This window comes from Medicago truncatula, chromosome 4 (genome assembly GCF_003473485.1).
Source record: "Medicago truncatula cultivar Jemalong A17 chromosome 4, MtrunA17r5.0-ANR, whole genome shotgun sequence".
NCBI classification, from domain to species: Eukaryota; Viridiplantae; Streptophyta; class Magnoliopsida; order Fabales; family Fabaceae; genus Medicago; species Medicago truncatula.
This window is the reverse complement of record NC_053045.1, coordinates 51,326,051-51,603,705: the sequence shown is the minus strand read 5'-3', so window position 1 is coordinate 51,603,705 and position 277,655 is coordinate 51,326,051. Positions and strand designations below refer to the sequence as shown.

Below are 277,655 nucleotides of genomic sequence, written 5' to 3'. Positions count from 1 at the left end.
AATTCTATGTCTGATCTCATAGGAATATTATTCACCAAAATCACCCTTTTTTTTTGTCCTTTTTCCATTCCCACCATTTAAAACGGCGGGAATGAGCCGCCGCTCTGACACATGTCAAATTCTGACTGGTCGACTTTTTTTTTTATAATTTTTTTAATGGCAGGACTGATTTTTTTTTAGTGTTTTTTATTTTTTTGGGCAACATATATACATTAAAAACATAAATAAATAATAAATAAAAACATAGTAATGATAATGATGTGTATATTTAATTTAAAAACACTAATTATTTTATTCATAAGAAATAAAAACAAAAACTACTTCTTGTTCAAAAAAAAAAAACTACTTTCTCCGCGGAAACCATTTACGCCAATGTAAACTATGACCTCCCGTAGCACATAATTTATCTTTTTTATTTCGTACGGATCGTTGGTTTTGCTCTTTCTCGTGCTCTTCTTGCTCCACATCCTCGTCAGGAATTTCAACATCATCATTAGTTTTCATAGTGACTTCATTTTGCACTTGTGAAGCTGAGTTGGTTCAGATTTCATTAACGAAGTCATCGTCATTAAACCCTGCTGCCATACTTTCTATGGTATTAGTTTGTGAATTTGGTCATTGAGGTGCGTAGCTTGTTTGGGGATAGTTTACAATGTGTGGAGAGGTTGGTAGGTTGAACGAGGAGTATTGTGATTGGTCTAGGTAACTGGTTTGTGTGGTATACTGAGTTGGATTGAAGTCATCAAATGAATAGTTTGATGTTCAGGAGCTTTCTCCATGATGACTTTGTTGAGAATAGCTTGGATATGGGATTGGGGTGTTATGTAAGATTTGTTTTGGGGTTGTGGCGGTGATTGGTAAGGTTGGTTGTAGTTGTAGTTGGTGGATGGGTTAAAGCTTTGGTCAAAGTTAGTGGGTGGAGGTGTCATGAATTGGTTATAGGGTGGAGGTGTATTTGACCACATATTTTCATCTGGCACCGTATAAATTTCTGGCACTGCAGGATAGTCGCGCGACAATCCTGGTAAAATTCTTGCACATGCTTGCCTTGGGTTTGACAATAATACTTCTCTAGAAAGCCACAAATGATCTCTGAAAAATTTCCAATACCATGCAAAATATTGACGATTTGAATAAACCTCTTGGCTGGCAACCTACCTGTTACACCTATAGTTCAATCAACCTACTATAGGCTGGCATGTCTCTTTGCTGATAGGGCTCAAAAAGTGTTTGCAAGGGTAGGTTTCAGAGGTTTGTTCAGTGAATATTGTCAAAATGCGATTAAGGATGACATTGTTAAGTCCAACATCCATCATGTCGAACAGTTTGACCGAGAAAGATATACCTTCTCAGTCTGTGAGACCGTCAACTACAGGGAGGGAAGGTCAATTGGAACTTTCAAGGTGGACCTACGAGCGGGGTGGTGTGATTGTGGGAAATTTCAAGTTTTAGATTTGCCTTGTTCCCATGTCATAGCCGTGTGTTCTTCATTTCGCCATGACTACACAACCCTTATTCCAGTTGTGTTCAAAAACGAGAGTGTTTACTCCATCTACAACACAGCCTTCAAAGTAGTCCAGGACAAGAGTTATTGGCTCCCATATGACGGTCTCGTGCTTTGCCATAATCCAAACATGCGAAGACTAAAGAAAGGTCGACCCAATAGTACCCGCATAAGGACTGAAATGGACGAGGAGGTGGTAGAGAGGACTTCGATACCGAGACAGTGTGGGTTGTGTCGGCATACCGGTCATATTAGGAGAAATTGTCCGAGTATAAATAACCGGTAGTTAATAACATTATGTATTATGTATTCAAATAAATTAATATGTTTTTATTTATCATTATCATTTGCCCAAAAAAAAACAAAAAACGAAAAGAAAAAAACAGTCGGCCAGTCATGATTTGACATGTGTGAGAGCGGCGGCTCATTCCCGCCGTTTCAAAGGGCGGGAATGGGGAAAATGACAAAAAAAAAGTGGGTCATTTTGGTGAATAATATTCATAGGGGGTCAGACATGTATTTTTTTATAACAAGAGGGTCAGAAAAAAAAAATTCCATTTGTAGGGGTGTTCAAAATCGAACCAACCCAATAAAAAAATCACAAACCGAACTAATCCAAACGGAAACCACACTTAGTTCGGATGACTTTTGCACTGAACCATGCAATTTGGTTTGGTTTGCGGACTTGCGGTTGACATCTCAGCAACCGAACCAAACCAAACCAAACCGCAAGAATAATGAATATTACTTAAAAATGTAATAGCCCAACTACATAGCTCAAGAATTTTTTCATTGTTGCACCATTAAGTTCGATTCTAATTCCTTTCCATCTCTTTCAATTCATTTGCAGTGATGAATTTGTTTCCTTTACTTCCCAATAATTTGTTTCATGCTTATGTTTCTTCTTAATTTTACCTAATATTTTATCATATAAACAACAAAATAAAATGTCCTATGTTTATTTCGTAACAAATATGCAATATTAGAGTTAATGTAATTTTTTTTTATCTCACGATAAACTGCACAAACCGAACCAATCCAAGCCGCATTGGTTTGATTTGGATGACTTTTTAAAAATCAACCAAACCAAACCAAACCGCATATTTTTTTATCTCACGGTTTGGATGACTTTTATACTCAAAATCGAACCAAACCGCACCGCGAACACTCCTAATCATTTGTATGTGCTTACTTAGAAGATTTTTAGTGGTATGTCAACTCAAAATACTAATATAAACCAACATAATTTCACATGCATATAAAATAAATTACATGGTTTAGTTGACTTAGATCGGCTCTATATTAAATAATTGGCTTAAATGCGTTTTTGGTCCTTTTAGTATTTATTTGGTATCGCTTTGGTCCTTTAACTAAAAAAAAGATTGTTTGAGTATTTTATCTTTATCTCCGTTACCTGTTTTGGCCCCTTATGTTAAATAAATTCAAAAAAAATGTTGGGGTTTATATTATTCATCTTCTTCATTCTCCTTCCATCCTCTTCTTCATGATCTTCATCATCAACAACACACCAACCCAGAAGAAGAAAAAAAAATTCATCATTATCTGCATCAAATAAATTCAGAAAAATTCATCAACTTCAATATCAAACCTAGTAAAAACAAAAAAAAAATCAAGAAACCAATAAATTATTATGGACATTCATTCTACAAATCCTATTTTTGAATAATCCTTTGTTAAAAGAACTCAAGAAATCACAATAATCCAATAATCGAAACAACTTAGAAAACCATTATCAAATCAGCAAATCCTTCAATCTTTCCTCTTATGTGTTGAATCTCAAACTCTAAGCCTCCTTCTTTGTTTGTTGAATTGGTAGTTTGAGAAACAGAGTTGCAAAAAGAGACATATACATAACCTACCCCCAATCCCTTCCAATCTGGTTTCTTTCTTCGCTAACTACAATTCAATCAAGACATTTTCTATGCATTCATCTTTACACAAATCCCTTCTTCACTATCGCTCTTCAATTTTTTAATCCCTTTTCTTTTTCAAAGTTCATTATGCCATGGATCTTTTCAAATCATTTTCTATGGGACAAAGTAGATAATATGAAGGATATGGAAGAAAGAAAAAAGGCAGATACCCATGGTGACATAGGTATGGAATTAGGGTTTAATAAATTTGGGGGAAATTGAAATTGAAATTGGGGAAAAGGGTTAGAAATTTGGAGGGTTTGATTTTGAAATTAGGATTGATTTTATGATGAATTTCAATTTCAAGGTTTGATTTTAGCTTTTCTGTTTTTTTCTTTCCTTCTTCTGGATTTGGTTGATGAATGATGAAGGTTTTTGATGAAAATGAAGTGCAGAGCCAATGTTATAACGACACGTGTACAACAGTTAATGTTTTTTATTAAATCTAACAGGAACCTAATAGAAGAGACCAAAACAGGTAACATAGATAAAAATAAAGTACTCAAACAATTTTTTTTTTAGTTAAGGAACCAAAACGATACCAAATAAATACTTAAGAGACCAAAAGAGCATTTAAACCTAAACAATTAATCAAACTTTTTTTCTTAAAGTTTAATCCCCACGCCGTCCACATGAGTGGAAGAAGTGACATTTTTTCATGCTGGAATCCAAAGTGAAGATTATATACAAAAGGGGAGGCAAGGGTTTCTCTATTTATTATTAACTACACCTAAGAGAAAATTTTAATTTGATTTAAGACTTAAAAGAGGGTGAGCTATGTCTCCTTTAAATAGAATTTTGTTTCTAATCTCTCGGAGACTCCAAATGGTTGTAGCGCAAACAAGAGACCCAATGATCAAAACGTACAAACTCGCATGTGTGTTTGCTTCCGCAATGATCAAAAATCATTTTGTAAAATTGATTAGTATTTGTTTGATTATGTGGTGGCAATAATTGATATTCATTAAAAGTGATTTGAACATAAATTGGTTTATGTTTGGATCATTAACATGAAAGTGATTCTTACTAATTTAAGATGTTTTTGTAGTTTGAATCAAAATTGATTTTAAATGTTAAATTACCAAAAATGGTTTATATATATAAATAGATTTCATTTCTATTTATATAATTATTTTAAATTTATTCTGTACTACTAAATTTATTTCTTTATAGAATTGTTTTTCTAATTATTTATAGATTATTAAATTATCTATACCTCTATTTAAAAATCTCCAAGTTAACCAGCAATTAACTACTTTTCTTGAATTTTTTTTTTTTGACAAAATTACTCTTAACAATTCAATTCATTTTTAAAATTTAAATATAAATTGATGCGTAATTATAGAAAATTTGAAAGGTAACTATCGTTTAGTTTTTTTTTTTTTTTTAAGTAAGGTAACTTTTAGTTGAATATTCTATTTTCTATAATTTCTTCCAATATTGTCGATTAATTAGAGGACCAAAATGAAACTCTTAATTTAATTAAGGGACCAAATATGCAGCTTAGCCTTATAAGCTAATTGAATATCAAGTGATTTATATTTGGATGCATTCATATAAATACGAGTTGAACAATAAATTTAAATGTTAAAATCATGTTTGGAGTCAAAATCTACAAATCTTAGCTTCAACTTAGAATCAACTATGGAAGCAAAATCATTTTTACTCGAAAATTTAAAGCGAATGGTGTGTCTCTTTATACACTCTAATAAGACTTTATCTTTAATATATATGGGACCTTAGTGTAATCAATCACCCATAAAACTATTGGACTTTATGAAAGGATATAAATGATGAGTGATATAAAAATCACATGCTCTAATATCATATTATGTATTTATACGAGCGGTGACGCTTTTTATATACTTTAGTTGGACCTTAACTTTAATACATGTGGTACTTGATTTTTTCAATATATGTCAAAATCAATTATACTTGTCCAAAAATGTAATCAAACATACATATTATGTTTGAATCAAGGATAAATCCAACAAGTTGCCATTGAAGGTGTTTGCTCCCTCTAAACTTTAGAGTGTCATTCTACATGAATGAGTGGTACATATTCAATTTCAAGGAAAAAAAAACTTTCTTTTTTAAATCTAAAGAGTTTAGCAGTAAAATTCACACACATTAAATACTGAAAAGTGAAGAATTGAGAGTTCCAACACGCCTATCGTATTATATGTCATTGCAACCTTTTATCATATGAGTTATACATACAAGATAATAAACGGTTTTATTCGGTATAACAAACCAATAGAAGGGCTTGTAATGTGTCGTTTTATAAGTTATGTTGTCCAAGAAAATGGACCACTAGTTGGGACTTTTTTATTTTGAAAGACCACTAGTTGGGACTTGGGAGGGAAGACAATGACCAGTCTTGATTGCAGCACAATTGAATTGAAACAAAGTAAGGGTTTAATAGTTCTCGTGAGTTTAGTTCAGTTGATATAGACATTGCATAATTTATGCAGGGGTCGGGGTTCAAACCCTGGACACTCCACTTCTCCATATTTAATTGTGTGAGCTCTAGCTACTAGACTACTAGACAAAAAAAAAGAGTAAGGGTTTAATACAAAAGTCTGCCCAGTAGATTACCATGATCCAGGCTTTTAACACTAATGCGTGGCCAGTACCAAATTGGTCCCGGCTCCATCCAAAGGGCTGATTTCGTGGACCCTAAATCTGCCATAGGTCCAGGCTCTTTGTTCTCTAGGAATGCAGTTGTCTTATCTCTTTCATCATAATTCTTGAGAGTGAAAGAATGAATGGAAGGAGTGGATTAAAGTCACAACAAATGCACGAAATCTTTCATTTGATACTCAAAACTGGACCTCACTTGGCCAACACCACAACTTGCCTCCAAATTCCCAATGTTTTTGGTGAATAATTAATTGTTCAAACTTTATACAACATTATTCCTTTAATGACAATTGGATAGACTCAAACTTTATGCCAACTTCCATCTCTTAACAGTAAAAGGAACGAACGGTTCTAGTGAAATTAACCAAGCCATCTCAAGCATCACCCATACAATTGAGCTGGATAAAAAAGTCCAACTAAAGGGATCCGAATGACCCAAGCCCTTCTATTTTCTTTTCTATAGAATAAATACATGTTGCAATGTTGATGTGAGTATAGCTAAACCAATAATTAAAAATAGTAAATTGAGGGGAGTTTGAAAGATTGTTAATTGTAATGAAATTGAAAAGGACGCGAGATAGAGTTTTTACGATGATTGGGGTTCTTCAAATTCCCTTTATGTCTTTGTTGGATTAGTGCATGTTCCTAGACAAATATTATTTAAGATTTATACTTACGACGTCTAATAAAGTAAGGCCTACTTTTTCTCCGATTATAGGCCCCTTCATGAAATATTGTTTGATTAGCGCTAGTAGGGACTTATGCTCTCACGAGCGCTTGAGAGCATTAAACCTAATCATACAAAAGGCATATTTCCAATCTCTCGATAAACGACTTGAGTAAATTGAACGTACTCAAGAGCAAAGGAACTGACAGCCATTAAGAACAATACATATAAAATAAGCATAATTTAAAATGTATTGATAAAGGAAATTGCCTTTCACTTGTAAAATAATCCAACAAATAATATATGTTCAACTTTGAACCCTAATCTAAGGTGTTTAGTTACTCATCGTAGCTGAATACATAATCAATGGGAAAAGAAATACACTAGATCAAGTGAAAAGGGGTTGCAAAAAACCCATCTATGATGCTCCATCCGCACTCATTTGCCTTTGATCCACTAGGCTTTTGAATGAATATTCCTGGGTCAAAACGGGCTTTAAATAGACAAAAATATTCACTCGTTGTGTCTAGGGCACATGGCTACAAAACAACAAAAAGTTGTTTTATTTGTGTTCACGATGCGCAAGATGCATGAGCTAAAGAGAAAATGTGCTCTACAGGTTTCCCTATGCACGAGGTGCATAAGTCTATGTGCGGAGTGCATGGATCAAGGGTATTTTTCCTTGTTTTCTCATTCTTCATGCACTTTTCACCCTTGAAATGAGCTTGGGAGAATTCCCCCAAGTTGTTTTGTCTTTAAACCTTCGTCATGCTTGTTTTTCTTGCTTCAATAACTTCCATGAGGTGTCTTGCTTTGCCAAATTACTTGATTTGTACCATAAAAGACCCGAAACACTTACATAGTTGTTTGGTTAGGGAATAAATTGAATTACAACGACTCAAATCAAAACATTTCACAAACCATGAACAACATACTCTAAAACATCTTGAATGTCTTCAAATGCATATAAAAAGACTCCAAAACATATCTAAAAACATCATATGATGAGGCGTCATCAATTTCCTCCTGGAGATCTTCATCTAATAATGAAAGGTAATTGAATAAAACCATAGCAATTGGGACAAGTGTAAGGGGACCTTGGTTTTAATTCGCCAAGATCTTCATCTAATTATGTTTCAATGCGGGTCGAACATATCTCGGTGGTAATCTATATGGATATATGGTAGAATCTGTCCTCTAGACTGAACGACTTTCCATAAAACCAGTCTCAACCCAACTAATAACGGGATCTGAAGGTGATCCCCTTTAAGGAACTAAATCAACAATCGGGGGTAAACTTTAACTCTTGTTCATACTCATTTGAGTTGTTTTTGTCATTACCATTTCTTATTTTGAAACGTGCTATTTGTTTTTTTTTTTGTTACACGTTTCTGAAAGAAACTTGACAAACTATCTCAAAGTAATGTTAGGGTGTACCATTTTGTTGGTTCCAAAAAGTTTTCTCTATAGCAAATGAACTCTGCGACTAATCTAAGATACAAGTTAATCCTTAAAAGGAATTCTTAGTTGATGGGTTTACGTGTAACAAGTCTAAATTTGTGAATCGAAGAAACATGCGGATTTTTTATTATATAAAAAGGGGAAAAAGGGTAAAGAAAAGGATAAATGACACAAGTGTGCAAAATGAAAATTCTATTAATCTAGGGGTGGATATCCGCAGATAAAATCCGCCACGGACACGGAGCGGGTACCTTAATGGATAAAACAAACGGATTTTTTAACTACCCGCTAATTAATGGATACGGATGCGGATATGGTATCCACACTCGCGGATATCCATACCCGCTATTAAACCGAGTAAATTACATAAATAACCTTAATATCATTCAACTTCCTAACAAAAAACCCTAGGTATTGTGTTTTTATTGAATATGGTAAGCTTTACATATGCTTTTGTTAAATCAAAGAACTTTATTTTTATTAAATGTAAGGGGCTTTATTAATGGTTTTTTTTTTAGTCAATGATCTTTGTTGTTATTGTAATATATGGAAATTATGTTTTGCTAAAAAGAAAAGAAAATGCATGTGAAGAATCTTTTTGTTTCTAAATTTTAGCTATTTTTTTTTTTTTTTTTTTTTTTTATAAATGTTATTCATGGATATCCATTTACATCCCTAGTTATAGGTCATTAGTCATCATCTATCAGCTATAAGCTACTAGTTATCAATTATCAACTAACTTATCAACTATCCGCTATTTTTATCAAAAATAGCCAATATGATATGTTTCTTTTGTTGAATAAGAACCACCACAATCTTTATCCCAAGACCACATATCCTCAATATTTTCCCACAAAGAAACGTTAGCATCAGAAACCTAAATTCCTCTACTAAGTCCTCTTTCCATTGAAACAATTGTGTCCAGCTTTCAACTCCCACCACCCTCCCAAGCCACATAATTATCAACAACTAGGGGTGAGAATAGGTCGGGTAGAGTCGACCTTTGCTTAATAGATCAAGCATAGTTGAAAAAACTAAAATCTGTCTTTTTTAAAAGTCTGGTCTGACCTATTAGCTTATCTAAAAATCTAATTTGTACTACAAATTTTAAATAGAACATTTGACCTATTTATAAAAAAAAAACTAGGGGAATTGTTAAAGAGTGACCCTTGAACACTCGTTAACAAGACCCAAAAGCTACTAAGCATATATTTCTTAAAAGACTAATAGATCAATAAAATTTGTAAAGCTTATACATCAATTTGTTCCCCCACTTTATAAACATATATTGCATGTAAATAAAAATAAAAATAAAAATTGTAAGACTTATACATCAATTTTATAGAGGCTAATAAGCGTGTATTGCATAGATTTGACCTACCAACTTTTATTTTTGTTGATAATAGGGCTCCTTACTTTGTAATTTGGAATAAGATTAGAATGACAATATTAAGAGGTTAATACCTAAATTCACTTGGGTTAGTCTAGTGATATTGACTTGAGATCAGGGAGTGTGCTCCTCCTTGAAGTCTCAGGTTCGATTCTCTATAGTAGCAATTTAGGTGGGCTAGTTTAGCATGTTAAAAAAAAAAGAGGAGGTTAATACCTAAAAGTATATGTACTCGTTGGAATTGAAATAGGAGATAATACCAAGAGTTTTGTATCTCATTTGAAAATTTGAAGGAATCAAAAATTTATTAATATAATGGAGTATATGTACTTACACATATATGAACCAACATAGTAAGCTTTTCAATTGAGTCTAACATATTTAATAAACGAGTTAGACCGAATCAGACTTTAAGTAGACCGGACCATAGACCCCTGATGAACGGCTTGTCCTATTGTCATATCTATCAACAACGTATACCAAAAATGCTAGATTTTTGAAATCTAACATAAAAATCCTCTCTTTTGATAAGAGAACATTTTCGTGAATTGAGTCTTAGAGGCTCGATAGGGCTGGAAAATGTATCAAAGACACTTACAAATTACTATCTACAAAAACGCCACACTCACAACTATAATCAAACCACGCTTTTGCAGTGTATGGACAACTTCTTACCCATAAGACCAACTATCGTTGCCTCTAAAAGCAAAATTTTATTTATACAAAGAATGTTAAAAATCATTGTGACAAAGAATCAGAATTAGTTGCCTTGCAAACACCTCATGGAATAACTACATGACCAATAAGAATAAGTGAAATATATATTTGTTTTTGCACTTTACCATTAATATACTCACATGGTAGAGTTTTTGTGTAAGAAAAGATATAACTAAAGTATGCTACAACACCTTGGAATGCTAGCATTTTATATCTCAACAATCTTAATTAATGACCAAACATCATTAATTTCCTGTCAAAGAACAAACATTATCAATTTTTTTTCCCCTTTCTTACTATGTACTAGCTAGTTTAGGGAGGAATACTATTTTTAATCCTATGTTATATAATGATAATCATCTATGTACATGTGATTTTTTTTTTCTTTCAATTTTTAAAAGTCATAAACATAACCAACGACATATAAATGTATCACTCCTTTAAAAATAAAAGAGTTAAATATGTTTTTGGTCTCTATAAATATGTCAGCTTTTCGTTTTAGTCCCTCTAAAATTTTCCTTCAACTTTTAGTCCCTATAAAATTTTCAATCATTACTTTTGATCCCTATTTTTAATTTAATTTTTTAATAAAATTGTGCAAAAATGTGTAAAATATTCTAAAAAAATTTCCTAAAAAAAATATGAATTTTTTAACAAAGTACAAATTAAATATGAATTTTTAACCGTAAAAATATAAAAATTCATATTAAATTCATGTTTTTGTTAAAAAATTCTAAATTTTTTTTGAAGTGTTTCTTATAATATTTTGAATTTTTCTGGAAAATTTTATTAAAAAATATGAATTCTATATATGAGTTTACTTTAAAAGAGGGACCAAAGGTGAAAATTGAAAATTTTATAGGGACTAAAAGTTGAAGAAATTTTTTAGAGGGACTAAAACGAAAAGTTGACATATTTATAGGGACTAAAAACATATTTAACCCAAAATAAAAATATAAATTGTCTCCCCCTAAAACTTCTCCTTTTTAAACTGTCCAAAATCTTCAATCCAAACATACATTTAGGAACTCCATTGATAATTTTTTTAAAGACAAAAAAAAAGGACTTCATTGAGAAATCCCCAAAGTTTAATAAAGATTCTAAGACGAATTGAATTTTCCTTAAAAAAAAAAAAAAAAAAGAAGCGCAATTTGACACTCCTTTTACATTTTATAAAAGAATCAAGTTAAAGATGGATAGATAGTAATTGAGTTTTTCTAATTACACCCTTTTTAATCCTGATTGCATCCTAAAATGACAAAATTATCCTTTTATAAAATTTAATTTTCAAAAAACATCTTCCTTTTTTCTTGGTTACACCCTAAAATCTCTCTTCAGTTTAAGTAGGTCATGTAAACTGAGTTTAAGTGTACATACTTAAACTCAGTTTAAGTAGATCATGTAAACTTGGTTTAAGTAGCTCATGTAAACTCAGTTTAAGTAGGTCATGTAAACTTAGTTTAAGTAGGTCATGTAAACTGAGTTTAAGTGTACATCTAAAAGTTCAACCTTGTTCAATGATTATACGTAATATCAGTTTAAGTATGTACATGTAAACTTAGTTTAAGTAGGTCATGTAAACTGAGTTGAAGTGTACATACTTAAACTCAGTTTAAGTAGGTTATGTAAACTAAGTTTAAGTAGATTATGTAAACTAAGTTTACATGAACCTACTTAAACTGAATTTAAGTTAACCTCAGCAATGTAAAACTGAAACTGTCGTACAATGCAGTTGAACAAGAAGAAGAAAATTGAAACTAGCGTTATTGAAAAAGAAGAAAAAAAATTCACTTATTTATATGCAATCGAATATGATGAAAGATGTTTTGATTCACTCTTTAATCTTCCATAGAGATTAATTGAACATCAGGATTGTTTGATCGTTGGTGGGTGAAAGAGAGTGGAATTTTAGAGTGATAATGAATGAAATCAAGATTTTAAGAAAATTTATATAAAAAGACAATTTTGATATTATCAAAAACATTTTAAAAATACTGGGTGTAACCAGAAATATATAGGGTGTGAATAGAAAAACCCATAGTAATTTCATAAAATTTTCAAAACGAAGTAAATAAACTTTGTTGAAAATAATTAAAATTATTTATTAATTTTTTTTTCATCTAATTCAAAACTTATTATAATTTATTTTTTATTTACCATCAAATAATTAATAGCAAGATTATATTATTTTTTTATCATATTTTCTCATTAAGTGTGACTGCTACATAGACCAATTTTTTTTTTAATAATATTCATTTATTTTAGTTTGGCATAGGTTCAATATATTTAGTGCTAACGATGATCCAAATGGATTACCTCTTATGAAGAAAACCTATAGAAAACAAGAAACAAACTCGAATATCTCATACTTAAATAAATATACATCGGGAGTTTTTTTACGGAACATATATATACATTGAATTGTAAAAAGTTGAGTTTAAGTTGTATTACATTTCATAATTTATAATATTTTTATTATCTAAAATATTCACTCAAATATTGAGATAATAAAATTTTGGATACATAATTCGTTATTTAGATTCATAATATGTAAATTCAATAGTTTAAATGAATAATATAATTAGAAGAAAACATACTACACTAAAACTAAACATTTTTCCCTTAAAAAAACTAAATATTTTTTGGGCTTAACTAAATAAAGTTCATTAATCTAAGTTAATTTTTTATCACTCTAACTTTAATAAAACATTAAAAAAAGTTCTTTCATTAAAATAAATATTTCTTTGTCCACTGCTACTTATGTCCATGGAAACCGAGATTGAGTCTTTTAGACTCAAATTCAGAGTTTCACCCTTTTACTTATTCTGAAAACAAGTGGTTTTCTGAAACATGACAACCTTGCTGATTGAATTTACAATCTTCCAAGACGCTACCTCTTAGAATAGGTATTAGAATATTCTTTTATTGACAAAAAATAACCATTTTAGTTTCATAATTTCAGCAAGAGAGAACTTTGGTCTGTAACTTTTAAACACTCGTCACAAAAAGTGATTTTGATTACAAGGTAAGCATTAAATTTGTTGCCACTGGTTTTGAAAGTAAAACTTTCAAACTTTGACCAAACTTTACCCTCTTCCACAGTTTCACTACATATATATACACTATATACTATGATGTTTTTCTAACAACGTTGTGTTGTGTTCTGTTTTGGTTTGGTTTGGATATTGTGTTGTTTTGTAGATGATGGCGAATTTTCCAGCTATGCTTTCTTTGAGGCACTTGCTAGTTTTATCTCTAGCTTTGAATGTTAGCTTGATTCTTAGAATGGTGTATGAAGGTGATGATCAACAAGGAAGCAATAACCAAAACATGGGAAGGATTATTCAAAAATCACGTTTGGTTATACCCTCTACAATTTCTGCTAATTCTACTCGTAAAGATCATGCTGGAGTTATGGATAAAATAATTAACCTAGACCAGTAAGTCCAAGTTACTATGATTTATTCTTTTAATTATTGTTTTCTTCATCATATCAATGTATGCATTAAGGTTTCTTTTTATTAGTGAGGTGCTCTTTTTTTCTTAAGATTATTGACACAACCCTTTTGAGAATTATTTAATTATGATCTACACTTCCAAGTAAAGTTAACATCTAATCTTTCTTAACTTAATGGCCCTTATTGTGTATTTTAGGAGGTAATGGGGAAATAATTAGTTTTTTTTTAGGACTTAAATCATATATTTTCCTACTAAATTAATGTAAACATTAAATTTTATGATCAAATTTTTCATCTTGTATGTTTACAATTTTTTGGGAGGGAGAGAAAGAGAGAATTTCCATTTCTGTTTCATAGGGGGGCCTGTGCTTACGTTGCTGGTTTCTGTGCTTTGCTTCCAGCTCTAGTTCCTGGGAGAGATAGGGACAACTCATAGTCTCTCACCTGAATTTTTTATCTTTTAACATTTCAGACACAATAAAAGAAGCTAGAGTTTTATTTTTTTTAAAAGAGTCATATTCATTGCATGGACAATTTGTTTTTTATATTTCTATGAGTTTAGCAACCAAATTTATCCACACTAGCTGCATAAAAGTGTAGAGAAGTTGAGAATTATGAGTTCAAATGTATGATATAATGTTATCTCAAAAAAAAAAAAAATGTACGATACAATGTATATTCACGGAACTTTTTATCATATGAATCGTATTTATAAGATAAACACAATTTTTTTACTCATTCGTTTAGGATTCTCCACGTCTTTTTGATTTTCCATCCATATTTGGATATGGATTTTAAACTTCACATTTATGGTTCTTGCAAACTCTCATTTTGAAACTTACTAGAATCAACATGCAAGCATGGTTAGAAAACCAAAATAACATGCAAAAATGATAAAAAAAAAAAAACCAAAATACAATATATAGAAGCAGTGAATAATAAATAATAATCTAATTGAAGTATCTTTATTAACTATTGATGTGTTTTTCTTGATCATAGAAAAGTGGAATATAATATTTTGACTTTTGATAGTAATTTACGTGATACGATTACTAGTATGCAATTGAGAGAAAAAATAATTAATATTTTTTGTATTAACTCTCGATTCATAGAAAAATAGATCTTAATATTCAAAGTTCAATCTATATAAAGTATAAATAAATATTAGATTCATTTTAATTAAATTGTTGGCCTCTTCGAAAAAAACATTCATTTTAAATTATTTTTTTGGTAGAAAAAAATTGTTTTTACTAGAGTTTTACTTGAGTGATAATTAATTAACTGAGAATGCTAAAGAATATTCAAAACAATTGGTTAAACAATAGAAAACAAGTAATTATTATTTTTTTTTTTTATAAAAGTTGTATTATTACTTGATAAAAAATAACATAATATATTTTTTAACACAAAATTTATATTTTTGAATTCTTTAACCAATACCTCTAGAATATTAGTAAAAAAGTTCCATTTATTAGTTGTATAAAAGGAGTGACCAATTTGGATGTTGGGACTGAGTTCATATATGCTCCATTTATACAAGACTCTATTTAGGCAATTTACCATCATGGATGCAACACACGTGGCAAAAGAAAAATTAAAGGTTGAGATTTAAAACAATTAAAAAGAAACAAATCAGGCATTCTCTTCCCTCACATTCTCTCTCTCTTTTTTTTTTTTTTTTGACAAAACTCACGTTCTCTTCTTCTTCACTGCTATTGTCTCTATGTCATAAATTCTTTTCTTCTTCCTTCTCGTTCTCCTCTTCTTCACTTATTCTTCTGTCAATTTCCATGAAAACTCACTTTTTCATTTTTTTTCTTCTGAATAATAATAATAATAACAGCTAAACCTTTTAAATTTCACATCAGGTCATATTCATGTTATTATTAAGTGTAGATTAGGATCAGAAGAGATTAGGGTTGATGTTTTGTATAGACAGATGCCTCTCACCGTTTCAATTTTGGCGCCGGTATGGTTTGGGACGGCGGCGAGATGGTGTTGGGATTATAGGGGTAACGACATGAGCGTTGATGATGGAAAGAGGGGAGAGAAGCGATTTTGTGCTGGAGGCACTGCAACGGCAGTCAGAGGAAGAAAGTAACGCTTGACTGATTAATTTTTCTATTTTATTAAATACAGTAATGCTTATATTATAAATAAAAACTCAGTCCTTAGATTAATTTTTGCCATATATCTTATGTCCGTACCTTAAATGGAAAAAATGGAGCCTTGTGTAAATGGAGCATACCTTAACACGTTGGGACTTGTCCATTAGGGGGAATGGAGTAACTGCCAACCGAAGCATGCCAACCATAGTCTTTAATGATGCTATTTTGTCATCTCTCTGTTCCCGAGTTGGAGGGTCGGAAATTTTGTTGGGGGATGTGATGAGAGTTTAGAGATGAGAACATGTCTTACTTTCAACCTCAATTTAAAATTATTCAAGGCATACACATAAAAAATTACTCCTTATTTTGTATGTTCAAATAATTTTTATTTGAAGTTATATTTATAAGAGTATTTTAGTGAATTTTTTTTTTACTTTCTCTTTTATTTTTACACTTTCTTTTATTATCTTTTAAATTGTCACTTATTGTAAAACTAAGGAAAGTATCCTAAATAGCAGAATTCATGATGTTGTTTTATGAAGCACTAGACACTACTACTATAAACTAATGCTAGCTTAGCTTGTTTGGTCTATAGAGGTAAAGTGTAGCAGTAGCACCATCACCAAGGGCGGTTATTATTGAATAAAATGAAATGCATTGAATCCTTATTTTCAAAAAAGAAAGAAGGACTATTAACATATTTTTCAACAGGGAGGGTCTTTGTTAACATATGCCCGAAGTACATCTTAGCATTTATCATTTTTAATATTATAGAAAACGCTATAATATTACTTGTAATTTGTTGATTTGAGGAGGATTAGAAACACTACATTTTTCAAATTCACTATTTTATTAAATGAAATCAACGTTGATGTTATATTTTAAAAATAGTCTTTTGTAAAGTGACGATACACCCGCATTGATTTCATCACTTAAGATAGTAAATATTGACAAGAGAGTGTTTTTAACGATGTGATAGCACATAAAATTTAAATTGTTTACTCCATCCAATCACTATTATAAGCAAAAATCAATTTTTTAAATTCATTTATTAAATGATGTATTTAGTATATATGTTAATGGAGTATTAGTGTAATTGTTATGTTCCCCGAGATAGAAATAAAAAGGTAACTGTTAACTTAAAACACTTAAAATTAAAGAAAATATTTGATAGACGCTGATACAGCTTTTTCACACGTGATAGAAATAGAGAGAATGATGTAATTAAATGAAAGAGATAAGAGAGAACGAGATGTTGAAAAACTAAAGATAAACATCATTATTCAAAAATCAATGTGTTTTAGGAGCACAATGCATAGTATAAAGAAACAATAGTACTAGTAGCATTCTTGGAAGAATACCTAATACAGTGAGAGCCATGTGACTGATGCACATACAGAATCAAAAGCTTAGCCTTGCCATGACCAAAAGACTATTATGAGTGAAAGTGCTCCTTGGGTTTTGAGAGATAGTATTCTTTACAATATTTGGCCGCCCCCAATGAGTCTCAAATGTAGCCGAATGGTTTATATTTTGGGTTTCGTTAATCAATGCCTTTAAGAAATTCATTAGTAAAAATTTTGTTTTATAAATATAATTTTTCACTTTTATGTTAGTAAATTTACTTATTTTAACACTTTAATTAATATCTTAATGATACTCGTTAGCATTCTCCGAATACCTTTTCATGTACTTGTAACATGTGTTTTTTCTGTTAAATAAAAAAAAAAAACTTCTGTAGTGAAAAATATCTGTTGGAGTATATACTTGGTGGGGCCTTTACAAATTGAAGTCCATGTCTAACGTATTTGTCTCAACCCTATAGCATAGCATGGTATAGGTCATCCCATTGAATTAATGATGATGTAAAATTCAACAATCATATCTAATAATTTTTGGCTGATATACATGTACTCTCTAGGCTTTCTATTCCCTTTCAATTTTCAATACCTTGCCCACAACGCTCCATGCAGTCCTTCATTACTCCTCCTTCATTTTCTTACCTGCCCCACTGTGATTTCACTGTTCTTGCAATCTACCCTACTCAAGATTGCTCAGGATTGCACCATGTTGTTTCAGAATTTTGATCTCAGTTAGATCATGCATGCCCTACATCTACTTATGGGTCGATTATATTATTCTTCACACAGTCACACTTTACAGTGCGATGTTCAACAGATACACCATGTTACATGCTAGCTCTGGTCCAAACTTTATTAAAAAGTAAAAATAAATATATAAATTATAATTAAAAGTTGCTCTAGTACTACTGCTTCTTTTATTTATGATAGTTCTTTTATTTTTAACCCTCCAACTTTTAGAAAAAATTAGTTCAAGTGATTTGAGTTCAACTCAAAGATGAGTAAAAACTAGCTAAAGATTGTTTCAAAATAAGTTCGGTGAAACTCACATGAATTTTATTCGGTTAAGAGTGAGTGTTAAAAATATAGAGTGAATGTTGGTAGCACATGATTCAAGTATACTTTTCTTTTCCAATCATGAAATTAAAATTTTTAAATAAGAGTTTTGTTGGAAATAATTAATGAGTTCACTACAATTCTGACATTGAGTTGAATAAGAAACTGTATATGAAATGAAATTGACTTTGAAAACTAATAATAATAAATTAATAACTTTTCAGTGGCGACCCAACAATGTACGAACGTTATTGGCGACAAATGGGAGACAAGACCACAATAATAATACCAGGATGGCAATCTATGAGTTATTTTTCTGATCCAACAAGCATTTGTTGGTTTCTTGAGCCAGAATTTTCAAAGGAAGTAGTGAGGTTACATAATGTGGTTGGAAATGCAGTAACACAAGGTCGACACGTTGTTGTTGGAACAGGTTCATCTCAGTTAATTCTTGCTGCTCTTTATGCTCTCTCTTCCCCTCATGCTACTGAACCTATCAGCGTTGTATCTGCCGTACCTTATTACTCGGTGAGTGAGTCATTCATGTGCCATTATTCCATAATGTCTTTCTACATTTATTACTTTACCAAAATACTATGCAACTATGCTATTATTATGTCAATATTATACTTTGAACTTGCTTGGTTTTGGAATCCTATCATGTGTCATTAACCAAAAGTAGTAAAGTTTAATGAGTGAAAGACAAAAGCATGCAGTTAGGAAGTTTATTAGATTGATTGTTTGAGAGAATTTTGAAATTGTTTGGTTTTAAAGGAATTTAATGAAAATATGTTTATAAATGTTGAGCGGTTGTTGCTCGATTTCGTAGGATTGAGTCGGATACAACCTAAATTTTAATATGATATTAAAGTTTGCCTAAAATCCATTGCACCATCCACCGAGTCACTCGAGTCACACTTTAAATGTCGAGTCTTGTGTAAAGAGTTTTACATTTGATGAGATAAAAACCGAAAGCGTGTTCATTTATGGTGGATGGTCCACGTTGGATGACCTAAAAATGAGTTTATGAATAGTGGGTGGTCCCCACCTTACAATTTTGTAGCGTTGAATTAGGGGCTATGCATGCACAAACAAAATGGTCTTACACCATGTATAAGTATCTTTTTTATCATCAGATCAATAAGTCATATCACGTCTCATTTAATTAAATGGTTGAATTTATTGATCAACAGTGAAAACTAGTTTGTGTTTGATGCAAGACTTGTCTCACTTGTGCACTATAGAATTGGCAATTAGATTCAAACCAAATTCTAAAAGAATTTTTGCATGTGTTGGTTACCGAATTTGCCTCCTCTTTGGCCTTTCTAGTTGTCTGTCTTCATCAGTGTCTTCCTCTATTTCACATACCCTCGCATGCCTGCAACCGATCACATGAAACAGTCACATGTTCTCAGTTGAAAAATATCCTAAAGTTTAGCTTTCATACTGTCCATGATTTAAAAAATGAAAGAAAAAAAAGGTCACCATGCTTCATTTTTCAGAAAGGAATCAGCAATACATCAGTGGCAAATTTAAGTGTATTTAACATATGGACAGCATAAAAGGTGTTTAATATCTTTTATTAATATAATTGGGGAGATTATTATGATGATTGATCATTACTGCAATTTAAAACTAATCCTTCTGGTAGCCCATGCCCCTGATTTTGTAATGATATTGGGGAAGATAATTTAGTTTTTCCTAATCAACTTTTCTGAAATTTTTTAAATGAATATAATATTTTAATGCTTCTAAAATAGTAGTATTGGGATAATCATTAGGAAGATGTAGCATAACTCTAGGATCTGTGTTTTCAACTTAAAATATAATTTTACGGATGTAGCATCAACACTTCAAATGAAAGTGCGTCTAATGTCTAACATGTGTCAGTGTCATATCGTGTATGTGTCTGTACTTACATATAATTTTATTACTGATTTCTTGTTTGATCAGTTGATGGTTTTAACATTGAATTGGTGAATTTACTTGCAGTCCTATCCATCAATGGCAGATTTCCAGAAATCAGGACTATACAAATGGGCTGGAGATGCAGAGAGTTTTAACAAAGATGGTCCTTACATTGAGCTGGTTACTTCTCCTAATAATCCTGATGGATATACAAGGAAATCAGTAGTGAACCGAAACCAAGGACTATTAATCCATGACCTTGCCTATTATTGGCCACAATACACTCCAATACTATTTGCTTCAGATTATGATCTTACTCTTTTCACTGTCTCAAAAAGCACCGGTCACGCTGGAACGCGCATAGGGTAAGCCTGTAATACTACTTGGTCACACTCAATTATGTATGTGGAGTGGTTTTTGGTCAATTAAAATCACAGTTAATTGGTTAATAACATAAAAATAAGACATGTATAACCACTTTTGGAATTGATTAAGATGTGGGATGGAAATCAGGGTCACATTTTGAGTCGCTGGGTACATGTTAAGAGTCTCGCATTGAACGAGATAACACTGAAAATAACTTTGTAAGCCGAGCTGGTCTTCTCCTTACTAACCGATTTTGTAATTATTGCATTAGACCCAATCAAAATTCTAAGAATAACCCTGTCTTAGGAAAATGAAAATCAGTCATAAATTGTACCAGTCCAATACAGCTAGCTATAACAATTTTTGTCATGAGTCATTTATTCGTTAAATTATTTACCATTCAAATACTAAGTTCAACAAATGACACATGATTGGAAATATTGCTAAACATTTTATCAAAAACTCAAACTTAACAAATCAGATATATGAATTTCTTATGGTTTTCACATGCAGGTGGGCTCTTGTCAAAGATCCTGAGGTAGCAAAGAAAATGACTAAATTCATAGAGCTGAATACAATTGGTGTCTCCAAGGATTCTCAACTCAGAGCTGCCAAGGTTTTGAAAGCAGTGTCTGACAGCTGCGAAGAAGAATATTCTCAAGGTGGAGAAGAATCATTTTTCAAGTACAGCTACAAGGCCCTGGAGCAAAGGTGGAAGCTACTGAGAGTAGCAGTTGATAGTGGTGGTTTATTCAGTTTGCCCAAATTTTCTTCTGCATTCTGCACCTTTCTCAATCAAGAGTCGGAGATTCAACCAGGTAAACAAATTATTAACATATTTGATAGCAACATCGTGATTTAAGTGCAACACATATTTTAAAATGGTATCAAAGTCTATCCAAGAATTGTTTGATCATCTGCTATCAGGTCACAGTTAATGGTCGAGATTTTTAATTGTATTATAGCACCTATCTAATCTAAGTTGTCCTATCTCACATCATTAATAACTGGGAAATTAATAACTTTAATCCAAGTTTGCAAGTAGATTTCCATGTCTAGATATGAATTTTCATAATAATTTAATGCATGTTTGCAAGTAGATTTTGATGTATAGATATGAATTCTTACAATCTTTTTGAATTCATTGCAGCTTTTGCTTGGTTAAAGTGTGAAGGGGATATAGAGGACTGCGGCAGTTTCCTTCGAGGACACAAGATTTTGACTAGAAGTGGTGAACAATTTGGGGCGAGCCCAAAATATGTAAGAATTAGCATGTTGGATACAGATGAACATTTTATGCAGTTGATATATAGGTTAACTACTATACAGAAGTGAAAATGGAAATTTGTTATTGACAATGTATTTATAATAAATAAATAATGATAATTCCGATATAAGTATAATACTCGTGTGTGCAGTAAAAGGTAGTAACTAGTAACGTAACGCTATTATGCTAATCTATCCGTATATGCATAAACAGAAGCCTCTCCATTTTATCACAATTTCAGTCCTATGTAAATGGCCTTCAAACCAACACAAATTTATGGGTAGATAGTAGATAACCGTGGAAAATGGAATTAGGCAGCCTCGAGTAAGATTTAGCTTAAATAGATTCGGTATGTTGAAAGAAAAATCACTCCATCTATCTCTAAATAGGAATGGTTAACAAGTCAATGAATAAAAAAACTCTCTAAATATAGTAGCCATTTTCGGCTAACTTTATAGTACTTCTTAAGTTTTGTTGCAATCCAGGTTTGAGGGATTGACTTGCTGAGGAAGGTTTTAAGGATGTAGGTTTCTGTTCTCGTATTCGCTTTAACCATGTAACAACCGAGATCTCCAGCTTCAAACTCACTAGAAATAACCTTCTTGTTGTACCTTGCTACTACTATCCTACTTAACTAGGACTTCTTCTTTTAACCTTGCTACTGTTCGAGAAGGTCGAGTTTTTCTTTAGGTGTTGGATGGGAAGTTCTCGAGCTCATGATCTGAAGTAGATCAATATCGATGATCAGAGTTGATGCGGTGCACGGCGTAGGACGACAGTTAAGCTGAGCTCATCGGTGTGAGTAGGACAACGATTGGAGAGAGTGGAATGTGCAATCACTTAGACACTCAAATTAGCTTATGAATGAGATGAGAGAGAGGATTTTATTAGAGTGTGTACATGTTTCTCCTGATGCATATGATTACTTGCCGATGAGGTTACATGTGTATTTCAACATCTAATTTGTGGTGAAGCCTAATGAGGATTTGGGCTTAGGCGAGAAATTTGAAGTTAAAGTTGATTTGGATATCCAACCATATTGTTCGAAAACAAGGGTAATCTATATATAAAAATTGCTTTTCTCACATGTTTTGTTTTCTTAAAAACACATGGAAAATAAATTATGCCCTCATCTACCATTGTAGATAGTGCAGTCTGCGTTACAAAATCAAACCATTTTCGTTCTGTAATCACTTGTAATTAAGAATGTCAATTCTAGAGGAACTAAAACCAATACATCAACTATACCAAGTCATAAACAACAACACTCCATAATTTGTCATGATTCATTTACATTACACGAATACGACATTATGTTAACATTAAACGAATGTTTGAAATTCAATAAAAGTGATGCATTAAACAACACATTATACAACAATACACGAATAAAGTTAAAAGTCCACTAAATGACATCAAATCTCTATTGACAATCTGGACACCTACAGTTCGAACGAACACTGAGATATAACACATTATTTTCAACAATCGACCCAAACATAAATTCTACGTTGCTATCGTCGTGAATAACCCGAGGAAAATAAACCGTTTTCCACATGTCTTCATCTTTATACGTCCCAAGATCTACACATGGTACATGTACAAATACATGAGATCTAGTATGATTTTCACCAAGATACACAAAGTATTTGTTATGTTGTGTCTTCAACTCATCCACTGCGTTCGGAGTTAAAAAAACTTTAATTGTCTTTTTGAAAGCGGAGTATCGGACATGAGCTTCAATTTGTGCATCTTGAGACATGTTCAACTTCACGGAAGTTTATGAAATACTACATCCGTTCTAAATTGTATGACGTTTTGGGTATTTCACACGTATTAAGAAATGTAATTAATATTGTGTGGGAAAGAGATATTTTGAGTTGTTTTACAAAATTGTCCTTAATAAATAATATGGGAAAAATAAATGAAAGAATTGAAGAAAGAGTAACATATAGTTAAAGATATAATAGGAAAAGTAACATTAATGTTTCATTGGTATTGTAAAATGACATACAGTTTGAGACAATTTTTTTTCTTCTCTAAAGTGATATACAATTTGGGACGGAGGGAGTAACAAATATCAAAATAAAATAAAATAAAAGGTAAAGTACTTTATTGCCGAAACATAGACATATATTTATATTAAATGCGAAATATTATTAACCAAGTAAAATGTGGGTGCTTTGTCCACCACATAAAAGGCAAACATATATATTACTTATACAAGGTTAGTTATATATTAGCCACAAAAAATAACGTTATATTATATACCACAAAAAATACGTCGGTGTAATATCGACACAAAAAAAGGATGAACAACAAAAAAATATCATATTCCATTTAATGAAATTGAATCATCTTCATCTTCCACAATAACTTCAAATTCTTCATTTGTTTTTTTAGGAGTGTCACACGATTAAAATTGGATTGACTCAGTTTTGACTCTTTTAATTTTTTGTTGTGGTGAAGGTTTGTCCCCCTTTTTTAATTTTAATGAGGTCTCAAAACCATGTTGATCCAAAAATTCTAATTCCCATGACGATGTCGTTTTGCTCGTGTAGCTTCCACTTCGTAGATGATGGAGATAATGGACAATTATTTTAAAAAAAAAATATCAAAATGATTTTGGATTAAGCTAAGACACATGATGTAAACTTCTGCTGCCAGTTGCTGTTGTAAAATTGAAAAATTCAAGGCCACAATGGTAGTTAACTACAACTGAATTCTGATGGCAGCGGTAGTTAATTATAGTTGGGATGCATGTCAGAAAAATATAAAAAAATTGCCAGAAAAATGAACAAATGTAAACAGATTAAAAGATACATTACTTGATTTTTGACGTCAAACGTGTGTAAAAATCTTCTACCAATCCTTCTTCAATGATTTGATGCAAAGATTTGGGTAACAAACTTGTGGTAGATTTTTTATGGAACGTGATGAATGAATAGGAGGTAGGAGTAAGGCTGTACTGATTTTACTATATAACATACACTCCATGCCCCCAACAAATCTGAAAAAGGTTACACAGGTTCACAAGTTATAAAGCGAACAATGAATCAAAAATGGAGCATGGTGAACTTGAAGTCGGAACTTTGGCTCAAGAAGGAGGGTCATAAGCTACATGACCTTCAACCCCTTAACTTCGAGTGATGGGCAACTGTTCTGGCCGGTCGAAACACTCAGATTGCTAGGGAATCAAAAACAAGAGTAATTTCAAGAGAAATGATATTTATACAAGTATTTTCTCACAATTTTTTGATAACTTTATCTCTCATACTACATTATACTTTTATTCTCTCTTTCTCTTTCCATTATTTTTAACCAATAAAAAGAGAGAGAAAAATAAATTGTCACATAAATTATCTCATGTAATAACAGTGCTCTAATTTTAAACAATGCTCACCCTCCTCAGCGCAACAAAATCTCTTACAAAGATTGAAACTATGAGGACTCGTACAAGTCTCAAAGTAGACAATACCTAGTAAATGAGGCATTGTGGACTTGAGATTGGAACACAATGTGTTTGAATAAGATGACTCTTGAAAATTTATTCATGTATTTCTTTTGCGACAAGAGGAATTTATTCATTTTTCATTTTTTGTGACAAGAGGAATTTATTCATATATAGATGCCAAAACATAAACCATTCTTACAAAGTACCAGTACATATTTAAACACTAACAATAACAAAACATACAACTAATTTTTTCTCTCTAAAAACACACACTACTCTACGAGATAAACATGGATCAGGAAACAGAGAAAATAGTGACTCCTCATACGTCATAGTAAACTCTTGTTCACTTAACGAACCAAACTCATGAAGATTTTTTTACGTTTTGTTTCTTCGTTTTTCCTACGTCACGTTGATCATTTTGGGCCTCCTGAACTTTATCTTGGGCCTCCTGAACCTTATCTTGGGCCATGCTTTCAACACGATCACGATCTTCCAAATTAATCTGAGATTCATGCCCCAAAGTCTCATCCGCATCAAAACGTGGCGGCTTTGCAATTGCATGATGATGATGTTTAACGTTAACCTTCTCCAGAAACCGTGAACGACGGAGATATGATGCTACCCAAGCAAAGGAAGAAAGCGAGGTAATACCGAAAGCACCGGATGTCAAAAATCCGGCGATGGCCAAACCAATGACGACAGCCGCAGCTAACAAAATGGGGCTGAAGAAAATGAACAGAGGGGTGGTGACAGCGAGGCCGACAACGGTGGCAGTGAGTGTGAGACCAGCAAGAATGAGAAGAGTTGCTCCAAAAGGTACAAGAGTAGCAAGTACTATGAGTTGTGAAGTAGAAGGATGAAATCCCTTCCTTGTTCTTGTTTGGGTGAATGTTATGGGTTGGTTCTGCTGCTGCTGCTGCTGGTGGTAACCGTAGTAGTCATCCCTGAGAGTTTCAGCCATTGAATTAGGAATATGTCTTAGACTCTTAGTTTAGTTCAGTTCAGTTCACTAGGGTTTTTTTGGTGACATAATGATGAGAAAAATGTTAGAATTTAATTTAAGTAAGGAGGTAGGAGGTGATGACACGTGGATATGGGAGTGAACACTTGGTTAAAGAAGAGGGTGAGTGTTGCATGTGAAGAGGTAGATGTCGTTTGATTGTATGGAAATGTGTTTGAATTTTACTGTCAGCTTCAGTGAATGAGGTTGTGCTGGTTGTTTCAACGGTGCATATTCAGGACAGTGTGCTGTGTTGTCTGTCTTATTTAGCTCCGTGTTTTGAACCCTGTTTCTCATGCATGTCAAATTAGGAGATACATTTACTTCGCCACAAGTCCAAACAAAGCCAACCAAAAATTTAAAAAGAATAAAATTATATGATTCATTTGATGTACCTGTAACTAATCACTTTTTGTTTAATTTTATTAATTTCATCTGAATGTATCTAAATAATATTTATTTGAGATTGTATTTATGAAAAACTTTTTCGTCAAATTAGATCAACCTAAGTAAATTTTCATCAGAAAACCATTAAAAACACCTCAACTTAATTATTGAATGAATTGACTTAATGCATATTGGAATTAAAAAATAAATTATGGAGTCGTTGTAATTTTGTTGAAATTTTAAAATATAGAAGTGATTTTCAAACATATGCAGAATTCTTACGAGTAGTCCCGTGAACATAGCTCAGTTGATAGGACAATGCATTATTATATGCAGGGATCGGGGTTTAAATCCCAGACACCCCATTTATCCATCTTATAAGATGAATTCTAACCACTAAATTATATAGAAAAAGAAAAAGAATTCTAATTTTAGTTTCACACTACATTCAGATAGCTGTTTTCAGTGGAGGTAGTGATAAACTCTAATGAGTAGAGGTAGTGATCAGCTTACTGTATTTGAATTTAATTTTTTATTTTAATTAATTGAATGCATAAAATTTAAGATTTTTTTTTTTAGTTATGGATTGCTTAAAATGTGCTCTAAGGGTACAAGATAGCATCTTCTTTTTTCTATTATAAAAGTTGTGAAGTTATTATAATTTAGCGTGTAATTCATATTATTTAATGTGAATTATTTGTTTGCATAAATTATATAAATTGAAGAGTTCTTTTTTTTTTTTTTTAAGAATAAATTGAAGAGTTCTGTTAGTACTATTTAGATGGTAAATTTAAATATCTCTTCCTCCTTAATGTTATTAGGTTTGCAAACAATTAACCCTAAAAATTTGGCTTCAAATCTGCTGCATTAATTGCTCTAAGTGTAGCCCTAAAAATTTCCCTCTAAATATCAAGATTTGAATTTCAAATAGAATTCCAATAATTGAATTCATTTTCCCTAAAAATTTCCTTCTAAATATCAAGATTTGAATTTCAAATAGAATTCCAATAATTGAATTCAGCAAAATGATGTTAAGAATCAGAGAATTTTTCTCCTATTTTTCCTCCAATTCTCAACGTGCTATGTTGATACATTGGACTGCATTAATTTCCATAGAATACATCCCACGTATTTCTGTTTCCAACACATGGCTTCTACACCAATCTTCTTTAGTTATATCAATTGCCCCTTTTTCTGTTTCAATTCAATTGGAGCAAATTTCCTTCAACTATGGTATACGCTGCAACCATGTATCCTCCTCTTCTCAATTATTTCATTTTTTTCTTTAATTTTTTTTGTATTTAATCCTGTTACTTTCTTGAATGAATTATTTTATTTTCTTTGTGAATTCAACTTGCAGTAGAACTGTCATGTGAAAGATTTTGAATACTTTCTTTGCAGCTTTCTGCCGTAGACGCAGTTTTGATACCGCTATTCGAGAAATCTCATCTTCAAATCCAGATTTCTTTCTTTGGGTTTTTCCATTCAAGCCTGTTAACGTGTTTTTTCTATCATTTACAATTTTCTTGATCCATTTATGCCATATAAGAAATTGATTTTACTCTTCTACATCTTCATCAAGTTATATTATGGAAAACTATATCCCCTACAAATGAACTATTTCAAATACTGCAAGCAACAAAAGAAATTGGAGCACCCACAAATTTGTTTGAGGTCTCCTGGTATGTAAATACAATCTTTACATGGTTGAGTGAAAGAGGAGCAAAAGAAAGAATAAATTGAATTTAGTCAAAGTCGGTATGAAACGATTTTTTATTTGTAGTATTTGTCAATAATTATAGACAACATGTGAAACATGTGAATAGTTGATAGTTAATTTTAGGTTGATGTAGTTTTGCTAGCATAATATACTGAAAATGATATTAGTTTGGTATTTGACCCATGTGAATAGTTGATCCCCTAAAAACACGTCTTCTTTTCATGGATTATAATTTCATCGCTTATTTGCTTGGTTGAGTATAATATTTGGCCTTTGCTATCAATTTTTTAAGGGGCTAAATTCACTTGCTCAATAGTCATTTCAAATTCACTTTTCAGAATTGTGATGCTTTATTTTTGTTATGCATGGGTCAACCAAACTCACTCTGCAATCTTCTTCCAAACTAAGCTTCAAAATCCCAATTCTTTGTTGATGCACCGGTGTCCACGACACACCCTTTGTCGCTTGCAAGGTGTCTGTACCGGCAATATAAGCTCCATACTTCACTGGATTTCAGTGTGTCTCTTTCCACGCGCTAGCAGTGGTGAGGGTAGAGGATTGCATGAGACAAAGGCACAAGTGAGGGATCATATCTATTTATGCATTGTTCTTAAAGAATCTAATTGCATTTATGCAAAATCAAATCTCTGTGTCTTTTGACCATTTTATGACATATCTATTGATCTAAAATTGATACTTTGATTATCTATTTTTGCAGATTTCAGTGGTTTTTTAGTAGCCAAATTCAATGTTGTGAAGATTGAAAGAAAAATGATCATGTAGCTTGAAATAAAAAATTTACAATTGAAAGTTCTATGAAGAATTATAGTATTAGATTTTTTAGGAGTTATGTTATATTTGGGATATTGATATTGACTATTGAGTTCTGCAAAGTTTCGTGTAAAGTTCCTTAATTTGTATTCCTTAATCATGTAAACTTCATTTGGATGCCAAGTTGGTTGAATTTTTTCCAATATACTACTTTATTTGATGTACATATCCTAATTAATACACTACTACACACTTGACATTTAGCAACACAAGCGTGCAACAAAGAAAATAATTGTTACTGTTTAACCATTTTTAGGAACATTTTTAAAGAAATGTTACTAACGTAACACTATTTTCTATACTGTGAGGGAAAAACACACAATGAACCCACTTAACACTATTTTTAATTAATATATTAATACATTATTTCAATTTTTGATTACATGTCACTTATATATCTCTCAAAAAAATGTCACACTTATATTTCATTTTATGCTTAAAAAAAATGTCACACTTTTCATCGTTCTCTCTTCACCATCTTGCTTCATCGCCGAACCCACCATCGCGCTCCACCGTCGTGGATTCTCTCTCCACCGCCAAACTCAATTGAGCTTCACCGTCAAATCCACCTCTCTTCACTGTTAAACTCATCACTTCATCGTCGAACTCTCACCGTCGAATCTCACCGTCGAATCGTCGAATCTCACCATCGAGCTACACAATTCATCCATCGAGCTTCACTCTTTCTTTCTAAGGTAACATTTCTCATATTTTCTTCTGTTATTCGCCTTCGTTTCTGCTTCCGCGCTTTCGATTTCGTTTAGATCTCATCAAAATTATCGTCGATCCATGCTGTGTTTCTGTTATGAATTGCAATTTAACTCAATTTTTTGAGTTATGAATTGAAATTAACTTGTATGTTTTCTGTTTGATAAAATGCTTCAACGAAATTTTTAGTGTTTCAGAATATCCAATGGAATTTTGAGTTCTTGTATGTTTTCTGTTTGATAAAATGCTTCAATGAATTGCCATTTTAAGATTTGTTTGATGAGGCAGAGAATGACATAGTTTTAGATATAGTGATGAATTGTTCTAGATTTAGTTTATGGTGTTAAGCTTTGTTACTAACAAACGATCTTTATATATGACTACAATGCAGAGGCAGAGAGCATCTATAAGGATGGATAAGAGCTGGTTACATGAGAAGAGATCTTCAATAAGGTACTTGTATGGCTTGCATAATTTTCTCGATTTTGCATTTCGTACTGTAGCTGAAGGGAATGAAATATTGTGTCCATGTAAGAACTGTAAGAATTGTAGTTGGGGTAATCGAGAGGATGTGTTTGAGCATTTGTTTTGTGACGGATTTGATGCAAGTTATAAGAAATGGATTTTTCATGGAGAGGGACTATCTTCAAGAAAACCCTATGATAAAAACCATGAAAAATATAACTTGCACGATGACTTGGATGGGCTCTTAGAGGATACTTTTATTGAAAAGAAATTTAGTAACGGTGAGTTTGATGATATCTATGATGACGATAGTGAAGATCTTGATGAGGACGCAACTAGGTTTTACAAATTAGTACATGATGCGCAACAAGAAGTATATCCTGGTTGTAAAAATTTCACTAAGTTATCGATCATTGTTCGTTTGTTGCACATTAAGAATCTTTATGGTTGGAGCAACTTGTCATTTAATATGTTGCTACAACTATTAATTGAATTGCTTCCTGAAAACTCTTGTTTACCATCAACTTTCCAAGATTGCAAGTATATCATTAAGGACTTAGGTTTTAGTTATGAGAAAATTCATGCTTGTCCTAATGATTGTATCCTATATCGGAAGGAATACGAGAATGAAGATACATGTCCTAAGTGTGGTCTTTCTAGATACAAAAAACGTGAGGTTCCAAAATCTAACAGAAAAGTACCTTGCAAGGTAACTTCACCTCCCATTCCAGCTAAAGTTTTGAGATATTTTCCTTTAAAACCAAGAATCAAGAAGTTGTTTATGTCTTCAAAAACTGCTCATTTAATGAAATGGCATCATGAAGGTCGGACTAAAGATGGAAAACTAAGGCATCCAGCAGATTCTATTGCCTGGAAAACATTCGACTCTCTACATACGAATTTTGCATCTGATCCTCGAAATGTAAGGCTTGGGTTAGCGAGTGATGGATTTAATCCTTACAAAACTATGGGCAGCAAATATAATATTTGGCCGGTAGTTTTAATGAATTATAACTTGGCTCCATGGGAGTGTATGAAACAACCTTACTTGATGCTATCTTTACTTATTCCCGGTCCTTCTTCCCCGAAGAGAAATATTGATGTCTATTTGGAACCTCTAATTGATGAGTTAAAAGAGTTATGGGAGAGAGGGTTTGAAGTTTATGATGCTTCTAGCAAACAATTATTTGAAGCACACGCGGCATTACTTTGGACTATAAGTGACTTGCCTGCGTATACTATGTTGTCAGGTTGGAGTACAAGTGGAAAGTTGGCATGCCCTGTATGTAGTTATGACACATGCTCAATGTACTTAAAACATAGTAGAAAGACATGTTATATGAGTCATCGGAGATTTTTAGACCCCAAACATAGGTGGAGAAAAGATAAAAAAGGTTTTGATGGTAAAAAAGAAATTAGAGTTGCACCATTTCCATTATCAGGGTCTGCCATATTACGAAATTCTGGTGTTAATAAAATGGCTATTAAAGCATGGAACTCCATGAGTAATGAAGTAAGTCCTCTAGTATATAACAACACATGCAATGCAATATGATCAACTTAAGTAAGATTTGTCTTTTAAAATTGATTATATTATTTAATCAGGATAAACAACATTATTTGGATAAAGCAGCTAAGCGCAAGGCAAAACATGAGAAACTTAAGAAAAAAGGTACTATGTTTATCCCAAATTTAATTGATTTTGTGTTATTGAACTCAATTTCTAATAATATTCTTATTTTATGAATTATCTTTGCTTATTCTTTTGGTGTGTTTGATTGAATAGGCTGACTAGAATTGAATTGTTATTCATGTGACACCTTAAGATTAGTGGCCACTATGAAGACATCCTCCACTGAATCTATGATAGCCACCAAATTCTGCAATCTTGCAGGCAGAACATTATGAAGATGATTGCGGATAAGCAACGGCACAAGACAAAGGAGATTAAAGAGGCTTGCATTTCTCATGTGCAGCTTGATGACCTTAAAGAGAATGGGAAATTGTGTTGGATGAAAACTTAATTGTAATCATTTTTGTATGTAATTCAAATTGTGTTGTATAGTTTAAATTGTGTTGCATAGTTTATTTTCGTCATGCAAGAATAAGAACAGAGAAGAGGGGAACTTTTATAGAGTATGTAATTCAAACTAGTTATTAAAACTTGTATCTAATATTGGTTAATTCAAATATGAATGAAGTCTAAGCAAAGACAAATTTAGTAAATTAAAAAAAATTAGTTTAGACAATTTTGCGACACTTTTTACAACTCCTCAAAAATTATAAATGTAACACTTTTTTATTGTTACAAGTGATACAAAAAGTGTTACAATAAGGTACCATTTGCGACACTTTTTGATTGTTACAGATAGTACTATAAAATGTAACTAAAACACTTTAGTAACACGGGCTTTACCTAACAATTGTTCAAGTATTGCTAAATTTAATTAGTAACATTTTTCTTGATTTAGTTACAATTTTCAAGTGTTACCAATTGCCATTATTGTAGTAGTGATATTTGGTCAATTACATATGGTTAGTGCAGGGACGGGAAGTTTTTTTAATAGTAATTAGGATGCTAAGCTATGTGATACCTATACAAGACTATGTTGTTGCTTCCGTTAGTTATCTATTTGTGGCATCTTATCACTATAAAAATGATTTCTCTTGCTTAATAGATTGGTATTGGTACTATAGAGGTAGTGCTCAGGCATATACAAATTTAATTAGTTTTATGAGGAATAGCAACTATGCAATTTAAATGTTTTGTAACGACTTAGTTTATGCAAGGAAGTTCGTTTCCTCCAAATTTATGCAGGCAACAATGTGTTAGTTCATCAGATATGATGGTAAATAAATCGTAAAATGGGTGGAAATTGTGCAGGCCTATATCTTGCTGAGACATAAACTTTTTTTTTTTTTTTTTTTTTTTTTTTTTTTTTTGTAGAGATAATAACCATTTGGTAGATTATGATTTATGAAAAATGATTTGTGTTTTTTTTGAAAGGTTTTTTTATAGGTCAGATGCGACTAAGAGATTATGGTTGATGTTAAAGTTACTTATTAGATAAATAAAAACCATTTGGTAGATGTTAAAATCTTTGAAAGATGAATTAAATAGTAGTGATTTGAACATTAGTTAACAAAAACCTTAGACAAGAGCTATATTTCTATTATAAATCGTTTTAATTCATTCTTTAAAACAGTGGTTTCTTTTAAACATTGTTGTAGTTATACTATTGTAACTCATTTCTATTTTGTGCAGTTGTTTTTCTAAATAGTCTCTACATAATAAGTATATAATATGTTTAGTCTGCAAATAAGTTAACATAATTAAGCTTTTAATAATACTTTGCTTTTGTTGCTATAGATCTTGATGCTACCATCAGATCAACTTTTACAATTTCATTAATTATATGGTTATAAAAATGAATTGTTCTTTAAATCATTAAGTCGGAGTTCTACTTATTTTAGTCATAGCTCTACTAAACAAATGATGAATGATGTTAATATCAATGGGGCTAAAGCAATTAGTTATGTCACTACTAAAAAAATCAATTTTAGAGAGGGTAGAAATCCGTCACTAAACTACCATAATTCCCTCACAAACTAATTTAGTGACGGATTTAGTGACGATCGGTAATCCCTTAAGAATATTGGCTTTGCTAAATATTAGTGAGGGATTTTGGTTTCCGTCCCTAATTGACACGGATACAATCACTCACTAATTATATAAATCCGTCACTAATTGAAACTCTAAAGTGTAACTAGCAACGCCATTCATGAAATCAATTTTAAAGAAATCAAATTTGTTTCTAGATCTATTGTGAGAGAAAAGAAGGTTCAACTCTAAAGTGTGCTCTTTTGTAAAAACATTTCTTAGACAAATAGTGTGACTAGTTCAGTACTTAAGTGTGTCTCAAATTATCTTGTATTCATGTGACTTATCAATACAATTACTCGTCGCACTTATTTCTTAATATGTAAAATTTGAATGATAAATAACAGGTCTGAAACTGCTGCTATTCAAACACCTCAATGGCCTAAAAACAGCACAAAAACACACACAACACACACAGAGTCCACTAGGCATAAAAAACAGTCATGGAAAACAGGCCCCAAATGCTGTCAGCACCCCCCTGCACAGAGAAAACACTCAGACCAGCAGCAGAAAAAACACAGCAGCCTTGTTTCATCGAAAGATGATTAAGAGGGGTCAATTCATTTTCTCAATAAGGTAAAAAGCATTTATTCAAGTGTAATACATGCAATTTTCCTACTTCATAACAGACCTATGAAATTTACCACTTCAAAACATTACCTTAATTGCAAAGTCATGCTAATATGTGACGTGAGGATAGATTTCAAGCGCATTATCTTCAAATGACTTAGGCATTAAAAGCAAAGTACATAACTCCAAATATTGGCCATGCAAAACAATAAAAACAAACATCACAAGTAAAACAATCATACAACATCATCCAAGAAAGGTCATAACAAAATCATATTGACCTCAAATGTTCTGAATTTACATAACACAATCTAAAACTTACAAACCCTATAACTCTAAATGTTTTCAACACCATATCACATAACAGAAAAAATTCAAACCCAAAATCCAAATGTAAGATTCCATTCCCTTTGTTTCAACAAGCTTCACTTCCATATGGCCATGACAAAAATAACAGTTAATGTGTAAGTTAAAACAACATCAGAAAAATAAGTATCACAAACAATAACTTCACTGAAGAGAAAAAATATTAAAAAAAAATTAAAAAAATAACAAATAAATTCTGAGATTGATAGTGGTTACCGTGATGATTTTGGGAGTCAGATTTAGTGAAGATATACAAATTCAGCTTCAAATTCAGAAGAATCTACAAATTGAACACATATACTAGAAAAATTAGCTTCAAATTCAGAAGAAATTGATGAGAATGGTAAGAAATTTCAAATTGAAACCCTAACAAAGAGAAGAAATCACTGAACCTTGCTAAGGTGAGAGGTTGGGATTCAGATCTAAGAAGGAGAGAGCTTGCGATGCAGTTGAGAGGTAGAGAGTGGAAAGAGGCTGCGATTTAAAATTGTTATGGAAAAAGGTTGTGATTTAGCACTGTTCTAAGAGAGTGATTCAGTTTTGAGAGTGAATTGGAAAAATTTGTTCATCTGAGAGAGTGATTGAAGTTTTGGGGAAAATTAATGGTTAATTTTATTTTAGGGTTTGTGAGTTCATCTTGGGTTTGAGTATGGAGTTTGTGGGAAAATTATTTTGGGGGTTTGTGAAACCAAAAAAAAAAGGGGGAATGTTTTAGTTTGAGAGGAGGGAAACCAAAACGTGAAAATAAATGAGGGGGAAATAATTCAGTTTTGGCTAATGAATTTAGTGAGGTTTTTACTTTTTAGTGAGGGATACATTAGATAGAGATATTAGTGAGGGTTTTAGTGAGGGATACATTAGATAGGGATAAAGTTCATATCAAATTTCGTCGCAAACATTCAACTAATAACTTTAGTGAGGGATTTAGTCACGGATATTTAGTGACAGATATTTAGATAATTCCGTTACTAATGTTTGGTAACTTAACTTTTGTGAGAAATTCGAAAATCCGTCCCTAAATCCGTCACAATTAGTGAGGGATTACTTTCCCTTCCTAAAATCCGTCTCTAAATCGCGTTTTTTTAGTAGTGTGTATTAAGCATTTAGAGGAATTAGGATGGTACAAATTTTTTTTTTTTTTTGGTCAAGTAGCCTAGTGGCTAGAGCTCACACAATTTAATTGTGGAGAAGTGGAGTGTCCGGGGTTCGAACCCCGGCTCCTGCATATAATATGCAATATCCCTACCAACTGAGCTAAGCTCACGGGGATACGAAATTTTATATATACTATCTTTTTAACATCAACTTTTTTCTATGATATACTACATCCCAAATTTTACGGGGAATATGACCCGTGCGTCGCACGGGTTGACGATCTAGTTTGGTATATTTAATTTGAGGTGCATGTTTGAACCCGCACCATTTTAGCGGAAAACTTTTCAAAGGATTAAATTGTACATTTATGTGTTCATTCTGAAAAAGGATAGTCAACAATCCTTGTTGAACTTCAAACCTATTTCTTTAGTTGTTTGTATACACAAGGTGTTGTTAACATGGTTGGCCATTGGCCAATAGGTTAAAAGTTAACATTAATCAAGTTATAGATGAGACAATGACCGCCTTCACATATTTTTGTTATCTATATGGTTTTTGGTATCATCAATTAAGAGATGATTATTTTATGGTTTTGATGTTTGATCTAACCATATATGATCATATTTATTTGAGTTTGGAGCTTTTCTCATTGAGAGATAATAACCGGAAAGAACTTAAGGGTACTAATTTCCCTTATATCAATATTGTCTTCTCTAATGATAGTATTGTGTAGTAGGCTCGCTCTTTGATGGGGCTCTTTACTGGTTGGCTTTACATGAAGATTCAATGAAAGGATGTTATTCTAGAGTTGGATTTAATTGAAAGCAAACTCTTAGAGATGCTTTTTCCCGATGGTTTTGACTATGATCCTAAAAATTGTGATATGTGGGTATTTGGGGAATTTCTTAGTCTATTTGGTTGCAGTAATGAATAAGGTTTATTGGTCAACTATTTGTATTATGTATGTGGGAAATATTGACAGCTTTAAGAGATTTACTGATATTTATGCGTTTGTAACATTATTGAGTTTTAATGTATGTTGTGGTCAATGCTCGAAATTGTTTTATTTTGTAATTTATTTTACGAGTTTATGCATGTATACCAAGATCACCAAATCTACTAAAGATGTTTGTTTATTAATGTTCATTGTGCTAGTTGTTTTAATTTCCCCAATAAATTAACAAATCTGGAGCTTGTTATAATTTCATAAAGGTGATATTACACACTTTTTACCCACAAAGTTTTCATCTTCGTATGTTTGATTCTTAAATTAAAGGCAACAAAAAATAAGATTTTTTTTTCTTATTTTGTTAGCATGTGAAAATATTGATGTCCTGAATCACGTCTCTTTTCACCTACATCCTCATCAAAATTTCAGCAAATGTAACATTGACGCGTCATTCTTGGAGCATCAAAGAAAGGTTGAAATTGGTATAGGCTTAAGAGATGAACTTGGTATATTTATATCCAATCTAGGTTAATAATATAGAACCATCACTAGATTGGATATTATATGTCTACTAAAAACTTTACAAGATCAAGTATGTGAGTCACATATGTTATATATCTAATATTTAGCTAATTCTTGATTGATGCGGAACTAAACTAACACTTGAATACAACAAATTAATTACTAATTCTATGCATAATCTGACTTTTTTTACAAGATACAAGGGGACTATAGTTATCAAAATGGGTTTGGTCCAATATGACTATAGTTTAGGGTCACCTGAACCACTGATTTCACTTTGTTTAAGCCTCCACTCAGTTTCACATTAACAACAAATATGAGAGAGCGTTTCCATTTGTGAATCACTCTCCTACGACTGTGTTTCTGCAAACAGCGAGAGTTGTAATTGCGTTTGTTTTTGTTAAATCTAACATCTCATATTGAAACTCTCGTAAGGTTAAGCTATCAAAAGTATGTTGAATATATATTTTTTTTGAAAATGTTAACAAGTACTCTAAGAACATTGTTTAAGCATCTAAAAGTAGCAACTTTTGTATTGAAAATTGTACGGTTATAACTTCAAGAAGGGTTTAACTTACATTTTCAAGACATAATTTCTTTTTATGGGTTTTTAAACAATGCTCTTAGGGCATTTGTTAACAAAACCCTTTTTTTATTATTAATGTCTATATATGTTATGAAAGCTAAATAAAATCTATTCACATTTATTAATATAGCATACTAATTGGTGAGGACTAGATTATCCTCTCTTGTTTAGGGGGTATTTACCTTTTTAAGATATCAATCAATCAAAATATAATATACAAATGTAACATTAAATGTCAAATAAATGAGTCAATTTTTCTATAAAAAAAAATCAATTTTAATAAGGTAACTTTTAATTTTTGGTTATATATGTTTTTGTTCCTATAAATATATCAACTTTTCGTTTTAGTCCCTCTAAAATTTTCCTTCAACTTTTAGTCCCTATAAAATTTTCAATCACTACTTTTGGTCCCTCTTTTAAAGTAAACTCATATGTAGAATTCATATTTTTGAATAAATTTTTTTAGAAACATTCATAATATTATAAAAATCACTTCCTAAAAATATTAGAAATTTTTAAAAAAACATCAATTTGATATGAATTTTTACATTTTTTACGGTTAAAAATTCATATTAAATTTGTGTTTTGTTAAAAAATTCTAACCTTTTTTGTGATTTTTTTTTTTTACAATATTCTACACGTTTCTACACAATTTCATTAAAAAATACAAAATAAACATAAAAATAGGGACTAAAAATAGTGACTGAAAATTTTATAGGGATTAAAAGTTGAAGGAAAATTTTAACGGGACTACAATGAAAAGTTGGTATATTTATAGGGACCAAAAACATATTTAACCCTTTAATTTTTATTTAATTATATTTAGGTGTACAATCTTAATTAATTTACACTATAGGGCTTGTAACAATTAAAATTTCACATCAAATTCAACCCATATACGTTCATAAATTTTGTTCATAATTTTTTTTTCCATCTTGATTGTTCAATTCTCTCGTTCCAGAATTACCGTCGTTTCCAATTATCGTGCGAATCGTTGCCGTCCGTTTGATTCCAAACATCGTGAGATCGCCATTGTTTCCAAAAGCTATATCTACAAATTAACGGCCACCTTATGAAATTCATGTTTGTATTAGCATTATTTATTACTAGCGTCCAGACGGGCACTCCCGTGCCCGTCTGTCCGCTCTTTCTACTGCGCTAACACATGTAACTCATAAACAATATGTTTTTTTTCAACATCAATGATGGTTTAGTTTTTTTGATATATCTTGGAGAAAATTATTAGTTAAAAGAATGATGAAGCTTGATCAAAAAGAGAAGGATCAAAGTTGATAAAAAAAATGTAAGATATGTAATTCATGCACTTCTTTAACATGGAGTTACTTAATATATGCGCTAACACATGTAACTCATAAACAATGTGTTTTTTTTCAACATCAATGATGGTTTAGTTTTTCTTGATATATCTTGGAGAAAATTATTAGTTAAAAGAATGATAAAGCTTGATCAAAAAGATAAGGATCAAAGTGGATAAAAAAAATGTAAGATATGTAATTCATACACTTCTTTAACATGGAGTTACTTAATATATGCGCTAACACATGTAACTCATAAACAATATGTTTTTTTTTCAACATCAATGATGGTTTAGTTTTTCTTGATATATCTTGGAGAAAATTATTAGTTAAAAGAATGATAAAGCTTGATCAAAAGGAGAAGGATCAAAGTTGATAAAAAAAAATGTAAGATATGTAATTCATGCACTTCTTTAACATGGAGTTACTTAATATATACTTAGTTTTGTGATGCATAGTCATCGATCTATGGAGGATGAATATGCATGAAACATGAGTGACAATTATAGGGTGGGTTTGATGAAGACATAAATCATTCCCATCACTAACACAATTTACCTAAAGTACACATATGCCCTATATTATTTCTCGAGCCATTTGACTCTATCACGAAATATAAAATTAGGAAAATCTAAGACAAACCAATAGAAGAAATAAGAACAGAACTTTGATAACACATCCAAATCTTGCAAAGGACGAAGACATTTCAAAAAGAGTGAAATAATATTTATACATTAGTCATATCAGTTATTCATACTTTGCGAGTTTTTTTTTTGTTTGAAAAAGTCAATGTAACATAGCAAGTGGAATGTTAATTAAACTGGAGCATATAAGTGATGTTCTTATTTGAGAAATCTTGGAGAAATAAAATGGAAGAGCCCTGTATACAACAACCGCATCTCTCTCTCTCTCTCTCTCTCTCTCTCTCTCTCTCTCTCTCTCTCTCTCTCTCTCTCTCTCTCTCTCTCTCTCTCTCTCTCTCTCTCTCTCTCTCTCTCTCTCTCTCTCTCTCTCTCTCTCTCTCTCTCTCTCTCTCTCTCTCTCTCTCTCTCTCTCTCTCTCTCTCTCTCTCTCTCTCTCTCTCTCTCTCTCTCTCTCTCTCTCTCCTCTCTCTCTCTCTCTCTCTCTCTCTCTCTCTCTCTCTCTCTCTCTCTCTCTCTCTCTCTCTCTCTCTCTCTCTCTCTCTCTCTCTCTCTCTCTCTCTCTCTCTCTCTCTCTCTCTCTCTCTCTCTCTCTCTCTCTCTCTCTCATGGCCACACATGACATAAGCGTACAACTGTCCTATTCACCTATCTCTCATAATTTTGGGATTTTTATGTCCTATGTGAAATAAAAAGTTGTTATCCCTTATAAGAAACACTTTATAAACAAAATGTATAATGATTCAAAAGAGACACTTGATTTTATTAACAACGAAATAATCACTCCCATACCCGTCTATCCACTTTTTCTACTGCGCTAACGTATACTTTTTTTGAAGAATGCGCTAACGTATGTTTATATTTCATTATATTTTTTCATAGGGTTAACTTTCTAATTAATGGTAAATTTGTTGCTGATATAAATTTAAGTTAAATTTCGATTGTAGAAAATGAAAGCAATAAATGTATAAAAATCAATTCAGTTAATATAATTATTGCTCACATCAAATTACATCCTGTAAAATCTTCATGTGAAGCCTTCTAGTGCCTGTTTGTAGAGTTTTTTTTCTTTTCTTTTCCGCAAACCTGCAAATTGAGTGATTTTGAGTGGTGTGATGGTAGCTATATTTTATGATTTTGTAAAGTACCGTATGCTTTCAGTTATTTGGTTTATATGAAACCACTTGAATTCAAATTAGAAGAAAAAGACAACTGCTCAATTTACAACCGTGTCCTTTCAAGTTAAGGGGCATTTTGGGATTTAAAAAAAGGCTACACCAAAAGAAAAGTATTACCTTTATTAATAGATATAGATAAAATGGAAGAGCCCTGTATACAACAACCGCTTCCCTTTTTTTCATATCTTCTTCTTCTATCTTTCGTTGGTGGAATCTATGGCTATACAAAGCATAACATGACTTAATGCAAGCCTTCTCCTGCTCAAACAACACATTCCAAATAAAATAAAATAAATCCTAAATTAGATTAACTAAGCGTCGAAAGAAAGTAATCAAACCATGATATTTACCTTGTGTTTATCAAAATAAAGACATAGTCTTGAGTCATCATCCCCTACCATTTTTGCATGCATGCAATGTGGAAATAATAAAATTAGTGGTTATAATCATTTCTATGACTAAAATTTCTATGCCAGCAAATGATCCTATCCTTCACCATTGCTAGGAGAAAGTTAAAAATTCCAACTCCAAGTGATACAAAAGTGAAAAAAGGATATACATTTACAACATTGTAAACCGACAATATACTGCAATTCCGTGAAGGTTAAAAAACCAATTTTTGTAACCATTATTAGCGGTTGATTATAATATGAAATCTAAGAAATACAGTTGACTAATTTTTTCCTTGATGTCCATCACTGTCATAGTTTTTGTGCTTGAAAGTGATGATAAAGGCATGTCGTGAAAATTTTGCAGAGGCTTCTTGAAAGCATACATAATTTGCACCACCATGCACCATGTATTTATTTCTCTTTATTGAAAAAAAAATATTATGAAACCACTCCATTGAAATTGGATAAAATTTCAAACTGCTCAATTCTCAACAAAATAGGATAAAACTCTGAATTTAACATTGTTATATACAAACTGAGAAGTTACGTAACCGCTGTTCGTTTTAATTGGCATATTGGAAAATTCTCATAAAAAAGAAGGGTAATTTGGGAAAGAAAATAGGCTACACCAAACAAAAGTTTTCCCTTTATTAATAGGTATAGATTTATTTATTTCACATTAATTGTCTTCTCTTCCATAGCTTTAACCGACCTCACACCGTGTTCACAATCTCAACAAATGTTCATTTCGGAAATACAAAATACACCAGGAACAAAAACAACATAACAACACAATATAATGATTTGAATAAAACAAATTCCAAAAGTAAATTTAATAATCAATATTGTACCAAAAATAAAATTAATAATCAACGCATTGAAGATAAATTTATCTTAATCAAACGCAAAATATGTGTATTAAAATACAATTTTATATAAGCTTAAACAATTCAATCAAACTCAAAACGTAAATACAAATGGAAGCATCATTGGAATTCATGTCAAAGTTGAAAGTCACCATTGTCCCATTATAAGTGTGAAACGGTTGCAATCAAGTCACAATAGTAATGAGAAAGAATCGAAAAAGAAAAATCAAATCAAGAAGAAAAATCAAGTCGCGATACCTGATGTGATTATGGAAACAACACCGATTCTCACAATGTCTGGAATCAAAAGAACGACAATGATTATCACGATAATTGGAAACGACGGCAATTCTGAAACGAGAGAATTGAACAATCAAGATGGAAAGAAGAATGAGAAAGAAATTGCAGGACTATTCGTGTTATAAGGTAGTGAAAAAAGCTTTTTACCAAACACATCTTATTATATCAAAACAAACTTATAAGCTAGTCCAACAAGCTATAAGCTAGCTTATTCGTGTTACCAAACACAGCCATGATGGGTTGAATTTGATGTTAAATTTTAATTGTTACAAGTCCTATAGTGTAAATTAATTAAGATTGTATACCTAAATATAATTAAATAAAAATTAAAAGTTACCTTATATTCTTTCAAAAAAAAAAATTACCTTATTAAAATTGATTTTTTTTTTATAGAAAAAATTGACACATTTATTTGACATTTATTGTTACATTTGTATATTACATTTTGATTATTTGATATATTGAAAGGATAAATACCCGCTAAATAAGAGAAGATAATGTATAACCATACTAATTTCCTCTTCTTGCCAATGGAAGATGGTTAGTTGGATAGACTAGTTTTTGTTTTTAAAGTTACGAGAAAAATTGGTTTATGGTTACTCTAGCATTGGTATATAATAATATTTCATCCGTTCTTATATATAAGTCGTTTTCACATCTTTTAAAAGAAGTTGTTAGTTAGGGTAATTAATTTATCTATTTGTGTGAATAATATGAAATTGTTTTATTTTTACATGTTAATAATTTTAATTAAGAGTATGTTAAAAAAAATAATAAATACTTCTAGTAATTTGGTTAAGAGCTTATACTAAGGGACAAATTTTTTTTTTTTAAGAGTGCTTATAATTAGGGACAAAAAAAATAGTATTATAAGTCTATTATTCGCTTTACTCTTTTAGTCCATTGGCACATATAGCCCTTAATGTTTGAGCTCTGCTAAATGTTTGAAGTCTCGTGTAACAAGCAGGCCAGATCAATCTTACCTATTTGACCAATCGAATAAGAAAAAAGTGACTTTAAATTTTAATAACTTTAGTGCATTTAACTGATACATAAATGATTAAACTGAATTACTTTGATGAGAGAGAATGATTGCTTGGAAAAAATAAAGACAAAGTCACTAAACTCAAAATTCATTGAATTATGGTAGAGCGAGCTGCGCCAATCCATTTGACAGTGAGACAAACAAAAGTGAAAGAAGTCACCGCAAAATTCAAAGAAATCCTGTGGTGATATCAAGACTTACGGTTATATCTTGAATGCATGAGAAATTAATTTGATTAGCAGAAAATAAGAGAAGAGTCAAGCTTTTTCAGAGTCTAGAATATTTTGGGTACACACAATTGAAATTGACACATCACATGTGCACGTATACTTGTCTGTAAATAGTAAAAACCATCAAAACAACAGACTTGTTGTCTCTCTTGACTATATATAATACTTAATGTGATTAATGACACAAGCTATAAGTACATTATAGCACCACACCAGTATGTAACGCAAAAGATATAAGTCCCTGCAGGACCCATTGTTGGCTTTTCATAGGTCCACGAGGACATAAAGAATTTGATGAAGGGCATAAATAAATAGAGATATAGCATATAGGACCCCTCCCCTCACAATCACATGGCTTGTCCTTTTCTTAATAACCTCCCTGCCAATATTTTTACTTGCTCTTTGCTTCTTCTCTACGTCTTACTGCAGCAGAGTGTACACAAGATTGATGTGTTTGATGGATTCTCAAAATTGCATTCATTCATTCTCACACAAACAACATGGCCAGAATGCCATACTCACCTTTTCCCTGACCCATATCATATCAGTTCACTATCTCACCATTTATTTATTGAATTATAGTAATATTTTCTAGTAGATAATCGAAATGATAAAGTCATTTTAAATTCACACACACAAGTGAAGATATCGGGGTTCGAACCCGATCATGACATCCGGCCTAACAATTTCCGCATTTTTTCCAATTGAGCTAGAACTTATGAATAAAATTACAGTAATATCAACAAATAAACCAATTTATCATAGATCCCTCAAAAAAAAAAAAAAGGGTCAAGCCAATTTTTTTTTTCTTCTTGAATATAGAAAATTTAGACTTTTCGAAAAGCTTATTTAGTTAAAATAACTAGGTTACTAGCTATAAAAAAAACCATCTCTTAATCTTATCAGACCGACCTACTTAAGTAAACATGATTAATATTATTTATTATTATTATTATTATTATTATATTTTGTACTTTGAATTAAATTATAATTTTTTCATATTTAAATGTATTTTTATAAACTTGATTAAATAATATATAGTCAAATTCTCTAAAATTTCATGTTAAATATTAAATGAAAGTTTATTCACATTGATATATTAGTTTGTTGGTCTATTTAGACTTCAATCAGATTACTTATTTAAAGATGTTGATATGAAATAGACTTTTAAACAAACTAACATGTGATATCAAACTTTTAGAAGGTCAGATTCATACCTAAAACATAAACCTACAGGAGGCGCAAGTCAGACTTAGGCTTTAAAATTTTTCACGGGTCAAATTTAAGCTTTCAATGCCTAGCTAGGTCTAGCCTATTTCCACCCTTAGTTAAAAGGTCAATGTATGAGGTTAACAATTTTTAAACTATGCTTTAGTCAATATACGTTCTCATATATATATATATATATATATGAGAAATGTTATAAACACTCTTTTTAACATTGACTCTCTCATTAAGTATTTCTATAGATTTCATCTAATAAAAGAGTAGAAGTTAAAGTAAATGTTCAAAAGAATGTCCATAACACTCCTCGTATATACTCCTTCCGTTCCAAATTATATGACGTTTTGGGCATTTCACACATATTAAGAAATGTAGTTAATATTGTTTGGGAAAGAGATATTATGAGTTGTTTTACAAAATTATCCTTAATAAATGATATGAGAAAGATAAATAAAAGAATTGAAAAAAGAAAGAGTAATAAATAGTTAAGGATATAATAGGAAAAATAACATTAATGTTTCATTTGTATTCTAAAGTGACATACAATTTGGGACAAATATTTTTTCTAAAGTGACATACAATTTGGGATGGAAGGAGTATAATTGTTAGGGAAAGTTATAAGAATAGGTTTTGTTTAAAAAAAAATTCCAAAAAAGAAAAAGTGGATGAAGGATTTTGGTGATTTCGAGGGTCAGGGTGGTGATGAATTGGAGGTGTTAATTAATATATGGACGTGACTGCATCAACAGGGGTAGCTTCTGCCAGGCCCTCGTGTTATGTATCCTCATACCCATATTCTTTTGTGTGTATTGTTAGAAGAGCTGGGTTCTGACTTTTTATTATTTTGAACTGTGATTGTAACATGTACAGTAGTTTTTGCTGTGTGCTGACAAACATAATAGCCTTCAAAATTTGAATTCGTATACTTGCTTGCTTGCTCATATTAATCCCAAACACACAAAAATGATTGAAAAATGAGAATTGACAATGTGTACTTCAAACACATTGTCCGACTCAAATTATTGATAAATTACCGTCTTTTTTTCAGGGATACAACAGTAGATACATTATATATCTTTCACATAGGGAATATGTTGTTTGAGAAAATAAGGGTACTCTTCTTCTGCTCAAATTTATCTACATCACACCTTATATCAAATTGTTTGTCTCTCTCATTTTATAATTAATGGGTCAGTGTACTCCTTGTACCTCTATTTATATATTTATTTATTTGCTTATAAAAGAAAGGGAATTATTAGTTGATATGGAATATCGATGTTGGCAGGATAGTGGAAGAGTTTAGTCCTCTCCAAGGTTTAAGATAGACTTTTGATTTAAACCTTGATATATAAGTAACCATTGTAGGAGAGTAAACAGAAAAAGGATTTGGCTACACGATTCTCTGCACACACGATAGTTTGTCCGCGTGTTGACTTAATGGGCATATCCAAGAACAACTCAAGAGTGTCCTTCACCAAATGAGGAAAAACACCAATAGATCTCAAAAATGTTGTCAAGGATCAAGTTTCTTGTTGGAACATGACAACTTCGTCCACCCCCAAAAATATTATTACACCCCTCCAAATGTTATTGTTTTTCGGTGATGTCCTTATACCTATACACTTTTTTAATGAATTTGCACTGTATTCCTTTTTTATTTTCTCAACATTCTTAGATCTTATATAAAAGTATTTTTTTAAGCTATAAAAAAGTGTTGCTTCACGTTTTAATTAAGCTACAGAATTTAAACATAAAAAAAAATAAGTGACTTCCTCTACAAAAAAGGTAACTTGCTTCACGATTTTTTTCCCAAAAATAAATAAATTAAGAAGCTAGCACAATTTTGTTTTACATAGTTCAGCAACATAAGACATAACAAAACATTAATGAAACAAGTTTCTAATATTTTATTAAAAATTAAAATAAATTTATTTATAAACAAATTTATTTATAATTTTTTTTTTGAAGGAAAATTTATTTATAAATTTATCCTTTGCTTAAAATATGTTTTATGTTTTAAGTAGAAAGAATTGGTTATTTGGTCAAAACCAAATTTTTAGATGGAAATATACTTGCTAACTTACTTCTTCATGTATTTAGATGAGAGTAAGTCAGAATAATGAAAAATATAAAATAATGTACAAAACTAAAGAACATAAAAAATGGCCAAAAACAACCCCCACCAAAAGAGCAAAAGAAAGAACACCCATCGGTATGAGTGGTTTGTTGAGGTTATAAACTGTTTATTAAGGATGTAGCTAGTGTGGGGCTTAATTGTTTAAGATATCTCATTGAGCTTGAGTACCCATATACTATAATTAATTGCATACTATTTTGGTGCTTAAAAAAAATACATTTTATGATTATAGCTATATTAATATGATTAAAAAAAAATATATATATATATATATATATATATAACCTCTATCCTTTTTTCCTTCTTTCTTTTTAACAAAAAATTTATACAATAAGGTAATGTTAAATCTTTAACTTGATCATTTTATAATAAAGTAAGGGACATGTCTTTTCTTTTGAAAGATAAAAGGCTTCATTTCACTGTTACTTTCTCCAGGGAACTGGTCATGAAAAAAACCCTAATCCCATTCCTACTATAATTGTACTCTGATTAAGAAATATTTTTGTAACACTGCAACTTGTGTGAAACTCTGACCTCATCAGGGTTTGTTTAGAATTTCACCTGTTTACAAATACCAAAATATAAAAAGTCAACAACAATATGCTAAGAAGGTTTTCAAGTTCTATTTGCCTAGATAATGAAACCACACCACTTTGTTTCTCATATGATTACCCGGATAAAATAATTGATATTTCACAATGATTAATTCTGGTGTAATGCATGCAAGTTGTTGTCAATTCAGTGCTACAGTCTTGGAAGAGGATGAGAGGGGTATACTATTTGCACTGTATTGTCTGAAGAATGAGTGTTGGTGGTTGAAGATAGTAATCTAGCTAGGGTACATATTTGAAGAGAGAAGGAAAACCCTAAGGATGAACAACTGTCTACTACTATTTTTTCTGTGTTGATTGAGTTGAGGAATCAAACAAAGGATACAAACTGTGGCTCACTATTTGAGAGATATTTTTTTATATGATTAAAGAAAATGTGGGGATGAAGATCAGCCCCAGTATTCTCACAAGAGGATAATGTTGAAGACAAAATTCAACTCCCTACCTTTTTATTTCTTTGGACATGATGAAAACTACAATTCAAAACTATGGATTGCTTTGCAGCATAAACATGAGTTCAGAAATACACACCTCGTTTTTCATGTTTTTTGAATAGTTTATCCAATTAATAGGGATATTGTATATTAAATTTAGAGGCAGATGTTCGAATTCCAGACATTCAATTTCTGCACATTTAAAATATGTGAGTTCTAACCATTAAACTACTTGACAAATTAAATAATAAAAAATCTAACAACACAATATATATATTTTGTTGGATTATGATAAGAAACACAGACCTTTTTTTTGACATGAAAAAGTTCATACAATTCTACACATGATAAAATACAGTAGTTTAGGTTTATAATTATCTAATTAGGGTATTTACTAATTAAGTTCAAAATAGAAAATGAATGTAAAAGGGTGGCCCACAGAAAAGAAGAGGTAAGAATATACAGCTTAGGTCTAAACCATAGGGTCAGGCTTTTCAATCAATTAAAGTAATATTATATATTGGTCTCATATTCTTAGTGCATGATTGGTTATGTGATAGCAAAAATTGATTTCTACTAAATTTATTTAGTAAAATTGATTTTATTAATAATGAATTGATTATAAAATGATTTAGGTTTGAATATATTTGCGAAAAAGTGATTTAATATTTTGATAAAAAATCATGTTAGACTAAAAAGTTACAAATGAATTTTCCTCAATATAATCAAATCTATCAAAATCAATTTTATAGATACATACAAAAGTAATCCTGAATGCTCCAAACACATACTTCATCATAAACAATGACAAACAAGTTTGTCAATTCAATCTTGACTGCTCCAAACACAGGCTTCATCATAAACAATGACAAACAAATTTGTCAACTCAATCCACTTCACATTGCACATGCATAGTGTTTGCATTATGAACACACAATAAGAGGTCTGCTTGTAGCCATACATTATTAGTTTGCATGTCTACTACCTTATTTAGTCTCTAAAGCCACTTTGATTATACAAAAAGATTATAGTTCGACCTTGCTGCCTTCTAACAAATTTTTTTCCACTAACAAATTAATCAGTGACATTTGGTAAAAAAAAGAAAGAAAGATATATATCTCCTATTGTAGAAAAGAGAAGCAAACAAATAAATTTTATTAATGACACACAATAGACCTTCAATCACATAGATAAAAGAGTCCAATAATTAAGGCTACATATTTATAGCCAAAGTTCAGAATAGATGCATATATAAGATAATCAAGCCTTAAGAATATTGCAGATCATGCCTCTCAAAAAGTATAAACCCTTGGATGGGTTATTATACCTTAATACAAAACTTAATTCACATATGATTTCCTCCTCCTCCTCCACCTTCACTCATATCCACCGAGGAAGTATCAGTCCAAGGAAGAGAATAAGGAAAAGAAGAATAAGTAGTAGTAGGAGATTGTCTATAAAACCCTTCATTTCTTCCACTGAACTGTCTTTGTGGAATTGGTTGAACTGATATCATTCCTTGAGGTACAGAAAGAGATGCTGGAGGAGGTGGAGAGATATCAGCGAGGGAATAGCGAAGAAGATCGGTGTTAGCAGCGTCGAGTTCCTTTTGAAGCCTTTGAACTTGTCTTTGTAGAAAAGAGATGGCTCCTACACATCCATAAACTGGATCCCTAACTCGTGCTTCGGCTTCATAAGCAAGGGAGTTCACAGCATCCTCCCTTTGGTGAGGGAGAAGTTCATTGAGAAGCTTTGTGACATTGCTAGCACCAAATATTTTGTGCACGTTTGCAAATTTTTGAGGCTCTTCTGGAGGGAAGTAAGGTGCAAAGATGCATCCTGGCATGCATTTTCTCCTCAAGAATTTGCAGGCAGCACAAGGTGAATTGTATGAGCTGGATGATGATGCCATTTTTATTTATATTAATTCTCTGCACATAATTAAGATATTGAGAGACTTCATCATAGATGCATTTTGAACTCTTTAACAATCTAAGAACATGCCAAGTTCTTCACTAAGCAGTTTTCGAAATATATATTGGTATTTGGTATAATAAGACTACCAATCATGAAAAACTTTCCCTTGTTAAAAAAAAAATCATAAAAAACTTTCCTAATGAATTAGAATATTTACATATCCCTCCTTAATCTTTAACATACATCTTATACATGCAAAGAGATTATGCTGAATAATATGAGTTTAAGGAACATATTTTTTTTGTGGTGGTCAGGGTTCGAACCTCATTTCTATTCTTATTTATTTGTATCTTAATTGTCCGGAAGGTTTGAGATTGACAGTTAAAGTTTGACCTATTAAGTTCAATAAACGAAGTTCAAATCCTCTCACCAGCGGAGACAAAATGGTCATTAATATCACTTTAATTATTAATATTTCTTTTCCTTTCCTAGTTTCTTTTTAAAATTTTCTTTCTTTCCTCTTTCTCTTTACCATTTTAGATCATTAGCTAGGGAAAGTCAGCAAAGAATTCTTAAATAGTTTCAACATTCAAACATGAAAGTTTTTGCAAATTGTTGATCTGAATTTGTCTTTAAGTTTAAGAGGTTGTTTTCATCTCATTAATTCTATATTAGGAAACATACACTACCGTACAGATATAACAACACTTTGCCTTTCCTCTTCTGCTAGGATTTTGCTGCATGATCAGAAGTACCAGGTTATAATTACCTTCTGAAATTTAATCAGTTTGAGTCAGGGATCTGGCTTATTATAGTTCAATTGCTACAATACAAAACTTAAAAATGGAAAAGTCCCACAAAAGTATATCGTTTTTGTTATGTGTATCAACTATTACTTTATTTGAATGAAACAAAATCAGAGAAAAAGAACTATACATGCATAAGAAAAAGAGAGAAATAAAAAAGACACATGAACATGATTTTACCTGTTTGTGATGTAGGTTTCTTAGATTCAAATTAAATAAAAGGGAAGTACCTTTTATCCTTGAGAAGCTCCTCTTTTTCCCCTCCCTTGAGAAAGTAGTCTAAGCTAAGGAGAAGCACCTCTATGAGGAAACCCTAATTGGAAGAGAGGAAATTTAGAGGAGTGATAGTGAGTGAGAGAGATAGAGAGGCGGAGAGAGATGTGAAAGGTGATATAAATTAGTGGAAAAAGGTGATAGCTAGTAGAAGGGCAAACAGAAACAACATTGAGTGGATGGAGAAGGAATGGATGCAAAAGACAAAGCTAATAAATGGAGGTATATAGACTAGAGAGAATAACCTATGACCTTGTTGTATAGTATCTCTAATAATAATATCAAGAATGTGAGGATGTCTTGCATTCTCAGTCTTTCTCTAACTATGTACTCAAACAGATCCTACAAACATTTTTGGGGAACACATCAAATCTGACTTTTTAATTAAACGTTTCTGTTTAGCATGAAACTAATGGTCCATTTCGTACATATTAATCATTCTCCTTAGCTAAGTAGTTAAGGATTAACCGCAAATTTTTTTAGTTGATCTTAGCTTCCTTGTTATATCACTACTTAAAAGATGGTTTTTTAAGTTACAAAATGATCCACCTTATACATCAATAATGAGACGATCATGTTTTTTTTATTTGAGTAAAGAGACTACCATGTTGTTGTAACTAATGTCTAACGTGACTAAATCCCGACGACTACAACATCAATGCACTTGAAGACATAAATTAATAAAAATGAGTGGCATGAAAAGTTTATGCAATGTGATCTTTAGATCATGTTTATTTATAACCGGTTCAACTCAAGTTTTTGGTGAGATTAAACTGAAGTTTCTTAAATGCGAATTTAATATTTGCGGAAACAAATCGGTTATAAGGAAAATAACATCATAAACTTTATTATCTACAAATAATCATAACATAAAGTATGTGACGATATCAAAACAAAGTATATAGGAAAAGTGGCTCTCACGAATCTAAAACATTGAAAACAATCATATGTGCAGCGTGCTTAAGAAAGACGGTAGATCTCGAATATATGAGAATAAACATTTATCTCTAACAATATTTATTCTTGGCTTTGACCAACAATTCAATTTGAATCACTCAAGTATGTGACAAATAATTTTGGGATAAAATATATATGTTTAGGGTCTTGTAAAATTTGGGTTTTTCATTTATAGTCCGTATAAAAAAATGAAATGTTTGTGTACTTCTAAAACTTTTCGTATGTCTTCGCATTTGAACCCTTTAATGTAAGTTCATAGGACCTAAATCTAGTTTAGATTGAGTTAGGTTTTGATTAGGGTCCAAAAATAGTACTTTAAAATATATGTAAATAACTGTCCATTAAGAATCACATCACTACTCTCCTATAGAAATCTTATATGCATGTTTTTGAAAGCTATGTTAACATGAATCATTTCACTTTTATACATATGAATTGATTCACTGTATGAAAATTGACTTATTATATTTTTATTGATGTGAATTCATTCACAGCTCAAGATTTATGAATGAGTGAATCGACTCTTTGTTTATCAATAAATATTGTTTTAAACATCGAATTGATCCGTAAAATATTTATGTGTGAATATGTGAATCGATTCACACTTTCTAATGAGTTTATTCCTTCTATTCTCAAAAGCTATATAGTTCATTACTAACAATTTTTCTTAACACGGAATTTTCTCATTTTTCTTTTCTCAAGCACTCAAATATTTGAAAACTCCTATATAATGATTGTAATTGTGATGCTTGAGAGTTAATTTGATTAGAAAAATCATTGTATGCTATATTGAGATTTTCTTGGGTTTTACAATTTATGGCAACTCAAACCTAAAGGGATGATTGTGTGATCTTTCACCTCCAATTGTGAATTCAGTGTTTTGTTCACTTGATGTTCATGCAAGCATTGTTGAAGTAGCATAGGTCAATTGATGTTCATGCAAGCATTTTGAAAGTGCTCAAGAACATCATTTTGGCGAAGTCACATGTAATCTTGAGTGATCAAGATTTGGTTTGTTGAAGGTTAGATCAAGACATTGAAGACTTTAGGGCTCAAGGGGATTGAATCGTTGTATTTGAGGGAATTAGTAATTTGTTTTAACCATCAAACAAATTACATTAAATATTGAAGACATTGTAATGTCTTTGACGGTAGAACTAGACTTTCCCGTTAACAAGGATGGTGTGGATGAACTACTGCAAATCTTTGTATTATTCTTCTAAACCCTTAACTCCTTTAATATTCGTTGCATATAAGGTTTGGAAATCCAATAAGCTTTGGTTCTTGTTAAATATTGAAACTTTCTCAATAGGGTTCAATAATTATAAGTCACAAACCTTCAATTGAATCAATTTGTTATTAGTTGATTAATTTCCATAATATTCTAATAAGTTTGGTAATTAGGGTTTATCAAGTATCTAGTCAAATTAATTTGTATTAATCACTATGTCTTGCAATCAATTAATTTGTTTATTATCTCAATCAAATAATTTAATTGCGTCATTGTGACTATCATTACCTCAAGTTTGTGTGTTTTGCAATCATTCTCATGTAGGTTCAAACTTTCATAAATGAATCAAATACGATAAACTCACATAAAAGCCTTTTTGCTAATCTTATTTCAAATTTTGATTTTTATCCAACAATTAGTATAAGAGCATCGGGTCTTTTGACTTTACTAGTCTTTAATTAATATAAGTAAAAAAAATGTACATGTATATATTTCATTTCAATTAATTATATATTAACATGAACATGATCTGATGCTTGTTTAAAAAAACATGAACATGAGCTGACTTACTACTGAATGTTTTGGAAACCCCCATTCTATGTACATGTCTACCAACAGTTTTAATTTGAGCATGTTGAATGTGCTGCAATGTTATAATGAGTTCAAATGAAGTCTGAGATTGCATGATACGACATGTCATTGCTGCTCTTTCCTTTTCATACATTCCCGGGACACATTAGATGAAATTTTTTAACATAAATAGGGTTTATGTAGGAACACGTTATCTTTATATGATCAAAATAATAATAATAAAAACATTACTCGTTCCTTTCCAAAAAAAAAAAAAAACACTATCGACTAGATATCTTCACTATACAAACACATGATGAGAGTGATTTTAAACAGTATATCATTTTAACAATTCTACCAAAACATCATTTATCATCATAACAAAAGTAAATTCAATTCCAGTCACCCATCAGTACCTTTATGAGTGATCCAATGCAAGCTTATAGAATGTGCATGAAAAGATTTATGAGTGAAGTGATTAATTGAAGAAGGTTTTAAGGAATAAGAGTAAGTACTAGTTTTTAGACTAGCTAAGCAATAAAAAACGTGTAAGGTTTATGATAGCTAGGCAGATAAGTTTTAACTCAACAAGATTCTGATTCCTGTTTTCAGAGAATTAGAATCCATGTGTCGCATTCTTTAGCTGAACCAACAATTTCCAGACACCTTGGTTCAATCATAATCAACAATTCAAATTTAGCAACAGCTGTATAGCATAAAATTACTAGAAACAGTAGAGAACTCTTGTCACATGTGAATTATCCAAGTAGAACGTTTTCAATTTTTAAACTTCTCATAATAATCAATCAAGTTAAAGCCTCACATTAAATAAAAAGTGGTTATAGAATGATATATAATTGAGATGGCTATAGTAATTAATGTCTAAATTTTAAGGCGGTTCAATAAAATAAAAAAACCAAACTAAAATCTTCTAGTTATCTATCTATACCTTTCTTTATGTGAGAAAATCTACAGATTTTTTCGTTTTTGTTAAAAGATAATCTCAAACTCCATGGAAATACAAATCAAGCTTGCAATGTACAAGGTGAAGAAGAAAAAGAAAATCTGAAACTGTGTATTATTTCATATCAAAACTGTGTTTACAACTGAGTTACTCATATGTATATATAGAGTATTCTAATACACTAACTCAACTATGGTTACTTAAACTCACTAGTAACTAACTAATAACTAACTGCTACAGCTGTAATTTGTTAAGCTACTAATTAGTTACAGAGTGAAACTTGCTGCTCAAGCAATAGTAACCAACTTAATCTTCACTATCTTTATCATCCCCCCTCAAGCTGGAATAGATATCAATCATGCCAAGCTTGCTCTGAAGATTATTGAAAGGACCTGGATGCAATGATTTTGTTAGTATATCAGCAACTTGTTCCTTTGATGATACTGGTAGTAAATGAATGATGCCTTCTTGTACTTTGTCTCTAACTACATGACAGTCCATCTCTATGTGTTTTGTTCTTTCATGAAACACAAGGTTTGCTGCTATGTGTAAAGCTGATTTGTTATCACAATAGAGAATGATGGGTGATGGATGAGATATGTGAAAATCCTTCAACAAGTAAAGAAGCCATTGTCCTTCACAAGTAGCTTGAGCAAGAGCTCTATACTCAGCTTCTGATGAAGATCTTGAAACTACATATTGCTTTTTACTTTTCCAGCTTATAAGTGATTTGCCAAGAAAAAAACAGAAACCAGTTGTAGATCTTCTGGTGTCTTGACATGCTCCCCAGTCAGAGTCAGAAAAACCCTTCAGTGTTAGAGGTGAAGAGGAGCTGAAGAATAATCCTTGGCCAGGGTTATTTTTAAGGAACTTGAGAACATGTAACCCTGCAAGCATATGCTCAGTGGTGGGAGCATCTAAAAACTGGCTCAATTTACTTACAGTATAAGCTATTTCTGGTCTGGAGTGTGTCAAATATAGTAGTCTGCCAATCAGTCTTCTATATGTGGTTGATTCAGATAAAGGTTCTCCAGATGTTTTGTGTAGTTGAAGTTGTGGTTGCATAGGAGTGGGACAAGGCTTTGAGCTTAAGAGACCAGCGTCTTGTATTAAATCTAGAGTATACTTTCTTTGGCACAAAGTGATTCCAGTTTGTGATCTTGCAACTTCAAATCCTAGAAAGTATTTCAGAGTTCCTAAATCTTTAATGCTGAATTTCTTGTCCAATAGGGTCTTAATTTGTTGAATTTATGTAGGATCAGTCCCTCCTAAGACCAAATCATCTACATACACCAGAATAACAGTGAAACCATGAATAGATTTCTTAGTGAAAAGAGAGTAATCAGCTTTAGATTGTGTATATCCTGAAGAAACCAGGGTTTCAGTGAGTTTGGTGTTCCATTGTCTGCTTGCCTGTTTTAATCCATAAAGGGATCTTTGTAGTTTACAAACTTGATTAGGAGCAGAGAGAGTAAGACCAGGAGGAGGTTGCATGTATACTTCTTCATTGAGATCACCATGAAGAAATGCAGTATTGACATCAAGCTGGTAAAGAGGCCAATTTTGAGAAGCAGCAATAGACAGAAGAACTCTAATAGTTGTCATCTTTACCACAGGACTGAATGTGTCCATGTAGTCAATACCTTCTGTTTGTGTGAAACCTTTGGCAACAAGTCTGGCCTTATATCTCTCAATGGTGCCATTAGCATGAAGTTTAAGTTTGAAAATCCATTTACAACCAATGGCTTTCTTATGAGCAGGCAGTGAAGTTAATGTCCATGTATTGTTTTTGTTTAATGCCTCTAACTCCACTTTGACAGCATTTTTCCAATTTTCATCACACATTGCATCATCATAGTTTGTAGGTTCAGGGTTAGAGGATAGAGATAAAGCAAAGTGTTTGTGTGCAGAAGAGAGTTGTTGATAAGACAAGTATGAGGATATAGGATACTTACAAGATTCAACAGATGATGATGGAGCAGGAAGAGATGTAGGATGAATTGTATTGGTGAGTAAATTACAATGATATGCTTCTAGATATGCAGGTGGTTTGTGAAGTCTAGAAGACTTTCTGATGATGGGGGTATTATGTATTGATGAATCATTATGTGATGAATGCATTGTGGAATTAGAAGAAGAATGAGGATGAGATGCAGTTGACTCAGATGAGTGCATATGATCAAATGAAGAAGATGAATGATTGGTGGGAATGCTTAAGAGTGGTGATGAGGATGTAGAAGGAATGTAGGGTGAATCATTTGACGTATGAGATGTGAATGAATGATATTGATTATGGTTATGATTATGATCAGGAATACTATCATCAAATAAAGACTGTGCAGAAATGGAATGTGCAGGTTTTGAGATAGGTTCAGATGATACAGTTGATTGATAGGGGAAAATATGTTCAAAAAATATAACATCTCTAGAGATGAAAATTTCTTTATTAAGTAAGTCAAACAAAATATGACCTTTAACACCTTGCTTATACCCCAAGTAAACACATTTTCTTGATCTGGAATCCAATTTATGTCTATTAGCTTGAAGAGTAGAAGCAAAGCATAAGGAACCAAACACCTTGAGGGAACTAATGTCAGGAAGACAATCATAGACAATTTGAAAAGGGCATTTTTGAGATAAAAAAGGTGTAGGTAACCTATTGATAATGTGAACAGCATGACCAATGGCATGAGCCCAAAAAGATTTTGGCAAGTTTGCTTGGAATAAAAGAGATCTAGCAACACCAAGTATGTGTTGATGTTTCCTCTCCACTGTGCCATTTTGTTGTGGAGTGCTGACACAAGAGGTTTGGTGTAATATGCCTGTGGCATTGTAAAAATCTTTTAAGAGGAATTCCTGACCATTATCTTTTCTAATAGCTTTTATTTTTGAATTAAACTGATTTTGAACGAGATTGACAAAAGTTTTGATGATAGAAGCAGTTTCAGACTTAAGTTTCATCAGGTAAACCCAAGTAAATCTGCTTTTGTCATCAACAATGGTGAGAAAGTATTTAAAACCAAACATAGAAGTGATAGCTAGAGGGCCCCAAATATCCATATGAATTAAATCAAAAATTTTGCTAGATTTATGGGAACTTAAAGAGAAAGGAAGCCTTTTTTGTTTAGCATAAAAACAAATATCACAAGGATTATAAGAACTATCAATTGAAACACAAGGAAAAATTTTCTTTATTTCAATCAACTTGTCATGTGAAGCATGACCAAAACGCATATGCCACAGATTACATTCTTTATTCAAAGTCACAGTGTTGACATTATTTATACAATGCAGTTTAGGGGTATGAACTATACTAACTAAGGGTGTCTTAAGCAGATACAATCCATCTTCCAACTCAGCTGCACCAATCATCTTCTGGGAAGGCTTGGCCTGTATCAAACATCTTGTATTATCAAAAAAGAATGTGCAGTGTATATTTTTGATTAGTTTAGGGATAGACATGAGATTGAAAGAAAATTGTGGGAAATATAGAACATCAGTGAGGTAAAAATCAGAAGTAAAAACTATGGTGCCTACTAAATTTGTAGAAACAATTGAACCATTAGGCAATTTGATATTGATGGGTGCAACTCTCTTCATGCATTGAAAAAATTTTAAAGAGTGACAAACATGGTCTGTGGCTTCTGAATCAAGAATGAAAGCATCAGGTTTTGGTAGAAGAGGGATGGTGCATATAATACCTGTGCGTGATGCAGGAGTAGTGGTGATGTGATTCAATCTATGAGATGGCAAAGTGCCTGAATTTTGTAAAAGTGCTAACAAAGCTTTGTGTTGCTCAGAAGTAAGGGAGAATTTCTCAGCAATAGACTCATTCTGATCATCTTCAAAATTTGCAGAATTCTGCTCTTCCTCATTTCCACTAATATTTGTGCAGTTGTTGATGGAGCTTTCTTGCTGATAGTGAGGAGGGAATCCATATTTCTTGAAACAAGTTTCAACTGTGTGATTGGATTTTCCACAGAAAGAACAAGCCCTGATTCCTTTACCTCTACCATATGAAGATTTGCCTCCTCTATCACCTCTACCACGAGAAGCATGCATATTACCTCTACCATATGAGGGATTCCCAGAAAAAGAGTTGTTGGAGACAGCTAAGAGCTTTGATTCATCTAATGGGACAACTACTTGTCTTTCTTGCTGAACAAGTAAAGAATAGACTTTACCAATACTAGGAAGAGGATCCATCAACATAATTTGGGACCTAACAGCTGAAAATTGTTCATTCAAACCCTTGAGAAAACGTATAACCTGATCAGAATCTTTATATTCACGCATCTTGGCAATAGCCTTGCAATCATCCACACAATTACTAGTGGGAATGGGTCTGAAATTATCTAGTTCTTGCCAAAGCTTCTTCATTTTAGTGTAATAAGAAGAGATAGAACTTTCACCTTGTTTCAAGGTGTAAATTTCCTCTTGAAGATCTGAGATACGAAAGATGTCACCTTGATAGAACCTTTCTTTTAGTTCATTCCAGATTTCTAATGCAGTATCCATCCATAAGATGCTCTGAGAAATTTCAGGATCAACGGAATTGCTTAACCAAGACATTATCATCGTGTTGCAGCGATCCCAAGCTATTGAATCATGATCATCATCACACGGTCTTGGAAGCGCACCATTGATGAAATGCAGTTTATGCTTAGATCGTAAAGCAACTTGCATGGAACGAGACCAAGAATGGTAATTGTTGCCTGAAAGCATAGGAGTAACCAGAACTGCACCGGGATTCTCGTTTGGATGCATGAAATATGGACTCAAAGTATCTGTTTGATAACCCTTGTTCTTGGGAACGGCGTAACCGCCATGAAAGCTACCAGAAGAGCTTGCATCAGAAATGGTGATTTAAGCGGAAAAAAAAAAAAGAAACGTAAAGAATTAATGGAGAAAATCAGAAATGAAAGAACGCGTTAGAGTCAAATTGATTTCTAACCGAAAAAGGAGAAAGAAGAAGAAGATCCATAGAACAGGATCAAAACAAGAAATTGGTGGAAAATTGAGATGAAACGCAACGGAAGAAGAAGAGAAATGGAGTTGAGGTACAGTATGCAACTGATACCATGTTAAAAGATAATCTCAAACTCCATGGAAATACAAATCAAGCTTGCAATGTACAAGGTGAAGAAGAAAAAGAAAATCTGAAACTGTGTATTATTTCATATCAAAACTGTGTTTACAACTGAGTTACTCATATGTATATATAGAGTATTCTAATACACTAACTCAACTATGGTTACTTAAACTCACTAGTAACTAACTAATAACTAACTGCTACAGCTGTAATTTGTTAAGCTACTAATTAGTTACAGAGTGAAACTTGCTGCTCAAGCAATAGTAACCAACTTAATCTTCACTATTTTTATCAGTTTTTGTGGTGGCTGGATTGAACCTCAGAGCTTAAATATATTATATATTGTTCATATTTTCATACTAACCGAGTTAAGCTCACGAGAATAAAAGATCTACGGTTTGGTCTGCTTAAGCTTCAATTTTCTTATAAAAAAGAACATTTAAAACATCATTTATTCTAAAAAGAAATTTTTTTAATGACAACTAAGAAAAATGTCTTCTCCATCTAACTTCTTTTTTGTGGCTCTTGCAATTGCGTTTTTATATTTCATTCTGATTTTAAGGTGATTTCCGTTTAAAATTGGGTTTTATTTTTTATTTTTCAAAAAATTCAAAACAAATAGTTAAATACGATTTCAAGAGCCAGAAAGGATTCTCTCAAAAAAAAAAAAAAAAAAAAGAGCCAGGAAGGCTATTAGATGTATTTTAACATTTAAACTAGCGTTTCTTGAAGAAGAAAAAAAATGTTGTTTTAAGTGTTTTTTTTTTTTTTTTTTTGTAATAAAAACTTAACCAAATTGAATCGTACGCGACTGAAACATAGTCACTCCCTTTTTACCAAAAAAAAAAAAAAAACATAGTCACTCCCTCATGATATACATAGTTTTCGGTCGCTTTTTCCCTTTCAATTTTATCCTTCATTCAAACTTTTATATTTACATTTTTATCCCTTTTATTTTATTATTTAAATTATTAATTAAAAAAATATTATTCCATTAAAACAAGAGTAACACCACTTCAATAGAAATGTAAATTATTTAATTAAAAAATAGTTAAGTGTCATTAAAATAGAAACACCGCCACAAACCCTATGAAAATAGCTTATTTTAACCTTATTTACAAACAATATTTGATAATAATATGAATAACAATCAATATTTGATAATAATATAAACAATTAAGCGTAATTAAAAAAATGAATAGACGGATACATCATCATTTCACTAGTTAATAATGGCAATTGAACCATTAACAGTTTGGTTTCCTTACCAAATTGAACCATCAACAACCCAACTTAAGATTTTTTGGTGAAAATGTAGTGTTAAATTTCACTACGTATTCCTCTGTGTAGGGCTAAGTTATTTCGGTTTAATAATACTTGGCTAGTAAAAAAAATTATAAGAAAGGATTTGTGTTGAAAGAAAAAATTAAGATTACTGAAATTTGGATATTTTGGTAGTATTGTTGTGAAATTTCAACATGTTTATTGGAAAATTGAACTGGCTGATTTCAAGACCGAGAATGTTTGGTTTCTCCTCGGAAGAAAGAAATCAAAGATATATGATTATTTAGTGTATGTTTAGTTAAGTGGTTAGAAGACTTGATTATATATATATATATTTTTTTTGACAAGAGAAGAATTGATTATATAAAATTGATTTTGACTAAAAGGGGTTGAAAGCAAAAATAAAAAAAATCATGTTTGGATACATTCAAGTGAGTTGAAATGTGAATTTGGATACAAAAATCAACTCTAGAATTAAAAGTTAAAAATTATAGCTTCAAGTATAATCAATTTCAGAGACTCAAAAACAACCAAATATATCATAATTAATTCTACATCTACGAAATTAAGTTCGGTCCCTCTAGAATTGGAACCAAACATACATTTAGATTTTTTAAAGAAGGAGATATTTACAATAATAGGTATCGGTTCCGATGAGCATAGCTCAATTGATTGAGACAATACATTAGCAGGTTCAAACCTTGAACATCTCATTTATTCACTTTGAATTCTAACCGGTAACTACTTGAAAAAGAAAAGAAAAAAAACAATAAAAGGTATCGATTTCATGTTTGTGCCAAATTCATGAGAAAGGTAAAACTTTTTTTTGACAAATGAGAAAGGTAAAACTGTTTAGTGGAGTATGTGGTAGTAATTAAAAGTTTCTGTAAAGTAATATTTCCAATTGTGCTTGACTCATTATTTTAAGGACATGCCAATTGCTGGCCAAATTTAGATCGGATTTTACTCCAAGATTGATTATAGTGAGCAAAATGAATGGCTTCCAACACTTTCGATTTAGATGAAAATGAAGAAAATGTGAAAAAGTCCTAGCCTCATTTGTCTTCGGATTATAAATAAATTTATAGTGATGGGACCTTAACACACACTATTCTCTCATAATTCCACTTGAAATATTTTGAACAATAAGAATAAATCTAGTTTGAAATTGCATGAAAATGTGGTTTACTTTTAATTATCTTCCATGTATTCCAATTCCAACCATCATGTAACAAACCACACTGATTTGTTAAAACAAGATCATAGCTTTTCTATTGATAAAATTGGTGTTAAACAACAGTGCTCTTCTTATTATTATATTTCTTTTCCACACATTTCACATATGTTTATTCAACCAAACATATGCTTAGTGATGAGATTTTCAGCAACAAAGTATTTATTTGAATTTGGCTACAAATTAATCATCTATACAACGGTACCAATGCCAAGTAAGGCAGCCACCCAAACGGTCTAAGAAACCAAAAACAAGACCCAGCACAGCAAAAAACAATACTGCAAAGCTTTACAGAAAGTCAATTAGCCACTCACCCCAAAAACCACCCACCAAAAACAGCAGCTGCAACAGAAAAACATCACTAAAATCCACACCCAATAACAGCGCCCAGAAAGAAAAAAAAACCACCACAGCATCCCAACTAAACACTCCAAAACACAGCCGCTAGAACACCTGGCCAGACACAAAAACTACCGATCCCAACAAAACGGCCATTATAACCAAACCCAACCTCACCACCACCTTCCTATAGCTACTTCAAAACTCCTCCTAGCTACCCTCACAAGGCAATCCTTTGGATTCCAACACCATTCATGGTAGACGCATGCCAGGATATAAATACGATTCAACGTCCATCGCCAAGACAATACCTTGATTTCTTCCACAATATGCTCACCAAATGGGTTTGGTATTGGGCTCTTCCACATATTGACAAACACATTTTTTCCTCCTCTCGCCACAAGTCTTTCAACAACACCAAACCCTCCAACTTAGTAAGGTGACTTCACCGAAAAAACTCCAACAATGCCATATATGTTTTTTTAAACAACCAAACATATGATTAGTGATGAGATTTTCAACTACAAAATATATATTTGAATTTGGCTACAAAGTAATCAGCTCCAGCTGAGATAATCTGAATTTGGTTTGAACCATTTTCTCTTTAGCTATGTCTCGAGTGGAGGAGGGCGGACTTTCCATAATTCCATTAATAGGGTCCAAGCCAAGGACCGAACCTGGATTCACCTTAGGAAAACATACAAGTACTGTTCTTATTCCCACAATAACATATGGGAGTAATTACTGTTCGGTGAACTTGAACATGAGATTATACTACTACTTAAGTTCTATACATCAAAACAACCAGCAAATGGAAAATTAAATGTGAAACAATTAAGCATTTTGCTCATAATTTAATTGCATGTTAACATTACAAATTACAACTCATATTCTGCACAAAATGGGATTTATGATTTATCTGTGGTCTTCCTCAAACCACTGGAAAAAAAAAAAATGAGGGAGCGAAGCCTAGTTTCACATAGGAATAAACACAAACAATTGGTGAGCATGTTTATTTCAGCGCAAACAATTACACTAACCAGAATAAGGTCTCCATAAATCAACATAACATCTCAACGAATTCGGAAGCGCGTTCTTCCACGAATCAATATCAGGAAAGTCACCTGTAAGAGCAAGAGAACTATCCTCTCCACGATTCCCAAGTCTAAGAACAAAAAGCTTCTCACCAAAAACCATCTTCATAGTTTTCAAGGTTTCTTCCATCACAAGATTCCCATCTCTACCCTTATCCTCAGCCTCCACACAACTCCCTCCAACATTCACCATTATCCTCCCACCTTTTCTCAAAGACTTGCGTAGTTTCTCCCACGTCGCAGTCTCTTGAAGCTCCGGTATCAAACTCCCCTTCGAAAACAAATCAACAATAATGCCTGAAAACCCACCTACCAAACTCGCTGTTAAAGCATTTCCAACATAAACAAAAAGTCTATTTTTATTCTCTCTTTCAATCTTGTCAAGATTGAAAAACTCTCGGGCAACATCAATTACAGAAGTATCAAGTTCCCAGCCATGGACAACCGCATTGGGGTAAAACTTAAGGATGATACTGGCAGTAGAGCCGGCACCAAAGCCAAGAACAGCAATGGGTCCTGGCGGTATGATTGGCGGGAGTGTTGCGAAGACGTCGAAGTAAGTGTCTGTTAGGGTTTTGAATAGGAAGGAAATGCTGTGGATGTTTCCAGGATTATCAAGGAGGAGAAGGCGGGAACCGCGGAATGGGTGGTCGGCTTTTCTAGAAACTTCTAGAACACGGATGTAGTTGTGTCTTGATTTGAATTTCGCTAGTGTTTTTACGTCTTTGAATGGGATGAAGTCTTCTTGGGATTTGGGTTGTTTTTGTTGTTGGTGTTGGCATTTTGGTTTGTAAGGGAAAGTGATTCTTGTTGTCTTCGGTTTGAATTGGAGATGATGATGCTGATAGGTTTGTGTTGTGATTGTGTTGTGGATTTGTGTTTCAAGAGAGGGAGATAGGACCATCCACATTCTTAATTTCTTCTTTTCTGGCACCTGCAAGGAGGATAAATCATAATATGTGATGTGAACCTATATTTTTTTATAAACTAGCTTATAGGAGAGTACTCATTTATGGTTGATTGTTTATGACTGATTATTTATAATTGATTAGCTAATTAAATGGTAAAATTAACTAGTTGATAAATGTAAAATGACATGATATGTGAATCTATATTCTTTTTGGACATAAAATATGTGAATCTATATAAGTTGGGAATGTAGCGTCATTTTTTATCCTCAATTGGATTTGGATCATCTCCTTCTCTCTTTAAATTTTAAAGACAATATCCAGAGAGAAAAAAAAATAAAAAAGAATAAGATTAAGAGAGAGACAAACGAAATGGAAAATGAGGAGATAAGGAGATGAGTTAGGACTCTCTCCATTTATAACATTTTTCATTTATACCATTTGGAGAGATAAAGACACACAACAATCTTCCTCATTTGTACCTAAGGAGAGAATGAGAGAATCTAAGTTCGGAGTTACGGATTTGATCCTCTCCTTCACTCATTGTCTCCTTCTTCTTCCTCATTCTCTATTTTGTGTCTTTCTCTTAAAGTTTATAGTAACTGCATGTTTTAAATAACAAAAATCTTAGATTTGAATCCTATCCTTCTCCCATTCACTATTTCTTCCACCTTCTCCATTTTATATCTTTCTCTTGAAATTCGTTGTAACTACATGTTTTGAATAGCAAAAATCTTTAATATAATCCCAACTTAGACTTTGAGAGTAAAGATGGCCGTAAGCACTAAGGGAGGTGAGAATTGAAGGGGAAGAAATTATTTTGGGACTTTAGATCTTTTTTGGGCTTAGGGTATGTTTGGCCTTTTTAAATTAAAAATGACATTTTGGCAAAAATATCTAAGCTTGCTTTATAGTACCTCAATAAAAAGTTTGTAGAAGCTTCAATAAAAAAAAAAGCTTCTAACATATTATACAATACATCCTTCCTAAAATTCAATCCATTTACCAAAAAAAGAATAAAAAATTCTAACTTGTTTTTACGGTATCTCAATGAAATGTTAATTTGTATTTTATTATATTTGATCATTTTTCAACTTTTTAAACCTCTCTTTCAAATTTAGTTTACAAATGTGATTAATAAAGAATAATTTTGGAATGTTATCCAATTTTTAATAAAATCAACAAAACTAATTACACGTCTTTCCCTAGGAGCATCTTCAATGAAAGATGTTTTTGCCTAATAGCACAGAGCTTATTAGCTACCCATTGAAGAAGAAATAACAAGTAGTGTTATTTAGATGCAAGGTTTATACAAGCATTGTCTCTCACTCTCTCTTGTAGTATAATTTTGGTCCCATTGCATAATTATGTTGCACAAACATATTATTTGTTTTTGAAATGTACTAATGTAAAGCTATTAGTAGAACCTACTTGGTAATTTTTTAATATTTGTTTGATTGAGGTGAATGAATGTTTATCGGTTATCAACTTTAAAAATTGAGCGAATAAGTTATGTGTACGTATGAAGGCCACTTTAGCTATATCTTAATAAGAGAGCCATTAAAAATGCTCTAAAGTGAAACGTGGATGAAGAATGAAGCCTAAATTACCTTTTTGGTATGGTATCGGATTGGTCCTCTAACTAAAAATTGATTTATTTCAGTCTTTTAAGTTTCTCACCGTTACTACATTTAGTCATTTCTGTTAGTTTTATTTAAATAAACGTTAGGATTTGTGTTATGTGGGTCCTCAAACTTTATTTATTAGTATCATTTTGGTCCTATGTCTTGTTAAGGTATTATGATTAAATAGTGATTGATATTATTGGTAACTGTTATGGTTCATATATATGTGTGAAACAGGAGGTCAAGTAGCCACATAACACAAACCCTAACGTTTATTTGAATAAAACTAATAGAAATGACTAATTGTAGTAACGGTGAGAAACTTAGAGGACCGAAATAAATCAATTTTTAGTTAGAGGACCAATCTGATACCAATTAAATAGTTAGAAGACCAAAAAGATAATTAAGGCAAGAATTAATTACACATCTTTACCCAAAGCTCCATTCCATTTTATTTCATTCCGCTCTATTTTCTTCTATTCAATCAATCGAAATAAGCCTAAATGATTTACTCCTTCCGTCCCAAATTGTATGACGTTTTGGACATTTCACACGTATTAAGAAATGCAATTAATTTTGTGTGGAAAAGAGATATTATGAATTGTTCTACAAAATTGTCCTTAATAAATAATATGTGAAAAATAAATGAAAGAATTGAAATAAGAGAGTAATAAATAGTTAAGGTTATAATAGAAAAAGTAACATTAAAGTTGCATTGGTATTGTAAAGCGACATACAATTTGGGACAATTTTTTTTTCCTAAAATGACATACAATTTAGGACGGAGGGAGTATTTTTTTAGAGAAAGCCTAAATGACTATAACATGCATAAAATGTTTATGGAAAAGGTGGTTTATATACTTTTGCTAACACACAGTTGATGACACATAAAAGTCTCTTGGGACCCGCTGATATTTATAAAAATTGATGACGGATATTAATTTTATAATAAATGAAAATAAATTTAGAGTAAGTTTTTCTAATTATTCTATGCCAATTGTCAAGGCTAATTATGAAAGGAAAAAATGTTCAATTTTTTGTTCCATGCATAGCGACAAAAATCTTCTCTGTAAGATATTGAAGCTTTCATTTGAAAATTTAGAATCATTGAATTATCAACAACTTGTATTATAAACTAAAATAATCAATTAAACACATTAACAAATAACAATCTGCGTTGGGCAGTATTGTCATACATGATCTATTATTGCTTCAAGAAGAACTTATCTATAAAAATAAAATAAAAAATATCCACGAATGGCCAAACTCCTTGAGGAAAGATGTTGTAATGAAAATTGTAGAAAATGGTAAAAGTGCCAAAGATAGAGAATATAGAATTATACATTGGGACCAAAAATGAGTAGAGAATATACATTGGGACCAAATATGAAGGGAAAAAGCGTGGATTGAAATTGAGAGGCTTAATGTTTTTATTATTGAACTCTCAAATTATTAGCAACTATTTGAATCATTTTATATTTGGAGTCAATATGTTCTTGGAGCCCCCACCCTTCCATATACTATTGTCGGCTGATTAATATTTAGTAGTAAGATAAGATATTCACATTAACTTAAAACAGCTAAATGGCCAACAACTACAAAGAAATAAAAAAACGACAAAAAAATGTGTTCAATATTTTTTGCATATCCTAAACACAAATGCATTTTCATCCTGCATTGGGTGGACGTAGCAAGCAAGCGAACCACAATTCACTCATATTTGTCACATTGCTAATGCATTTCTTAAAAATAAGGTGCACAATACAATGGGTAACGTAGAATGGATACAATACTTAAAGGAATTTAAGGATTTATCTCTAATTTATATTGATATATATTATTATTTTTCAAATAAGGATTTAAATTTAGATGATCGTTTTAAAAAAGTAGAATTAATACTTATTAGATGCTTTTTTTTGTTACAACTAGATATTTTGAGCATGGAGTAGTATTACTATAAGTAAGAAAAAGTTATTATAACTCAAAACAGTGGCGGAGCCAGAAAAAAAATATCAGGGTGGACCACTAAAATCAACTATTGAAAAATTGTTTAAACTCTCGCAAATTAGACCTATAATTGAATTATTTAAATTTTTCGGGTGGACCACTACACCAATTTGCGGGAATTTGGATCAACCGAAACCTAAAACCGACATAAAATTGTATAAAATCTCGCAAAATAGACTTATAATTGAATTATTTAAATTTTTGGATGGGGCACTACAACACTTTGCAGGAATTTGGATCAACCAAAACATAAAACCAACACAAAATTGCATAAAATATCGCAAAATAGACCTATAATCGTTGATTTTTTAATTTTTCCGGATGGACTGTGGCCCACCCCAGCCAATGAAGAGCTCCGCCACTGACTCAAAATAAAATTAATTATCTTGGATTAGAAATTGAAAAGGAAAAAAATAATAATGTTACAAGAAAAGCAGTATCAAAATTAAATCCTAATGGACTTAGGCTAAGTTTCTTAGAGAAACTTCTTATTACAAAGGTTTTCATACAACTTGTTTTTATTATCATAGAAACTTTTATTTATAGACATAAGAACCCTGCTACTATTCACTCATAGTAGTATTCACTATCAATAAAAAGATGAGAACATGTTTAGAAGGTTGACTACGACTACTATTAGAAATGACCGCTTTTAATAATCGATGGCGAATCATATTAGTTTATCTTCTAGTAAACTCAACCATAAAATTTTATCGCTATAACGAAAGTCACTTATACACTCAACAATCAAATCAACAAACTTGATGATATTCTCTTGAGAGTGCAAGGCAATAACTTAACATCCATCTAAAAAATAACATTCCTCAAGCTAAGTTCCCGCATCAATTCAATTGCCTTTAGCCCGTGCACTTTCCCAAGTTTAACATTGAGAATTGGTTGAGCATTTGATCCCATAAATAAACCAAAACTCATCTCTAAAGTAAAGATCAATGCACACACATATGACAAAACTAGACAGAAAAAGAAGGATCTATGTTACACTCCACTTAGTCCACTAATGGCCGCGATATGCTGATCAGTTGTCATCTGATCCTGGATTCGTTCGGACAAGAAATGGTGTGTGCATTTCAAACCATTTACTATCTAATTTGCCAAACTCTATAACGGTGGTGGACTTGAGTTTAGTGTAATGAGCTAACTCCCTATAAGGAGGTGAATCACAAATAGAATAGATAATGAAATTAGTTTCAAACAACTTCAGCTAAATCCCACCATTTTGGAACTATGCACCACAAGCATTGATGGGGCCAACATATACTTCACTTCCTAACAAGGTAAATTTTGAAGAAAAAAAATGTTAGAATAGTTGTTGTGAGCACAACTCATATAAACATTATCCATAATTTTAAACTCAATGTAAGCTACATTGAGTTTAGATTTGGAGATAGTGTTTATATGAGTTGTGCTCAACAACTATTCTAACATTTTATATAACGTATTTTATATAGGACAAAATCTCGAAGGCTCATACAAGGTTCAACGTAGACAATACCTCAAAAATGCAGTGTTGTTGACTAGAACTCGGATAATTCACGCCGTTTGTGGTAATGAGGTGTAAGCAACAGACGATGGTTGACATACCATTTAGACGTCATTTAAGGTACACTTTTTGTACACCAAAAAGTTCATAATTACTTGAGAATCGAAGCTAATAATAGTTTATAAACAATACTCACTCCTCAATTTAATGAGACATCTTTTGCGAAGGACGGTTTCATGAAGGCTCACACAAAGCTCAAAACGAGAAATAGCTTGAAAATGCAATTATATAGACTTGAGGTTGGAACTTCATAGTCTACGGAAGGATAATTAAAGAAAAAAGAAAAGAAGAGATAATAGAGATGTGTTTCGATAGTTCCAATAATATACCATATTTTTACCAAATGCATTCATCTCTAAATCTTTTTTAATAGGTTCCCTTATAGGTTTTCTTTCTCTTCCTCTATACACAGTGATTTTACCACCCTCCACCTGATATGCTCTTTTTACTACAAAATCCATAGATTTTCTCTCTACTTGGTCAAACCACCTAACCCTAGTTTTCACAATATTTTCTACTTTAGGTGCTACCTCGACACTTTCTCTAAGATTGTCATTTCTAAATATATTTTTTTGTCTAGTATTACCATAAATCTAACGCAACATCATCATCAATTCTACACTTAATTTATTTGTGCTCATTCTTCACAAGCAAACACTCAGTCTTATACAACATTGTCGATCTTATAGTTTTTCAATAAAATAATTTCAACTTTAGTGGTACATTCGTGTCACATAAACACCTCATCAATTTCAACCATCCAACTTAAATTTGATGGTTTACATCTTCTATTTATTCTTCATTTTGTACAATGGGCCTATGATATTCAAATTTGTGTATCTTGTGTGATGTTATGATCTTCAATTTTCACCTCTAAGTTAGAAATGTTTCTTTTACTAAATTAACATTTCATATACTATATTTAGCTTCTATTCATACAAAAGTCATATATTGTTAAGCCTCGTCTCTAAATATCTAATTTCTCATTTCATTTTTCAGACTCTCGAAGTAGGACTATAATAATAATAATAATAATAATAATAATAATAATAGTAATTTTTTCAAAAAAAAATAAAATAATAATAATAAAATAAAAAACAATAAAAATAAGGTTTAAATATGCCTTTAGTCCCTGCATTTTCATCAGATTTTGGCATTGGTCCCTACACTTTTTTTTGTTTGGAATTGGTCCCTTCACTTTGTAAAAATATTGGTATTGGTGCCACATGACGTGAAATGATTGGGCCACGTGGCACTCCGTTAGTTTTATGTTTTTTTTAACAAAAAGTTAACATAGGGACCAATACCAATATTTTTACAAAATGCAGGGACCAATGCCAAACAAAAAAAGTGCAGAGACGAATGTCAAAATCTGATGAAAGTACAGGGACCAATGACACATTTAACCTAAAAATAATAATAATACGCAACGTTCTAAAAAGATATGAGGATGATATCATATTCATATTACTTAAAAGACCAATTATGTGATGAGGTCATGATTGAAGCATTTATTTATTTTTTTATTTTTATTTTTTTGGTTTCTATTGAAGCATTTATTAATTAGGCCAATAAAGCGCCAAAGCCCAAAGAGGTCTAAATTTAACATGCAGAGATGTATAATATCTCTTATTATTTATTACTATATGAGGTCAAATTTCAAATTGAACTAAAATGAAAACATAGTTAGAAATCAGTACTTAATTAACAAGTAATCAAAAATTAGGAATCACTTAACTCTATCCTCCTCACTCATATACACACCCTCTATATATGCATGTGGATGGATAGCTTAACAATTAATGTTTTATTGTTTACCCAAAAAGCACTTAAATGAGATAATTTGAGTTTCTTCAATTTTAAACCAAATTTGAAATTAGCTCTAAAAATACAATGATGTTAATTTTGTTAGGAGAGAGCTTTGTTGAGCATTTAATCCAGCCGATTAAAAGAATTAGTCTTTACAAATGCGTGAAAAATTAACCGATTTGTATTGTTTAATTAATAAGTTAATTTACTAGAAATAGTTGTATCTTAAAAACCAATCCATTCCAATGCAAAAGCAGCAGCATAGGAATTGCGTAAAACCCACTTGATTGCAGCACCTTCCTCTCAATGTTCTCTCTTTCTCTCTCTCTTAACTTCAATCCTAAGTATGATTAATGATTTAGGTCTCTCTCTCTTTCTCTCTTTAAATGAACACAATTAGTTTGAGTTACTCTCCCTCTTCACCCCACACACAACATAACAATATTTTTCTACCACCACTTTTGAAAACGTTTAAATGACACAAACACTCACTCAGGTAATATTTCACGCTATATAGAGACAGTGACCACTTCATACTTCACACTATTCTTCTTCCTCCAAAACCAACTTAACATTTCTCATACAAATCCAAATGGGTCGTCATTCATGTTGTTTAAAGCAAAAGTTGAGGAAAGGTTTATGGTCCCCTGAAGAAGATGAAAAGCTTTTCAATCATATAACTAGATTTGGTGTTGGTTGCTGGAGTTCTGTTCCTAAACAAGCTGGTAAGTAATTGTTAAAATCATGTTACATTCTTCAAAACTAAGAGTCTAACATGGTTGATGAATTTCTTCAGGACTTCAAAGATGTGGAAAGAGTTGTAGATTGAGATGGATAAACTATTTGAGGCCTGATTTAAAGAGAGGAATGTTCTCACAACAAGAAGAGGATCTTATAATCAGTCTTCATGAAGTCCTTGGAAATAGGTAACATCATATACGAATATATGATTCAACATATATCATTTTGTGCATGTTTGGAATCACCATGAGTTTGACTAAATTATCATAGTCCTGTAATATAGCTTTAACAAAAATTACGAGGACTCCCTGTGATTTTGTCAAATTCACTGTGAATCCAAACATATTTCTTCTGTTACGAAATGAATTTCTTTTTTTGAACATTACAGGTGGGCTCAAATAGCAGCACAATTACCAGGGAGAACAGATAATGAAATTAAAAACTTCTGGAATTCGTGTTTAAAGAAGAAGCTTCTAAAGCAAGGGATTGATCCAACAACACACAAGCCTCTTACAGAAGCATATCTTAAGGAAGAGAACAAAATCACAGAAACAACAGTACCATCTATGCAAATACCATCAATTACATCACATGGTTCAGCATTTCTAATAACTGATTCGAGTTACTATGATGATAATGGCTTAACAGAAGCTTCAAGAGAAATTTTCACCAGCAAGCAAGCATTGGACCCTTTGTTCTGCTATGATTTCCAATCTGGTTATAACTTACCTATGAGTAATTATCACACAACTCTTAAACCATGTGATCAGAGTCAATTCGGACTTAATTCAAGCTATGGTTTCACTTCAATGCCGAGTCTAACAAATTCAGATCACGCGAATGTGTCCGTGACAGAGTTTTCAGACAACAATTCAGCTTCAAAAATCAATTCATTCTTCATGAATGATCAAGTGAAAGAAAGCAATTCAAGCAATAGCTCAAATATGAGTACTATTTATCCATCACAAATGAGAAGTACTATGATGGAAAATAACAATGCAGGGTTTTGTTGGGATGGATCAGAGAAAAATATAGACCCTTTGTTTCAGTTCCAAGTAAATGCTATAAAATCTGAAGATTATGGAACTAGTTCATGGGAAGAAGGACAACTTCAAACTCACAATTCAATAGAAGATTTCAATAGCTATCCATTAACATCACTTTCAGAAGATTTAACAGAAGCAAATTTTGATGTCTTCCATCATATATGAATTGTAAATTCTTTCTTTATTTTTTTTTCTTCATATTTTTTACCTATATATTTCTATTGTTCAAAGTAGAAAATATAGAAAGGTGTTGATAGTACATATGATTAAGATTGAGATTGAGATTTGATACCCCCTCCCCCGGATTTTTATTTTTTTTTCCTTACCATTGATTGATGTATCTGTTTTCATAAGCCAAAGTTTGAATAACGGTATATTCTTTAAGATTAATGATTGTAGCTAATTTTGTTTTGTGGCTGTAATATTTTATATTGTCCAACACTACAACTACTGAATTATTATATTAGTATTACATATTTTATATTTATCACCCTTTTTCTCTTTGGTCAAAGACTCAAATATGATCAAAAAGACAAAAACCCATACATTGCATCATATACTTACAAATTCAATTTCATTTTCTTCGATGCTTAGTTATATTATATTATATCATACACGCTCGTGTGTTTCTGAGTACACATTCATGTATATATGTCTGGCAGATATTTTTGATTAAGAAGATTATATTATCTCCTGTCATATCGTATAATAAGGGATACTGTTTTTTGCTGGCATAATATGATTCAGTTGCTGCAGCACCATCCATGTATAGGTGACTGAATCCCTCCAACATGCTGAAATTGGCTGAACAAAATCTGCATTATTGGAGAGAGAGATCATATGAATGTAATATTGATGATTAAAGTCTGAACAAACATTTATGGTTTAGAACAAATATGCAAATTTATACCTGCTTTAAAATAAGTTTTAATTTGTGATTATATATTATATTTATATGTATTAATGTATGTATATAATATCTTGGCTTTTTCTGGGGTTCTGATGGTTTTTGGAAGTTATGGATGGTGTCAAAGTTAAACAATGAGGACGTAAATGTACAAATTATAGCAGCTTATCTGTTCCTTCTGCTGCTTATATAATGCATGTCCCTTCTATTTACTTTTGCAAAAGGTGACCAATTAAAGCAAATGAGAGAAGAGACAACCCACACAAGTTGGTACCCCATTCATTAGTGACTAGAGAGTAAATCACCTATACTTGAAATTTTAGGTGGTTAATTATTTAGTCCCTAAAATTTAATAAAATTTTATCTAAAATTAAAAATCATCAATCATATTAGTCGCTTTAAAAATGTCTCAAACAATTTGATTGAAAAATTTATATTTTATAACTTATTTTAATTTAGTGCACCATCCAAATTGATTAGAGACAATATGATGATTAAATTGGTAATCTAATATTTCAATCAACATAAGTTATTTGTAGGATCTAGATTCACAGTCATAGAATAAGCACACGTTTACACAAAGTAAACAATTTCTATCGTTAATGTGATATCAAATAACTCATATTTCACTATAACAAAATTAATTTTAAATGATCTTAGATGTCAATACGTGATCAGATAGTTAAGATTGAAAAAAGCATGGCGAATCTACACATCAAATCCATTTCTCCATTAATAAGTGTGGGATTCAAGTCTGAGTAGTACGTTAATCCCACTTATAAGAAATGAACGAAATATTAGATACATATACAAAATAAATGACTCATATACTTAATACTTTAAGAATTTATTCGGTAAATTCTCCAAACTCACCAAAAATGAGTCATAAATCATCATAAAGCTGCTCTAAATTTCCACGCAAAACCAATCCAAAAAAGTCAATCTGTCATGTAGATTTGGAAAATCATGAAGATCCAAATTATGATCTCACATGAGAAACCATAGATGATGTTAATTGTTCAATTTTACTTAAGACCAGAGTGCATGTGTTTTTGAGCCAATATTGACTTAACTAGAATACAAAAAAGTGAGGTAACTCCGACCCAAACGCATCACTCAAATGGCCCTACCCTAGTTTGGAACTTTTTCTATTATACCAAAATAAGACGGTGAAAGTCATCACTACTTGAATTAGAACAGCTGTGTATTTTTAGGCATAACCATATCATAAAAGAAAAATGGACAGTACATGACCTTATCGTCATAAATTAATTAATTAACTTGAAGTGTTTAAGCTAAGTAGATGGAGCTTATATATCATGTATGGCTTCTTGGGAAACAATTAATCTAAAGCTTTAAATAATAAGAGACATTGACAATAAGAAAAGATGATGATAAATTTAAAGCCACAATTAACATGTACAAAAATTATACGCAATTTATGAAAGCTCCTGCCGCCAAGCTTTGGTAATTATCAGATTAAGGAGGCAGTAATACGTGTCTGTGGTCAAAGTCATTAAGGTCATAATCTTGAGCGAAATCAGAGGTAATTATTAGAACATTGCCGTGAAAAGCAGGCTCAATGTTCTGAGTAAATTATACACTTTACTACAAGTCTACAACCTTTAATAAAGTGTGTTTTTGACTAATATGAAAGCGTTTTTTTTTTTTTACAAGAATATGAATGAGTTTGCTAAACCTTTTAGTTCTCTTATGTCGTGATGATTGGTGAAATGAAAATGGTAATTTAATTTTGACGTAATGTGATGTAATTTTGTCTATAAATCGAGTGGTAAATATCGCATGAAACTCATACATATAAATAAGAGGTCCTCATATAATTTAATGGATCTTGCTAACCCGTGTTTACAGGACTCCCTCCGGTCCTTATTATAAGAAAAAAATTGATTTTTTAGGTTCATAGAATAATTAATGTATCTTATTGTAAATGTAGACTAGATACGTCACTTACACAACGAACTAAAAAAATCAATTGTTTCTTATAATAAGGACCGGAGGGAGTATTAGTTAAGAAATTCATAAATAAAATTTTTGTCTTAAAAATATAAAGTGTTAAGTTTGATTAAATAATGATTATATTATTTTGTTATGAAAATTTATTTGTTTTCGATGCTTAATCAATGTCTCTGTTCCGGGCACTATTTAGTATTCTCCTTATTTAATATAGGATTTTATTTTGTCTGGCCTGAGTATCGCATGTGTTTTTCTCGATTTGTGGGTTAAGTTTTTTTTTTTTTTTGTACTTTTTCCATTCTATCTAATAAAGTTTGATGAAAAGAGAAATAGATTTCATTCGAACCCTCGAGTATTATGAATATTCAGTCTAACAATTTCGGCATTTGTCGGTGTAAGAAGGAAATGAAGACTATTAATTTTTTAATTACATTCTTAATCAAGATCAAATATTTTAAATGATATTTTAATTAAGAATGTTTTCCGGCTAAATATAATTAAATTGTCTATGTGAACTAAACTCGATTCATAGGAACATTGCATTATATATGCAGGGGTTGGATTTCTAACCTTAAACCCCATTTGCATTGCCTTGTTCATAGCCCTACTCAAAATACATATGCCGACGGATGTTCCAGCTATAGCTAAAGAGATCTAGCACCATTTGAATTCGTCACAAAGGTGAAAAAGTGTATCTAAGGAAAACAACATACTAAGTATTGTTTGTAGCCTTTTCTGGGTCAACTAAAGGGGCACCCGACAAATGATATCTAGGTGCTTTTACTGAACAATGGCCTCTGAACAAATTCTTAACTATATGTGATAAAGGGACACCGAAAAGATGCTGTCCCCATGCATGAAAGGAACTATGTAACAACATGGTGTTAATAATATATATGTATAACATTTTTTCTAATAAATTTTTACGTAACTATGTAAACAAGAAATGCTGTAATGTATATATAATCCATTTTTTTATTATTAATTTAATATGAGTTACACTTGTTGTTGAGGTCGTGGAATATTTATGTTATGTCAAAGCTAAACTTAATTTGCATAATAATTACATTAGGTTGAAATGATGGCCAACAATTGATGTATTTCTTTTGTGATTGGCGCCAAAATAAATGGTGTTGGGTTAAAATCAAATGCATAAGTGAAGCGTTGAACTTAACTCGTATGCTTCTAGAGGAAATGGGCCATGGTCATGAGAATGTAAAACAATGTCTAAGTCACATAATATAACTGCAAGAATGATGAATTTGATGCGAGAATACCTTATCCTTAAGAATATAATTACAGTCGCTATAGTAATCAAAATCGATGAATAATAATTGTAGTAATGTTATGATAAAGTAAGCATGATTAATTAATTGCAAAAATATCTAAGAGTGATTATGTTTGACATTTTGCAACTCTTTTTTAACTTGGTAAAATTGAAAAATAGTGGAAACTTGAGAAGAAGAAAAAAAAAGTACTTTCACTTAGGGTTGTCAATATGGATGAATTGGATGCATTATCTACGATAGTCATGAAAATATTGATCCTTCCTTAAAAAAAAACTGAAATTATTGATCCTTAGCAAGATATCCCTATTGTAGCTAATTCAAATGTTGCAACCAAGTCTAAGAATTCCTTGGCAACATTATATTGAAAAGGAATTTGATAAATTACTAACCATCTAAAAAAATTAATCAGATGAATTGGAACTAATTTTTAAATTATTATTGTTAGATGAATTGAATAGATTTAACTTTAGATGAATTGCATATATGTGAAGAGATGAATATATTTACCACCCTACTTTTAAACTCTAGTATTTTTTATTTTTTTTAAAGAACTCTAGTGTTTCTTTTGTTGTTTTTATAATTCGGTTGTATGGTTTAACAAGCGATTATGACATAAACATCGTAAAAGAAACATGCTGCTTTTCTCTATTTACTAATTTTTTATTTTGGGGCTATTATTGAGAAAGCGAATAAAACTTAAAAGTACATAAAGCATTTCTTAATTTGAACGTCTTAATAATAGCTACACCAAAGATAACATCCATAGAAAATGTGTTTTTCACTAATTGTGCTTTCCTCAAAAACTATCAAACCCCGAAACTTCTAACTGCGTATTCAATGGTGCATATACGGGTGTTAAGGTGTGGCCTTCTAGTTTCATCACAATTCTTAATGAATTATTACTCGGTTTAACAAGGTAAGTAAAAGCTGAATTTTGAAATTCCTTCTCACTCAAGTTACCCACGCATGTCACAAGCAATAAACCAATAACAAGGATATTAAAGTTGTATTGGAGATTCACATTCCCAATCTTCACATATACTTGTGGAGAATCATTTTTGAAGATGAGGTTGTATGCTAAGAACATTCTTTTTTCAATATCCTCTGTAATACTCGTTCATTTATGGAGTGAAATATATGAGTCTCAACATTTTATATGGACCAATTTTTAAAGTGTATGACTCACATTGATTTCACAAAAGAAAAAATGTGTATGAAAGAGTGTTTAAAAGAGAATGTTTCTAATACTTCTCTCATTTAAATTATATTTTTTGAGAATGAAATTCGAGTTCGATGATATTATTTTTTTTAAAATAGTGAAGGTGGATATTGAAAATGAATGGAAATACCACATTGCCAAGTCATAATGATTATCTAACCCATCTAATAGCCATCTTATTTGTTTGAATAGAGGACAAAATACCAGTTTCATTGCCTAAGTAAGAATGGAAATTTCCCTTTTACATGAAAGTCCATCCATTGTAGTGGTCATAAACTCATAATTTGATAGTGTTTGATACGTAATTGAGAAACTAAAAACTTAAGTCACGTGCTTGTGATTAACACTTGAAAACATGACTTCTATTGCAATTCGTAACACTCAAGAAACGTTTTGGACACTGTTCTTAAAACCAATGACAATGTCTTCACAACAACAAACTGATCATATTAAACTCAATACAGCTAATGGGAATTCAGGGTGCTCTAGCCTATTATCTTCAAACCATCAGAAGTCTTCACTCTAATAACCACACCAATTGCTCTAATTTATTTAAAATATGTATGAAATAGTATTTTAATTAAGCAAAAAGTCTCTAATCTTAGACATGACAACAAAACTCGTATTTGTGGGTATTTATCCGAACCAACCCAATTTGACGGGTTTTCTCCGCTTTGACTGAGTTTGGGTATGCATTTCGATTTTTTTCGATTTCAAAACACGGGTATGGGACGAGCAATATGAATATAGACATCCACCCCGAACTCATATCGAAACTCGTCCCGAATGTTGAAAATCAATTTATTACCCCTTTTATATAGATAAATAGAAAACTCTAAACCTAAATCATTTCACTCACACGGTCAAAGTCTCAGTCTCATGTAACATTCACTTCTCAAAGTTCTCTCTCTTCTCCTTTCATATCTCACATCCTCGATCTCTCTCTTCTCCATCACCATAGTCATTGACCGCTGTCATCTTTTTGCTCGATAGTGTAATACAACAATGTGCCCAAGGCTGAAAAATACTTCTTTAATTATTAAAAAAGTTATGCACTGTGAGGATGGGGATGAGACGCGGATACTCGAACCTATCGGGGACGGGGATGAGATTCGATTTTTCATCCTCATTAGATATGGGTTGGGTAACGAGTAGATATATGAGAGTATGATATGCAGACGAGGAAGGTAAAACGCATCTCCACCCCGCCATATTGCCATGCCTAATCTCTATAAATAAATATCATGAATTTCGTTTTTAGTCTTATAAAAAAACCATATCTTTTAGTCTTGTAACATTTTTCTTTAGCATTTTTAGAGACAAAAATTTTTGACGATCTTTTTTTACTATAACTAAAAATGTAGATGGAAATTTTTACGGGTATTAAAAATGAAGACGGAAAATTTTATAGAAACTAAAAATTGCGATTTTTTATAGGGAGTAAAAGTTAAATTCTGAATATTTATAAATCATTTACTTTTTTTTTGACAAGTATAAATCATTTACTTAATTAACCCAAAAATAGTAATAATATAATATACAAAAAAATAATAATGTTTTGCGTCAAAACAATAATAATATCCCTCTCAAAAAAAAAAATTACAACTTAGGCCTTAAATATATTTAAAGAAATTGTGTTTCTAAAATAAAATTCAAAAAACGTTTCAAGATAGCCCTTACCGTTGTTGGTAAAATACTACACTCAAAATGCATTCCTTATGTTTATTTATATCGTTAATACCTCAAATATCTCTCGTAATCAATTTGGATGAAGTTTGAAAATATCCTTGTGAAAATAAAAACAGGGATATTTTCAGAAAGATAAGCCCGGCGCATCCCCAATAATAAGGAATCAACTTGTTAACAATTGAAAGGTTGTTACACACAAGAAGAATAATATCACCCCAGGGACCATTGTGCTTATTTCAAGAACAATTGGTGTCCATCGTATGGCCTTGGTAAAACTAGGCCTCACTCACTCGAAACCAAGAACCCTTAGCCGAACCACAAAACAATGGTTAAGGACACAAAAAAACAATGGTGTTCTCATTGTGCTTATTTCAAGTACAATGAGGTATTACAATTTTCTTTTAAGTCCATAACAGTTTCCCTTTTATCATTTGTAACGTGGGATAAATGCGTGAGGAGAGTTGGGACAATTGTAATTTGGCCCATCTAATTAACCGACTAATACCGAAATACTAATCATCTATGAGACCTTGCCCCCTAAAAAATAGCTAATATATTAAATATACTGTTTGCAATTATTTTAGAGTATTTTTTCCATAAACTACCACTTCTAACTTCAAAAAAAGAACAAAATAAGTAGACAATAAAATTATCCAATTTTAAATCAAAGAACACTTCAAAAAAGATGAACAAACAATGGGGATCTGTAGAAACATATAAGAGTATAATTTTGCTTTAAAAGGAATACAAATATACATTGATCACCTTTGGATTACCATTTATCAGTCAGTCCATATCAAAAAAACAGTCGATGTTCAATCATTTTGTAATTGCAATACACCCTTGCTTACTTTTCCATTTGAAACACTAATTACAAGGACCATTGTTTTGATTAACTAAATCAGTGAGACTTCTTATAGCCCCAATCCCAAAGGATGTCTGTGCAATTGAACACCCGACTGATAAAGCGATAGGTGGTGTATAGCGTTTGCAAACAGTTCCTTCAAATCAGGATTTTGAGCTAGAACCGGACGAGCAAGTTTCTCTATAGTACTCAATACACGTTCTTGCTCAAGAACCTTACTATTGCCAACATTTAAGGCAAGATAACAAAGTAATTTTAGGCCATACACTTGATGACCATCCTTTATCTTCAGCAGACTCATTAGCTTAGGAATTCCATCAAGCTCAAGTATTGCCTTAGAATGGTCGACACGGTTATAATTGTCGGTGCACACAAATTTTATCAAGGCAACAATAACTTCACTAGCCACATTTATATCCTTGTTTCCAAGGTGTGCAACTAAAGGACCAAGAACATGAGGAACCTTACCAGGAAAGTTTCTGGCCAATGACCCAATTGACTTAATAGCAGGAATCAGCAATGTTGAATCGCGCTCTTCTCGAACCACCTTAAAAAGCTGATCCAAAACAGCCTTTGCAACCGGTGCTGTAGGCTTGAAAGCACCTCTTCTAAGATCAGCATTGGACTCTGCCACAGCCGTAATTTCCATAACAGCCATGAGACAATTGAGCCTCAATTCTCCACTCTCAGATTCAATCATCTTAGCCAGACAAATCAAGCCTTTAGTTTCAGTAATCCTCTTACAAGCTAAAAGACACCCTTTGGAGAGTTTCCAAAGAGCCTTAGCACAACTGACTTTAACATCATTCCTCAACTCAGGGCTCTGATCAGCTTCTCTTCCTCTGCAGTTGCTTCCATCAGAATCAACCTCAGACAAATTTTGAACCACCGAATGAAGTCCACTTCGAGCAGCGATAGGTTTGTTAAGAACAGTATCCAAAGACATAAACAACACAAGTGGTTTGGTCACATTAGCCCTTATAAACTCCTCACGAGCAAGAGGCTCTTGATCAGCCATAGCAGATACCAAATTAGCAACCGAAACACGGACTCTGAATACTGCATCCGATAGAACCTGAACAATAACAGGAACCGCGAGGTTGCTGAGAAGGAATTGAACGAACCTTTGTTGATCATGATCACCAGAAATAATGCTGGTGAGAGCATTAGCAGCTGCAACTTGAGAATCAGGGAAAGCAGAATCCTTAAGAACCTTCAGTAGAGGCAAAACACCACCTTCTTCCACAATGATGAACTTGTTCCGATCATTATCTTTAGCAAGAGAACCCAATTCATTAGCGGCTTCAACACGATCCTTAGGGTTACCAAGCTGAAGGGTATAAATTGAAGTCCACACCCAAGCCAAGATTGGATCATTACTTGCAATTGGAGATATCGAAAGATTAGTCCCTTTAGACTCAAATATGCTCAACAACCACATCATATCACCGTTAGAAGATTCTAGAAGATTCCAAACTTTTCGAAAATCACCAGTACTACTCATGGTTAACACATTCCTCAGGACATTGACACCTTGACTTTTGCACCTCCGCACAAGTGCAAGCGTTTTTTCTAGATTCTTTGATAATTCTCTCACCATGCGTCGGATTGGTCTATCGTTTAACGATTGATGGCTCCCTGTCACCACTCGCACAACACCTCGAAGATTTTTGCAGAGTATCTCCACCTTCTTTGCTAGTTCGCGACATTCAACTTTTGATGATTTTGCTTCTTCTGCTAATTTTATCACTTGCTCTCCCATTAAAATCGGTATCAACAGCTCTTCTTCAAGGCTCTTTTCCTCTTCCAGTTTAGGGCTAGGGTTAGGACTTTTCATCATTCAACACTAGCTAACCACTTTACTTTCTTTCTTATACTTCAAAAACTGAAGCTGGGAAACTGAAAACTGATACTGCAGAGATATATATGAATTAAATTTTATTGTTTAAAAGATAAAAAACATGAAATTAAGAAAGAAGATGATGGTATTAGTGTATTACCTCGTACTATTGTGTATGAACTTGAAGATGATCTTGGTGATTGTTTGTCACTCTTTCCTTTGCCTTTGTAGACGATTCTTCTGCTCCAAGAATAGTAAGTCACGGATGTTAATAAATAATATATCTTCAACTAACATACATATATTTGTCAAAAGCAAAGTGTGGAAACTTCTTAATTAAATTAACTTTAGTACAACTTTTTATCAAAGTATGTTTATTTATTTCATTTGAAATTTTACAGGAAATTACTAGAGAATTAGAACGAAACTAGTAAGAAATTAAAGAGTAAGATGTAATGAAACTCTTTTATCATATCATAGAAGACCTCTTAGTCAATGCACACGGGTTGTTGTTGAAAGGTACTTGAATCCGCGTAGGTTAAATTAGTTTTAGAAACGATGAATATTATTAGTACTGCTACAAGGAAATTTCGTGTCCAACCAATGTCTACGAAAACGTATGGTACCCGTTATTGGTAGTTTAGTTTTCATTCAATGATATGTACTACATATATATCCACAACTCTATAATACACCTCAGATTTGTGAAATTTATGTGTGAGCTCTACCACCCACGTAAGAGAACTGGTTTCTAAAACAAACAAAATCACATGAGAAACATTTGTTCGTACTAAACAAAACAAAACAAAACGAAGGACGTGGCATAAACATTGCAAGTTTAATCATGAACTAGCCTCCATTGCCAGCAAGTTGTCTTACGTAATAATAATTTATTCCCTTTTATACGGTTGTCCCATCTTAGTTGTTCAAATATCTCTTTGAAAAAACATCTTACCACTAATCTGATTCCAAACATATCCTTAAATTCTGAATGAATATGGAATAGAACAGGAGCCAAACATAAAGGTGTTTCGGATATTGTCATTTTGCTTAAACTCATTTTGTTTCACAAGTAAAAGAAATCATATTGATTAACATTTGTCACAATTTTCTGTAAAAAAAATGCATTTCCTCACACTCAGGTAGATGTAATTGCATATGTTAAATTAGTTTTCTTGGGGATGGCTTTGTGAGTGGTACTAGTAGAAATGTCAGCTTGCAATTTGTGGATTGATGTGTTCGACTCATAGGGTGCTTAAGAGAAATTATAATGTATATTTGACGGGTTAGAGTTACCCTTGTACTCCTGAAATCGAGAAAAAGAGCAAGTCTACAAACGAAATGGAGAGTTAATCCTAGGCTTAACTCCTTTAAAATGTAATTAGCCAAAATAAGAACTTACCTCCATATACTTGATTGAATAATATACCAACTACAACTTTCGATGTCGCAGGGAATGACTCCTGGCTGTCAGTTAAATATCTGATTAAATGGTGGGCATAGTAAATAGTAAATAACAAACAATTCAAAAATTAGCAGGCCTTGTAGGTCACTCCAACTAATTACATGCATCAATCATTTACAGCACATTCCTCGTTGACTTCAGTCACTAGAAGATTGGTTCTTTTTTTTCTTCCTATAACCTAACAACTAATGTGTTGTTTCAAATGTAATGCTGGCAAATACATGTAGTGTCTAGTTAAAAAGTATGTATCTGGTGACTACTTCCAAATAAACAAAGCTTAAGAAATTGACTAACTTAGCACCAACTACCTAGACTGCCATGGCCTCTTCCCGCCTACAGGAATGGCATTGGATCCTGATGTTGAACCCCGATTGCCATAGCCTCCTCGTCCTCTTGAGCGAAAGCCTCCCCTTGATGCTACAAAAGGATAAGAACTACTTACACATAATCCAAAAAGAAAATACTCACGTTTAAATGTAAAAACTAACTAGAATTACCATGTTGACCAAAACCACCAGACCGAGTCAATGCAGACAATGCAGGACTAACAATCTGACCAGCATCTTGTAAGATCTTAATCAAATCCCTAGCATACTTCGCATTAGCACTGGTAAAAAAACTATATGCAGTTCCTTTAGCTCCTGCACGGCCAGTTCGACCAATTCTATGGACATAATCTTCGAGGCTTGAAGGAAAATCATAATTGACCACACATTTTATGTCCTTCACATCTGCAAGAAACAAGTAAAACATCATAAGGAATTGTGTGCAAGGTTTGAGGAGGAACTGCAAACATCCTTATCCCTGCCCCGTAAGATTCTAGAGATCAAACTCAAGTCAACACATTCATCTCATCAATGTGCCCACCTGAACCTTTAAGGGATAAGGAGAAGCTTCACCATCACTGTCATCTACCGTATCCAATTATCAACAAAGTATGTATGAGTCAACCGGACCGCAAAATAACCAGCTCCATAACTGTGGATGGGGATCGATCAATTTGACTATTTTTAAAAAAACTGCCAACAGTGATATGACTAGGATGACATGACTTCAGGCAACAATGGCAAATTATTGATAAACTCACCTTGTTTTGTCAATCAAGTAAATCGCCACACATTAACCTGCCCTGTGAAATACAGGATCATACATGGGATACTACGTCAGAAAGAAGAGATCAATATCCCAGCCATATCAAAGGAACTCTGCCCTAGAGCCTAGGCATCCATATAACTTGACATCTTTAAGAGGATAGTTCCCAAATTAACTCCATCAAGCAGTCTACTGACAGCAGTGAAACAATTTCATCTCATCAATCCCCTGGTCAAGTTACAGGCACTTCCAACAAACTCAAAATATGACCCCCACCCACGCACATTCAAACCACAAATTGTTGTCAAGGGGAACTGGAAAGCAGCCGGCCAACTCGCCTATTGTTAAGTTCTAGAATTATATCAAAAATCCTAAGATTCTAAACACAGTGATCCTACCAAGACCCCGTGCAGCAACATCAGTGGCAGTCATTATTGGACTTCTGCCACTCTTAAATTCGGCCAAAACCCAATCCCTTTCAGCCTGGTTCTTATCACCATGGATGGATAATGCTGGCCATCCATCCATTCTCAATTGTCTAGTAACTTGGTCACATCCCTTTTTTGTTTCTGTAAATATTAGAATTCGGCTCCCATCCATCACTTCTTTCAGCAGCTTGATCAGTCTGTATTAGTAACATCAAGGTTTTAATTTGGCAAGCAAAAACATCACTATTGTTCACTATTTATCATCTGTGACTGTGAGGATACAAACCTGTTATATTTCTCCATGTCGGTGACAACTTCAACAACTTGATTTATAGATTGATTCGCTTTCAGATATGGTGACCCAATAACTACCTGTAAGATCATGATATCCCACAAGGAAACGCACAAATCAATAATCACCAAAATGAGGTTTTAATTAAGCCAATTCATAGCGCAACAACTTAGAAATATAACTATGCATAAATGAAAGTATACATATGAATTGGGAATGCAATTCAAGTAACCTTATATGGGTTGTGCAGAAACTGCCTTGCCAGAGATTCAACCTCCTTTGGCCATGTTGCACTCCAGTATAATGTCTGCCTATCTGGTCGAATCTGTTATTTCAAAACACCACCAAATGTAACTGATTAATTGTACCTCCAAAGCAAACAGATTCAATATGCTACAACAGTATCAGCATTTCAAGATACTCTAAAGCCAAATTTGATTTAAATGAAAAAGATAGTAATAAATACAAAATTAAAAAGTAAATGCATTACTTTAATTGCATAACCTAGCTTAAGTTGTCGATTTTCACCTGGTGGGATAAGTTATAACATATACCCTTTATGGGAGTAGTGTAAAGTTCCATTTGCCATCTTAGGGAGCCAACTTGATATTAACTCCCCAGTTATAACAATATACACTTTTAATAGCGTCCTAATAGGATAATTTCTACCTGTGTAGTCATTAGCAGAGATAGCATAGCGTCCGGGCCCTAAACGCTAAAGCGGTATGGCCCCTATGTCAAAGTCTAGGAAACAATACAAGTACAAGCACTACGCATATTAAAACTAAAACATAGAAAAACGCACAAAATTAAAACACATATTCGTTACTAATCAACAAAGTTCATTGCTTGCTCCTAATATTTCAAACATAATATAATTCAAGTAGCAAATAAGTTCTTCGAAACTTTCTGCTGCAATAACCTCAACTGAAGTAATTAGATGAGTTTTAAAAATAATCATAATGAAAGAAATTCCTTAGAGGAAGGTAGAGCAGAGCATCTCCACCTCTGAATTGAAAGAAAGGGCAAATGTAATGCCAGGAAAATACTTCAGAACAGGGAAATCCTGCAGACTCTTATCAATGAACTTTTTAGCCAATGTTGCTTTTACTTTGCTAAATTTTTCAATGTTTTCCCTCTTTCCTGCACATTTTATTATTTTCTAGATTCTTGTCACTACAAACCATAATCTAGAGGAAACATGACAAAGCAATCAGATTCTAGGTTTTGTCTCAATTGCTTACTAATTGCAGGTTAGTCACAAACAGTGCTTACCTGGTTTACAATCTTCCGAATCTGAGGTTCAAAACCCATGTCCAACATTCGATCAGCTTCATCCAAGACAAGGTACGTCACTCTCTGCAGGTTTGTGTGCTGAGCTTCCAACATATCTATTAGACGACCAGGTGTAGCAATAACAATCTCAACACCTGCCAAGCACCAACCGTTAATCATCATGTTCATGTTATACCACAATATTGATCAATATTGAACAGGCCCTTCATTTATGTAAAGGCAAAACAAGTACCCATTCTAAGGTCACGAATTTGAGGGCCCTTTGGAGCACCACCATATATGCATGTACATCTAATATTTGATCGTGACCCAAATTTCATAGCTTCTTGTTGAATTTGAACAGCTAACTCTCTAGTTGGTGCTAAAACCAGGACAACAGGACCTTCCCCTTGTACTGAAAAAACAGCAAACACATTTGCTAAGCCACTGATAAAATGGAAACCTTTATGGTCAAAAAATTAAACAGGGATTCAAATATATACCTAATCGAGGTTGTGCACTGACATGAACTATAGCAGGAAGTAGATACGACAAAGTTTTACCCGAGCCAGTCTCAGCAATGCCAATTAAATCTCTACCCGTAAGAGCCATGGGCCAACCCTGAGCCTGAATTGGAGTAGGCTCAACAAAACCCAACTTGGCAATAACGTCAAGGCAGTAATCTAACAGCACAATATAACACATAATCAAACAAACGACACACGAAAGGTAATAATCAATGAATAAATACAAACATTAGGAGCATAATGAATGAACAAACAAAATACCAGGAAAATTCGCCTCATGAAAAGCGCGAATTGGTTTTGGCACATCATGCCCTTCAACTGTAATATCTCTACTAGCACGGTACTGCATGACTTGCTGATCAGACATGGCTTGTATCATAGGACTTTCAACATAGAAATTTTTCTGAAAAGGAACCAAATTTCTAAAATCTTGCTTTGGAAGTGTAATGTTGTTCAAATCATCCTTAGAAGATCCATGTCTACCTCCAAATCCACCACCTCTTCCTCCACTCCCTCCTCTACCACCACCACCTCCACGACCTCTCCCACCACTAAAACCTTGAGCTCCACCCCTACCACCGCCTCTCCCACCACGCCCCGAATCATACTTTCTATCACTTGCGTGACCGTTGCCGAATCTAGGGCCAAAACCACCACCGCCGCCGCGACCTATGCTAAATCCACCTCCTCCAGGAGGTGGTAAAAAGTGAGGAATCGGGGTAACCGGAGCGGATCCAAAACCAGTCGGTGCATGAGATGCATATGGAGCAGCACCGTACGGAGCAGGGCCGCCGCGGCCGAAATTCTGCGGCGGCATAGGTCCAACGAGATCACTAAAACAATAAAAAAAAATAAAAAACGCGTTTGTTTCATTCCAATTATTCTAACAAATGATAAAAAAAGAAGATTAAGAAAGCGAAGGTACCTGCGACGGCCGCGAAAAGAAGTGGAATCGGAGTACCTATTGTCGTAGGGGTTCATGATTTGAGATTGATTCTAGGGTTTACGAAAAAACGCGATTTGAAGTGTGAGGAATAGGTTTGAAAGATAAGAATCTCGTTAGATTTTGGTTCTTCTAGACAAACACTCACGCCTTTGGCTTTGAGAGGGTAGAGTTGGTTCTTCCCTGTAGTCTTTGAATGAATCTGAGTATGTCTCACGCGCCAATTTTATAAGGCTGTGTTTGGCAATGCAAAACCGCCTTTTATCTTTAGAGTGTACTATTGTTTTCTTTTTAGGGCAAATACATTTTGCACTATTTTAATTTAGATTTAGACATTGATATGTCCCATAAGGAATGGATAAAAGCAAGGATGGTGTGCGGTGTTCTAGCATGGTGGGAGAACCATCTTCAAGCAGAGCAAAAGATGTTTGCAGGCACGTAAGCATTCCAATGTTCAAATCAGTGTAGAAAATGAGGTTGTATGCGTAAGAGTGTGTGGGAAATGAATTGTATCTTGAGGGTGACGCAAAGTCATCCTTATATAAGAGAATGAGACGTTTAACGGCTTCCGTGAAATGTGGCGCCTCATCATGGATGTTGAAGGCCACGTTTGCGGTGTAGGATGCGTTATGGAGTGCTTCCGTGCGGTGATACGCATCGGAACTAGCATGCTCACTCAGGTTGTAATGTCTTATTTCGAGGGTTTTGGGTCCACATGTCTTCGTAGTATTGACGCCCTAGCCAATCCATAATAGATATGTTTGTGATGTTTTAGTGTATGCTTGATTTTACGTTAACAATAAGTGGTTCAATTATGGATAAAAGTGACTTAAAATGATTTATGTTTGGATGTATTTATTTATGTATAAGTGAATTTAACAATAATCTTAAGGCTAAAATCACATGTTTTTGGAAGTATACTTTTGAATGACATAATTTCTCTATAAGTATATTTGCAACGACACAAAGTTTGTGTTTGCCGAGATATGTGCCTCTAAAGTCATGTTGAAGGGTGACTAAAGTTTCTCCTTTTAAAGTGAATCCAACCCATCAAAATTTGGATTCGACTAGGCCGAGTTTCAGATTTAAAAGATAATTTGACATTTCATATTGATTGAAGAAGCTTAGGAGACTATTACCCATTGCAACACCTTCTTCAATTATCAATCACTTTCAAACGATGGTAAAAATTAGACAATCTCAATATCAAACATAGTTGAATTACACCTCAAAATTAAAAAAATAAATTGTAATTGGATTTAAAAAAAAACTACAGAGATTGTATGTATTCTCGTTGTTATCATATTGTAAGTGTTCCAAAGAGATTGATTGAAAGGATATATTTTAGTTGGTTGTGCTTGGTTTGTTTATGTGAACAATCTATATGCATTGTCTCTTATGCGGATGTAGACTTTTCTTTTGGAGACCATGAATGGAGAATGTCCTAATTCAAAGTATCAAGCTTTTTTTGTCAAAGGAAAACAAACAATAACAACAACAAAACAAAAACCGACAAAAAGTATGCAACAAATCATAAAGTTGTTCAACTCTCACAACATTAGCTAAATAAGAGAGGAACAAAGGTGAGAAGGAAAAAAGGCCAAATATGGAGGGAGTCTTTGCTCAATGGAGGTTCCATATTTAGTTAATCAGTCACACAAGTGTTACCTTCATGCAAAATAAAAACGGAAGTAAACCACTCAATTAGTTCATAACTTTGTTCGACACCTTCAAATAATTCTTTAAAATTATGAGTATTTAAAACCGTCATCAACTCTGTAAAGTTGGTCCTTATATTTAACCATCTAATATCAATTAAGTTCTTATATTTTAACAAATCACTCCTTTCAATCCTACAAATAAGATAAAGTTGGATCAACAAAATTGATGTATTTGGTCCAAATTTTAAACGAAATACATCAATTTGATCCCTAAGTTTATCCATTTACTATCAAATTAATACTCAAAATATTTGTTTAACGATTAATATGAGTAAAATTTGGCAGAGTCAGTGACCTTTTTGAAATATTAACAAAGTCAAAACTTATTTAAGAACACTATGTAAAGTCAAAGACTAATTTAATGATTTACTCGTAGTAAATGAAGTCATATATCTCATGGATGAGCTTAAAGCATCCTAATGTGATCAACCAAATCAACATAAGGATGAGTAGAGAAACTTTCCTGAAAAAGCAATCGGAGAGTCCAAGTCTCTAATAACATGTCTATACCCATGATTTCAAACCAGATTGAGACCTTGGACGATGGCTAGTAATTAGACATTAATGTCAGCTGTGTTTTACAAAACTCAGAAAAGAAAAAAAAACAAAGATCCACTCACCATCATTGTCTCTAAGATGTTTCTATTGTTTGTTGCATTTTCTTATGAATGAAGTTGCCTTATCGTTAAAATAAGGCTTAAATATTGTAAATAGAGCTCAGTTGAATTTTAGTCTCTGTATTTACTAATTTTCCCAAACCATCCATGCAATTATTAATTACTTGAAATTTGGTCCTAATTACTTATAATTGTAGATGTGGCATGTTATTATTGATTTGGCAATGAGGTGGCATCATATAGGAACTAAAATTCAACTGAGCCCTATTTGCAAGACTATAGAGATATTTAAGTCTTAAAATAAATTACTAGTTGCTTACAATTATTCTAATTATAATTAAAATTAAATAAAGCTATACAATATCACAGAATTAATAATATAATAACATTATCCAGCTAGCATGTCTTGAATCTTGATCAAACAGAATTTTCCCCTTTAACATGACATTTTATTCCAAAAAAAATAAATAGTCTTCTACAATCTTAATATCCTAAGTTTACATATGATATTGTGGTTTGCAAGCTATATCTACTTCCACATAACTGAAAGTTAATTTTTGGTTTCAAAAGCTTCTCTCGTTCAACAAATTAATCAGCTTGCTCCATGGACAATTGACAATTCAAACTTCTCTAATTAAGGATACAAATTTAGGCACATCATTACTAGTTAACTATTTATCCATGTCTTCTCCCACACATCCTATAACCAAGGGAAAGACAAGTATTAGAGTAAGAGATTATAAAATTAAACTAGTTAAAATTGCTTGCATCCTCACAGATAAAAAATTAGAATTATACCTGCTATGCTATGATATTAATTTAAAGAAAGCCATAATTAACTTGACTTGCCTGAAAAGCAAATACACTGATGAAAGAAGTTGCATTTTGAGTGATATTTACTTTGTGATTGGCATTCATCCATAAAAGCATCAATCTCATACACAAACAATTCACCATTGTAAATCAATGTAACATCACATGTCTTTGGTGCATTTTTCTTCACAAACTCTCCTTCCCTTAATTTATCATTGCGCCTGTTAATTCATATACATAATTTAACATCATTAATTAGTTAAAGAAGATAAATATTCCTTAACCATGCATGTTAGTGACAATATTGTCACTAATTGAGTTGTATACCGTAGCTTTTTGACTCCCAATACAAGGTTGGTTATGTTAAGAATAGAGATGAGATCCAGAATGGCTTTTCCTTTGTCCTTGCTCTCTAGAATCAACGTTTCTGCAGTTACCTGAAAGAACAAGAATTTAGTTTAATTTTGGATTATAGTTTTTGTTGATATCATCATATACTTTAATTACCTTGGCTTCAGTGCTCAGCTGGATGTACTTCTGCAAAAGATCTTTCCTCTTATTGTTAACTTCATTCAGGTAACGTCTTACTTGTTGTGGGGTCAGCTGGCTTCTTCCAAGCATCCCAACTATCATATTCAACATTTTCACCATGCACATATCATTTTCAAATTCAGCTATTGGGATGTATTCTTGATACATAGGCATATGCACAATTTTGATGTTCATGTAATTGAGTAGTTTAACGGCTAAAGTTCACACATTTTAAATGTGGAGAAGTGGGGTGTCTAGAATTCGAACCTCAGCCCCTACATATATTATGTATTGTCCCTACCAACTGAACTAAGCTCACGGGGACTGTGTATGTATAGACACATACAACACACATTATTATTACATTGTCATGCATCTGATAATAGTTCATCATCATATACATATTTTTTTTGTATGAAGGTAAGAACTCATCATATTTTCGTGTAGGCCTTTATTATAATTGCTTTTTTCAAGTGTTTAATATTCAACTCTTATTGATCAATGTAAAATTAGTTTACATTCACAATATATCCCCTTTTATCTTAAAATAAATTATTGATTAGGCCTAACAAGACTTTTGAGTTTTATGTTAATCCCTTCCTTTGGTGGTTTGTTTGGATTGACAAAAGATGATACCCTAGGGGCTATAAAGCACGAACATAAACAAGGATATTGGACACCAACACGCAGTCACCGATAACTAATTTAAAAAAATCACATAATTCAATTTCAATGTAACTATATGTGTCGGTGTTCGTGTTTCATGGCCTACGGGTATTGCTCTATATAATTTTTTTTCCAAGTCTTATCACTAGTTACCCAAGATTAGGTGATACCTGGCGTAGGAATCAATGTAATTGGAGGAGAAACATGGACAAGAAAAATCCTAGCACCAGGAGAAACAGCATGATCAAGAACCCATTTCACTACATCCATATCATCTTCACCAACAGCAACATAAAGGTCATCAACTCTTCTATCTTTCTTGATTGTTATGCTCTTTCCATCCTCAACTATTTCCACAATTTCTGTTGACAATAATTGTACAGAGTAAGGAACAAATTTACCGTTTTCTTCGCTACCGGTGTCCGGTACTATTTCATGAACTCTGTTTTTGTTACTACTCAAATTTTTGAGATCTCCAAATGTTTCAGAAATTTCTGGAGTTAGTATTTCTTGGAAGCTATAAGTTCCATTTGTGGCATATGTTTTATGATCCTCAAATGCTTGTGCTGTTTCTGACCACCATATTGATCTAGAATAATAATCTTTTGCTTCTTTTGGGGTGTCATCTTTATTTTCCATGTCTTTGCCTTCTTTTTTAAAAAAAAAAAAAATAACAATTCAATGAATTGGTTGATTCTAAATTATATGAAGAGTTCGTTGTCATCGAAGCCTCAAAATAAGTGAAGAAAAGAGATTCAATTTTGTCTAATAGCAATTGCATGCATATTTTTTGCTGTACTCTTTTGTCAGTATCAGCAATTCATTGGATATGCCACTCTATGCCGACCCTTGCCTTCCATTTTTGGTAGAAACTATTTAGTGTATATACTATGAACCACTTCATGTATCTTATCATCAACACTAGTCTATTTTGTATTATGTATCTTGTTCTTTAACTTGCAACAAACTTCGTATTATTTTAAATATATTTTTGACTAAGTTAGATAAGAGTTTTTGTACAAAAATAAAATAAAAATATAAGAGTTTTTAAAATGCTAAAATGCACAAGTTGATTTTAATTCATGAGAGATCACATTGTGCTAGCATAAGGACACAAGTTAAAAGATCCAAATGTAGAGAGGTAAATGTTTTTTTACACAATACAACATCAACACCGTTTATTTATGTGGTTTCTGACTTTAATATTATTTTTTCTTTCATTTCAGGTCCTTTTCCCATGTCCAATGTCTACACTCATTTATATAGAGTGTCGGGATATGGGGCCAATTTTTGTGTGTCTAAATAACACAACTTATGTAAAAAAAAATCTCGAAATTTGTGTTTTCAGTTTTTTTAAAATTCAAAAGCTATTCTTTTCATCAAAAAAATTCTAACTTTTTATAATTTACAATTGATTTAAGGGTACATGTTAACAAGACTGCCTTATTTAAAAGACTCATATATAGTTGTGAGGTCATTTCAATTTTTATTTCTTAAACATTTGTTGAAACCTTTTCATTCTAGTTCATAGTCATTTTAGGATTTACTATATTTTTCAAGATTTTTTTAGGATAGGGTTAAAAGAGCTTTACCTCCTCTAATATAGGATACTTTTGGTTTTCCCCCCTGTAATTTTTTTTTTTAGATTCCGTCCTTCTAAAATAAAAATTCTTCAGGATTGCCCCCTGAGCCATATGACTCAGCAGAATCTATGATATGACACTGACATGGCATTTTTTGTTTATTTTTCAATTTTTTTTTGATGCCACGTGTAAAAAAGAATTTACATGTCATTTACATGGCACTGACGTGGCATTTACACGTGGCATCCAAAAAAATTGAAAAAAAAAAAAAAAATGCAACGTCAGTGACACATCAAAGATTCTGCTGAGTCACAAGGCATAGGGGGCAATCCTGAAGAATCTTTATTTTACAAGGACGGAATCTAAAAAAAAAAAATTTACAAAGAGGAAAATCAAAACTACTCTATATTAGAGGGGTAAAGCTCTATTAACCCTTTAGGATATTATCATATTTGGCTATGCTCCTCTGATTCTGAAGTGAAGGATCTGGTGTCCCTCTAGTTAGTTTTTTGTTTTGTTTTGTTGTGGACAATGTTCTAGTTAGTTAATCAAGCATAAATTTTGAGACCTTAATTAGTGGTAACAAAGGAATGTGAGCCTCACATTTATGTGGTTATATTATGATCACACAAGGTGCATATTACATATGTATGGCTGGCTGCTAACTTTACAGAAGTTTGATATGATTTACCTGCATGATCATTAGATTTGCGGGAAAGAGCCAACAAGAAAATCAATTGTCACTTATCAGCTATAAAAATTCCGTTATTTATTTGGAACTAAGAAATTTAAAACGGAATTCTTTTTCTTGCCAACAATGTTACATTTATTCGTTACTGTCAATGCTCAAATCCCTGGGCACCTTAGCATTTTAAAGTTGAATAATATTTGTTGAGTGTTGATAGCTTAGCAACACACTCTCTTATTTGTTACAATTCAACGTGAGTTTGACCAAATCACATGGATCTCATATAAGTTTGATGGAACTTGTGGATTTTAACCGATAAAAGAAAGTATATAGAAAAATATGTGATAAATTTAAAGAGTGTAACATTATTTTAGAAGAAGAGTGCTAACAACCGTTAAAGAGTCTCACATCGGATAAAAGATGATCCGACAATTTTATACAATGATGTTGTTATGGGCATCTCTAACTTGGCCCCCAATTATCTCTAGTTAACATGTACAACCACACAAAAACGGCTTGTGAGGTGGGGATTGTCCGCCCCCACTTATAAGCACATTGTTAGAAGAAGAGTGTTAACAACCGTTAAAGAGTCTCACATCGAATAAGATTGTCCCACTTATAAACACATTGTCAAACTATCTCCTATCTTCCGTGAGATTCTTAACAATACAAATTTTCACAAATTTACCAAACAAAATATTTTCACAAATGTTTAGATATTAATAATGCATGATTTGATGTATGTGTTAATCTTTTACAATATTTCGTATTTGTTAAATGACAATCTTTTACAATACTAAAGCATGATATTGACCCTCTCTTCTATTTTAATGGCGGAGTTAGGGCATTTGCCATGATTTGAAGCTTGCATAAAAGAAAAAATACAAATATTTGTGGCTTGAGAGTGACTCTAGGTCGTTGTAATTCAATCTTATTCCAAAGAGTTGCCCTCCTTCCCACCTATATGGTCCATTCTTCAAAGTATTCATCATTTGATTCAAAGAGACCTGATTGCTCACATATTTCAGCATTATAGAGAAGGTTATAGGATCACATATTGTCTAGGTTGGAAGAATAATATTATTTATTGCTAGGTCTTTGGAGTATTTATTTTCTTCTCCTGATGAGTGTATTCTTTTTCTTTGAAGTGACCTTGTTGGGGTTTGTTTTCCCTTGGTGTTCCTCTTTCATTGGCCTTAAGGTCTTTTCCAATATTAAAAAAATAGAGCATAAAATCGGTGCGATGCAACTATAATTCATGATAAGTAATCAAATTTTATGTAGTGAAATATTACTATGTGATTATTATGGTTATTGATTTCATTAAATAAATAAAGCTATCTCATATATAGTATATATCATCATTCTGCTGTGCCTAATGCTTTAATCACACCAAAGGGCAAACGTCAATCACAAATTGCGAATTCTATCGATCTGAAAAGGCAAATTTTATAGTACATTCGAAAAAATCGAGTGTGCAGGTACACCAAAATTTTAAATTCATAACTAAATGTGTTGTTTTTTGGAAGGAAAAAAAAAACATTATCTATGTGATTTAAAATTTAATTTGTTACATTGTGAAACACTAATCATTCATGAGACTTATTATTTCTAATTAATTTTTAATTTATCTATGTGAGTACAATCTAATAAAACTATGGTTTAGATCATGTCTTGAGAATGCTCTTATGGTGGGTATTTATAGCCTTTCTTGAGCTTGTATTTCTGAAGTCAGAAGTAACTTAGGCCCCCAAGCCACGCCTTTTATGTTTCAGATGTTTCTAGAAGTCATTTGAAGCGGCGATATGGGAAGAGCTCACCCTAGGGTTAATTGGCCCTTACGAGAGGATGTTGAACCTTTAATATAATATTGACGGTTCACAACCCCAAACACGAGTCTTAGGACTAGACGAAGTGGTTTGATATAAAGTTGGCGGTCCAAGTGCTGTTTAGATTTTTTTTTTTTTTGGTAGAAAAGGTAAAGGTGCTTAAACATCTATGGATTCATTCACTCAACAAAAAAAAAAATCTATGGATTCATGTGCCATGGTAGCATTATTTAACATAGGTTTAAGTTATAGAACTTCAAAACAATACTTACCTAAATAATTATAATTAAAAACTTAAAAACAAATATTTTTATAACTTTATTTTAGAAAAAAAGGAAAAATATGTATTTTAGAGATTTTTTTTATATAATCAATTCGATTCATTTTAAGTAGAAAATTGTTTTTTAATAATATAAACACAAACTTCCTTCAAAAAAAAAAATATATAAACACAAACTAGTCAAATTAAGGACATTCCTTTCCAAGAAAAAAAAAAAGTCAAGTAAGGACATAAAATTTTGTCACACAAGTTTGGTGAATTATAGGAAATGCTTTTGTAAGTGACATGCACTGAACGGTAGTGGCGGTGTGGGGCTAGATTTGATCTTCTCACTTCCTAAATGGCAACCTATCTTTATAATAAGATTCCATTACAAAATTAATCAAAACAAGATTCCATTATAAATAAATACTCAAGATCTTAAGCATATTATAAATGAAGTAAGAAAAACTAAACCCTGCAGCGTGGCAAAGTAGTCAAGTCAGAGATGGCAAGCTCCACTTTACTTACAATTCTTAAACTTATGATTATTTTCATATGTGCAGCTTGGATTTCTCTTTGGATTTTGAAGCCAACTCAAGTATGGACAAAAAAATGGAAACATGTAGAACAAAGTGCTAATAATACAATTTTTGGATACTATGGTACACTCCTAAACTAAAATCTCTATTGCATGTCATTTTTCTAACTTTATATAAATAAGTAAAATCATGAAATTTCAGTAATTTTAGTCAAATGCTAAATAGTAAGTCTTCTGCAGGTCTAAATTTTGCTGTGTATACATTTCCAATAATTGCTATTGCTATAATTGGACTTCTTTTCTTGGATTTGAAAGCTGGATATCAAAGAAGCAGGTAATAATAATAATATCATTATCAATTACTTGAATGGAAGTTTCACTTCAAAATTTATAAACTGCAGAAATGGAAGGAGTTCAAGTTCATCAATTGTCTTCTCAAATCCACTAGTGGTGAACAGTGTAGTTGGAATCCTATCCAGTATTGAAATACTGGTAGTTTTTCTTTTTATAGTCTTCTTGGCATGGACTTACTATGCACGTATTTCCAATGATTTCAAAAAGTTGATGCAAGACAAATCACTGAAACTGAACATGTAAGTGTTCTTTGATCAAGATATTATTTATGTTTGATGATTGAAAAGCTGTTATTTCACTAATTGCATGCAACATAACTTAATTTTCAGATGGCAACTTAAGTCTCTTAGAATAGCAACAAGGTTTGGTTTGCTAGCAGAAGCTTGTTTGGCTTTGCTTCTTCTTCCAATTTTAAGAGGGTTGGCTATATTTCGCATATTTGGTATTCAATTTGAAGCTTCAGTTAAGTATCATACATGGATTGGAACTGCTATGATACTTTTCGCTACAATACATGGCGCCAGCACTTTGTTTGTCTGGGGTGTCAGCCACCATATACAAAGCGAGGTGAGGTCTATTCCCTATTTGGATAAACAACTTAGTTAAGCGCTTACATTAAAAACATTTATCATATAAGTGCTTACTATAAGTTATTTCTAAATCAAAAACTAAAATAAAGTTAAAATGTATCCATATGAGCTATAAATAATTTTCATAAGATATACTGAAGAGTTTAACAGCTTATGAACATGTCAAGCTCAAATAAGTTAATACGAACTGGCCCTAACCATGTTCCTTTAGTTAATTTTAATCTGAATTCTCCGTATTAGCTATCAGTTAAAATTTTCAATATTACTTGTGTATGCACTGTCTGTGCTACTAGTAGTGACTCAGTGAGTGATTAGCTCATATTTGTTAAACAGATTTTGAAGTGGCAAAAGACAGGACGTATATACCTTGCTGGAGAGATTACACTTGTTGCCGGCCTTGTTATCTTCGTTACCTCACTTCCCCAAATTAGAAGAAGAAAGTTTGAAATTTTCTACTACACACATCATTTGTATATAGTCTTTCTAGTATTTTTCTTGTTTCATGCTGGGGATAAGCACTTCTATATGGTCTTCCCAGGAGTGTTCCTTTTTAGCCTTGACAAACTGTTACGTATAATTCAATCAAGTCCAAAAACCTGCATGGTTTCAGCTAGAATTTTTCCCTGTGAAGCTGTGGAGCTAATTCTGCCTAAAGATCCAAGTATTAAATTTATGTACAGCTATCTCAAATTGAATTATATTTGGAACAAAATTAATATTCCATTCAAACGGTGTATTTTCGACCATTTGCAGGGCTAAAGTATAACCCTACAAGTGTTATATATTTGAAGATACCAACTATATCTCATCTTCAATGGCATTCATTCAGTATAATATCAAGTTCCAAAGCTGATGACAACAACATGTCTGTGATGATTAAATGTCAAGGGTGGTGGACCACTACTCTTTATGACTTGATACAAACTGAATTAAACAAAGGTGCTGATAAAAGGAAAGGTATACCTGTTGCAATTGAAGGACCCTATGAACCTGCTTCATTAGACTATTTAAAGTAAGCATAAACATTACACCAATATCCAAATGCTTCTAATATACTACTTTTTATAAGATAAATGAGAATAAGGAAAAAATTTGTTTGCAGACATGACAGTGTGATTATGGTTGCTGGAGGTAGTGGAATAACTCCATTTCTGAGCATTTTAACAGAAATTGATTCAATTACCAACAAAAATAAATTTCCATCAAGGATACAACTTGTACATGTCATTAAGAGGGCACAAGATGTTTGTCTGTTGCATTCAATCACACATCTGCTACTCAACCGATCAAGCGAAAAATTTCATTTGAAACTAAAATTGTTTGTAACCCAAGAAACGCAACTAAGCATGGGAATTACGGAGCTGCTAAATGAGTTCATGAAAGTAAAAACACTGCAATTGGATAGTGTGAGTTCCAATTATTATGCAGCATATGGACCTGAAAGTCCAGTTTGGATGGCTGCTATTACAGGAGGTTGCTCCATCAGTTTTCTTATTTTCCTAATCTGTTTCAACCACACTATAGTTCCATCTGAAAAGCATTCCAAATTGTCCAAAGAAAAGACTCCCTCTTGGATTGTGGATCTACTTTTGATAGCTGCTTTTGTCATAGCTTTATCTTGCAGCGCATTGATAGCAATTGTATTGAGATGGAGAAGGTTGAAGAAAGGGATTCCTAAGAAAGGCCTTACACAAACATCGCAGATGGAAATTAAACCCTTTGATCCAAGTTCAGCTGAACCTAAGAATGCCCTTGAAGAACATGAAGTTCATTTTGGAGGCAGGCCTAACTTTAAAGGTAATTCCATTGTCTCTTTCCTTGCATTTCTAAAAATATATATTGACTGAAAAATTGACAAACTAGTGCATTTTTTGAGTTGAACAGATATATTAGGCAAATTCAAGAATGAAACGTGTGGATCTGATATTGGAGTTTTGGTTTGTGGTCCTGAGAGCATGAAGGAATCAGTTGCATCGGCGTGTCAGCAAGAATCTGAGTGTTTCAAGTTAGGTGTAAAGAGAACAGAACCATGCTTCACTTTTCACTCTCTCAACTTCACACTTTAGTAGTCTAAATTTGGCCTAAATACCAATAACAACTCTGTTGTTGTTCAGTGATTTAGTACACCTTTGCCTTCACTCCCAAGTTTTCAATAAGCTATCTGAGTTCTCACGTCACGTGTAGAATCATATATAATTTACATGTAGCCATCACTCATCAGAGCAACATTTTTCAAATAATGTAGTTCACATATGAATGTAATCAAAATCCACCTCCTTTTATCCTTGAATGTGGTGTTTAAAAGAAGTAACAAATCTTCACTATAGAAAACAGTCATCCAGACAAAAAGGATAATATTAAAGATCATTCATGTATTCTATTTTAAACTGCTTCCAAATATGCAAAATGCATATCATTCATCCAACGAAGGATAATGATTAATGAACAATAATGGAAAGCAACTAAATCACATATCAGATACAGTACCAAATTCCCAACATGGTCAGTGTATCTAATAGTACTTGTTGACTAAAACCACATAATCATTGTACCAGATACTATACACACTGCAAAGGACTTGAATAAAAGTGGAAGTAATCTAATAATCAAAATCAAAACAAATATAGGGAAAAATCCCAATTATCAAAACAATCCAGAAAAATCCAATCACAAAAAATATCAACTATATGCAGTGAAGTCACTAGTCACTAGGTGGATTGCAAAGGCACCTCCTCATCGGATTCCCTGCCGCCGCCGCCACCATTGTCATCACCACGAGCCAAATCAGACAACACTTTCCCCGGCGCCTCCGCAATATCCTCCCCAAGAAGAAGCGCGACAACTTCCTTCATAGTAGGCCTCCTATTCGGCTCAGGATGACAACAAGCCAACCCAAGCTTCAACACCATCTCCATATCACCCACATCATACTCACCCTTAATCCTACTATCCGCAGCTTCAACCACACACTCTTTTGCATACAACTCCCTCACCCAATCAATAAGCACAACCTCCTCCTCCACCACATCCGTCTCCAACGGCCTCCTTCCACAAGCCACCTCCAACAACACCACCCCAAAACTATACACATCGCTCGCCGAAGTAGGCGCTGCAACCGTCGCTATCTCCGGCGCCAAATACCCTAAAGTCCCCACCACACGTGTGGTATTAGGAACTTGCCCATGTTGGTAAAGCTTAGCCAAACCAAAATCTCCCAATCTTCCTCTCATATCACCATCCAACAAAATGTTACTAGATTTAATATCCCTATGAATAACAACCTGGTCCCAACCATGATGAAGGTAGCTAAGCCCTTCTGCCACATCAACAAGAATCCTACGCCTTTGGTCCCATCCCAAAACTTTCTCAGGTTTATCAAAAACCCACTTGTTTAAACTTCCATTAGGCATATAATCATAAACCAACATCAATTCATTGCCCTTTCTACACCATCCCCTCATTTGTACTAAATTCTTATGTTGAAGCCTCCCCATACTTGAAATCTCAGCCATAAATTCTCTTAACCCTTGTTTAGAATCATGATTAACACACTTAACTGCAACCAATGTTTTATTCATTAATGTACCTTTGTAAACTTTTCCAAACCCTCCAAAACCTAGAAGCTGCTCTCTCTGAAAACCCTTTGTAGCATTGCTTAGTTCCTCATAAGAGAATCTATGAGGCCAATACTCCATTTCCCAATCTTCAACATCATCATCATCTTCTCTTCTTTTTCGCCAACGAAAATATAATACAAACACACTCGTGCAACACACAACAAAAACAAAACAACCAACTGCAATCCCAGCAATAGCTCCACTGGAAAGTGAAGACGAAGATGATCCTCGCTTAAACACCGGTAAATTTGTCGTGTTCAACTCTTTCAAACTCCCATCATCACTAAAACTCCATGCTAAAACTCTCTGCGCTTCAATCCAATTCGTTTTCGAAGCTGAAAAACCAAAGAACATTTCAGGAGCAACATAATGAGCTATACTCGAATCATTATAAGATAGCGTCGGTTTCAAAGGCTTCGAAACACCAACCGGAGCAACAGTAACATTTATCTCCAACCTCTCGCCGTCAAATTCAATCCACGCACGAATATTCTCCCCAGTGTTCATCTGAACCGGAACGAAGCTTCCGGTGGAATTATAATACCCTGCAGGAGTTTGAATTTTGGATTCGATGTTATTCAAATCAATTCCGATGTGATTGCTGTCTTTATCATTAAACTCAGGGTTTTGACCAGTGTCAAATTCAACGGCGATGAGAGGGAAAATTGAAGAAGAGCTAATCGAGTTTGTGAATAAGCCGAAATATTGACTAGCGAGTGCGCCGGGAGGGGAAGTGGTGTTGCAGAGGACGAAAGCGAGACCGAAGCCAGGGCTGGTGGGGTTGTCTGGTAAGATGGAGAAGATGAAGGAAGTGGAGAAGGAAGTGATGTTTGTTGAGGAAGGTGAAGGTTTGAGCATGGGGAGTTTAGTGGGGTGGAAGGCACGGCCGTAAGAGTATTGGTTGGAGTCGTTGGTCATGCGGATGACAGGTGGTTGGATGTGGGCGTCGGGGATGAGAGTGAGGTTGGTGGTGGTGGTGAAGGAGTTGTAGAGGAAGTTGAGGGAGTTGGTGGTGGGGATGAGGATGAGGATGTGGATGTGGAGGTGGAGGAGGATGGTGAGGGAGTGGAAGAGTTGGATATTCATGCCGGAGATTTGTTCGCCGGTGAGTGTAGATAACAGAATGAGTTGAGTTACATTAGAAAGGGTTAATTGAATGAATATTCAAATAGAAAAGAAAGCTTTTGACTGTTATTTGGCTTTTTGTGTAGAGACTCGTTTTTTAAATTAAATAAAATAAAATTGTAATAGATGTTTGTTTAACATGGCTGTATTTTCAGAATTGAATTCCAAGAGAGAACCTTGTTTACATGAGACGAGATCATTTCCAAATGTTCTTCGGTACAGGTTGATTATTATTCAAGTGTAGTGTAGTGGATAGCATTTGTTGTGTTTTTTATTAAATAAAAAAACATATTTTTTAAGTACACTTGTTGGAATTCGTTGACTTATCATCACAACTACTTTCACGTACCACGTACTAGTGTGTGCCCTTTCTAGTTTCTACAAGAGAATGTTTTTTTTTATGAAGGACAAGAGAATGGTTTTGTAAATACTCTTATAAGTAGGAGAATCTACAAATTATCTACGATTAATTTTGCTTGCTTGTTGCTTGGATTTTAATTTTGTAGTTTTTCTTTTTGGCGGAGTAAATGTTAATACATATGTGAGTTATGTTCCAAAATCTAATTGAAATTATGGCATACGTAACTCAATCGATTTGGTTAAAGGATTAAAGAAGTTGATGTGTTAGAGGTCTAAATTCAACTTTTAACATAGAAGAATAATACTAACATAACAATGTAAGTGATTCGGTCGATCACGGTGTGCAAGTTTGGTTAAGGGTTGGATTATGCAAATCTATGGATGTTGATATACTACACACATGAAAGCTCACTTTCATTCTGATCATTCTCCAATCCAAGGACGGAAATTAAAAATCCTAAAATATCAAATATCATTGGCAAGAGTCCTCATTGACATCTAGATTCAAGAAAATCATGCATATAAAAAAAATCCATAGCTAGATTTTGTAAAAACATTCAAGAAGCAAAGTTAAAAGTCAACAGCTTCATTTGTCAAATCAAATCCAATCTTGATTATTAGAATAGAATAAAAGTTCAATGTTTGTCAAAAATTTGATCTCAAATAAGTATAATATTTATAAATAAAGAACACAATACATGAGGCCACGATTCATATTATAAAAAATAAAATAAAAATAAAAAAATAAAAAAAACTGATCGAGGGCAAGTACTAAAGCTGGAATAACGGTCAGCAAGTTTGATATCATCATGATGGCGCCGTTTTCGGTACGGTAGGAGACATTATAAAAAGTTGATTTTTTTTATACAACAAAAATGAATTGTGTAACCATTAGATTGATGAAGAACACCGATCATACTATAATCCTTTCACACTATAATATTTTTCACTTTCTTCAACCTCTCAACTAAAACAACCCAGAAACAAAAACGCACTTTCTTTTACTACTCTCTTCCACCGCCGGAAAAATTCTCCTTCCCACCCTCTGTCACTTTCTTCCACCTCTCCCTCCCTTTCCCTTTCCCTCACCGCCGTCCTGTCCAAATCACAGATTCGCCATCGTAATATTTCTTTGTTTTTGGTAGATCTGAGAGCGATAAAAAGAGGTTGAGGGAGGCAAAGACAGTGATGGACGACGGCTATGAGAGGGACAGCGGCGGCAGATCTTTGCATAGGTTTTGTAAAACTCAGGGCAAATTAATGCAATTTATTTCAATAAATATTAAAAAAGGATGTTTACTTGTGTGTTTATATGTGCATAATATCCAGAAAATTTCAGAACAAATAGTTAAAGATACGGAAGAAATATTATAGTTATTAGGCATTTACATGGTAAAGAAACATGTTTTATTTCCTCCCTATTGACTTATGCGTGAGCAGTTGAGAGGTTGCTGGTGATGGTCGTGGGCAGTAAGCAGAAACATAAGAGGGGAAGAGAGAAGGATGAGTGTATTAATAATATAGTGTTAAAGAAAGTATAATAATACTATTTTCTTTAAAAAATTTCAAATACATCTAATGGTTAATATCTATTTTGCAAAAAAAAAACAAAAAAAAAAATCCAAATCTCTTACGGTAGAGGTCTCCTACCGTAGCCTTTGCCCATCAGGATATCCAAACTTTCTTTGCATAGTCCATGGTATCTCACGATCCTCAAATTTTAAAAGACCAACGAAAAGAGATTGGAATCCCGCCAAAGTAAGTACACATTCATTAACACCTTCCGGATAGTTTCTCTGCAAAAGCTTCACTAGAATCTGAATTTGAGATCTTGACAATGAACCTTTAAGATATTCGACCTGTAGATAGTTTTGTTAGATGTTTCACAAATCATATGCAAGATAACATACAATGAAATAAGCTAATAATAATAATAATAATAATAATAATAATAATAATAATAATAATAAAGCTAGCCTGATTATAATATTTGGATAAAAAAATGAGCCACAATTTTGATGTATTACCTGAAAATCATTCAGTTCAATGTCACTAAGGACGCCGTCATTAAAGGCTCCAACTTCATCTATAAATCTCAAAAGTTTATTACATACTCTCTCTTATTTTAGCAGATCTACAAACAGAACACCCTATCAATATCACATCTACCTAATAAGGGGAAAATAATAAAATTCAATATGCAACTCAGTGACGGAACCAAAAAACAATGTTAAGGGTGGCGAAAATAACACACATTAATTAGTAAAAATGAACATTGAGGAGAAAAGTGAATTTTTTTTGTATTTTTTTTAAAAAAATTATTCAAAAATTTGTATGAAGAAATTGGCAGTGAAATTTTTTATGAGTGGGCCATGGCAGTGAAATTCTGCAGTGAGTGGACCTTGGCAGTGAAATTTTGCATTTTACGGCATTGTGACAAATCATATTTATTTTATACCATTTTTTTTGCATTTTACTTGTCGTGAGACCAGGGGCGGAACCAGAAATTAAACAATGGGGAGACCAAGTTTAAAAAGTATATTCTAGTTAAACAAAAAAATAAAGTTCAAATACACTACATGTATGAGAAATTCAAGCTACATTTGATGTTAATATTGGGAGAAGATAGAAAAATTAGTTTCACTTATGCATATAATATAAGATTTCAAATGAAAATGCTAATGATGGAGGGACCAAATTGACATTTCTTAACAACATAAATAACAATATATTAGTAGTATAAAATTTTTTATAAGAAAACTGGGGACCATGGCCTCCCTTGGCCACCCGAGTCCCTCCGCCCCTTCCTATGACATTAGTTAAGAAAGTCAAAATTAAAAATTTTCTATTAAAAACAATAACTTTTTTATTTTCAATAAATAAATTTTTTCACTTTTTATCATTTTTCAATATAAAATTTCTATATTATTTTCATTAACTAGTGTCATGGGACACTAGTTAGCATTTCTCTAATAAAATATGAATGAAGTTTTGGGTGCAGTTAGATGTTTTATGAGTGCAGCTAGAAAAATTCTATTTTTATTGGGGCCCAAATATTTAAATTAAAACATGGCTTATAAATTGTTTGCGACGACCCTAATGGTAATTAAAGTTTGCTGGAAGTTAAATTAAGTCTTACAAAAAAATTTTCAAATAAAAAATTAAATTCAGGTTATTTTGAACTATTCATATTTAGATGAAACTCATTTTAAAGAAGTTAGATGAAATTGATTAACCACTTGAATTTAATCACTTGATGTATATTATATTATTTATAAGGTATCATTTAAATTATGTTAAAATATATAATAATATAGTTGTCACTTTGTTGCAATGGCAAAATGCCTAACATTGTTTTATTAATGTACAATTCTTTAGTTTACTATAGGAAGAGAGCAACGAAGATCTATTTAAGTACTTGAGACTCCAGCTCCACTCAAGTTCTATGTTTAATGCTTACAAGAGGTATGATAATAAAATTGGTGTAAGTGTTTATTTTATCTATGTTATCGTTTCATTTTAATTAACTGTTTAATTTGGATATCTTTTGAAAAAGTATATTGTCTAAAATAGATGCTTTTTTTTATAAAAAAAATATATGATTTTTGTCATGTATAATCTTTACCAATAAATATTTAAGTCGGTGAATATCAAACTCTCTTTTTTAACTTATGAGTTTGAAATAATTTCTATTATTTTTAAGTAAATTTCCAAAAAGAAACTCATTTTTAGAAATATAAAGAAAAATACATTCTTTTAAATTTAAGACAAATGGGCCCATTGATTGCATTAAAGTGTGATTATGGCCGAATGAGACAACCATAACAAGAGAATAAATTGATCTTCCAACTATCATCCTCTCTCCAATTTGATCCACAAATTATACATAAAGAAATGGATAAATTTACAAAGACACACTTTAAAGTTGTACATACTTTGGACCACCGATGACTTGGCAAATAAACATTTAAAAATTGATCAAAATCTGACATGGTAAAGAGTAATTAAAAAACAAACAAAAAGAAAATAACAAAGAAAAAAGAACAGTCAGTTTGCCTTATCACTATTAGATTCTCACCGTAAGCATTTTTCTCCGCCACTTTCATCTCTTTCTCTCAACCATAGAACAGTACCGCGATCTCATCCCATATCTATCCCATCTTCTTCTTCTTCTCTGTTTCAATCTGTGTTTCCAATGACGTCGCCGTCGCCGTTTCTCGATTTTCCCGACGCACTCGTTCGTCGCCGATTTCTGTGTTCGGTGCTGGTTGTAATAGAGGGTTGGAGATGTGGGTTAAATCTGGACTTTCTTGGTTCCGCCGCCGTACTGGTGAGAGGGATAATGAATAGAGAAAGAGGGTGAGAAGAGAGGGAAAACAAAGGAGGGAGAGAGAAGGTAGTGAGAGGAAGAACAGAGAGAGAGAGAGAGAGAGAGAGAGAGAGAGAGTGGTCGGAGGTTGTGGCGTGAATGGAGGTGGTGGTTTGACCGGAGGCGATGGTTTGGCCGGAGTTGGTGGTCTATTAGATACTGTGAAGGAGAGACACCAGTCAGTGTGTTTGGACAAAATTATCCCTTGTTTTTTGTTAATGGACAAAATTGCCCCTGCCGCATAAGGGGCGTACAATGATGGTATGCTAATAGGGTGGTCTACCTATCACCACTCTAAAGAAATATACTCTATAGTCCTTAAACTATTATTAATCCATCAAAATATTCTTTGAATCATTGTTCTCTCTTGTTTCTAAGGGAATTGATGGATTAACTTGATCGATTTATAAAAATTTACGACCTACTTCGTATATTTCTATAGTTTAGAGACTAAAATTGGAGGGAGAATGATAATTTAGAAACAAAATTGATAGTTTATTCTAATCAATAATTTAGAGAGTATGATAATTCGTTCTACTAAAGAGCAAACTACATATATTAATATATAAAATCTTTGAAAAAGAAGGCATTTTATCGGTTCGCACAAGATATTTGGAATGAGTAAGAGGAGTATATTATGACAATCCATATATGTTTGAAGTTAATTCAAGGAATATAAAAAGAATGTTTGATTTGCAAGGTATTAATTATTTATGCTTCAACAATAAGGTATTAACTATTTCATTTATTTTACGTGTCAAAAAATATTTTATTTATTTATTTTGAAAAACAGTATTTTATTTATTTAATGATTTATACTTTCAACCGAATATAATTTATATTTTAAGTTAAAGAATTTATAATTTATAAGGTATTCTCAATATTTTATTATTAATATTTTCAATTTTAAATTAAGGAATGTGAAAAGAATATTCTGTAAAGATAATAGTTTATCCATTTATCCATATATTACACTGGATATCGTCTTGAAATGTGGGGTAACTTTGAATGTGATGAATAATATAGGAAGCAAGCATGTGACAATGTGAGGTGTGTTCTGAGACATAAGCATATGAAACCGATCGAGTCAGCATGTACTAAATCATCAAACAACACGTGTCATGAGTAGATGAGACTAAAACAAAAGAAAACCCACACTCATACATGCGTGGAGTTATGTCTATGGTAATGACCGGTAATGCACCACCATGCATGAGATGATGACAGAGACTTAGAAGATGGTCTAAGAAGGATCAGGATTCAGGATGTCTGGTCCATTGGGCCAAGGGTGCTGAAATTATGAGTGGTAATGCATGTAATGTCTTAGTTAGTAACACTGTTTTGAGTTAGTTAACTATCAGTTGTTGTACCCAACATAGATTCGCAATGACACCCTTATGTCTTCAACTTCAAGTTATATTTTTTGTGTGGTTAGCAATTAGGGGAAAAAGGACGTAAGAGACATGAAACATGGTAGTGTTTAAGGTGGGTGTTAATTTCATGTTAATATTTCAACTTTGATGATTGATCACCTCATGACATAATGGAAGTCAGAACAAGCTAGAGTATCTATATTCTCTTGTACTCATTCTCTCAATAAATTAGTTTTTTGCTGGAAAAAATGATAGGAAGTGGGACATTCTAATTCTAGATGTTTCCATCATTTATTTATATATTAAAAAATACTAATAAGTATTTCTGATACACTAGTTAAGAAAATACATATAATAAAAATTATTTATAATGAAAAAAGATTTCACGATGGCATTGCGGTATACATGGATGGTATGCATTGTATTATTGCAACCATCCATGTATTGTAGAAAAAAAGATCCAACGGCGATAATCCATTCGCCAGCAATTCATGAAATTGAGTTCGCTCCAAATAGCAAAAGCTCTAGTAAAAATATCTTAGACCATACGTAATGAAACCCTTAAAAATATAAAAAATGCTCTTAATAACATGACCTTTATATATTATTAAGCATGCATACGTAAAAATATACCAATAGAAGTCAAAAAAGACATAAAAGTACAACTGTTCCTTAAAAAAAATACAACTGCAAAAATAACATAAAAGTAAAAAGTCATATCTACATAATTAATTCATCTCAATTCTTGTTAATTAGATGATAGATCCTTTTTTTGTAGTGAGATGATAGATCCTTTGCTCAAAGGACAATGTTTCTAAGTTTGATTCTCCACCTATATTTGTGAATTCTAACTGGATAGAATTAACAATAATTGCAAAAATTTAGCATGTTATTTTAACAATATTACGGAAAGTAAATACCAATAGCTTATCATAATTTATCAAGAGCAATTACCATTTATTATGATCACTTTCCATTACATAAATATAAGTTTGGTCGGCTAGAAATTCAAAACTGATTGACCTATCACATACTATTTTTAAATATCGTCTAGCGTTTTCTAAAGCTTGTAATTAGGATCACATGTTAACTACTTAAAAATTCATTTTTTATCATTATCTTTCATGACTTGAGTTATATTAAAATTCAGCCTAGACTCCTGATTTCTTCCCTATATACATAGAATTTTAGACAGCATGATATACATCGGCCTATATGCATGGTATATATATGGACACGTTTCTAAGCACAGTGCCAGTAGAATATGGCACGATCGACATGAATATATATCAATATAACTATAAAGAATCTGTTGTTTGATCTGATGTTACAAAGAAAGAATCTTTTGTGAGTCATAGGTTTCATGATGTTTGCGGTCACAATTAATTGCGACTGTACATGTTTTTTTTTTTGTTGAAGGAGACTGTACATGTTTTTGGATCCTGAGACTTGAGGAATTTTTTTTTCTTCTCACCTTATTGCCAAAAAATATATTTTTCTGACCCGCTATGAGAATTATTAACAAAAATAATCCACTTTCAGTGTGTTTCTTTATTTTGTTTTGTCCTGTAGTGCTCATTATATACCTCAAATTTGTTCTTGAATTTTGAAAAATCAGTCAATTTCGTTTTTGAATTTTGCGAAATATCAAATTAGTCCCTGAATTTACAAAATGTCAATCAAATCAGTTCCTCCGTTAAGTTGGTCTGTTAACGGAGGTGACGTGTAACGTTAACCTCTGACAAAGCTTACCACGTCAGATGCCACGCAAGCAGGGACCAAACTGATTGATTTACACAAAATTTTCAAGGACCAAATTGATGGATTTACACAAAATTTCCAAGGACCAAATTGATGGATTTTCATAAAATTGGCAACGACTCTTTCCCTTCTTTGTGAGTAACGGCTCTTTCTCCTCTTCCTCATTAAGGGCTATTTCTTCCCCAAATATATAAATTTGGAACCCTAATGTTATAATTCCTTACATAGAGTTCAAAATCCCCAAAATTTCTTCCATGAATTGATGTCAAATTTCTTCCCCAATTCAAAAAACTTAGAACCCTAATTTTTTTGATTAAATTCGAAATTCATAAATCAAGTGGTCTGCCTTGTAGATTCGGTGTTCAGAATTGATGGGTGGTGCGCGAATGGACAAAAACAACTACAACAATCGGTATTCATCTTCAAGCTCTAGGTGTATTTTGGAGGACAAGGTTGATGAATAAAGTTGATTGTGTAGGAAGTGAGCTTAGGTTGATTAAGATATTGATAGGAGTATTTTGTTTGATTGAGTTGTTTAAAATGATATTGTATTGTGCCAAGTCCATGTAATGTTGTAATGAAAAGAGGTTGTCAATGAATGAACCAAACCTTTCTGTCAAAATATTTCAATCAAATTGGTCCTTGAATTATATACATATCCATCATATCGATCCTCAAATTAGTTTAAATACCATCAAATAGATCCTTGAATTTTCACAACAGATATCACTGTGATCCTTGGTGCATACATTTGCTGAACAAAGTAAAAAGTAAAAGACAGACACTTTGATTATAAAAAGACAGACATTTTCATACCATCATAAGTCATATATTTGATGCTCATGAGTCATTACATAGCCAAAAAAATAACATTACATAGTCATCAAGTCATCAAATCATTTGATGTTCTTAAGTGATTACATATCTAAAAAAGCGTAAACTAAACAAGTCCAAAAAGCATTAATTAAATTAGTCCAAAAACATAATTTAAACATGCATCAATGCTTTGGAAATTCTGGAGTTGGGATAAACTCCATGTATTGGGGTTGAGTAGAAGCGGATGACCCGTAATTTGGATTTGGAATTCTAATAACTCCAAGAGCAGTTGGATCTAGTGGAGCAAGACCCCTAAGTGGTGTTTGTTTATGCATGTCATTTGAAATCATTGGTTCTCTCATGCCATATCTCCTTGTACTCATTTTCTACAAATAAAATCAATCATATAAGCCCTTAAATTATAACAAAATCCATCAAATTAGTCCTCAAATTATGACAGTAAGTCTCAAATTGATCCAGGACAACAATAGAGGGGTATAATTGAAAACACAGGAAAAAAGAGACAGAAATGTTAAATATCGAATTTTGACCATTTCCATCAATTTAGTCCTTGTACACATGGCTGACTTGCTGACACGTGTGCATGACAACAAAGCATGCAAGAAGCCACATCATCACTATTAATGGACCTTTTGGACGGAGGGACGGATTTGATGGACGTTTGTAAAATTCAGGGACGAATTTGATATTTCGCAAAATTCAGGGACGAAATTGGCCGATTTTTCAAAATTCAAGGACGAATTTGAGGTATTAGTCCAAATGAAATGGTTGTAATGGCAGAATCTACCACATGTCATGCTATCATTTGTTGGTTTTTTTTGTTGCATTTATTGATTACCGCAAGATGGGATGGCGGTAATGACTTTGCGACGTCAGTCAAACAAACGATTATCAGTTGCACATGAACACGTGGCGCGCTTGCATTGGTTGTTTGACTGACGCCGCAAAAGTCATTATCGTCATTCCATCTTGCGGTAATCAATAAATGCAACAAAAAAAATGATAGCGTGAAACGTGGTGGATTCTGCCATTACAGCAATTTCATTTGGCTGTAATAAGCACTACAGGACAAAACAAAAAAAAAACACTGAAAGTGGATTATTTTGGTTAATAATTCTCATAGGGGTCAAAAAAAAAAATTGGCAATAAGGTCAGGAAAAAAAAATCAAATTTGAGAGAATCTATGGTGAAAAAGTACAAACATTAAAAAGTTAGGTGTATATGTAGAGTTATATTTTTCGTTATATATATATTTTGCCTTTCAAAAGAAAAATAAAACATTAAAAAGTTAGCGTATATAGATAGAGAAATATTGTTGTCATATCCATGTTATTAAAAAGACAAATGCTAACTTGTGCCAGTAAGGGTGGAACATCGGTAAGATCATACACAATATCTATCATATTTTAAATTTAAACCAATAAATTTTGACAACTTTTAACATTCGAGTTGATATTTAAGTTAAGAGTTAAATGAGATGATTTTTGAAAAGAAAAATATTTTTTCATCATTACAATTATGATAATCAATTCTTATTTACCAAAAGTGTTAGAGAAATGATATTTTGTTTTTGAATTTTTATTACTCATAAGAATGAATATATATTATTAAATACAACAAAATGTAAAAATATAGTATAAATCTTATAAACAATACATCGAACCTTTTAATATGAATTAATATTTTCTAAAATATAAAAATCAACAAAAAGTTCTTTATTTTGTAAATATTATAGTTAATTTATTGATTTAGAAAACAAGGGCATCAATTTACTTCAATGTCTATGTAAGAGCTACCATAAGTTTTATATTGAATTTTTTTTATAAACGTAATCAATTTTATATTGAATCTTTAGTTTCACATTGTCATTAAAACTAAATATAAACTTTATTACAAATTTATTTAAGATTAAACCTAAATATCACATTGTTATTAGCAAAAGTTAAATATTCACTCGAAGCAATTTATCCGGACACACTTTCTTCATGTGCTACATGGTCATGGTATCAAAATAGATCACCACTTGAGGACGTGAACCGCACAGGAGAAAATGACAGCCACTAAAATCAAATACTATCAACATATTTATTAATTGAGGTCGGGTACTCGGGTCTACCGACAAGAGCTAGGTAGTTTGGCAAATTGGCGAATTAAGGAGATAGGTTATTATACATACGGTAAATTAGTGAAATTAGGTTTGATAGTAGTGTAGGTTTGTCCAATATTTTTCATGCAAAAACCAGGCGTTCTTGGTGGCATTTGATTGTACTTGTGCTTTTTAAATTCCTTACATGTGGTACAATTAGTTAAGGTGTATGTTTGAGTTCCATCACTATGCTAATGAGCTATATGTTATTAGAGATTTCATGTATAAGATTTGATCATATCACATCATTCTTGAAGATGAGAGCTACTAACTTAGACTTTTTTATTGTACTTTAAGAGTCTCTTGCTAGTCTATCTTCATCTTTGTTAGCTCATGCTCTTGGGTGTTGACAACTCTAAAAATGAAGAGTAATTTAGTACAACAAACAAAGCTTGGATTAATGTTCCTTTTAGTCTTTACTTTGGTATGTTTTTAAGGCTATTTTAATAATTTATGACATTTTGTTATTAAGTTATGATATTGAAACACAATTTCTGCACAAATACACGTCACATTGTTTTTCTCTACAATACACACAGTGGTGGTCATAAGGGTGGGTGGGAGCCCAGGGCATCATTATTTGAGGGGAATCAAAATTATTATTTTTACTTTCAATCAATTTTTTTTTTTTGAAGACATAAAAATGGAATATATTAACAACAGCAGTGAAACACCTAAGTACAAGATGTACTAAAAGTGTCACCCCTAGAAATAGTCAAACATACAATGAAGAGTCAATGCGATGGTCGGTTGATACCCAAACATAATAAAGGGTATGACCACCATCTTTGTGTACCGTACATCAAATTGGCCTTATTAGCCTTTAGCCACCACAAAGAGTGATATTTAACTTTTTCTACTAGCCGTTCCATGGTTGTTTGGATATTATTATAAAGTCTATTATTACGTTCATTCCAAACCAACCAAACACAAAGTAACCAAATAAGTTGAAGGAAGGATTGACGAGCCCTTGAGTGACCTGTAGAATGAGTGAACTAAATGAAATGGTCATCAATATTAAGGGGATCAGCACCTGACATTCCAATCCAACACCTGATAAAATGCCACAAAGTACCGAAAGTAGCACAATGTATAAATAAATGAGAAACAGACTATGTCATGCCGCACCCAGTAACACACAATGCTACCTCGCCAACGATGATGCCACGCCGGAGGAGATGATTCTTAGTCGGCAACCTATCCCATAACAATCTCCAAGCAAAAATGGAAACCTTAAGCGGCACCTGATTATGCCAGATAAGATCTCCAATGGTAGCATCTGGAGGTTGAACCTGAGCTGTCGGTTGTTGATAGACACCTCTCACCGTGTAACCGCAATCAGAATCAAAGTCCCATTGCCACCTCTCAGAAATATCAGACTGCAAAACGACACCATTAATTAAATGCCTACACTCCTCTAGCATATCCTCCTCCCACACCCTCAACCTACGCCGCCAACTCCACGCCTCTCCATCAACCATATCAGCTACCGTGCTCAACTTATTAGACACTAAATTAAATAGACGACGGAACCTGATACAAAAAGGAACATCACCAAGCCACTTGTCATACCAAAAGTAAGTACTAGAGCCATCTCCTACTTTTTTCGACACCCTCTCTGCAAACCAGCCCCCCTCTACATCGCCTACCCCATCCCTAATCTTCGCTACTTCCCGCCACCAAGATGAAACACTCCTGCCCCCAACCTCCAACCGCCCAGCCGTCTCACCATACCGCACTACTAGGACCCTATACCATAAACCACCTCTATCCGCCAACATCTGCCAACACCATTTACCTAACAAAGCACTATTAAATTCCTGCAACTTCCTCACCCCCAACCCTCCATACTCCTTACGTAAGCAAACAGAGCTCCAAGCAACCCAGGAAATTTTCCTGTTATCCCACTCCCTCCCCAATTTTTTTATATTAAAAATAGATTCAATGACAGAGATTATACCTGATGGAGCCTTGAAGAAGGAAAGAGCATAGACAGGTAATGCAGTCAGGACAGACTTTAGAAGGACCAACCGAATTATATCAGGTTGTCCAATATTTTTTTTACTTATTAGTTAGTATTATATAGATATATATCTTTTTAATTTGGTTTGATTAATTATATTAAGAATATATTGTTAGAAAACTTTGATTATAAATGAATCTTTTGCAACAAAAAAATGTAAGAAGAAAACTATTAGAATAACTAAAAGGGCACAATTTTATTGTTTCGCCCAGGACACCAAAAATCTTAGAACTAGCCCTGATACACACACGTTACAATCACACCCCTTTCTATGTACTATTCATCAACTTGATCTCCTATGTCTCTCCACTACCTCACTCTGTTTCCCTCAACCTGAGCTCTCCCTCGCTGATGACCCCCACCACCGGTGTCGCGACCTTGCATTGACGTGATTTTCCTTAATAAAACACAGTTTCATTCTAAATATGATGATAATTGTTTTTGTTATCTCAGATTTTCTATTTTTTTAGTCAAGTAGCACAATGATTAGAAATTCATCTTTTTAAAAAGAATAATGGAGTGTCTGATGTTTGAACCCCTGTGTAATGCCCCTATCAATTAAGTTAAGTTGAAAGAGACATTTTTTACTTTCTATTTGCTATGCGGGAATGAAGAATGTTAGGGATACTCTATTTTCAACACTCTCTCTAACATTTGTTTTCTTATTGATTGAAATTAATGTATGTCCCACCACTTTAAGTGAAACTTATTTCCAAAGTGTGAAATTTATCTTGATTTAAACGAATAAAAAAATAAATATTTAAAAAAGTGTTGAAAAAAGAATGTTAAAAAGAATGTTGCTACCGACATTCTTCCCGGAATGTCTTTTTCCTTTGTAGAAGCACTATGGGGGAAGTGGAACCATCTTTTGAAATCCTAGTACAATTCACATGACTTTTTTAAATTGGAATCAATTTAGCGGACTTTGATCACATTTGATACCAAAAGAACATATAAATTTTAAAAATTAAAAATATTGAATACTCTGTCCCGTAAACTTAACTCATTTGATAGAGACATTACATCATTTATACAGGAGTTGGAATTCGAACTCTAAATACCCCATTTCTCCACATTTAATTATATGAGGTCTAACTACTATGCTACTGGAAGAAGAAACAAAAAAAAAAAACAAAGAAATATTGAATACTACTTGAGTTCAACCCAAAAGAAACTTTATCATATATTTTTTGATAAAATAATTAATTTTACGGGATAAAATAAGAAAAATGTTACATGAACACCCTTTATTCCTACACTCCATTGTACACTTCATGTATTAGGGGTATTTTGGTAAGTTCATCTCACAACCACACCTTATCTTCTATTTGTGTGGGGTCTAGGTTGCCACGTGTCAGAATTTTTTGTGGATGTAAAGAGTGTATTGCCACATGGGGTGGTACATGTATCATCACTCATAAAATAAACGTATGATTATTTTATTCTATTCTTAATTGATACCATGACGCGTGTTGGCAACTTGCCATGTTGTGTGATTTACTATACGGGTATTTGTCCATGTAAGCTTGCTTTACCGTAACGTGACGCATGCTTCCACCTATAAATATCCACGAAACCCATGAACAAAGTGTTTTCAAGCACCAACATTTCCTAGTCCCAAAAACAATATCCCTCCTTTGTCGCTTCTTCCTCGTCTCTTCTTCCACGTAACTCTTAACTAATTAACCAACATGGAATCATACCCCAAAAATACAATCAAGTTCCTCTTTAGCTACGGCGGAAAAATCCTCCCCCGCCTCACCGACGGCAAGCTCCGCTACACCGGTGGCCACACCCGAGTCCTCGCTCTCCCTCCACCCATTTCTTTCTCAGGTTTGTTTCTCATCTCACCAAACTTTCAATTTAAGCACTCTTAATTCATCAATCAATGACACGTTCATCAGACACAACAGTGACATATTGATCTATGTAGAAATGATATTATTGAATTTAACCATGTATGTTTGTGTTTGACACTGATCCATGTCGAATGTAGAGGACATTATTGAATATAATCACAAGTTTCTCCGTATCACATTGATTCATGTTTATAACTGTATGTGTGCTCTATAACAACAATTTTTGTGTGTTTTTTTTTTATATTTATTGAATAACTGATGTATCTAATATAATCATATGATACTCAAGTGAGTAATAAATAATTTATAAACTATTTTAATTTCATCAAATTAATTTCTTAACTATATGTGATGCGTTTATTCTTTTTCATTCCCTTATTTGATTTCTCTTTCGTATTACTTCTGTTGATTTATTCGTATGATTGCTCTATCTTTTGCAGAGTTGATGGTGAAGCTAGTTGAATTATGTGGTTCATCAGTCACACTGAAATGTCCATTACCAAACGGAGATTTAGAGACATTGATTTCAATCACCAGCGATGAAGATCTGAAAAATATAATTGAAGAATACGATCGAGCTTCTTCATCATTAATTCATCCATTGAAGATCAGAGCCATTCTTTCACCGCCCAAATCATTCAAGAAATTATCTCCTCCTCCGTCTTCTTCGTCCAGCTCAACTCACTCTCTGCCTGGTTCGCCTCATGCCTTCGTGGAATCACCGTCGTATGTGGCTGTGAATCGGCTTAACCGTCTGAAAGGTAGCTGTTACACAAGGCAATTAGATGGAAGCCCTAGATTCCTTTACCGGTTCGCAAATAATTATTGTCATTGAGGCAAAGTTATGTTGGAGATTTTTGTTTCTTCTAAAGAGCCTGTCCTATGCGTTAGAGAAGTGAGAAATTGCAGTTTCCACCTCCAGCCATATCAAATGTCTATCTAGTCTTTTATCATTTGAGTTGTGTTTACGAGATTCAGAGAGTCGGGTGTAAATAGCAAATAGATAATAGTTGATGATGATGAAAAATATCAAAGATTGGCACTCAATCTGTAGTAGGGTGTAAATGGCAAAAACAGATTTGAAATAGAGCTTGAGCTTCTTTTTTTCCCTGCTCGAGCTTTTGTTTTTTGAATCTGATTTTTGCTCTGTTTTCTTTGTTTTTTTACTTCTAATGTAAAAATATAAAAGAATAAGAGATTGAGCTTGAAATTGTTCCTAATGGGGATCTGAATTTGTACATGTAAATAATTTTAGTTACTACCAATTTGAGATCAGATGACGTTAAATGTGTGTTGTTAGAATCAACCACCACATGGTGCAGGATATGAAGATTTATCAGAAAATAAAAATTTTGTTGCATAAATGGAAAAGTTTTGTCAAGTGCTGGTTGAAGGAAGAGTTGAAATTGAAATTAAGACAAATAATAATTAAGTACATAAAGATCACACCCAAAATAGTTTAGTTCATGTCAAGGACTACTTTTCCACAATAAAATTAGAAGCATTGCAGTAAAAATTAGAAAGAAGAAGCTTGTACACAAAATTTACAAGGTTAACTCCAAAGGTTCCTGTTTTTTGATACTCTCAACCTTTTTTTTTTTGGTCCAATAACTTAGTGGTTAAAGTTCGCATATTTTAAATGTGAAGAAATGGGGTGTTCCGGGTTTGAACTCCAGCCCCTGCATATAATATGCAATATTCCTACCAACTCATGACTATAAATTTAAGGTATACACTTTACACAAAATTGATCTACGAGGATCTTTTCATACGTGTACGTAATTTTGTAGAGTACTTAATTAAATTATGTTGCAACTTGGTGAATTTGTGCATTCAAGTTTGTTGTCATAAGGTGCATTGTATTTTAAATTTTGATTTGCTGTCCATATAATTGGTTGATTGAAAAATCCGATTTGGTACACGAATCTGTTTTGCATATGGTGTGCATTATTGGGTGTTGTCCACTTCGTTATTATTCTAGTAGTTCATGTAATGTAAAATCTGTTTGTTGTGGTTGATTGGTATGTTGTTGTTGTTATGAAAATGACACAACTCATCCGAGAGTTGTTAGAACCAACAAGATTTGTGGGATGATTGAAATTCAGTAAAAAAATCTTAATAATTTGTGTACCGAATTCTTGAGAGCTTTTTAGTTGTTAGAACCAACGTTACTTGTGGGATAATTGAGATTCAGTATAAGAAAAATCCTAATAATTTGTGTACAAAATTCTGTTGAGAGCTTTTTAGTTGTTAGAACCAACGGAATTTGTGGGATAATTAAGATTTAGTATAAAAAATTTCTAATAATTTGTGGGATATTGTCTATTCTATAAGCTTTAGTTCGCGAAAAAGAAAAAAAATACAATGCATCGTAAATATGTTGCAACCAAACCAACAAAACACCCAAAAGATCGCAATTAGGAGGTCACAAACGAGAAATGATATTTGTACAACTATTTTTGTACAACTTTTGAATAAAAATGTAATAATTTGAAGAATCATAAGAGATCTGTCAATTATATCACAGCGATTAACATACATGGGGTAGATTGAGAAATGGTTGAATTTAATTTATGCCGACGATGGAATTTTTTTTCATCCAATGAAAGAACAAAATTCAAGATATGAACGAAAAAAAAAATGTGTAAAAGAGAAAGGAAAAAAATATGGTGCATAAAATTAATACTCCTTTTTAATTTAATAGTTGAAAAAAACTTTTCAATGATAGGAAACAACTCCTCATTTCCATGCTAAACCCCACCTGTATTGTCTGTCTAATATTATTTTGTACTTACTTTTTATGCACCCTTAAATCACATTTTGTCGTTGTTAAGGGGAATACAATTACAACATTTGCCATCATTTATAAATAGATAAGTGTTGAATGAATTGATCGGCGATAGTTAAAATTTTGGATGATCAACTGATCGAAGAATTGATTGAGTGAAACAATTCTCTTCCTCTATTATCTCTCTAATAATGCACATTTGTGCGTTTAGTTGGTTATTATGCCCCACTTTATCCGTTAATCCAAGAAATTCTAGTTATTTTGTCATGGTTTTCCATTTCACATGTCTGTTGAACTTCAAGTCTATTTCAATTTAAGAACTAACCAATTCAATGAGTACAATTTCACCGTTAATTTGCATGACTCACTTAAAGTCAGAGTAAAACTCTTAATTGATTTACTGAAATGGGTATTAAAAAGAATGGAACATAAGATAATTTCAAATCTATTTGAGTTGCAACATCTCAATTATTGTATGGATTTCATTTGTTTTTTTGTCTAATCCTCTTATTATAATGGAAAGAGACCTACTAATTAGAATTCAATTGAAAGTTAAATAAAATGTAGTTGAGACTTATTTTACTTCCTTTAGTTCGTGGATTAACCATTCATTCAATATTATATAGTCCTTGAGAGACTGCCGCACATACCCTTCACAACAATCACATCTAAAGGTAAGTTTAAGATCATTATTATGTAATAATGTTGAAAAAAGAGTGTGAATCTACTTAATAGTTTTTTACTTAGATATTTATCCATATCATTTACTTTCATCCATATCTGTCAACCCAAGTTGCATCTAAACTTCACATATTAGACATAAACGGATTTCTTACTTTTTTTTTTTTTTTTAAAAACAAAACGATATTCATTCATTCAAATCGATAAAGTACATCAAATACAAATATCGCTAAAAACGTAAAGGGTGAATCTGCGAACAAACTCACAGCACCCAAGTTAATGACATACAACGACAAAATGCCTACAAATAATATGATAAAACTTAAGTCACCGAAATACCCATGCTTCAGGATCTGCAACATTGACGTCCAAATCATTAGTTTAATTTGTAATGACTGATGTAGATCTTTCAAGAGGAATTGAACAAACACCGCGACAAAACACGAAATCAAACGCCGCACAAGACGACAAATAACACAACGCCGCACTTAGACGACGAAATCACAAAAAACGAAAGGAAAAACTTGATAAATGTGAAAGCCACTTATTTAGATTGAAAGAAAAGGGAAAAAAAGATGTAGAGGAGTGATTCTAGGTCAAAAAATGACCTAAAACCACCCTTCTTCGATGAACGAAGGAGAATGAAAGTTTAAAGAGAAGTTGAAGTTTCTCTAATATGGAACCAACTAGTTAATATTTTTAATACACTGTTTTCACAACACTTCTCGTTTGGATGAATAATAGAATGGTACATTAAGTCAAAAGTTTAACCATCATAACTCAAGGTTTAATCAACAATCAAACACTTAACCATTATACAGAAGTCATAACACAAAGCTTAACCATTATACAGAAGTCATAACACAAGGTTCAATTTTTTCTTTCAGAATGGTCGCCTTCCACTTTGGATATAATGCTTCTTTTTTGGATATAGTATAGCATTAACAATGTTCCTTTTAGATATAATATAGCATTGATATAATACTGATGGTGCTCTTTTTGGTATATTTTGCGTATGTAATTGACTAATCACCACTCTCTTAATCGTCAATATTATTTATATTTATGTTAATGTGCTACGAGTCTAGTTTCTTGTGTTTGTTAATATATTTTCATATTAAAAAAAGGTTATAATTATATTATACATTTAATTATATAATTTTTTTTATTAACGTATCCCAGCCGTATCGTATCTTGATTTTTGAAATTTTCCCGTATCAACGTATCGGTGCAGTATCGTATCCGTATCGTATCTCGTATCCAGGCTTCACAGGAGAGGACGCTAAGTTTGTACTATTAAAGCAAGAACGTCACATGATGGTCAATCTAATTGTGACACATAGACCAATTTAACTATTTTTTTGTCCCTAAATGTAAGCATCCATTTGACTTTATTTTTGTCCCTAAATGTAAACTCCTTTTCAAATTATTAGATGCATTTATTATTTTTTTTCTTAAAGATACCCCTAATTAATACTACTAATTTGTCTTGAAATTTGAAAAGTTAAATTTAATACACATACAAACAAAAGACAATTTGATAATATTAACACACAAAACAACACATTAATTACACGACAACGTTTCTTAAGAAATGTGAAAAAAAACAAAGGAGGTTTACATATAGAGATAGATGAAGTAGTAGTTAACCAGACCCTTTCAATGAATGAATCAATTAAACTTGCAAGTGTAGGTAGATAAATGAATCAAAACCAAAAAACTCCGATAATCTAACACAATTGTGAGCAATTCTTGTGTGGACCTAAAGATTTGGACAAATAATTTGATCACACACTCATAAAAATGAATATCACATAATTAATTAAAAAACACTCATTATTTTTTGTGAGTGTGACTAAAAGATGTGACCAAAGTTTTGTGTCCATATTAGAACTATTCCCCAATCCGGTTCACACACGTACAAACATGTATTAACTAACGACTAATACCTCAAATTCGTCCTTGAATTTTGAAAAATCGGCCAATTTCGTCCCTGAATTTTGCGAAATATCAAATTAGTCCCTGAATTTACAAAATGTCAATCAAATCAGTCCCTCCGTTAAGTTGGCCTGTTAACGAAGGTGACGTGTCACGTTAACCTCTGACAAAGCTTACCACGTCAGATGCCACGCAAGCAGGGACCAAACTGATTGATTTACACAAAATTTCGAAGGACGAAATTGATGGATTTACACAAAATTTCCAAGGACCAAATTGATGGATTTTCAGAAAATTGGCAACGGCTCTTTCCCTTCTTTGTGAGTAACGGCTCTTTCTCCACTTCCTCATTAAGGGCTATTTCTTTCCCAAATATATAAATTTGGAACCCTAATGTTATAATTCCTTACATAGAGTTCAAAATCCCCAAAATTTATTCCATGAATTGATGTAAAATTTCTTCCCCAATTCAAAAAACTTAGAACCCTAATTTTTTTGATTAAATTCGAAATTCATAAATCAAGTGGTCTGCCTTGTAGATTCAGTGTTTAGAATTGATGGGTGGTGCACGAATGGGTCCTTGAATTATATTCATATCCATCATTTCGATCCTCAAATTAGTGAAGATACCATCAAATTGGTCCTTGAATTATCATAACAAATATCAATGTGATCCTTTGTGCATACATTTGCTGAACAAAGTAAAATGTAAAAGACAAACACTTTGATTATAAAAAGACAAACATTTGCATTATATCCTAAGTCAATATTCGATGTTAATAAGTCATTACATAGCCAAAAAAACAACAGTACATAGTCAAAAAAACATTAATTAAACTAGTCCAAAAGCATAATTAAAACATGCATCACTATTTTGGAAATCCTGGAGTTGGGATAAACTCCATGTATTGGGGTTGAGTAGAAGCGGATGGCCCGTAATTTGGATTTGGAACTATAACAACATCCTCTTGTTGCACCTCAGTAGCAACATTCTCAACAACAGTTTCCACACTTGCCACATTACTTTGTACTTGTTCTTTAGACTCAGTGTCAATCCAATTCTTTGGTCTCCTTGAATTATATTCATATCCATCATTTCTAAGTTTTTTGAATTGGGGAAGAAATTTTACATCAATTCATGGAAGAAATTTTGGGGATTTTGAACTCTATGTAAGGAATTATAACATTAGGGTTTCAAATTTATATATTTGGGGAAGAAATAGCCTTTAATGAGGAAGTGGAGAAAGAGTCGTTACTCACAAAGAATGGAAAGAGCCGTTGCCAATTTTCTGAAAATCCATCAATTTGGTCCTTGGAAATTTTGTGTAAATCCATCAATTTCGTCCTTCGAAATTTTGTGTAAATCAATCAGTTTGGTCCCTGCTTGCGTGACATCTGACGTGGTAAGCTTTGTCAGAGGTTAACGTGACACGTCACCTCCGTTAACAGTCCAACTTAACGGAGGGACTGATTTGATTGACATTTTGTAAATTCAGGGACTAATTTGATATTTCGCAAAATTCAGGGACGAAATTGGCCGATTTTTCAAAATTCAAGGACGAATTTGAGGTATTAGTCATCAACAAAAAAACAAAGATACCAACTCACCAATCATGGATCCCATTATCTCATAGTTACATTCGTCAACAAAACAAATAGTTACATAAACTTTGGCTGAGTGAGTTATTCCCATAATCTCATTCATTTGGTTTCATACTTTCATTTCATGCTCCAACACCATAATGGATCCCCACCCAAACCCAGGAACCTACCCAATCCTCAATTACGTCATGTCCCGTCTCCCATCCTTCACCTCCAAATCCTCACCATCTAAATCCGATGTCGAACAACCACCACCCTCCTCCTCAATCATCGGCCAAATGCCCAATCTCACAGACCCAAAACTCCTCGCCGCGATGACCCACGCCATCTCCGACGTCTCACAAGCCCGATCAGTCCTCAACCTCATAGGCGATCGGCCCACCCACGAAGAAGTCGACAATGCGAAGGCTAAACTCGTCGACCTCGAAGCACATTTGTTACGTCAATTGGAAGAGATTGTTGCCCTTCCTCGGCCTCCTGAGATTGATGAACAAAAGTGGATAATTCATGTTACGGAAAGAGAAACTAAATGTAGAGAAAATGTTGAGAATGAGAAGCGTGGTTATAAAGAGCTTTTGCAAAAAGATGAGATGCATGAAGCTTATGAGAAGCTACTTAAGGATGCGGAGATTAGGCTTGTGAAGATTTATGAGAATGATGGTGGAGATGGTAATGATGATAATGACGTGGTTGAAGATAAGGAATGTGAAGAACGTGTTATGAGGATATTGCAGGAGGTACGTGAGAAAGATGGTCAGCGTGTTGATCTTTCCGGGCAACGGTTGACGATGTTGCCGGAGGCGGTTTGTCAAGTTTCTTCCTTGGTTGTGCTTAACCTCTCCACTAATAAGCTTTCGGTAACAATGCTTACATTCTAAGCATTTCATTCTTTTCGTTCTTATGATGGAAGGCGTGTTCGGTGTTTGGGTGTAATTACTTTAAATTATGTAATTTTCTTAAATTATTATTGGTGTCAATGTGCAAGTATTGTGTCAGGTGTATGTGTGTCTATGCTTTATAGTGGACAAGTTCCATTTTAGTGTTAGATATAGGGCATATTTGAATCGACTTATTTGAGTTTATCCACCGACAAAAGTTTTGTGAGACTGTTAGGGAGGACTCGTGAAAATAGCTTATGAGAGTTTTCATAAGCTTTTTTTCAACTTATTTTCATATGATCTCCAATCTAGCTTATAAAAACAATTTAACGTTATTTTATCTTTTGCTATAAAAATAGCTTATGCAAGCTTATACATAAGTGCTTATCATGATGCGTTTGTGCTATAAGTTGCAAATAAGTTGTTTATCCAAACATGCCCATAATTTGAGTTTAATTTTTCATTGGTGATTAAGTTGAGCTTAATTTGAGTTTAACAATTACGATTGGTTATTGTTTAATGGTGAAACTTCTGTGACTTTGCCGGGTGATATACAGTGCTCGCATTGTAGTGTTTATTGTTTAGGTTGAATGAATGACTTGATTTTCTCTTGGTGGTTCTCTCCTTTTAAGTCACAGGTTTCCTTCTAGTCCGGTGGATATCTCGCGCCATATTTTAAGGATATTTGGCTAGGGATTCTTTAACACAACCATGTAGTCGCTATTTTACTCAGACCCTATTCGGATTGGTCAGTCCCGGATCATGTCGAGTACGGGAAGGTGCCATCCAAGTATTAGAATGTCGGGTCACTAAAGCCTTCTAGTTCTAACTGAGCTAAGTCAAAATCTCGTGACAGTCGACAACCTTCAAACATGAGTCCTCCAAAGGAAAGATGCTTAGAGTGCGTGGTTCGGTCAACAGTGTGGGTTGGGAATGGAAACAATCTTGGGATGGTCCATTTATTTTGAGTGATTAATGTTTGGGATTGAGGATTTTATTTTCATTTTTTTTAATGGATTTTTTTGCCATGTTTTACTAGTGTTAAATTATGAACAAGAAGTAACTGATACATGTGAACCACATATGCTTGAATTTTATAGTTAGTCTCAAAGGTGAAATTTAGGAAATGGTGGATTATGAACTAACCTTCTTCTTCTTTGTAATTTACATTCTTTGAACTAGATTTCCAAGAGGAGATTTCTTATTTGATTTATTTATTTTGGCTGCATATGATAGGTGATTCCTGACACAATATCAGGATTGCTAAATCTAGAGGATCTTAATATCTCTTCAAATATTTTGAAGTCACTTCCAGATTCAATTGGCTTTTTACAAAAGTTGAAAATTCTCTCTGTGTCTGGAAATAAGTTGAGTGCTCTTCCTGATTCCATCGGTCAGTGCAGGTAACAAGATATTCTACAGATAAGTTTAGGCAAAACTACTCTTTATATTATTTTCGATGTTGTTAATTTGGGTAATAATTGTGGTTTAACATATAAGGGCAACATTAGATTTGAAGTATATAGTCTTTCCATTTATATATGTCTTTATTGAACTAATTTTATTCATCGCTCTTTAATTTTGCATTTCCATATAAATAAAATTGTTAAATGTTATTGAAAATTTTCGATCTAGGTCATTGTTGAACTATTTTATTTACAACTTGTGACCTAAAATATATTGCTGAAGTGTCTCAAAACATGTTACAAGCATGAATGATGTAGCATTCTGACTTCAGTTATAAACAGATGCTGCGACATATGTGAAGGTTCTGTTACAATTTGTTATAATTTTCTTACAGTTTGTTAATCAGCTAATTGTCATAACTGATTTAACAGAATCATATTTTGTAGACTTGTTAGCTTATTTTCATGTTTATATAAATAGCATATAGTATCTCTATGTGAGTAATCCAAGGAATCGAATTGTGAAGCACTTCACGTAAACTGTCTACAATTTGAAAAGAGAATTAGAGAGATAAAAGAGAATTGTGTAAAAATAGAGTGGGAAAGACGTTGAAATTCTTGTAACTGTTTCTCAATTGGGTTATTGGTAGGGGGCAAAGAAAAACGCTATGACAATGACTTGATCTTGTATTGTTCCTCATCATAGTGAAAACTTGCTTCTCTCACTCTCCCGTGGAGTAGGTATCAAGACTAAACCACGTGAATTATTGGTGTTATCTTCCTTCTCTCGTCTTTAATTGTTTCGGGTTTGCTTGTTAAGTTTTCTGGTTTGTTTGGTTTATTGCATTCTTGGGTCAAGTGGTTTTGTTGATTTCATTTCGTAGCAATTATTGTCATATCTATAACATATACTTTTGAATTGTGCAACATCTCATTAACAATTTGAAGCCTTTATTTGTTTCTTTATATGCATCTAAGCTATGAATGTCTATTATTATTGATTGAATTATTTGTAATTTAAATGATCAGATCGTTGGTGGAGCTGGATGCCAGCTTTAACAGTCTGTCATATTTGCCAACAAACATTGGATTTGAATTACAGAATTTACAGAAGCTCTTGATTGGTTTAAACAAGATACGATCCCTTCCCTCGTCTATTTGCGAGATGAAGTCACTGCGCTATCTAGATGCGCACTTTAATGAACTACATGGGCTTCCTATTGCAATCGGGAAATTGACTAGTCTTGAATTTCTAAACCTGAGTAGTAACTTCAGCGATCTTCAAGAAATACCAGAGACATTTGGTGATTTGAGTAGCCTCAAGGAATTGGATCTTAGCAACAATCAAATTCATGCACTTCCTGATACATTTGGCCGCCTTGATAGTTTAATCAAGCTAAACTTAGAGCAGAACCCTATTGAATTGCCACCTATGGAGATTGTAAATGAAGGTGTCCAAGCCATCAAGTCTTACATGGCCAAGAGGTGGATTGATATATTGGCAGAGGAAGAGAGGAAAAAGACACATGAATCGGAAGAACAAGGACAGAGTGGTTGGCTAACAAGAAGTCTCTCCATGTTGAAGAACGTTCCTGGAAATGTAACTGAGTATATTGAAAGTGTCGTCTCCCCAAAAACTCCCAAAACTCCCAAGACTCCTAGAAGTAATTTTCTTGATCAGGAACTATAAATCTATGAAGTGATACTCCAACAAAAATTGGGGGACTTGACATGGAAGCTGCCTAACGTATTTTACTTAAGGAGAGTGGATGGTAACATAATTTAATTTTAACTATATCTTGCATAATAGCAATTTTGTTTGCATGTGAATCGTGATAGAAAAATAAGAAAAAATTTACTTTTATTTTAAAGTATTTTCCTCCAATAGTCCAACCTTCGTGTTATTTATAGCTCCACATTTTTCCACCAAAATTAAAAAGCTTTATAGTTTTCACTTTTTTTTTTTATGGGTCATTTATAGTTCTAGTTCTTATTCTTAATATGTAATGTACGTACACACAGCTTTGAACATCCTTAATGGTGATTGCTATTGTAAAAATAGTGTTTACAATACACGACTATTTTCAAGCATTTTGTTGCAATGAAGTACTCTTCGACCTTTCTCTACCAATTACTAGTACTTGATCAGTGTTAACCAGAGAAGCCATATAGTGATACAGAGCTTACTAGTACTACCACACGCGTTGAAGCAAATTGTGGATGTGAAATGAAGGAATATGTGAGGTGTGCTGTGCTCACAAGGACATACTTTATTGCTATCTTTCCTTGGTGTGCTGCTTGATGGTGGTTCCTTAAGTGGTACTACCATCGGTGGTGTTGTAAAGCTGATAAGGCTTTGGTGAGTTAGAAGTTATAATTCTGCTCTACACCCAGCACATTTTGCTTGCGCCCTGCAACCGTTCTAAATATAACTCTGCGCGAGTTAAGTAACGCAGCGAGATTTAACATGCGCACCTCACAAGCTCTGCGTGACTTAAGTCGCGCACCACTGAGCCTATGCGCGAGTTAACTTGCGCAAGTTGGCCGGTGGTAAAAACTGAAGCACAAACGTTTCTTGGACGGTAGTCAATGGCTTTGATTGGATTTTACATGTTTTTCTTAAGTTTTTCACACGTATAAAAATCCTCACATACTTCCTATTTTCCTCACATTTTCTCCTCCCACTCTCTCCCCTCCTCCTCCTCCTCCTCCTCCTCCTCCTCCTCCTCCTCCTCCTCCTCCTCCTCCTCCTTCTTCTTCTTCTTCGTCCTCCTCCTCCTCCTCCTCCTCCTCTTCTTGGGGGAATAAATAAATTAGAATGAAAATTGAATTAGTATAAAATCGAATTTATTTTAAGTGCATAAATAATTTAGAATAAAATAAAATAAAATAGAATTTATATTTAGACTTTGCGCCATATTGATTAAATAAAATAATTTATTGAATCATATTGAATAAATAAAATATTTTCGACTTTGCACCATATTGAATAAATAAATAAAAAAGTAGGCACTTTACGCCACTTAAAGTTCGCATTAGTTTACAGTTGCGCCGCTTAACATGCGCAACGCTACTTAACTTGCGCACAAGTTTACACTTGCGCTAGTTAACTAGCGCAGGGGCATTTTGGACATGGTTGCAGGGTGCGAGCGAAATGTGCTGGGTGAAGAGCAAAATTCTAAAAGTTATGACATTTGGTTAAAATATCGTGTCCAACTTATTTGTGTGAATTATTTCAATATGATGATCATTGACTCGCCAAAAGAGTAATCACCTAACACATATATAGTCAATTAATTGTTTGATGATCTCATGATTGGTTAATTAAAAATGCTAACATGTGTGATTAGAGAATTGTTTAACATGAGTAATTTTTACACAAAAAGTTGTGTAATTTTTACCTTTTGACTTGTATTTTCAATATTAATTTTCTTGTTATAAAGTTTCTCAAACAATGTCCAATATCCTTTACTCAAGCACTTGTCAAGCAAAACAGTTAATGGAAACTACCGACAATATCCATGTAATCCACATATTTATGGAGTATAGAACAGTGCAAAAAGAGACCGCATATCTAATTGAGAAACTACTGTAAAAACATGCAATCCATACTAGTAGTAAATTTATATATAGAAACAACTAGAAGCTACTCACATTAATAATTTGATCCTAAGATCTGATATAATTGTAGGCATATCAATTTCGAAAGGAAAATAAAATCAATTTCGGAATTTTTTTTTCCCTTTTTCTCAGATTTTCTTTTATCAATATATATAAGGTAAATCTTAGGTATTTGGAGTTTGGTTTGTCGAAAAAATCTGTTTAACATCTGAATTAATTTTAAAATAGATTGATGTAAAAATATGATATGATATTGGATGAGAGATACCTACCTACTCAATCAAACTTGTATTCACTAACAAGTTTTCTAAGGATAATCGTTAAGAAATTCGATAGAAAAAGTATACTTAAAAAATGATGTATATTTTGAGCCTGACCCAAATTATACTATCATATAGTAACGCGGTTGTAATAATTGTTGATGTTAGGCTGGGAGGAAGAATAACACACTGTAGCATTCGATAGGAACTTGTAATCACTTTAGGAATATTTCCTTTTCTCAGACCCTCAATATACACCGTAGACATTATGCTATTATTTATAATTTATTTATTATAAATTACAATTTCACAGCCATCACTATGCTAAGTCCTAAAACCACCACCTCTCCAATAGCCCATGTGCTGCACATGATTGATGCAATAATATAATATAGTCCACCATTGTAAAGCACTAGTTAGTGGCTACATTACATTACATATATTATATATACACCAATTTGTTCTTCTTTGTTATTATTAATTTTAGCATCTTCCTTTGGTTTATGAGAGCCTGCTGCCAAAGTATGACCAGAATTATTAGCATAATCACAATCACAACGTTGTTGGTCACCTTGGCCGTGTTCTATTTTGTTTTCAACCATTCGAATGTACCCTTTCTTTACATGGCCGTCACTGTGGTGGTTGCGTCGGTGATGATCTTGTCTTTCCGAGCAATCATGGTGATATGGATCACATTATTTGTGCTTTTAACTTTTGCAGGCAACCGTCGCAAGGTTTTGGTTCAACGAGGTAGACGAATAACACTTGATGTGGTGTGGCACTTGGTCAGAGTCTTATTCAGATCAAATAAGTAAATTAGTTTCGAGTTTTCTTTATCATGATTATTACTACTAAGCTAGTAGTAGATTTATTATTACATCTTCATAGAAGATTTAGATCGATATTGTTTAGGAAAAAAAAACTAGTTGAATATGTTTCTGACTTCGTGTAATGAGCAAATAACTTTTCAGGCATAGAAAAATTACATGTAATTAACATTGACATCTTTTGAAACTTTGAGGGGAGATTCTAAAGCTTTGCATTTTTTTATATTATTTTCATTTGGTTGGCTCTGTTCCTGAAAACTCCAGTTTTTGATTGTCTTGAAAAACTTGTTGTTGTCTATTGTAAACATGAATTATCATTGCTTGCCCGTATGTAAATCTTATAATTTGGATCCCATTAATTTTTTTTCTTTCTATTTTCTGAAGCACATAACTTTTCTATAGAATTCCTTAAAAAAAATCTGTAGAAAATATCTTATATTATTGTACCAAAACGAAAAAGAATATCTTTAAAATCTCTTAAGATTAATTTTAGTTATTATTGTACTTGTTATTTTTTTTTTTTTGTGGTGGCCGGGGTTTGAACCCCGGACCTTGTATATTTTATACATTGTCCATACCAATTAAGCTAAGCTCACGAGGATATTGTACTTGTTATTGATTCTCGCTTAAAGACGGGCACATTCCTTTTGTTTTTATTGGTAATGAGCGATAAAACGGTAAAAATTAATTAAGTGAAGGTAAAATTGGTAGAAAAAATATTACCACAAAATATAATATTTTCATATAAGATCAAAATAAGGTTTTTTATGATGTTCAATATTTTTTTTTAAGAAACTAAAATGGATTAAAATACTGAAAGCTTGGAGATTTCAGCACAAGGAGTGCCAAAACCCCAGCTAAAAGAGTCAATTACAAGAGTGCCAAAAGGCCAAAACAAGAACAAAAAAGAAGGCTACCCTGTTACATAAATATTCCTAAGCAAGGTAAAGGGTTCAACCACCATGAATGGTAGGAGAAAACAAAACTAGGTCGGTTCGCTTTCAGCCACCAGTATGATTGGAGCTTAACTTTATCTAACAATTGATTAAAAGAAGCTTCTTTTTGGTGAAATATGCGAGCATTTCTTTCACGCCAGATCACCCACACACAAGATAGCCAAATAAGATTAAGTGTTGAGCGTTTGCTATTAGAGAAGCCGCTAAAGGTGCCAAATTGATATAAATGGTCTAACACATTTTCCGGAAGCACTAATTGGTAACCCAGCCAGTGATAAATGCCATACCAAAGTTTGCCAAAAAAATCACAAGAGATGAATAAGTGTTTTGCATCTTCTATCATGCCGCATCGCCCCACGCAAAAATGAACATTCGGATGTAAAATGTGTCTTTTGATTAAATTGTCCGTTGTAGGTAATCTATCACGTAATAAGCGCCAAGCGAAGAGACTGATTTTCAAAGGCACTTCCTTGTTCCAAATTTCAGTCATGTGAGTAACCGACAAGTTGTTACTGGTGAATGTCAACAGATGATTATAAGCACTTGTAACATTATAACTGTTGGAGGCATGCAAGTGCCAAATCCACCTGTCAAGATGATTAGGCTGCAAAACAATATTAGATAAAATATCACAACATTCCTGCACTTTCTCTTCCTCCCAAGCCAACAAACGTCGCCGCCACTGCCAAGCTTCACCCTCAACCCCCCACCCAGAAGAATACATTTCAGCCACAGTTGCCAAATTATTAGTAGCAAGATAAAAAAGGCGACTGAAACTATTCTTCAAAACTAACCCATCAATCCAAGGATCCCACCAAAATAAAGTTTGGGCACCATTTCCCACCTCCCGCCCAACATTATCATCAATCCAACTCCCACCTCCCACACCAGCCCCATTTTTAACATTTATCAAATTATTCCACCAAATAGAGTTAAACCGCCCATCCTCGACAATTTTACCTCCTACCCCACCGTATCTAGCAGATAAAACGCTATACCACAAACTTCTATTTTCAACCCGCATCCGCCAACACCATTTACCAAGTAAAGCTAAATTAAATTCCTGAATCCTTCGCACACCTAAACCTCCCTCCTCCTTTTTGGAACAAATAGTGTCCCAGTTAATCCAAGAAATTTTCCTAACCTCCTCACAACCCCCAAAAAAAAACAATTAAATATAGATTCAATGGAAGAAATGATACCCGCGAGAGCTTTGAAGAAGGAAAGAAAGTAGACTGGAAGAGAGGACAAGACAGACTTTAGGAGAACTAAACGACCACCCAAAGAAAGATTTCTACTCTTCCAACCAGATAATCTTGACTTAATACGGTCAGTCAACGGTTGCCAAAATTTTAGTTTTCGAGAATCCCCACCTATAGGCAACCCCAGATAAAGGAAGGGGACTCTGCCCAATTTGCAATTAAGAACAGAAGCTGCCTCAACCAACCAAGAATCATGAATATTAACACCAACTAACATACTTTTGTGGAAGTTCACCATAAGACCAGAAGTCACTTCAAAGAGAAGAAGCAGAGCTTTCAACGCTCTAATATTGGCCCAGCTTCGCTCCCCAATCAACAAGGTGTCATCAGCAAATTGAAGATGAGTGATGGAAATAGGATTATTTGCGCCAACCTTGTAGCCAGAGAATAGGCCAACCTCTACAAGAGCCTTCATCATAACATTTAACCCTTCAGCTGCTATTTAAAATAGAAAAGGTGAAAGAGGGCCACCTTGTCTCAACCCTCGTTCAAGTTTGAATTCATCTGTTGGGCTACCATTAACAAGAACAGAAGCTGAGGCTGTATTGACACATTCCATAATCCACTTACGCCATAATGTAGGAAAATTCATTTTTTTCATGACAGCTTCAAGGTATGACCAATTAATGGAATCAAAGGTCTTCTCAAAATCAACCTTGAATAAGAGCAAATCTTTTTTTCAGGCGCTTAGCATCTTCCACAATCTCATTAGCGATGAGAATACCATCAAGAATTTGCCTACCATGAATAAAAGCTGATTGAGTTTCTGAAATAACACTAGACATAACCCTTCGCAATCTATTGGAGAGAACTTTGGAAAGAATTTTGTAAAGACTTCCAACCATAGATATTGATCTGAAATCATTCAGGCGTTGCGGACACTCGATTTTAGGAATTAAAGCAATAAAAGTACTGTTGATGCCTTTTGACAACTTCCCATTCCTATGAAAATCAGAAAAGAAGTGCATAATATCATCACGGAGCTCCGGCCAAAAATCCTTAACAAACCCCATATTAACACCATCTGGTCCAGGACTTTTAAAACTTTCACAATCCCAAACAGCTTGTTTAACTTCGTCAATTGAAAATGGTTTAGTTAGCTCACCACATTGGCCTAAATTAAGCATATTAAAATTGAGATTCTCAATGCTAGGTCTTTCAACTGCCACGGATTTAAAATGAGATGAGAAGTGATTGAAAACCAGTTCTCTGATTTAAAATGAGATGTTCAATATTGTTTCTATTGCTGTGAATTGTTCTCCTAATGTTGTAGATTGTTCATGTTTTAATGAGGTTCAACCAATTTTTAATTGATAAATTAAATAATATTATAAAAAATGAAAAATAGTTTAAATTAAGGGTATAATTGAAAAGAATTTTTTTAACCCAAAATTGTTTATCCCCTTTATATATTGTTATTTGTACAATATTCGATCTATATATTGTTTTTTTTCTTTTGAACAGATTCGGTCTATTAATATCTCTATAATAAATAGGATTTAGTATTTTTTTTAAGTATTATTTAGTCTTTTGTATTGTATCAAGTTAATATCAAACATATTTGAACATAGTATCAATAGCCGATTTGATCTTTTGACATGTCTTGCCACTATTCCATTGTCGAGTTGTCAAGAGTTCGAGAATACGAGAGAAAATAAGATATGCGTTGATAATGTAAAACCATCCAATAGTAACCATTTATTTCTCCAAATCATCCACTACATCCCAATGTAATGGTATGTCATACAAATATTTGGTTTATGGTATGACATGGAGAAATAATATTTTCACATGCCCAATTGACCATTGGTTCAAATATTATTTAGGGAATAAACTCATCATTTTAGTCCATAAATTATTTCAGAGCCCGTTTGTTATAACTTTTTTCAGGAAAAAATCATTTTTCTTAAAATAATCACTTTTAAGAGTTTTGCATCAGTTTGTTACAGTTTAAAAAAAAATCAGAATCTAACAAAAATCTAAAAATAGATTCAAATAAGAAGCTGTTAAGAGCAGCTTCTCAAAAATTAGATCTTTTTTAGAGGAGAGAGAAAATATGTTTTAAAAGATTAAACTAATTTTGTAATAAAAAAAATCTCATCCCTTTTATATAGTTGTATACAAACAAATTAAATTATTTGTTTAAAAAAAGTGATTTTTATTGTGGTAAACAAACGCAAAATAGAATCTGATTTTTCATACAATCTCTAAAATATAATATCTAAATTATTTTATGTGAAAATCACTTTTATTTTAATCCTTAACAAACGGGGCCTAAATCAACGACCTTAAACTACAAAAAACAAATAAAATTAATTTAATCCTTAAACTATCATAAAAAACAACCGATTTTGTTATTTGAGGGACCAAATAGTTGGATGAGAGAATAACTTATGGACTTTTAGTTGATTTTTAATAGTTTACGGATAAAATTGTCTGATTATTGTTATTTAGGTCTATTTGAAATTGACACTCCTACTTAATTGGCCTACCTTTATTCGTTTTAAGTTGCAACACTTTCAAGTTTGGTTTCAGCTTTTCGAGTGAGTGTTATTCCAAATATTTTTGCAACTAAAAATTGCTTCCCACAACTAATTTCCCGAAAATCAATCTAAAAAAAACAAATAATAAGTCAAAGAAGAAATTTAGAGAAGTATCACTCTCCTCACACTCCCTCCATTCATCCTTCATCACTTTCATTATTGTATCTATGGGCTCTGCTCTGGTGATAAAGGTTCGATCTTTATTTCCCACTTTCTCTCTATTTTTTGTTTCATTACTTTGCTTTGAATTCATTTTCATTTTTTGTTATGTTATTTTTCCTGCGTTATGCACTATTTTAGTCAATTAGGTATTGCATGGTCGAAGTGAATTTTATCAGTATTTATGAAGCACGGATACTCTGAATTATGTGATTTTTTTTCAAATTATTATAGGTATAGGTATAGGTGTCAGTGCGTCCGTAGTATTTGATTGCATGAAACTTTTTTGCATGAAGTTTTTGTGCATGCCTTTCTAATTTCGGTTTTAGTTTTATTGTTTTGATGATAGAAACGCGGATATAACAAATTGAAATTGCAAGGGATGCATGTTACGTTAATTAGGTTTCCATAAGAATGATTTGTTTGTTCTTTTTTTTTTTTTTTTTGGTGTACGTGGACCTCTAAAAATGTCAAAAGTTTTCTTGTAATATTCCATGGATGTTAAGAAGATTTTCTTGTCACATGGATAAGACTGCTTTCAATACACAAGATGGTGGTGACCCTTCCGCGTATGCGGAACTTTACTGCACCGGCTGCCTTTTTTTATTCCATGGATGTCAATCATTTCGTGTCATCAGATTGTATGTCGTGTTTTTTAAAACACATCACCTCATTATTTGTTTTGTCTAGAAACTTCATGTATATAAATTTCGTAAGTAAGGGACCAAATCTGCAATTAAGTTTGAATAATAAAAAAAAAAATCTCCCAATAACATGTTTTTGACATATGATAGAAAGACTTCATGTAACGTCACTTGTGAACTCTCTGCAGGTGAAATATGGAAATACCTTCAGACGTTTCAGTGTTCATGTTGATGAGAATAATGAAGTGGATCTTAACATGGTTAGTTTGAAGGCTAAGATACGGTCTATTTTCAATTTTAGTCATGCAAATTTCATTCTGAGATATGTTGATGAAGAGGGTGACTTGGTGAATCTTGTGGATGATGATGATTTGCATGACATGATGAGCCAACAATTAGAATTCTTGAGGATTGAAGTACATATGATCCATAATCTTGGCAAAAAGATATGGAAGGAAATAATATTTAACGAAGAAATATTATTTTACAGTCTTGTTTATGTTTTTGTTGTTGTGGCTTTGGGTGTGTTGTGTTTAGCGATTGTTTTCAATCTACCAGACGACGAACCCACTGAAAGAAAATGGGTTAGAGCGTCTTTAGTTTTAGGTCTATTGACCCTTCTCAAGTCTATCATCCTCTAAATGAGTGAGTTTATCTGAAAGTAAGAAGAACTAAATTATTAGAAAAAAATAGTCTTTAGGAGGTTATTTGTTTATTTGAATCTGTCTTATTTTTAAGTGTTGGATTGTTAATTGGAACATTGGATGTTCTTGTGCTTTGACACAACAACATATCTTTGTTTTATATCATTTTATTTGATCTTATTTTATGTTTTATCATTGTTGATTGAGTCTTGTTTGAAGTAGATGTTTTAACCATGTTTTTTTTTACAACAATCATATTTGGGCATCTATATTGCTCTACATTTATTATATCACATTAGCATATCAAATCACTCTCTATTGTTTCTCTCTCAATGTATATACACTAATATAGAGTGTCTAACAAACATTTTTTTCCTAAGCAAAAATATATTAAAAGAAATGGTCTTGTTAACTTGTGTTTTTATGGTACATGTTAAGAAAAACAAACGTATAAATTTTTCAACGACAAAAACCATATTTTTTAATTTTAAAAAACTGAAAAACCTCTCTCTTCCTCTCTCTTCTCTCCTTCTCAAACCCCAGCCGTCACCCATTTCTTCTTTTTCTTCTTTTCAGAGGGGTGACACCCCTCCGAATTGTTTTTCCTTCTATCTTAATTGAATAAGTGATTTCACATATTTTTTGTTTTCTTTTGTTTATTTTTGTGATTTCGTCGTCTCTGAACGACTCTGTTTGTTTTGATTTCCCGTCTTTGTGCGGTGCGTTTTTGATTTCCCATCTTAGTGCTGTGTTTATTTGATTCAGGTTGAAAGATTAGCTTTGAGCAAGTGCATATCTGGTCAATGACAATGACTTTGGAGTCGTCAACTTTGCAGATTAAGAATATATATTGGTTAAGATTAAGAATATTTTTTTATTACCTTTAAATATTTTTTATTACCTTGAATAATGATAGACATCAATGAAATTAATTACAAATAATTACAAATATTTCCTTATTAAAGAATTAAATTTAATTAAGGAAAAAACTTAGTGTATTTCCTTATTTAATTTCAGGTTTTAAGTTCCTCGGTAGTTAACTCCCGAGGTTTTCCTCGACAGTTAACTGCAGCCGGATTATTAATTCTTCGGCAGTTAACTGCCGAGGGAGCAAAATCGTATTTTACTCGTGTTTCTCAGTCTTATCAAATGTGTAAACATCAATTCTCAAAAACTAGTGTGAAAGGATCCAAATCCCCGCAACTCATTGAGACTTTCCTACCCAACCCAAAACCTAATTTTGACTTCACAATTCAATGTCAATATAACTAAAGGGTAAAAAAGTAAAAACCGAATGGAAGAAAATAATAATACTTTTTTTTTTTACAAAAATAAACAATATTCATAATTCAAATTGATAGAACACATCGATATAATACAAATTCAAATTCGCTAAAAACAAGAATGATGAAACTGTGAACAAACTCACAACATGCATCTGTGTTAATAACATAAAACGGCAAAATACTTATGTCTACAAATATGACTATATTCAAGTCTCTGGAATACTCATACTCTACTCATACTCATGTCTCCGGATCTGCAACGTTGATGACACCAAAGTCATTGATCGAATCTGCAGTTTCTCAAAGCTAATCTTTCAACCTGAATCAAATATACACCGCACTAATTAGACAGGAAATAAAAAACACACCGCACAAAGACGGGAAATCAAAACAAACAGAGTCGTGCAGAGACGACGAAATCACAAAAACAAACGAAAGAAAACTGAAAATATGTGAAATCACTTATTCAATTAGGGTAGAAGGAAAAACAATTCGCAGGGGTGATTTTTGGGTCAAAATTGACCTTAAATCACCCCTCTGACAAAAAGAAAAAGAAGAAAGGGGCGACGGCTAGGGTTTGAGATGGATAGAAGAGAGAGAAAGAGAGAGGGTGTATGAAAATAATTATACTATAATCTATAAAATGTTTGGTTTGGGTGGCATTTGCATTTATTTATTACGGGAAGACTTGGGTGATGAATTTGCTTCAAAATATGTTAGAGTAATGACTCATTTTAAGTAGTTAGAAATATTGATGTAAACTTATTTATACTAGCGAAAATATGGGCACATATGTGCCCGTCTTTCTGCTTTTTTTATTGCATTAACGTTTGAAAATTATGAACGGTATTTTTTTATGAAATTTTGATTTTGATTAAAATTAAAAATATAAATATAAATGTTTGTTGCTTTCAAGTTATAACAAACCAAACTAACCATGTCCTCGTGAGCTTAGCTCAATTAGTATGGACAATGCATAGTATATGCAAGGTTCGGGGTTCAAACCATGGCCACTACCAAAAAACCAAACTGATTATGATTATCTATTTCAATGACACCTACAATATAACAAAAAAATATAATCTAATTTTTTTTTAATGACACCAACTTCAATCTTTATTATAGAATATTTTTAAGGGTATAATTGGAATACTTAAAAAGTAAATATAAATATACTCATCTAATGTTTTACAATTTTTAAATGATAAAGGAAAAAAACTGATATATATATATATATATATATATATATATATATATATATATATATATATATTGTTTGTTACATTTGTTTTAATATTTAAATTTATTCTTATCTATTTATTACATGTGTTATTTGTATTGAAAAATGAGGGTATTTTTGGAAAGGAAAAATCCAACTCAAAAGTGCTGAAAGGGGTAGTTTTCTTTATATATAGTATATATGTTTAGTCCTTACAAATAGGGGTCACTTGAGTTTTGGTTCATGAATTTGTTAATCCTTTCAATTTTGTTTTGCAAAGATTAATCACTCGAGTTTTAGTCCCCAAACCCATTTAATTACAGAAATGTCGCTGATTTGTTGACTTGATCAGGATGACAAGGAGAGAAGTTTGACAACTCATTAAAAACTAAACAGTATAGACGAAAATGCCCTTAGTTGTTCCAAACCATTATGGATTCTAAAGATCATTCTTTCACATTAGCTATAGAGAAGAAGGGAAACCACAATAAGGGAAGCGATGGGATGAAGTGAGGGAATATTGGTCATTTCACCAATGTCTGATGAAGGAAGAGGTATTTTAGTCAGATCACCCTCATTTTGTGTGAGCCAACATGTGGTTGGCCTATTCGTCAATGTCACATCAGCTAAATCATGATGTGGCATCAATAAAATGAGTTCAAGGATTAAAATTCAAATGATTAGTAATTGCATAAATTTTTTGAAAGGATTAGTAAGTACATAGACTAAAAATTAAGTGATTCCAATTTGTAGGGACTAAACATATAAATAAGTTTTGATTAAAACATTTCTTTATTTTTTTATGTTATTGACATTATTTACACGTTTTTAAAGTTATTTATAATTTACATAAAAAAATAATTTTTTGTTGTGTTTTTTCTCATTAAGGGTCTGATTTCTTAGATTAGAACATGACCTCCAAATTGTTTAAGAAGATCCTGGGGATAAGTTGAGTGGTGTACGAGAGAGAGTGTGATAGGAATATCGGGATGGAGAAGATAAACCATATGTTCAAATTGTAAACAAACCCATATTAAGAGAGTTAAACTATGTAACCTATATAAGCTTAAGGAGTATATTTGTACAACCAGTTTCTGAACAACATTTGGTACAACCATTTTTCCCTTCTTTTGCGAAAAAAACAAGAGAGAGAAATATGGAGATAAATAACGAGAAAACATTGTGAGTATGGAAGAGAGCGAGAGAAAGTTGTTCCAATTTTTTTTTATAAAATGATTGTATAAATATTATTTCTCTATCCGCGTATGTTGTACTTTTTTGTTTCTCTTTCATCTCCTTATTTTCCCTCCTTCATGGTTGTTGTGGTGGTGATCCCTTTTATTGATGTTTATGAGGTTGGAGATGAAAATTGTTTAATTCCTTGCATTTTATGGGTTTTGTATTTGTATTGAAAAAGATGAATTTTTTCTTTAAGAGCTAAGGACATTTTTGCCATTCCGTAATGAAACTAGCTAGAGTTCAGGAGGACATGTCTCAATCCCAATCAACACTGACATGCAAACAATTTTGTCACTTCAACAAATAAAAAGGATTGTCGGACTAAATCAAAAGTGACCTATGTTATAGGGACCATTTGTATAATTAAGTCTTTATTTCTTAGTAGATATCATCCAAAAGTACCAATTTTTTGTGATTGTGTGTAATTCTTCCATGAAAATGATATTTATACAATTATTATGGACAACTTTGAAACTACTATTTTTCATACTTTCAATGCTCTCTCTCTCTCGAAGTAGAAGCTTATCCCTAAAGTTATCACAAAATTGTTGTAAAAATATCATTACTCTTCTTCAATAGGTTTACCAATGTTGCGGTGGTGTCAAAAGGATTGAAGAAGTGTATAGAAAGATTTGATGGTGAAACACCCCAAACTTTCTGCAACCCATTATGCGATCCGACCTAATAGGATTTGGACCCACCAGAAGTAAATTTACTCCAAATCAGTCACAATATATCTTTCTTGCAAAAATTACCCTAGAGGCTTCTAATATTTCTCCCAACACCCCTCAAAAAGACAAAGATACCTAGCAACATTTAAGTGCATTTGTTTTTAGTAAATTTGTATCGTATCGGTGTACTCTATCAATTTAAATGAACGAATATAATTTATTGTTAGTCAAAGAAATAATTTGGCATAACATATTTTCTAATTAGGAATAACAGTGGAGAGAAAGTTCGGGCTCTACTCTAGTTAGGAATAACATTTTTTGTTTTGAAGGGAAACTTTTTTTTTTTTCTTGAAGCGGGAATATCAAATATACTCAATGGATATCTATAACACTTTTGGGGCACAAGTGAAGTGTATCGATTTTTTTTTAAGGAAGTGAAGTGTATCGATAAATGTACTCAATCGATAAATAGATATACCATTTTTTCGTTTTAATCTCTAAAAAAATTCTTTGACTATTAGTCTCCCAAAAGTTTCAATCACCACTTTTAATCTACTTGTAAATCAACAACTTATATTTAGATTTCATATTCTTGAACCACAATTTCCATAAATGTTTAGATTATAAGAATGTTTTAAAAAAATTATAATTTTTAAAATAAAAATATAAACTAATTATGAATTTTTAAGCATAAAAAACATAAAAAAATTCATATATGACACATGTTTTTGTTGAAAAATTATAAAAAATATTTAAAGATATTTTGTGGTGGTCGAAGTCTGAACCCTAGACCTTACATATTATTCACGGGGACCTTTTAAAGATATTCTAATAATATTATAAACAATCTTGGAAAATTTCATTAAATTTCAAAGAGAATTAAATAAATTTTTTTTTAGGTAAAAATAAAAAATAAATTTAGCCTAATGGATCATAATACCCAATTACGGGTCCCACAACAAAGTAACTTTACCGAAAAGTAATGAAAAAGCAGTATTAATAGAGTAAAATTGCGATAAATATTCCTCAAAAAGAATAGCGATATATATCACTCTTCACTTCAGTGGGTGTGTATATATAGCAGTTGGCAGGCAGGTTAGGGTTTCACTCCTCTTCCTTTCGTCCTTCATCTCTTTCGTTCTATCAGCTATGGATAGTCATCTGGTGGCAAAGGTCCCTTTCTTTCTTTTCTTTTTTGATAATGATTATAATGTTTTCAATTAATTTCTGGTCGAATTTTTATTAGTATATGGCTAGCGCGTTACATGTTAATTAGGGTTACATATGAATGATTTGTTTTCCTCTCAAAACTTAAGTTTGATGATAGCTATCAAGTACGGACACTCCTCGGATGTTGGACACATGTCGACGCATTGTGTCCGACACCGCCATAACACCGAAATATATAATTACACTGACATTAAATTATATGATATTTTCAAATTAGTAGTGGTGTTGGTGCCCGTGTTCGTACCCATACTTCATAGCATAGCATGACAGTGAATTTGAATGCCTGTTGTTATATATTTCATCAAATTATCCCTTGTGTATGCACTTATAGTTTTGTTATTTTAACTGAAATAAGATTTTAATCTCCCATCTCAAAATCCAGATTTTTGGTGCATTTACATAGAAAAATGTCACATAAACACCCTTTATTTCAGTACACCCTGGTACACCCCATACACTAGGAAGTGAAAAGAGCAAAGAGAAAGTGTGCTTGTGTGGGTGTTAAGAGGTGTATATTGTCACCTTAAGTTGTCTATGTATCATAACTCATTTACATATTGTTGCAATTTTGGTCCTAACACCAACTTTTTGACTCAAAAACCGTTGACTTTTCCCCCCAATAGTGGTAATTTTTGGTCAAAAAGTGATAATTTTGTAAGCACGAACATTCCTTAAAAAAGGTGTGTCCTGAAATCACTCACACATGTGATTACACTTAATTATGAAATTTTCACAATTTATTAGCGGTGTTGGCATGCCTGTGTCGTTTCTGTATCCGTACGTCATAGATAAGAGTGCAAAACAAAAATATCATATGTCACTTGTTATATCTGTACAGGTGAAATGTGGAAGTAACTTCAAGCGCTTCAATTTTCGTGTGGATGAGAATAATCAAATGGATCTTAGCATGGTTGTGTTGAGGGCTAAGATACGGTCTGTTTTCAATTTTACCGCTGATACAAATTTCAGTCTGAAATATGTTGATGAAGAGGACGACACGGTGTATCTTGTGGATGATGATGATTTGCATGATGTGGTGAGGCAGAAATTAGAAATGTTGAGAATTGAAGTATATGGCAATGGATTCCTTCCATTAGAATTCTCTTTATGGAAAAGTAAGATCAGTAAATCCGTCTGGGAATTTATATTGAAGGAAGAAGTATTAGCTTTTGGTTGTGCTTTTGCCGGTGGGTTGTGTTCAGCGCTTATAGCAATTATGCTCACCAAACCAAAAGTTGAATCCATCCTCCCCACCCAACCCGTTGAACCTGTCGAACCCGCCCAACCTATCCAACCCGTCGAATCATTCATCAAACCCGCTGTTAGGACAGGTTTGTTTAGATATGGTCAAAAATGAGTTGCAGTTACCAACCACTTATCAAGTCTATCATCCTCAAGAGAGTGTGATGGTCTCAAAGTATCAATAATAAACTATTAGAAAAATAAGTATTTAGCAGGTTATTTTTTTTGGATTGTTAATTGGATGTTCTTGTGCTTTGCATTGCAACATATCTTTGCTTTTTTATATTATGTTATTTAATGCTTTATGAGATACATGGTGTATATTTGGTTGATGTTGATTGAGCCTTGTTTGATGTTGGTGTCGTTTTTTTTTTTTTTTGTTTAACAGATTTTATTTATTTATAAGCAAATGATAGACTAAAAAAATGAATACATGTACTGGTATTGGCGGAGCTACATAGGTGAGGTGATGCACTTGCATCCCTGGATTTTAAAATTACTTTTATAATCTTACATTTTTTTTTTAATACTTTAAATCTCCTAAAATATTAACAAGTGTCTATGAGACACTAGTTAAATAAACAAATATAAATAATTTGGAACTTGTGTAATCACTTTTAAAAGTGTATGTATAGTTTAAGTAGTGTTAATTAAGTTAGCATGTTAGTTATGCCCTATATTGTTTCGATTCGGCCAAATCGACCCATTATATGTACTTTTTCTTTGTTGAGCTAAACTATACTATAAGCTATATTTTCAAATGGAGAAAACTTTGAGAAAATCATGGTGAATTTAGTTAAGAACCATAGGAAAAGTACCTAAGGAATTGTACCTAAGTTTTCTCCTTTTCAAATCCATTTTAGTTACTTGTTAATTTTGTATTTAAAGCTGTTGACACTTTTTTTTTTTTTTCCCAAAGCTTACACGCTTACTATATAATTTTAGACTTATTTTAGTATTATTTTTTGGTCCCTTTTAATTTGTAAAACTCAAAAAAATAGTCCATTTAAAATCAAGCTTTTTGGTTTCTCTACTTTTATATTTGTTGTAATTTTGGTCTCAATCCATATTTTTTAAATTCAACATTGAAACAATAAATCAAAATTTTTGGAGTTAAATCATTACTATAGGGCCAAAAAAACATAGCTTAAAAACTCAGTTGTAACAAATGTGAAAATTGAGGATCAAAAAGTTCGGTTTTAAAAAATAAAACTATTTTCATGAGATTTATAAAATAAGGGGGACAAAAATACAATTAATCATATTGCTTTTATTGATTTTTCCCTAATAGAACTCATCTTCCGAGTTTAAAAATTAGAAGGCTGAGCCACTAAGCATTAGTGATTATTGTGTAAGAAACACACAAATTTGTTATATATTACGCAGTAGTTCTAAACCTTTTTATCTCTAACGATGTGGAGCGGTAAAGTTGATAATCTGACGGTAACTTTTATGGCCTCCTGCATGATGCCCACATATTCTAGTAGATTGAGATGGAGATATTCAGCTTCTTGGTAGAGGTTTGGGTCCTCTTGAAGGATGATAGCATGTTGATGAGGGTCTTGATTTTCACCAACAACTAACGATAACTTTTGAAAGCCTTTCGTGATGCGAGTCAGGCGCTCACCTTGCTTTGTTATGACTTCAGAAAACCGTTGGACAAACAACAAGATGTCACGAAGGAGGTTATTAGTCCATGTTTCGAAGATAAACTTCTTGTTTTGGAAGTGAAATTGCAAAGTTGTTATTTGATGTTTGTTTGGATAGAGGTTGGCGACGACTAAGCTAGAAAATTTTCATCCATGTCTCATGTTAGCCATATGATCTTAGAAGAAAAAAGTTGTGAAATAGCGAAGTGCGTTTCCCGGAGATCACATCATTAATCCATTTAGACATAAGATCAACAACATGAATGGGTGATAAAAAGTTTAAGATGTTAGAAGTTAATTGACATCTCCACCGAGAGGGTGTGCCTGTAAATGCTTTGATGACCAAGTAAGTAAGTTTTGTGACTGTGAGGTTTTTAGGGTAGAGAATAGTGTGCATGCACCTAGACCATAAGTTAGGTTTTATAGTTGGAAAATAGGGTTTTAGGACCCAAAACCCTGATCGAACACTTGTCTTAAAGGATAGTTGTAGATAGATCATGAGGTGATCCTGATCAAACGATCTTGTTTGGGTCAACATCCTTGTTTTAGTATGCATCTAAAGTGATTCCATGTTATGGTTCGTTTAAGCGCTACATGCTTATGGTGATTTAGTTCACTTATGGATTAAATCTTGGCCTAGTCCGAAACAAAATGAATACAAACTTATGGCTTGCCTTTTTACTTTCCACTTTCGCCATTTATATGAACTATTTTTTTATTTTAGTTAAAAAAATGAAGTATTTTTATTTACAATTTAATTCAATAATCAAAATTTTTAAATATGGACAAAACATAGGTGCATTTACGTTTTTCGTATGGTTCTTAGCTAAAAATATATCTTTTTATTCATAATAAACTATGAAAAAATTATGGATCTACAGAAATCATGAATAATTTAGTTATGAACCATGCGGAATAAATAACTATAGAAATGCACTAAGTTTTTACCTTCAAATATTTATTTATTTTTATATAAAAAGATAGTAAGTTTTGGTATATTATTTTTTTCTTCTAAATTTATCTTAAAGTTTTTTTCTCTATTTTATCTTTACTTGCCAATCAAGTAACTTAATTTTTTTAGAAGAATCAAGTAATTTAATTGTTTATATAAATGGATAATATCTTCATTAAAAAAACAATTTGTATCGATAATAAAATAAAAAATTGAAATATGTTTGTGGATCCCAAACACTAACTTTGGGAAGAAGTAGCATCAATATCCTAGAAAAATAATAGGAATAAAAAGAAAAGAAAAGAAAATAAAAAAAGGTTATTGTCAAAAATGAATTTCTTGTTGGCAAAGCCAATAAAGAGCCGTATATATATCACTCTCCGTGTGTATAGTGGTTAGGGTTTCAGTTCTATCCCTTTCGTCCTTCGCTTTTCTTCTGTCAGCTATGGTTTCTGATTTCGTGATCAAGGTACCGATCTCAATTTTCCCCTTTTTTCAATTCTTTTATATTAATTTGCGTTCAAATCTTTTTCTTTTTTATTATGCTATTTTCGTTGAGTCATACGCTGCTTTTTGTTCTTCGTCCGATACGATTTTTCATCTAATTTGGAGTTTGTCTGATCGTGATTATATTGCTTGATTTCAGTGGTATAATATTTTATAATTGGATTTAATCTGAATCTAATTGCATTTTTTTTTTTTACCCTAGAACGTGGGTTTTATGAAAATAATTTTATGTCTAACATGACAGTCGAATTTATTTGTTTATATTTTGGTTAGAATTACCTTATCTTCTTATTAAAATGGATTTGGCTTTCATGATCGATGATGGTAATTGGTTCTTTTTACTACGGTTCCATGTTAGTTTGTTAGGGTTATATGTTGGATCAATCGAGTAGGTTCAATTATGTGATGGGTGGTTTCTGGAAATTCATATCAAATTTCATTGTGCAATGTGTAAATTAATCTTTTCTAAATCATGGGTACTTGCAAAACTATGACGTATAGGATGAAGAAGTTCATCCACGATACTCGTGGTACACCTCTTTTTTCTTTGCTCATTATTGCATGGTGAGTCCAAATTTGTAACTTTCTCTTATAAATTAATATGATGATATAATATTCTTTTTGCATTTGAAAAATTTAGCTCTTTCATGTTATATTATAGACAAAATACCTCTAAGTTGACAAAAATACCGGATTAGCCCTCTACTTTTTTAAGTTTTAAATAAGTCATTTTTAAGTTGTTAATTCATTCAATGCTTTAATGCATCGTTACGCTTTTAAGAATATATTTGAAACTTGAAAGTTTAAAAAACTTCAAATATGTGCATTAAAACTTAGGACTAACTCGGTGTTTTTGTCAAACTTAAATGACCAAAGAGGTATTTAGCCTATATTATCTATGAAACATAGTTAATTTTACACTAACATCCAATAAGAATCAACTATTTCATGTCGTTCCATTAAAGTGAGGTGTAGTGGTGTGATTTGACGGAATACATATTTGATTTGCCATTTGATGTTGGTGTCATATTAGAAATTAATCTCAAATAAATATCATGTTTTAATATATGATAACGTACTTCATATCATGTCACTTGTTATTTCTGTTCAGGTGAGGTTTGGAGATGCCTACAGGCGCTTCAATGTTTCTGTGGATGACAATAATCAAATTGATATTGACATGGTTAGGTTGAGGGCTAAGATAAGGTCTATTTTTGATTTTACTGATGATGTAAAATTCACTCTGAGCTATGTTGATGAAGATTCCGAGATGGTGAATATTGTCGATGACAATGATTTGAATGACTTGATGAGACAACGATTCAAATTCTGGAGAATTTTTGTGCGTGGGAATGGAATCTTGCCATTGGAATTCTCTCAATGGAGAAATATGATGCATAAATCTGTAGGCAAAATAATGCGGAAGGATGAAGCAATATATTATGGTTCTGCTGTTGTGGCTTGGGTTGGGTTGGTATCGGCGATTATCTTCAGTAAACCAAATGTCCAAGTCATCCACCCCCCACCCCCACCTGTTAGTAAAGGTTGGTTTAAATAGGGCCTTTCAAGGTTGTCGAAAATGATCAGTTGCAGTTTTGAACCTCCTTATCAAGTCTATCATCCTTTGAGAGAGTGTGCTGGTCTGAATAAGTAATAATAAAAACTATTAGAAAAAAAAAAATGTTTAGCAAGATATTTGTTCCTTTGAATTTGTCTTGGTTTTTAGGTTTGGATAGTTTATTTGATGTTTTTGTGCTTTGACACTTCAACATATCTTTGTTTTATATTATTTTATTTTATGCTTTATGAGATGATATACATGCTGTTGATTTGATCAAATGTTGAATGAGCCATGTTTGAAGTAGGTGCCGTTTAGCTATGTTATTATATTTATAAGCAAAAAGATATAGTAAGTTTGTTGTAAGGAAGATTTAGATAGAAGGAAAAAACTACCATATAGCAACCAGAAGCTGTAGAGGATAGATACAAAAGATAAGAAAAAAAATCCAACCAGAAGGTAGCTGGAAAAAGCAAGAAGAGAGCCATCCGTGAGGGTGAGGGTGTAATCTTGAATAAGGTCATTAAGGTGCTCTAAAAATTATGGTTAGGTAAGGCTAGAAAGAACAACTGGGATAGCAATAGCACACTTGTGTAATGAAAATAGTATGAAGTTTATGTGATGAAAGAATAACAGATCCCAAAACAAGGGGTAATAGATGGTTTTCATAACTATAAAGTCTAATTTGTAGTTTCCCTGCAATTTAACCGATTCTCTTGAAAAAACCCTCCCAGACACCCTTACCACTAGTTTACTTCCTTGTTGTATTTGTTTAAATGTACTGTTTTCATTTAATTTAATGATGTATTTTTTCCGTCAAATAGCATGGTGGTTAGAAATAAGTAGGTGGAAAATTTTGGGTTTGAACCCTACCTCCGTTATATTGCAATTTCCTATAGCTCACGAAGACCGTAAGAGCCCGTTTCGTACACAACATATGAAGGCAAAATATGATAACTATCCTGTTGTTTGGTGCACCAATAAGAAAGGATAAATTAAACTCATTTCTAATCCATCTTATTCACCTTTTATTATTTTTATCCTAGTTTTTGTTGGATTAGCAACCTGATAGCATAAAACAATCACACACGCTTCTTCTATTCTTCAAAAACCTCCTTGGACTCCCAACATCTCCCGATTCTATTTCAAAATCGTATTTCAGTTTTTGTTTTTTCTCAATTCTATTTCAACCATCATGAGCGACGGCGCCATCTAGCATATTTCATCAATTAGAGTTATATTGCTTGAATAGATTTCATTGCAACCATCCCCGTGAGCTTAACTCAGTTGGTAGGGATATTGCACTTTATATGCAGGGGCCGGGGTTCGAACCCGGACACTCCACTTCTCCACAATTAAATTGTGTGAACTCTAGCCACTAGGATATTTGAAAAAAAAAAAAAAAAAGATTTCATTGCAACCAAATGCTTCATTGCATTGGTGATCATCGATTGGCTTTTTGGAGTCATTGCAACCAATAGTTTTATTGCATCATTTACCATTGTTTGTTCCCAATTCCAATATTTTATGCATGGATTGTACCTTTTGATCCCAATTTTTTCATGTATTTGTTGCCCTGGGTTCCCAATTTTTTCCCGAATGTGTTTTTTTGACATATTTTTGTTTAATTCAATCAATAGTTGTGAGTTTCAAAACAAAAATTTCTCAATTTGTTTTGTTTGTTCTATCGATTTGTTTTTTTCTCCAATTTTTTGTTATAAGGTGGATCAGAATACTTCAGTCAACAGTTCTCACTTGCAATTTGTTGACGATACACTTTTGTTAGGAGGAAAGAAAAGTTGGTCTAATTTGCGAGCCATGAAAGCGAATCTAATTTTGTTTGAAGTGATGTCGGGATTAAAAGTTAATTTTCACAAGAATATGTTAAAGTGAGTGAATGTAACAAACTCGTGGTTGCATGAAGCAACACCAGTAATGAATTGTAGAAAAGAGAAATGCTAGGAACACTCTCTTTCTAGCACTCTCCCTAGCAGTCACTCTCCTATTGGGTGAAACTCATGTGGGTCTCACCACTTTATGTGGGATCCATTTTCAATGTGTGGTACCCACATGAATTTCAGCCAATAAGAAAGTGAGTGTTAGAGAGAGGGTGTTAGAAAGAGAACTCCTCATCCTAGAAATAGTAATTTTCCCTCTACTTATTTACTTATTTGGGGTTGTTTATTGGTGGTGGAGATCCTCTTTGTATTCATGTTTGCAAAACGAGAGAAGAAAAAAAAAGTTGCTTCACTTTAAAATAAAAAGTAAGAAAATAATTTCTTGTTGGAAAAGCCAAACGCATCATACACACATATTATATCACTCTCTGCTTCAGAGAGCGAGTGTCTTTATCGGCTAATTGCGACACTTCCTTTCATCTTCATAACTATGGATTCTTCTTTGCTGATTAAGGTTCCTTTGGTGATTAAGGTTCCGTTCTCAATTTTCCCATTTCTTTCTAATTTACGTTTTATTATTTTGCTTTCAATTCGTTTTTCTTTTTTGTAAAGTTATTTTTGCTACGTCATGCATGCACTGCTTTTAGTCAATTAGCTAGTTTTATTTCACGGTGGAAATTAAAAACAACCATATAATGAATTTAATCCATCTATTTAATGATTGGATTAAATTCGTTAACTAATTTTTAGTTTGATAGACGAATCGGATGGATAGTAGAACAATGAATACAATTGCTACCCCTATTTAGGAATTATAATGGGAGTGTGCTCCTTCTCGAAGTATTAAGTTCGATTGTGTCAATTATGATGGGTTCAGTTAGCTTTAAATAAATAAATAAAATAAAATAAAAAAAGGAATACTCATGAAACTGTGTCAATTGAATCGCAAGTGATACATTGCATGTTATTAGTTTAATTAGGTTTCCATATGTATTATTTGCTTTTTCCCTGAAACGTGGGTTTCATGAAACAGAATTTGGATATATATCGTCACTTCATCAAATTATGCACTTTTGCTCTTTATTTGAACTAAAACTTTATTTTAATTCTCATTTTAAAATTGATTTTCTCTCTAATTTTTACAGATCTTTGCAATTTTGGTTCTAACCCAAATTTTTAACCTCAAAAGTGTTGATTTCTGTCCCAAAAAATGGTGACTAAAATCCTTTCAAGGTAAAATATAGAAACTAAAAATGCATTAAGTTAGATAAAATAGAGGGACAAAAAATACATATAAGCCTAAAAAATATCATGAGTTTCTGGACTTAATATCGTGTCGCTTATTATATTTGTGCAGGTGAAATTTGAAAATACCGTCATGCACTTTCATGTTCGTGTGGATGAGAATAATCAAAGGAATATTAACATGGTTGAGTTGAGGGCTAAGATACGGTCATATTTCATTTTTAATGCAGATGTAAATTTCAGTCTGAGATATGTTGATGAAGAGGGTGACTTGGTGAATCTTGTGGATGATGATGATTTGGATGACATGATGAGGCAGAAATTAGAATTCTTGAGAATTGAAGTAGATGACAATGTATTGAGAAAAAAGATCACTAGATATGCCTGGAGTATTTTTTTTTATATTTTGGGTCTAGATTTGTGGTCGAGATGTGTTCAACGATTATGTTTAGTTAATCAAATGTCTAATCCATCCTACCCGTCGAAACCACTTTCGTCCAACCCGCCGTTAGGAAAGGTTGGTTTAGATAGGGTCTATCAGGTTTAAAAAAAATGAGTTGCAGTTTCGAACCTCCTTGTTAAGTCTTTCATCCTCAAGAGAGTATGATGGTCTCAACGTATCGATAAAGAACTATTAGACAAATAAGTGTTTAGCAGCTTATTGGTTCCTTTGAGTTTTTATGTTTGGATAGTTAGTAATTGGATGTTTTTGTGCTTTGACTCATCAAATTAGCTTTGTTTAATATTATTTTATTTTATGCTTTATGAGATGCATGGTGTTGATTTCATTAATGTTGATTAAGCCTTGTTTGAAGTAGGTAATCACTTGATACTGCTGATGAGATGAAACTGTTGATTTCATAATTTATGTCAGTCTTAAACTTTTTCTTTTCTTTTGCTGCTGTCCTTGAAACGACATTTTTTTTACAAAGGAACAGATGATGCAACCTTTTCACATTGATCTGAACTCATAAATCATTCTTCTACTAATTTACAAACATTCTGTTTTTATAATTACATAGAAACTCCAAAGAAAAAAACTATCTTGACCACTTAGGTTACACATGAACACTTTTTTAAGTGGTACAAACTATCTTGACCACACTAATAAATTGCTCATTTCATTGGTTGATCGATAAATTACCCATGGTTCTTTGAAAGTAATCTAGAAAAAACCAAAAAAAAATTACACCGAAACATAATATTCCTTATATTGGTTGGTGAGTATCTATCTTTACATTTTTTTTCATTGTGATAACGTTTGTAAATTATGAACGTTTTTTTTTTTTTTTTTTGTGAAAATTTGTTATTTTACTACTGCACCGTAGAAAATTGTTCGAAAATGACACCTTAAATATAGTTACTGAGACTATTCTTTTAATATTGAAATCAATCAATTATGGTATTATGACTACTCTACTATGGTATTGTGACCATTCAAATATGGTGTTACTATCGATCTAACTTTTAACATCTCCAAGAATTGAAGAAGAATATATTTTTAAGATCATTCTTAATATACCGAAAATGGACTATGATCTTAAAATATTATTTATTCTAAATGGACATAAATAATTGAAGGGGCCATGCTCTTAAGACCCTTTTTAATTCTAAAAGGACATTATACCGAATAATGACTAAGGTTTTAAGAACACCCTTAATTCCGAAAGGACAGAAAAAGAAGATGAGAAGAATAATAGCTCGTTAACACAAGGGGGAAGAGAGAAAGAGTACTTGACAACTCAATAGAACTCTTTGGTGTGTGAAATGCACTATGAGTTATCTATTTATAGAGAAAATTCACAATTAATAAGTGATAAACTTTGGAAACGTAATACATCATTACTTTAGAATTAAGTAATTCTAACATTAGATCTAGTACAAAAATATCTCAATTGAATACCAAAATATACTATATTGAGTACAAAATATATTATATTATGTACCAAAATATAAATATTTCAGATTGTCCTAGATCTAATATGTGACTTCAAGAAGTAATACTATCAAAGGAAAAGAAATTTCTTGTTGGAAAAGTAAAAGAATATTGCTTGTTGGAAAAGCCAAACAGAGCATTATATATACCACTCTGCTTCAGAGAGTGAGTGTGTTTATCGGCTAATTGCTACACTTCTTTTCATCTTCATAGCTATGGTTTCTTCTTTCGCGGTCAAGGTTACGATCTCAATTTTCCACTTTCTTTCTTATTTTCGTTTTATTATTTTAATTTCAATTCGCTTTCCTTTTTTATAAAGTTATCTTTGCTATGCCATGCATGCACTGCTTTTAGTCAATTAGCTAGTTATATTTCATGGTGGAAATGACGTTTTATTTGCATCTGATGTATGTTATTCACATTATTATTTATTCTGTGTCCCGACACCAACTCATGATTACATTAAATTATGTCATTCTCTCAAAATTATTATTGATGTCGACGTGTCAATATCCTTGTCATATCTGGTGTCCATGTCTGTTTTCATGGTTCATAGATTAGGCATATCTTTTTAGGTTCTGTTTGCAGGAATGTTTATTTAAGGTTTCGATTAGAACAACGAGAAACTTCCTTGGCATCTTGAACAGCAAGAAACTTCTGCTGCGCCAGTACTCCTGACCTATTTCATTATTCTTTTAGAAATTTAGGGTATTTAATCATCCAATGAAGAGGAATGAAACAGAGGTCTCATTATAAGGATGGCATCAGTTTCCTTTTCATTCTATCAGTTTTTAGAATGTCCAAACAATGGAATACCATATCATTCTATTCAAACACACCTTAGTGTTTAGATAAAGATGTATACCTTGTATGATCTTCTCACTTCACACCCTTGAGAAAGTCACTAGAAGCAATGCTATATGGTCTGGCTAATTTGACTTGTTAATTGGCCAAGTAATTGGTTTGAGTAGGTTATATATTAGAACTTGCGATGTAAGTCGATCTGATCAAGGCATGGTTTTTTCAGTAAAAATTGTGAGGCAGAAGGGTTAAGAATGAAGAGGATCTATCGCTCAATTATTTATTTATTTTGTAAAAGATTGGGCATGCTGAAGAACAATCTCACATGTTTCTACCTAACAGGCTCCCTTAAACATTATCAACTGATTCGAAAAAGTGAGAAGTTTAGTGCGACATGTTAATATATTTAGATTATATCGGTGTTTGTCTTTAAAATGGTTCTCTTAGACATACTTGACTACTTAATTGTAGCCAGCTATTGAAAAATAACAAATTTGGTAGGGATTAGAGTGGAAGAAGTAAGAGAAAGGTAAACTTATGAATTGCAACATAGTTGGTATAGATTTCTACTTTGTGATTTGTGATGTATGTTATTGGCATTCCTAATTTATTTAGGATGATTAAACATATCTTCTAAGGTTCTGTTTGCAGGAATGTTTATTGCAGGTTTCCATTAGTTTGTACTTTTCAAACATGTTACTTCTGGAGTTATTATTGTATGTGTTAAATTAATAACCTGCAATTTAATCTAGTATCATAAAACAAGCCAATGTGAAACACCTTTATGTCTGGCTCCTAACCTATTTCATTATTCTTTTAGAACTTTACGGTATGTTAGGAATTGGATTCGTGGTATCATGTCACTTATTATTTATTTCTGTTCAGGTGAGATTTGGAGATGCCTACAGGCGCTTCAATGTTTCTGTGGATGACAATAACCAGATTGATCTCGATATGGCTGGTTTGAGGGCTAAGATAAGGTCTATTTTTTATTTTACTGATGATGCAAAATTCACTCTGAGCTATGTTGATGAAGATGCCGAGATGGTGAATCTTGTGGATGATAATGATTTGAATGACCTGATGAACCAACGATACAAATTCTGGAGAATTTATGTTCGCGAGAATGAGAATGGAATCTTGCCATTGAAATTCTCTCAATGGAGAAATATGATCCATAAATCTGTCTGCAAACTAATGCAGAAGGAAGAAGCAATATATTATGGTTCTGCTTTTGTGGCTTGGGTTGGGTTGTTATCAGCGATTATTTTCGCTAAACCAAATGTCCAAGTCGTCCAACCTCCACCCCCGCCTCCATCCGTTAGTAAAGGTTGGTTTTGGTAGGGTTCGTCAAGTTTGTCAAAAATGAGTTTCAGTTTATGAGTGTTTATCAGATTATTTGTTCCTTTGAATTTGTCTTGGTTTTTAGGTTTGGATAGTCTATTGGTTGTTTTGTGCTTTGACACATCAACATATCTTTGTTTTATATTATTTTATTTTATGCTGCTTTATGAGATTAGATACATGTTGATTGATCAGTGTTCACTGAGCCTTGTTTTAGCTATGTTTTTATACTTATGAGCAACGATAGAATAAAAGGAATACAAGGTTAAGTATGTTGGGTACTGTTAAATTAATTAAACCTCCCCTCTTTTTACTCTTTTTTTTTATCACTTGATGCTTCTGAAAGTGATGAAACTGTTATTGTTCTACCATTTCAACTTTAATTTTTTCATTTCTTTTCTGCTGTCCTGAAAATGACATTTTTTGCAATGGATCAGATGAAGCAACATTTTCACATTGATCTGAACTCAAACTACTCTTCTACTAATTTATTAAGTGGTGCTTTTTGCTTTGATACAATTTAGAGAAAATTTAGATGGAAGAAAAAAACACTACCACGATCCACGCATGTTCAATATCTATAGTTCGAACTGTTAGTGTTGCAAAAACGGTGTCTCATCCCTAGGGATTTCAGTTAGAGATCCTATTACTTAATCCTGTATTATAATATGAAATATAAAGTGGTGTGTGATTACCAAACTAATCGAGTGTTTATGTTATCTAGACAATCATATTGAATGTTTGAATTTTTCTGAATAAAATACTAAGGCGTTTGATTTCACCTACAGCAATTATATCCGCTAAAATACTTATGATTTATACATACTGTCTCCACCCTCTCTTTAATTTCACAAAGTAAAGCTTCTCTAGCAGCATCCCAAACCTTTGGCTTCTCTGATCATTTCTTCTGGATCAATTCCAAAGTAGCACCAACAATAGACCTTGAGTAAGGCTTTTTGGTAGCTCTATGCCTCTTTGCCACAACTTCTTGGGCAATGTCCTTATGTTGTTTCCTATACATGGCAGTCCAGGTAAACTTTGAAGCTTCAACCTGTTGTGGAAGTAACTCTTTTATTTGGAGTTGACCAACAGGAAAACCTGAGACTCAATAAGGTTGAATCTGATTCTCCCTCTGTGGTTAGATGTTGGCACCAATGAAATGGCGCAACTTGATCTTAAAAACTTGTTGATGCTTTGATGTTGCCGGTTTTGGTGCCATAAACTCCATTCTTTCTTCTAATCAGTTACTTTCATGTCCATGCAAGATAATCAATTAGAAAAAGCATTAAGAACCATCAGACTCATAACTAAATATTGATTAAATATGAGATTGGATTATGGTCGGTCCAATCTCTCTTTACAATTATTGCTATAGTTATGTTTTTTTTTAAGGAATGCTATAGTTATGCTATCTAGTTATTAAAGAGAGAAATATAATTAAATTGGTAAAAGATCAACCATTGCCTTTACTAAGAACTTAGTTGCATATAATCATTCTTTTTTTTTTTTTTTTGTTGGTCAAGACATATAATCATTCTATTAAAAAGGAAAAGGAAATACAATTCTGCATATATGAGGAACAAACAAGGATAAATGGAAATACAATTCCCCCACGCCAAACCTTCGCTTTTCCTAAAGCAAAGTTTGACTCAAAGATGAAAACCAAGAACAAAGAGCTTAACCAAGTCAGACACCAGGAACAAAAGTTACTTAGACAACATTATTTTCAATTTTCAGGAAGTATCAAAAGAATGCCAATTAGAGACTCAAGTTTCATGCAATCAAACCTTTAAAAAGATTTGTATCACACAACTCATCACTCTCAAGTGTTTGAAGATGTGGATGTTGCTAGTTGCTGGCAAGTATTTTCATTACCAGATTCAGAGGTTGCAGAAGTTTTAGCTATACGGAAGGGTTTGAATTTGCAAAAGACATGTCTTTTCTAGATCTTATAGCAGAATCCGATGCTTCTAACGTGGTTCTGGCGTTGAATGCTCATCAACAATCTCCCACCTATGTCGGCTCTATTATTGGAGATTGTATTAGTTTTAACGGTTGCTTTCGCGGTTTAAATTTTCGGCATGTTAGGCATGAAGCAAACCAAATTTCTCATTATTTAGCTAAATATGCTCTGCAAAATGTAGATTGCATATGGATCGAAGAGACTCTACCTTATATTTCTGCAGTCTTGACATTTAATTTATTGTGAAACCTTCATTAATGAAATTGTCTTTAGCGTAAAAAAAAAAAAAAAAGTGTTTAAAGGTAAAGGGAATATAAAACTCAAATTTCCCAAGAAAATACATTACAATAAGTTTGTAGATTGACCAAAGTTCTACAGTCAAATTCAAAAACATGTAATTAAGCTTGAAATTTTATACAAAATTTTATTATTTAATTTTGCTAGTTACATTTTTATTAATTCAAATTTGAATCATAATTTGTTTAAATTGACGTCAGAATTAGACTTGATTTGAATCAACATTAAAATTAAGTTTTTAATAAATTTAAATTGATAAAAATGATAAATTAAGAATTAGGTAAAAATGGAAATATTTTAAATAAAATGGTACAAATGAAGAGTAAACTAAATTTATAAATAAATAAATAAAACTACATCAAAGCTCAATATTCTTTTATATGTTGTACTCGCATGAACAAGGGAACAACAGTCTTGCTTGTCTATCTGCTTTTCTTGAATGAAAATTATAGTCGGCTTTCAAGCTAGCATGACTAAAATTAAGTTTGAAAGTAAACATAAAAAATTAGGAATAAATTATCTCTATAAATAATAATCATCATATAAATAAAATCATCAATTAAACATTTAAGGGAATAAATAAGAGGGATAGTGATTCGAAGTCGGTAATGTTGAAATAAACAAATAAGTCATTAACGGTGATGACCTGCACAGTAGTAAACCGTTGAATAACATGAGGTGTGACAAAATCACTGTCCTTAGGGATTTATTCGCCTCATAAGCACGCATCCTCCTAGGATACAACATGTTCTTCCCAGATCTAATCACATCAGAGGTGACAGAACAGCTTGAATCTATCTCAAAATAGCAGCAGATGTAACCCAAGAAAGTCAATATTTTTTGAAAGGAGAGAAAACTATTTTTTGTTTATGTTTTTGGGAGACGAGTGTTTCTCTTGCTACTGATGAAAGGCTCATTAAGAAAAAGCTTCACTCCTATTTGTTTCCGTAAAAAGACTTTTTCTAAGCAAGTAAAAGAATATTTTGTCATGCAAAAATAAAGCCTTAATAATAGGGTTTTTTCTAGATTACCTTTGAAGAATGGTGGGTAATTTACCCACCAACCAATGAAAATGAACAATTTATTGGTGTGGTCAAGATAGTTCATGGATACCACTTAAAAATGTGATTATGTGGCTAATGTGTATTGGTTGGGGTAAATTACCCACCATTCTTCCATGGATACCCTAGTTGTCACCTAATAATAGCTATTCAATTGCGCACATTTGAAAGAAAATATAACTGTTTTGACTCAGTAAACAAGTAAATGTGCTTAAATAATAATAGTTAATTACATTTAGTATTGTAATTTTTGTTTTATTTATTTACATTAACTTTTCAAATTTAAATTGTGATTAGTTTATATTTAATTTGTTAAGATTAACTTAATGATTATATTATATTTCATTCAACATTTATATTAGGATTAGATCAATTTTTTTGGTTTCTCACAAACTTTCTCGGTAAGAGATAATCATATTCAAAATGTGTCACACACACTAAATGTGGATACTACTCTTGATAAGAATTTGAATCTTGGCTCACCATCTTGTGAGAGTCTAATATCTTCCATTGGACCTAACCCAATTGGTAGATTATATCAAATTTAAAATTATGATTAAATTCAAATATTTGATTAGATAAAGAAGTATAGAATTGTAAATAAATGAGTTTAAAATGACGGTAAAATTTGAAGAAAAAATTACACCGAAACTTAATATTCCTTATGGATCATGATTCATGATATATAGCGCGACATACCATCTCACAAGAGTATCACGACACCTGTAATGCATTTGCAGTGGGTCCCTTTTACTTTCATCAAGTTATTCGTGGTGTGCTCGCGATTTTTTCATTCGCTGTATATAGCATTTGTTCATGGAAAATGCTTAATGTTACGACAGAGTCTTGCACAAATTTAGACGAATGGTGACTATTTATTTTATTTGTAAAACACAGCAAGCTAGATTAAATTTCTATAAAGTATACAAGTAGTAACCACCATCTGCCAACACTTCTCAGTTTTTGTATGCTTCATTTCTCTCTCTTTCTCATGTGTTGTTATACCTTCTTTTTTATGCAATGATGATATCAAATATGAAGCGGTGAGGTTGGTGGTGATACTAACATCATATGCAATGATAGATATATAGGATTCTCTTGTGAGCATATTAAATTTGTTTAAAATGAGCCCATATATGGTGATTTTGTAAGGCAAACAAGATGTCGTGCATTTTGTGCGAACAAAAGTCGCATACCATATAGCACTACTGTTTGTTCATTCATTATATACTACTACTAGGGGAAAGAACATGCTCGTATATATGTTTTTCTATAGCAATTAATTGTATATAGAAATATATTTTTTTTAACAAATAAGCTTAAAATAAGTTTTTTTTTTTTTTTAACAAATCAAAATGAGATATATTAACAAAAAGTTTTGATCCCTAACACAAGTAGTGCTAAAGGAAACAAAACAAAATTACAAATAGTTCCAATCAAACCACAAAAGACAACAAAGAAAAATTACATCAATCAATCCCCAAATAAGTAAGGAGACGCTACCACCACATATGGTAACCAAAAGGAAAGCACACATTTTTTGCTTTCAACCATTTAAGAGAAGTAATCATAACTTTCTCAAGTAATTGTGCAATTGTTTTTGCTGTATTGACAAATAATCTTTGATTTCTTTCGTTCCAAAGAACCCAAATACCACAAAGCCAAACCAAATGAAGGAAAGACTTTCTTGGAGCATGGCTAGCTGAAGAGAAAACAAATTGATAATAATGATCCAACACCTGATGAGGATCCACGGAAAACACACCAATTCAAGTTTTAATTTGTTGCCAAAGATCACCAAAAATAGGATAATGAATAATTATGTGGTCTATTGTGGAGAAGACGCCACGCGCAAATAGAAACTTTCAAAGGAACACTCTTATGCCAAGGAGCATCCGAAACAACGTCGTGGTTATGTATCTTCTGCCACACGAGCATTTGATACACACCACTCACGGTGTAACCATCACCAATATTAGGTCGCCAAAGCCATACATCTGATTGATTATCCTGCAATATAACGTTAGTAAGCAAGTTCCTAATCTCCACTACCAACTCCTCCTCCCAAGCTAATAAGCGGCGTCTCCACCTCCAAGCCTCCCCATGTTCATCCCAACCTAATGCGAACATCTCTCCCACCGACAAATCCTTATGAATCGACAAGTCAAAAAGTCTCCTAAATCTCTCCATAAATGACTTTGTCCCCACCCAACAATCCGACCAAAAGAAAGTATTTAAGCCATTACCTAAACGTTTTGTTACACTTTCTTCAAACCAACTACAACCCTCCACACCTATGCCATTTTAAATTTTTACAATCTCCCTCCACCAAGCTGACCCCGTCGCGCCACCCTCCCTTAACCGCCCTCTGTGTTCCTCATAACGGGAATACAACACTTTATACCACAAGCCCTCCCTGTCGACTAATTAAACACCTCCAACACCATTTATCAAGAAGAGCAATATTAAACTCTTGTAATCTCCTTACCCCCAAACCACCAACCCCCTTATTCATACAAATAGTGTTCCAGTCCACCCATGCAATTTTTCTATGATCCTCACCCCCACCCCAAAAAAAATTAATTAAAATAGATTTAATGGAGGAGATTATACCTGTGGGAGCTCTGAAAAAAGAAAGGCAGTGAAGATGGGACAGACTTAAGGAGAATCAAGCGACCACCATAAGACAAATAAGTTTTTTTTTAAGCGTCCAATATTGTTTATATTATTCCTCTAGAAAATAGTGTTCGTATTATTTTGGATTGTTTCTCCTACCGTTGTGTATTGTTTATATTTTATTGGGATTAGTTAATTTTTTAATTGATAATTTAAATAATAATATTACGGAATGATAAAATAGTTTAAATAAAGGTGTAATAATGTAAATGAAAAAATCCAGTGCAAATATAGATATAAATATAGACATAATTATAGATGTTTTTTTTTTTGTTGATGGATGGTTCCATGCTGAAATGGCCTATTGCGCACGCTAGCCTAAGCAAGAAGTAATACTATCAACAGAAAAGAACTTTCTTGGTCCCAAAGCCAACAGAAGAAAAATATAAGAAACTAAATTGCTTCACTCTATAGAAAAAAAAAATATATAAAAAGTACGAAAAGAATTTCTTGTTGGAAAAGCCAAACAGAGCATTATATACCACTCTCTGCTTCACAGAGTCAGTGTGTTTATCGTCTTATTGCTGCTCTTCCTTTCATCCTTCTTAGCTATGGTTTCTTCTTTGGTGATCAAGGTTCCAATCTCAATTTTCCACTTTCTTTCTAATTTTCGTTTTATTATTATGCTTTCAATTAGTTTCTCTTCTTTATAGTCTTTTTATTACCACTTTGCATGCACTCCGTTTTTTTTTTATACTTTCGCACCGGTCTCCGACCCACCACTGGTGGGCGACTAATCCGGCTCATGCGTAGAGAAATGTGCACTGGCCAAGCGTTGTTCCCCCTGGGAATCGAACCCGGTATTCCCCGGGTACGTTCTTGGAAGGACATGCACTCCTTAGCTAGCACGTTAGTTACATGTACAATATTAATTGCTATAAATAAGTTGTAATTACTTTTCATTTGCTTAATGAGAATACACATTGCAACAATTTTTGCATCACTTTCTCTTTTTTCTTAATTCCATTTGTATCTTGCACGGCAAGAAACTTCTGCTGCACCAATACTTCTGACCTATTTCATTATTCTTTTAGAACTTTAGGGTATGTTAAGAATTGGATTTGTGGAATCATGTTACTTGTTATTTCTGTTCAGGTGAAATATGGAAATACCTTCAGACGGATCGGTGTTTGTATGGATGACAATAATCACATGGACCTTAACATGGTTGGGTTGAGGGATAAGATATGTTCTGTTTTCAATTTTACTGCTAATGCAAACTTCATTCTGAGCTATGTTGATGAAGATGGCGAGCAGGTGAATCTTGTGGATGATAATGATTTGAATGACATGATGAAACAACAATTGAAATCCTTGAGAATCGATGTACATGGGAGTGGATTGTTTCCACTGAAATTATCTCAATGGAGAAATACCATCAACAAATCTTCCCCTGGGATGATACTGAGCAAAGATGCTTTCTGGTATGGTTCTCTTTTTGTGTCGTGGATTGGATTATGTTCGATTATTTACTGCAAACCAAAAGAACAGATTGTCCAACCCGTCCAGCATGTTAGCAAAGGTTTGTTTTTTGTTTTTGGAAACTCGGAATCCGGCCCAAAGGTTCACACATCCGGAGGATCAACTTCATCAAAGTAATCGTTGGTTTAGATAGTGTCAATCGAAGTTGCAGTTTCCATCCTTCTTATCAAGTCTATCATCACTCAATAGAGTTTGCTGGTCTGAAAGTAACAAAAAAACTATTAGAAAAAAAAAATGTTTAGGAGATTATTAATGTTGCCTTAGAATTTGTCTGTTATTAAGTTTGGCTAGTTAATTGGATGCTCTTGTGCTTTGAGACATCAACATATCTTTGTTTTTATATAATTTTATTTTATGCTTTATGAGATACATAGTATTGATTTGATTAATGTTCACTTCAAGTTCAACCGTTATTGGTCTACCATCTCAAATCAACTTATATTCTCTGCTTTATGGCCAAAAAGACTATTAGTTTGTGACCTGGACAAAATGTAATTAATCTTCAAGAGAAACAAATGCAAATAGTTAATAATATGATGATATTAATAAGGGAAAATTACATTGATCTGCTCAGAGGTAGGTTGAAATTTCACTCACACCCCTACTAATTTTTAACATGACAATAACATCTCCTATGTAGTCTTCCATGTGATGAAAACCTTCCTTTTAGGTTAACGGTGCTTCTTCTTTGTGAACTTAAGATCCCCATGCAACCCTTGTGTCGTATGGCATATCACCTATATGGTGTTACTCCAAGTCTCATACATTGAGCATATCTTAAATGTTCTTTTTCAAAGACCCTAACAAAGGTCTCATTTTCAGAATGAGTGTCTTTGCACTATTCCTGCATATACAAATGGATTCCATTTTAAGCTCACCGATAACAACAATGCATAGAGACTAAAATTATTTTGTAAAGTAGACTAGTGGTTAGAAATTAACCGTGTATCCTGGAATTCGAACTCTTACCGCTGCATATATAATGTTATGACTCTCTACCAACTAACGTGTGCTCAAAGACAAAATTATTTAATTATGATATATGCTAAAATTGACATCTATACATGTACAAGTAAGCATAATAGAAAATCCCAAAGACAAACTCTCTACTTGACCATTTCACACACCACATCCTCCTAATTCCACAAAATGTGGAGTTTTAATTCTATTTTGAATTTTCAAATGGTTCTTTTAAAATTGTTACATGTAAGCATTAGCTTTGTTCATGAATGAAAATTTTGCATTATATAGCACTGCTTGCAGTATTTATGGAACTCGGTCTCCGCTTCAGAGAGTGAGCGTGTAAAGCTTTTCGTTCTGTCGTCAGCTATGGGATCTGATCTGGTGATAAAGTTCCTGATCTCAATTTCTCCTTTCTTTCTAATTTCTATTTGATAACTTTGCTTTCAATTCATTTCTCTTTCTAGCTGCTTCATGCACTGATCATTGAGGTATTGCTTATGTGATCAAAATTAAATTGATCATTCTTTGTTCGTTACGTTTTTTGCAACTAATTTGAATTTTTAGGTCTAATAGGGATTAAATTAATGATATTTGTACAATCATTTTGAGACAACCGGAGGGAGAAAGAGTATGAGAGAGATGCATTGCATGTTAATTAGATACCTATTGTCATTTCATCAAATTATGCCCCTAAAACAATATTAATTCCCATTTTAAAATTCGTGTTTGTTGTCTCCAATTTTACACATTATGGCAATTTTGTTCCTAACCCAAAGTTTTGACCCCAAAGAGGTATGATATTTTGTTGCAAAAAAGTGATAATTTTTTTGTATGCTCTCTTCAAATTCAAAACTGGGGCAACTCAGGTTTTGAAATGGTGGTTAAATTTTTTTCAAGTAAAATAAAGCTGTCACATGTGCATTAAGCTAGATGAAATAGAGTGTTAAAAGTGTATTTAAGCCTAAATAATATCATGTTGTTTGTCGGACTTCATAACATATCACTTGTTATATCTATATAGGTGAAATTTGGAAATACCTTCAAGCGCTTTAATGTTCGTGTGGATGAGAATAATGTAATGAATCTTGACATGGTTGAGTTGAGGGCTAAGATACGGTCTAATTTCAATTTTAATGCGGATGCAAATTTCAGTCTGAAATATGTTGATGAAGATGGCGACTTGGTGAATCTTGTGGATGATAATGATTTGCATGACGTGATGAGGCAGCAGTTAAAATCCTTGAGAATTGAAGTACATGGCAATGAATTCTTTCTATTAGAATTCTCTCAATGGAGAAAAATGATCGGTAAATCTCTCTGGAAAATAATTGGAAAGGAAGAAGTATTATATTATGGTTCTACTTTTGTGGCCGGGTTGTGTTCAGGGATTATCTTCAGTAAATCAAATGTCCGATCCAGCGTACCCAGCCGATCTGTTAGTAAAGGTTGGTTGTATGGCTATCCTCCCCGCCCAACCCGTCGTTAGGAAAGGTTAGTTTAGATAAGGTCTATAAAGTCTATCAAAATAGAGTTGCAGTGTCCAACTTCCTTATCAAGTCTATCATCATCAAGAGAGTGGGATGATCTGAACTCTGAAAGTATCAATGAAAAACTATTAGACAAATAAGTGTCTAGCAGATTATTGTTTCCTTTGAATTTGTCTTAGTTTTTATGTTTGGATGGTTAATTGGATGTTTTTGTGCATTGACACATCAACATATTTTATTTTATGCTTTATGAGATACATGGTGTTAATTTGATCAATGTTGATTGAGCCTGTTTGAAGCTTTTTATTTTAAAGCAAAGATATAGTAAAAGGAATACAAGGTACTAAACAAAATAATGATTTTACCCAGGAAATTTAAGTTGGCTGTTATGATTACGAAAAGTCCCTCCTTTTACCGTTTTCTTTAAACTTGATGCTTCTAATGTGATGAAATTGTACGTTAATGTGATGAAATTGTACCGTTTTCTTTTGTTGCTGTCACCGAAAATGACATTTTTTGCTATGGATCAGATGATGCAAGCTTTTCACATTGATCTGAACTCAGAAACCATTCTTCTAGTAACTTATCTACATTCTGCTTTGATTATATAGAAAATTTAGAAGAAAAAAACTACCATATATATATATATATATAAAACCAACCGGAATGTAACTGGAAAATAGCAACAAGAGAGCAAGAAGAGCTATCCATGATGATGAGGGTGTGATCTTAAATAAGCACATGAGTAATTAAAGGAAAAATGATTAAATTGTAATTATATTGAATAAAGTGCAATTAAGGTATCTAGAGTCAAGTTGCATGCATTTGCAACAGAAATGGCTAGTAGTTGAGTACAATTATTGGCATAGATCATCTTTTGCAGCAGGAAGTCAATCCTTACGATGATTAACATATTTGGATAGGTATATTGAGACACCTCTGCAGGTTTAAACTAAATGGTGTTGCTACACTTATCGGGAAAACAGGATTAGGTTACATATTGCTAACATTCTTAGTTCTTATTGGTCTATAAATTATAGATCTATATCTTTCGATTTCTTTGCTACTGGTGTTATTAGAAAAGATGTTGCATTTAGCATTTGCACTAAACCCTGCATTGAAACTAAGGCGATTACAAGTAGTAAATTGGATGACAATTTGTTGAACTCAATTTCTGTGAAGATTTTTTTTATCTCCTTTTGAAGTCAATATTTAAGAATACTTCATCAGATGAGCAATGAGCTGTAAAACATGAGAGCATCGTAGAAGTTATTAATGGTTTATATACAAATCCATAAATTTAGTCCGTCATCTGCTTTATTTGTGACCAAAGGAGCACCGAGCCGTAAAACATGAAACAAATATATAAGAATTACAAATTTTCAGATACTATCAAAAACTTTAAACATCTTCTACATTTTTTGTGATAAGTAGCTTCTCAAATCTCTAATACTCTAAAGAATTTGGGTTGGTTGCTAAGCCTGGAACAACTGGGATAGAATATATAGCATACTTGTGTAACGAAAATAGCATGAAGTTTCTGTGATGAAAAAATTACAGTTCCCAAGTCTTGCATTGGACGCAAAAAAAAGGTAAAATCAGAAATGATATTGGAACACAATTTTGCAACAAAATACAGGACACTGTGGGAGGGAAAGTTTCGTTAAGTCGACTTTATAAGAGGGACAAACGTGTCGTTTTGAATTTAATCTTTTGCAATCTAAAACTATTTTCTCTTCCCACAAGTCTCGCTTCATTCCCCTCTTTTCTCTTTTCCTCCACGACCAAATAATCACAACACAAGTGTCTCGATCATGCACCCTCTTTCAGCACTCGTTTACTTCACCTCCTTGAAAATGAGATCGAATTGTTGTGGTTGAAGATGGTCACAATGGTGAAAACGGCTGCGACGAACCACCTCCTTTAAGCTAGGGTAGTTTCCTACTTTTTTTTATGTTATTTCTCTCATTGTAACTATTTTCTAATTGTCTTTAGGGTTTATTTGCCATTTTGTTTCTTAGAGATTCTATTTAAATCATCCATTGTGTTTGAGTGCCAAATGAAGTTGTTGTTCTAGAATTTGAAGTTCTTTGAGACGTAAGCCATCAAACTCCTCCAATAAAATTCTTGTAACAAAGCCACAAGCTTTGCCATTGCATATCACTTGTATTACAATACAAACTTATCTTGCCATTGCATACATCGAATAGATATTTTCGAGCGAATTTATTTTATTTTATGAACGAAATATACCCAAAGGAATATGATACTCCTAATAATGAAGAAATTTTGTAACTTTCCTCAAAATGTCAAAATTCGAATACCAGAGCTCGAAGATCATTTTTTGAAGACTAATCCATGGAAGTTCGAAATAAGTAAATCCAAGATCATTCGAAATTTGAAATGCATAACTTTTTAGAACTCCATACAAATTGTGTCAAAGAAGTCTTTACACCAATTGTTTATAATTATTCGACATTCCAAATTCAAAGTATAAGAAGAAACTTGCCGAAGAAGACTACATGGAAAGAAGTTATTCGACACGTTACATATGCATCATTTGAGTTAGTTTATTTTCTTTTCTGTATAGAGTAGAATCAAAATCCAAGCAAAGAAGCTCGTTTCTATTCCATAAAAATTTGCCTGGTAGATAACGCATTCGCCTCGTAAGAAAACATCTTATTAGATGTTAAAATGAATAATGTATGTAATTCATTTCTATTTATAATGACCACATCTTTTTTATCTTTATTTCTTACTTTTTGCAGCCTTCGTGTATATATTTGTCATTTCTTGTACTTTTTATTTGCACTCACGTGTTTCTAATATTGTAAACTACATGTTTGTACCTTTAAAACCTATCAACTAAGAATCTGTAATATTTCCACACCAACGCATACAATGCTCTCAATTTATCTTTGGAATTTCAACCTGGTGTTGTTGTCCAATGATGATATTGGCATCTTTGTATCTGTTATGGAAGAAGCGTAGGAAAGGAAAAATGTGTGTAATGATGTTGGAACATATATGACTTTCATGTCATACGAAGATAATCAACAAATTATGACATGTAAACAACATTCTATTCATACCGTTATAAACTAAAGTAGTTGAGAAATGAGAAACAAGTGACAAGCAAAAACAAACAAAGGGGGTTCTGCGCTCACTCCCTCTCCCTTGTGACAACAATATTTTGTCATTTTCCTAATATGACCATAATTTTACCCAAGTTTACAATCCACTCAAAATTAATTGATTTGCTAACTCACACATTTTGTTTCAATGGTAAATAATTATGCAACTATTAAACAACTCACATTTTGTACTTTTTATTTCTACTATGCACACTCCTTCCAGAATATTACTTTTACTTTAATGAAAAAACAAACTAGTTAAGAAGGAAATAGCGTGTTTGTCAAGTAGTCTAGAAATTAAAATTCACTTTTTAAGATAAATAAGTGAGTTATTTGTGGTTTAAACTTAAGTCCTGCATATAACAATGCAATGCATTATCTTCTAGCTGAGGTATGCTCGTGGAAACCATTTTTCTTTCTTTTATTTAATCATTACATTTATTAATATATGTTTAGAAATTTTAAACAAGTTCATTTTAAAATAGATTTAGTATAAAATTGTGCTAAGTTTGTTTAGCAAAAAACTATTTAGCGCGAATAATTGGGTTACGCTATTTTATTGACAAAGACAGTCGCAAAGCGAGTATATATATATATATATATATATATATAGGGGATGTATCAAATGAGAGGAAGTGTTATAATGAGAAGGTGGGAGGAATAGATTATGACCCTTGGATGAAAATGAACAGTCCAAATTAAAAGGTTCACTTAAACAATGCACGTGACTTTTGTGGTTGGTCTACGTGCTTGCTGCCTGCCCTTTCTTCTTCCTCCTTCATCTCTCTCTCACTCTCAGAAACTTGCGTTAGCTTATGTTCCTGTTCTTTGATTTTCTTGTGTGCTTTCCTCCCAACAATCTAGACTAATAACCAACACGCTAGATTAAAGTTCCCTTTTTGATGGTTTTGATAATTTCATTCTATCAAAATTGAAAATCCATATTTATCTCTCAAATTAACTCTCTAACTAAAAAAAATATGTTTCTTAAATTAATCATAATTTGTGTAAATGAAATTGGATAAATCTCCTTATCAACTTGGTCTTCCACCATAAACATGAAGAAGCTTCCTTTGAACTATAAACGTGAAGCTTCCTAAACAAAAACAATTATCCATAGCTTCAAAGGGCATATCATAGGACATAGATCTGAAGCCTTGAAATTTCAATTTCAATTTCAAGAGTACAGTGAAGATTTTATTTTATATGAACCAGATGTGAGATGAATTTGTATATCTCTACGTTTGATTCTACAGATTTAAAAATAAATAAAATCATGCTTTAACATCCAGAACATGGACAGAGTTATAGAGATTAGAGAGCAAGTTGAAAGAGACGAAGAAATGAATGGCGCGTGGGGAAACCGTGAAACTAAATGAAAAGGAAACATGTGCATATTAACTAAACACTATCTCAACCGATGACTTAAATCTAATGGCTATTATTTGGTCCTCTCACCCTCTCATTATAACACTTCCTCTCATTTGATACATCCCATATATATATATATGTATGTCAGTCTCGGCTTCAGAGAGTGAGTGTGTATGGCGACCAACGGTTACCTTAGTGTTTCACTGCTTTTCATTTCGTCCTTCATCGCTTTCGTTCTTTCAGCTATGGAATCTCAACTGGTGATAAAGGTCCTTTATCTTTCTCATTTCTGTCTTCTTTTTTTCAATTTGTTGTGATTTTTTAATAATTGCATTGCATGAATGATTTGTTTTCCCCTACTGAAATGTGGGATGCCTATTGTCATTTCTTCAAATTTAACTAAAAGTAAGATTTCAAAATCCAAATATTTGGTACATATAATTTTCACATATTGTTGCGACTTTGGATTTAAACCCAAAAAATGTTGATTTTTGTCCCAATAAATGGTGATTTTTGGTCGCAAATATACTTTTTTGTAAGCACTTTTCAAATTCAAATTGGGAGCAACCTGTATTTTGAAATTGGGGCTAAAATCTTGTTCATGGTAAAATGGAGAGACCAAAAGTGGGTTAAGCTAGTTAAAATAGATCCAAAAGTTCATTTAAGTCTAAACAAAATTGCTATGTTTTTCGGACTTCATATCATATCACTTGTGAACTCTGTACAGGTGAAATTTGAAAATACCTTCAAGCGCTTCAATGTTAGTGTGGATGAGAATAATCGAATGGATCTTAAGATGGTTGAGCTGAGGGCTAAGATACGGTCTGATTTTAATTTTACTGATAATGCAAATTTCAGTTTGAGATATGTTGATGAAGAGGGCGACTTGGTGAATCTTGTAGATGATGATGATTTGCATGACATGATGAGGCAGCAATTAAAATACTTGAGAATTGAAGTACAATATGGCAATGGATTCTTTCAATTGAGAAAAATGATCAGTAAATCTGTGTGGAAAATACTACAGAAGGAAGAAGTGTTATATTATGGTTCTACTTTTTGTGGCCGGGTTGTGTTCAGTAAATCAAATATCCGATCCATCGGCCGACCCATTAGTAAAGGTTGGTTGTATGGCCATCCTCCCCGCCAACCTGTCATTAAGAAAGGTTAGTTTAGATGCGGTCTATCAGCCAGCGTGACCCATCGTTAGGAAAGGTTAGTTTAGATAGGGTCTATAAAAATTGAGTAGCAGTGTCCAACTTCCTTATCAAGTCTATCATCACATCAAGAGAGTGGGATGGTCTGAACTCTGAAAGTATCAATGAAAAACTACTAGGCAAATAAATGTTTAGCGGGTTAATGGTTCCTTTGAATTTGTCTTAGTTTTTATGTTTGGATAGTTAGTTATCTTTATTACTTTATTTTATGCTTTATGAGATACATGCTACTGATTTGATCATTGTTTGAATTAGGTGTTGTTTGACTATGTTTTTTGTTTATAAGCAAAGATATAGTAAAAGGAATACTAGGTTACTGATACAAAATAATGATTTTAACGCAGGAAATTGAGTTGGTTGTTATAATGATGAAACTGTTATTGGTCTACCATCTTAACTTAACTTATATCCTCTGCATTAGAAGTAGCATACTTGTGTAATGAAAATAATATGAAGTTTCTGTGATGAAAGAATCATAGTTCCTAAGTCCTGCATTGGACCCAAAAAAATGGTTTTTATGATGATAATGACTAATTTGTATTTCCCCTGCAACTTCAACGATTCTCTTTAAAAACCCTCAAAAATCCTTCCCACTTGTTTACTTCCTTGTACTGGTATTTGTTTAAAGTTGGAATGTGAAAAGTATGTGCTACAATCAAAAGGAGTAACTTTCTGCAGCCAAAATTGATCGCGTTGCATGGTTGATTCTTAATCTACTCCCTCTTCTTTTTATCACACCCTTGTCTTAATGTGTAATGGAAGTTTTTTTTTTTTGACTTTCGCAACGGTTTCCGACTCATCAAAGGTGGACGACTAATCCGGCTCGTCCGTAGAGGCATGCGCACTGGCCAAGCGTTCTTCCTCCTGGGAATCGAATCCAGTATTCCCCAAATACGTCCTTGGAATGAGCTTCTTGCCACTGGAGCCCAAGCAACTTGGTTATGTGTAATGGAAGCTTGATGAAAGAAGGAAATAAATCAAGATGCATAAGAAGATGATGAAAGAAAAATTAGAGTTTTTATAATTACACCCTGTTTAATCATGGTTGCACCCCAAAATGACAAAATTACCCTTCCATAAAATTTAATTTTCAAAAAGTATCTTCCTTTTTTCTTGGTTACACCCTAAAATCCCTCTTCAGTTTAAGTAGGTCATGTAAATTTAGTTTCAGTAGGTCATGTAAACTGAGTTTAAGTGTACATACTTAAACTCAGTTTAAGTAGGTCATGTAAACCGAGTTTAAGTGTGCATTTAAAAGTTCAACCTTGTTCAATGATCCTACGTAATCTCAGTTTAAATATGTACATGTAAACTTATTTTAAGTAGGTCATGTAAACTAAGTTTAAGTGTACATACTTAAACTCAGTTTAAGTAGGTCATAAAAACATGTAATCTACTTAAGCTTAGTTTAGATGACCTACTTAAACTGAGTTTACATGACCTACTTAAACTAAGTTTAAGTATACATCTAAAAGTTCAATCTTGTTCAATGATTATACGTAATATCAGTTTAAGTATGTACATGTAACCTTAGTTTAAGTAGGTCATGTAAACTCAGTTTAAGTGTACATACTTAAACTCAGTTTAAGTAGGTTATGTAAACTAAGTTTAAGTAGATTATGTTAACCTCAACAATGTAAAACTAAAACTGTCGTATAGTGCAGTTGAACAAAAAGAAGAAAATTGAAACCAGCGCTATTGGAAAAGAAGAAAAAATTCACTTATTTATATGCAATCGAGTATGAATGAAAGATGTTTTGATTCACTCTTTAATCTTCCATAGAGATTAATTGAACATCAGGATTGTTTGATCGTTGATGGGTGAAAGAGAGTGAAATTTTAGAGTGACAATGAATGAAAATAAGATTTTAAGAAAATTTATATAAAAGGACAATTTTGGTATTATCAAAAACTTTTTAAAAAAACTGGGTGTAACCAGAAATATATAGGGTGTGAATAGAAAAACTCGAAAAATTATTGTTAGCCATCAAGAAAAAGGAATCTAATAAATGCAAAATCAATAGCAATAATTGTGTTATAATTTACTAATTCTCCCTGAATTTGTTGTGCACGATCATAATGCCTAGGCTGATTTCGAGAGTTTTTCAATGAAATTTGGCTTCTGGTTCTTGCCATGTTGTAGAATCTTCAGGTCATGACAAGCATATTTTTTGCTTTTGTATTTTTTTCTTATGTTTGAAGTTTGAACAATTGAAAAGCTAGAATTGCAACCAAATCCATTAAATAAATAAAAAAACTTGTGTTTACAAACTAGAATTTGTGCTACAATTGATTCATTGAAAGCATTATAATAAGTTAGAAGCAATGTAGAGATGAAAAGAGGAGAAGAGGAAGAGAACGAGAAATGGGTTTCCGTGGACGAGGGTTTGATTTTGAAAATTTAATTTTACAATAATGGTATTTTGGCCATTTTAGGGTGTAACTAGATCATTATGGCCATGGGAGTGTTACTAGAAAAACTCAAATAAATTTTGCATTATTGTTTAAACATTTTAAAATATTAAATGAACATTTTTCAACAAAATATTTATATCTTTAGCTTCTTAGCTTTTGGCTCAAGAGAACTCACTTGGGTTAACTCACTGGTATTGGCTTGAAACATGAGAGTGTGCTCCTCTTTAAAGTCTCAAGTTTCATTCCCTCCGATGCCAATTTGGATGGACTAACTTAGATTCTTAAAAAAAAAAACTTTTGGCTCAAGAGCACAAGTTAATATTTTGCATAAAAATACAATAGGATTTCCCATTGTTGTTTTTTTTTTTTTCCTACATTCACACAATTAAGATATTGTTAGGTGTCTGATCTTGATACACAGTTCAGAAAAAACATATTTAATTTTTAGTGTTTAATTCTAAAATACGAAACTCAAATCAGAGTCGTCCGATCTTGATCAAATAGTTATCGACGCATGACTACGTGACTGTATGATTTTGTCAAGTGCATCAAATCGTGATCCTTGCATACCTTGTACTACCTTTGTCCCTAATTATAGGTCCTTTTGAAAAAATAATAGAGATTAAAAAAATTAAAAGTGATAATAAATTTGTTCGTAATTGTTATTGCTTTTACAATTTTATAATTTAAGAGAGAGTTAATGTATGTTTTCAATATAATATTTAACGATGATGGAAGAAAAAAAATCAATAGTATATATGTATATAAAGTAAGGTTTTTATGCCACGTGTCATTTCCACATTCATTCTTAATATTTTTATTATTTTTAATTTTTAAAACCAATATTTTATTTGGAATGAATATCTCAACAAACTTTTGATCTTATCTACTCAATATTTTATTTAATTTTTTTTATTGAATTTCTAATATTTATGTAGCAAAAATATCTCTGCAAACTACATATAATAATACTTTCAACAAAGTTTGCATATATGATCTTATTTTATAATTTAAAAAGGCATTTTTTTTATTTTAGGAAAAGAAACTTCTATTAGTTATCAAGTAATCTTTTAGCACCGTACCATTCAATTAGTGTTTCTTTTTGAGAAAAAAAAGGTTTCGATTAGTTATTATGTTATCTTTTAGCAACATATTTTAATACAAATGTTAACTATAAATAAAGAAATTTTTGTCAATCACATATTCACATATTTTAAGCATAAACGAAAACCCCAAACCTTCTTTTCATCTATCATTTTTCCTTCTTCGTGTTTGCCACTAGTATTACTGCCCTCCAATTTTTTAATACCCCCAGCCATTTTCTGTCCCCTTGTTTTAGTCTTTTAGGCCTATTTGAATTAGGTCCTCTTACTTTCGGTGTTAGGTGGGGGTTCCTCATGTATACGGTAGTCATTTTCACCTTTGGGTGTACCGCATATATACGGCACCTTATATTTATCTTTTAAAAAATATAAATAGAACATTGCTCTTTTAAAAATAATACGTTTTGATTTTATCACTGACCTCTTTTCATTCCCAGAGTCGAGCCTCCGAATTCTTAGAGATGGCCATATATATATATATATATATATATATATATATATATATATATATATCCACTTTTTAATATAACATGTTTTCATCTTTTTGTTATTTTTATTTTTTTTATTTTTGCAAACATCTTAAACCACTTCTATTGATGTTTACACACACATTTACAATACCTTATTCAATTTTGATTCCCAACTAATCAGATCATAAATTTCATCATTCTATTTTTTATTTTTATTTTCAAAAAATTATGGATACAAAATTTAACTCCATTGATGATGACGTCAATCAATCAATAATATATAAATAAAATAAGGTATTTTATATCACGTTTCGACTCCACGTTTATTCTAATTTTTTTTATTAATCTTCTATTTTTACGTGAAGATTTAATTTTGCACAGTTATCTCAACAAAAAATTCCTTTCATTAAAAATATTTTCTTCTTCTTTCTATTTAGCATATACCCCTCTCTCTCAACAAACTATATACATTACATTGATATTTTTCAATAAATACGTTACTTCATTATTTGATTAAATAATATTTTTTGTACAATTATTAAAAGTATAATTTAATTTTATCATAATTTATTTAAATAATTTTTTTCCATATTCAATATTTTTGTCGCTTTAAGAGGTCACATATATTTAATCGATGTGATTTTTATGGATGATAGAGCATGCATCAATTTTTTTTCTTTGTGAACTTTTACTAAAATGGTTTCACATTAACTTAATTATTTTTCAATGCTAATATTTATTTAATTTTGTTTTTGAAGAAATTTATTTAATTTTGTTGTTGGTGATATTTTAGGAGATCAAAATTCAATGCATTGTGTGAGGCGACAATGTTACAAAATATCAATCTATGTTATTATAAAAAAAAAATATCAATATGCGTTGATTGATGTAATATGTTATGAGATAAAAAGTATCTTAATTCCTAATAACAACCATAAATTTAAACCAACTTCATATTAATATATCATATTTCATAAAACTACAACCATTGTGAAGCCGTATAATTTTTTTTTAAGGAGTTAATTTATATGTATTTTGTCTATTTATTATACTTTTTTTTGTTAACCATGATATAGGTTCACAAATTTCACCATCGTTAGAGATGATTAATCTCCATCAAGAATCGATGGAGCATAAAAGATGTGTTATTTCCTTTCAATCAAATTTTTTCTCATACACATGAGCCACGAAACAAACTCATGACCACATGTTTAAAGGGACCCAAAACTCTTACCACTTGGACCAATTCATAATTGATTGTGTTACACTTTTTATTCTTACATTGGATATTCATCTCACCATTTATATTTATTTTTAAGATATTATTATAACTGTAAATTTAACTAAATTCAAGCTAATACACATATATTCGTGCATACAAACTTATTTAATATCTAACCCGGACAACGCCGGAGCTCTAAACTAGTATAAAATAAATAAAGATGTTTTGGTAAAAAATTAATTAATGTACTTAAAAATACCAAAATTATCCGATCAAAAGAGACAATTTTTTATTCAAAAATGGTCTCATATTTATGTCGGATGCAATATACAAAATCAAATACTTACGGATTAAGGAAAATAAATAAATATCATATAGTTGAATGGATAATATCTATATGCGGGTCCTACAGCTAAACTTTGCGAAGAAGTAATATAAATAAATGAAGAAAAAAAAATCAAAAAAAGAAAATTTCTTGTTCCCAAAGGCAAAGAGAGCAGTATATATCTCACTCTCCGCTTCATTTAGCGTTAATAGCGGCTCACCGGTACGCTAAAGCTTCTTCTTTTATAACTCTCTCAATTTCTCATCCGAATTACAATTTTCATTCTGTTAGGGTTAGGGTTTCATCGCTCTTCCTCTCTCGCTTAATCGCTACGCTTTTTCTTTCAATCCTCCTTCGCTTTCCTTCTTCGTAGCCATGGATTCTTCTCTCGTTATCAAGGTACCGATCGATCTCAATTTTTCCCTTTCTTTTTCCAATTTTTGTTTCATTATTTTGTTTTCGTTGCGTCATGCACTGGTTCTGGTTTTTCCATGTGGAATTCAAATTAATCGTTGTGTTTGTGACGGTTTTGATTTCGTGTCTGATATTTATTATATTGTTTTCAATTGTTGGTCGATTTTTTTTATAATTGGATTGCTTTGAATGAGAATTTATGTTAATCGCTTAAAAATTTTGCTTATGTTTTGATAATCGGAACTGAAACTGGTGAATTGTGATGCATGTTGGGTTTTCATGAATTATAATTTTACTCCTAACATGATAATCGGATTTATTATAGGTTTCTGTTTTCTCACACACTCCTAATTGAAGGTTTTGTTTAGGAGTACCTTATCTCATGAATATAGATTAACTTTCATGAATGAGGATATGGATTATTATGGTTCAATATTAGTTTATTAGGGGTATATCTTCGATTGAAGACTGAAGGTTCCAGTAGGTTTTATTGGTGTGATATGTGATCAGTTTCTATATGTCTATCCACATTTAATTGGAATTCATTTTGCAAGACTTTACTAATAAGTAATATTATTTTATTTTATTTTTTTACATTTTTTTACGTATAAAATGGCCTGAATTCATATCATGTCACTTATTATTGTTGTACAGGCGAAATATGGAGATGCCCTTAGGCGCTTCAATGTTCGTGTGGATGAGAACAATCGGTTGGATCTTAACATGGTTGGGTTGAGGTCTAAGATATGTTCTATTTACAATTTCCCTGCTGATGTGAATCTAACTCTGAGATATGTTGATGAGGATGGCGACTTGGTGAATCTTGTGGATGATGATGATTTGCATGATGTGATGAGACAGCAATTAAAATTCTTGAAAATTGATGTCCAGATGATCAATCAATCTGGTGCTAAATCTGATGCTGGTGGCTCTAGTGGGAGTGCCACCCCTTTGTCATATCCTCCTGTCTCAGACCCTTTCCTGAACTTTGTTAAAGCTGATGCTTTGCAAGCTCTGCCGGAGCCAATACGCGAGGCTCTTTATTCATCATTTTCCAAGGCTGCATCTTCAAATCCAGTGCTAGCAAATATTGCTGATTCAATTTCCAAAATTGGACAGTCCATTCTAAACCCTCAAGGCCAATCTCACGTTGCAAGTGGTACAAGCTCAAAAAACGGCCTTCCCAGTGAATCTGTCACTCCTAAAGCAAAAGGTCCGCAGTCTCCATGTGTGGATTCTGCTCCCATTGCCGGTGACTATGCTAGATCTAGTGGAACTGCCATCCCCTTAAGATCTCCTGGGAATGTTGTTAAAACTAATGTTTCAAATTCTGTGCTACAGGAGGCTCTTTCTAATTTGTCACTTTCAAAACCTGCATCTTCGAGACAAGTGCCTTCTAATTCCACTGATTCGATTCCTCAGACTGGACAATCTACTGTGAAATCCCATTACTGGGGGCCACCTGTTGCAATTGGTACAAGCTCAAAGAATGATGCCAGTGGACAGGTGGAGTCTAAAAATACTGGAGTTGCCCCAGTTGATCTCAATGTTCTTCCATGTGATCCCTATTCATCGACTAACGTAAATAGAGTATCACCTTCATCAGCAGTCCCTGTTAGTGATGACAAGGGTAAATCGTCTATTGATGACAAGGGCAATTTTGTCTTTCCAAATAACAATGCAACCAAGAACCCTACTTTAGGTTTCAGTGCTCCTATTGACTGTCCATTTTCTGGGACACATACTCTTCATTCAATGCCACCTCCTCTGGGAAACTTTCGTATTTCTCCATTTAAAAGGAGCCATGCTCACTCTGATGCATTGAATGGCATGTTTCACAAGGGGGTCCGTTGTGATGGTTGTGGAGTGTATCCAATAACCGGACCTCGTTTCAAATCCAAAGTGTGAGTACACTTCTTTTTATTTTGATATTGTAAAATGCTTCTAGGGGTGTTTCATTAATTTTGTTGTCCATTATGCAGAAAAGAAAACTATGATCTATGCATCATTTGCTTCAATGAAATGGGTAATCAGATTGATTATATCAGAATGGACCGTCCTGCATCTTTTCGTTCCCCAAGATGTTCATATCAGAATACCAAAGAATTTGTAAGCTCGTTTGAACTCAATTATATCTTCTTCTTTTTATGACTTTACACATATTTATTTATACTTTTTTTTTTTTATGGTGCAGAGACACCCAAAGATACCACCCCCTATTTTTAAAACAGGTCCTCTATCAAAGCATGCAAAGTCTAAGCTAGACAGTCGGTTCATTTTGGATGTTAATGTCATAGATGGAACAATGATGGCTCCGTCTACTGCATTCACAAAGATCTGGCGGATGCGCAACAATGGCACTTCAGTGTGGCCAAAGGGAACTCAACTTGTTTGGATTGGAGGTGACAAATTAAGTGACTCCCTTTCTGTTGACTTAGAGGTTTGCTAATCTTTTGAATAACCTATCTGATACTAGGCTTATTTTGCCTATTAATCTTTTGAATAACCTATCTGATATTTTGATTGAATATCCCAGGTTCCTGAGGACGGTGTATCCGTGGAGAAAGAACTTGACATTGCAGTTGATTTTAGAGCACCCCAGTTACCTGGCAGATACATATCATACTGGAGGATGGCATCTCTCTCTGGACATAAATTTGGCCAACGTGTTTGGGTCCTTATACAGGTAGAATGACAGTTTTGATGATGTTTTGTTTTTCCTGTATAAATTTTTGACTCGCAGTTTTCTTCCTAATTGTTTAATAATATTCTTTCGCTCCTCCATACTTGAAGGTCGATGCATCTCTCAAGGACTCATTTTATGATAGCTCGCAAGGTCTGAACTTGAATATTCCCCTTGGTGTTGGTAGTTCTGAAGGGCCTCGGGTTATAGATATCAATGTTCAACCTATTGAGGATGATGTTTTTCATCAACCTCAAAATCCCAATGCTCCCCCTGAACCTGTGAATCAAATGGTTGATAAGGAACAATGGGAGGAATTGGGAAATGAATTTCCTACAAATGAAACTAGCTTTGTTGGCCCTGCTGCCTCAGCCCCTGCAATTTCAGCGTCTCCTTCATCTATTTCTTACCCCATTATTGATTTCTCTGGCACAGCCCCAGCTGTTCCCTCTTTCTCTGGCACAGCCCCAGCTGCTACGCCTTTCTCTGGCACAGCCCCAGCTGCTACGCCTTTCTCTGGCACAGCCCCAGCTGCTCCCTCTTCCTCTGGCACAGCCCCAGCTGCTCCCTCTTTCTCTGGCACAGCCCCAGCTTTTCACTCCAATCAGCAAACCTCAACTTTGGATGCACTTTCATCATCTCAAAGCATGGATAATGATCTTGTGGAAGAGGCTCTCCTTAAAGAGCTTGAGGCTATGGGTTTTAAGCAGGTTGATTTAAACAAAGAGGTTCTGAGAATGACAGATTACAATCTAGAGCAGTCAATTGATGAACTCTGCGGTGTTCTTGATTGGGATCCTCTCCTTCAAGAGCTACACGAAATGGTAAATTGTTCTCTTGACTTCTTTTTCATTTGGTTTATTTTTTTAACAGCTAAAATAATTAATTAAGTAAATCTAAAGGACTCAATCCACTATAGCTCACCCTGTGCAAATTTAAACATTAAGAACTCCTTTACATCTTCTGTCACAGTTAAAACATGAAGCATATTGAATATGCCCTCTTGTAACAAAAAGTAAAATAGGAAGCATATTCTTTATACCTGTTATGATACAAATTCTTTAGAAGAACTGATCGAAAACAAAGAGACCAAATCAATAAAATTTCATACTCTAGTCTATAACTTTAATTGCTAGTTACCTTATGAGATCAACTTTCATAAGTGCCAATAACACACTGTCACGGTATACAATCCGTGCTCCATTTCCTCCCTATCATCACCTACTTTGCTGCTTCATAATCTAATGAATGTATTGCTTTTATTGTTATTGTGGATGCTTTTTTGTTTAATGACTGATGGGGTATTAATGCAGGGTTTCCGTGACAAAGAAACAAACAGGAGGCTACTGATGAAAAACGATGGAAGCATCAAACGTGTTGTTATGGATTTACTCAATGGAGAGTAGCTTTTAATTACATGGCAGTATATGTTTAGTTGGCAAAACGTTCTATGAGAACACTAAATAATCGCTGCTAGGCACACTACTATCTATCTAGTTTCTTTGCTTGATCTTTTGTTGTGGTGCTATGTCATTGCAATTGAACAATTTGATCGATCTTATGTTGTGTGTTTATGCAACACAAGACTGTTTAATCATTTATACCTATGACTTAAGACTGTATTTTTCATGTGTACGTGTGTATGTGTATATTGCTACGCCATTCTATCTTGATTTGGAACCAACCTTTTTTCCTCATGAATGCTTATAGAAATTTCCTTCCTACTCTGTGGTAGTGGTGAGTGCTCATGATTGGCCATGTTTTCGATACCTTTTTGGTTAGGCTCTGTTTAGAAAGCAGTCAAGCGAAGTTATACTAATAGGTATACTACTACGAGTGTTACAATATTTTCCAAAGGAAACAATTAGACAATATGATACAAGTTTTATGATCATGTTTTTATTTTTGAAAATTAGACGGTATGCTACTAGTACTCTTTAAGATCATGTTAATGTTATGATAATGTTTGTCAAAAAAATTCATTATGATAATGTTAAAAAGATCATATATTTTTTCAAAAATTATGTCTTTTTCTTATTGTAATTATGAATATTTTTTGAAATTATGATCTAAAAAAATTGTACCGAATAGATTAAATACTTGAGGGAAGAGGAGATTAAGGATAGTCACTCCGCTCCATAGATAGTGAACACAGATTCTTGTTTCATTTTCCATTCCTTTCGGGTCGAAAACGCGGGCAGCTGGTGGGGCTGTGCCCATTCTTTCTCCCTCTTCTTCCGCTTGACAACCGGAATAAGGAACCTTAGAATTAACCCTACCTGTCGATGAAAAAATAGGATTTGAGAGGAGTGAAGCTGCTTGACCGAATAGGGCAAGGAGTGAGAGCTAGCGGATCAGAAAGATTTTTATGGAATGTCCTACTCCTGCCCGAGCTTTCCACTAATAGGCAAAATCTCATTTAAAGTTCTATAGAAAAATCTTCGTTCGCAGATTCATCCTTTACGTAGTGTTGAATGAATGACTATCATTTTGTTTTTGTCAAAAAACTGTTAGTTACACAAGACTAATTATATTTTTTTATTTTTTTTCAAAGACTAATTATATTTTTCAGCCAAAAACAGACCTTAAAAAAGGGAATGGATTTTCTATTTCTCTCATCTTTTGTTTCAATTTCACCCTTAAACGGTTAAACCTCACCTTAAAACCCTTAAACCTTTATCTCATTTTTCTATATTCTATTTCCTTTTAATTCAATAAAAATTTCACTACGTTTGTCTCTTGCAGCGCAATCCCTTAAAAAAATCTCTTTTTGAAGCTGAGAAGACCTTACATTATCTTTTCTGCAATATAGAAAAACGACTCACCTACTTTGAATTGAAATCACAAGCTTTTTCAACTGCGTCATATAAAGTAAGGATATTGTGTCATGTAATGGAGCCTCCTTTGCATCATATGAGAGAGCACGATATCGATGCATAATAAATTCTTCATGACTAATGTCTGAAATTCTGATTTGAAAATTTAATAAATTGTTTTAAATTAGTGCATCATTGTCCTGGGTTGTGTTGTATGGGTTAAATCCTCTCCCATTTATGTCTTTCTCTATTCTTTTATTTCGAGAGATAAAGACACATAAAAATTTTGAAAAAAGTAAAATATAATTAATGATGGTAAAAACTACTTAGTGATAAAATTCACAATCTATTTTTTGTGTATATCTTTCTGCAAACTCCATTTATTTTGTTAAATAGAGAGGATCTTAACCCGTGTTGTATCCACTATCTAAACATTAGTTAAACATTATTGTAATTTTGGGAATTTGGCACTATAAGAAGATTCTCTCATGTGGCTTGAATTGTTATCCTCATCGATGTCATCATTATTACTCCCTCCGTCCCTTAATAAGTGACACAGTTGACCCATTTACGCATACCAATGCGTAATTTTGAGTTTAAATATCTTGAATAATATATTGGAAAAAATTATGAAAATTTGATATTTTGAAAATACTCATCGAGACGAATCTAACGACATCTTATATGATATTATTTATCTTTGTATATTAGTAGAAAAATATGGTCAAAGTAAGTTAGGTCAAAATTGCACATTTTCAAACAGATCATTTATTACGGGACGGAGGGAGTATCAAAGTGAAAGTTATTAGTTTAAAAATCTTAACTTAATTGATAATAATGTTAAAATTGATATGCCGGACACCGTGGTCAAAGTTTGAACTTTCATTCCTCTATTTATGTGTAAATTTTTAATGGCTATTGTTATTTCGTCTATTTACCAAAAAGTGAAAGTTATTTGTTAAAAGAAAAAAAATTACTTAGAATATGAGGCCTCTGTTATTGTTAAATATTAGTTAGTTATAATAGTTGGTTGTTATTATCACTATTTTTTATAGAAGACATAGGTACTTCAAAATGTGTTTCGGGTGGTGCCCGAATGGAACTAATTAATGTATTTTTTTTTTTAGATAAACGAAATAGCAAAGTCATTATAAACTCGCATATATAAGTGGAGGTATCGGGATTCGAACCCCAATCATGACATTTTGTCTAATAATTTCGGTATTTTGCTAGTTGAGCTAGGACTCTTTTTTCATTCTTCCGAATGTCAACTAACTAGTGTAACTAATATAATGAACATGCATGTTGTTACTACTTCATGCAGTAGCCAGTCTCGGTCATAGAAAATCAATCCAATGGTTCTTATTTATGTAGTGTAATTTGACAAAATTCACACAGTTCAATCGCAACCGTTTATTTTTAATCGCACGATCGACAATAGTTACTGTTTGACACAGTAACTCCGTAGAATCTATTATCCTAATATAACAAACCAGTATAACTAATATTGATATGTAATACGTATTGAACAAAAATAAGAATTAATTAAGATGACTCTTGAGATAAAAGAAGAAAATCATGTACTATAATTTTTCAGTGGAAAATTTAGGGAGATTAAATCGCCTAGAAGACATGTTATTGAACAGATTCCTAAGACTATTCTTACTCTCCCTCTTACCTTTTAGTTGAACTGATTTGGAGACACAAAAATCATCAAATGGGTTATCTAAAGCTAACCCTGTTTCAATCCTTCTTGAAACTGTTACAAGCTCATAAGGGTCCCAAAGTGAGTGTTGAAAGTCACAATAATAAGTTGAAGAGTTTGTTTCCCTACTTGATGATGACTTGGTTAATGTTTCAAGCTTAAACCTTGAAGGCTTACCTCTGAAATTTCTTCGACGCGCGTCGAATTCACTTAATGGTTTAACACTGCCGGAGTGATTGTACCAAGCTTGTGCAACAGCTTTCAACACTTCTAAATCTTGGTTATGGTTTTCATGATGTTGCTTCTTCTTCATAGTGACATGAGACACTGAAAATGGTGTGTTTTCATTGAGTCTTCATAGCCTCAGAAATACCATAAGGGAAGTGATAAGGTTAGGCAGATTCAACTTTTTGTTTCTTGTTGATGGGGTTATGTTTTTTTGTTTGTTTATGTTCTCCTAATTTTTGTGACTACGAGCTGCAGAAGTGATGCAAGTGTTTGTGGCAATTTGGCTAGTTATAAAATAATTGGACATTATTTGTGTGAATATGATGATAAATTGATAATTTAAGAAGATTATGTTTTAAGCAATCTTGAATTTGAACTTTGGTGGTTGGTGATTAAATACACGTCAGTCTCAAAGGTGCAAATTGTAAGTTGCGAAATTGTGGTGGTGGATGGGAATTGACATGTTGAAAGAACTGTTTCCTTTTCTTTCTTTTTTTTTTTAGGAAAGAAGCACTGTTACACATACATAAAACCAACAATCATACGCTAAAATAATCTCCAAATATTAATTTTTTTAATTTGGATTGAATAAACGAGTTGATTTTCAAAGAAAAAATATTCACTAATATTTATTGTAATGATTTATAAAAGTTATAAAATGATAGTTTTATTATTTTTACTCTTTTGCCAATGTCTTAGTAGTTTTTCTGATATAAGGATTAAATTTACAATTCTTGGAATAATAAGTGTTTGGTAAGTAATTTAGTTTTTCAGGAATATTTTTAAATATATTTAATTTAAAACAAAAAAAAAAGAAGTTAAAATAGTGTAAGAATAGGAAATATGGGTGGTTACCTCTTATTCATTCTCATGGAAATAAAAGATTCACATACTTTAACATGGGAATAACAGGGGAAAGTAATGTGTAAATTTAATTTCTAAGAATAAAAATTACCTAGACAAAATTTATGAAAGCTTGAAACAAACATGAAACCAATGATTTCCAAGTTATGACCGGAATAACTACCTTCATTCTGTTTAGCGCTAGGTTCTCAGAGTTCTGTTCAAAATGCTTAACCGAAAGAATAGTCTAATCGCACATATTCATCAACTAATGAGTGTTTAACACAATAGACCATAATTTATAATATAATATTAACCTATAATAATTGACTATTGTCAATCCATAATTGATTAATTAAATAATTAATCTAACACATTCATCTTATAACCAAGTAACGCATCGTCTAGTTTGCCGGCATCTCAGTACCCTTGGATCAAGATGGTCCAAGTCTTGATTTATTTTATTTTTTTGACAAAAATAAAATGATATTCATTCATTCAAATTGAGAGATTACATCATTCAACACCGTTAAGAACGTAAAGGATGAATCTGCGAACAAACTCACAGCATTCAAATTAATAGCATATAACGGCATAATGCCTACAAAAATATATGATGAAATTAAAGTGACCGGAATATTCATTGTCTCGGATCTGCAACGTTGACGCCCATATCTTTGATTGAACAATCGATCTTTCAATATGAATCAAATGAACACCGCACGTAGACGGAAAATCAAACAACGCCGCACAAGACGACGAACAACAAATCACCACACTTAGATGATGAAATTACAAAGAAAAAAACCTAGATATATGTGAAAATCACTTATTTAGATTGAAATAAAGAGAAAAAGATGAAGATGGGTGATTTCAGATCAAAAATTGACCCAAAACTACCCCTCAATGAAGGAATTGTAAGAGAAAACCTAGAGAGAGAAAACTAGGGCCGGCTTGTTGGTGAACACATGTATATTCGTCGACTTGATATTAACCCGAATATTGTTAGCTTTCATATCATCGAATGCCTTAAGTGCTTCTTCAAACCTCCCCGTCTTACAAAGTCCGAAAATAAGTTGACTGTAGGTGATGCTATCTGGCTCGTAGCCATCATTTTTCATGGTCTCGACAATCTTTTCAGCTTCATCAAATTTCCCAGCACTTGTCAAAGACCTATGAATACCATCATAGACTGCCTTGGAAAGAGTATACCCTGATGACTCGAATTTCTTAGCTACCCTGAAAACTAAATCCAAATTCGGCTTATCGCTTGCAGAGATGCTCTTTAAAAGCATAATGCAATCCAGAACTGAAGGCTTATATGAACTATCCATCATATGCTCATAAAGCTTGACAGCATCCTCCATCATCTTATTCTTTTGAAGCTTCCTCGATATCTTAATGTAAGTATTAAGATCCAATTCATGACCGACACTCTTCATCTCCTCAATAATACTCCAAAACTCCTCAATTGATTCCATCCTTGGAAGAACTCTAGCAACTGCATTATAAGTCACTGTATTCTGTTGATAACCAGATTGCTTCCCAACCCAATGAAAAAACTTATAAGCCTTTAAGGGACTATCTCGAAGCTCTTTCATAACCCTAATCACGAAATTATTCCAAAAAGCTGATGCTCCTACTTTGTGACCTTAATCCCAAAGGTTAAAGCCCCGTCATCTTTGAAGGAATTCCGCCCTATTTCTCTTCTAGGTGGCCTCTATAAAATCCTCTCATAGGTATTGTCCACAAGGCTTGCTAAGGTTATGAATTCCATTATTTCCGGATCCCAATCGGCGTTCTTAAAAGGGAGGCATTTGGTGGATGGGGTGTTGGTGGTGAATGAGGTGGTGGACTTGGCAAAGAAATCAAAAAGCGAGTGTTTGATTCTCAAGGTTGACTTTGAGAAGGCATATGACTCCGTAGATTGGGGTTTCTTGGTGTATATGATGAAAAGGGTGGGGATGTGTGACAAATGGGCTAGATGGATGAAAGCTTGTGTGTTTGGCGGAAATATGTCAATCTTAGTTAATGGGAGCCCAACGGAGGAAATTAATGTTAAAAGGGGATTGAAACAAGGAGACCCTCTTGCACTTTTCTTGTTTCTTCTAGTGGCGGAAGGTTTTGGTGGCTTGATGGAAAACGCGATGAAACAGAATTTATTCAAAGGTTTTGAGATAAACATGAAGGATCCGTGATTTCCCACTTACAATATGTCGACGATACTCTTTGCATAGGGGAGCCTACGGTGGAGAATCTTTGGACCCTAAAGGCTATGTTGAGGGGATTTGAAATGGCGTCTGGGTTGAAGGTGAATTATCACAAGAGCTCTCTCATCGGAGTGAATGTTTCGAGACAATTCATGGAGGCGGCATGTAGATTCTTGCATTGTAGCGAAGGAAGTGTCCCTTTTAATTACTTGGGGTTACCGGTGGGAGCCAACTCTAAAAAGTTGTCCACTTGGGAACCTATGTTGGAGCAATTACGGAATAGACTTAATTCTTGGGGTTTCAAATATGTGAGTCTTGGAGGAAGAATTACTCTCCTCAATTCCGTCTTGAATGCTATTCCTATTTTCTACTTGTCTTTCATGAAAATTCCGACAAAAGTGGTGAAGAAGGTAACCCGTATCCAAAGAGACTTCCTTTGGGGAGGGGTGGGGGGAGGAAGGAAAATTTGTTGGGTGAAGTGGAAGACAATTTGCCAACCTAAGAGTAAGGGAGGCTTAGGGGTGAGGGATGTTAAGATGGTGAATTTGAGTCTTATGGCAAAGTGGAAGTGGCGTATGCTCCAAGATGAGCTACCCCTTTGGAAAACGGTGTTGAGAGAGAAATATGGGGAGAATACATCCATGATTTTTTCCGAGGAAGGGACTAGATGGCCGCGCTTTGCCTCGGGGTGGTGGAAGGAATTGAAGACGTTGGAAGTTGGTTTGGGGGCGAATTGGTTCTCCAACAATGTGGTGCGTAAGGTGTCTAATGAGAGGGGTACTAGTTTTTGGAAAGATAAGTGGATAGGTGAGCAATCTTTAGCTCTTCTCTTCCCCTGACTCTTCTCTATATCGTCATTTAAAGAGGCAAAAGTCGGAGATTTGTGGAGTATTATTGAGGGTGAGGTGTTTTGGAATTTTACTTGAGAAGACAACTTTTCCTTTGGGAGAGAAACCTTATTGGTAACTTACTAGACCTCATTGATGGTGTTACGTTGGGTGGAGAAGAGGATAGGTGGGATTGGTTGCCGGAGGAGGGTGGTAAGTATACGGTGCGCTCCTCTTATAGAGTTTTGGAGGAGGGTGTGCTCCACCAAGAAGGGTTGAGTGGTTTAGAGGAGGAGGTGTTTTCCAATCTTTGGAAGAGTCCGGCTCCGTCCAAAGTCGTGGCTTTTTCTTGGATGGCCTTGAGGGACCGTATTCCGACAAGGACTAATCTTAGGCACCGGAATGTTTTGGCTCCCAGGGAACCTTGTGTTTGTGTGCTATGTGGTGAAATGGAGGAGAAAACGTCTCATCTCTTTTTGCATTGTGAGGTGTCGTTGTTAATTTGGCGTAAGGTGCTAGATTGGTTGGAAATTAATTTCATCACTCCCCAAAACCTGCATTCCCATTATGCTTGTTGGAATGGTGAGGTGAATTCTCGGAAGCTTCGGAAAGCTTTTTTGATGATTTGGCATGCCTCAATTTGGATGATTTGGAAGGAAAGAAACGCGAGGATTTTTAAGAATCAATTCCAGAATTTTGATGAGGTGGTTGATAACATTAAAGCAGTGTCTTGGTGTTGGTCTTTGAGTAGATTGAGGATAGTTTCTTGCTTCTTTTACGAGTGGTGTTGGAATCCGAGAGAGTGCCTTAGACGACGGTGACGGTGTTGCCACGGTTGCCCCGGCTGTTTGGATTTGGTTCGGCTGAAATAAGTGCCATCACTTCTTTGGTTTTCTCTTCCAGGCTTGGCTTTTTAGGCTGCTAATTGTTTTATGCTAGGTTCCCTGTCTTTTGTTTTTTTCCTTGCTTCTGTTAGGCTGCGCCTGTTGGTTTTGTGGGCTGCCTGTGCCTTATTCCTTTGCAAGGTTTTGCCTGTTATACTCTTGTATCATTATGCCATTTGCACATCTTGTGCTTGGCTTATCAATTGAATATGCTATTTCAAAAACAAAAAAAATCTAAATAGAACCCTTTATCCATCATAGCCTTAAGAACAATCCAAAACTCTTTCATCTTCTTGTTACTAGCTAAAACCGTAAGAACTAAGCTATAAACCGAAGAACTTTACATAAACCAATCTTTCTCACTAACCCAATTGAAAAAGGTAAAAACTTTAATTGGGTTTTTATCCAATCGATTTAAAACATAAACAACAGTTTCATGGGTCAATGATTCACGACATGCTTCCAACTCTTTCTCTAACTCTTCAGACCAATCGTTGGTGTAAACACGCTCTAAAATCATGTTGGGTTTTGAAGAAAAACAGTGTTTTTGATGATTGTTGTGAAAACGGAATAGATCGTGTGAATGATTCAAAAGAGGGATTGAAAAAGTGAAAGAAGAGAAGTGAGTAACCTGATTCGGAGTAGAGAGTGATTTTGATGATTTGAGGAATCTGAGGGAAGTAGTTATTGCTTTCACGCGATTCATCGTAAAAGCTTGGAGGGATTTGTTGTTCCTATGCGCGACACAAACGTTGTTTTTTGAAGGGTTTAAGGTTGAACGAAGGGTTTTGTCTAGTGGTCAAAATTTAAATAATTTTATTATATGTAATGCTACTATTTTCAAAAGGCTTAAATATGTTTTTATCCTTATAAATATATTAACTTTTCATTTAGTATCTCTAAGATTTTCTTCGATATTTAGTCCCCAAAAATTTTCTCTCTTCACTTTTGATTCCTCCTTGCAAGTAAACTCATAGGTAAAATTTATATTTTTGAATAAAATTTTGCAGAAAATTTTATAATATTATAAGAATCTCTTCCATTTTTTTTTAACAAAACATGAATTAAATATGAATTTTTATATCATTGGAAGTTAAAAATTTATATTTAATTCATTTTTTGTTATAAGATTCTATTTTTTTGCGAGATGTTTATAATATTCTACGCATTTCTGCACAATATCATTAAAAAAACATAAAGTCCATCCAATAATATAGTGAATGTTAGAGTTTATTGGCTATAAAAATACAAATTTATCCAAATTAATGAAACTAAATTATTACATTTACCAACCGAAATAATGAATAAAATACGGAATTCGAACAACGCATTTAAACAAAATATATACTTTTATATACTTTTATATAAATGAAACTCTTGATTGCGGAGTGTACGAGACTTCTTTTTTTACTTTGTTTAAGCTCTCGTATTGAGTTCATTAGAGAACAAGCTAACATGCTCATTAATTTGTAAATGCAGAACACTTAATTTTTCTAAAAATAAATTATATTGTTTTTTATTTCTATAAATAAAATAGAAGATGAAACCGAATCCAACAATTATAATAACATAAGTTTTTTTTTAGAGATAATTATAATAACATAAGATGATGGTGGATGTTGGCATAAGAGCACGGTTTTTGACATTTTGTAATGTATCCCTGCTCATATTCAGTTAGTCCATTACAATAATTATGAATGAATGTAGATCACATATTCTTAGTTCCAAAGTGAGTGTGTAGTCAACTTTGGCATACATCAAAATAAACTGTAACATTATGAACTGCTTGATTTTAAAAATAAAAATAAAAATTTAAAGCCAAAACAGCACTCCTACTTAAATGTTTACCACCCCAAAACAGGGTTCAACAAAGGCCATACTCTGTTAGATGAACACTGAAGCTGTAATGGGAAAACACTAAAAAAAAAATTGCTATTGGTGATGAAATTACTGGCTTACACAAGGTTTTCTGCACCATGCAAAAAACAAACCTGCCTAAAAGTCTGATCACAAAGTTAATGATTTGAAACTTGCAATTAGTAGTCTAGAGTGAAAGGAGGTTGCCACTTGCCTCAATCAAAGATCATGGCATACCACAGGTCAGTAGCATATTCTGATGCTTACAAGTGACAGATTTCTGAAAGACCATAAGCAGGAATCCAACCCAAGACCTCTGACTTTTGAGGCAGTTTGGATCTATTTTTCAGCATGATTGTAGTTATTTGAGAAACAATTATATGCACACTAGGAAGGAAATGTTTTCTGGGCATCAAGTAGGACTAGGAGCATCCGAGTCTCCACTGAAGCAAAAAAATTCACTGACCTTTTTACGTTTCCTTGTTTGAGAAGGAAACTTGCACAATAGATCTTTGACCTCAGAGAGTTCTCCGATGAAAGATTCCAAAACATGAAAATAGGCTGAATGGGATCGAGGACTTCCCTTTCTCCATGCCTTCAGGAATTTCTCAGCATCCTCCACGGTCCCAAACTTTGAAACATACTGCACAATTGGTTTGTTGAATGGCAAGTACTGTTTCCTCGTCAAACAAAGAAGGTGAAGTGCATCATCAAATTTATCGATTCCTAACAGGTTTTGAATCAATATTTCATATGTACATTACCTAGGAGAAGCGCATCTCTTAACCACCTCTACAAGAAATTGTATGCCCTTAAACAAAGCAATGCCCTTGGATCAAGATGGACCAAATTTTGTTATCATGAATGCAGCCACTACGTTCCATCTCCTCCAGCACCTTACATGCTTCTTCAACCCTCTTCATCTTACAAAGTCCGAAAACTACTTGATTGTACGTAGTATTATCAGGTTCATAGCCAGCATTTCTCATAGTCTTAACAATATTTTCAGCTTTTTCAAATTTCCCAACACTGGTCAAACACCTGTCACGTCAGTGGATTCAATCATAGATTTCCTTGGTGACAGTATAGCCTGCAGATTCATATTTCTTGGCTACCCTGAAAACAAGATCAGAATTTGGTGAATTGCTGGTAGCGATGGCGTTTAAAAGGATACAGCAATCGTGAACCGATGGCTCATATGAACTATGAACCATCCATCATAAGCTCATACAACTTGACAACATCTCCTTACATATTTATATCAACAGAGATTTTCTAATCACAACAAAACAATCTTAGTTGGCAAGCACAAGGGTGCTTTAAAGTCCAATTTTAAGCCATGCATAGTTTGAAACATCTTTTAGCAAGGCAACTAATCAGAGTAGTCAATAGCACGCTATAGCGGCTTAGCGTAGCGGCCACCCACCGCTACGGTCGGTGGCTTAGCGGAGCGTACTAAGATAGCAGCCGCTTTGGCTGCTGTAGCAGGTAGTGGAAGCGTAGCAGGTTGCGGAGCTTGTAGCAGTTTCAGATCTGCTATTTGATTTTAGTAGGAAAACTCCAAATTAACCCTAATTTTAAACCCATTTTGGGGATTTCTTATAAATCCTAAATTTTCCCAACTCTTTCTCTTCTCACACGATCCTCTGTTGCGCTGCATAACACACAAACACAGTCACACGAGCTCTTCGTCTCTTCCTCGGTTGCCGTCGCAGATCCTATCTTCATCTCTTCACTTTCAAATCTTCCTAAGCACTTTCAGTTTCAGATCCTTTACATCGTTATGTTTCTTCCTTTGTAAACTATGTTACAGGTTATTTTTATTTTCTTCCTCGGTTCTCAACTTCTAAATTGCAGAATTTTGTATCTGAATTTCACAAAATTTTGTTTTCCGTTTTTATTTTTATTTTTTTTCCTCTGGTAACTGGTTCCATCTGTTCCATTTGTTCTCTTCCTAAGCACTTTCAAATCCTTATGCAGAATTTTGTAAACTATGTTTCCACTCAATTCCTAAATTGCCATGTATTTTCGTAAACTATTGTATGCTTCTACCTATGCTCCTCTTTTGCTTATTTTTGTCTTTTGTTGTTTTGTTTGTGTACAACACAGCCATGGATAAGAATGGTTGATAATGAGAAAAAACCCGCAATTGGTGAAATGTATGCAGCAACGGACAATGCCAAGGATTCAATTAAAAAAAGTCAGTTTTAATGATAGGCCAGTATATAGATGTGGTTAGAATCCTTGGCATCATCCATTGTAATTTGTCCAAAAAGTAATCAATAAGCGGTGGTCATACCACTATACGCTATCCCACTTTTGGGGTTGGCCGCCACGCGCCACTATATGGGATTTACTACTATGCAACTGATATGTATTAACATAGAGAGATCCGTGATCCTTGAAAATGATACAATAACAATTTTGTTCCAATGTGAAAATTCAAACCAGGATTTCTAAAAGAGATGAGATATCAAAGCCAACATATTTTACATATTATGAAACTCATATTGGAAGCGAAACAGGTGCCACTAAAATATATTCTGTTTATCAAGCATGTACATGCATCCACATCCTTTAGAAAAATATAAAAACTGGATTAATTAAACCTTTTTAAATAAATAAAAACTTAGCAATGATAACAGTACTAATCATACATGAAAACTTCTAACAAAATAAAAAATAACTTGACTGACACCATATATTATCTCCTAATGGTTTTCCAAGTGCAAAGAAAAATCCACCCAACAGCTTGACAAAAGTTATTGGTTGATTAAAGATGAGATAGATACTAAGAAAAAAAATCAGAGATCAAGTAGCAGCTATCTGACTATCGGTCGCCTGGGTCTCTGCCGTCTGACTCTTGGATGAACCAAAAAGTTCCGAGATTTTGCTATGCTTCCTGATATGGTGAGGACACTTGTACAATAGATCTTTGGCCTCTGAAAGTCTACCTTCTTGAAATAAGGATTCAAAAATTTGAAGGTAAACTGTATGGGATGGGTAATTTTTTAAACTCAACACCCTCAGGAATTCTGCAGCATCCTCCATGGTCCCAAACTTCGAAATATGTGACACAAATGGTTCATGGTATGGAGGGTATTGTTTAGACTTCATCAAACGAAGCAGGTCGAGTGCCTCCTCAAACTTTCTGACTCCTAATAGACTATCAATCAGTTTCTTGAATGTAGCTTGACGTGGACATGTACGACACTTAGTAGATATCTCTAAAAGCAACTTGTATGCACCATCGATTCTTTTTTGCTTAAGAAAACCCTCAACTAGAACTTCCAACAATTCAGCATCTGCATCCTTAGTTTCAATCATCTTATAGAGACTAAATAACGCATCATCTAGTTTGCCGGCATCACAGTACCCTTGGATCAAGATAGTCCAAGTCTTGATATCAACCCAAATATTGTTAGCTTTCATATCATCGATTACCTTAAGTGCTTCTTCAAACCTCCCCGTCTTACAAAGTCCGAAAATAAGTTGACTGTAGGTGATGTTATCGGGCTCGTAGCCAGCATTTTTCATGGTCTCGACAATCTTTTCAGCTTCATCAAATTTCCCAGCACTTGTCAAAGACCTATGAATACCATCATAGACTGCCTTGGAAAGAGTATACCCTGATGACTCGAATTTCTTAGCTACCCTGAAAACTAAATCCAAATTCGGCTTATCGCTTGCAGAGATGCTCTTTAAAAGCATAATGCAATCCAGAACTGAAGGCTTATATGAACTATCCATCATATGCTCATAAAGCTTGACAGCATCCTCCATCATCTTATTCTTTTGAAGCTGCCTCGATATCTTAATGTAAGTATCAAGATCCAATTCATGACCGACACTCTTCATCTCCTCAAGAATACTCCAAAACTCCTCAATTGATTCCATCCTTGGAAGAACTCTAGCAACTGCATTATAAGTCACTGTATTCTGTTGATAACCAGATTGCTTCCCAACCCAATGAAAAAACTTATAAGCCTTTAAGGGACTATCTCGAAGCTCTTTCATAACCCTAATCACGAAATTATCCGAAAGCTGAATTTTAACCTTCTCCAGTTCATTCTCAACCTTATCATCCCAATCAGACCCTGAAATAATGCCAACCACCTTTTTAACAACATTCTGCATTGCATTTTGCTCAAGCATCCCTTTATAGAAATGTGAAAGTGCAACAATATCACTCTTCAAATTCTCCCTTTTCAAACCCGTAGAAATCGTCAAATACGTCTCTTCATCTAAATAAAACCCTTTTTCCTTCATAGCCCTAAGAACAATCCAAAACTCTTTCATCTCCTTATTACTAGCTAAAACCCTAAGAACCAAGCTATAAACCGAAGAACTTGCCATAAACCACTCTTTCTCACTGACCCAATTGAAAAAGGTAAAAACTTTAATTGGGTTTTTATCCAATCGCTTCAAAACATAAACAACAGTTTCATGAGTCAATGATTCACGACATGCTTCCAACTCTTTCTCTAACTCTTCAGACCAATCATTGGTAAAAACACGCTCCAAAATCATGTTGGGTTTTGAAGAAAAATAGTGTTTTTGATGATTGTTGTGAAAACATAACAAATCTTTGGATCGGTTCAAAAGAGGGAGTGAAAAAGAGGAAGAAGAAAAGTGAGAAACCTGGTTCCGAGTTGCGAGAACTCGTGTAGCAAGTGATGATGATTTGAGGTATCTGAGGGACGAGGTTATTGCTTTCATGCGATTCATCGTAAAAGTGTTGTGTTTGTTTCGGAGATGAAATTGCTGTGCAGACACAAAGGTTGTGTTTTTTGAAGGGTTTAAGGTTGAACGATGGGTTTTGTTTTGTGGGTATATGGATCTAGCTTAACCCGACTATATTATTATATATTAAATAGGTTTTTTTTAAAGAGCAATGATATTTGTACATCCATTTAATGACAACTTTGTTTTCCTATCTTTTGATTGGTCAAAAACAATGGACAGAGAAAAAGGAAGAGAGAAAATAATAACATCATGTGAGTATGAGAGATAAAGTTATTCGTAGCAAAATGGTTGTACAAATATCATTTCTCTTTTTTAAATTGCCTTTGAAAATTGGTGGGCATTTTACCCAAACCAATAAAAAACAGCCACGTGTCCTCCATCAACAAAATAAAAATATTTATTATATTTTACAATTTTAGCATGTATTTTATTATTTGCATATTCAACAACAACAACAACCAAGCCTTATCCCACTAAGTGGGCTCGACTACATGGATCAAATGACGCCGTAGTGTTCTATCCTACATCAAATTTGGATCCGACTCATTGACCTCTAAATCATTTTCAATGGTTTCTCTAATAGTTTTCCTAGGTCTTCCTCTACCTCTTTTAACTTGACTCTCCTCCATTTGATTTACTCTTCTTACCACGGCATCTACGGGTCTTCTCTCTACATGCCCAAACCATCTAAGCCTATTTTCTACCAACTTTTCTACTATAGGTGCTACCCCCACTCTCTCTAATGGTGTCATTCATAATTCTATCTTGTCTAGTCTTACCACTCATCCAACGCAACATCCTCATCTCTGCTACACTTACTTGATTCTCATGTTGACTCTTAACCGCCCAACACTCCGTACCATACAACAACGCCGGTCTGATTGCTGTCCGATAGAACTTTCCTTTCAACTTAAGTGACACTTTCTTATCGCACAAAACACCTGAGGCTCTTCTCCATTTCAATCACCCAGCTTGAATACGATGGTTTACATCTGCTTCTATTTGCATATTCACCCCATTTTAAATTAATGACATTTTACAATTTACACCATCAAATTAATTTGATTTCACCCCCCCACCCCCACCCTTTTTTTTTCAAATCTGGGTTCATCCTTCATCTTCTTCAACCATTCAAAGAACAATGACATGCATTCATTCCAATTAAGAATGGCTTTACAAAAATCATTAAAAATAAAAATATCACCCATGAAATCGAACCAGAGCACCCACACTTTCGATCATATAACTTAACCAATTGACCAATAATTCTTTGAAAACATGATTTGGAATGCAAAATATATGTTATTTGTGAGATTTTTTTTTTTGCAGTGTTTTGTAATCAAAGTTGTAGTAAAGAAAAAATCAATTTATATGTGTATATCTTTTTTTTAGGGAATATGTGTGTGTGTGTGTGTATATATATATATATATATGAAATAATAAATATTTCTAAAATAAAGCAATATGAATCCATTCATATGATTTTTTTTATATTTTAAATATTATTCTTTTATATAAATTCATACTATTTATCTAGATTTGATGAACTACAACAATGTTTTATTTGTGATCAACCGAATTATGATTTATTTTAGGTCCAATATTTCTTTTGAATCAGATGAACTATTTAAAGCTATTAAATTAAATTGTCAAGATAAATGTAATGTTTCTATGAAATATTTTTTTTTTGTATGTAAAAAAATCTGTTAAATATTTACATTGCATTCGCTGAGGATTTTATTTGCTTATATCTGCCGATGTAAATTTTTATGTATTCATATGAGAAAAAAAAATTTAGCAAAAGAATAGCTAACATTAGCAAAGAGCTAGACTACCAAAAGATATATTAAAAACCAAAGGAAAACAAAACAAAAGGAGGGGGACAAGAACCAAAATCTCCTTAAAATTTTGGGTAAAATAATGGGCGTTCAAAAATAATTTGGTTATAAATTTATAATATATTAGATAATTTATTGACATTACATAGCTTAATTGATTATGAAAAAAGCCTGAAGTACTCTTGCTCATAGATTCAAATCTTGATCAACATCTTAGTCAATACAAAATCAATTTCTTTTAATGTCTTTTTATAAGTATTTGGTTAAAAAAAATTATTAAAAGGCCTAAATAAAAAATTTCTTTAGGCCTATTAATCTATGGAAAATGCTAACAAGTGTCCTTAGAGCATTGTTTAAGCATCAAAAGTAGCAAATTTTACCATGACTTTTACATGTGTGTATTTTCAAGACAAAGTTTCTTCTTGTAGATTTTTTAAACAATGCCCTTAGGGCACTTGTTAGCAAGATCCTCTATCTATTAGGCCGGCCTTATTTTAAAGGTAACACCTTTTGTATCAAACAAATAAAATTGCACTAAGAATGAAACTTGTTATATCAAAATAAATGATAAGAAAAATATGAGGAAGAAAGGAAGACTAAATTCATAATTCTTGCGATCAATATATGATAATTAACTAAAAAAAAAAGGATGATTTACTATAATAAAATTTATAATAAGGCGCTACATCCTTATTTTTATTATTCAATCAACGTAAATTGAGGTATAAGTTAAGAGTAATATTCTCATCAATAAATTGTTTTTTTTTTTCTTCTTTTCGAGTGGATGTTGCATGTGCTACATAACAACTTTTCGATTACAAGGAAAACATTCTGAAGATGCCTCCTTAATCCTACATGGAGGAATTTGGAGGAGTGTTCCCGCCTATTGGAGGAACAATCGGAGGAATGATACCACCTACAGGAGGAACAATCGGAGGAATGACCCCGCCTATTGGAGGAACAATCAGAGGAATGATCCCTCCTACGGGAGGAACAATCGGAGGAATGACCCCGCCTACCAGAGGAACAAACGGAGGAATGACTGGAGGAATGATCCCGCCTACTTGAGGAACAATCGAAGGAATGATTGGAGGAAAAACCGGAGAAATGACCCCGCCTACTGGAGGAACAATCGGAGGAATGATTGGAGGAAAAATCGGAGGAAGAATTTGACCATTTGTGAACTGCAAAGCAACAAAAACAATTAGTAACATTGGAATTGAGAAAGCAATTTTGGAGATTGAAACCATCGTACTTGAGAAATAGAGAAATGATATATTTGTATTGAAACATATATGATCTACTTCTTGTTATATATAACGACGAACATGATGAAGAATTTTTTTCCTTTAAAAATTACAAATGTTAATTAGTTTTTTTTCTTCTTCATATTAATTAGCTATTTGACCATATAAGTGGTATAGTAAATAAGAATATTGTTTTTTTATATGAAGGATATTGTTGTTAATAATAAAAAGGAAGTTTATGAGTTGGTCAAAAACAACTTTGTGTGTGTGTGTGTGTGTGTATAGGGCATTTCAAATGAGAGAATTTTTTAAATGAGAGGGTGAAACTGTGACCATTGGATTAGTTAGATGGTTGTGATTAAAAGAGAGGTTTAATGAGTCACATGACTCTCTTTTCATCAATTTCACGCGCGTTGATTTCTCTCACCTCACGCGATTTCTGAAAGTTCTCCTTTCTTCATCGTTTCAGCACCATTCTTTCTTTAGTCATTGTTCTACTCCAAAAACGGTCATTCCGACGATATCTCCACAACCACTTCTCAATTCCGACGATATCTCGACAGCCACTTCTCAATTTCGGTTATTAACAGGTTGGAAATTGTTTACCCCAATTTTTTTACATCTTGTTATGTTGTTGCGACTTTAAAAATCCTTTTCAGCATTTTGGGTGTTGTTATGCTTGGAACTTTAATATACATTCTTGTCACTGATGGTTCTCCTTTCCGTACAGAGCTATTGACTTCGTAAGTGCTCATATAAGCATGAACTGCGTGAATGGAGCATACATTTTCTTCTTGTTAAAAGGAACATTCCTCTCCCATTATATACTTCTTTTAGTAGACATAGATTGTGGTGTGGGCAATATTGAATTTGAAAGTTGTGATTTATTAAGTGCTTTTCATTCTTCATTTTTCTAATTAAATTATTCACCAAAGCAACACATGTACTTTCTGTGTGTCATTCAAGTATTCATTTGCAACTTTGTCATGCTCATATGAGTAAGTTTCAGCACTGCTTCTGCTTGTGGCAGTCCCTTTTTGTTAATGTTAAAGAGGAATTAACTAACTAGTTGTAATATATGTACTTGTTGATGCCTAATTTTATTAGAAAAGTTTTATAATTAGAGATTGATGGAGTAAAATGCTTGATTTTTGCTTGATTTTTGTTATACTGATTAAATATCATTCAAAAAAACTATTAACTACTTTTTGAATTTACGTGGATTTAGGTTCAATTTTCAGTGAATAAGGTGATGGCAATGTGTGAAATGGTCAAGCATGGATGCTTCTCAAGGAAATTTATATGCTAGACAACAAACAGAGAATAAGAACTTGAAGAATAAGAAAAAATAGATTTTATGTGCTGCTGTGTTTGACAGCAGTCCTGTGCAGAGTTGCAGTTTTTCCGTGATGCCACTGCAGTTGTGATTTGGTGTTGTGTTTGGGAGGCTTGCTAGCGTGTTTCGGAGTTGCTTCTGGCTGGCTTTTATTGCTATTTTGGTTTCTAGCAGGTTTCCAGGGTTTTTTTTGTTGAGTTTTGATTTTGGTGGAGAGGCACCCTTTGTTTTAAGGCCCTCCTTAATTGTACTCTTTTTGCAACATCAAATGTAATTTCTATTTTGTGTATTTTGTGATGTAATTCACATTTGCATTGTAAAGCAAATTATATACTATATGAAATAAAATTGGTATTCATTGTTGGTTATACTTTCGAGACCATAAGGCCATTTACACGGCATTATAGTTAATGGAACGAAATAAAATTGGCATTATATTTTGTTGGTTATACTTTCTAGTTGACAGTGGCACAAAAACAGGAATGAAACATGACTGTGGAACAAAATACAGCTGCTGATACATAGAAGAAACATAAAACCACAAAACTGTCAGCCACCAAAACTCACCAAAATGCTGTTATTTTATTCTAGTTCATTTTGACATAAAAATAGGCATTTTGTTATGAGCTGCATAAAAGTAGGCACATCATAATAATAGGAGTGATACTTGGTAACTAAAATTCTGCATTCACCAAAATAAGTTACTGATACAAAATAAGCTAGCATGATCACAAATTGAAATTCTGCATTACAATTTTAAGTTATTGATACAAAAATATGCTAGCATGATCACAAAACTAAACTTTCAAATCATATCATAAAGAACAGGAAGTGTCATTCATTCTTCTATGTTATTCATCTGGTTTGTCTAACTTCCTTCATCCTTCTTCTATGTCATTCTTCCAATCCTAAAAACATCAAGTAAAAATATGAGCACAAAAAGATCAAAACAAATGCACCATAAACATGAGCACAAAAAGATCAAAACAAATGCACCATAAACATGAACACAAAAAAGATCAAAATAAGTACATTTTGAAAGGGGCTTCTTACCAAAATTATGGAGATGATCTTTGGGGACAATTGCGGCTGTCATGATGCACATACTCACCGCATGCCAAACCCACCATTGAACAGCAATAAAACCAACAAGAAAATAGAAAAGGAAAAAAAAAAACCAGCTAATACACACCCATATATAAACCCAATATCATCCCATGAAAAGAAAAAAAAAGTTACGTAACTCAATAGTTGAATATGAGGTGATATAACAAGGCAAATGAAATTTCATAGAAAAAATATATATTTTAGGGATCGATAGTTGAATATGATTAATAGTTAGATGACAAATGAATTTAAGTCATACTAATTATAATATACCTGAGAAATTTGAAAAGAAGTTGATGTATCTTTGTCCATGAAGAATGATGAACGTAACTCAATAGAAGTGCAAGTTGTCCAAATCAAATTAATGTATCTTTATCCATGAAGTGCAACGTTTGGTTGTATTTGGTTGGAAGAAGTAGTGATGGTTTTTGCAGAAAAAGAAAGGTTTTACGTTGAATGAAGGGAAGAAGATGGAATAAGAAACGTTGTGAGGGACGCGCGTGTTTTGTTTAATTGCTCAGCAAATTAGTGTCACGTGACCTACTAATGTGAGAATTAAATCACAGCCATCTAAATAATTTAAAGGCCACAGTTTCATCCTCTCACCCTCTCATTTAAAAAGTCCTCTCATTTAAAATGCCCTTTATATATATATATAACTATTTTATGCTCAAACGATGAAATCCGTATCCTATAAATCTGAGAGTCGTTTCTCTTGACATTGCCTTGTCAACAGCGAACTACTTCAAAACAAAACAGTAATTCATTGAAAATGACATATCATTCATATTTCTTAGTTCCAAAGTGGGTAGTCAACTTCAAAATAAACGGTAACATTATGAACTATGATACATGCTTGAATTAAAAATGAAAACAAAAACCTTTGAAGCTTAACTGTCACCTAAAAACAGCACTCAGAAAGGTCATACTCTGTTAGATGAACACAGAAGCTGTGATGAGTAAACCCTCTAAAAAAATTGCTCTCTGTGATGAAATTACAGGTTTACACAAGTGTTTTTTGCCCCGTACGTACAAAAAAATAGGGATCAAGTAGCAGCCATTTGACTCTCGGTCGCCTGACTCTTGGATGAATCAAAAAGTTTGGAGATTTTAATATTTTCCCGGATATGGTGAGGACACCTGTACAATAGATCTTTGGCCTCTGAAAGTCTACCTTCTTGAAATAAGGATTCAAAAATTTGGAGGTAAACTGTTTGAGATGGGTAATTTTTTATACTCAATGCTTTCAGGAATTCCACAGCATCCTCCACGGTCCCAAACTTCGAAATATATGATGCAAATGGTTCATGGTATGGAGAGCATTGTTTAGACTTCATCAAACGAAGAAGGTCGAGCGCCTCCTCAAACTTTCTGACTCTTAATAGACTATCAATCAGTTTCTCGAATGTAGCTTGCCATGGACTTAAATGACACTTGCCAGATATCTCTAGAAGCAACTTGTATGCATCGTCTATTCTCTTTTGCTTAATAAAACCATCAACCAGTACTTCCAACAATTCAGCATCTGGACTGGAAGACTTTTCCATCATCTTATAAAGACCAAGTAACGCACCATCTAGTTCGCCGGCATCACAGTACCCTTGGATCAAGATGGTCCAAGTCTTGATGTCAACCCAAAGATTGATAGCTTGCATATGATCGATTACCTTAAGTGCTTCTTTGAACCTCCTCGTCTTACAAAATCCGAAAATAAGTTGACTGTATGTGATGTTATCTGGTTCGTAGCCAGCATTTTTCATGGTCTCGACAATCTTTTCAGCTTCATCAAATTTCCCAGCACCTGTCAAAGACCTATGAATACCATCATAGACTGCCTTGGAAAGAGTATACCCTGTTGACTCAAATTTCTTAGTTACCCTGAAAACTAAATCCAAATCTGGCTTATCCTTTGTAGATAGGCTCTTTAAAAGCACAATGCAATCCGGAGCTGTAGGCTTATATGAACTATCCATCATATGCTCGTAAAGCTTGACACTGTCCTCCATCATCCTATTATTTAGAAGCTGCCTCGATATCTTAATGTAAGTATCAAGATCCAATTCATGACCGACACTCTTCATCTCCTCAAGAATACTCCAAAACTTCTCAATTGACTCCATTCTAGGAAGAACTCTAGCAACTGCATTATAAGTCACTGTATTCTGTAGATAACCAGATTGCTTTCCAACCCAATGAAAAAACTTATAAGCCTTTAAAGGACTATTTCGAAGCTCTTTCATAACCCTAATCACGAAATTGTCCGAAAGTTGAATTTTAACCTTCTCGAGTTCATTCTCAATCTCATTGTCCCAATCAGACCCTGAAATAATACCAACCACCTTTTTGACAACACTCTGCATTGCATCCTGCTCAAGCATCCCTTTATAGAAACGTGAATACTCAACAACATCACTCTTCATCTTCGCCTTTTTCAAATCTGCCGAAAGTATCAAATGTGTCTCTTCATCTAAATAAAACCCATTTTCCTTCATAGCCTTAAGAACAATCCAAAACTCTTTCATATTCTTATTCCTAGCTAAAATCCTGAGAACCAAGCTATAAGCCGAAGAACTAGCCATAAACCACTCTTTCTCACTGACCCAATTGAAAAAGGTGAAAACTTTAAGAGGGTTATTATCCAATCGCTTCAAAACATAAACAACAGTTTCATGGGTCAATGATTCACGACATTCTTCAAATTCTTTCTCTAACTCTTCAGACCAATCATTGGTGTAAACACGCTCTAAAATTGAGTTGGGTTTTGAAGAAAAATAGTGTTTTTTATGACTGTTGTGAAAAGGTAATAAATTGTGTGAACGATTCAACATAGGAAGTGAAAAGGAGGAAGAAGAAAAATGAGAAACCTGGTACCCAGTTGCAAGAACTTGTGTAGCGCGTGATGATGATGATGATGATTTGAGGAATTTGAGGGAAGTGGTTATTGCTTTCATGCGATTCATCGTAAAAGTTTGGATTGTTTCGGAGAAGAAATTGCTGCGCGACGCTAATAAGGTTGTGTTTTTGGGAAGGGTTTAAGGTTTAAGGATTATTTTGTCTTGTGGGTATGGGTTAATGGATCTACTGTCTTGCATACCCGTTTATATTTCCATGACTTTTTTTTGGTGGTGTACATTATGCATTGTTTATACCAAAGTGACGACAAGATTTATAGTACTACTCAAGATTCCAATGTAATAAAGAAAAAAAACCATATTTGATAGAATAATTGCTAAAAGGAAATAGATAAACAAAATCTAAATAATTTTCACTCAAAAAATATCTAAACAATTTTATTTTTTTAAGACTAGATCAAGGTGAAACTCTTCGGATCCACATTCAATTATCACAACTAAGGTCTAATAAAGTGTCTATCTATTGTTGCTGAGTGCTGACTACATACACTGATGAAAAATTGTGATGCACCAAACAACATTCTTAGAGTCCATATGATCCCTCCAAACGATCATAAGGTACACAATCTAATTATATAAAATCTCCTCAAATCACATTGAAACATCACCGACTTGGATATTGGAGTGTCTTTGTAGGTTCATCTAGATAGGATTTAGTGTTCGATATAGAGGATATGATCCATCTTCTCTCTCTCTTACTTAGTTAGGTTTCTTTTTTTTTTTTTCAGTGCAACACAGGAAAGCGCCCTCTTTTTGTCATCCCTGCAGCTTTCCAGATTATGTATTGAACGTATGGCGTAGCTAGGATCTTAAAATCATGTTTGAGCCATTGATAAAAGATTGATGCCAACTAGTGTAAATCATTGCAAAAGCCATTTCGAATCATGGACATTTATATTCTCCAACAAGAACAACTATCATTTTCAAAATATCATTAATAAAACAGGTTTACAAATAGTCCATTAACTATAAAAATTGTCAATTTGATTCTTTAAGTTAAGGTTGTTTGCGAAAATTACTCTTTCCATCTAACCCTAAGTTCACATAAAAGTCATCAAGTTACGCTTTTGTCGCATTTGATGTGCAATTAGCTAGTCATATTGTTAACTAATTATTTAGAGTTTCCCAAAATTATAGCCGTAGACTTCGATTTACTTGAAAGCTAGTTATATATTTCAAAGAGAGGAGTATTAGGAACACTCTTTTTCTAACACTCGATCTAACACCCATTCTTTTATTAGGTGAAATCAATGTAGATCTCATCAATTCATGCGCGACTCATTTCTAAAGTATGAGGTCAATATTAATTTTATTAAATAAGAGAGTGTTGCAGTTCATTGGTTATAGAATACAAGTTTATTCAAGTAATACAAATTTATCCAAATTAATGACTCCTTTTGTTATCTTGTTTAAACTATCATGTTGCGAGTTCACTAGGTGACAAGCTAACACGACTGCCCATCAATTTGTTAAGGCAACAGCCAGTTTAAATGCTCGTTTTTAATGAAATAAAGTATATTTTTCTGTAAAAGAAGAAGATGAAACCGAATCCAACAATTACTTAACATAAGATGATGGTAGATGTCGGCATAAGAACATGGTTTTTGTAATGTATCCATCCTATTCAATTAGTTATGAATGAATGTAGAGCACATACTCTTATTAACTTATCAGCAAGTACCTCCACACCTACAAGGCTACAAAGCAAAAAATTAATTTTTGCTCACATAATCATAGTTCATGAATAATAATACTCTTTATTTGCTTACTAGAGCTGGAGTCCAAGCAAAAAAATAATTTAATGAGTGATTCATGATATCTTCTTACCTGAAAATAAGAAACCTATATTTTAAATGCTACCAAGTGCTAAAAGGACGAATCCCTTCTAAACAATTTGTTTTACTGTAACTTAATAACAATATTTTTATGCTCAAAATATTAGATCTGTATCCTGTAAAACTGAGACTAATTGGTCCAAACTAGAAGTGTAACATTGTATTTATATGATTACGAGCTCTCGCTTCTTTTGCCCTTTTTAACCAAGTAAGACTATAAGGCAGAGTGTACGTAAACTATCATCTGATTTTGTCAATAATTCTGCCATCTTTGTTAACATTACCTCATCAACGGGGGAAGAGCTTCAAAACAAAACAGTAATTCATTGAAAATGATAACATCGTTCTTATTTCTTAGTTCCAAAGTGAGTGTAGTCGAAATAGTGAACAATAGTGAACAATGATGCAGGCCTTGTAACATAGTGAACAATGATGCAGGCCTTGTAACAAAAAATTAAAAAAATAAAATAAAAACTATCCTCGGAAGCCAAAACAGCATTCCTACTTCTATTTTCACCCTCAAAACAGTACTCATCAAAGGTCAGTCTCTCAAAGATGAACATAAAAGATGTAATTGGTAAACCTTGTAAAACATTGTGTTAGAGATGAAATTACTGGTTCAGACGAGGTTTTCTGCACAGTGCAAAAACCAAACATGCCTAAAAGCCTGATCAAAGTTAATCATTTGGAGAAACTCACAAATTGCAATTAGTAGTCTAGAGTGAAAGGAGGTTGTCACTTGCCTGAATCCAAGATCATGGCATACATAGATCAGTAGCTTACCCTGATGCTTACAAATGACAGATTTCTGAAAGACCACAAGCAGGAATCCAATCCAAGACCTCTGACTTTTGACGCATTTTGGACACTAGGAAGGAAAAGTTTTCTGGGCATCAAGTAGCACTGGCAACATCCGAGTCTCCACTGAAGCTAAAAAATTCATTGATCTTTTTATGTCTCTTTATCTGCGAAGGAAACTTGCACAATAGATCTTTGACCTCAGAGAGTCTACCTTCTCCGATGAAAGATTCCAAAACATGAAGATAGGCGGAATGGGACCTAGGACTTCCCTTTCTCCATGCCTTCAGGAATTTCTCAGCATCCTCCACGGTCCCAAACTTTGAAACATACTGCACAATTGGTTTGTTGAATGGAGAGTACTTGTGTTTCCTCATCAAACAAAGAAGGTCAAGTGCATCTTCAAATTTTCCGATTCCTAACAGGTTTTGGATCAATTTCTCGTATGTACATTGCCTAGGAGAAGCGCATATCTCAACCATCTCTACAAGAAACTTGTATGCGTTGTCTATTTTCTCTTGACTAAGAAAGCTATCAACCAAAGCGTCTATCGCAGCAGCATCTGGATTGCAGTCTTTTTCAATCATCTTACTTAAACAAAGTAATGCCTTATCTAATGCATTGGCAGCACAATGCCCTTGGATAAAGATGGACCAAGTTTTGTTATCAGGAATGCAGCCACTAGATTCCATCTCCTCCAGCACCTTACATGCTTCTTCAACCCTCTTCATCTTACAAAGTCCAAAAACCAGTTGACTGTATGTAGTATTATCAGGTTCATGGCCACCATTTCTCATAGTCTTAACAATATTTTCAGCTTTGTCAAATTTCCCCACACTTGTCAAACACCTGTGTATTCCATCATAGATTTCCTTGGTGAGAGTATACCCTGCGGATTCATATTTCTTGGCTACCCGGAAAACAAGATCCGAATTCGGTGAATCACTTGTAGCGATAGCGTTTAAAAGGAAACAGCAATCGTGAACCGATGGCTCATATGAACCATCCATCATAAGCTCGTAAAGCTTAACAGCATCCTTCATCATCTGATTCTTTACAAACTGCATTGTTATCTTCATATAAGTATCAATCTCCAATTCATAATTCACACTCTTCATCTCCGCAAGAATACTCCAAAACTCCTCAATTGAATCCATCCTAGCAAGAACTCTAGCAACTGCATTGTAAGTCACAGCATTATGTTGATAACCAGATTGCTTCCCAACCCAATAAAAAAAGTTGTAACCCTTTAAAGGACAACTTCGAAGCTCTTTCAAAACCCGTATCACAAAACTATCCGAAAATTGAATCTTAAGCTCTACAAGCTCATTCACAACCTCATCACCCCACTCAGATCCTAAAATCACACTAACCACCTTGTTGAAAACAACCTGCCTTGCATTTTCCTCAACCATATTCTTAAAAAAAGTTTTAAGACAAGCGAAATCCCTGTTCATTTTCTCTCGTCTAAAACCCTCCAAAATCGACCTATACGTAATTCGATCAAGATAAAACCCTTTTTTCCTCATCATCCTTAAATGAATCCAAAATTGTTCAATTGTATCCTTATTAGCTAAAATCCTAAGAATCAAATTACACAATGAAGAACTTGGCAAAAACCAATTTTTCTTACTGACCCAATTGAAAAAGCAAGAAGCTTTTAATGGGTCATTATCCAATTGTTTCAAAATGTAAACAACGGTTTCATGGGTCAAAGAAGGGTAACAATTTTCTAACTCTTTTTCAAACCCTTGAGACCAAGCGTTTGTTTGAATAAGCTCAACAATGGAGTTGGGTTTTGATGAAACATAGTGTGTTTGATGAAAACGTGAATCGTGAAACGGGGAGGGGATAAAAAGGGGTGGTGGGGTGTAGAGAGAGAAGTGAGAAACCTGGTGGAGTGAGCGAGTTGTAGTGACTCGGATGGTGAGTAACGAGTTGATGAATCTGAGATTACGAGCAACTGATTCTAACGCTTTCATTGCTGCAGGTTTAGGAATTCGGAGCAATGCATTACCGGTACTCCATCAATGGTAATGTGAATATTGAATATTTCTCGCGATAAAAAGTAAAAAAATTGAATTCTTTCCCAAATACTACATCGGTCCTAAATTAGCTGAGTCATTTTTTCTTTTCACACATATTAAGATAAATGTATAAATGAAGAAGAGAGAACAATGATTTTATTGTCAAATATTGGTACATTCTCCACTATCATAAATGCAAAATGAAATATATTGAATTGGAAGTTGTGAAAGTATTACTCCTTCCGTTTCAAAACGAGTGTCACCTTAGCCAAAAATATTTGTTTCAAAATGAAGGTCACTTTACATTTCCCATACAACTTTAATTTTTTTCTTCCAACTTTACCCTCTCCAGGTTTTCTCTCACACAATATTCAATGCAACTTTAATTTTGTCTTTTTCTTATAAAGTAAGAGCAATTTAGTAAAAGTATTATATCCAATGATTATTTCATTCCATTTCTTAATTTGTGTGCCAAAGTTTAAAGCAACACTCATTTTGAAACGGATGGAGTATTATTTAGAGTTATAAAGAAAAAAAAAGTAATGTATTGTATTGAAAAGTGAAATGGCTCAGTTATTTTGGAACATTTTTTTTTTGCAAAAGAATCAGTTATTGTGGGACGGAGGGAGTATACTCTATCCGAAAGGAAATAAAAGTAAAAATGATAGATAAAAAATGAGTAAATAGACAATTACTCCTCTGAAATTTTAAGTTTCGACAATTACCTCATGACGTTAACAAAACTTAAATTACTCCTCTAGAATTATACAACGTTAATCAATTTACCTCATCCGTCAAATTCTTCTGTTAGTCAACATCACGTTTTGCAAATCCCCCCTATAGTTTTACACTTATGTGCAAAATGCTCCCCGAACTTGAAAATTTATATATTTTTTTCTTCTTATACTTGACTCAAGATATTAAAAGCAAACAATTAACATTTGGCTTTAATGAAAATCTTTTAGAATCTCTACTTGATATTTGGTTCTTCATCTATGTTATATGGACTATTTGGTTGTCTCTTTAGATTATGTTTGAAATTGAATAGTTGTTTCTTCTGCACGTATAATTTTCTATTTCATTCATATGCTTCAATATTGTCATGATCTACTTAATAGGCTCAACTTCAGTCCCTTCACAGATTTACTTATCTATTGCTTCTTCTTTTTTGCAAAGGCAAAATATACTTATACTATTAAACCAGATCCAAACAGAAGATGTGCAAGAATGAAACAAGAATATAAGCATACATAAATTGTTTAGCTATTTATAAACAACAACAATGAGACACAAAAAAACTCTCAAAATTCAACAATATGTAAAATGAGTTTTTAACTTTGCTGACACACTAATGCATCTCCAATTGCAATCCAAAACTAAAGCAAGATTTACAAGACTATTGCTTTATCTAAGAGGTGTATTTATTTACTATTCATTTAATTCTTTCATATCTCTGTGATTTCAAAATAGTGGATGATGCCACATGGTAACGAATTATATTGCTAAATGATAATAGTGTATATTGTCATTTGATATAATTTTCATAATCAGATAAGTATTGGAGACAAACAATTAGAAACAATGTCATCTAATCATTGGTTAAAAAAAATGTCATGTAATCCATTTATAAAACAAAGCATATCAATTTAAATATGTAGCTAAGTTGAAAAATATTGTAATTATACATTTTTTACAAAAAATATCAACCACTATGTTAATTGTTTGCCTTTAATATCTTTTGAGTCAAGTATAAGAAAAAAAATATATAAATTTTAAAGTTCGGGGCATTTTGCAATAAGTGCAAAACTTTAGGGAGTATTTGTAAAACGTAATGTGACTAATAGAAGAATTTGAAGGAGAGGGTAAATTGATTAACGTGGTGCAATTTAAGGGGGTAATTGAAGATTTGTTAACGTCAGGGGATAATTGACGAAACTTACAATTTCGAGGAATAATTGCTTATTTACTCGATAAAAAATTAATGTCTACAGACTAAATTTTGAACTACATAGATTAACTTTTTTGCTTGTTTAAACAAATACATATTATTTTTCGGCTTAATACATCTCCCGGTCCCTTAACTTATTTTATTTTCTCAGTTTCGTCCCTTAACTATAAAGTGTCTCAATTTGGTCCCTTAACTCTTCTGCCGTTACCTATTTTGGTCTATTTCGTTAGTTTTTAACCATAAATGTATAAGGTGAACCAACATTATAGGTGGTCCACCATAGATCTTAATAGATTTTTAATTTTAACCCTTTGATCTTTTGTCTATTAATGAGAACGGTTAGATCATACATGTCTATTGTATCGTATAGTGAACCGCCAACAACCAATTTTTTCCCCTTTCTTCATCTTCTTCCTTTAATTTCTTCATCATCTTCAATAACATCTATATATACCTTCATCAATCTTCAACCATTAAAACCCAGAAATAAAAAAAAATATGTATATATATAATTTTTTTTATCATCTTCAAAACAAGAAAATTAAATTCTTCATCATATTTTTCTTCAAACAAACCCAGCAAAGAATGTTCGACCGAAAGCTATGTTCTCTCTCCTCCTGGTCTATTTCCGGCGAGATTCTGGTGATGGTACGGTGAGGTTTTGCTGTGTTCTCTGGCTAGTTTTTCACGTTCTCTTCACTGCTTAGCTCTATTTTCCTTGGTTTCAACGGATCTGCACTGTTCTCTCCTCTCACTGTCTCTTCTCCGGCGTGATCTGCCTTCTCCGGTGAGGTTGCGGTTGAAGATTTTCTGTGTTTTCTGGCCTGTTTCTTCCAATTCGCACATATCTGGGTTGTATTCCACTTGGATTCAACTATTTTCACTTATCTCCGCCGAAGGGTTTACTCCGGCGAGATATGGGTAGTTTGCGCCATCTTGAAGCTTTGTCCTGTTTACTACATGATCGTGTTTCTCAGGATCGTAATCCCTCTCTTTCTGGGCTCGTCATTTTCCGGTGCAGGTGTTTTCCGGCGAGATCTGGCTCGGAATTGGACTGTGTTTTCTGGTTTTTCTAGCTGTTTGCGTTTTTTGTTTTACAGGTAACACTAGTTTGAGGATTATGTTGGCTTTCCTTCAGCGTTTACATTTCTCCGGCGAGCTGGGGTTTTCCGGCAACACTTTTCCGGGTTGTGTACGGTTCTGTTTGTGTGTTTGAACTGTCTTCTCCATGGCTATGTCATCTTGTCCTTGGCCGTTTCTCTTTCCGGCTGATTAAGGGTTTTTTTCTTGGTTTTTATTGTTTTTTTTATGAATGTTTATGAAGATGAAGAAGATCTGAGAAGAAGATGAAGAAATACAAAAAAGATTAGATGTTGGTGGTTCAGTGTTGTATACGATGGACTTGCAATCAAATGGTTGAAATCAAATCAAAAATATTAGACATTAAAATACTAACGGAGATGACCGAAATAGATAACAGAAGAATACATAAGGGGCCAAATTGAAACACTTTATAGTTAAGGGACCAAACTGAGAAAATAAAATAATTTAAAGGACTGGGGGATGTATTAAGCCTTATTTTTCTTATATTTCATTATAAAATGATTGTGGATTTATGCCAAAATATTTGTTTCTCGCCTAAAACAATGAAAAATTGATCTTTTCAAGGTTAATAAGAGGCTTGTGTTTGAAGTTCCTCATGAGAGTGTAATCGTGTTATATCTCTCTATAAAAGTCTTACCATCCATTATTAGTTTTACATGCAAGGAATACCCACCTGATTCACACCAAAAAAGTAATGATTTTTTTAAATGATGTTTCATAAAATACAAAAGTTGACAATTTTTTTTTTATCAAGCAGTGTAGCAACTAAAATTTCACCCTTTTAAGGTGAATAAATGGAGATCAAAAGTTTGAACCCAAGTTTCTACATATATATGCAATATTTATGTCAACTAAGTTATGATCACATAGATCAAATATCTCTTGAAAAGTAATTTTGACATTATTATGATAGATATTCATTGCCATTAAAAAGTGAAGATATTCATTGTTAGAGATTTTAATATAATAAATATTAAATATTTAAAAAAAAAAAAACTCTCGAAAATGATTGTTACAAGAAGATACGTCAAAATAGTTTCTCATTTTTAGCATTTTTTTTTTAAATTTTACTACCCACAAAAGTCATATCAAAATGACGAAATACTCAAAATGGTTTTTATTAAAAACAAATCTATGAGAGTGCAGTCGGTCTTTGGTTTTAAAAGTAATTTGACATTAATAACCTTCTTAATTTTTTTTTTACATTAATAACATGGATATTCACCGTGATTCATAATATATATATAGATGAGGGATATATTGACTCCAAGAGTAACTCAATGAAGGAAGTTACTCCAAATCACTACTATCCATTTCATTTTAATCTAACAGCCTTGGTTAATTATATTCTTGTGCACCGAATAAGATTCCACACCTGATCGAACCATTAGATTTTGTTGTACAAAACCATCAAAGACATTTCTTTCTGATTCATACCTTGTAAAAATTCAACAAAGAGATCGAAGCAATTAAATAGATTAACAATTCTTGTAAAAAAAAATTAGATTAACAATTAAAATCCCAATTCAAATTGATGCAATTGAAATATATTCTCAATCAGAAACTTTGATGCAATTTAATTTTTGATGATGGATATATATTCCCAAGAGATCTCATATTCCCAATTACGAAGGATATATTTCCAACCAAAATTTTGATGATGGAGATATATTCCCAATAAGCAACATTAATTTGAATCTTGTTGTTAATACAATTTTTCTGGCTGAAGGTATGAATAGGAAAGAAAAGTCTTGATCTTTTTGTTGTTAACAAAATCCAATGTTGATCGGGTGTGGAATCTTATTCGGTGCACAAGCATATAATTAATTTAGACTGTTAGATTAAAATAAAATGGATGGTAGTGATCTGGAGTAACTCTATTGAGTTACTCTTGGAGTCAATATATCCTTTCTTATATATATATATATATATATATATATATATATATATATATATATATATATATATATATATATATTCATATTCAAAGATTTTAACAAAATAAAAATTGAATATTTTTTTAGAAAAGTATCTTTTAAAAATGATTTTTACGAGAAACAACTTCAAAATAGCTTCTTACTTTTAGTATTTTTTAAATTTTACTATCCAAAAAAGTCATAGCAAAACGTTGAAATAGTCAAAATAATTTTTTATGAAAAATTATTTACGAGTGCATAATTTGGTCTTTTGTTTAATTTCTTGTAGTTAGGTTAATATTGGTAGCTCCTTTTTTTTTGAGAGAGAAAGAGCAGAAGAGAATCTCCTATGATCTTAACTTCACAATTATATTTGCTCAAAAAAAAAAAAAAAAACTTCACAATTATATCTAGGTTGCATATTTGAAACCCTGCATTCATTCACAGATTGTTGGTTTTGGAAATTTGAACATTTTTAACTTATGAGTCATTTCACTATGTAGAGTGAATTGTTTCACAATGTCAGAGAAAAGAGTGAATCATTTCACTTCAAATATTGAATCGTTTCACTTATTTTTGAAAAATGTTTTTGTTGATTTTTTTTAAGTGAATTATTTCATATATCCATAAAGTTTTTGTGAATTGACTCACTTTTGTTTCATTCAATTTTTTTACAAAATATTTTATAACTTCACTTTCTCACACTGTCATGGAAAGATTGAGCAGGCTCTCGGATTGATCGGCTCATAACATTAGTTGATCAAGTGTGTTTACAGTTGAGGGTTAGACGTTGAGTCGTGTGAGGAATGATTTAAGGGCGACATCAATATCTGATATAAGAGTAGGGTTTTATGTTGAAATCTCAAGCCTCAAGGAGCAATATTAGTATAAACAACAAAACTCCATTGATGTGTATCTTTAGGAGTGAATGTAATGCATTAGTGAGAACGATGCAAGTGAACCACTCTAAATCTCAAGACTCAAGGAGCAATATGTGTTGAACTCTATTTTTTTGATAAAAAAATATATTCTCATCTTTTTGTTACGTGAAATCATCATACAATAAATACCCTAAATTACAATATGTATCATGAGCAAAAAAAATACAAAATAATTTTATTTATTAATCTGCGCAACATGCATATATACAGTTTAAATTTTAAATTAAATTAGAACAAATGTCTGTTTGAATTGACTTATTTTTGAGCTTAAGTAAAACAACTTCTGCAAATAAATAAGTTTTTATGTATTATTCATAAGGTTGTTAATGTAGTTTACGAAAAAACAATTTATCAAGATATAATATTTGTTAGTGAAAAACTTATGAATTAACATAAAAATTTATTTATTTACATAAACTATTTTTTATAAACTAAAAAAATAAGACAATCCAAACATACCCTAAATACTCAAACCAATCTCAACAATCTAACTAAATCCTAATTAAAGGTTCATCCAAAACTTGAGACTTCATTTAAGAAGTACAAAATGTTGATAATTTCTTCCTTAACTTTCCATTACAGCAAATATCACCTCAACTAGATAGCTAAAACAATGAACATTAGAGACCAAAGCATTAAGCATCCATATAATTATTTGTCAAACGCAAGTGCTGTTAGAGGACAACACTTGGCATTCTCCTATAATTATTTATTCCTAGTCGCTTCTACTAATCCATAAGATTCACATTAGGTAAAGGCGTTACTAGTTACACATGAACATCTTCATCAACCACTACCAAGTAGAATATATTCGAATGTAAAAAGGACGGAAAAATTTGTCGTGTTTATCATTTTTCTCAACATAGCTTTTATGCATGTTTATAAAGACTACTTTAAGGTCACAAAAGACTACTTTACGTTTGAACTACCTTTTGATGTTAGAGGTTCGGTGCCTCTTTGGATAGGTGTGTGTGTGTGATGCTTAGCACCTACGTTATCAATGGTGCTCACTGCCACGACATTGCTTTGTATTTTTTTTCCACCGAAAAAACTGAATCCGCAGACAATCTTGTAACATTTAAGTTAATAACATACAACGACAACATCATAATACCTACAAATATGACAAAATAAAAGTAAAAGAAGTATTTATGTTTTTGGATTTACAACATTCGCTCAAGTTTTCATTATATTTGCAATGAATTTAAACGATAATGTCAATCTAAACCAACAAACACTATATTAAGATGAAAACCAACAAACGCCGTTCAAGATAACAAACCTATACAATGCCAAATAAGACGACGAGCAAACACAACACTCTCTCAACAATCTCATGTGTTTTGTTATTAAAATAAATTAACGTTGTTGAAATGTGCTGTTGTATAGTTATTAGTTGATTTATTTAGTAATTTTATTAGAGATATATTGTCTGCTATGATTTACATGAGGGATCAATTAAATACTCAAAACCATGGTGTTTTAGTTAGATTGGTTTGGAAACTTGAAATCTGTTACTCTAAGTTCAATTCACCTCGAGGTCATTTTGGTTGATTAATTCATACATGACAGTTAAATTAGTTGATACTCGAATTGGATACTAAATTTTAAAAAATGATCATGCTAACTAATGCCCTGAAATTAATTAAAGAAATAAACAAAAAGTTTTATATTAAAAAGAATATTTTCTAAACTTTTAAGTGTTTGATTAAACAAATTCTAAAAAAGATTTAGTTTCTTAACTAATGCCCCAGACACTAATTAACATTTTCTTTAAACAGAAAATAGTTCACATTAGTTCGATGTTATTATCAATGGGTCATGCCAACCGTTGTACCCAAACACTAGTTAAGAAAACAAAAAAATTGAAATTTTAAATTAAAAAAACACTTTTTTTTAACTTTTGAAAATTTATTACACAATTTCGATGCAATATCTACTATATTTGTTTTTTTATTACTCCATCCATCCGGTTCTATTTACAAGAAACAATTGATTTTTTAGATATATTGGATATTTATGTATCTGGTTTAGATTCATGACTACATACATACATTATTCAATGTATTTTTTTTTTTTTTTTTGTAAATACAACCCTAGGAAGTAAGAGAAACTCTTGGTTATAAACCCAACACCTCATATTTAGACACACTCACATAAACTAAAAAAAATAAAACAAAACTAATGTAGTCACATCAATTAGGAGAAAGTCTTGGTTGGGCACAAACCTAACACCTCAATTTTGGGCATACACACAAAAGCAAGAAAAAGTTAATAGAAAATAAAATTATAATATATCATTTGATGTGACGAAATACTTTTTATTTAATTTGTTAGTTTTATGTGAGTATGTGCCCAAAATTGAAGTGTTGGGTATGTGCCTAAGCAAGACTTTATCCATTAGTAAGTATTATTGAATTTCATTCTCTTTTAATTATTTTTCATTTTACATGAGTGTGTCCAAATCTTTTTGATATAGCTTTGTGACCATAGAAGACTTTCAGAGGAAGTAATTAATTTGGGAAAGAAAGAAAATGTTGATAGAAAATAGGACAAGTGTGAGTCAGAGTCATGATTGTTGATCTTTTTGTGTGTTGGAAAAGCATCCAGTGTCAGAAACCAAACATGACTCAGCAAAACATCACATTGCCACAAAGCCATTGGTGAATGGTGATGACTTGACTAATGATGGACAAGCAAAGTCGTCTCTTTTGGAGTTGTTGAGTTCATTCAGACTCATAAACCTTTTCTCATTCATTCATTCACTGCCACAAGCCTCAACCAAACAAAACCATCACTTTCACTTTCAGTTCATTTCCACAGTACTCTTGTGAAGAAACAAAGAAAGAAGGTATATCATCATGGACTTGGACATGATGGCCAGTATTCATTCTACAAAGCACTTCTCTACTCTTCAATCTGCTCCACTTCACTCTGGTTAGTACTATACTTGTTTTCTTACCTACTAGTTACTACTATTACTTTGAGTACCCTCCTTTTTTGTTTCTTTTTTCTTTTCCATTTATTTGTCTCATGTTTGAGCCTTGTTTTTATCTATCTGAGTTCTTAGTTTAAGGTTGGCTTGTAAAACTGTTTGATGAGATCCTTTATAACTATTTGCTTAACATCACCCCTAGGACTGATTAGTTATGACATTTGAATCCATGATTCATGAATTATTTGAACATTAGGTAGTATAAACATTTATAGAAATAGCATATGACATGTCCATAAATTGTTTCCATCTTATTTGCATAAGCTCTTCATAGTAGCTTATGAAAATAGCTTATATTATGTGACAACAATTTGACTTTATTTTATCTTATGTTAAAAAAAAAATAGTTATGTAATAAGTGTTTATAATTGATGAAATTCTTAAAAATCTGAATGACATTGAATTTAGAAGCCTGAGAGCTTGAAAGTGAGAGAGAATTCTCAAAAGGAATCATATTGAAAAGATTCCTTTTCAATATGAATGAACTTTAGAGCTAATTGAGTATTAACCAACTAACTAACTATCAACAAACTCTAACTAACTAATTGTATCTATATATTGTTACAAATATCATGTCTTTATTCCATTCTTGAAAAAAAAAATCAGGCTTTAAGTTACATAGTTTCTTGGGTAATGGGTACCAACATAGTTGAGATGCAAGTTTAATTTGTTTTGGCAAAAAAGTCGAGTTGTAAGTTAACTCATAATGGTGCCTTTGCAGTTGTACCGTGCTCATTTTATAAAAGAAAGGTTCTACAATAAGCACTTGTGCTATAAAGCTTACTTAAATTGTGTATCTAAACACTGCCTAATTCTACTTGAAGTATAAGTTAAAGATGTCTGCGCTTTATACATAAAGTCAAATTTATAGGATATTGACTTGAGGTCCTGAATTACCAATTTTCATATGCATGCTTGAACTACATCTACAAGATTCATGTTTAATGTTTACTGGTATTTTACTTTGTTTAATTAATAATATGACTAAGTTCCATTTTTGCTTATGATTGTCATAAATTTGACATTTTTGGAAGATTTTAAAGAGCATAAGTGAGCCTTCCATTGTGTTTATCATTCTTGTTGGTATTTTGTGAACTTGTAATGCCGTATCTGCATATTATGTGTGTATAATTTATATTTCCTATCGCTTTAATCATTTTGAGAAATTTTTGTATGTCATGCTATATAGAATCATTGTGCTTGTGCTGCAAAAGCTCTCTAACAATGATCCCATTCATACCACAGAAAATTACTCAGTAATTCGTTACACAGACGTGGATGACGACTACCAATCTGATTTCCGATGTCCTTTTTGTGATTTTGAAATTCAAGTTCCTCTCTGCAGTGATTTTGAAGAGGAGTATTGCTCTTCCCCAAAAAATGTGGTATAACCTTTTTTTCTGTTTCCATAAATTTTGGTCCGGCAGTAATTTTTGTTGTAATCTGTTTTCCATACATTTTATGCAAGTAAGCAATGTTTAATATATCTGATCATATTTTTTGTACGTCAGGTTTGTCCTGTGTGTGAAGAAAATTTAGGGAACAATGCATTCACACAATTTACACATTCAAGCTCGCGAAAGGTATATTTTGCTTATCTCATAATTCTTGTGTACTAAAACGTAATCCTGCATATGTTTTGACTTTATGGCATTTCTTTATTGTCTGACTTAATTCAATGTATTTTTTTATTTTTTTTATACAGTGGGGGTGGAAGACTGAGAAATCTAGCATCTGGTCTGGTAACTCAGCAATGTTTGGCAAGAAACTAGCTGCTAGGGGAAACAAACAAGAATCGATACCTGATCCACTTTTGTCACCATTCATCTGCAATGTACCAATTCCTAACTATAACAATAACCATCCAGATGAAAACTCCAGCCTCAGCAACAAGGATATAGAAATTCATAATGCAAAAAGGTACGGTTCTTTTTCTCCTAGAGATTTTGAAGTGGTGGTGAGTTGGCATAACAAGAGAAACCTTGAGAAGCTTATATCGTAGAATGCATCACATACAAAGCATGCCAGTTATGCACATGTGCATTATATGCACTTATGCAGCTAGCTTGTATTTGCTATGAGGTTTGGTTCTGATGGTTTCTTGGAAGATTTGCTTTCTACCTTGCCAACTAACCTATGATGATGATAATTATATTTGCAGTTTGAAGGACTACGCCGTGATAGTTTTTCTTAGTTATTTTAGGATGTTTAATTTGCTTCGCATAAACGTATCATTCCTCGTATCAGAATTACCTGGCTATCAATGTGAAGAAAAGACTAAATCCTTAAAATATTATCCTTTTGATAGGAATATATTAAATATTTCTAGCATAGAAGTTCCTATTTGGAGCCTTGCAGATTATAGTTGAGTGTTGAACCACCAATTAAGAAGTTTTAGACTCTTAACAGTTTGAATCAAACTCCAATCCTGACGTCGTCACGATTAAAAATTTCTAGCCTGTGTTTAAGTTTTTCAGATTCTCATTTTCCGATATTAAGATGTAATCTTGTATGCTGGTTTTGTCTCTGCAGGTCTGGGACTGATGGTGTTGAGCAGGACGAACAAGAACAATGGTTGAGAGCAACTTTTGTTCAAAAGTTGATGTTATCAACCATATTCGAGGAAAACTATTCTTAGAATAGAATTTAATTTAGTCACATAAGTCATGAATGAATTAGTAGCAGCTTCTTACATATTCAGATAGCCCATGTATTATGATGCTGGTCCAAGAGGCACTGGGTTTTATTGCGGTGCATCGGTGTAGGGTGTGATTACTGATTAGTATAAGCAATAGTTATGTTGATGCCATATGTATTTCACATGTATTTCAGACCATTCTATTAATTAAAGTTGATCTTTCAGATAACTTCATAGAATTTTTTAATATCTACTTCACTAGTAAGGCGTTTCTCCTTTATCTGGAGACAAATTATAGAGAAAAGGTTATACCGATCGAATTCATATCAATTTAGCACTACTGTGTCATATTCATTTGGTTCTATCCATTCTTAAAGTTTCTAAAACAACCAAGATTTAATCCCAGTAGTACTATGGGCAATGCAATTTGTATTTGGACATTTTTTCAGAGCTAGTGCACTATGACAGTTGCTCAAGGTTCTGGTACATAAAGGAGAAGATTTAGGTCTATTATTGGCTATAAAGTGGCCAATAGAGTTAGGTTTAAAACATGTAAAATTTGAATATGATAAAACGGTTGATGATAAGTATCATAGAATTCAGGAAAACCACTCCGAATGCGGCAACAATTATGGTGTATGAAATGTATTCCGCTCGATGATGATTAATTTACAGTCACATAAGTCATGAATGAATAGAATATGATGCATGGTGCAATATCTTTAAAATTTTAGCATCATGCATCATATGTGGTTGGAAAAAATCATCATCGAGCTCGATACATTTTCAACCACGAGAGAACAATTGAATGACTTTATTGATTTTATTGGAACAATATAACATAAACTACTGACATGCTTTATAGAATTTATTACCAGAAAAACTTGTAGGTATCGGTTCAGATTTTGCTGCAGTAATATGTAGGAATACTTCTTTCTTTAGGGTATTGTATTGCTTTCAAATAAGATGTGTTATTCTAGTAAAAAAAAAAACCTGTTTCTTTATTCTTTTTTAAGGAAAGGATTGTATTGCTTTTTAATGTGATATTTGTAAAATGATCCAAATGAGAGTGTTTTTGTATACCAAATTGGTTTTCAGTCATTATAAAATCTTATGATTCTGATTCTTTTTAAGGAAAAAGAAGCAACAACATGAATCAAACAACGCCATAATATTTTATTAAAAACACTAATATCTAGATCCTTATTAGCTGTTTCTCTTATAGTTTTTAAGGTCTTCCCCTATAAGAGAAACTATTCGACAATACAAAATTCCAATTTAATATATCACCAACTAACCTTAAAATAATAAGATTTTAGTTATAAATCAAATGACAAAATGTGCTTGACTATAAAAAATTGACGACGGGGCTCATTAGACTAAGTTTAGGTAATCATTTGGGATTCATCTTAATGTATCATGGTCGAAGATGAGATTCATGTTTGTTAAAATTAGAATTAATATCTACGTATTTATAAACTAAATAGTTCTATATTTTATATCTAGAATCATCAAAATTGAATTTTAAAAATAACATTATACGACCCACTTAAGTTGGTCTGGTGGTGTTGACTTGAGAACTTGAAGTGTGCTCATTCTCAAGGTCTCAGGTTCGATTCACCTCGATATCAATTTAAGTGGACTAATTTAACTTCTTAAAAATAAAATAAAAACATTATACTTACTAGCAAAAAGACGACCCATTATAGATAATCCAAACACAAGATTACATTGCACTACAATATTATATTTAACTAGTGTCATATATCTTTGATGTCTAGCTTTTGATCATGTCATCTTTAACTAAGCTTGCCAGAAAAGAAAGAGACTGATTAGCTACTATATTATAGAAATTTGGTAGAAGAAGCACGCAGTGTGTGTCTAGAGTAGAGACAATGAAGATAGTGTGTGTGGCCAAGCATGTGTGTCTTTTTTCTTACTTGTGTCAAAGAATAGCCTGAGCCCTTAACAAACCAGGCTGGACATGCAAATTCAAGACGTATAGCGTGGCCCATAACATTATGGAACACATTGCTGTTCACTTTTACTTTACAGTTTATAATGTTGCATATTTGGTTAGCATGTGGTTTGCAGATGCTAGAGCAAGACTTTTTTGTAAGATGAAAATGTCTATCATTCCCTACTCATGAGTCATGAATCATAAGAAGTACAGATATTGGCCATATAATAGCTACTTAGCTTTTATGTCTTTTCTTATCCATTTTGCTTTGAATATTTTTTTAGTTTTAAGAGCCTAACAATGAAATCAAGAAACTCACATATAATATGTAAAGAAGTGAGCAATTGTACCACTTCTTCCTATTGAGTTATACTTATATAACAATTTGAATTTCTTATCTACTTAGTATAAAGAAATTAAATTTCTATTATGCAAATTTAGATGACTGAAATGCTAAACTGTTACAATTTCATAAAAACAAAATGATCATTTAGTTTGATTGTAGTGCAAAAGATAACTACGTTCAAATTGAGGTTTAACTCATCCTTACAAAATCGGTTCATAAGTTAAGGAGTGTCTCTTATTTATAAACTCTTATCTACCGATGTGGGACTTAGGTTTTTCCCAATAGAGAATTATTCATCGCGGAAAAAAAATTGATACACTATTTTATTATAAGAGCATCCACAATGGTGGGTGCTTCACCTATTTAGCACCTGAATAAATAAGCATCCCGTTGTGGAGAGAAATGTTTGGTGTTTATAGAGAAGGGTGGCCATGTAAGCACCCTCTCTTTAATCTTTGTGGATCATGCGTAATAAAATGTACATAAATCAATAAACTTTTTTAAAATACAATGACATTGAGTTATTAACAGATCAAATTCAGTAACTTTTGCTAAGGTGCTGGGTTAGAGAGATTGATTGCTTATTAAGTAATATCATTGAAAATCATAAAATAGATATGTGTATATACATGATTCACTTAAACACCTAAAATAAAATGCTATGTTGTAGATGGTCTAATTGTCCCATAAGCATGCTAAACATGTCTCAAATGAGACGGAGGCGGTAGCAATAATTAAGGCTAGAAGTTAAAACTAGCAAATCACCCTTAATGGTACAGGTAAGCACTATTAATATTATTGCAACAGTAACACCAAAAAAACCAAGACAACGGAGAATCTTAATTATTCCTATCTCATACAACGTTTTCTTTTTTTGACAAAATCTAACACAACGGTTTGTGATTAAACACGTTCTAAGGTCTATTCATAGACCACTGGCACTGATGATAGGTATGTACTAGCTAGTTTAGTTTTAGAATTAGTGTACCAAGCCAAGCTTCCCGTGACTCGCATTTTATTACTTTTGTTTTTCATTTTCATTTTCGTTCTTGAACTTCTTTTGAGGCAATTTTCCCACTTGATTTGTATCAAATAAAAAACATTTTCATCAATTCATAATAAAAAAGATTTTCAAGCTTTTGATTTCAGAAAAAAAAGTAATATTTTTAAGAGGTTTATTTCCATTCACATGAAAAAATGTTGACCATCAATGACGCCCTCAATCCTGACACAACTACACCGTTATATTTTTTCTTTATTTCTTTTGATTAATGTTATTTTAGAGAAATACTAAACAAGAATTTATATAAGATTATGTCTTGTTTCAACTTTTGGGTGAGAATCGAGTGTGAGCTTAGTTAGGTATGGTATCAGACAGTTGGAATGCTATCCAATTATATGTGGACGTATTTTTTAACAAAAGTATGTGGACACCCAATTCAGGTAGCTACATTACCTAATTAAATCACAAAGGTCAAATGCAGTTACTATTATAATTTTTGATAAAAATAATTTAGTGCAAGAGGATGATGCTCCAACCAAAGACACATAAGATTTTAAGATTTAAACAACATTTACAATATATTTATAATCATCTCCCTCCAAAAATACTAGTGAGACTTGAACCACGAATCTATGGAGTCAAAATTTGTCTTTCTAATCAACTATTCAACTATAATACCAGATTTAAAATTGCAACTATATAGTTTGCGAGTCGCTTTCTGCAACTCATGGGTGAGAGTTCTCTAACTTCAAAAGTTAAACGACTTTTTTCCTATCTCTTTCATCTCATATTTTTCACTCCATATTTATCTAACGCTCTCTTCTCTCTAATCTTAAAGTTACATAAAGTTAAAAGATCCAATTATAAGGGATCCAAATCCAGTGGCGTTGCCAGAATCTTGGGTCAGGGGGTTCAAATTTTTAAACTTCAATTTATAATAATTATAATAATATATATTAAAAAAATTACATTATATTCAATTTGCAATGTACTCGCTTGATCAATTTTTTTTTTACAATGTACTAAAAAAACTCCATCTATTCTTTGCAAATGTCCCCGACGGGGTGTCATGTTCTGAAATCGTTGAATAATCAACTCATCATCAATTTTGTCGGCCATATCTCTCTCAATATAAGTTACGGGACAATCATTCATGCAATCATCTCCCATTTTATTACGCAATCTAGTCTTTACTTATTCATAGCAGAAAATGTTTGTTCAACGGTTGATGTGGCGACGGGTAATCATTGCTAACTTCAAAAGTCGATAGACTAATGGATTCATATATCTTCCTTTGAAGTGAAAATGTGGGATAAAAACTTCCAAAAATTATATGATTTAACTTCATAAACTAAATATTAGATAAAAATGAAAAAAGGGAATGTTGAAAGAAATTTGCAAACTTTAATTTAAAGATAGGTTTTGTCTAACATACACAAGTAAAATGATCTTGCATCATGCACAAGTATCCTTTTCACCATTAGATCAATAAATTACATCACATCTCAATTCTGCACAATAGAATTTGCCCTAAAAAGTAAGATAAACAATAAAGAATTGATGTATCAATTTACAAATGGGCTATTCTTACTATCCTTGGCCATTCAACGCTCCAACCAACCCTATATTCAAGTTAAGTACTTCACTTGAAGATTGATCACCTGAAGTGCTTTGTCGTCCCACTTTGCTAGTGCAACTCTAATTTCTGTCAATTTATAAAATGATAACAAAAATCGAAATTTGGTACTTGAAACGCCTCAAATAGTGCAACTGTTGCTACCCATTGTCGATAACGTAGAGCTCACAATGTTACATCACTTTAAAGCAATTCATTATAATTGTACTCTATTAGTTCAATCTTTTAAGAATCTATGATGGATTCCACAATTTATATAAGATATTGTTTAGGATGGATAGCTTCATTAAGTAACTTATGGTTCTCCTTAAAAAAAAAAAGTAATTTATGATTCTTATGTCACATCATTCTCCTCCTAGATAAAACTCGTTGCACATTTTTTTAATTTTAAGACTTTCTTTAGAGTAGCACTTTAGTGACATTAGGGTGCCAATGTCATCTGACATTGATCAACCACAATGTCACAAGTGTGAAAAATGATAAAAAATCATGACTTTCTTCTCTTATTAACAAGCATTTTTTTATCTTTTTACACACCTGTGACATTGTGATTGACTAATGTCACATGACATTGACACTTCAATGTTACCAAAGTGCGATTAGAAGTTATCATTAATTGAAAAGTCACATGCAATGAATTAACAAGATACTTTCAAACAAGGAGGAAAATATGATGGCACCTAGCATTGGAAAGCTAACCCTCACAACTACAGTTGATATTTTTTCCCTAACAGTTTTGACCGGTTATTTTTGACCATATCATGTGATGTTATGAATAAATATGATTCCTAAATTTGTGAAAATCTATACACCAAATCTGATGAAAAATGGCTTCTCTGCATCAAACTGCCTGGAAGTAACCACTTTTGAATATAGTATACATAAATAAAGCAACCTTGGATTCCAAAAAGTTAGTACAGATTAAAGTTTCAACTTAAAAAGGTAAATTTTAACCCCCAACAAAAAAAATATTAAAATAGGTCTCAACTAAATGAGTGATATTAGATAAAGAAATGCATAGTAGTATTATAAAAAGATTTGTTCTATCACTCACTCTCACTCACTGCCATCCATATGCCAGTTTGGAAAATTATTGTTTTTAATTCCAATTAATTATTTACTTAATAATGCTTCCAAAATCACATCTGGCACCATCTATCATTCATTCACCTTGTGACTAAGATCTCTCACCCTCTCACCCTCTTCACAAGTACTTGTTAAAATTCCCAACAAGTCTATTCTCCTCTCTCATTTTCCACTTCTCATCTCTACTATATTGCCCTATTCAACTCTAGCCTCTATGGCAACCAGAGTCGCGACATCAAGGTTTTTGATATCTCCGTGTATATTCAACCGCGATTAAGATATCAGTCACACTTGATCGCAATTCTCTACAGTATCTTTACCTAATTTTTAAAAAATTAGGCTGTTTTCGCAACCTGAGTCGCTCCATCAATTTTTATTTTTTATTTTTTTTTATTTTTTATTATATATTGATTGTAATTCTCTGCAATATCAAAGATCACGACGATGCAAGACTCAATTGGTATTCCTACATGCTTTTCACCAGCAGATAAGCTAACCGATGATCATGGAGGCGGTGTGACACGTTCCGGTCAGAGTGTATACATGTCAGTATACAGAACAAAGGTAGCTGATCATTGCCGTTTGATAACCATCACATGGTGCAAAAACTTGTTGCTTCATGGACTATCAATATCAGTAGAAGGTCCAGAAGGAGAAGCCCAATATACCTGCAAAGTTGAACTAAAGCCATGGTATTTTTGGAGAAAACAAGGTTCAAAACGGTTTATAGTTGATGGAAACAAAGCTGTTGACATTTTCTGGGACCTTAAAGCTGCTAAATTCAACGGAGAAACAGAACCAACTTCAGAATACTATGTAGCTGTTGTTTGTGATGAAGAGGTTGTTCTTCTTCTTGGTGATCTTAAAAAAGATGCTTATAGAAGAACAGGTTGTAGACCAGCTCTTATTGATCCTATATTGGTTTCAAAGAAAGAGCATATATTTGGTAAGAAGAAATTCTCAACCAGAGCTAAGTTTCATGAGAAGGGTAAATGGCATGAGATTTCTATTGAATGCAAGAATAGAGGAAATGGTGGTGGCGATTCTGTTATTGTTGGATCAGTTCAGCCAGAGATGGAGATAAGAATTGATGGACATTTGGTGATTCATGTGAAGCATTTGCAATGGAAGTTTAGAGGTAATGAATCAGTTCATCTTAGTAAAATGAGAATTGAAGTTTATTGGGATGTTCATGATTGGTTATTTAGTCCTGGTTTGAAACATGCTTTGTTTATTTTTAAGCCAATTTTGTCATCTACTATTTCATCTTCTTCATCTTCTCCATTATCAATTCAAGCAAGGAATTGTGAATCAGTGGAGGGATTTAGTGTAAGTGGTTCATCAGAGTTTTGCTTGTTTCTTTATGCTTGGAAGGTTGAATGAAAAAAGTCATTTCAAGGATCGTATGCAGTCAGAAGACATGTGCATGCAGTCACATGTATTTCAATAGTCTAATGAAGATTGAACGGCTTATAATATAAACCGTCCAATGATTAAACGACTGAAATGCATGTAACTGCATGTAGTCGCACCGCACCCGATCCAAACCCGATTTGAAGTACTCAATACTCACTATCAAAGCCGGCAAAATAAAGTTGGAAAATGAAATGGGACACCAAATGATGGAGAAATAATGGAATGGTGAGTGAGGAAGCATTGACTGATAGCAAGTGGGGCCAAAATGGGTTTGGGAGTTAGTTACAGCTGGTATTGAGCAAATACGCATAATTGCACAACAAGATAGATAGTATCACATGCTTAATAATTCTCCATATGGAGCTATCTATTCTAAGTCCACACCTACACTTTGCACAAATTGGAAATGTTCTATGTTGATCTAATCTTGGTAATTGAGCTATAAATGTACTTTAATTTCTTCAAACCGAGGTATAGTGTAAATTAAATTTTGAATCATCACAGAAATATAGACAGTAGATTAGTATTATTGTGATGTGAATGTCTGTATTTGCGTGTAAAATGTTGATGCATGTGGCGGAAAATTGTATTGCCCGGGAAGAGAGGAATGGTGTTTGGTGATGATGTAGAAATAAAAATGCAACAATACATGTATGTGCACCTCAATGCATATTAATAATTTCTTTCTACTAGTAGTTGGATTATCTATATAGTTGTCAACATTATTGCTTAGCTGCCTAGGTCCATAATGTTAAAAAGTTATAGTTTATAATGCTCCAAACTTAAAGCTATAGTTTTTTTTTCTTCTTTTGACACATTAGAAAGTTTAAAATGCTCCAAACTTAAAAAATGTAAGAATGGTCCAAGGTAGCATGGGGACTTGGATTGGGTGCATTCAGTGACTTCATGGAATCACTGTAGTCATCCATGTCATCACTATTAGATTGATTTCTCACATTTCATCCACACTTGAACTTTGTCCAAAAAATTAAGAAAATAATATAGTTTTAGAGATATATAAATAAAAATACTACCAAATCCATAAGATGGACTGACAACAATATTTTAATCTGGTCAAGGAAAAAAAGAGTTGATTTACGTGAAACCTATTTTCGATTGAAAATTTTAACAAACTAAATTTTAAAATAAGTAAATTTCATTTTTTTAAGTTATCTAATCGAACCGATCCAAATTTAATTATCTAAAATACATTAGGTATGAAATTTTTTGTTAAGCCTCACCAACTAGAATCCGGATTGCCTTCTCTTGACGGTCCCCTCGTTGATGAGGTCAACATATTTATGGTCATTGAATCAAAAATCAGATAGTTTATATTTCAATGCAAAATTTTTAAAATCAAAATACGGAACATGAAATCTAAACCGTCAAATTTCGATTCAACGGTCACCAATATACTCACAATCTAAATTCCACCAACTAGCTAGTAGGGGAAATCATTTTCGCGGGAGCTTCCCTTAATATTTAAAAAATCACACTAGTATCTGGGAGTATATTTCAGATTGAACAAATACTAGAAAAGAAACTCCTTTTTTGAGTTTTGATAGAGTGGATCCATTAGATGAACACCGTGAACTTAACTCAATTAGTAAGAGCATTGCATTATATATGTAGGAATCGAGGTTCGAACTCCGGACTTCCCACTTATTTATTTTAAAAGTTAAATTTCTAGCCACTAAACTACTTGTCACTTGATAAAAAAAAAAAATGCGCATTAGATGGACACCAGTTAGTTAAGCCCAAATATATGACACTGTTTTTGGTCCAAGGTTATAGTATTCAGTTCATGTGATAGGCCAGCTTAAAAACAATATTCTTATCTTCTAACATTTCATGCTGTACAATTGAATGCTACATGCAAAAGTGAATTTTTTTAGATACAAAACGATGCATGCACCAACCATAAACTGTACATTAGAGTGACAGCAGCATTTGCCGCACATAATTAATAATATCAGATTTTGTAGATGGGAGGTCAAACTCATAAGAAATAAGTAAGACATAAACAACAAAATTTATCTTTTTTTTTTTTTTTTGTAGCAGTTGAAGCAATTTTGAGCATAGGGAGATAATTGATCTACATCAACGTCAAAAACAATATTAATGAGGCAGCTTGAAAGATCCAGAAAAATGCGACAGAGGCTGATTTCTCAAAGAAAAATAGTTGGTAGGCCCATATGCATTCTTCATCACCAATATCATAATAATAATTTAATTTAATAATTAACCAGAAAAGTGACAATGGCCATGTAAACTTACATATACAATCGGTATCGGGCGGTCAAAATCAATAACTGCGTCACATTGTTATTGTGTAGAGTCCAAATCCTATTGAGACTCATTGCGTAACACAGTTATTGCGTGGAATCCAAATCCTATTGAGACTCGTATATCTTCAAGAACAATCATCAACGGGAAAGAAGCGACATTTCAAACGGGTTCTGGTATGAATTGTTATTATTTTTTTCTTTGAATTTTGCAAAAATAAGTTGTCATTTTGAACCAAATCCAAACCACCTTGCCAAGAAGAACTTGTTTTTCCCACGAGAGGCTTCCTTTTCTGCATTTGATGATACTCCTGGACTAGGAGATTGCAAAATTGGCGTAGCAAGTTTTACTGCAAGGATAAGTGTTGTGTTACCACATTTATAATTGCAAAACAAGGTAACAAAGACTTACAAAGAATATTTTAAATGGAACCTATTAACCAAATCATAAGTTCAAAACATACCTTTTGCGTCCGTGGAATTTGTTTTTGAACTTGCATTGGTAGTTTCTCGGTCAGATGTAGAGCTTGACTTTCTGTCGCGAACTTTATGCTCCATATTTCCTTCACTATTTTGGTCACCTGCGAGTACAAAGAATAAAGGAAAGAAATTGTGACCATGTCATAATGTTCAATTCTACATAAAATTGTTTTCTTGATAATATAGAGTAACATTCTGTAGTGTTCTTGATGCATTTACCTTTGGTTCCTTTAACAAAATAAAGTTACAAATCCTTGGTAATGAAATGCTGTGTTCGATTTAATGTTTTCCCAATTGAAAACTAGGAGGTTGTTAGGAGTTCAACGTTGGACAGTCTCACATAAAAAAGGAGGCTTATAAGCCAATGTGCAATGAGTATTGAGTCATTCTATCTAATAGATTAGTCTTTTGGATTTGATTCTTTGTTTAAGCTTATGCTTGTAACATTTGATGTTTTCGTTAAGAAGATTGACTTCTCAAAAATGGCTACTCATGAAGGATTTTGAGCGGATAATGTTGAGTGAAGTGTCGCGGAATGAAAGCCCCTAAGGAAATCAGCTCTCGTAGAGTAGTACATTGTTAGGAGTTCGCTAATCAGGAAGAAAAAAACATTGTTAGGAGTTCAACATTGGGGAGACTCCTAAAAAGTGAGGCTTATTAGAAAATGAGTTTCCCATCTAATAGACTAATCTACCTTTGAGGGGACTGACTTCTCGAAATAGTTATCCACGAAGAAATTTAATCAGCGGAGGGTTCTTAAAGATTAATAAGAACACATCCACCTTTTTATACTTTCCATATAAATTCCTTCAAATGAAAGAGTCTCGCCTTAATCCACTCAGCCTATCAGAACACACAAAAATGTATAGGATCACAAGAGATTTTAGGACACAGAGCTTATCAGAAAAAGTTTCCTTTTGCAATTTCAGTAACAACTTCACCAGAAAAGATTTAAAGGAACGTGGTTGAAGACAAGGTCATGGTTCTTGCATTTTTGCAATTGAACGTTGCTATATGGTACGAGAGATTTAATGCGCGACTCATGCACGACATGCTCAAAACACACACTTTGTTTGGTGAATGACCTTCTTCTAGTTGGTTTATGGATTTATAAGATAAAGATGAACTAAGATATATAAAATATAATATAATAAACTAAGATAATATAAAATTGTTGTCGGTAGTAGCACCATCATCTTCCCTGTCAATGTTGCACCGATAAAAGCATTACAACCCTTAAGATGCTCCGAATTCATGTTTTATTTGGTGAATCTGCTTAGTTAAACATAAATCATCATGAGATCAAGTGCCAAATGCCAAAGCATTACTGTTTGACAAGATTAATTACTGAGAGGAATAATTCGTGCAATTAGGCACGAAAATTTTGTCGTGCCTTTTATCATTTTCCTTTGCAATTTATAAAAGTAGCTAATAGTATGCATTGCTAGAGATTGGAGTTATCTCCAAGTATAATGAAACCACTCACACTAATTGTTGTAATTGGAAATGATTTCATCGAGTATTTATAACAGAAGTGACAGACTTCACTAACCGTCACAAACCGAATAGACACTTGTTATTCTATACTTAGCATGAACTGGATTATGTCGCAACATGTATATGGAGAAATTGGCATAGATTATAGGCATAGATACTTACTTTCATCAGGGATCTTCCAATAGTTATGGTTCAAAGCTTCGACAAAAGAAGAAGATTGTTGGTCTTGCATCACTTCAAGAAACACAACAAGTTAATACATTGAACTTGAATATTATCAATAACTTCTCAATTTCAATGTGTGGGGAAACATAAATCTTACACTGATCAAATAAAGCATATCTGTAGTTTGGGGCTAAGCCAACCAAAAGCAGCTGGACTGCCTCTGCATCTCTTGTCATCGATACTGCAGCCGAAGCTTTTAGATTCTGTGTATCTAGCAGAATACCAGCAAGCTGAAAAATAACATATAAGCATAGAGTAATATCCTAAGAATTATACCAAAAGTACTTATCGAGAAATTATCTAAGAATGCGATGAATTTACCAATAGTTTCTTCAGCACAGAGTTCTGAAGTAGATCATATGCATCCTCACAGTAATTATCTGTGAGAACGGTGCATTGAGATCCAACCTGAGAATAAATTGGGCAATAAAATTAATCATAATGCACGTAGCACATTGCCTTGGCATCAAACTTATTTTTAAAACCAATGTTCACATTCATCAATTATTCATTTGAACCAACCTCGTTAGTCGCGCTTAAGACGTCTTGTCCAACCATGAGGACGCTCAGTTTACCAGTCACCAAAAGGCTTTCCATGTCCACCTGTAAAGCAATCTTCAACACTATATCAGCAAACTAAGTATAAGCCTGCTAAATTATTTACAATGTCCATAAATTTTTTTCAAGTGATCATGAGTTAATAATTTCTGTTTTTATTCCAACAAATTACAAAACCATGTTTGAAGGCAATAACAAATGGACACAAAAAAAGTCATCAAGGCAAAGCTCAAGGAGATGAACTAAGAAGTTTGAAATAGTTCGATAAAGAGATATATGATTCAAATTCCGACTATTAACATAACATACTAAAATCCTATATGGTCCACTTCAGATTGAAAATATGTTCGTGTCCGACGGAATTGGTGTACAACAACACATGTGATTACATTCAATTACTGCTATTTTCTTAAATTGATTACTAATGTTTATGTGTCATTGTGTGTCAAAAAAACTAGAGTAAAGACACAATTTAGTCTCTCACAATTTTATCACGGCCTAGTTTAATCCATTACTTAAAAAAACATTAAAGTAGTCCTTGATATTTTCAAACTGGGGATAAATTAGTCCTGAACTCATTATACAAGAGGACTTATTTATCTTCAATTTGAAAATGTCAATGACTAGTTTGGTATTATTTCTTCTCGGAGACTAAATTGGTCCGCCAAATTTTATTTATAGAACAAATTAAAACTTTACTCTAAAAACTAACATTTGACTATAAAAAGGAAAAGAATAGAAGAAATGTGACCTCATCAGTGAAGAGCAATGAAGTAGCATCAAGACCAGCATGATGAAACAACCATGCAGCTTGCTTAAGCTTACACATATCACTTCTCTTCACATTCATCACAGGCACCACCACTGTCCTCTCTTTTCCACCACCATCATTCTCTTTCTGTCTATAACCCAATAGCCATGCATGGCAAATAGCAGCCACCATCGACGCCGTACCTGCACCACATACAAATAAATTCCACACTTTCCAACACTCCCAAAATCAAATCAACAAAACAAATTCAGTCCATGTTTGGTCTCACGTGAGTTTATCAAAATCACAGTGAGCTACCGTAGCTTTTGAAAATTATAATGCTCACAGTGATTCCGACAAATTTAGCATGATAGAAAACATGCATTCAAGTTTTTCACTAACTGTTTAAATGCCCAGAAAGCACAATTTTGATTTCGACATTTGTATGAAGCTCTCCCTTCGAGAATCTCTGAAACAAATTCCTCTGCTCTTTCAAAAACCCATTAAGACTATACTCCTCCGTAGTTTCTTCTTCTTCCTTCACAAAATTCTTCACCGGAGCTATCTTCTCCCACGAACACGTGGAAGAAGATATCGTTCTCCGGTGAGCAGATTCCACGAGGTTCCTCGGTGGTGACAGAGGTAAAGAATCCTCACTATGTGGTGTTCGCCGGCTTGTATTCTCCGGCAACGGTTCAGACAGTGCAGAAGGCTTGAAAGTTCTTCTGGAGTTATAATTAGGAGCTTGGATTCCCTGTGGCTGAGGTGCAGGAGAGGGTGAAGATTGGAAGCGGGATTTTCGAGGATGTGGCTGACGCGGAGGGAGAGAATCTGGAGAAGGTGGTGGCGTGTTACTTGGGCTATTGTTATTGTTATTGTTATTGTTATTGTTGGGTTTGAGGATGTTGGAAAACCATTTGTGTACTGCAGTTGCAGGAGATCCATCCCCATCTGATGAAGGTTGTGCAAATGTGTCTGATTTGTTGCGGGTGTGTTTTGCTGTTTTTGATAGTATCTCATCACTGATTCCTTCTGCTGTTCTGTATCTGCATCAGATTATACAATGAAACTTGTTTAAGGGTTTTTCACTTTGATCTTGGTTACAAAAAGTTAATTGTGCACTGAAATATTGACATGAACAATTAAGCTGATTTCTAATTTTAACTAGTAAAAAGACCCTTACATTCGCAAAATAATGATATTAGAGGTTAATATCTAGATTCTAATATGTATTTCGACCAGATTCTTTATGCATGAAACTAAACATTTACTAATAATTAAATTTTATTTTCTTATGTTTTGATGAAGTTTATGTTCCTTATGTAGTAGTAGTATGAAATAAATTAAAATGTTACCTTCTGGCGGACCTAGTCCTAGAAAGAGCATCTGTTCGATCAGAAGATGGAAGGGAAGACTTCGACGGGGATGCAAAGCGAGGTGAACCTAATAGCCGTCCGGGAGATTCACAACGTGAAGGAGAAGAAGCAACGACGAGTCTTGCTTCTTGCAACCATTCTTGTGTTAACCTTGCACTGTTACTTCTAGTACTATCATCGAAACCATCATCTTCCTCATCATCATCCATGTTCATACCAACCCCACCAGTGAGGTCATAGGTTTTCTGGTGAGTGTCTACTGTCCCAAAAAACATGTCATTCATGAAATCTGTTAGGTCAGGTGGTGGTTCTTCCCTACGTAGTGTCTCTGCCATCTTTTTTTGTAGGTTTAGTGACCCTTTGTTCTCTCTTCCTAACCTTCGCTCCATTGATGAGAGATACACTATTGCTGATTTCTCTATGAGGTGGATAAAAGGGATGAGTTTTGTGTTATTAAAATGTAAGAATGGTAGAAGTAGAAAACATAGAAGGTTGATAACATTGAAGATATCAGTATGACTCTGTCTGTAAGAATTTTGCCGGCATTTGTCTTGTTCTCGATAGGTTTGTCTTTGTATCTAACTAACGTAGAATGTTAATTATGGATATTATTAAATATACTTTGTTTTATCTTGTGGAAAATATACTTAGTCACGAATGGTGACATAGATAGAAGAGAGGAATGGAATTTTTGATACATTTTTAAAGAATTACATCGAACTCAAGGTTACATTTTTTTCATTGTTTTAGTGTATTAGAGATTTCTTTCACCCTTTATATATGGTTGTGAAAGAAACAAGGGAAAAAACAGAAAATGTGAAGTATGATGGTATGAGACAAACACAAAGAAGTGAACAATGTAAAATGATGTAGAGTTAAACCACACCAGGCTTACAAGTTACAACTATACTACAATGTCGTCAACACACAATTATGTGTTAGCTCTAACATTTTTGTGTATCTTAAAACATTACAGTGTAGTTGTAACTTGAAAATATGGACATCTTTAAACATTTTGAAAATATTCTTTTTTCGGTTTATGTTTGTTTTATCAACAAATTTACTTTTGATGGCCCCTTCCAATATGCTATAACGATTAATACTATATTCTTCAATGACGCTTTCTAAGATTATTTAGTGACTCCTTCTAAGATTTCGAAAAATATAAAAATTATTTTTCAAACAAATATGATAGTTTCTATTCAATAACCCATGAAATGAAATGAGATAATTATTTATGATTCTTTTCCTTTCTTTGATTTGTTCTTTTCTTGCATTTTTTCTTCAGCCATCACCCAAGTAATAATATGATGGAATTGCAAATGGGTTTGTTATATTTTCTATTACTACTGTTGGAACTTGCTGCAAATGAACTGCAACGGTATGGAGCCTTTATCCACCCAAACTAAGATGACGCCGAAAAATTTGTTGTTACGAAGCTCTCTCGTTGGTCGTAAATGGAATCGACGGTGGCATTGCCGATTCATCAAATGGTTGTTGGACCTGAACATGGATTTAAATATGAAACAAAAAATAAACAAAATTGGAAAATTTTCTTTATATTTTCCAGGTATATTGTAAAACATTAATCAAGTTATTTGAGAACCAAACATAAACCAGTAATGTATCTAAATATTTTTCCAAAGAAGGAAAAAAAAAACCCATAAGCAAAACCAAAATGTTTAAAACTGGGTTTTGGGAAACAAAACAAACAGGAAAACTAGAAACATATTTCCTGGTATGTGTTTCCGAATTTATTCTCTCTTTCCCTCTTTGAAACAGGAAATCTCTCAAAAAACTTGTGGAACAAATGGAAAACACTGGAGGGTTTTAATTTACATGCGAGGGTAAAATGAGTAGTTTATAGAAATGTAGGGGTGAGAGTATAAATGTAAGGGTATATTGTAAATATTTTCCAAAATTATTCTTGATGTTTTTTGGAAGCACCTGAGGCCTTTTTGTTTAACAACTTAGATTAATATATGGGCTTAGGCCTTTTTGTTAATACAATTAGCAAATTTTATGAAGACTATTACTTTTTCCACCCTACTACCTGTACGTCCTTTTTTTTTTCCTTCTAAAAATGTCCTTAAGATTTTTGGATTTTAAAATCCAAAATGAGTTTTTCTTTTGTTATGAGGTGAAAAAATGAGAGTAATTTTATAACCTAGTAACAACACCCAGGAGAAAACAAAAGTAGATTTTTGAAATCCGGTACCAACACCCGAGAGAAAACAAAAGTAGATTTGATAAATAAAAGTCATTTTATAAACTCTCTCTCTCCAACGTTATTAATAGATTATATAAAGTTATTAGCGAGACTCATTTATATGAGTGTAAACGGTTCAAACAAAATCGATTAATCCAAAAAAACTAAACAAAACTGAAAAATTACCCGACCTTTTTTGACTCGATAAAAAACCAAATCGAATAGAAAGAAACCAAACCACGCTTGTTTGATTTTTGGTTTTCAATTTCGAAAATCTAATAAACCCATGAACCAAACTAATTTAACTTAGTCCAGTCTCAACATTTTACCATCGTTATCACCCAAAAGAAAAATATATATAGAAAATAAAGAAAAACTAAAACTTCTCTTCACTTAGTTGAATGGGTAGAAAAAATTAACTAAAAATAAAAAATGACAAGTTTATTCTTTGTACTTCCTTAAATAAAATAAAAAAGTTTATTCTTTTGTACTAAAATTTAAATATTTAAGTGGTTGATAACTCTAACAGGTAACTTATGCTGCTGAATAGCTCACATTTTTTCTCTTTAATTATGTTATTTCAACTTAATTTCATAGAATAACCACTAACAAATAAGATAAAAAAAATTTCCTTCTTTTTTAACATAAAACTAATGATTTTTATTGATAAAACGACAACTAGTACAAATGGTATTAAATCCATCAATAAGATACAATATAAGTAGTACTCGAGTCGCTCCAAACTCTTACAAAAAAAAAATAATAGTCAAAGCCAACCCCAAATCAATTTAACATCGAGAAACTTTTGGATGAACATAAAGATTTGGATCCTCTATTTGATCACACAAATATAAAAAGAAAAAAGTAGAAAAAATAACAATTAAATAATCATTAATTTTTAAATGATTATAGCATGTCCATTTTTGTGTGTGTGTGACCGAATAGAGGGTCCAAATTCTTATGTCCATCTAAAAATTATTCTTTTAACACCTATCTCAAAATACAATCAAGAGGGTGAAGATACTACTCATAATACAAATAATAAGACCCTCTTTTCTTCCCTAACAACCATTGCCAAGATAAAGTAATTTACCACTTCATCTACCTACACTTGATGATTTAGATTCAAAAATCTTTTCATTACTTACTTTCCTAATCAACCAAAATACAGAATGTCAAATCAACAATACCCCATTTTGTTCCTTTACTCTTCCCGTCATAAAGACAAAACATTTGGATTGATCTTTTTTTCTTAAGGGATTTAACAAATAAATGATATTTTCTTTCAAAAAAAACAAATAAATGATCTTCATACGTTTCTTATTTTAACATTCATGGGTTTTTTCAAATGTGTAGTGTAACTATGAACCTTGGTTTCATTTAGATTGAAAATTGGCTTAGTTATATTATAGTATGATTGATTGGGACTTCTTTTTGTATTATTTTTGTTACACGATGAACCAAATTGTAAAAGGGCTATAATATTAGGTGAAGTCTAACATGAGGGAGTCAATAGGTCCCTCATGTCATGAGGAAGTAAAGATGCTTTTTTTTTTACCTTAGGATTAAATAAATGGATTGGATCTGCTCCACCTCAACAAGAGAACACATGTACTTCTCCACACTCAATCAAAATAGACCACACATTTTCTGCATATGATTTTCTCTCCCCTCTATCACTTGCTTATCTTCTTTGCTATTTCTCTCTTTAAGTTTCTTTCCCATTTTACAACCCATAAATCATATGAATACAGAGACTGTTCTCTTGCCCTCGTTCTCACCTCCTTTCCTCAAGATACTTCACTGTTGCAATTTATGTGAATTGAAAAAAATGGCAAAAATCAAACTAACTAGTTTACATAGATACATGAGTTATAGCAAAAAAAATTATCACTTGCATCTTTCAGAAAGAGTTATAGCAAAAATGGCAAAAACTCATATCACTTGCATCTTTATCTTATCCTCTTTCTGAAGAAAATTAGTTCTCAAATTGATATGGGTTTCATGGTTGCTGAATCGAAACTATTCGATGTTACAGCGAAAAGTTGTCAATTCGGTGATATAGAATGATTCAAAGGCGTTTTTTTTTTAGAACAAAAAACAAAAATATGCGATTAGTTTGTGGATTTGAAAAACAAGCCTGTGCATTCTTCATGCCATTCAATTCCGATCAAAAGTGCATAAAAATCGTTGAATTTGATTGTGTACAATGGGAGATCCAGCCGGGTCGATTCGCGGGTCAAAAAACCCGTTTTACAGTATACTACCTAAAGAAGATGACATTAAAAAAAATTATAAAAAAAAAAATCCCTTTGCAGAAATCGAACAGGCACCCTATGACCCTTAAATCCAAAACACAACCAATTGCACTGCACTTACAATTATTAATATTTTAGATTTTTAGTCTATTTATTTACTATTACCAGTTTTGAATTGTTTAATTCATTTTATTTTAGGTTTCTATATAAAGCAAATCTTAGATAGATACAAGTCTAAATAAAATTTATATGAACACACGTACATTAAAATTTAGGTGACTAAATTATTATTATATTTTTTAATTTTATCACTGTTGTGTGTGTCAGGATTTGATTATATAAAGCAAATCTTACATGAATTGAGAGGGATATGAAATTCCAGTTTCTGCTTCCTTCTAACTTTGTGAGGGTCACATCCAACGGTGGGATCGAATAAACATGCTCTGGTTCTAGAGTTAGACGAGTTTCGGTCATCGGGGAGGTGTCCTTCCTAGTTGACTATGCTTCTGAAGGGATAGTTTGTTCGGTAGACACGTCTCCGAGATTCCGATCTGAGAAATTCCAGTTTCTGCTTCTTTATAACTTTGTGAAGATCACATCCAACGGTGGGATCGACTAAACATGCTTCCGTTCAAATGTTAGAAACGTTTCAGTCACCGGGGAGTTGTCCTTCCTAGTTTACTAGGCTTCTGAAGGGATAGTTTGTCCGGTTGACACGTGTCCGGGATTCTGATCTGAGAAATTCCAGTTTCTGCTTCCTTCTAACTACGCGAGGGTCACATCCAACGGTGGGATCGGCTAAACATGCTTCCGTTCAAATGTTAGAAACGTTTCAGTCACCGAGGAGTTGTCCTTCTTAGTTTACTAGGCTTCTGAAGGGATAGTTTGTCCGGTAGACACGTGTCTGAGATTCTGATATGAGAAATCTCAGTTTCTGCTTCCTTCTAACTACGCGAGGGTCACATCCAACGGTGGGATCGACTAAACATGCTTACGTTCAAATGTTAGAAACGTTTCAGTCACCGGGGAGGTGTTCTTCCTAGTTTACTAGGCTTCTGAAGGGATAGTTTGTCCGGTAGACACGTGTCTGAGATTCTGATATGAGAAATCTCAGTTTCTGCTTCCTTCTAACTTTGTGAAGGTCACATCCAACAGTGGGATCGACTAAACATGCTTCTGTTCAAATGTTAGAAACATTTCAGTCACCGGGGAGTTGCCATTCCTAGTTTACTAGGCTTCTGAAGGGATAGTTTGTCCGATAGACACGTGTCTGGGATTTTGATATGAGAAATCTCAGTTTCGGCTTCCTTGTAACTATGCAAGGGTCACATCCAACGGTGGGATCGACTAAATATGCTTCCGTTCAAATGTTAGAAACGTTTCAGTCACCGGGGAGTTGTCCTTCCTAGTTTACTAGGCTTCTGAAGAGATAGTTTGTCCGGTAGACACGTGTTCGAGATTCTGATATGAGAAATCTCAGTTTCTGCTTCCTTCTAACTTTGTGAAGGTCACATCCAACGGTGGGATCGACTAAACATGCTTCCGTTCAAATGTTAGAAACGTTTCAGTCACCGGGGAGTTGTCCTTCCTAGTTGACTAGACTTCCTAAGGAATTTTCATTTATTTTTTGAATAAATGTAATGAATTGAATATTAACTAAAAAAACTTAATTTCACTTTAATTATTTTTTTAGCAGAATCATATTACTCAATTTCACTTTCCCTCTAATGCTAAAATAATCAAATTTCATATCCTCCCAATTCATGTAAGATTTGCTTTATATAATCAAATCCGGACACACACAACAATGATAAAATTTTAAAAAAATGATAATTCGATTACATCACTTAATATAGTCTCCTATTTAAATTTTATCATTGATGTTTCATATCCCTCCCAATTCATGTAAGATTTGCTTTATATAATCAAATCCGGACACACACAGCGATGATAAATTTTTAAAAAAAATAATAGTTTAGTCACATCACTTAATATCGTCTCATTTTTAAATTTTATTATTGATGTATGTGTGTTCATATAAATTTTATTTAGACTTGTATCTATATAAGATTTGCTTGATAAAGAAATCTAATTCAAAACAAGTAACAGTAAATAAATAAACTAAAAATCTATAAAATTAGCAATTGTAATCACAGTACAGTTGGTAGTGTTTAGGGATTTATGTGTTGTATGGCGTCGGTTCAACTCCTGCCAAGGCAAATTTTTGTTTTTTTTTTTATCTTTTTTTAATCTCATCTTCTTCGCCCGTAGACACTCAAACGGGTTTTTTGACCCGTTAATCGACCCGGTCATATCTCCCTCGGTACACAATGAAATTCAACGATTTTTATGGAGTTTTGATCGGAATTGAATGGCACGAAGAAAGCACAAGCTTATTTTTCAAATCCACAAGCTAATCACATGTTTTATTTTTTAGGGTTCTTTAAAAATAACACTTTTCCAGAAACCTCGGATTGTATGTGGAGCGTGCAGAAATGTCAGCCTAGCTGCTTTGGTAATTGTTGTACTTAAATAGTTATTTTCATACATAATTATTCGCTTAGATGTGATACATTATTCTTTTGCAGCAACCAAAGGAATGTATGTATGTTCCCAGTTTAATGCTTCCCATGCCTAAATTGCAACAGTGAAGTATCTTGAGGAAAGGAGGTGAGAATGAGGGCGAGATAACAGTCTGTGTGTGCATATGATTGCTGGGTTGTAAAATGAGGAAGAAACTTAAGAGAGAGAAATAGAAGACAAGATAAGCAAGTGATAGAGGTGAGAGAAAATCATATAGAGAAAGTGTGTGGTCTATTTTGATTGAGTGTGGAGAGGTGCATGTGCTCTCTTGCTGAGGTGGAGTAGATCAATTCATTGTTTTAATCCTAAGGTAAAAAAAAAGCATCTTTTGCTCCCACATGTCATGAGGGACCTATTGGCTCCCTCATGTTAGACTTCACCATAATATTATAGGAAATGAAGGAAACGTAGCAAATAACAACAGAATATGGGATCCTCCTAACCCCTTTCCGTTGCCTTTTCTGTAACTGTACGGCTATGGCTGACGTCTACGTATACACACACACACCTTTGTCTGCTTGCCCTTTCCGAGACATAATGGACAAAACAAAGAGAACACCATAGGCTCAAATGGGAAGGGAAGAATAATATAATAATCCAATTATATAAGGAGTTATTGATATTGATTGACTATTGTACTTGTATTTGGATGAACTCCAAATTTTATTTAAAAATATTTCTTTTCCATAAATATCTGAGTTATATAAGATCAAGTATGAGTAAATAATGTTTTTGAAAATTATACAGGGTTGAATCAACTTATTAGTTTTTTGTTTTTTTTGAGAGAAACTTATTAGTTTATATACACCTTTTTTTTTTATTATATAGTTTGTATATATAGTTGAAAAGTAATGACAATTTATTTATAACTAAGAAACTAGTTGATTAAAATTAAACCATCAGATGAAATTAGCTACCAAATTAATTATTGATAAATATTTTTTATAATCATATTATAGGTTTGAATATCTGTAATGGTTCTCCTCAATTGGAATGGAAATGCAAACAATATCCTATTGATTCATCCAAAGAAGCATTATAATTTGGTAATTACTTCCTCCGTCCCTAATTATAAGACCCTTTTGAGAATTTCTTTTGTCCCTTTTTATAAGACCCCTTTGTTACTTCCAACTACATTAATTATTTCTTTACATACATGCCCCTATTTATTATACATCTTTTTCTTCAATCAACAATAAATAACATGTTGAAAACATAAACTAACCTTCTTTCTTAAAGGATAAAATTGTAAAAACAATAGTGATTACAAACAACTTTAATACAAATATCCACTATCTTAATTCCCGTGATTTTGATAAAAGGGTCTTATATATAGGGACGGAGGGAGTATAATCGTTTTTGATAGAACACAATAGGTAAATAAGAAGATGTAGTAGCAATAAGAAGAATAGAACAGAGAGACTGGAATCAAATAAGAAGAATAGAACAGAGAGACTGGAATCAAAGAGAGAAAAAGAAGTTACATCACACATTTCATACCTCATTTTTTTGAGTTTCTCTTATTTATAAGAGTCCACGTTCCTATTTTCTACATGGCCCTCTTTAACTCTTTGACTAATTATAATATCCACCATCATTTATTATTGGCTAATATAATTTGACAAACTTGATAGATATATGAAATTGGCTATCCTAAATTAACAATATTTTTTTCATAGTCAAGTAGGGCTGGCAATGAACCGAACCAACTCGACAATAGTTTAGGACTTGATTCGACAATTAACTCGTTGAATTTGGTTCATGAACCAAACAAGCTGAAAATTAAATCCGTTAAACAAATGAGCTGAACTTGAACTTTATATAGTTCGACTCGGTTGGTTCATGAGTTGGCTCGATAATATTATATATATATATATATAAGTTTAGTAAAAATTTATAAAGTACAGGCACTAATATTAAAATACAACACATGTAATTTATTACAAACTTTCTATGATATTTATGTACTTGTTTTTAGAGGAATTATTTTTTTTTTATCAAAGAGAGGAGGAAGAATTATTTCTAATTTAATCAACAATTTAATAAAAGAGAGAAAGAATATCACCCAAAAAAAAGAACAAAAGAAACAATAAGAAGCAAATAACACACTTGTGCTAAACTTTGTCCCATATCGGGGAGTTTAGTAACAACATAGCATAAGAGTAGTTATAAAAGAGAAGTGCATTTGAGAATCTATATGGATTGCAGTGCAGTTGTTACTACTACTTTTTTACTTAGTAGTCTTGAGACAAACATGGTCTATAGTTTTTTGTTTTAGTTCAATTTTAGTATACTTTTTTTAAATAAATTAAGAGGTCAAAATATAAATTTTTGAAAAAAAAAAAAAAAACTTTTGAATTATATTACTCAAGCAACAAATTGAACCTAACGAGTCGAACCGAACTGTTCGTGAACTTTAAACGAGTCGAATTCGAGCTGAAAAAAGAGTTCGTGTCGAACTCGAGTCGAGTTTCAAGCCGAGCAAATTCTTATCGAGTCGAGTCGAGCTCAGACAGGTTCAGTTCGACTCGACTCATTTCCAGCCCTATAGTCAAGAGTAAAAATTAAGTCCGACCATTTAAGATGTCTAAGTCCATTTACATAGAATGATTCTTGTTTTAGATAAACAATATATTGACAGAGAGTACAAGGATACTCAAACTCATTACAATACAAATAATTTTTAGAGCAATTTCAAGCACTCCAACGAACACAGACACCATCTATAAAAACGAAGAACTAGGTATGCTACCTCCCTATACACTAATTAGACTTTATGTTATATAAATAAAAGGATAAGTACACTCTATATAAAAGGATAAGTACACTCTATATAAAATCATATCGTGGCATGATAAAGTTTGATATTTAACGACATAAAATTGATTTATTCTAAAAAAACTAAATTGAATTGTTCTTCCTTCTATAATTGGCAGCTCTACTGGTCATTTTAGGCTAATATATTTTTTATATGTTAAAAAAAGAACTTAATTAATCTCACATTAGGTTTGTCAAAAAAAATAAATCTCACGTTAGGAACCTGCAGACAAACAACTCGTCCAAAGAATTTTAATATCTAATGGATTATGTATAACCGTCTGTCCATAAAAAATTCAAAGCACTTGAGGACATGAAGAAAATAGAAACACAACAATAACAAAGTAAACACAATAACAATTTCAAAATCAATGACTTAATATTTCTTTGTCGACAAAATTCAAAGACGAAAATCATCATACATATACCTTAGTGTCATAATTAAAGTAATATTAAAATTAAAACAAACTGTTTTCAAATTTTTTTTTTTAAAACAAAACTGTTTTTTTTTAACCTGTCCTAAACTAAACTATTTCCATCGGTACAATAAGTTAGTTGGTTTTGAATAGGATGTCCCTTCAACAAGTTTAAGGGCCATCTATACCACTTGGCACTTGTTTGCTCCGTCTATTACTTTTCTCCTCTTCCAATTTTTTTTTTTAGTGTATATTTGGTTCAACATCTAGAGAAATCATAATTGATTTTAGAGGTATAAATTTTTTTTTTTTTTGAAGGGAGAGGTATAAAATTGATGCTGACATGTTTGACTCATGTCGCTAAAATTGATTCTACCTCCAGAATTGATTCTACAATATTTATAGCTTTTGATTTTAGAATTGATTTTCACACACATGTTAATAGCAAAACTCACTTTTACATAAAAATATCCAAACACAAATCACTTTTAATCAAAATCAATTCTATATAATCAATTTTATCAAAATTAATTCTCCTCACCGTACAATCAAACACGCTTCGACAATATTTTGGGCCTTCTGACTTATAACAGTAGTTGTCATTACCCAAAGTCAAAACTCAATTTGTATCAGTTTTATGCTATTTTATTTGGATTGGGCTTTGTATATAATATGGTTTAGAATGAGTGTATCTCCATTCAGATTCTTCTCATCATAATATCATTCCAATTCCAATTGGCTTTTCTCTAAAGTCTTCTACTTCTCACAAGTTGACTTTTCTTTATAAGTAACTATGGCAGCACACAAGCTTGTGGTGGCATCACTTCTTCTATGCTGTTTAGCTGAAATTTGTTATGGAAAGGATCTCTTTTCTTCCTTGAAAAGAACCATTGATGTCACAGCTTCCCCTAAGCAGGGACAAGGTAAGTAACAAGAAGAATTTGCACCTTGTATTGACTTATGCTAGTTAAAATAGAATATGATGAATCACATAGATCATGTTTAATTTTGATGAATTAATTTGAAGACAAAGTCACTTTTTTTCTTCTTTAAAAAGATACTTGATTTAATTTTGATTTGTATGTGATTATGTTCCTTCCTCTTTTCTTGAATTTGAATAATCTCATATACCACTATGAACATTTTTCAAGAAAATTTGGCCAAGTTTAATAGAGTCCAGTGTGTTATTTAATAAGGTTTTTAAACTGCAGTCGCGTTGCAATTTTTGATAATACAAATGATCACAAAGGAATATGACTGATGCAACCTTAATTTTTGCAAAGTTAATACGCATCAAAAACCTTAATAAATGAATGTCTTATCCTATATTGTGATTGCATACTTGTTTTTACATGATGTTAAATACTCCTTCAAGCTGATTAAACTCAATTTTGGTATGAAATACCTATGCAGTTCTGTTATCCGGAGTTGACAAAATCAGTGGAACATGGGCTCTAAACAAGACCTTCCCAGCTGGAACAGACTCATCCTACAAAACCATAAAGCTGAAATTGTGCTACGCGCCCATAAGCCAAAAAGACCGTGCTTGGAGAAAGACCGAGGATGAACTCTCTAGGGACAAAACTTGCCAACACAAAATGTTAGCCATGCCATACAATGCTTCCAACAAAACGGTCCAAACCTTCGAGTGGTTGATTCAGCGCGACGTACCTCAGGCAACGTACTTTGTACGCGCCTATGCATTTGATTCCAACGATAAGGAAGTGGCTTATGGCCAAACCACGAACGCGGGTAAGAGTACCAACTTGTTTGAGATCAACGCAATCAGTGGCCGCCACGCGACTCTTGATATCTGCTCCGTTGTCTTCAGCGCCTTCTCGGTTGTGTCCCTAGGTGTGTTCTTCTATATTGAAAAAAGGAAGGGAAAGTCACCAAAGCAGTGATTGAATTAAGTGACATAGGAAACTTCATGGCAGATTGTTTTGAATGCTTTATTATGCCTTATATATGCTGCAGGCCTAATTAAATAATATTATCAATAATGTTATGAATATTTGGTGGATGTGCAGCTCCCTAAGTTTTTCATATTTCATGGATAGTCTATAGGTCCTATGACTATATGGTTTTCACTCATTGGTATTGCTCTTAACTTCATTTATGTCATATAAATAGGAGTCAGGTGACATTGCAAGAATTACAATCTTTGAAGAGCATAATGCAATACTCTTTTATTCTCTATTCTATATTTTCCCTTTCTCTCTTATCTCCATTCTTCTATAGTTTGCAATATCTTGCTATAGTTTATGTTAATTTCATAACAGGTATAGGTATTTATAATAGTTATTTCTTATTTTGGTATAAAAAAATATATATATATATATATATTTGTTTGTTATGAATATATATTTGTGGATGCCAATTTCCTCTTAAATATTTATCTGTACTCCTTAGTTTGACTTGGAAATCTCATTAGCGAACTCACATTCCTTATTTGTTTTTTTTTTTTTAGAAAAAATCAAAATGAAATATATTAGCTACGACGTTGGAGACCCCTCGGTACAAGGTGTACCAGAGGGACCAACCTAAAAAAACAACCAGTCACAATGTATATTTACAAAACCACATTCCTTATTTGTTATTAATTGCTGGTGGCAAACTTGTACTGTTAACGTGATAATTCACATTTATATAACCGACAAATTTTAATGCTAACTATGCGATTGTATTTAATAAAAAGATAAAATTGATCCTTTAATTTATTTAAGCTTTAGTGTTGGATAGGCCAATGGAAGTCTTATTTTAAACTTTTTATCAAGTGTTCTAAAGATATTTATTAGTATTTTTTTTCATTACTGAATCGACGTGGGTTAGCTAACACTAAATTTTGAAGCTCAATGAAGGTTCCTTAGTAGGGAAATAATTGTCTGAGATGATAAATTAAGCATTTGCAGAATGAAATTTTTGTAAATAATTAATTAAGCTTATAGCAAAGTGCCAAAGCAAGTTCTATATGAACAAATTACATATATATATGCCGTGCACTCCAAATGATTTTAAGGTCATTATATATTTTATACGTATACAAAAATAATTTATTACCTCTAAAAAATCTATTTATAACTTGAGAAAATGATAAAAATTTAATTGATTCTAAAATATCATATCCTGTGCAATCGGGACAGTAGTAGTAATTGGTGTGAAAGCAACCATATTTTAGTTCAGTTGAGATAATGATGTAACTTTCTAATTGAACAAATTTTGATATATTATTTATTGTCAGTCGAAATATGTTGAAATGGTGTCAAACATATACTTTGTAATCATAGAGATGCATTTTTCTTATGAGTCAAATAGGACCAAAAAAGCTCTAGAGCAAAAATACAAATAATTAAAAAAAAAAAAATAAGCAAAAGAATTTTGCAGGCTGTGGGGTTTGAACCCACGCGCACTCAGTGCAGTAGGTCTTAAGTCTACCCCCTTAGACCACTCGGGCAAGCCTGCTTGATATGTTTTCTCTTGTTCTTTTTTTCTCTTATTATATCTATACTTCTATCTTCTATATACATCTTTTTTTTTGTTGGATACGAAACCTACATCTTTTTGTTAATATTATAACATTATTAAATTTATTAAGATTTGTGATGTTATATAAACTTCTAATATTTTTTTGTAACGACTATGAGATAAAATTACTCAATTATATATGTCGTGCTTGTATAAACAATTCAATTAAGCGTTTTAAACATAAGCATTTATTTTGCCAAAAAAAAAAAATAAACATTTATCGTATATAATATACAATTTAATTCTATAATAAAAGATTATTTTTTTGACGAAAGCAAACTTAACTCATTTCATCAATAATTACAGTCTCAGTACAAGATAGAATATGATCATGAATGTGGAAACTAGCATAAGATAATGACGTCCTTGTTAACAAATGAGCAACACTATTTGTTTGTCTCCTAGTTTTGATAGGTTTTAAGTGAAGTTGTTCAAATATCAATAATAGCGTCAAACATGGAATTGGTGTTGAGTCTCTTAATTATACCGTCAACCACTTGCTTGCAATCAAGTTCGATAGACACTTTAGATAGACCTATATTGTCAAGTCACTTTATCGCTTCCTTTAAGTCCCTTGCCTCCGCTTCGTGTGGTTGCTGTAATCCAAAGAACCAAGTTATTTTTGCCTTTATGAACTCTCCTAGACTTCCTCTAACGCACATGCATATTCCATAAACACTCTTGTTCCTTGAAGATTGCTGCATCGATGTGAACTTGACCTCTCCTACCTCCATTTAGCTCAAGTTGTCATGATTATGACTTATTGTTTTGTTAGAATTGCTTTATCATTCCTCCTTGTTGTATGCATGTTCGTGGGCTTGCTGCCATTTCATCAAAGATTCATGTGCCATGTACACCAACATACGTGGATTCGTATTTATATCACTCGAAAGCTTCTCATTTCTTCTTTTCCATATGCATCACAAAGTCATTACAAAAATAAGGAGTTGTTGATGAGGAAGTTGTTCGAATAGTTGAAAGAAGAGAGTTGCAAATCCATTTGCTACTACTAGATTCTCTTTGATGATATGACACAGCCGCGCCACTTCCCACACGACTTCTAACTTGTCGCAACCAAAGTAAACATGTCAATCATTTTTATACAACCTATCCCGCATCACACAATGATCATTACACTGAATACTCTGTGTTTGAAGGCGGTATCCTGTTGGTAGGTAACCGCGTGCCACCTTCCATAGGGAAACCTTCATTTTTTTAGTGGTACTTTGAGATGCCATAATTTCGTCCAATTGCCCTCTACACGTAAGTCCGCGTTATCGACTAAATTTTTCATGATGTGTTGACACGCGAAGCTAACGCCATGAGGCGTAAAATTTCATACATGTTTGTCCTCTTACACCTCATCGACAATGGACATAGCAACAATAATTTACGCATTTCATTCATTCTATGACAAAAGATAAAATAAAGTAAAAAATTATACATTATTTTTATAAGTTATCTTGGAGAGCCTATGAAAATAATTTATAAATATAAAATTATTTCTTTCTATTAACACTCTCAAGCAACATTATTTATGTTAATATACATGCAAATAAGGCAATTCACAACACTGTTATATTGTCTAAAAAACATGATTTATAGTAGGTTATTTTAAATTTGTAAAAAAACATTAACAAAAGTAATTTTTTTTAAGAACATATGTTAGTCCATCAAAATCGACATGAAGAGAATCAAATTTAAAATCTTGTTAAGAATATACTGCAAGGTCTTAAGTCAACAGTCCATCCTAACCGGATTTAATAACAAAATTACATAGAGAAAATGTGGCTTTTCATTACATAAAGGTTGATCGGAGAAATTTTTTTTTTTGGATAAAAAGGTTGATCTGAGACATGGAGTACGGAAAGCCAAACTTTAAGAACACAGTTTGCTTGCTTGTCCTTTCCAGGACATACGAGGACAAAACTAAGATAACAATATAAGATCAAATGGGAATCAAGGAATTAGAACCCATTAAATTATTGACATTTATACTTGAACTGTGATGAGCATGAGACCTTTTTTTTTTTTTTTTTTTTTTTAATATTTTAGTATCAACTTATCATAAATAATGCTGTAGACTCTCTTTGATAAACATGAAAAAAAATGCTTTATATGAAAAAATGAATATATTTTTTTGAAGAATGAAAAAATGAACTTAATCATGTAGAGAACATGGGGGACATACAACATCTCACCCGAACCTTTCATTTCAAAAAGAAAAACTTCAAGCTATTGAGCAGAAGAAGAAAATACAAACACAATAACAGTTTTAATTTTATTCTTTTTTTTAGGGGAACTTTATTTTTCTTTCTCGACAAAAAATTATCATACGGACCTTAGTGTCACAATTAAAGGAATATTAAAATAAACAGTTGCCAAATTAACCTGTACTAATCCATAAATTAAACTAAACTATATCCATCAGTCCAATAAGCTTGCGTTGGATTTGAATAGGATGACCCTTCTATATGTTCAAGGGCTATACTGTCTACAACTTGCTTCTTCCGTCCATTATTTTTTAGACTATATTTTGGGCATTTGGGCCTTTTGACTTATATAGATTTATACTATTTTATTTGGATTTTGCCTTATATATAATGCTTTAGAATGAGTGCATCTCCATTCAGATTCTTCTCATAATATCATTCCAATTTTGGCTTTTCTCTCAAGTCTACTCCTTTTCACCAAGTTGACTTTTCTTTATAAGTAACTATGGCAGCACACAAGCTTGTGGTAGCATCACTTCTTCTATGCTGTTTATCTGAACTTTGTTATGGAAAGGATCTCTTTTCTTCCTTGAAAAGAACCCTTGATGTCACAGCTTCCCCTAAGCATGGACAAGGTAATTGTAACAATAAGATTTTGCACCTTTTGTATTGGCGTATTTAATTATAATTTTATATAAGTCATGATGTTAAATACTCCTTAAATATAAACTCAATTTTGCTATGAAATATCTATGCAGTTCTGTTATCTGGAGTAGACAAAATCAGTGGGACATGGGCTCTAAACAAGACCTTCCCAGCTGGAACAGACTCTTCATACAAAACCATAAAGCTGAAGTTGTGCTACGCGGCCATAAGCCAAAAAGACCGCGCTTGGAGAAAGACAGAGGATGAACTCTCTAGGGACAAAACTTGCCAACACAAAATGTTAGCCATGCCATACAATGCTTCCAACAAAACGGTCCAAACCTTCGAGTGGTTGATTCAGCGCGACGTGCCTCAGGCAACGTACTTTGTACGCGCCTATGCATTTGATTCCAACGATAAGGAAGTGGCTTATGGCCAAACCACGAACGCGGGTAAGAGTACCAACTTGTTTGAGATCAATGCAATCAGTGGCCGCCACGCGACACTTGATATCTGCTCCGTTGTCTTCAGTGCTTTCTCGGTTGTGTCCCTAGGTGTGTTCTTCTATATTGAAAAGAGGAAGGGAAAGTCACCAAAGCAGTGATTGAATTTGAGTGACATAGGAAACTTCGTGGCTTGTAACAAAAAAAAAAAAATGAAACTTCATTGCAGATAACTTTTAATGTTTTATGCTTTATTTCATAACCATGAATAAATCTCGAGGATCATGTTTTTCACCTTTCAAAGTAAGTTTCAAATCCGTGTTGATTAATTAGTTAATCAAATTTCACATCATTTGAAGCATGATCTCCACCAAAACTTATAACATGAGGAAATTGGATATATATTGAATGATAAAATAATTCAATATATATGGGTAGTATGAGTGGGAGCATGGACTTATAGGTTAGGGCCCGGCACCTCATTTTATTAGGTGTAATGAACACTATTAAAAAAGTGTTACTCTTACTTGTATAATACAATGTACAATAGACTTAAATTAAAAATGGAAAATGTTTCTTCTACGTTTAAGATAACTTCTACGTATTAAAATTAAAACTAAAAAAATAATAAAAATGTCAAAGAATTTGTTTCAGGATCAAGTTTTAGCTTGCAAAGAGCTGAATCACCCTGCCAAGTAGGTTGAACTTGAGAGATCAAGTAGAAAGCAATCAAATATTCAATTTCATTTATATATTATTATTAAAAATATCTCAAGTAGAATCCTACTAGTTTTACATGAGCAATCAAAATTTTCACAAGCAAAAATCATACTATAAAGCATCCAAAGAAAAATCATACTATGAGGAAAATTCTCTTGACAATGTAAATGCTTGTTGCATATTTATCTCTCTTGATCCTGTCCAAAAGGCAAGGGAAAAAATTGATTTACATAACAGGTATCCGACAAAATAAAACATATATAATCACAATAAATTCCCTTTAGGGTTATTAAAATACATGTCTGTACTCAGCATTCTGTCCGTACCATAAAGTAACATTCTGTCATCATAAACATCAACATATCCAAATGCATCCCTACCAGGAGGACATTCCAATGCAGCTTCAAGAACTCTATGATGTATACCATGAGAATCAATAGCATATCCACCTTTATGATCATGACCAGAGAAACAAACCTTCACACAATCATATCTATGTATCAAATTTATCACTTCATCATAATTCCACAACAATGCTTCCTTAGATGATGCACCAGGATATAGAGACAAATGACAACAAACCACAACTTTTTGTTTCAATTTTGTTGCTTCTTGAAGAATATTATTCAACCATTCTATTTGTTTCTTTCCAATACCTCCATTGAACATGAGAAACCTTCTTTCAAGTCCAACTAAACCTGTTGGACTATTCTTATCTTCATTTGGATTCTTCTCTTTGAGAAATTTCATTGCCTCCGATGTTTTATGATGATCTTTTGGCCAACCAATTGCACTTATATCATATCCATCAAGAACTACAAATCTATATTCCGGGACGGGAGAAAATTCGTAGTAAGCATAACCTTCAAGGCTATGAATCTTCAACAACGGAAGTAACTTTTCGCGAGGTAGATTGTATAGACAGTGATTTCCAATTAAATGATATACTTGTCCATCGAATTTGTCAAATTCATCGACAATCTTTTTTACAGTGTTAAAAGATTGGTCTTTTGGACAAAACCCATCAACAATATCTCCTAAATTTATCACAAATTTGTGTTTTTGATGATTGTTCCAATTTTGAACTGCTCTTTGTAACACATCAATGCTATGCCTATAGTAACGAGGAACACCAAGGAATGAACGTCCATCAGGAATATCACTATATTGAACATCAGATATTAATCCAAATGAAAAGAGAGGTTGTTTGTGATCATCATGTGCATTTTCTAAACAACTTTCTGAACCCATGGTGTTTGTACCTAATTTCCACAAGCAGATCACCTATTGGAAATGTAACAAACGTCATCAAAATAGGACTTTTCCATGTACATTCAATGCAAAAAAATATACATCAATGTAACACTATGAAACATTAGGGTTGTCCCAATCAAATTTGATGGCCTTTTCTAAAAAATAGTCATCCTTGTAAGTAAGGTAAAAAGTCATATTATGAAATTTGAAGCCCCACTACTAAATCTGAGGCCATGTGTTGCAATAGCACTAACTAACTACACATGCATAGGGCTAACCCTGTGAAACACGGATATGAACACTGACACGGATGATAATTTGAGAAAATAAATTAATTGATAGTTATTAGATGCATATCAGTATCATGTCGATACAAACGTGATTAGATCAACAATGGGTGCTACATAGATGTAACACAAGTTACACATCATGAGACTTGGAAATGTAACAGGTTTTGAAGATCACTTTATTTCAAGCAAATTATTTTGAATCACAAAATTGAATTTTTCAAAACAGGGGATAACAAGAACAAATAACCTTAATAACCTATAAAAATTTATTTGTTACAACAGTTATATTCAAATATCAATAGTTATTATGGAATTGAAAGACACAAACAAAAAATAAATAATGATTTTGTTACAAACATGAATAAGAGAGAGGGAGATGGAGGGTCTTACTTGTGATGATAAGAATGTAAAATTGTAACAGCAATGGTTGAAATTATTAAAAAAGAATGATTACGTAGAATGCAGGGATTGATTAGTGGGAATTAAGGTAGATCGGGAACTCCTAACTCTGTGGGAAACAAAACAAGAAATAGACTCAAATGTGTTTTTGAGAATTCTCTACGTTAATGTAATGCAAAATCGAAACGAATAAAATTTGTTTTTTTTTTTTTTTTTTTCTAGTTGTCAAAAACACGGGAATGACACTGTTTACCTTTTCTTTAACTTAACGCCACGTGTTCTAAGGTAACCACGTTGACAATTGACCTTCGAACTCACCCTACCAGATCAGATATCTTTTGTTTTCTGTTACTGCACTACACCTTCTGGTTTCGATGTTTTAACTAAAAATATACCCTATATTTGGTCTGTTATTTTTTTACGAAGAAAAAGTATATTACAACTGGAATTTGAATTAATATAGGCCGTTGGAAGTTAGAACAAACATAGGCTACAGTTCAGTCAGAAAAAAAGGTAACTGATTTTGTGCAGCAGAAATTTTTCTAGAAGATATTGAGAGTTTTATCTCAAGTGAACCCAACTCTATTTAAATTAATTGGAGTTTTTTCACATTATTTTTTATTTTGTTGTTAAAGAATTTCAGATGATTTTTTTTGTCACGAGCTTAGGAAGTTTTCTCATTCTTAGACTAACCAATGAATTTTTGTTTCAAGGGCATCTTCTCGTGACAACAAGCATTTCTCTTGTGAAAAAAGAACTTATAATTTTTTTTTCCTTCTCGTTTTTATAGGCTGCGGTTATGGTGCATACGGAAATCCTTATGCACCCTGCATAAATTCAGAAATGATTTTTTTGAGTTGTACTCTAAAACCATTAGATGTACTTAGACTCTGTTTGGTAAAAATAAGCTATAAGCTAGCTGATAGCTGGTGACTGATAGCTGATAGCTTATTAGCTGAAAAACTTGCTTATTAAAAATAATGTGTTTGGTAAAATTAGTTGTTGAAGTGGCTGATAGGTATAAAATGACATAAAAGGACATGTTTTTTTTTTTAATATACATATGGACACACACATTTTTTTGTAATGTATTTATTTTTTAATATTTTTAATTATAGTTAATATGTTTTTGGTCCCTATAAATATTCAAACTTTTGGTCTTAGTCTCCATAAAAAAATTCTTCGACCTTTAATCCTAAAAAAAAAATTCACCGACAATTTTGATCTCTGCTTTATGAATCCCAAAAATAAGAGAAAGGTGGAAACAAAATGTGAGCTAGAATATATAAAATTTTACAACGTACAAAAGACTAGTTATTTTTTCCTTTAAAAAAAAATAGGCTAGTTATTTTCTGTATGGTGTACGGCAGGTTAGTTATAGCAAAATATAAAGTATTTCCTTAAAAAATACACACACATATATATATATATATATATATATGTGTGTGTGTGTGTGTAAAGTGCTCGTTAAAAAAAAAAAATAACGTGGCATTTTTTTAAAAGGAAAAAATGGGGCGGTTATAAAGATGAACATGAGTAGTTGTTTAATTAAAAAAATAATTAATTTAAATTAGTAGGGTTAAAGTTGGAAGAAAATATAAAAAGCTACCGGCTATAAGCTAAAAAACTACTTGAAATAGCTTTTCAAAAAACGCTATAAACTCATGAAAAAAGCTTGTTACCAAACACGCCACGTTTTCATCTAACGAGCTTATAAGCTAATCCAACAAGCTATAAGCTAGCATTTTTGTGTTACCAAACACAGTCTTAATGGTTTCCAGCACTCTACATAAATCCCAGCCCAATTATGCCAAAACCATTTTGCTATGGAAATGGTTTATGTGAGTTGTACTCCAAAACCATTTCTGGATTTATGCAGGGTACATAAGGATTTCCTTATGCACCATAACCGCACCCGTTTTTACATGCTTATTGTGTTAATTGACGAATATTATAACTTTACTTTTATATTATTATTTTATTACTCCCTTCCTCTTAAATTAGATGTTATCTTTGTCCGTCCTCGTGAGCTTAGCTCAGTTGATATGGACAATGCATAAAATATGCAAGGTTCGGAGTTCAAACCCCGACCACAAAAAATAAATGTTATCTTAGTCTTTTTTTTTCTCAAGTTATTTGTCAATTTTATAATACTAATACAACATTTATAATTCTTTTTTACCAACATGCAATTATTTATTGTATTTCAATCATCTAAAATCAATCTACTAATTCGGTTCTTTGGTTCAAGTTTGATTTCGAGGTTTTTTGGTGTTCTTTCAGTGGATCGGAGGTTGCGCGGTGGTGGAAGCTGATTGATCTTTAGAAAATGAGTTCTTCAGAGGTGACTCGGTGTTGGTGATGATGACTTGTTTCTCTTTTACAAGGGTGTTCTTTTGAGGTGAGTAGTTATAGATGTCATTTTTTTCAATGGTCGGTAAGTATAGGAGGAGTCAGTTTTAGGGGGTGATGTTTATTTTGGTGGGTGTTGTCCTTATGTGTGTTGATCACATGGGTGTCTTTGTTGGGTTTTGTTTTCGGGTGTTTCGCCTATATACAACGCCTTTAGTTTGTACATTTTATATCACCGGTCTCCGTCCGCGTGCAGAGATCTGATTTTTGATAAAATTTTGCTAATTAAAAGAAATACATGATACATTCTTTTACCATTAAAATCAACATTATTAATCATTTTATTAATAACCGCGTAATACTTAAATGGGACATATAATAAGACGGAGTCCGAAGGAGTATCAATTAATTCAGTTTACATTTTTCAATTGCATTACATTCAACATATTAGCTTATTCGATAGGTACATTCCCCCCTAAAATTTTAAACTTGATCAGTTCACAGATTGATATCTAGAAAATTGCAAATTTATCAAATGATCCTTATTTACACGTTTCAACTTTGTCCCAAATCTTTTGAACTTTCTCATTTTAGATCACTTTTCATTATACACTTCATCCAAATAAAAATAAAAAAGAAAACTAGAATTGAAGAGAATTCAATTGAAGATGTCTAAAATGCTAACTTTTTTTAGAATTGCCAACTACCCATTCAAATTTCAAACACACTTTTAATTAAGGTTTTATGAATGAACGAAAAAAAGATGGGACTGATATTGTGAGAAACTAATCCTTAAAAAAAAAATAAAAGATTGTGAGAAACTATTGCTCCCATGCCTTATACACAAGGGTGACAAACATTTGACGATCACTCTTTAGGCACCTTGTGATGCTTTCAAGCACCCTCCAAACGTTAGTTAACCACCGTTCGACATTTTTGAGATTGGTTGAGACACTTTTTAAATCAGTTCATCGGATTTAAAAAAGTGTTCTCAAACGGCCGTTCGGCTTTCTTGGGTGCCTAAGGAGCAATTGTCCAAACATTTCTCGCTACAATACAAAGGCCCTAAGCTTACAAATAAAATACAAAAAGCCCTAAGCCTAGAGTTGTGTAAATTTCATTTTATTTCAATTTTTTCAAAGTGTGGTATAATCCCAAAATGCTGCTATATCATTAATTTCTCTATATCTGATACCGAACTAAGTATGTTTTATGATATTAATAATCAATATTATAAGTTTCCTATACTAAGAAAAACTACCATACAACAAAATCTGATCGTGGTAACTATTACCTATCGTTTGTTGCAACTTGGAATTACTCACAATAGAGCAGCATATATTTCTGTCTGCATATATAACATTATTTCTCTGAAACAATCTAAACAACCAGCTTCTCTGGGATGAAGAATCTGATCAACCAGAATAGTTTATCACACCAATTTTCCACTGTCTTAGGTGTGAAGAATCTGATCAACCAGCTTCTCAGGAAGCTTTTTAGTAGCCTGTGCAAGTACCAAAAGGTTAATTAAAAGTACAATAGACTCATGTCAATAGTATGCAAAAGAATTATACCAAGAAACTAACCTGAAAGTTCCTCATGTGCAAAATTGGTTCACATCCTACGTCTGCCACGGATTGGCCATTTGGAGTCTGCAACTTGAATCGCTCTGCTTTGTATGCAGATATCACATTTTCTTTGTCGGGTAGGTGACTGCAAACTGTTAGGAGTGAGCTAAGAGAATTCATCTGAAAGAAAGGTTAGAGAAACAATCAGATAACAACATTAGTCCAACGGTAGATCAAGATCTTGCCGCTCTATTGCTGAGCAAATTAAAGGCCCGTTTGGAATTTGGATAAACAATTTAAGTAAACGATTATAGCATAAGCATTTACCATATAAGTGTTTAAACATAAGGTATTTTTATAACAAAAGATAAAATACAGTCAAACTGTTTTTATATAAGCTATAAACTGATTTCATAAGCTATCCAAGAGCTTATGGAAATATGTTGAAAACATCGTATGGACATGTTATAAGCTCTTTCAAATAGTCTCACAAGTGAATTACTAGTAGATATGTTCAAATAAGTGAATCCAAACTGACCTAAGTTGATTATAAATTTAGCTAACTATATCTAAACCGAATGTCAAAACCTACCTTCATGTATGGACAAGAAGCACAGCCACCATGAATGGAACAACCCTCCCCGCTAGCTACTCCTGGTACAACATGAAGTATGATATCACCGACTTCAACTGGATTTAGACTCGGGGTTGTTGTCGAAATTGACTCTGACGAAACTGGAAAAACTATTTCAACAGTAACTTTTGCTCCTTGAGAAGAGGACTTTGCAGGCTCTAACAAACTTCGAACTGCTGCGACAATTGCAGTAATCATCCCAGATTCTGTTCCTAAAACAAATTGGAGATGATCATCGATGTTTCTGTCCAACGATTCTTGAACCCTGTCTTTTATGAAGTCCAAAATATTCGAGGTGGAGCCTACTACTCCCATCCCCCTTCTCTTTGCTTCCATTGCCAATGAAAACATCTCTCCAGGTACCTCAAGATGGGCAGTAAGGAATGCATCACAATACATTTCTTTTATCTTCTCCACAACTTCATTGCCAAAAAGATGATGAACAATGCATGATCCATCCTGGCACCAAAAGGAGCATATAACAATGACATATTGAGAAGCTAACTCTTGAAACACTATGCATTGAATAAAATGGTCTTCATGTAGAAAAAATAATAGGAAAAATGGATTCACACCAAACTAGCATCCCAAAATGGTGAATACAAGAAAACCACATAAATGCAGCACATCGGATTGCAAATAATGTGAATTCTAAGTTCTTCATTTGCTTTTTAAAACATCTTAAAGACCTTACCTGAAAATAGTGGAGTCGTGGTAGTAATGATTTAATAGAGTCTACATTGTGCTCAGGATGTATCGCAGCAACCTCTTCGTCGGTCATTACTGTCATCTGTTGGAACAATTCTACGATATTTGCCCCCATGTAAGAATCAGGCCCATACCATATGCTCAAATCAGGCACTTGAGCAAATGCCTGCATAAAAGGAGATAAATATATCATTTTAAGAAAGAAGCACTAAAACTAGCTTTGTTGCGGTCATCGCGTGATGTACTCATACGACAAATACAAGGACAAAGAGGAATACAGAAAAGTTTGCATCTAACTAACTTGTAGAATAGTCTGGATAACATTTGATGAAGTACAGGTTATTGTCGGCACAAGCTCATGTGCATATGCCTTTGTCTCTAACTTAGTGTTAATGTATATGACATGCAAAGAAGTAGACTTAGAAGCTGGCTCAAGATACTCCATATAAGTAGAGGTAGCTGCAGCATCAGCCAGAGAACATCCAATAAGCTCATCCGACATTCTATACACGTCAACCTGCAAATAATCATCAGAAGAAAATTAACAACCAAGGATTAACAAATATCACAAATACCAAATTCTGCTAATCTAGTGTATTACAGAAGGTATGACATGCTTCATACAAGATACATTAGCATGTGTCTTCAAGACAGGCCTCCACATGCCATCATATTTTTTGCGAAAGGACAGGTATGAGAAAGACATACCTCGTTAAAACCAGCTTGATCAAGGATGGCGCGCACATTTTCCGACATGAAGTCCACACCCAGCACTGTTATGAATTTGCATCCAGCTTTTGCCATTTCGACTGCTGAATCTGCCATGACCAGTGAATCAGATATATGGATATGAGGCCACTGCTTCTGAGCAGCTGTTAAAATGCCTTGGACTTCAGGATCCATGTAAAAATGTGCAACAACACCAATTTTCTTCTCCTTCAGCACATTGACTAGTTCACCAACTTTTAACTCATCAGGGAACAAGTATTTTGCCTACAGGAAAGCTAGACAGAAATTAGAAGTTTAATACTTTCAGGTTCAGATTCCATGAAATTATGAGATTTCTTGTCATGTTCATGATCCATTCCATTCATCAAGATGTGAAGTAAACTTTGTTTTGAAGTAAAAAAACTACTTGCATAAATAAAGTAAAATAAAAAAACACAGACATATTTTTCTAAATTTAAGTTCGTCTAAATATAAATACAGAAAAATGTTACTACTAATCTACTATCTGCAACGTTAATAAATACTACTACCCATTTCTTTATCATCCTTGATTAATATAATGGGATCATTGTCTTTTGTGTGTAAGTATGGAAAAAAGAAATGCTTAAACTATCTTAGAATTTGGATGAAGTCTAACTCAATCGTACAAAATTGACTTATAAGGTGAGGAGATAAGACTAGCCACCACCCATAAACACATTTTTCAAGATGTATGTATGCATATCATGAGAGATTTTTTAACATACTCCCCACAAATTATGTGGACACCTCGAGCGTGACAGACAACAGATAACCCAACAGATTTTAGATAGGCTCAAATAATACCTTAGAAAGTTTGAGTTTTGAGTTTGGTCTAACTCATCCTAGTATCCTACAAAATTGAAAAGTAAAGTGAGGACCACTCATGCAATATGCCACTTCTCAACAAACTGGATCCCACCAAATATGCCTTGGCTTTAGATATAGTGGAACTTTCAATACAAAATTTGTGTGTGCAAAATATTGAAGTAAAAGGACCATTAGGAATGTGCCAAGTATATGCCTCTACAAAGTAAGCACTCACAATCATGATAAAAACAGAAAAATCACCTATCTCTACTATAACAGGACAAAGTCTTAATTTGTTAAAACACTGGAAAGTATTGTTAAAAATAAGCATCAGATTTTTTTTTTTTTTTTAATTTAAATAAATAAGCATCAAATTCTTGCAAGGTGTAACAGAAAGGGACACCACTAATATTTCCCTTTTTAAGAAAGATTCTATATAAAGTGACTTATAGCCGCCACAAACAAACAACCCACCACTAATATCCTAAGCTAACAAGTGACCTCATAGCATAGGCTAAAGAATAAAACAAAAATAAAAGTAGTCTTCGGTCTTCACAATGGTGTATTCATCGACAATTAAAGATTTGTTTTTTTTCCAAAACAACATTCCTGTATTTGGCCCTTGTTTGATCTCGGGCCTCCACACTCTCCTTCATGTATGTGTTAATCACTAGACCAACAACAATATAAATAAAACATTCTTGTAATTTTATTTTTTTTGAGATACAAACATTCTTGTAATTAATTTTGTTATTTTAATATGGCTAAAATATGGTTTTAATTCCGGCAAATATGTTTCGTTTTGGTTTTAGTTCCTGTAAAAAAAAAATTGTTTTTGATCCCTGCAATTTTTTTTGTTAGGAACCTTTTTAAAAAACAAAATATTTTGCAGAGACCAAAAACTACAAAAATGGGTTCATTCATTATGTGCCACGTATGCAAATCATCATAAAAATGGGGTCAACGACTATTTTAAAAAACAAAAAAATTTGCAGGGACCAAAAACAATTTTTTTTTTACAGGGACTAAAACCAAAACGAAACATATTTGCAGGGACTAAAACCATATTTTAGTCTTTTAACATATATCGTGCACTTGTTAGTAAGACTTTCCCAAATGATAACAATAATAGAACACCACCAAACTTCCGAATCCTAGAGTTTGAAGTTTTGGTGACCTAATACATGTTTAATTTTTAAATTTAATTACTTTGTAATGAATTTAAATCTTAAAATAATTTTGCCAATAGAGACTCTAAGTACCAAAAGGATTCTCCTAGTCGATTAGGTCAGGTTTAACTTGTAAATGTCGATATTCTTAGATATAACCAATAAAGCATATATATATTTGTTAGATTAGACGTATGTCGGTGTCGGTTACATATTGTGTCTGACACCGACACGACACCAACACATATGATCATATTAAACTGTGTCATTTTCTTAAATTATTATCGGTGTCGGTGCATCGATGTCGTGTCTTGTGTCCTTTGTATGTGCTTCAAACGTTATGAAACTTTCACCGAATAAAAGACAGTAATAACCTGGGCTTCAGCATAACTACCCTTAGGAACAACACCATCATCAGTAACAATCAAAGACGGAAAAGGCTCAAACTTCAGCTTCCCTTCTCTCTCAGCAACCAATTGTTTCGTCTTTTTTTGCATAGTAACAAGAACATTATGCCACGTATTCACCCTAGAACGACCAGTTCCTGGTAAACCAACATTAAGACCAACCAAATCCTCAGTACTCACTTTCACAACCTCTTCCGGTTCCAACCCATCAAGCACCCAAACCAAACACGCACAAAAACCTTTCGTGATCTCCGAATCACTATCCGCCGTTAATCTCACCTTCCCTTCACCGTCGATCTTCACCTCCACCCACACTCTAGCCGTACACCCCATGACTCGGTTCCTGTCAACACGCGCTGTCTCCTCCATCGGTGGTGTTAGCTCTGCGTAGTGTAGTAGCCGCTTCATTCGGTCTGCTGGCTCCTGTAATGATCGAAACTCCTCCGCAAGACCGAGGAGTTTCAAAGGAGCGACAGGGTTGGTGGTTTTTGGAAAAGCAACAGCGGAGCAGGAAATGGAGGTTTTGGATTTGAGAGATTTGAATAGAGGTTGGTTTGGTTGAAGAATGAAACGTTTTGGTTTAAGAACATGGTTTGGGTTGATGGAGAGTGGAAATAGAGTAGTTGTAGCCATGGTGGTAAAACTGGTGCAAAAATGAGTTGAAATGGAGCGAAAATAGAGAAAGAAGGACTTGTAATAAATATTGTTATTATTAATTATTATAGGAACAAAATAATGATAAGTGTTAAAGAGTGGGGTTGAGAATAAGAAAAAGTACTTTTGCTGAAAAGTCATGGAATCAATGTTAGGCCCAAAAGGGGAAGGTGATGGATCACGAGAAAACTTACCTCACAAAGTGTACCTTTTTTTCCTTCCCTTTTTCTATACCCACCATCTATTATTGCGTTTTTAGAGGTTCCACCATTATACTCTTATAGGAAAGTTGCAATGCACCCAAGACCTAACATAGTCACAATTCGTTTTCTTCGAGTATACTCGGGACATTCGTGTCGGATACATCCTTGGATTAATGAAAATTGTAAAAACTCCTCTAAAGATGTCACCGTTAAACTTAGACATGGCAACAAACCCCACCCCCGTCAGACCCGACTGCCCCCGCCCCGAATTTAACGGGGAAAAGCCAATTTAACTGGGTGCGGGTGTGGGGAAAATTTGGAGTTTTAGTATGGGGGTGGGGCCGGATGTGGGGATGCTTACGCCCTCCCCGCTCCCACCCCCGCCCCGCAACCGCTTTTTTTAATTTTCTTTATTAAATTTTATAATCTTATTTTCTTAAGCACCAACCTATTTTAATATATTATTACTCTTTAGAAACATATTTATTATAATTATTTTTCTCTTTTAAAAAACATTTATTAGATAAATAATTATTAATATAATTATTGTGTTTTTGTTGCTATGAAAAATGTAAAATATGCATTTTTTAAATATTTTATAAAAAATAAAGTTTTCGCAGGTGAAGGGTGGGGGCGGGGTTGGGTGTTCAAATTTTACCCCCAATATGGTTTGGGGACGGGGGCGGGTGCATGTAAACGAGGGAGGAGACGGGGATACTCAAACCCGCCCCCGATCTACCCTGTTGCCATGTCTAGTTAAACTTGTGTTAACGATGATGATGTGTTTGAGTTGTTTGTCACAACATATGGATTATTAAGTGGGACTTCCATATTGGTTAGGGACCATAATGAACACAATACCACTTTCATCTTGTGTGAAAATATGAACAACTTTCAATCTTCATAGTGAACTCCTAGAAGAATGCAGTTTTAATCCCTTTTGAATTGAAATTTGAGTATGGACTTTCATATTGGTTTAATTGTAACTCTGGTCCCCCTATTTTCATCTTTTGTGGAATTGATCCCCCTATTTTATAATTAGACAGTTATGGTCCCTCCATCATATTTTTTTTAACTAAAAAAGGTGATGTGATAGGTTTTAAATGTTGTGGTATATGATCTGAATATGAGAAAATATAAACATCGATGAAATCGTAAGAAAATTCCCTTAAAAACTTCATTTAAAACATGTTACATCATCATATTTTAGACAAAATATTAGATAGAGGAACCAAAACTGTCGAATTTTAAAATATGAGGACCAATTTTGCAAAATGGTAAAAATAGAGGGATAAAAACTGCAATTAAACCCGAGCAATCTTAGTTATTAGTGGGGCTTCAGTTCGTTAGCTAGTATTTGTTTAGTAATTCAGATAGTGATTGGCGTTTTTTTAGCTATACATTACACATCTCATGTGGATCTAGCTTTCAACAATGTAGAACAAGTTAGGGACTACTCTTTTAATTAAAAAAAGAAACATATTGCACTCTCCATAAAAAAAAGAATATATTTTATTTAAGAACAAGCCCTAAGGATACTCGTTAGCATTCTCCTAAAATAAAAATATTGTCAAATTTAAGTACAAGTAAAAGATAATCAAATGGGTTTGTCACAAAAAATAAATAAAAATTTGAATGGGGCTTGTTCGGATCTCTTTCTTTTCTGAAGCAACAACATGAGAAGCCTGATCTTGCTTCCTTGACCTCTCAAACGTATTGTAGCAAGCAACAATGAAGAAAACGCAGCTGAATCACGTTTGCCGTTTGAAAATCACTCAGCAACGTATAGTAGCAAACACAAAATCTTGAAATTGTAGCTTTTTATCAACTCGCGTCTGCTGTCTGGGGCTAGAATCACATTTTAGGGATTCTATTTTGCTAGTTATCCAAACATCTAAGATTTGACCCAAATCGCGTTTTGTGGTTGAAACTCGTATTTGATGCTGCAAAACACAAATCCAAAAGAGACACTAAGTTGAAAAAGGTTTGAGTATAACGTGACCCAAATAAGGGCAGGAAACATTCGTTTTCAAACAACCTAACCTACTTTCTTTTTCAAATAATGCTAGCTGTTAGCTTGAATCGTAGACCTACTAAGTTGGAAAAGGTTTTAATATAATGTGACGAAATAAGAACGTATACCACTAGATCATTTTGATTGTTTTTTCTTTTGAAAAGAGTAGTTCCTAACTTGCGACTTGCTACCCAACATCAAAATTATTAATAAATCATTAAGTTGGGTCCGTAAAAAAAGGAAAAAGCTAAAGTACACGAGAACAAATTCGTGGGGAAGGCACGAATGTATTTTTTGTTGTTGTAAATAAGTCTCTTTGAATTTTTTACTGAACCTAAATAACCAGTATAGTATCCCTTAGATGATTGTTTATGAGAATTTGAGAAATAAAAAACACTTTTATCTTTTGGGGGTGCCTTTTCAAATCACTTTGGCTTGCATGATGCATCTCCACTAGTGTGTCAAACGGTGAGTGTATACATGCGGCACACACCGATACAAGTACACTTCTTAAAATGTTTGTTTTATCTTAGCTTGTCTTTTATTTTAAAAAAAAAATGTAAGCTAGCACAATTGGGAGATAATTTCACATATGGTGCAATTCGTGTGCACAAAGCTCTCGTACCATATAGCGAGGTTCGTAAAAAAACTATTAAAAAATAGAGGTGGGGTATGGTTCAGTTCGGAATGAAAACGGAACTGAACTGTTTGCTAAATTTAAAATAACTGAACTGAACTGTTTGCATTTCGAATCGAACTGAACTGTTTTAAACCGAACTGAACTGTTATTATTGATACCTTTGAAAAAATATGAAAAAGAACAAATGAAATTGAAGTTTAGTTACCAAACCGAACTGAACTGTTTTGAATCGAACTGAACTGTTTCAATTCAGTTTTAGAACCGTTAATAATGGTTCAGTTTTTTTTTTTGTTCAGTTCAATTCTTGATTTTTTGTCCATCTCTGTTAAAAAATACAGAAATGCTTGTTCTGCCGATAAGAAGTCTCGTGAATTCCTAGCGAATGATTTTTATTGGTGAGTCAAACTTCAACCACTGTCCACACTCCATGTTTTCCTATAATAGTGGAACTTTAAGCCTTCTCTTCCTTTAAAAATTGACCACGTGGCATTCGTTGGATTTCACGAAGCAATGCTTCGTTGTGAATAGCACCTGCTCTGAAAAATATTAATTTATCCCTTAATATATTATCTCAAACTAGTTTGTACAAAATTGTAAGGGATAAATTAATGGGAATTTTTACCGTACACTCATAAAGTGAGGTGTATCAGTTGTACTCCTACTTCATAATTTTATAAATTAACGATCATTTTTATGAAATAAATAGTTATTTATTAATATTTATATTTTATAAAACATCAATTCATAAGAAAAAAAATCATTTCATTATTTATAAGAATCATAATAATTTTTTTATATATTATCATAAAAAATAATCAATATTCTCAATTATGAGTGAAAAAAAATTCAAAATAAAATTAATTTTATTTCGTTGACATTTTTGATGAATAAGATTTAGTTATTATAATTATAGATGATAAAAAATAATATTTTTCTTCAAAAAACAACTCATTTAACTATTAATTTAAAGAGCGAATATACCAATACACTCAAATATATTAGGTGTACCATAAAATTTGCCTAATAATTAATTGATCAATTCTATACAATTGCCCTTTACGTACCATAACGTTATCTTAGAGAGACATCTACAATAACATCTTTTGATGCAATAAAACACTAAAATGTTCCTTTTTGAATGATAATTTATATTCTACGGGATTGACATAGGTAAAATAAAAAATATTTGATTTGTATCTTGCTTATTCGAACCTCGTTAGTCTTTTTCAAAGGAAATAAATATAAATTCTTGTTGTATGCCATAAGCTCTTTACTTTTTGGGCTGGAAAAAGGATACCGTAGTACCTGAGTCACGTTCAATAGAAAGCGTTTGATATCCTTTATCCGAAGCAAGTTGAAGAGCATAGTATATATCCCGAAGTCTTGACATGAGCACGAAATAAAACCCGATATTCCGGCCAAAACCACCTAACCATGCACTTAATTCATCTCTAAAAACTCCACGACATGGAATGTTATGATTGCAAGCTATAACATCCCCGTCTGTATTACATACATTTAACACTTCCTCTATTTGGTACTTTCCACTCAATCCGAACTGTTGAATACTGACCTTGCAAGTGCAGGAATCGTTGTGTATGTTGGGTAACTTCCTCCATCAATAAGACTGCCTAATTGCATACTACATGTTATATTAATTGTTCGACGAGTAAATTTACTAAGAAAATATGCTTTATTAATTAATTATGAGTTATTTTACAAAATAACTTTTATTAATGGACAAAGTAAATTCCATTAATAGTAAATGAAAATTAAATTAAAAGAGTTGAAAAAAACAAGAGTAATAATTAGTAAAGGGTATATCGAAAAAATGCATTAATACTTTATTGATAATGTAACGTATAAAATAAAAAGAAAAAATATATATTTTGGCTAGAATGACATACTGTGGGAAGGTAGAAATTGCACACATACATAGACACACGACCATTTAATTTAAAATTAATAGAAAATATAGATCGAACGTTTAGAATTTCAAGCATGTCAGCATTAATCGGCACTCCTTCACATTGTTTTTTTTCTTGTGTTAAGCCTCTGATAGAAAAAAGGAATCATAGTTCCCATGAGCTTAGCTCATTTGCTAAGGGATAATGCACAATATATTCAGGGGTCGGGGTTCGAACCCCGGACACCCCACTTATTCATCTTTAAGGTGAATTTCTTCTTCTTTTACAATCAAGACAAGATATGGCATATAACACATCATTACAGAAAGTGTATTACATCCATAAATCTTAACTTAACTAACAAATATCGTGAGTCAAGTTCAAATCCAGAATTTCTCATTTGTGTGTAAGTTTTTAAGTAATTATTGTCGCAAACAAAGTTGGTAGACATCACTCCAAATCAAACTTTTCAAATGGTTGCACATGTTGTTTGTTTTATTTTATTGGGTTATGCTAACAAGTGTCCTAAGAACATTGTTTAAGGAATCCATTAAAAGAAACTTTATCTTAAAAACATAAGTCAAACACGTTTAAAAGTAATACTTACACAAATTTCTATGTAAAAATTATGATGAGGGAAAGTGGGGGCAAAAGGTTCACTTTGAATTTAAACAATATCTAAGAACACTTGTTAGCATTTTCCTATTTTATTTTGCAACGTGGTTATTTACGATGAGGAAAGAGTGGGGGCGAAAGGTTCACGTTGAATTTGTTTGAGATTTAGCGAAAGCAAAGAACTATTTTTAAGAAATAAATTACTTTTATAATTAATTTAGAGTAATGGACGTCCATATTGAAAAATAAAATTGAATAATTACGAAACAATAGTTAAAAGATTTAATAATGATAATCATGTTTTTACCAAAAAATAATAATAATGATAATTATGTAATGCCTTAGGAATTAAATGATATCATTCTATCGCCCTTATACCTCATATGCTATATATATGTAGTGTGTGACTCTCACTCCAAGATGTGTTTGGACAAACAATGGTTCTCAAAATATGGTCACATGAACAAATTAAAGGAGCTCTTTCTTCACCCTTTTCTCTATCTCTTTTCTTCCTAGTAAGTGTGCTGATTGTGTTTAAGTTTGCAATTAGAAAATCCAAAACCAATATAAATCAGCCTCCGTCTCCACCGAAACTTCCGATCATCGGTAATCTTCATCAGCTAGGCACACTTCCATACCGTTCTCTTCGAAACCTATCACACAAATATGGAAACATAATGTTATTGCAATTAGGACAAAGACAAACTTTAGTGATTTCATCAGCAGATATAGCCATGGAAATCATGAATAACCATGATCTAGCTTTTTCGAACCGAGCCCAAACTATAGCTTCAAAAATCATATTTTATGGAGGAACGGATGTTGGTTTTACACATTATGGAGAAAATTGGAGACAAAAAAGAAAAATATGTGTCCTAGAACTTTTGAGCATGAAAAGTGTACAATCATTTCATCAAATTAGAAAAGAAGTAGTTGAGGAATTGGTGAGTAAACTACGTGAAGCTAGCTCAAATGATGCATGTGTGAATTTAAGTAAGTTGCTTACTGAAACTACAAACAATATTATTTGTGCATGCTCTCTTGGAAGGAAATATGGAGGAGATAGTGACAATAGGGTAAAAGAAATAGCAAGGAAAGTCATGCATCATCTTTCAGAATTTGTTGTTGGAGATTACTTCCTTTTGTTTGGTTGGATTGATGTTCTTAGTGGAAAAATTGGAAAAATTAATGACACTTTTCGAGCAATTGATGGTTTGTTTGATGAGGTGATTGAAGAGCGTTTGCAAATAAAAAAGACAGGAAATGATGAAATCAAGAATAAAGGGTTCATTGATATTCTCCTTCAACTCCAAAAGGATGATGGCATGCTTGGCTTTCGGCTCTCCAATAATGATATCAAAGGGATTCTAGGGGTACTTTTCTCTCTTTTATCTTCTTAATTTTTTTTCCACACACGCATATATATATATATATATATAATAACTATGAGACTAACGAGTTCACAAGTCTTAAATATATCGAAATTGTTACGTCAAACGTCATGATCAGGGTAAGAATCAATCCCAACTCCTTAATTTATGTGTGACAATTTTCGATGACTGTTGTTATTTTGTCGATCTACAAAAATAAACTATGACACTAAAAACCATTTTTAATTAAAATTGTATCGTGTGGAATTTAAACTTTGTTGTTTGAGGTTACACTGTATTTTGTTACCATTAAACTGACATCTCTTGAATATGTTAGAATATATATATTATTAAAAGAAGAAGAATAATACATGCTATCTAATTTTTTTAATTATTAGGTGTAGATTAAAAACGTGATATAGGATAAGACAAGACCTTACATAAATCTCTACTCTATCTATCATATTTATCCTTATGCAACTTTGTTATCCTATAATATGTCTATTGAGTTTTCCAAATGATATATTACATGGTTAGCAGATTATAGATGTATTTATTACTACCTTTAATAATTTTATTTCATCCCTTTGCAAGGGGTTCAATCATGCATTAAAATGTTTCATCAAAGTAAAAATTAATTCTTCACTATTTTTAGAACATGTTTGTGGGTGGAACGGACACAACCGCAACAACATTAGAATGGGCAGTTTCAGAGCTCATGAAACATCCTACCATAATGAAGAAAGCACAAGAAGAAGTAAGAAGAGTTGTAGGCAATAAATCAAAAGTAGAAGAAAATGACATCAATCAAATGCATTATTTAAAGTGTGTAGTGAAAGAAACTATGAGATTACATCCATCTCTTCCTCTTTTGGTTCCTCGAGAAACAATATCTAGCGTGAAACTAAAAGGATACGACATTCCTGCAAAAACAACGGTATATTTTAATGCATGGACAATACAAAGAGACCCTAAATATTGGGAAAACCCTGAAGAGTTCAAGCCAGAGAGGTTTGAACATAACCAAGTTGATTTTAAAGGTCAACATTTTCAGTTTATCCCATTTGGTTTTGGGAGAAGGGGGTGTCCTGGATATAATTTTGCAACAGCTGTTGTTGAATATGTGATTGCTAACCTTCTTTATTGGTTCGATTGGAAACTACCTGAAACAAATGAAGGTGAACAAGATATAGATATGAGTGAGATATTTGGAATGGCTCTTACAAAGAAAGAACCACTTCAACTCAAACCAATATCATTTTTATTTTAATTTACTTCAATTCAATTCCAAGTGTTTCGTGGTCAAAGTGATTGTCTACATTGTTGTAACTTTAATTATTTTCTCTTTGTAAGGTCAAAGTTTTCTTGTGTGCTGGATGCATAAGAGTTATATGAAGTGTTATTCTCCATCTTCTTAAATTTATAAAATAAAAATATCATATGTTTAGGTATGTGGTTATTGGTTTCATTAGTGTAGAAAGTGGATTTTAAACCAATTTTCAATTCTGGTTTTGGACAGTTTTGAATTACATTTTTAAATTCAGTTGAAAGTAAATATTTGTTTTTAACATTGATTTAACAAACCACTTTGTATCGCAAGAATGTATATCGGGATTATGTAATTAATAACCGGCTTTAAACCTTATATGTTTTTTGGGAAGAGTAGTGATATTTGTACATCTTTTTTAAACAATTTTTATGACAACTTTGTTTTTCTCTATTTTGATTGGTCAAAATCAATAGAGAGAGAAAAAGGGAGAGAGATAATAAGAATGTAATATGAGTATGAGAGAGAAAGTTGTCCAAAAGTTGTTAGAAATTGGTTGTACAAATATCATTTCTCTTTTAGGAAATGCTTGTTATCGTGATTACGGGTGCCGGAAACTTTTCGGGAGTGACGTGTTGTCAACGTGTCAATTGCAAGTTGCAAGTTAGTTTCTCATCTCTCTCAAACTTGATCGGCTTACAAGTCCTCTAAAACATCTATCATCAACCACACGATAATTCCACCGAAGCATCTATCATTACGAATTAAAACTAGGCCTTCTTCAATCTGTTTTGTATTAGGATATGGATGGTGTCTAGGAATTTCTCATGATTTTTTATTGGAAAATATGATTGAGTCTCCAATAGAAGCACGTCACTATCAGATCCAGAGTAGTATTATTTGTCTTCTTGTGATCACGTGTAGAAACGAACAAAGAAAATTCAAGCACAAAGAGAATGTAACGGATCATTCTATTAGAAGCAAAAGAATTTCGAATAACTACTCGACGAAATTATCCATTTGAGGCAAAATCTCAATATTTCTGATCAAGCTTCTTAAGAGCTAAACTGATGTGTTGGCACTTCTTCAACAATGGCTCTCTCGTTCTCTCCTATATAAGGACATGAGAAACTGAAGAAACACACTAGACTTCTATCATTTAACAAGTTTCATTACTTTGTCAAAGTATATATCACATAAACACTTAGATAAATTTTTACAAACTTTTATATTTTAGAATTTCTTAAGTATCAGAAGTCATTTGAACTTAAACTTCTTACAACTATGATTGTATATCAATTGTAAATCATGATCTCTTCTATTTGTTAAACTTTGATTGTACAAGTATCTTCCTTGTGTGAATGAGAAAAGGAAGTCTTTTACTTGTGTGTTTGAGAAAATTGTAATTTGGGAGATTATAGTGAAAATTCTTTGGAAGTGCAAGTTGATTGGACTACTCTCGATCTGTGAGAGGAACTAGTATAATTTGCTTGTGTCAATTCTTTCTCTCCTATCTGTATGTGTTTAATTTAATTTCATTGTATAACTCTATTTCAGACTCTGGTAAGAACTCTGCTTTTGATGAGACTTTGAACTATTTTTATAAACACTTAAATTTTTTTTGAAAAAACCAACACATTTCAACCCCTCCTTCTTGTGTTTTTCTCATTTTCATGCTCTTCCTAAAAGTGCTATTATAGTGTCATGTATTCGAGCCTTAAACGAACTTTGTCCTAAAAGCGCTGTTATAGAGCCTTCATGTTGCACTTTAATAGTGCTTTTTTAAAATAAACTATTAAAGCATTTTTTGGAGTAGTGAGGCTAGATCATGAGATCTCATGATTTCCATTATTACATCTGTTGATGAAACCACTAGAGTTGGTGTTTGTCTTTGTCCAAACTGCAACAATATTATGTCGTCATATATGATTGATACGTCTCGAAGAGAACAATGTGGGAGTGTGCCTAGAGGATGAAGATTACCAATGATCTGTAATTTTAGTGTAAATTGAAGCTAATTAAGATTATTTTTAGATTTTCTAATTGCAATCTTAAACATAATCGACACACTTACAAGCAGTGGCGGAGCCAGGAAATTTATGGAGCCTGGGCGAAAAATTAATCGTAAATTCACATGTGACATAATATATAAACAGTCATAAATCGATTTTTTTTTTTATTTTACCTAAAAAAAATCAAAATAAATGAAGTTTATCATTTTATCAACAAAAGGACAATTTAAAATAGGGTTATTAATTTAAATTAACCACGTAATATACGTGAAGTCTGAAAATTGACCCTGTAATTAAATAACATGTATTCTGACCATGTAATTCGAGATTTTTATTATTTATAACCCGTAATATACGCGAAGTCCAAAAAAGCAACTGAGAGATTGAATTTTTTCATGATTTTCCAGCGGCGAGTTAAGAACGTTAAAATATGGCTTTAACAAAAAAATTATAAATTTTCGACAAACGACAAATTAATTATGAATTTTTAAAGTGTCAAAAGCTCAAAAAACAAAACAACAGAAATCTCGATCTATAAATCAAATTTTGAGCTCATTATTTGCAAAGACATCTATAAAAATACATAAAAGGGATTTGTAAAGTTTCATAGCATTTCGAAATCGTTTAAATTTATTTTGATTTTTCAACTGAAACGTGCAAAATTGAAATTTTGTTCCGCGTAAGCGTATACTCACAAGTCAAAT

The 277,655-nt window shown here is 32.8% G+C and overlaps 31 protein-coding genes, 4 long non-coding RNA genes and 1 other non-coding gene across 42 annotated transcripts; 19 read left to right on the top strand and 17 right to left on the bottom strand.

Annotated features, from left to right (window-relative positions):
- Positions 1–13,079: 13,079 nt before the first annotated feature.
- Positions 13,080–21,976, top strand: LOC25493735 (tryptophan aminotransferase-related protein 2). Of its 2 annotated transcripts, none has more exons than XM_013602317.3 (6): positions 13,080–13,341; positions 13,518–13,756; positions 18,524–18,827; positions 20,292–20,572; positions 21,087–21,391; positions 21,724–21,976. In XM_013602317.3, exons 2-6 carry the CDS (start codon positions 13,518–13,520, stop codon positions 21,906–21,908), a joined length of 1,314 nt encoding a protein of 437 aa, XP_013457771.1. In that variant the 5' UTR covers positions 13,080–13,341; the 3' UTR covers positions 21,909–21,976. The 2 variants fall into 2 exon arrangements, with proteins under 2 accessions (XP_013457771.1, XP_024637045.1); XM_024781277.2 differs by having other exon boundaries at positions 13,084–13,222.
- Positions 21,977–25,434: 3,458 nt separating this feature from the next.
- On the bottom strand, positions 25,435–26,343 carry LOC25493733 (oleosin 16.4 kDa). Its single transcript, XM_013602315.3, has one exon. The coding sequence runs from the start codon at positions 26,256–26,258 to the stop codon at positions 25,659–25,661; it is 600 nt and encodes a 199-aa protein (XP_013457769.1). The 5' UTR covers positions 26,259–26,343; the 3' UTR covers positions 25,435–25,658.
- Positions 26,344–27,710: 1,367 nt separating this feature from the next.
- Positions 27,711–29,401, top strand: LOC120580306 (uncharacterized). Its single transcript, XR_005646019.1, has 3 exons — positions 27,711–27,934; positions 28,086–28,983; positions 29,123–29,401. It is a non-coding gene; the product is annotated as an uncharacterized lncRNA (long non-coding RNA).
- Positions 29,402–30,328: 927 nt separating this feature from the next.
- LOC120579985 (uncharacterized) lies at positions 30,329–31,698 on the top strand. The gene is made up of 2 exons (XM_039832805.1): positions 30,329–31,560; positions 31,659–31,698. The coding sequence occupies exons 1-2, from the start codon at positions 30,329–30,331 to the stop codon at positions 31,696–31,698; spliced, it is 1,272 nt and encodes a 423-aa protein (XP_039688739.1).
- A 168-nt stretch (positions 31,699–31,866) lies between these two features.
- Positions 31,867–32,357, top strand: LOC112421357 (uncharacterized). Its single transcript, XR_003011645.2, has 3 exons — positions 31,867–31,921; positions 32,014–32,080; positions 32,195–32,357. It is a non-coding gene; the product is annotated as an uncharacterized lncRNA (long non-coding RNA).
- Positions 32,358–34,323: 1,966 nt separating this feature from the next.
- On the bottom strand, positions 34,324–35,799 carry LOC112421127 (uncharacterized). 2 transcript variants are annotated; one of them, XR_003011127.2, is made up of 4 exons: positions 35,398–35,798; positions 35,222–35,285; positions 34,730–35,062; positions 34,324–34,547 (listed from the first exon to the last, which is right to left on the bottom strand). It is a non-coding gene; the product is annotated as an uncharacterized lncRNA (long non-coding RNA). The 2 variants fall into 2 exon arrangements; XR_005645604.1 differs by having other exon boundaries at positions 34,730–35,285; positions 35,398–35,799.
- A 13,859-nt stretch (positions 35,800–49,658) lies between these two features.
- On the bottom strand, positions 49,659–51,795 carry LOC25493732 (protein LATERAL ORGAN BOUNDARIES). Of its 2 annotated transcripts, none has more exons than XM_039833083.1 (2): positions 51,435–51,795; positions 49,659–50,462 (listed from the first exon to the last, which is right to left on the bottom strand). In XM_039833083.1, exon 2 carries the CDS (start codon positions 50,441–50,443, stop codon positions 49,877–49,879), a length of 567 nt encoding a protein of 188 aa, XP_039689017.1. In that variant the 5' UTR covers positions 50,444–50,462; positions 51,435–51,795; the 3' UTR covers positions 49,659–49,876. The 2 variants fall into 2 exon arrangements, with proteins under 2 accessions (XP_039689017.1, XP_013457768.1); XM_013602314.3 differs by having other exon boundaries at positions 51,485–51,792.
- Positions 51,796–64,012: 12,217 nt separating this feature from the next.
- Positions 64,013–65,256, bottom strand: LOC25493731 (uncharacterized). The gene has a single exon (XM_024781510.2). It carries the CDS (start codon positions 65,200–65,202, stop codon positions 64,234–64,236), a length of 969 nt encoding a protein of 322 aa, XP_024637278.1. The 5' UTR covers positions 65,203–65,256; the 3' UTR covers positions 64,013–64,233.
- Positions 65,257–72,381: 7,125 nt separating this feature from the next.
- LOC25493730 (transcription factor MYB86) lies at positions 72,382–74,428 on the top strand. Its single transcript, XM_013602312.3, has 3 exons — positions 72,382–72,927; positions 72,999–73,128; positions 73,332–74,428. The coding sequence occupies exons 1-3, from the start codon at positions 72,795–72,797 to the stop codon at positions 74,152–74,154; spliced, it is 1,086 nt and encodes a 361-aa protein (XP_013457766.1). The 5' UTR covers positions 72,382–72,794; the 3' UTR covers positions 74,155–74,428.
- Positions 74,429–81,770: 7,342 nt separating this feature from the next.
- Positions 81,771–85,144, bottom strand: LOC25493728 (uncharacterized). Of its 2 annotated transcripts, XM_024780472.2 has the most exons (3): positions 84,258–85,144; positions 83,933–84,012; positions 81,771–83,844 (listed from the first exon to the last, which is right to left on the bottom strand). In XM_024780472.2, the coding sequence occupies exon 3, from the start codon at positions 83,770–83,772 to the stop codon at positions 81,982–81,984; it is 1,791 nt and encodes a 596-aa protein (XP_024636240.1). In that variant the 5' UTR covers positions 83,773–83,844; positions 83,933–84,012; positions 84,258–85,144; the 3' UTR covers positions 81,771–81,981. The 2 variants fall into 2 exon arrangements, with proteins under 2 accessions (XP_024636240.1, XP_013457763.1); XM_013602309.3 differs by lacking the exon at positions 84,258–85,144 and having other exon boundaries at positions 83,933–84,228.
- Positions 85,145–85,240: 96 nt separating this feature from the next.
- Positions 85,241–90,084, bottom strand: LOC25493727 (DEAD-box ATP-dependent RNA helicase 20). Of its 3 annotated transcripts, XR_003010847.2 has the most exons (11): positions 89,777–90,084; positions 89,113–89,684; positions 88,828–89,007; positions 88,578–88,739; positions 88,325–88,479; positions 87,282–87,374; positions 87,044–87,129; positions 86,325–86,954; positions 86,105–86,215; positions 85,735–85,968; positions 85,241–85,654 (listed from the first exon to the last, which is right to left on the bottom strand). XR_003010847.2 is itself a non-coding variant. In XM_013602308.3 (10 exons), the coding sequence occupies exons 1-10, from the start codon at positions 89,830–89,832 to the stop codon at positions 85,542–85,544; spliced, it is 1,878 nt and encodes a 625-aa protein (XP_013457762.1). In that variant the 5' UTR covers positions 89,833–90,080; the 3' UTR covers positions 85,241–85,541. The 3 variants fall into 3 exon arrangements, 1 of the variants encoding a protein (XP_013457762.1); XM_013602308.3 differs by lacking the exon at positions 86,105–86,215 and having other exon boundaries at positions 86,728–86,954; positions 89,777–90,080; XR_003010848.2 differs by lacking the exons at positions 85,241–85,654; positions 86,105–86,215 and having other exon boundaries at positions 85,827–85,968.
- A 2,719-nt stretch (positions 90,085–92,803) lies between these two features.
- LOC25493726 (U-box domain-containing protein 33) lies at positions 92,804–94,984 on the bottom strand. The gene is made up of 5 exons (XM_013602306.3): positions 94,313–94,984; positions 93,453–93,571; positions 93,273–93,382; positions 92,982–93,166; positions 92,804–92,832 (listed from the first exon to the last, which is right to left on the bottom strand). Exons 1-5 carry the CDS (start codon positions 94,779–94,781, stop codon positions 92,804–92,806), a joined length of 912 nt encoding a protein of 303 aa, XP_013457760.1. The 5' UTR covers positions 94,782–94,984.
- A 3,952-nt stretch (positions 94,985–98,936) lies between these two features.
- On the top strand, positions 98,937–102,276 carry LOC25493725 (ferric reduction oxidase 8, mitochondrial). Its single transcript, XM_013602304.3, has 8 exons — positions 98,937–99,166; positions 99,283–99,376; positions 99,444–99,635; positions 99,726–99,963; positions 100,320–100,647; positions 100,740–100,998; positions 101,089–101,783; positions 101,871–102,276. Exons 1-8 carry the CDS (start codon positions 99,010–99,012, stop codon positions 102,050–102,052), a joined length of 2,145 nt encoding a protein of 714 aa, XP_013457758.1. The 5' UTR covers positions 98,937–99,009; the 3' UTR covers positions 102,053–102,276.
- Positions 102,277–102,340: 64 nt separating this feature from the next.
- LOC25493724 (L-type lectin-domain containing receptor kinase S.1) lies at positions 102,341–104,933 on the bottom strand. Its single transcript, XM_013602303.3, has one exon. The coding sequence runs from the start codon at positions 104,687–104,689 to the stop codon at positions 102,695–102,697; it is 1,995 nt and encodes a 664-aa protein (XP_013457757.1). The 5' UTR covers positions 104,690–104,933; the 3' UTR covers positions 102,341–102,694.
- An 11,753-nt stretch (positions 104,934–116,686) lies between these two features.
- On the bottom strand, positions 116,687–117,981 carry LOC112420936 (uncharacterized). The gene is made up of 2 exons (XM_024780767.1): positions 117,916–117,981; positions 116,687–117,355 (listed from the first exon to the last, which is right to left on the bottom strand). The coding sequence occupies exons 1-2, from the start codon at positions 117,979–117,981 to the stop codon at positions 116,687–116,689; spliced, it is 735 nt and encodes a 244-aa protein (XP_024636535.1).
- Positions 117,982–119,176: 1,195 nt separating this feature from the next.
- On the top strand, positions 119,177–120,688 carry LOC25493721 (uncharacterized). The gene is made up of 2 exons (XM_013602300.3): positions 119,177–119,430; positions 119,897–120,688. Exons 1-2 carry the CDS (start codon positions 119,289–119,291, stop codon positions 120,289–120,291), a joined length of 537 nt encoding a protein of 178 aa, XP_013457754.1. The 5' UTR covers positions 119,177–119,288; the 3' UTR covers positions 120,292–120,688.
- A 5,833-nt stretch (positions 120,689–126,521) lies between these two features.
- On the top strand, positions 126,522–130,817 carry LOC25493720 (plant intracellular Ras-group-related LRR protein 9). The gene is made up of 3 exons (XM_013602299.3): positions 126,522–127,322; positions 128,580–128,746; positions 129,779–130,817. The coding sequence occupies exons 1-3, from the start codon at positions 126,606–126,608 to the stop codon at positions 130,437–130,439; spliced, it is 1,545 nt and encodes a 514-aa protein (XP_013457753.1). The 5' UTR covers positions 126,522–126,605; the 3' UTR covers positions 130,440–130,817.
- An 18,733-nt stretch (positions 130,818–149,550) lies between these two features.
- On the top strand, positions 149,551–151,448 carry LOC25493717 (protein NBR1 homolog). Its single transcript, XM_024780911.2, has 2 exons — positions 149,551–149,622; positions 150,772–151,448. The coding sequence occupies exons 1-2, from the start codon at positions 149,599–149,601 to the stop codon at positions 151,216–151,218; spliced, it is 471 nt and encodes a 156-aa protein (XP_024636679.1). The 5' UTR covers positions 149,551–149,598; the 3' UTR covers positions 151,219–151,448.
- Positions 151,449–156,473: 5,025 nt separating this feature from the next.
- Positions 156,474–158,647, top strand: LOC25493715 (protein NBR1 homolog). Its single transcript, XM_013602294.3, has 2 exons — positions 156,474–156,536; positions 157,984–158,647. The coding sequence occupies exons 1-2, from the start codon at positions 156,513–156,515 to the stop codon at positions 158,440–158,442; spliced, it is 483 nt and encodes a 160-aa protein (XP_013457748.1). The 5' UTR covers positions 156,474–156,512; the 3' UTR covers positions 158,443–158,647.
- Positions 158,648–164,905: 6,258 nt separating this feature from the next.
- LOC25493713 (uncharacterized) lies at positions 164,906–166,310 on the top strand. The gene is made up of 2 exons (XM_013602292.3): positions 164,906–165,014; positions 165,535–166,310. Exons 1-2 carry the CDS (start codon positions 164,991–164,993, stop codon positions 166,036–166,038), a joined length of 528 nt encoding a protein of 175 aa, XP_013457746.1. The 5' UTR covers positions 164,906–164,990; the 3' UTR covers positions 166,039–166,310.
- A 6,501-nt stretch (positions 166,311–172,811) lies between these two features.
- On the top strand, positions 172,812–174,249 carry LOC25493712 (protein JOKA2). Its single transcript, XM_013602291.3, has 2 exons — positions 172,812–173,145; positions 173,604–174,249. Exons 1-2 carry the CDS (start codon positions 173,050–173,052, stop codon positions 174,045–174,047), a joined length of 540 nt encoding a protein of 179 aa, XP_013457745.3. The 5' UTR covers positions 172,812–173,049; the 3' UTR covers positions 174,048–174,249.
- Positions 174,250–179,783: 5,534 nt separating this feature from the next.
- On the top strand, positions 179,784–184,422 carry LOC25493711 (protein JOKA2). Its single transcript, XM_013602290.3, has 7 exons — positions 179,784–180,027; positions 180,697–181,946; positions 182,025–182,151; positions 182,237–182,482; positions 182,579–182,728; positions 182,836–183,549; positions 184,039–184,422. The coding sequence occupies exons 1-7, from the start codon at positions 180,004–180,006 to the stop codon at positions 184,129–184,131; spliced, it is 2,604 nt and encodes an 867-aa protein (XP_013457744.2). The 5' UTR covers positions 179,784–180,003; the 3' UTR covers positions 184,132–184,422.
- Positions 184,423–189,246: 4,824 nt separating this feature from the next.
- LOC25493709 (pentatricopeptide repeat-containing protein At3g48250, chloroplastic) lies at positions 189,247–192,975 on the bottom strand. The gene is made up of 2 exons (XM_039832802.1): positions 192,581–192,975; positions 189,247–189,968 (listed from the first exon to the last, which is right to left on the bottom strand). Exons 1-2 carry the CDS (start codon positions 192,942–192,944, stop codon positions 189,247–189,249), a joined length of 1,086 nt encoding a protein of 361 aa, XP_039688736.1. The 5' UTR covers positions 192,945–192,975.
- Positions 192,976–196,605: 3,630 nt separating this feature from the next.
- On the bottom strand, positions 196,606–198,913 carry LOC25493707 (pentatricopeptide repeat-containing protein At3g48250, chloroplastic). The gene has a single exon (XM_013602285.3). The coding sequence runs from the start codon at positions 198,821–198,823 to the stop codon at positions 196,907–196,909; it is 1,917 nt and encodes a 638-aa protein (XP_013457739.2). The 5' UTR covers positions 198,824–198,913; the 3' UTR covers positions 196,606–196,906.
- Positions 198,914–201,530: 2,617 nt separating this feature from the next.
- On the bottom strand, positions 201,531–201,929 carry LOC112420935 (inverted formin-2-like). The gene has a single exon (XM_024780766.1). It carries the CDS (start codon positions 201,927–201,929, stop codon positions 201,531–201,533), a length of 399 nt encoding a protein of 132 aa, XP_024636534.1.
- A 299-nt stretch (positions 201,930–202,228) lies between these two features.
- LOC120580212 (uncharacterized) lies at positions 202,229–203,551 on the top strand. The gene is made up of 2 exons (XR_005645917.1): positions 202,229–202,516; positions 203,155–203,551. It is a non-coding gene; the product is annotated as an uncharacterized lncRNA (long non-coding RNA).
- A 1,681-nt stretch (positions 203,552–205,232) lies between these two features.
- Positions 205,233–207,446, bottom strand: LOC25493706 (pentatricopeptide repeat-containing protein At3g48250, chloroplastic). Its single transcript, XM_013602284.3, has one exon. It carries the CDS (start codon positions 207,327–207,329, stop codon positions 205,416–205,418), a length of 1,914 nt encoding a protein of 637 aa, XP_013457738.1. The 5' UTR covers positions 207,330–207,446; the 3' UTR covers positions 205,233–205,415.
- Positions 207,447–208,820: 1,374 nt separating this feature from the next.
- LOC25493705 (pentatricopeptide repeat-containing protein At3g48250, chloroplastic) lies at positions 208,821–211,963 on the bottom strand. The gene is made up of 2 exons (XM_013602283.3): positions 209,900–211,963; positions 208,821–208,970 (listed from the first exon to the last, which is right to left on the bottom strand). Exon 1 carries the CDS (start codon positions 211,894–211,896, stop codon positions 210,010–210,012), a length of 1,887 nt encoding a protein of 628 aa, XP_013457737.3. The 5' UTR covers positions 211,897–211,963; the 3' UTR covers positions 208,821–208,970; positions 209,900–210,009.
- Positions 211,964–220,387: 8,424 nt separating this feature from the next.
- Positions 220,388–223,712, top strand: LOC25493704 (protein DEHYDRATION-INDUCED 19 homolog 5). The gene is made up of 5 exons (XM_013602282.3): positions 220,388–220,787; positions 222,091–222,230; positions 222,357–222,428; positions 222,551–222,765; positions 223,378–223,712. Exons 1-5 carry the CDS (start codon positions 220,712–220,714, stop codon positions 223,481–223,483), a joined length of 609 nt encoding a protein of 202 aa, XP_013457736.1. The 5' UTR covers positions 220,388–220,711; the 3' UTR covers positions 223,484–223,712.
- A 5,788-nt stretch (positions 223,713–229,500) lies between these two features.
- Positions 229,501–231,634, top strand: LOC25493703 (uncharacterized). Its single transcript, XM_013602281.3, has one exon. The coding sequence runs from the start codon at positions 229,959–229,961 to the stop codon at positions 230,895–230,897; it is 939 nt and encodes a 312-aa protein (XP_013457735.1). The 5' UTR covers positions 229,501–229,958; the 3' UTR covers positions 230,898–231,634.
- A 17,438-nt stretch (positions 231,635–249,072) lies between these two features.
- LOC25493701 (high-affinity nitrate transporter 3.1) lies at positions 249,073–250,589 on the top strand. Its single transcript, XM_013602279.3, has 2 exons — positions 249,073–249,308; positions 249,799–250,589. Exons 1-2 carry the CDS (start codon positions 249,179–249,181, stop codon positions 250,287–250,289), a joined length of 621 nt encoding a protein of 206 aa, XP_013457733.1. The 5' UTR covers positions 249,073–249,178; the 3' UTR covers positions 250,290–250,589.
- A 1,175-nt stretch (positions 250,590–251,764) lies between these two features.
- Positions 251,765–251,847, bottom strand: TRNAL-UAA (transfer RNA leucine (anticodon UAA)). Its single transcript has one exon. It is a non-coding gene; the product is annotated as a tRNA-Leu (tRNA).
- Positions 251,848–254,537: 2,690 nt separating this feature from the next.
- LOC25493699 (high-affinity nitrate transporter 3.1) lies at positions 254,538–255,526 on the top strand. Its single transcript, XM_013602278.3, has 2 exons — positions 254,538–254,758; positions 254,882–255,526. Exons 1-2 carry the CDS (start codon positions 254,629–254,631, stop codon positions 255,370–255,372), a joined length of 621 nt encoding a protein of 206 aa, XP_013457732.1. The 5' UTR covers positions 254,538–254,628; the 3' UTR covers positions 255,373–255,526.
- A 546-nt stretch (positions 255,527–256,072) lies between these two features.
- Positions 256,073–258,055, bottom strand: LOC25493698 (manganese-dependent ADP-ribose/CDP-alcohol diphosphatase). Its single transcript, XM_013602277.3, has 2 exons — positions 257,866–258,055; positions 256,073–257,215 (listed from the first exon to the last, which is right to left on the bottom strand). The coding sequence occupies exon 2, from the start codon at positions 257,180–257,182 to the stop codon at positions 256,196–256,198; it is 987 nt and encodes a 328-aa protein (XP_013457731.1). The 5' UTR covers positions 257,183–257,215; positions 257,866–258,055; the 3' UTR covers positions 256,073–256,195.
- Positions 258,056–261,332: 3,277 nt separating this feature from the next.
- LOC25493697 (quinolinate synthase, chloroplastic) lies at positions 261,333–266,999 on the bottom strand. The gene is made up of 7 exons (XM_013602276.3): positions 266,237–266,999; positions 263,845–264,129; positions 263,438–263,653; positions 263,123–263,302; positions 262,387–262,887; positions 261,813–261,974; positions 261,333–261,730 (listed from the first exon to the last, which is right to left on the bottom strand). Exons 1-7 carry the CDS (start codon positions 266,900–266,902, stop codon positions 261,680–261,682), a joined length of 2,061 nt encoding a protein of 686 aa, XP_013457730.1. The 5' UTR covers positions 266,903–266,999; the 3' UTR covers positions 261,333–261,679.
- A 5,725-nt stretch (positions 267,000–272,724) lies between these two features.
- On the top strand, positions 272,725–275,123 carry LOC25493696 (cytochrome P450 71A1). The gene is made up of 2 exons (XM_013602275.3): positions 272,725–273,675; positions 274,328–275,123. Exons 1-2 carry the CDS (start codon positions 272,740–272,742, stop codon positions 274,940–274,942), a joined length of 1,551 nt encoding a protein of 516 aa, XP_013457729.1. The 5' UTR covers positions 272,725–272,739; the 3' UTR covers positions 274,943–275,123.
- The last annotated feature ends 2,532 nt before the right edge of the window (positions 275,124–277,655 follow it).

Bases quoted from the DNA above. Each gene is read 5' to 3' on its own strand.
- LOC25493698 (XM_013602277.3), bottom strand. From the start codon at position 257,182: ATGGGTTCAGAAAGTTGTTTAGAAAATGCACATGATGATCACAAACAA.
- LOC25493728 (XM_024780472.2), bottom strand. From the start codon at position 83,772: ATGATGAAAAGTCCTAACCCTAGCCCTAAACTGGAAGAGGAAAAGAGC.
- LOC25493721 (XM_013602300.3), top strand. From the start codon at position 119,289: ATGGAATCATACCCCAAAAATACAATCAAGTTCCTCTTTAGCTACGGC. The intron at 119,431-119,896 runs GTTTGTTTCTCA...TATCTTTTGCAG, and splicing joins TCCACCCATTTCTTTCTCAG to AGTTGATGGTGAAGCTAGTT.
- LOC25493713 (XM_013602292.3), top strand. From the start codon at position 164,991: ATGGTTTCTTCTTTGGTGATCAAG. The intron at 165,015-165,534 runs GTTCCAATCTCA...ATTTCTGTTCAG, and splicing joins TTTCTTCTTTGGTGATCAAG to GTGAAATATGGAAATACCTT.
- LOC25493711 (XM_013602290.3), top strand. From the start codon at position 180,004: ATGGATTCTTCTCTCGTTATCAAG. The intron at 182,483-182,578 runs GTTTGCTAATCT...TGAATATCCCAG, and splicing joins CCCTTTCTGTTGACTTAGAG to GTTCCTGAGGACGGTGTATC. The intron at 182,729-182,835 runs GTAGAATGACAG...CCATACTTGAAG, and splicing joins GTGTTTGGGTCCTTATACAG to GTCGATGCATCTCTCAAGGA.
- LOC25493717 (XM_024780911.2), top strand. From the start codon at position 149,599: ATGGTTTCTGATTTCGTGATCAAG. The intron at 149,623-150,771 runs GTACCGATCTCA...ATTTCTGTTCAG, and splicing joins TTTCTGATTTCGTGATCAAG to GTGAGGTTTGGAGATGCCTA.
- LOC25493715 (XM_013602294.3), top strand. From the start codon at position 156,513: ATGGTTTCTTCTTTCGCGGTCAAG. The intron at 156,537-157,983 runs GTTACGATCTCA...ATTTCTGTTCAG, and splicing joins TTTCTTCTTTCGCGGTCAAG to GTGAGATTTGGAGATGCCTA.
- LOC25493697 (XM_013602276.3), bottom strand. From the start codon at position 266,902: ATGGCTACAACTACTCTATTTCCACTCTCCATCAACCCAAACCATGTT. The intron at 263,654-263,844 runs GTATGTCTTTCT...GATTATTTGCAG, and splicing joins ATCAAGCTGGTTTTAACGAG to GTTGACGTGTATAGAATGTC. The intron at 261,731-261,812 runs GTTAGTTTCTTG...GTACTTGCACAG, and splicing joins TGCACATGAGGAACTTTCAG to GCTACTAAAAAGCTTCCTGA.
- LOC25493733 (XM_013602315.3), bottom strand. From the start codon at position 26,258: ATGGCTGAAACTCTCAGGGATGACTACTACGGTTACCACCAGCAGCAG.
- LOC25493735 (XM_013602317.3), top strand. From the start codon at position 13,518: ATGATGGCGAATTTTCCAGCTATGCTTTCTTTGAGGCACTTGCTAGTT. The intron at 20,573-21,086 runs GTAAGCCTGTAA...TTTCACATGCAG, and splicing joins CACGCTGGAACGCGCATAGG to GTGGGCTCTTGTCAAAGATC. The intron at 21,392-21,723 runs GTAAACAAATTA...AATTCATTGCAG, and splicing joins AGAGTCGGAGATTCAACCAG to CTTTTGCTTGGTTAAAGTGT.
- LOC25493726 (XM_013602306.3), bottom strand. From the start codon at position 94,781: ATGGAAAATAAAGATGACACCCCAAAAGAAGCAAAAGATTATTATTCT. The intron at 93,572-94,312 runs GTATCACCTAAT...TGAATATGATAG, and splicing joins TACATTGATTCCTACGCCAG to TTGGGATGCTTGGAAGAAGC. The intron at 93,167-93,272 runs GTATACAACTCA...ATGAATTAACAG, and splicing joins TTGGGAGTCAAAAAGCTACG to GCGCAATGATAAATTAAGGG.
- LOC25493732 (XM_039833083.1), bottom strand. From the start codon at position 50,443: ATGGCATCATCATCCAGCTCATACAATTCACCTTGTGCTGCCTGCAAA.
- LOC112420936 (XM_024780767.1), bottom strand. From the start codon at position 117,981: ATGCAAGGTCGCGACACCGGTGGTGGGGGTCATCAGCGAGGGAGAGCT. The intron at 117,356-117,915 runs GTGAGGTAGTGG...TGGTGTTGGCAG, and splicing joins CTCAGGTTGAGGGAAACAGA to ATGTTGGCGGATAGAGGTGG.
- LOC25493725 (XM_013602304.3), top strand. From the start codon at position 99,010: ATGGCAAGCTCCACTTTACTTACAATTCTTAAACTTATGATTATTTTC. The intron at 99,964-100,319 runs GTGAGGTCTATT...TTTGTTAAACAG, and splicing joins GCCACCATATACAAAGCGAG to ATTTTGAAGTGGCAAAAGAC. The intron at 101,784-101,870 runs GTAATTCCATTG...TGAGTTGAACAG, and splicing joins AGGCAGGCCTAACTTTAAAG to ATATATTAGGCAAATTCAAG.
- LOC120579985 (XM_039832805.1), top strand. From the start codon at position 30,329: ATGCAGAGGCAGAGAGCATCTATAAGGATGGATAAGAGCTGGTTACAT. The intron at 31,561-31,658 runs GTTTGAAGTTTA...CTATGTTGTCAG, and splicing joins AAAGAGTTATGGGAGAGAGG to GTTGGAGTACAAGTGGAAAG.
- LOC25493704 (XM_013602282.3), top strand. From the start codon at position 220,712: ATGGACTTGGACATGATGGCCAGTATTCATTCTACAAAGCACTTCTCT. The intron at 222,231-222,356 runs GTATAACCTTTT...TTTGTACGTCAG, and splicing joins GCTCTTCCCCAAAAAATGTG to GTTTGTCCTGTGTGTGAAGA. The intron at 222,429-222,550 runs GTATATTTTGCT...TTTTTTATACAG, and splicing joins CACATTCAAGCTCGCGAAAG to TGGGGGTGGAAGACTGAGAA.
- LOC25493696 (XM_013602275.3), top strand. From the start codon at position 272,740: ATGGTTCTCAAAATATGGTCACATGAACAAATTAAAGGAGCTCTTTCT. The intron at 273,676-274,327 runs GTACTTTTCTCT...CACTATTTTTAG, and splicing joins ATATCAAAGGGATTCTAGGG to AACATGTTTGTGGGTGGAAC.
- LOC25493730 (XM_013602312.3), top strand. From the start codon at position 72,795: ATGGGTCGTCATTCATGTTGTTTAAAGCAAAAGTTGAGGAAAGGTTTA. The intron at 72,928-72,998 runs GTAAGTAATTGT...GAATTTCTTCAG, and splicing joins TTCTGTTCCTAAACAAGCTG to GACTTCAAAGATGTGGAAAG. The intron at 73,129-73,331 runs GTAACATCATAT...TGAACATTACAG, and splicing joins CATGAAGTCCTTGGAAATAG to GTGGGCTCAAATAGCAGCAC.
- LOC25493712 (XM_013602291.3), top strand. From the start codon at position 173,050: ATGGCGACCAACGGTTACCTTAGTGTTTCACTGCTTTTCATTTCGTCC. The intron at 173,146-173,603 runs GTCCTTTATCTT...AACTCTGTACAG, and splicing joins AATCTCAACTGGTGATAAAG to GTGAAATTTGAAAATACCTT.
- LOC25493701 (XM_013602279.3), top strand. From the start codon at position 249,179: ATGGCAGCACACAAGCTTGTGGTGGCATCACTTCTTCTATGCTGTTTA. The intron at 249,309-249,798 runs GTAAGTAACAAG...ATACCTATGCAG, and splicing joins TTCCCCTAAGCAGGGACAAG to TTCTGTTATCCGGAGTTGAC.
- LOC25493706 (XM_013602284.3), bottom strand. From the start codon at position 207,329: ATGAATCGCATGAAAGCAATAACCACTTCCCTCAAATTCCTCAAATCA.
- LOC25493709 (XM_039832802.1), bottom strand. From the start codon at position 192,944: ATGAATCGCGTGAAAGCAATAACTACTTCCCTCAGATTCCTCAAATCA. The intron at 189,969-192,580 runs AAAGTTCTTCGG...TTTGGGATTAAG, and splicing joins TGAGAAAGATTGGTTTATGT to GTCACAAAGTAGGAGCATCA.
- LOC25493699 (XM_013602278.3), top strand. From the start codon at position 254,629: ATGGCAGCACACAAGCTTGTGGTAGCATCACTTCTTCTATGCTGTTTA. The intron at 254,759-254,881 runs GTAATTGTAACA...ATATCTATGCAG, and splicing joins TTCCCCTAAGCATGGACAAG to TTCTGTTATCTGGAGTAGAC.
- LOC25493705 (XM_013602283.3), bottom strand. From the start codon at position 211,896: ATGAAAGCGTTAGAATCAGTTGCTCGTAATCTCAGATTCATCAACTCG.
- LOC25493720 (XM_013602299.3), top strand. From the start codon at position 126,606: ATGGATCCCCACCCAAACCCAGGAACCTACCCAATCCTCAATTACGTC. The intron at 127,323-128,579 runs GTAACAATGCTT...TGCATATGATAG, and splicing joins TCTCCACTAATAAGCTTTCG to GTGATTCCTGACACAATATC. The intron at 128,747-129,778 runs GTAACAAGATAT...TTAAATGATCAG, and splicing joins GATTCCATCGGTCAGTGCAG to ATCGTTGGTGGAGCTGGATG.
- LOC25493703 (XM_013602281.3), top strand. From the start codon at position 229,959: ATGCAAGACTCAATTGGTATTCCTACATGCTTTTCACCAGCAGATAAG.
- LOC112420935 (XM_024780766.1), bottom strand. From the start codon at position 201,929: ATGGTTTCAATCTCCAAAATTGCTTTCTCAATTCCAATGTTACTAATT.
- LOC25493707 (XM_013602285.3), bottom strand. From the start codon at position 198,823: ATGAATCGCATGAAAGCAATAACCTCGTCCCTCAGATACCTCAAATCA.
- LOC25493731 (XM_024781510.2), bottom strand. From the start codon at position 65,202: ATGTGGATGGTCCTATCTCCCTCTCTTGAAACACAAATCCACAACACA.
- LOC25493727 (XM_013602308.3), bottom strand. From the start codon at position 89,832: ATGAACCCCTACGACAATAGGTACTCCGATTCCACTTCTTTTCGCGGC. The intron at 87,130-87,281 runs GTTACTTGAATT...ATGATCTTACAG, and splicing joins TTCTGCACAACCCATATAAG to GTAGTTATTGGGTCACCATA. The intron at 86,955-87,043 runs GTTTGTATCCTC...TTACTAATACAG, and splicing joins GACATGGAGAAATATAACAG to ACTGATCAAGCTGCTGAAAG.
- LOC25493724 (XM_013602303.3), bottom strand. From the start codon at position 104,689: ATGAATATCCAACTCTTCCACTCCCTCACCATCCTCCTCCACCTCCAC.